A 256,951-nucleotide genomic window follows, 5' to 3' on the forward strand; every position below is an offset into this window, starting at 1 on the left:
TCCGGGTTGTTACAGCCACTGCCCATTCCTCAACGTCCCTGGTCCCACATAGCAATTGACTTCGTCACCGACCTCCCTGTGTCCCGTGGCCACACCACCATTCTTACGGTTGTGGACCGATTCTCCAAAGCCTGTCGACTCATTCCACTACCCAAACTACCATCTGCTTTTGAAACAGCAGAGACCCTCTGCAACTATGTATTCCGTTTCTACGGCTTGCCAGAGGACATTGTATCGGACAGAGGGCCACAGTTCACGTCCCGGGTATGGGCAGCCTTCTTCAAACACCTGAATGTCAATGTCAGTCTCACATCAGGATATCACCCCGAATCCAATGGCCAAACAGAACGCATGAACCAAGAGCTCACCAGATTCCTACGCACTTACTGCCAACAAAATCAAAATGACTGGAGTCTTTACCTGATGTGGGCGGAATACGCACAAAACTCTCTCCAGAAAGCCGCCACCGGCGTGACTCCCTTCAAATGTGTACTTGGCTACCAGCCACCATTTTTCCCTTGGTCCGGCGAACCCACCAATCTACCATCCGTGACAGAGTGGCTGCAACGCAGTGAGGAAACCTGGGACCTCGCCCATCACCATCTGCAGCGCACTGTGAGAGGGCAGGAGGTACAGGCCAATCGTCACCGGCGTCCCAGTCCAGAGTACACCGTGGGCCAATGAGTCTGGCTATCCACACGAGATCTCCGCCTCCGACTTCCATGCAGAAAGCTCAGTCCCAGGTTTGTAGGGCCTTTTCAAATTATTAAACAAATTACACCCGTGTCATTCCGATTAGACCTACCTGCTAACTACCGTGTTTCTCCCACTTTCCATGTGTCGTTGCTGAAACCCTCTGGTGGTCCGAGGGGGGAGTCGGAGGGAGCCGAGGCCCGCAACCCCCCACCCATGCTGATCGAAGGCGAGGAGGCTTACCAAGTTCGAGAACTACTCGATTCCAGGCGCCGGGGTGGGAGACTTCAGTACCTGGTCGACTGGGAGGGGTACGGCCCGGAGGAGCGATCCTGGGTCGATGTGGATGATATCCTGGACCCCTCACTCACAGAAGAGTTTCATAGGACGCATCCGGAGAGACCGGCCCCTCGACCACGTGGTAGACCCCGGCGTCATCCGCCTCCTCGCGTCTGGAGCCGCTCGCAGGGGGGGGGGCTCTGTCACAAGTGAGGCTCCCGCACTTCCTTCCCCGCACCACCGGAGGGAGCCTTCACCGGAATACTGATACCATCATTCGGACTACAATTCCCATAGGCCCTCATTCCTGGGACTGATTGCACACACACCTGCACCACATCACACTCACACTATTTAAGCAGCACGCACACACACACACACTGCGAAGTCTTGATTTGCCCCGGTGATCATTTCTAAGCGTTTTCTGTGGATTGTTATACTGTTGCCGATTGGACTGTTTATCTCTTGTGATTCTCTGCTGCCTGCCTTGATCCTTGCCTGTTTACTGGACTGTGTTTGTTTGCCGCCTGCCCTGATCTCTGCCTGCTTCCTGATACCGTTTGTCTGCCGCCTGCCTCGACCATTGCCTGTCCCCGTTTACGTCTCTGCCTCTGCCCTTACCTGTGTATACACTATTCTTAATAAAAGCTGCAAATGGATCCCTATGCTGTCGACCCCTCATTACACAAACACATCGAATTCACATGTCTTTTGACATTGTAGGTTTTGCATACGCCAAGTACTTTACTACAGAGCGAACAAGGCTGCCCATCTCACTTATTGACAGCAAACTGATTCTTCCATTCTTCTGACCTTCGCTGCTGATGCTACGACTCTTCTTGTTTGCAACGTGTTCCTTCATCGGTATGTTCCTCATTTCGCTTTTCTTCTCTAATAACAAATTTGTCCATTTTGATCTCTAAAGGTACAAAAATAATGGCTACTATTGGAATTCTGCCAAAGCGCTTGTTCGTTAACGGAGTACTCAGTATATAGGTCTGTGCATGTCTGAAAATAATATATGATCATCAAAATGATTCTATATGACAAAAAACATTATAGTTAAAACTTGTATTCATTTAATCTAATTTACAAACAAAAATAAATTACAAAACTGGAATTTATTTTTTAAATGTGGTCGGCATATCGTGGGCCGCATTTGCATTCGTGACGGGCCGCAGCTTGAGAACCACTGCTCTAGACGGTTGATAATAAATATGAGCTCATGCAGTAGTGAAAAATAGTAATATTTACACATGATTTGACAGTTTATTTTATTAAATATCAAAAATCTAAAAGGTGTGCATCATGCCTGACACCTACACGAGGACATTACATTTAGTTTATGACTAAGTCGTTCTCTTCAAATGATATTGAAGTTAGAAATGTGTATACCAATGTCTTATGTAACTTTAGAGACGGTCCCTAAATTTGCGAATGTGGACCGTCCAATGTCAAGCCAACTTTATGCCAGTATTACAGTAGGAAACGCTTAGCGTCAAACTTTGCACGTTACGTTCATATTCTGAGTCCACCTGCTTGTCTGTAGCCTATATAGTATAGCTTGCATCCCCCAAATAAGGTGCAAGTTTGGTGGTCTTTTATATCACTGTATTAGTTCATTAAGCTACTTTAAGTGTTTTAAATGTCCCGACGGCAGGGGAGTCCTGAAGTATGATGTATTGAGGGAAACCCCAGTACTGCAGCACAGCGCTGCGATAGGAAAGTTATATGTCTACCTCAGATTTAACGTTTGAACTGTACATCAGCATCGGAGAATAATGTTATAATCTCGTTCACGGTAGAGAAAGCTGCTTACATGTAGGCTACGCAGGGAAAGTAACAGTGAAGACATTGATTTAAATGTAAACACAACTTTTGTGTCTTTTTCAGCTTTTAGCATACATGGCCCTGATAATCATCACACATACACTTACCGCTTGCCCCATTTCTGTAAATATGTTTTTTGAACGTTTTTGTGAATGAAATGAATGACTCTTTCTACCCATCACTCTGCTCTTCGTCAACACGCGCTTGCACCAAATGCTGGTGAGTTCGACTAACAGCAGATGGAGATCATGCTTGGTACTCTACTGCTATTCCTGCAGTTCCTGGATGTGAAATGTTGAATTTTCTGCCGAATTTGAACCACTGAATTTGTGGAAGTGAATTTGTAAAGCAAAATAAAATCGACCGAAAATTGCCTGTCGGATATTATAGTTTGTATTTTTAAACAGATTGAATATTTTGGAAGTGAAATCTGAAAGGTGAATATGGATTATTGAATTTTTAACAGTGAAAATGTGTGTGAAATGCTTTGAATTGAAATATTCACAGCTTAAATATACAACTATATTGAAGTTCAGCCCATAAAAATGCAAGCCCTAAAAATACGATGCATTAAAATGCCAGCACAGTTACAATGCATTTTTTTTTTTTTTTTTTTCAAGTAGTACAATTCAACAAGCTCTTTTTTGTTTCAAAAACATTTGGCATTATTTTACTTCCATAGTATATAGTGTAACAGTTTTACTTTTTTACTCTTTATTTGTCACCATTACTACAATACTGTAAAAAGAAAACTTTAAAAATACTCTGTGGGAATACAGTATTTGTTGTGTTCCCTATCACTTTTTTTCTTTCACCAGGTGTCTGGCTGAAAAATATGTGAGCCCAAAAACTGCTCCTGGGGTTATTGAAAATGCTAACAGGTACAGCTTTCTTAGAATAGTACAGAAATCTCCTTGGTTCCAGTCAAGTCTTTTTTTTTTTTTTTTTTCTTGGCACATTAGATCACTCCATATGCCACACCCTTAGGCAAACTCCCTTAAAAAGATAATAGACTCCCCATGTGCATGCATTTTGGGGAACTCGAGCAATTAAGTAGCTGCACAAACTTAAAAACGAATAAGAAAGTAATCCCTGAAGAGCTGTTGAGACATTTTCTTTTTGTAATGTCTTGTTTTGGTGTTATGTTTCATGTTCATGTTTCATGGTTTATTTTTTAAGTTCATGCTTTGTTTCATTGCTTGCTTTGTTTGCCATGTGCTCCGTGATTCCCTTGTCCTCATGTGATCATGTCATGTACTTCCCTGGTCTCATGTGTTCTGTTGTCATTGGTTGATTTAGTCATGTGGTTTATCAGTTCTGTTTTGTGATTGGGCCATTATCTTGATTGTTCACAGGTGTTCCTTGTTTGTCGTTAGTCTCTTTGTATAAATATCCCTCATGTTTCATTGTTATGTTGTCTAGCTTTGTTTCACTGTAATCTGCTGTTTTTGTTTTTGTTTTTGTTTCAAATCAAGCCACGTCTGTGTTTTGTGTCTTGTTCATGTTTCTGTTCATGTTTCTGTTCATGTTTCTGTTCATGTTTCTGTTCATGTTTCTGTTCATGTTTCTGTTCATGTTTCTGTTCATGTTTCTGTTCATGTTTCTGTTCATGTTTCTGTTCAATAAACTGCACTTAGGTTTGCTGCGCTCGCCTCCAGTGGAAATCATTACACTTCTGAATGAAGACAATGAAAATTGTGCGATTGGGAGTCATTATTTTCCTTTATAAGGTAGGATTTTCTAATATTTTGAAGCTGATTTTATTTGAAATTAGAAATGAACATTCTGGGAATGTTAAGATGAAGTTGAGAGCTTAGAGTGAGAAATCAAACACTAAGTATTTTAACCTCTACAATCAAAAATAAATATAACATTTAAGGGAGAAAAAAATTCATGTGTTGCTGTTGTGTAATTTTTATATTATCAGTGGTTGGACAGAGTTTGGGAAATGTAACTTTCAGTCACTTTTATGTTGCAGGGGTTGATTTTGTTTTCCTCTGAAATCTGATAAACTTCTATTTTGTTCCTTTTGTTATATAGAAATTATTAAAAAAAAAAAAAAAAAAAACATTAACTTAAGACTTTTCAAATGCTTTAATTCCTAATTTCCCCTTGTCCCAGACCCAAACTTTCAATCTAAAAACATGAGAATCCAATTATAAAAATATTCATTATATACACAGTATAGTGTGGCATTAAATGGCAGTGTTTTCCAATGAAACACAAGCTGTTAGTTCTATGTCTAATGTACAGAACTGTTTTATTATTTTCCAAAAAAGTTTAACAATGGCAAATTAAGTGCAAAGAGGTTAATATGCTTGTAGTTTTTCACACTAGGTCTGTAAATTAGGTTTATTTTTTAAATACATAGAGACAAAAGTATGTGAAAAGAAATGTCTTATCTAATTTTATTGATTTATTCTTAGGTCTCTTATTTGAATTAATGTGCAGCATATTATATAATATAGTTTTATAGAGTTTGCTAACCATGCATTGGTTTATTAAAAAAAAAAAAAAAAAAAAAAAAGCGAAGTCACGCTGTCAACTTTCAAAACAGTCAGTGAAACCGAAGTATGTGCGAACCAGCTTTTTTTTAAATAGGCCCTATACAATTGCTAGGACAATAGTTCACTTTTTCAAAACTCTTCACTCCCTTCTCAGGAAACTGGGTTACATACGTAACACTAAGACAATCCCTTTCGAGGGAACTCAATGCGGCATCATGGTGTTGATGCTGTGGGAATGTTAATACCCACTCTGCCATACTGAATAAATGCCTGCTCACCAGCTGTGAAAACAAACTGCAGGGAACCAAGTATAGCTCACCCCGAAGGATCTGAACATAGAGTTGCCATACAAGATGGATACCAAGTAACCAAGAGCTTTAGTGCCCAGAGGCATGGAGAAGTTCCACATTTTTTTTGATTTCCCCCTTTTTAATACTTAGCTGGTAGGGACGCACCAGTGACCAGACTGGTCCAGGACCAAAGAATCTGTAGGTAATCTTCCAAAGGAAGAAATCTCTTGCTAGGGTTCCTAGGGTCAGAGCTAACCAGGGAGGCCGCACCAACACCAACAAGCTTCCATTCTGGAGGAGGGCAGACTGCTGTTCCACCACATTAGTTGTCCCCAGGCCTCGGCAAATATAAAGATCTTTAAAAGCAACCTGACCGAGGGGGGCATGTACTTCAGCATCCAGCCTAAAAGAACTGGAGGCTACAGAAGAGAGTGAGGGGTGCAATTGTTTTGCGCTCAATCCATCTGTTCTAACAACTGCCCATTCTAATCCTCAATCCTTCTTGGAAGAGAATAGCAAAAGTACTTTCAGAAGATCTAGCTGAGAATAACTTCTAGCCTATAAGTTTGATGGGCAAGAGATAATAGGGTGGGGCCAAGTAGTGTAGTGTAGTAACCAAACTCATCTCATGCTCTGAGAAACGTGCCGATGTACCTCTGAGTACCTTATGCCTCTGAATTCTTGAGGGGGCGACAGAGAAAGTGAGAATGTGGGACACTACTGGCGATAAAGCCCACCTTCTGTCATCTGCCTTTCTCCCTGGGTGTCACCTTAACGGGACTTAAAAGACTTTTAACGCTAACCCACCAGGGAAATGTGCTGCCTGTTTTAAGTAGGTCCCCTAGGGAAGTGTGCAACACATGTATTCTTATTCTTGCTTATTCTTATCGCAATTCCAGCAAGGAAACGTGCTGACTCTGCACCATCACCTCCAAGGTGACTGATGAGGGAATGGGATTCTGTTGGTGACTCAGTCCAGCTTCTGATCTGTCAACATTGCCCATATCTCTTCCTTGTATTAGGGAAGGATCATATCGCCTCCATAACTAGAATAGGAGGGGTGACAGACAAGAGAGTGGGATGCAAAAGTTGATTCAGTCCAAGTCCCTGGTCTGCAAACTACCCATTCCCTGGGCCTATTGGTGCGTTCACACCAGACGCGAATGAAGCGTTAAGCGCGAGCAATTTACATGTTAAGTCAGTGCAAAGACGCGATAAACATCCTGCGGCATGTTTCGGGCGACTCGCACGAGTTGAAAAATCTGAACTTTGGCGAATTGAGCACCGCGTTAACCAATCAGGAGCTTGCTCTAGTAGTGACGTGATTACGATGTAGCGAGCAGAGGCAGAAATTCGAAACAACAATGGAGGACAAAATCATCGTCGCTGTATGTGGATACCCAGAGCTGTACCATACATCTTTGTACTTTTATAGAAACAGGAATAAAAAGAATCTTGCTTGAAAGAAAGTGAGTGAGGAGGTCGGACAATCTGGTAAGTTGTAATACATATTGATGGACCCAGACACGGCGCCGAACGAGTCTACGCTATTTTTTTCAGCCTTCCATAGCACATAAAGCACAGCTACCCTCTTAACAAAATCCATGTCAGCCATTTCGCAATGAGACTGGAGCCGCTGGGCAGAAGCCCCTCCATGACACGAATTTGCATCTGTTTTGAAGTGAATTTCATGCACATGAATGAAGCGAGTAAACTCAAAATGTTCAAGCGCCCAACTACGCGCGAATAGCGCGATTTATTCACGCAAGTCGCGTCTGGTGTGAATGCCTCATAAGCCCCTGCAGCAGCAGTATGTAGTCATTTAGTAGGGTTCCCCCAGAGGAGCAAACAAACTAATTCTGAATTAGATTCTAAATTCTAAATTAGATCTTCTAATAATATGCTCTTGGCCACAAAGTAGGCTTCCAGATCTGGTATGAGAGCATCAGAGCTAGCAGTTGAAACCTGAGAAAGAGAAAGATCCATCTTGTATTCCTCCGCCCACTCCACCTTCATCTCCACCCCACGATCAAAGTCACTGCGGTGCCTCTGCAGACTATCCACGCCGAAGGTGTTCCCATAGCATCAACACCATGATACAGCGTTAAGTTCTCTCGAAAGGGAACTACCAAAATACTACATAAATGTCTCAAATCATCTCGTTCTTTCAAAACACTAGCAAAGTTGGTAAAGTAAAAAAAAAAAAAAAAAAAAAGTGAAAGGGGGTTATTCATATTCTATAATGACATAGTGATTAATTTAAAAAGTCATTCAAATTTCAAAGATAAAAGTTCATAATGTACCATAAAGTATGGTAACCCATACTCGGAATTTGTCGTCTGCATTTAACCCATCCAGTTAGTGCACACACATTAGGAGTATTGAGCAGTGGACACACACACACACACACACACCACACACCACACACCACACACCACACACACACACCACACACACACACACACACCACACACCACACACACACACCACACACCACACACACACACCACACACCACACACACACACACCACACACACACACAACACACACACACACCACACACACACACAACACACACACACACCACACACACACACACACACACCACACACACACACACCACACACACACACACACACACCACACACACACACCACACACACACCACACACCACACACACACACACACACACACACACCACACACCACACACACACACACCACACCACACACACACACCACACACACACCACACACACACACACCACACACACACACACCACACACCACACACACACACACACCACACACACACACCACACACACCACACACACACACACCACACACACACACACACACACACACACACACACACACACACACACACACACACACACACACACACACACACACACACACACACAGCAATCTGTGGACACATACACCTGGAGCAGTGGGCAGCCATTTTTGCTGTGGCGCCCGGGGAGTGATTGGGGGTTAGGTGCCTTGCTCAATGGCAACCTTCGGGTTACCAGTCTGACTCTCTAACCATTAGTCCACTACTGCCTAATTTACGAAATGCTCCCAGTTGTGTTTTGAGGGTGGTGTCTGAGAATATATTCTTTCTGAATGAGAATTGTTGCCAGTGCTATATGGTGGAATGACCTTATTTTTGAGACATCTATGATAGCAATCGATAATAGAAGTGGTCTAAATACTAAAACATGTACCTATATCTTCTGTGGAAGTCTCAGGACCAAAAAATGTTCGTTCAATCATTGCATTCAGTCTGCCACAAACAAACAGCAGCCGCCTTTAACAGTTCCTCCTGAACCAGAACAATGAGCTTATGCTGCGTTCACGCCATGTCATAACCGTAATTACGAGATGAATCCTGTGCCGTTCTGCTCGGAGCTGTTCGCGTTCCCAGACTCGGATTAATGCATTTCTGTGTCAACACTATCAACACTGAAATTATTTTGCAGCAGTCAGGTGGTACAAGTAAGAGCTCTGTAAGTTTACGTTCATTTTTACTGTATTGTTATGTGCTTTGAGATATGAGGTAATTTAATGCCGTCTTGTGACGCTTGCAGACTCTGTTCTGCCTGTGTGCGTTCATGTGTTTTGTAGGAGGCGTGGCTTTGGAGACGCTCTGAAGGCAGGGTGGGATCTCATACTTTCAAAGCTAGCTGATCTCTCTGAAATTTCCTACCCTACCTTTAATGTTTCAAATTAGGCTTTTGTATCTGGATTTGTGGAGGAGTCTTCATGTACACCTGGCTTTGAGTCGGAGTTGCTGGTTTTTAAAGTGCACAGAGATCACCTTCACCAAGGAAAAAGACTAGAAAGAGGTAGGCTGCATTTTCTTTAAATAAAACCTTGAAGAAACTGAATGTTTGTTTACATATTTTTAGTATTTGGCTAAATAATCCTTTCAGCAATGCAGTCAGATCTTGTATACCAGTTCTTATCATAAAACTGGTTTAACTGTGAACTACATCATTCAATCAAATTTTATACATGCCCTGAATTAAATTTGCTTTCATCAGATTCAAAATGACAGGTCTCACTCATGTGCAAGTGTTGTAGCTTATATAGAGCTTATATGAAGAAAAAATGCAATATACGATAGATTGTTAAATAACATATATTGCTTTAAGTGTGTAAAATCAATTTAAATTATATTTAAATGTATTTAAAAACTAAAATTTAAATGACCAACACGTTTCACATTCTTTCTGGGGGAAAAAAAAGCATCACTACACTTCTGAAAGTGAACAGCAGTGTTTTAGCATTACATAAAAAGTAATGTCACAAATCTGACAATGTCATTTTAACATCAATGCAAACTAACAACAACAACAAAAAACGATTTAAATTCCAACAACTCTTTGCACAAGTTGGTAACATAGTTATATCAACCTGGAAATTTAATATCAAGAACATCCAGGTGAACAAAAACACCTGAATTTCAGGTGGATGACTAGTTATTTTTGTTATTTTAATTTATCTTTGTTATTAAAAAGAAAAGAACAAAGAGGCAAATTACAATCAATAGGACAAGTACAATAAAACAAAGATACAAATGAAATAAACAGTGCTTTAAATGTTTCAGGTAGGCCTACATTAGATCTATTTAACAGTAGCTTTCAAGAAAACAATACAGAAACTGAATAATCAAATGTAAAAAAAAAAAATTAAACACTGCACAGTCTTCACATGAAATAACTATACATTGATTCATATTAAAGCTACAAAAGTTATTAATTTAAGAGCAGTGAGTGATTTTCTTTTTTTCTTTCGTTGTTTGACAGACAGCAACACATTTACTGTTTGAAGTTGAAGTGCTGGTATTTTTGACAACACTATTTCAGACCATCATCAGGGTGTTTCCACAGCGTCAGCTACTGACATGGCGTCTTGTTCCCCACTCAGGGAACCAGGTTTACATATGTGACGAGATGCTTCATTGTGCCAATTGAATCCCTTTTTCTCACAGTAATTTTTCATACATGCGATGGAAGAACAAGAACGCTCTTTCAGTCCTCTGACGGGTGGTTTGATGTGGACACGGATGGGACTGTAACGCTGAAGAGACAAGTCACTCTTCATGAAGGTCACAAGGTGTTTTCTGTGCACGCTTGGGACTCCAGTGGCAAGAAGCACACGGTGTCTGTCAGAGTTGAGCGTGTCCACCATCATGAGGACCATCACATGGACACGGTCATGAACATCTCCTCTCCACAGGTACAGACAAGTTTCTTCAAGAAACTGCTGTCAGTACAGTACAAACCTGACCTCTATTGGACATTTGAGTTTTTATGTGTGCTACTTTATGGTGCTTTAAATGGACATTCAATTATCAATTTCTGTACATGTTTAATAATAATTATTGAAGACTAATTATTATTCTACTCCATTTATTATATGTAATGGAATAATGTACAACCAGGCACGAAGCGTAGAGGTCTCGAATCACCCTAAATTGGATTATTGAATAGGGACTGAAACATTTTACCCTCCCTGTATATATTAATGCTGTTGCAGAGTGATTTTTATACAGTCAGTATAGCTGTATTAAACATTTTAAGATGCAAAAATGATCCACATATTTAATGACTTGTGTGCTGTATTTAATTGTAAACAAAAATGTTTTTTGCTCCAGTGCCTTTTACTAACATTTTCAGATGGAATCTCACTCTGATGATCGGTTCTGATGTTTCCAAAGTCTTCGACGGGTCTAAAGAGAGCAAAGAGAGGTTGGGTTATTCCTCCGTTCCATGTAATAGAGAACAGCAGAGGTCCTTTCCCAATAAAGCTGGTCCAGGTGAGTGAAAGTCATGAAGTGAATGTTCAAAATTAGATGAATGAGAAAGAGGTTTCCGTTATTTGCATCTTTTGTTATTGTAGGTTATTAACACATTCTGTTATTGTATCTTATTGCTTTCTGTATTTAGATAAAGTCGGACTATTCTCTTGAAGCTCAGATGCATTACAGGATCACAGGTGAAGGAGCAGATCTGGACCCTAAGGGGACTTTCACTATACAAAGATTATCAGGAAATCTGTTTGTGACTCGACCACTCGACAGAGAAAAAAAAGCTTCATACAGAGTAAGATGATTTTTAGTCTGTCTACTTTTAAAATCAACAGTTCAGTGTTGGATTGTCTGCTCGTTCTTAATTCTTTGAAAGCTGTCCTCTTGTAATCAGATAAAAAAAAAGGTCCAGTGAAATGGCTTGATAGTTTTCTTTTCATGTGTTTGCAGAGACTACATTTTTTAAAATTTGTATATTTACTAAAAATTAAGTCAGTTTTCTTTAGGACTAAACTTGCATATTCATGTCTCAAAGCTAACAGACATGGACTAAAAGGTACAACTCTAATTTATTTAATTGGTTGTTTGCACATGACGCCGTTTCTGTAGTGCAAAATGCGGCTGGAGGGCAGGAAGTGTGTTTTCTATGTAGGAATTGCTATCACAAACTCAAAATTCCTGTTTTGCATTGTTTATGGTTGCTCAAATCGATCAAACCAAGAAACCACAAGAAGCTTTTATCATTTCCATTTGGTATTTTCACTGAAGTTTTGTAGAATTCCATTCACAATGCTGATCTGGTTACCGTGAAAACAGTGTCACGCGCTGCTGCTTCAGCCATTAGATGGTAGAAAACATCCAAATAAAAATGTGTTCAACAAGCTGACAGAAGTTGATCCATTTCTTTGTTGGAAGGGTGTAAATGTAACTCTAGTTTTAATGTTGTCTTTGTAAATATTCACTTTCTCATATGGCCACGGAGGAGAATCTGAGGGTCACATTCAGCGGACAGACACCGACACACTGTATTTTTTTGTATTTATGTGAACAAATGACAACCAAAATCAAACCCGTAGAAGCTCGTGAACAGTTTTGAAGTGGCTGTGTGCAAGTTATGCTCGTTCACAAGCCGAGTGAGAGTCATATTTGCAAATGTTATTTATTAAACCAAACAAAATAAAAAATGCGTTGTCTTCCCGTCACCTCCTCAACCTGCTTCCCTTAGTGTTTTTACATGTAGAAAAGGCGAAAACTGTATTACACCGTCCAGTTTTTTTTTCCCTGAACGATGATGTGAGTTCCTGTTGCAATTCTCGATTCAGCATAAATGACCTACAATGGTGACATTTTTCACAATCACGGCAGAAAATCAAAATACTGCCCTGAACTCACTAGCAGAAAGGCAGCGCGATATAAACAAACCAGACTAAAACTGAACACGGCGTGATGATGGCAGTCAAGTCTTTTAATTCAGTAGAAAAATCGCTCCTCTTCATAACATAAGGATCACGTCCAAAATATGTAGTGATTATTTTTTTTAATTTTTTATTTTATCTATCTTGTGTGTGTCTAAACCGTTACAATACGGACTTTCCTCTGTCTTCCATTCTGTCTCTTTACATACTGGCCTCCAGCTGAATTTTGCGCATCAGAACCACGTGATTGCAAACAAGCTATTGTGTTTTCAAACAACCTTATATTTTCCTCTTAACATCCCACTATTCTTCTTATGTCTTTAGATTATAGTTCATGCTACTGGAGTTGATGTGAATATAGCAGAAAGGCCCATGGAAATTATTGTATATGTGCTGGACCAAAATGATAATAGGCCTGTTTTTACTCAAAATCCGTTTAATGGAAATGTTCCTGAAGCTGCTGAAATAGGTAGGTGTATGGTGCAGTTTCTCAGTGAAATTGTTTTTAGCAGTTTTTCCCCCAATTGTCTCTTCAGCTCGTACCTCCTAATCAGTCTTTATTCTTCTCTCACTGAAGGTGATGAGTTTATGACAGTCACAGCCACTGATGCAGATGATCCAGATACTGACAATGCTGTGATCAGTTACTCAATTGTCAAGCAAGATCCAGAATTGCCAAAACCAAACATGTTTGAAATCAACTCTGTTACTGGAGGAATTCGTGTGAATTCTTTAGGCTTGGACAAAGAGGTGAGAAATCTGATGAATGGATCTCACAGTGATGAAGAATGATTTTAATATAAACAAACTCACCTGAAAACATCTTCCCTTTCAGAAATGGTCCAAATACACTTTGACAGTTGTGGCTACTGACATGGAAGGAAGAGGTTTTTCAACCACTGGCACAGCTGTTATTACTGTGACTGACAGCAATGATAACGCACCTCAGTTTGAGCAAACCTCGGTAATGTATATTGATATATTCAGAATGTTATAATAGTGTTTTAACTTTATTAATTCTTATATGCACCATACATCTCTTTGTTTTAGCACACTGTATCTGTCCCAGAGAATAAAGTAGGGGCTGTAGTGGCCAAACTTACAGTTACTGATGAAGATGAAGAGGGATCTCCTGCCTGGTCAACCAAATATCGGATTATTAGCGGTGACAAGGGTGGGTTTTTCAGTGTCAGTACTGGACCCAGCCGGCTAGAGGGCATCATCACCACTGTAAAGGTACTGTGTGTTGCTCATGTGTTTGCACAGGCGATTGGTTGTGATGATTTAACTTTAGTAAAAGACACTTTCTTTTCCATTCAGCCTCTGGACTTTGAGAAGAACAAGCAATACATTCTGTCTGTGATTGTTGAGAACGATGATCCATTCGTCGGTGCTTTGGTCACTTCCACTGCCACAGTCACGGTGAATGTAGAAGATGTGAATGAGCCTCCAGAGTTTAATCCAAAGGAGAGGGTTATTTACAAACCTGAAGATTCACCGATTGATACTGAATTGGTTTCTTATACAGCCACTGATCCAGACATTGGAAAACCACAGAAAATAACGTAAGAAATGTTTCAAATTATTTTTCCCCTCCAAGACAAACCTCCAAAATTGCATTATTGCATTTGATGATTCTGACTGATTTCTCTAGATATTTCCAGATTTTGTACAACAATAAAAATCCCATAGATACTTTTTTTTTTATGGACCTTGAATGAAGTGGGTTTTTTTTGTTTGTTTGTTTGTTTTTTTGTTTTTTGTCAAATTCCGATTATCAAACACTAGCACTAGTAACCACTGAGAACCATCTTAGAAACTGTCTAGCAGCTACAGGTCAAGGCCTATATCTCTTCCAATATTAAATATTTTCTATCTAGAATTCAAACTACAGCATGCCTGTATATCTTTTGAACTTCAAATGGTTTTAAACTTCCAGGCAACACTTTGTCAAATCAACAGTAAGTTGTTCTTGCTGAACACTTCTAGTTGTAACCTGTATGTTTTGGTTCCTCACAGGTATAAAATTGGCAATGATCCTGAAGGCTGGCTGAGTGTAAATCAAGACACTGGGTTGATTAAAATCAAGAACCATATGGATAGAGAATCTTCCCATGTGAAAGATGGCAAATACAGAGCTAACATTTTGGCTGTGGATGATGGTAATTTGTGTTTCTTTTTTAAGAGAAGAAATCATGCTAGCATAGCCTTTTTCTAATGTCTGTGCTTGTGTTCAGGTGATGCTCCAGCGACAGGCACTGGAACCCTGATAATTGAGTTGGAGGATTCAAGCAACACATTCTGTCTGCGATGATTCATCTATCAACCTTTGCCCACTTCTGCTGTGAAAAAGTAAACAAGTTTAAATCAAAACAGAAGTTTATTTTATAATTAGAGGACATAAATGACAGGACTCCCGGTATATGTTTAATGAATCATCACCAGTCCTTCTTAAGAATGTGAATCTGTCAGTATAATAATTATGATTGTGTAAAATTGATCTGTAAAAGCAACCGTGAATTGTAGAAACATGTCAAGTCACCTTTATTTCTATAGCACTTTATAGAATACAGATGGTTTTAATCCAGCTTTACAGTGATAACAGGAAAATTATTCAATGATGCAAACAGAGTTCATTTCGGCTGTACAGTAGCTCATTGTTCAGCTGAAGTCAGGTCAGTGTTGATTCAGTTCTGTTGTAAAGATCATCAATTATTAAATGTATTTAATCTACAAAGCCGTTCTGGAAAAAAGTGATATCATCGTCCAGCTCAGTTCAGTTCTCATCCAACACTGTCAGTGCAGTCAAATCAATAATATTGTTGAATATTTAGTATTCCCAACTAAGCAAGCCAGAGGTGGCAGTGGCGAGGAACCCAAACTCCATCAGGTGACAAAATGGAGAAAAAACACCTTGGGAGAATCCAGGCTCCGTCTGCGGGCCAGTTCTCCTCTGGTAAACAAACAAACACAGTGTGATTATGATTCAGGCTGCGTCACGTCAGAAATCAGATTGTGAATCCCAAAACCACTTTTGCTTGAAACTAAGTTTGTGTCCATTGCGTGAGTGTTCCTCCATATCTATCATGATATCTGTCACAACGCTGTGTAGACGATCCAACACAAACACAATGATGAAGAGAGAATACAATCTTTTATAAATCCAAACATGAAGAGCATTTCACACACATAACACTGACGAGACCGGACAAAGAACAACAGAAAAGCAGGATCTTAAAAGGATAGTTCACCCAAAAATGAAAATTTGATGTTTATCTGCTTACCCCCAGGGCATCCAAGATGTAGGTGACTTTGTTTGTTCAGTAGAACACAAATTATGATTTCTAACTCCAACCGTTGCGGTCTGTCAGTCGTATAATGCATGGCAATGGGAAATCCATCTATAAGAGTCAAAAAAAACATGCACAGACAAATCCAAATTAAACCCTGCAGCTCGAGACGACACATTGATGTCCTAAGACACGAAACGATCAGTTTGTGCGAGAAATCGAACAGTATATCATTTTTTTACCTTTAATACACCACTATGTCCAACTGCCTTGAGCATCCGGTGTGTGAGGTCTGAAAACGCGTTCTGATGCCGGAAGTAATGTCTCGCACGTATACTTCAATGAGTGCGAGAGATCACTTCCGGCGTCAGAGCGCATTCAGACCTCACACACCGGATCCTCAAGGCAGTTATTAATTTGGCTCAACCTATGAGAGCCGCCAAATTCTGGTGCCCTGTGTGATAAAGCAGACCACAAACACTTATAACAGTTTGTTGCCCTTTTTGCATCAAATCAGTCTACTGACTCCGCCGCAAAATTGTCTGAAAGACTTCCTCTTTCAGAAGCCTGCCACTTCCTCTCCTGTATGTCAAGGCAGCTGTTCTAGAAGCTGCCTGGCCTCATCTTAAAAAAGCACATAAATCAAATTGAAACTGAATTGAATACATTTTGACCATAATTGTATCTGAAAATCCTGTGTTGTAGTGTTGTTCCTTCACAACCACAATCACTCTCCAAAATGTTCACATGCTCTGTTCCTCTGTGGTGGAATGAGCTGCCAACCTCTACCCAAACTGCTGAGACCATGAAGCAGTTTAAGACACCTCTTCTGCAAGAACTTAAGCACCCACACATTAAACAAGGCACTAATGCACTTACACAAAAAGCCGTTTCTTCTGTGCATTTCTTCTCTTCTTTAATTTGATTCCTAATCTAGTTGTCAAATAAACCTGACATTGTATATTACGAATATTGTCGGCTCCTTGACGGTTTTCTCTTGTAAGTTGCTTTGGATAAAAGCATCTGCTAAATGCATAAATGTAAATGTAGTAATAGTGTATGACCTTTTACAACTAACATCAAAGAATTATTTTTTCTTTTTATGATTTAATCAAGTCCCATTTACCAATATACTAGGACCACTGCAAAATGTCTATTATATGTCTGTTCAAATCAATAATGGAATACATGTAATCCATGCTTTATAATGGGAGTGGATGGTGCCCCAAATTCTTCAGACAGAAAAAATACAGCCATCCATTATAAAAGAAGTCCACATGGCTCTGGGGGTTAATAAAGGCCTTCTGAAGGAAAGCGATGCATTTGTGTAAGAAAAATATCCATATTTAAAACTTTATAAACTGTAATCTTTAGTTTCTGCTAACCGTCATACAGTGGCGTCCCAGCTTATGATGTAAGACGCAGGTGCACCGTGAGCTCCGGTGAGAATATGCTAGTCTCGCGAGAACCAAGTTGTGTACAGCAAAGGAAATCCACACGAATTGTTTGAACTATACTCTACGTTTTATTAGAGTTAAAATGAAAATTTCTTGAGAATATCTTGGTTGCTTAAACAAAGCTAAAGTTTTGTGATTACATGCGCCGACATCAAAAGGAGATGCACCATTTCACAAATTCCCTGTAAAGGATCCTGACGATTGAAGCTATGGCTGCTCGCTATTCTCTGGGATGTAAATACACCCGTGGAAAAATTATATAAACGCGTGCTGTGCAGTCAGCATTTCTGCTCCGAGGATTACAATGCAGAGAAGAGTGGAAGTCCAAGACGAGTTCTGAAAATCGTCAGCTGTGCCTACGCCTGCGCTGTTGTTTCAGCCAAACGAGGTATATATTTAACAAAGACTGTAATATGATTGCTAAATGAAGTTAAGTGATCGCTCATGTAACTGTTGTAAAGTTTTTTTAAATTATTATTTTTTTAATCTCTATATGCAACTTAACATTTAAAATTAGCACAACTCGGTATTCCACCAACCTGACTGTATAACAAATGCATAGAGTGAATACAGCTAGCCCACACCTATAACAACATAATATTTACACACACAAAAAAATACTTACTCCACAGACTGTGTAGGCTACCACCAGGTCCTTCAGGCCATGGTCGACGCCTCCAGTTTATACGAGGTAAGGAGAATACTACTTCAAATACACTTTGGCTCAACAAAGGCAGAACGCCTTCATATTGTGTCACACAGCAGCGCTCAGTCCTCTCACCGGCAGCATCAAAAACTTTTAAAGGTGGCATTCCAATCGCCCATTCGTGGCAGCAAACACTCTCAACCTCTGTTGGTATAGCTTCCCATATCCCGCATGAGCACCACCACGGCGGGCGTGTTACGGCTGCGACACGGCTACCGGAGCTGATCCGCAGCCACTCTAGTTAATGCTTGTGTTTACACCGGCCGCGGCACGTTTCAGAAGCGGCTCACCGCGCCGATTCGCTAAAGATAGGCGGCAAATCTATTTTTGACAGACGCCGCAGATGCGTGCAGTGTAAATAAGGTCCGTCTCCTCAGTTCTGTTGTTTGTGCTGCTGCTCCTGCAGCCTCCTCCATCTCCTGGAGTTCCTAGTCAGTATTCCGGTTCAAACAAATATGGCTGGGCAAAAAACTCAAGTCTCCTCTTGGCTTATATTGACATTTTTCTTTACAAATCCTAGTTTTGTCATTTTAATTTGTGACCGGTATTTTGTTTTGCTCTCTCCTCTGCACTTCCGCGTTCGTCACCGGAGCTCACACTGCGCCTGCGTCCTACGTCATAAGCTGGGACGCCACTCTCTCGTGAACATGCATATGACGGTTAGCGGAAGCTAGAGATTACAGTTTATAAAGTTTTAAATATAGATATTTTTCTTACACAAAAGCATTGCTTTGCTTCAGAAGGCCTTTATTAACACCCTGGAGCCGTGTGGACTTCTTTTATAATGGATAGGTGCAATTATTTGGACTTCAAATTTTGGGGCACCATCCACTCCCATTATAAAGCATGGATTACCCTGGACATTATTTAATATAACTCCGAATGTATTCGTCTGAAAGAAGAATGTCATATACACCTAGGATGGCTTGAGGGTGAGTAAATCATGGGGTAATTTTCATTTTTGGGTGAACTATCCCTTTAATATTGTACTGTTTATTAATTTATCTGTTTGCTACTAATAGAGCATCTTTTCCTCGATTTTATGATCTCTAACCATCTGATTTTGAGTTAGAAAAGTAAATTTGGTGCTAGAAGTAAAAATTAAATCTGTAAAAATGTAACAATGAATTTATGCAGGGTTATATATTTAATTTTGTCAGACTTATCCCCGGTTTCACAGACAAGGCTTAAGCTAGTCCCAGACTAAAATACATGTTTGAACTGTTTTAACTGAAAGCAAGTTGTACTGACATATCTTAAAATATGTCAGTGCCATTGTTTTGTCTCAAAATGTACATCAGTAATGTTTTTCTTCTTATTCTATTTAAATGCCCTAATTGAACTTAATTGAATCCTGGCTTAGTCTAAGCCCTGTCTGTTAATATATTTTAATAGTGGTACTGAATCTCAGTCTAAGCAAAACATATCAACACGAGTCTTTAACCAGAAACCCCAAACTTCAGTTCACCTGTCCTGAATGTATTCGGATTGTGTGGGAAACCAGAGCACACAGAGAAAACCTGACTCAGTTGGGACTCAATAGAGAAGAAGAGAGAGGAAACAATCAATGACTTTGTCCATCAGATTGATCAGAGATGCATGAGAAGGAAGACAGATGAATCAAATGCAGCATTTTACATTGATTAGTTTGGATTTTTACACTAAGAGTTTTAAAAATGTACACCTTACTTGGCTAGTAACTGAATTCTTATAACTACCCAAAGCGAAAGCCCCTAATGACCACACAGAGTCAGGACCTCGGTTTAATGTCTGATCCGAGGGATTGTGCTTTTTACGGTATGGTGTCCCCATCACTATACTGGGGCATTAGGACCCAGACAGACCACAGGGTAAACACCCTCTGCTGGCCTCACTAACACCTCTTGTGTGTGTGAGACATCATTTGCAATTTGTGTTCTTAACTGCTTTAATGTCTGGTGGGAAAGTTTGAGAGAATTGGAGAGCGATCATTGTGGTTGCACACTCAGACGTGGGTGAAGAGACACCAGTACTGGCGGGTGTAAATATACACTTTAAGTGCTAAGTTTTTGCACTCCATTAGGGGTGAAGAGACACTAGGAAAGCCGGTGTGTTGCTGCTAGTGTAAAATGACAAACCAAAACACTCAGACTCTTCCATTCAGATAGGGATGTCCCGAATTTAGTAATCATTTTAATTATTTTTATTCTCTGCTTTTATTTTTATTTCTTATGCATCTGTTGTGATTATCTTGATAATTTATTTCCTTTTGATGTAAAGCACTTTGAATTACCATTGTGTATGAAATGTGCTATATAAATAAAATTTGCTGCTTAGCCTAGAAGTGCTACAGTGTGATCAGTTTGGTTTTTTGTACTAAGTGAAAAAATGATACTTGTAAAAATGGTACCAAGGAGAATTATAGAAATGGTAGAAGAAGATGACAAGACTAAAACAGGACAGTTTGAGTAGGCTTTCAACTGAAATTCTAAAAGTGTTTGGAAGGATCGTTCATTTTATTGTAAATATTCTGCTGCTAAGATTTACTATATATTTCAGGATACTGCACAAATTGTGATATAATTTTGTTTTAAATGTGTTTTATCAGTTTGGAAAGTAGTGTGTTAACATTTGACAAATGTGCTGCACATATATAGGGATTTTTTAGGTTTATGGATCTTTGAAGATGTGAATTAAATGAAATGAAAAGTTATTCACTGTTTAGTCCTCACAGACTTCTGTTTCACTGACTGTGTGAAAAGTTTTGACAAGTGGCTTCAGTTTTGTCCAATGTGTATTAGCAGTCAAAAAAAGAATAAATATGTGAGAATAACTGTTTGGCTAAGATTCATATCATGATGTTAATGCAGAATGTATAAAGATTTTTGAAAAGGTGACAATAAAACACACTGTGGGAATATTTTTTACCAGGTTTCTGGCTGAAAAATATGTGTGACCAGAAACTGCCCTTGAGGTTATTAAAAACAGATCCAGTTTTGTTAATATAGTACAGACCTCATTGGATCATCAAGAACTACAAGGAGAGAGGTTCAGTTGTTGTGAAGAAGGCTTCAGGGTGCCCAAGAAGGTCCAGCAAGCGCCAGGACCATCTCCTAAAGTTTCTTCAGCTGCAGGATCGGGGAACCACTAGTGCAGAGCTTGCTCAGGAATGGCAGCAGGCAGGTGTGAGTGCATCTGCATGCCAAGACTCTTGGAGGATGGCCTAGTGTCAAGAAGAGCCAGGAAAAACATCAGAGACAGACTGATATTCTGCAAAAAGTAAAGGGATTGCTCAAGAGATGAGGATTGCTAGAAATGTGGCTTTCATGTGTGGCTTCGCATTCTTCCATCTTAAAAATATATCTAAACTACAACATATGCTCTCAATGACAAATGCGGAACAGTTAGTTCATGCGTTCATGACCTCAAGGCTAGATTACTGTAATGCTCTACTGGGTGGTTGCCCTGCTCGCTTGATAAACAAACTCCAGCTGGTCCAAAATGCAGCAGCTAAAGTTCTTACTGGAACTAGGAAGTATGACCATATTAGGCCGGTTCTGCCAACACTGCATTGGCTTCCTGTTAAACATCGTATAGATTTTAAAATCTTGCTAATCACTTACAAAGCACTAAATGGTTTAGCTCCCCAGTACCTGAGCGAGCTCTTAACGCATTATAGTCCTTCACATCTATTGCAATCTCAGAATTAAGGCCAGCTGATAATACCTAGAATATCAAAATCAACCGCAGGCGGTAGATCCTTCTCCTATTTGGCACCTAAACTCTGGAACAATCTTCCTAGCATTGTTCGGGAAGCAGACACACTCTGTCAGTTTAAATCTAGACTAAAAATGCATCTCTTTAACCTGGCATACACATAACACATTACCAATTGGTGTTTTCAAATCCGTTAAAGGACTGTTAGGCTGCATAATTAAGGTCAGCCGGAACCAGGAACACTTCCTATAACACCTGATGTACTCGTTACATCAGAAGAAGAATTGCATCTACGCTAATATTAGTCTATCTGTTTATCCTGAGGTTTACCGTAGTCAGCCGGATCCAGGCCGTATCCAGGTGAGATTGAGGACCTGCGCCTAGATACGACAACTAGACCATCTTTAGTCACCTTCGGTCAGGATGTTGCCCAGAAGTTGATTGACAGCATTTTAGAACTAAGGGGTACTTATACTAGGGGAAATATACTCTTGTTCCATAGTTACAGGGTAGCCTAAGTATGACAGCTATGGCCTGTAAATTAAAGTGGTGCTTGTTACCCTCTTGTTTCATGTAGTTACAGGGTAAGTACAATAAAAAAAAAAACACAATCTGATATAACTGACTTCGAAATCTTTATTTAAAAAACAACTTAATTCAAAACTGGTTTACAACACTTCTTATTCATTTTTTTAAAATCAACTTCATTTCAAATCATAAAGTCTTGACAGAAAGTGGCACATTTTGTCCTTTTTTTCTCTCTCTTGCTTGGCTTCCTCCTCCTCCTTCTTTTTCAGTCTTTCCAGTTTCCACTGATGAATCTTAAGAAGGAATCCCATGTCTTTTGCTATTCTGTATTATGTATTAAAGAAAATACAGTATACCCACAAATGTTCTCATGGTTTACTCATCTTTTCACTTCCGACCAACTGTCACCAGCGCATGAGAGTCGACTTCGTGTTTGACGAAGCACGTTGTAATGAGCAACGTGAAGCTTCAAGCTTTCATGGCGTTCTCACATGACACTCCCGCAAGAACTGCCATCTCTGTTTTTCTGTCTTATTATCTGTTATATTTTGTTTTGAGTAGTAATTAAAAAAATAAAAAAAAAACAGATGGCATCCGAGTTTCTCGGCGCATTTATGTCACGCCTCAAGTTACATCAAGCATGACCTCTCAACCCTCTCGTGCACGCGCAGGTGACAGTTGGTCAGAGGCATTAGTCTACAGTTTAAAAATTTAAAATATTTGGTATTTTTCTCACAAACACTTATCGTTTCACTTCAGAAGACATTGATTCATCCATTGGGGTCGTATGGAATATTGTAGTTATTGCTATATGTGCCGTTTGATGCTTCGACTTTTAGGAACACATGATCTTGCATTATAAAGCGTTCCCACAGATTGTTTATTTTTCTAAAAACCTTTGTTTGTGTTCATCCGAAGAAGTAAAGTCATATACATCTCGGATGGCATGAGGGTAAAAGATGAGTAAATGGTGAGGACATTTCTGGGTGTAGGCCTACTGTATTTTCTTTTAATACATACAGAATTTAAAGAAAGAAAAATTAGAAGAGGAACAAGAGGAGGAGGAAGCCAAGCAAGTGAAATGAATAAGAAGTGTTGTATATCTGTTTTGAAAAAGTTTTTTTTTTCAATAAAGGTTTCCAAGTGATATCAGATTGTGTGTGTACATGTTTTTATTGTACTTACCCTGTAACTACATGAAACAAGAGTATATTTCCCCAATATAAAAAAAAAAAATGCAATATTGTAGTTTTACTTGCCTTGAAACAACTCAGTGCACTTTTGCAAAAACAAAATACTGTGTAAATACACTGATATGTAGCCTACCCTGTAAGTTTTTAAAAAGCCTTTATATATTTGTACAGTATTATTACAAAAAGGTGTGCGGTGTATGTTCTCACTAAATTGTACTAAATCGTAATAGTATAAGTACCCCTTAGTTCTAAAATACTTACAGTATAAAAAATGTGTTATTTTCCTGGTTGTTACCCCTTTATTCCCCAGACTTTACATATTGTTCCCCAATACTTACATGTACTTACTTTATAGGTACACTATAATTACCAGTTACGCTGTAAATACATTGTAATTACACAGTACTTTCCGGGCTGTAATCTAAAGCGTTACCACTCTTTGCATAAACTTATTGAAATTGTCAATAAAAGCCTTTGACACTTATGAAATGCTTGTAATTATACTTCAGTATACCATAGTAACCTCTGACAAAAAGATCTAAAAACACTGAGGAAGCAGACTTTGTGAAAATTAATATTTGTGTCATTCTCAAAACTTTTGGCCACAGCTGTACCTTATATTCACTGACAAATGCAGGTAGTTTAAATTTTGTGTTTAATAATTTTTTGAACCAGACACTATTCACACTTAAAACAGGAAACATCCAGACCAGCAAACAATGTGTGAAATAAACCCCACCCCCTGAAAAGATAAATGTCCCATGTGCGGGGATTTGCACAACTCAAGCAATTAAATAGCTCTACCTTCTTAAAACCCAACAGAGACGTAAGACTTGAAGGACCTTTTGAGACATTTTGCTTCAAATGGAGACAATGAAGATTGTGCGATTGGGGGTTATTATTTTCCTCTGTAAGGTAGGATTTTATCAAAGGAACTTTCCAAAACCTTTAGATTTCTTTATTAGTGTACACACACACACACACACACACACATATATATATATATATATATATATATTAACATCCACAGCTACAAAGCAATATCGAAGGTTTAAGAGAGAGAAAAAAAAAAAAAGTCTGTGCTGTTGTTGCTGCCACTGTGTTATTTTTATATTATAAGTCACTTGTATATTGCAGGGGTTGATTTTATCAAAACTAACAGGCTTCCACCTTTTTTCCTTTTGATATAAGAAGTCAAGTGTTTTAAGACTTTTGTTAACTCAATATGACACACTTAACCAGTGCGTGATTGTGGTGCTTCGTTTGCAAATGTTTTACAAAATACATATAATCTCTGCAGTCTCTGCACAAATGCACAACTTTATATTTTACATATGAAACATCTAATTAATTTAAATTACACTGGAAAGTTTTCCTAGACATGATCTGTCAACAAAAGTTTATTTGGAAACTCTCCATTACACTGTTCCTCCATTACACTGTTCCTTATTTACACTGTTTCCTTATTTACCTTATTTATTTTCTGACGCTGGGATCCTTCTGAAGTCTCTACACCACAGAAATCAGTAAATGAGCTGTTTAAACAGGACACGTCAAAGCGAACGTTATGCCAGTCGCTTCCATTTACTTACGGCAAGCCATTTTTTTGTAATCCTGTATTTCCCGTAATCTAAAAGCTTGATCTTTATTTAAGAGCAAAATCTTAACCATGGACATCACACCAAACCTGTTTACCACATTTTTCCCTATAATTTTATGATCATGTGAACTCATGAAATACATCTATTTGTGTCTAGAGTTTTGAAAAGTGATTTCAAGGTTCTGATATTACAGTTGTTGTTTTTTATTTATTTATTTATTTTTACAATCACTAGGACACATTTCTCATTACTTAGGTCACTTCAGTTCTTCACACTGTTCTTCTTATGAATTTTCAGATTAGTACAGCTGTAAATTTCACATCCAAAATCCACTAAAACTACCAAAACACTATGTAAATGTGCAAATTGTCCTGTAGGTTCATAGAGTTTTGCTGGTGTTTGTGTCTGAATGAGAAAAGAATTTGTGTAATTTGAAAGATGTCGTCATTGAATACATTTTGTGCCAAAGCAATGATAAATGATTCACAGTTTAGCCCACATGACTGCTGTTGTGCTGGAAGTGATTAATTAATCAAAATACCTTACTTTTCAAGTGTATATATGTTACATAAAGAGATTCAGTATGTTTCAAATTAGGTCTTTTTGTGTGAATACGCGGAGGGGTCTTCATGTACTCCTGGCTTTGAGACGGAGTTGCTGGTGTTTAAAGTGCACAGAGATCACCTTCACCAAGGAACAATACTAGGAAGAGGTAAGCTGTGTTCACAAATCACTGTAAATAAAACACTGAAGCAACTTAACATTGAGAGATTTTGTTTAAATATTTTTAGTATTTGGCTAAATAATCTCTCTACACAATAGAGAGTGGTTTAACTGTGGACTATAACAGTTATAAATTGTATACACTCTACTAAATTTGTTCTCGTTGTAGCTCACAATCAGTGTTGATTAGTGATGTTGCTATCAATGTCTCGTCTGTAGCTGATGCTATCAGAACATGGGTGATTGTCATGCTCAAGCCGCACTTAAAAAGTGTCTTGTTCACTTTAAAAGTGTTTTGTTCAAGACTCACCATCTGTGTGTAAATGAGGAAGATCAGCCATCCCTTGTCGCACTAGTTCTGCTGCTGTGAGGCGTTACATGAAGCAGGGCCCTGTGGATCTGATGTTGAGCTTGAGACTAGAGAGAACCAGATGGATTTCTGTCTGCAGTGTATTTCTTGGTGGAGTTTGCACATGAGGAACTATGCCAAAAAACTGTAGCTTGTTTTTTATTTGGAAATTCTGAAAACAGATTCTCTTACTTATTCCTATCCCAGCCAAGGAATGGGCATGTGTACTCTGGGTTCAGGCCAAATTGTGAGTTCGGAGCCCTCCCCTCGGACAGCACACCAAATACGCATATTATATTCTATATACAATTATATGTAAGTGCGAACTCATGAAGTTGAAGTACTGGTGCTTTTTCAAACACTATTTCAGACCATCATCAGGGTGTTTCCACAGCATCAGCTACTGACACAGCGTCTTCTTCCCCACTCAGGGAACCAGGTTTACGTATGTGACGAGATGCTTTATTGTGCCAGTTGAATCTCTTTTCTCACAGTAATTTTTAATACATGCGATGGAAGAACAAGAACGCTCTTTCAGTCCTCTAACAAGCGGTTTGATGTGGACACGGATGGGACTGTAACGCTGAAGAGACAAGTGACTCTTCATGAAGGTCACAAGGTGTTTTCTGTGCACGCTTGGGACTCCAGTGGCAAGAAGCACACGGTGTCTGTCAGAGTTGAGCGTGTCCACCATCATGAGGACCATCACATGGACACGGTCATGAACATCTCCTCTCCACAGGTACAAACAAGTTCCTTCAAGAAACTGCTGTCAGTACAGTACAAGCCTGACCTCTGTTGGACATTTCAGTTTTTATGTGTGCTAATTCACTATGAACATATTCAATGATCAATTTCTGTACATGTTTAGGACTAATTATTGGAGATGTGTTAAACTCATGAAATTTCAATCCCTACTGATAAATGTAATTTGTCTCAGCCCTCTCTGATCATTCTCAAACGCAAAATGAGTCTGCTGATGTTTCATTTATGCAGAGCTGAAGCCTAAAACCTAAGATTACCTTAACTTTTACACTGTTTTATATTCTGCTCCATTTATTATATGTAATGGAATAATGTACAGCCAGTCAGGAAACGAAGAAGTCCTGAATCAACCTAAATTATTGAATAGGGACTGAAACATTTTACCCTCCCCATATATTAATACTGTTGCAGACTGATTTTAGTATAGCCATTAGCTAGTAAACATTTTGAGATGCAAAAATGATCCAAGCATTTGAATGCTTGTGTGCTGTATTTAATTGTAAACAAAAATGTTTTGTTGCTAATTTTCAGATGGAATCTCACTCTGATGATCTGATTCTGATGTTTCCAAAGTCTTCGACGGGTCTAAAGAGAGCAAAGAGAGGTTATGTTATTCCTCCGTTCCGTGTTCTTGAGAATAGCAGAGGTCCTTTCCCAATAAAGCTGGTCCAGGTGAGTGAAAGTCATGAAGGGAATGTTCAAAATTAGATGAATGAGAAAGAGGTTTCTGTTATTGACTTTGTGATTTCTTTCTGTATTTAGATAAAGTCAGACATGTCTGGAGAAGCTCAGATGCAATACAAGATCACAGGTGAAGGAGCAGATCTGGACCCTAAGGGGACTTTCACTATAGAAAGATTATCAGGGAATCTGTTTGTGACTCGACCACTCGACAGAGAAAAAAAAGCTTCATACAGAGTAAGATGATTTTTAGTCTCTCAAACTTTTAAAATCAACAGTTAGTTTTTAGTGTATTTCAGTGTTGGATTGTCTGCTCATTCTGAACTCTTTGAAAACTGTCATCAGTTAATCAGATAAAAAGGTCAGATGAAATGGATTGACAGTTTTCTTTTCATGTGTTTGCAGAGACTGTACTTTTTTTTTTTTTTTTTTTCATTTTTTTTTAATAATATTTGTATATCTACTAAAAATTAAGTCAGTTTTCTCTGACTAAATGTACATATTGATGTCAAAGCTAACAGACATGGACTAAAGAAACAACTCTAATTTATTTGATTGTGTTCAAACAACCTCAGATATTTGTATCTTAACATGCCTGTATTTCTTCTCTTGTCTTTAGCTTATAACTCATGCTACTGGAGTTGGTGTAGATATAAAAGAAAAGCCAATGGAAATTATTGTAAATGTGCTGGACCAAAATGATAATTATCCTGTTTTTACTCAAAATCCATTCAATGGAAATGTTCCTGAAGCTTCTGATAGAGGTAGGTGTATGGTGCAGTTTCTCAGTGAAATTGTTTTTAGCAGTTTTTTTTTTTTTGTTTTGTTTTTTCTTGCTTTTCAAATTGTCTCTTCAGCTCGTACCTCCTAATCAGTCTTTATTCCTCTCTCACTGAAGGTCATGAGTTTATGACAGTCACAGCCACTGATGCAGATGATCCAAATACTGACAATGCTGTGATCAGTTACTCAATTGTCAAGCAAGATCCAGAATTGCCAAAACCAAACATGTTTGAAATCAACTCTGTTACTGGAGGAATTCGTGTGAATTCTTCAGGCTTGGACAAAGAGGTGAGAAATCTGATGAATGGATCTCACAGTGATGAAGAATGATTTCATGTAAACAAACTCACCTGAAAACATCTTCCCTTTCAGAAATGGTCCAAATATACTTTGACAGTTGTGGCTACTGACATGGAAGGAAAGGGTTATTCAACCACTGGCACAGCTGTTATTACTGTGACTGACAGCAATGATAACGCACCTCAGTTTGAGCAAACCTCGGTAATGTGTATTGATATATTCAGAATGTTATAATAGTGTTTTAACTTTATTAATACTTATATGCACCATACATCTCTTTGTTTTAGCACACTGTATCTGTCCCAGAGAATAAAGTAGGGGCTGTAGTGGCCAAACTTACAGTTACTGATGAAGATGAAGAGGGATCTCCTGCCTGGTCAACCAAATATCGGATTATTAGCGGTGACAAGGGTGGGTTTTTCAGTGTCAGTACTGGACCCAGCCGGCTAGAGGGCATCATCACCACTGTAAAGGTACTGTGTGTTGCTCATGTGTTTGCACAGGCGATTGGTTGTGATGATTTAACTTTAGTAAAAGACACTTTCTTTTCCATTCAGCCTCTGGACTTTGAGAAGAACAAGCAATACATTCTGTCTGTGATTGTTGAGAACGATGAGCCGTTCGTCTGTGCTTTGGCCACTTCCACTGCCACAGTCACGGTGAATGTAGAAGATGTGAATGAGCCTCCAGAGTTTAATCCAAAGGAGAAGATTATTTACAAACCTGAAGATTCACCGATTGATACTGAATTGGTTTCTTATACAGCCACTGATCCAGACATTGGAAAGTCACAGAAGATAATGTAAGAAATGTTGCAAATAAAATATAATATTCTTTCCAATGTCAAATCTCTTCTACCCATTATTTAAATGACAGCATGCCTGTATATCTTTTGAACTTCAAATTGTTTTAAAGGAGTGCTTCTCACTCAGGGCGGTGTCTATGCTAACAGGGATATTCCTACTCTTACGGATGAGTAGGGGGAGATATAAAACAGAGTGTTCTGAGAGACTAAAAATTATAAATGGGGATTATAAAAAAAGTATTGGGTGGTTTTTTACCATTATAGGCTGGCTGTTTACACACATCTGTGTTAAAACACCTTATAAAAGTGAATTTTGCATAATAGGATCCCTTTAAACTTCCAGGCAACACTTTGTCAAACCAGCATTAAGTTGTTCTTGATGAACATTTCTAGTTTTAACCTGTATGTTTTGGTTCCTTCCAGGTATAAAATTGGCAATGATCCTGAAGGCTGGCTGAGTGTAAATCAAGACACTGGAATTATTAAAGTCAGGAAACTTATGGATAGAGAATCTTCCAGTGTCAAAGATGGCAAATACAGAGCTATCATTTTGGCTGTGGATGATGGTAATTTGTGTTTCTTTTTTAAGAGAAGAAATCATGCTAGCATAGCCTTTTTCTAATGTCTGTGCGTGTGTTCAGGTGATGCTCCAGCGACAGGCACTGGAACCCTGATAATTGAGTTGTCGGATGTTAATGACAACGCTCCTGTCATTAATGAAAGGATTATAAAGATTTGCAATCGTGGTTCAACCCCAGTGCTTCTCTCTATAACGGACAAAGATGGACCTCCTTATGCTGGTCCCTTTACTGTTGAGACCCAAGGAGAAACCAGTAAAAATTGGTCCGCCATGATGAATGAAACATGTGAGTAATTTCTAATGTTTTAAAGAGAAATTAATCTCATTTTCATACGTTACACATTGAAATATCTGGCTGGCTTGCCTACATGTCTAACTATTATAATATGCCCATTTTAGCAACCGGTGTCGTTCTGAAACCAAAGTCTACATTAAAGGAGGGTGAATACAATGTTGTCCTGAGAGTTTTTGATAACCAGAGACTCTCTCAGGAAAACACCATTCAAGCAACTGTATCTGACTGTGAAAAAGCTTCTTTCCTGGGAAGCCATACATTCTGTCTGCGATGATTCATTCATCAAAATTTTGCCCACTTCTGCTGTGAAGAAGTAAACCAGGTTAAATCAAAAAAAGAAGTTTCTTTTATAATTGAATTAAAGGGCATAAATGACAGGACTCCCTGGATATGATTATTAATAATAATAATTCATGACATTTATATAGCGCTTTTAAGTGCCCACTTTATATTTATTATATTTGTCGTCTTAATATTGCTGTAGTCATTGTTATCTAAAGGATAATGTACAGCCAAGTGGTTTATAAATTGTTTTTGTACTGCTTTCATAGTAATTGGTTTTCACATTTAAAAAAAAAAAAAATCTTAGTTCTAATGTCACAACAGATCATCAAAAGATGTACTGAATATTTTCAGAATATTTTCTATTGGTTTATATTCAAAATCACAATGTAACTTCTTCACTCTTTTAATAACTTTAATCTTTATTTAGCTTTCTTATAAAGCAATTGCCTTTCATAATGTTATGAACATTAAACTTTCTAATTTGCATCTGTTGTTGTTCACTTGAATACATTTAACTATCAATTTATCCAGCAGATCTTAATTTTTAATCTGTGAATCATTTAGTACATCTATACTAAAATATATTTTTATTTTATCGAACTGATTTGTACGGAGCCCCGCACATGACATGAAAGAAAAAAAATTTAATTGTGCGCACAATTTACTAATCCGTTCCCTTGATTTACTAAATCGTGCGCACGATTAACTATCATGCGCATGATTTATAAATCGAGGGAACGAAATGGTAAATCATGCGCACAAATTAGCCTAATATTTTTTCCCTGCATGTCGTGTCCAGGGCTCTGTAGATTTGCAATTTCCAAAACAGAAAATAAATCTTTATTAGAGTATAGGTGATTTATCTCAGGTGATAACACCAATGTTTCAAGTGTGTGTGCTTGAGCATGTGTGTGTGTGTGTGTGTGTGTGTGTTATGTTATATAAATGACATATAATTTGGAACTTTACTAAATATGCAGTACAGTAAATCATGTTACAATTTTTCACAATTGCTAAGAGACATTTCTTAAAAACTTCATCTCAGCTTTAAACTTTAAACACAGCACCAAATCTTCAACTACATTTACAAAAAATCCTGAATCTTCTGATAAAATCAAACATTTGCTTCAAAACCATTTAATGTGTGCTCAGAACTAAACAAGGCTTTCAGATCACAGACACACTGACTAGAGCATTCAGTACACACTACATCAAAAAATGTTTTTTTTTTTTTTAAATAAATAAATACATTTTGAATAAAAAAGTACAGTAATCACAAACAGTAAAGTGTGAATATAATGTGTACGGTAAGTATTACAATACAGATTTCTGCAAAAAACAAAACAAAATAAAAATACAGTAATCTAACTGCAAAAGCCCAAACAACAAAGAAAGCTCTAAATGAAAAGCACATTACAGTACACTCAAATATGTTGTGCAACAGCATGTCGAACCATCTACTCTTGTATCCAGACACCACAGTGAAATCTGTTATTGAGCACACTGCACACCAGTATGCCGACAACTCACAAAATCAGCTTACAGAAATAACCTGTTGTCCAGGTTTACATGCAAACCAAGAACCCAACAACGCAAGTACACTGCATGTACAGGTGCTGGTCATATAATTAGAATATCATCAAAAAGTTGGTTTATTTCACTAATTCCATTCAAAAAGTGAAACTTGTATATTATATTCATTTATTACACACAGACTGATATATTTCAAATGTTTATTTCTTTTAATTTTGGTGATTATAACTGACAACTAAGGAAAATCCCAAATTCAGTATCTCGGAAAATTAGAATATTACTTAAGACCAATACAAAGAAAGGATTTTTAGAAATCTTGGCCAACTGAAAAGCATGAACATGAAAAGTATGAGCATGTACAGCACTCAATACTTAGTTGGGGCTCCTTTTGCCTGAATTACTGCAGCAATGCGGCGTGGCATGGAGTCGATCAGTCTGTGGCACTGCTCAGGTGTTAGAAGAGCCCAGGTTGCTCTGATAGTGGCCTTCAGCTCTTCTGCATTGTTGGGTTTGGCATCGTTCTTTTTTCACAATACCCCATAGATTTTCTATGGGATTAAGGTCAGGCGAGTTTGCTGGCCAATTAAGAACAGGGATACCATGGTCCTTAAACCAGGTACTGGTAGCTTTGGCACTGTGTGCAGGTGCCAAGTCCTGTTGGAAAATGAAATCTGTATCTCCATAAAGTTGGTCAGCAGCAGGAAGCATGAAGTGCTCTAAAACTTCCTGGTATACGGCTGCGTTGACCTTGGACCTCAGAAAACACAGTGGACCAACACCAGCAGATGACATGGCACCCCAAACCATCACTGACTGTGGAAACTTTACACTGGACCTCAAGCAACGTGGATTGTGTGCCTCTCCTCTCTTCTTCCAGACTCTGGGACCCTGATTTCCAAAGGAAATGCAAAATTTACTTTCATCAGAGAACATAACTTTGGAGCACTCAGCAGCAGTCCAGTCCTTTTTGTCTTTAGCCCAGGCGAGACGCTTCTGACGCTGTTTGTTGTTAAAGAGTGGCTTGACACAAGGAATGCGACAGCTGAAACCCATGTCTTGCATACGTCTGTGCGTAGTGGTTCTTGAAGCACTGACTCCAGCTGCAGTCCACTCTTTGTGAATCTCCCCCACATTTTTGAATGGGTTTTTTTTTCACAATCCTCTCCAGGGTGCGGTTATCCCTATTGCTTGTACACTTTTTTCTACCACATCTTTTTCTTCCCTTTGCCTCTCTATTAATGTGCTTGGACACAGAGCTCTGTGAACAGCCAGCCTCTTTTGCAATGACCTTTTGTGTCTTGCCCTCCTTGTGCAAGGTGTCAATGGTCGTCTTTTGGACAAATGTCAAGTCAGCAGTCTTCCCCATGATTGTGTAGCCTACAGAACTAGACTGAGAGACCATTTAAAGGATTTGCAGGTGTTTTGAGTTAATTAGCTGATTAGAGTGTGGCACCAGGTGTCTTCAATATTGAACCTTTTCACAGTATTCTAATTTTCTGAGATACTGAATATATGAAATATATCAGTCTGTGTATAATGAATGAATATAATATACAAGTTTCACTTTTTGAATGGAATTAGTGAAATAAATAAACTTTTTGATGATATTGTAATTATATGACCAGCACCTGTACATGACTTTATTAATAAATTAGGTTATTTCCTGGTAGTTGAACGTAATTTTTTGTGTATCTGACTCCAAGTATTTAATTTGTTATGTTGGTTGTGATGTTAAATAAAGCATTAAAAACCAAAGAAGAGTATTGCAAAATGTCAGCGGGGAAACTTACGGCTCATATATTATCCTCTCATGCAGTTACAGATGCAGCATTTTGAGTAACACTTCTACTGCTTCACAAGATGTGATTTTTTTTATTTATTTTTTTATATATATATATATATATATATATATATTTACCCTGCCTCATCCCTATGAATCTGTCTAGAGTTCTGTCCTGCAGAGTTTAGCTCCAACCCTGATAAAACTCACCTTCCTGTAGCCTTCTAGTAATCCTGAAGATATTGATTAGCTGGTTCAGGTGTGTTTAATTAGGGTTGGAGCAAAACACTGCAGGACAGTGGCCCTCCAGGACCAATTCTGCCCATCCCTGGTCTAAAGGAAGGCATTTAGCCCTACGTAAAACTCCAATTAAGAATATCACAGACCGCCAGGTCTGTAGTGTGGTGCAATTCAGTGACCACTTCAGGAGACTATCCTTGCCCCTGACCTAAATGTCTCAGCAGGTCAGCCTGATACGCCTGCAAAACAGCCATTGTGTGCAGGGCAACACCAGCCTGACCAGCTGCCACATATGCCTTGCCAATCATCCGCAAGGTGGTCTGTAATGGCTTAGATGGCAAGATCAGAGCCTTCAAAGAGGACACCTCACTCAGCGAGAGATAGCTAGCCAGCATTTCTTCTACAAGGGGCTTCTTCACATATCCCCACTCACACAATCCCTCCACATTCGGGTAATTCAAATGTGGAAGGAAAAATTCAGGCTGAATATGACTTCTTCCAGGACATCTCCACCTCTTCCTCTATTCCCTCCCTATTCTAGCTTATGCTACTCTAAGCAATGTCTGAAACTTGTATTGTGAGCACTTCTTGTGACTATTGACTCTTCACAATGATTCGCTTGTATTCCTCACTTGTAAGTCACTTTGGATAAAAGCATCTGCAAAATGAATAAATGTAAATGGGGGAAGGATGATCATGGCCCTTAAGAAATCGCTTGTCGAGTCTACCACGAGCGACTTTCTGTTTCTCACATGACCAGGCTAAGTTAAGCTTGGCTGTGGCATGGGCCAGTACATCCAATAATTTCCTGTATGTGGGGCTGACAGAAGGAGAGGGCTCAATTGATTCTCTCTTCGCCCTCTCCAACTACATCAAGCTCCTCAGAGCTAGACACTGCCAGCAACATGCTCTCCCGGGATTGGAAGATGCCAAAGAATGGGCTTACAGATACAGCAGATTGCCCGAGCCATTACAGGAGGATTGAGAAAGCAAAAACCCTTTCTTAAATTCCTCATGATCGGATCCACCATGCTTCATCTACAGCTGTCTGACCCTACCTGAGGGGTGAAGACACTTGCCCCTCCTCTCTCAAAAAAAGAGCCAAGCGTGAGCTGAGCTTTGTCACAGTGAACACACCTGGCTCTTTCAATGGCTAAACGCACAAACAATGCAAAGATTGTGAGTGTCCTCAAGTGTCAAAAATTGAGGACACGGAGGCACGCACTTTCTAAAGCTTTTGATGCGTGACATGATTTCATCTACTCAACACACGCTACAAAAAAGTGCCTCCTGAAGACAAAAAAGTTTGCTTTGGCAAGCTGCTTCGAACTCCTAAAACAAACTTTGTTTTGGCCTGATTCTGTTCAAAATGACGTTACACCAGTTTTTCGATTTCGCTTGAAGTAAATTGGGGCCTTTAAACATTACACCTGGGTGGACTTTCAGCCGAAATTGCAATTAGTTGTGTTTAGAATGATTATTACTTCATTTTCTCCTAAGATTTTCTATATTTCAAAATAATTACTGTAGAAATGCATGAAATTTGCCATCATTCTGTTTTATCAATTTTGAAAGCAGTGTGTTAGCATTTAAAAAATGTGCTGCACATATATAGTGTTTTTCAGGTGATGGAGTATGAATGACAAAAGAAGATGTGGTCATTGAATGCATTTTGTGTGAAAGCTATGAAAAATTATTCACAGTTTAGTCTGCATAGACTTCTGTTTTGCTGACTGTGTGAAGATTTTGGACAAAGTGTCTTCTTCTAAAAACTCTGTAAACTATTCTTTACAAGAAGTGCCATGTTTTTTTTTTAATGACCACAAAGAGTCAGGACCTCAGTTTAATGCGTCATTCAAGGGATAGTGCTTTTTACAGCATAGTGTCTCTATCACTATATCACTGTAAACACCCCTGCTGACCTCATTAACACTTATGGTGTCTGAGACGTCATTTGCAGTTTGTGAACACTCAGCAAGATCAAGAACAAGAGATAAGCATGAGGTTTTGGAAGTGTGGATAGCAGTGATACAAGTGTGATCTGTTTGGTATTTTGTACTAAGAGAAAATGTACACTTTCTTATAAAAACAGTACCAATGCAAATAATAATAATAAAAAAAAATGGTAGTAGATGACAAGACTAAAAACAGGACATCTGAGTAGCTTTCAGCTGAAATTGCAAAGTGTTTGGAATGATTGTTATTTAACAGTAATTTTATTGTAAATATTCTACTGCTAAGACCTATACATTCTATACATTTCAGAATACTGCAGAAATGCACAAAATGTGCTATCATTCTGTTTCGAATGTGTTTTTTCAGTTTGAAAAGTAGTGTGTTAACATTTGACAAAAATGTTGTAAATACATCATGCTTTTCAGTTTGGAAGATGCGACCATTAAATGAAATGAAGAATGATTTAGTCCTCACAGACTTCTGTTTCGCTGACTGTGTGAAGAGTTTTGACAGTGGATTCAGTTTTGACCAATGCGTGTTAGCAGCTGGGGGAAAAAAAAAAGGTGAGAATAACAGTTTGGTTAAGATTCATATCATGATGAATGTATCAAGACTGCATACATGTTTACTAACTATATATGTATACAGGTAAACTGCTGTTTTGACCAGAATGTTTTGTCTGGGCAAATAACAGTAAATAATTTATAATAGTGTAAAAGTTTTACCTTTATTCCTCTTGAATATTCTTCTTTTTTCCCCCTTTGTCACCATTAGTACAACACCATTAAAAAGTACTTTTAAACTTTTTCTGGAATTTTTGCACAATAAAACCTTTAGAAATATTTGCTGTTTTCCCTATCATTTTTTTCACCAGGTGTCTGGCTGAAAAATATATGAGCCCTTGAGGTTATTTGAAAATGCTAACAGATGCAGCTTTCTTAAGATATCATAGACCTCCTTGGATCCAGTCAAGTCATAATACTGTACTAAATTGTGAAATGCTGATATACTGTACCCTTCATTCACTGACAAATGTAGGTGTTTTAAATTTTGAGTTTAATAATTTGATTTATTTTCTAGCAAATGTGTATTTGGAGGCACATTACATCACTGCATATGCCACACCTTTAATGACAACCCCACCCCCTAAAATGATATCAAATGTTCGATGTGCAGGGATTTGTGCAACTCAAGCAATTAAATAGCTGTACAATCTTAAAAATAAAAACTCAAAAAAACTGAAGGACCTTTTGAACCATTTTGCTTCAAATGGAGACAATGAAGATTCTGCGATTGGGAGTTATTATTTTCCTCTGTAAGGTAGGATTTTATCCAGAACATGTTCCAAAAACTTTAGATGCCTTTATTAGTGTCTGATTGTGCTCATCATGTTTGGAGAATACTTATATATATATATATATATATATATATATATTTTTTTTTTTTTTTTTTTTTTTTTCTTGAGAAGCTGATTTTATATGACATTATAAATGCACATTCTTTAAGATATTTAATGAAGGTGAGAGTTAGTAATTAGTAAAAAGTTAATATGTTACTTATGTTATTAAATTTTGTTATCAAAGTTAATAGTATGTCACTTTTATCTGCAGGGCTTGATTTTATCAAAACTAACAGGCTTTTCATTTTTTCTTTTGTTATATGTAGGTCATATTAAAACTTTTTTACCAACTCCTCTTTTCAAATGCCTTTCAGAGATTTTATTGATTTACAACTGTCCCAAACAAAAATATTCATGTAAAAATATTCATTATGTAGCCTACATATATTTTTGATAATTGCTTACACGTGATTTCTGAAACTATGTCTCCTTTTCTCTAAACTCTACAAACAAAACCCCAAAGCACATTTCAACTCTTCTCAAAATGGTGTTTTTGCATCAGTCTACATACAAACCTCACTAAAACCTCGCCATTTACACACTAACTACACACGGATATAATGTGTGCATTTTCAGTGTATATTTACGCTATTAACGGAAATGTGCACACTGAGTGTAGGTAATTGGTAGCCTCTATATATATATATATATATATATATATATATATTATACTATCCACAAGCATCTATTATAGGTCCCAGGTCTACATATTTAATTTAACAGTAAGGATAAAAAAGTTAATGTAATGGCCCGAACACTCAACTAATCCTTTTCCTACAGCCTGTGATCTACAGGAAAAAAGGCAAGCGAAGAATTAGATTTAAAGATATTGTGGAGTTCATTAACAGACAAGCTAAAAGAGCACAGCATCCAGTGTTTGGAGATCTGAGAGATAAAACTCAAGCAACAAGGAAGTCACTACCTGAAGCTAGATCAGTCAGGATAAGTGGTATAAGCTGTGAATTTCACCTTAATGGCAACAGCAGTAACTGTCAAGAAAAGTTCTGACTCAAGTCCAGCTAAGAAGAGTCTGACATATGGTAAGCAGGCATGCAACAAGCCTTGTATCTTTTGCAGAGATGATCATATTTTGGGACACTGTAGAAAGCTGCAAAAGTAACTTCACAAGGGTAAGTTGGACTTTCTAAGAAGCAAAGACCTGTGTTTTAGTTGCCTGAAGTCGGGGCACATGAGTAAATCCTGTGAGGAAAAATTAAGCTGCCGTCTATGTTCATTGGTACATCCTACAGTGCTGCATATAAAGGCTAAAGATAGAGTTCTAGTTCCACCCAGGGAGGAGGAGCAACAGAAGGACGAGAATGTTATCAGTGGGTTTGTAGATGTAGAAAGTAAACCTGCAGACAACGAGGCCGAGGACACAAACAGTATTCTGGCGATTGTTCCAGTACAAGTAAAAGCAGGAAAAGGCAGTAAAGTGGTGAATTCCTATGCTTTTCTAGACCCTGGAAGTAATGCATCCTTCTGCACTGACAAACTTATGACTGAGCTCAACCTCTGTGGACAAACAGTTATCTTCTTACCACAATGGGGGAGCAAAGAGTTGTGCACAGCAATGTTGTAACAGACTTGGAGGTGAGTGGTTTGAATAATAATGACTTCATTAAACTAACTGAAGTTTTCTCTAAAAAGAGTGATTCCAGTGAGAAAAGATCTCATCCCACAGCAGGAAGAGGTAGACCGATTGTCACATCTAAAGGGTGAACAAGTTCCATGCATCAGTGCAGAAATAGGTCTGCTGATCGGTACTAATGTGCCAAAGGCACTGGAGCCACAGGAGGTAATTCATAGTGTAAATGAAGAGCCATATGATGTGAGGACTGCTCTGGGATGGACAGTAAATGGACCATTGAGAGAAGGTAACTGGCAGATGTGGAAGCGATGTTCCACCAGGTAAAAGTTCCCTCGGAAGATGCTGACTTGCTTAGATTCTTGTGGTGGTCTGATGGTGACCTTAGCCAAGCTTTAGAGGAGTATATGGAAGTACATCTGTTTGGCGCCACATCATCACCAAGCTGTGCTAACTATGCCCTGAGACGATGTGCCGATGACAATGATCACCAATTTGATGCGGTCGTAGTAAGTACCATAATAAACAACTTTTATGTTGACGATTGCCTGAAATCTGTCAGTTCTGTTGATCAAGCCATTTCTCTGTACCATGATCTAACTGCCATACAGTATGTCAAGCAGGGGGATTCAAATTAACAAAATGGATTATCAACAGCACTGCCATGTTGGCACAAGAAAGGGCAAAAGAAATGAAAGAACTTGATTTGGATCAAGATTCACTTATTGAAGTAGTACAGGTGCTGGTCATATAATTAGAATATCATCAAAAAGTTGATTTATTTCACTGATTCCGTTCAAAAAGTGAAACTTGTATATTCTATTCATTCATTACGCACAGACTGATATATTTCAAATGTTTATTTCTTTTAATTTTGATGATTATAACTGACAACTAAGGAAAATCCCAAATTCAGTATCTCAGAAAATTAGAATATTGTGAAAAGGTTCAATATTGAAGACACCTGGTGCCACACTCTAATCAGCTAATTAACTCAAAACACCTGCAAAGGCCTTTAAATGGTCTCTCAGTCTAGTTCTGTAGGCTACGCAATCATGGGGAAGACTGCTGACTTGACAGTTGTCCAAAAGACGACCATTGACACCTTGCACAAGGAGGGCAAGACACAGAAGGTCATTGCAAAAGAGGCTGGCTGTTCACAGAGCTCTGTGTCCAAGCACATTAATAGAGAGGCGAAGGGAAGGAAAAGATGTGGTAGAAAAAAGTGTACAAGCAATAGGGATAACCGCACCCTGGAGAGGATTGTGAAACAAAACCCATTCAAAAATGTGGGGGAGATTCACAAAGAGTGGACTGCAGCTGGAGTCAGTGCTTCAAGAACCACTACGCACAGACGTATGCAAGACATGGGTTTCAGCTGTCGCATTCCTTGTGTCAAGCCACTCTTGAACAACAGACAGCGTCAGAAGCATCTCGCCTGGGCTAAAGACAAAAAGGACTGGACTGCTGCTGAGTGCTCCAAAGTTATGTTCTCTGATGAAAGTAAATTTTGCATTTCCTTTGGAAATCAGGGTCCCAGAGTCTGGAGGAAGAGAGGAGAGGCACACAATCCACGTTGCTTGAGGTCCAGTGTAAAGTTTCCACAGTCAGTGATGGTTTGGGGTGCCATGTCATCTGCTGGTGTTGGTCCACTGTGTTTTCTGAGGTCCAAGGTCAACGCAGCCGTATACCAGGAAGTTTTAGAGCACTTCATGCTTCCTGCTGCTGACCAACTTTATGGAGATGCAGATTTCATTTTCCAACAGGACTTGGCACCTGCACACAGTGCCAAAGCTACCAGTACCTGGTTTAAGGACCATGGTATCCCTGTTCTTAATTGGCCAGCAAACTCGCCTGACCTTAATCCCATAGAAAATCTATGGGGTATTGTGAAGAGGAAGATGCGATATGCCAGACCCAACAATGCAGAAGAGCTGAAGGCCACTATCAGAGCAACCTGGGCTCTTATAACACCTGAGCAGTGCCACAGACTGATCGACTCCATGCCACGCCGCATTGCTGCAGTAATTCAGGCAAAAGGAGCCCCAACTAAGTATTGAGTGCTGCACATGCTCATACTTTTCATGTTCATACTTTTCAGTTGGCCAAGATTTCTAAAAATCCTTTCTTTGTATTGGTCTTAAGTAATATTCTAATTTTCTGAGATACTGAATTTGGGATTGTCCTTAGTTGTCAGTTATAATCATCAAAATTAAAAGAAATAAACATCTGAAATATATCAGTCTGTGTGTAATGAATGAATATAATATACAAGTTTCACTTTTTGAATGGAATTAGTGAAATAAACCAACTTTTTGATGATATTCTAATTATATGACCAGCACCTATATTAGGAGTACAATGGTGCATCCAGTCCAACTGCTTCAAATTTAGAGTTGTCATACAAAACAGACCCCTAACAAGAAGAGGAATTCTGTCAATACAGCCTGCACTCAGGACGCATGTTTATATAGGCCTTTTTTGGTTTTCTCAGATGCTCAGAACTCAACATCACGTCCAGCTTAAACCCAAAATCCATCCCACAATTACAAACTTATCAGTGCTATACGACACCATCTCTTACTTCATTAAACAAGGTAAGACGGACAAAATGAAAAAAGGCCATTTCATCTACACTTTTAATCTCCCTGCACCAATTCAGCCGTACCAAACCCTTTCAGCCTATTTACTTTTTAGAAATGCTCAAGTTAAATTCCCATCTCAACTACTCTTTGTCGGTGATTCCAACCACCCTGTCACACGTTTTTGATTCCAAAAACACCTTAAATCCATCTTGATTCAATCCAGCATCCCAGCAGACCACTTTTCCAGTCATTCTTTTCACATAGGAACAGCAACCACAGCTGCCCAAAAAGGCCTTTCCCAGCATCAGATTCAAACACTTGTCATCAGAAGCTTTTAAGAACTACATCCGATCCAATCGCTTCCACATTAAAGAAGTCCAACACTAGGTTTTTTAGCTCCAGCTCGTTCTCTCACTCAAACCTGCAAGCCCATCATATCCGACTCAACTAATACCTTCATTCCAATAAAATAGGGAATATTCAATTTCATCACCACAACAATGGCTTCCCTCTTGGAACCCACTCCATTCTCGCACTGCCACAGCAGTGATGTCCTGCTGCAGGAGTATTACCTCCGCACTTCCACAGGAGCTCGGTTCCTCTGGCTATTTTCTCTCCACTGCCGCAGCAGTGATGTCGCCTTGGTTCCCGCAGGAGCTCAGTTCTTCTGGCTAATTTCTCATTTCTCTCCACTGCCACAGCAGTGATGTCACCTACTATATTAATATAGTATAGCAGCAATACTGGCTACGTATTGTATCTAGTATACTAGTTTTAATGAAAAATCAATCTTTTTTTGGGCCTTATGGGAGGTCCCTTAATGCTTATGGGAAGTCCGGGACACTGCCTTCGGTGCTTGGTCCCTAATGATCCACAGTTTAGTCCACATAGACTGCTGTTGTTCTGGAAGTAATTAAATTTCAAGTGTATATATGTTACATAAAGAGATTTAATGTTTCCAATTAGGTCTTTTTGTGTGAATACACGGAGGGGTCTTTATGTACTCCTGGCTTTGAGACGGAGTTGCTGGCTTTTAAAGTGCACAGAGATCACCTTCACCAAGGAACAATACTAGGAAGAGGTAAGCTGTGTTCACAAATCACTGTAAAAAAAAAAAAAAAAAACCCAAGCAACTTAACATTGAGAGTTTTTGTTTAAATATTTTTAGTATTTGGCTAAATAATCTCTCTACACAATTAATTCTTTTTAACTGTGATTTAACTGTGGACTATAACATTTGATGCACTGTATCTGCTAAATTTGCTTTCATCAGTATCAAGCGTTGTAGCTCACAATAAGTGTTGATTAATGATGGATGTCATTGATGCTGCAGCAGTAGCTGATGCTATGAGAACGCCCTCTGACGATTGTCTGAAGCCTATATACAAACCCGATTCCAAAAAAGTTGGGACACTGTACAAATTGTGAATAAAAAAGGAATGCAATGATGTGGAAGTTTCAAATTTCAATATTTTATTCAGAATACAACATAGATGACATATCAAATGTTTAAACTGAGAAAATGTATCATTTTAAGGGAAAAATAAGTTGATTTTAAATTTCATGGCATCAACACATCTCAAAAAAGTTGGGACAAGGCCACGTTTACCACTATGTGGCATCCCCTCTTCTTTTTATAACAGTCTGCAAATGTCTGGGGACTGAGGAGACAAGTTGCTCAAGTTTAGGAATAGGAATGTTGTCCCATTCTTGTCTAATACAGGCTTCTAGTTGCTCAACTGTCTTAGGTCTTCTTTGTCGCATCTTCCTCTTTATGATGCGCCAAATGTTTTCTATGGGTGAAAGATCTGGACTGCAGGCTGGCCATTTCAGTACCCGGATCCTTCTTCTACACAGCCATGATGTTGTAATTGATGCAGTATGTGGTCTGGCATTGTCATGTTGGAAAATGCAAGGTCTTCCCTGAAAGAGACGACGTCTGGATGGGAGCATATGTTGTTCTAGAACTTGGATATACCTTTCAGCATTGATGGTGCCTTTCCAGATGTGTAAGCTGCCCATGCCACACGCACTCATGCAACCCCATACCATCACAGATGCAGGCTTCTGAACTGAGCGCTGATAACAACTTGGGTTGTCCTTGTCCTCTTTAGTCCAGATGACATGGCGTCCCAGTTTTCCAAAAAGAACTTCAAATTTTGATTCGTCTGACCACAGAACAGCTTTCCACTTTGCCACAGTCCATTTTAAATGATCCTTGGCCCAGAGAAAATGCCTGCGCTTCTGGATCATGTTTAGATATGACTTCTTTTTTGACCTATAGAGTTTTAGCCGGTAACGGCGAATGGCACGGTGGATTGTGTTCACCAACAATGTTTTCTGGAAGTATTCCTGAGCCCATGTTGTGATTTCCATTACAGTAGCATTCCTGTATGTGATGCAGTGCCGTCTAAGGGCCCGAAGATCACGGGCATCCAGTATGGTTTTCCGGCCTTGACCCTTACGCACAGAGATTGTTCCAGATTCTCTGAATCTTTGGATGATATCATGCACTGTAGATGATGATAACTTCAAACTCTTTGCAATTTTTCTCTGAGAAACTCCTTTCTGATATTGCTCCACTATTTTTCGCCGCAGCATTGGGGGAATTGGTGACCCTCTGCCCATCTTGACTTCTGAGAGACACTGCCACTCTGAGAGGCTCTTTTTATACCCAATCATGTTGCCAATTGACCTAATAAGTTGCAAATTGGTTGTCCAGCTGTTCCTTATATGTACATTTAACTTTTCCAGTCTCTTATTGCTACCTGTCCCAACTTTTTATGAATGTGTAGCTCTCATGAAATCCAAAATGAGCCAATATTTGGCATGACATTTCAAAATGTCTCACTTTCAACATTTGATATGTTATCTATATTCTATTGTGAATAAAATATAAGTTTATGAGATTTGTAAATTATTGCAATCCTTTTTTATTCACAATTTGGACAGTGTCCCAACTTTTTTGGAATCGGGTTTGTAGAATCAGACCAATTTATTGACTGATTGCGCTAGCGTCACCCTCCGAGGTGCCCCGGCCTTAACAGGACATCCCATCGCTCCTCAGATGTTTCTTATTCAGGAAGCGATTTATTTGACTGTATTTAGTTAGAATTTTCAGTGACAAAGTGTTCTCATTCTAAACATAAAGTGTGTGTATTTGTGTCCTTGTTCCATGACGAGTGAGGACACATGAAAAGAGTATTAAATGCTTGAGTGTTAGTCACATTCAAGCCGCACTTATCAGCTTTTTAAATTGCTCACGCTAAGATGACTTTGAAAGTGTTTTGTTTTAGGTTCACCTTTTTTATGAGCAAAGGAGGAAAATTCTCAGAAATGCCGTACAGACACATACAAGACTTTGCATGTGTATGACTGTATACAAAGTTCTGTCATGAAACTCTAGATGGTGCAAGCTAATAGGTCCTTTAACTCATCCTGCTCATCTCTCGGTGCATTCCAAATGGGATATATCACCCTCCGAAGGGCACTTCGGAGTGAAAACAATCATGGCCGCCATATTGAAGGGTCGTTCCAAACCGAAGTGCTCAAAACTGGCCACTTCAAAGGGCTCTTCGGAATGAAGGATTTCCATCAGTTGTACACTTCGGGCCCCCATGATCCTTTGCACAGGGAGATTGTTTGACGTCACAGAATGGGTACAGGAGGCTCGGAGTTCGATTTTACCTATAAATATATGTATAGTATTTTCTATACTACTGTAATATTTATACAAGTTAGATTTTATCAGTCCATTCAAATGTTTCAAATACATAGACACAATATACAATACGGTGTATAAACCAAAAATAAATAAATAAACTAACATTAAACAAAAGGAGTAGCTTGCACAATCTACTCCTCCTTGATTGTCTTGTTAAGATGACGCAGAAGTGCGTTCCAAAAAAAGAGTTTTTTGACCTATAGGACACAGCTATCAGTAGCCAATGAGTTTGGCTCAATCTTAAAATACATGGGTAGCATTTGTCTTAGCAGTGCAGCACGCCTTTAGAAATCCTCCACCTTCCCCAGCTCCACCTGTATAGATCTGCTACAGTTAATTCATGTAGCTATATCGTACAGCAGCAGCATGTCTTACTTGCTCACAGCAGTGTGTCGTGTATATATTGGCAGTAGTAAGTCCCGTACTTGCTCTGCAGCAGCAGCAATAAAAGCAGCAGCAGCGTAGCAGATCTACTCCGCCAACATATCATACCCATTACCATGCCAAACACTCCAAGAGAGTCATGACAGAAGACTATTTTAGACCACCTGGAGGGTGTTTCCACAGCATCAGCTACTGACACGGCGTCTTGTTCCCCACTCAGGGAACCAGGTTTACATAAATGACGGGATGCTTTATTGTGCCAATTGAACTCCTTTTTCTCACAGTAATTTTTAATACATGCGATGGAAGAACAAGACCGCTCTTTCAGTCCTCTGACGAGTGGTTTGATGTGGACACGGATGGGACTGTAACGCTGAAGAGACAAGTCACTCTTCATGAAGGTCACAAGGTGTTTTCTGTGCACGCTTGGGACTCCAGTGGCAAGAAGCACACGGTGTCTGTCAGAGTTGAGCGTGTCCACCATCATGAGGACCATCACATGGACATGGTCATGAACATCTCCTCTCCACAGGTACAAACAAGTTCATACAAGAAACTGCTGTCAGTACAGTTCTTCTATTGTCCGAAATTGTAACGCTGTGTTTTGCTCTGTCTATATACAGTGGGTACGGAAAGTATTCAGACCCCCTTAAATTTTTTACTCTTTGTTATATTGCAGCCATTTGCTAAAATCATTTAAGTTCATTTTTTCCTCATTAATGTACACACAGCACCCCATATTGGCAGAAAAATACAGAATTGTTGACATTTTTGCAGATTTATTAAAAAAGAAAAACTGAAATATCACATGATCCTAAGTATTCAGACCCTTTGCTGTGACACTCATATATTTAACTCAGGTGCTGTCCATTTCTTCTGATCATCCTTGAGATGGTTCTACACCTTCATTTGAGTCCAGCTGTGTATGATTATACTGATTGGACTTGATTAGGAAAGCCACACACCTGTCTATATAAGATCTTACAGCTCACAGTGCATGTCAGAGCAAATGAGAATCATGAGGTCAAAGGAACTGCCTGAAGAGCTCAGAGACAGAATTGTGGCAAGGCACAGATCTGGCCAAGGTTCCAAAAAAATTTCTGCTGCACTTAAGGTTCCTAAGAGCACAGTGGCCTCCATAATCCTTAAATGGAAGACGTTTGGGACGACCAGAACCCTTCCTAGAGCTGGCCGTCCGGCCAAACTGAGCTATCGGGGAAGAAGAGCCTTGGTGAGAGAGGTAAAGAAGAACCCAAAGATCACTGTGGCTGAGCTCCAGAGATGCAGTCGGGAGATGGGAGAAAGTTGTAGAAAGTCAACCATCACTGCAGCCCTCCACCAGTCGGGGCTTTATGGCAGAGTGGCCCGACGGAAGCCTCTCCTCAGTGCAAGACACATGAAAGCCCACATGGAGTTTGCTAAAAAACACCTGAAGGACTCCAAGATGGTGAGAAATAAGATTCTCTGGTCTGATGAGACCAAGATATAACTTTTTGGCCTTAATTCTAAGCGGTATGTGTGGAGAAAACCAGGCACTGCTCATCACCTGTCCAATACAGTCCCAACAGTGAAGCATGGTGGTGGCAGCATCATGCTGTGGGGGTGTTTTTCAGCTGCAGGGACAGGACGACTGGTTGCAATCGAGGGAAAGATGAATGCGGCCAAGTACAGGGATATCCTGGACGAAAACCTTCTACAGAGTGCTCAGGACCTCAGACTGGGCCAAAGGTTTACCTTCCAACAAGACAATGACCCTAAGCACACAGCTAAAATAACGAAGGAGTGGCTTCACAACAACTCCGTGACTGTTCTTGAATGGCCCAGCCAGAGCCCTGACTTAAACCCAATTGAGCATCTCTGGAGAGACCTAAAAATGGCTGTCCACTAACGTTTACCATCCAACCTGACAGAACTGGAGAGGATCTGCAAGGAGGAATGGCAGAGGATCCCCAAATCCAGGTGTGAAAAACTTGTTGCATCTTTCCCAAAAAGACTCATGGCTGTATTCGATCAAAAGGGTGCTTCTACTAAATACTGAGCAAAGGGTCTGAATACTTAGGACCATGTGATATTTCAGTTTTTTTTTTTTTTTTAATAAATCTGCAAAAATGTCAACAATTCTGTGTTTTTCTGTCAATATGGGGTGCTGTGTGTACATTAATGAGGAAAAAAACTGAACTTAAATGATTTTAGCAAATGGCTGCAATATAACAAAGAGTGAAAAATTTAAGGGGGTCTGAATACTTTCCGTACCCACTGTATGCTTGCCAACTGAAGGGTCATAAAGGTCACCTCTGAGATATTTTAGAGAACTGGTTGGTGATCTAATGCTTTACATTCCCCTTCGTTATTCAAATTCAAGATTCACCTGTGCAATTCATCAATTCAGGACACATTTACAAACAAAAATATAATAGAAATGTATAGAAAATGTGCTTGATAAACTATGACAACTAATAAAGGGTTAGTTCACCCAAAAATGAAAAAAACGTAAATTACTCGCCCTCATGTTGTTTCAAACCCATAAGATTTTCGGAACACAAATGAAGATATTTTAAATGAAATCTGAGAGATTTCTGTCCCTCCACTGACAGTCAATGCAACTACCATGTTGCTTCAAAAAGTTCATAAAGAGATTACTCCAGACCCCTCATATCCAGGCCACTTCCTCTTTGAACTGGTGCTGTCTGGCCGGCGCTACAGAGAACTGACCACCAGAACAGCCAGACACAACAAAAGTTTCTTTCCTCAGACCATCTAGGCAATAAACATGTGCAACATGTGCAATACACTAAACACTATATTTATACTTATATATATTTATTTATTTTTATTCACTTACTTTATTTTTATTACCTGTGTCTTGTCGCTGTCATTCTGTCTGTACTCTGAAGCTTCTGTCACCAAGACAAATTCCTTGTGTGTGTAAGCATACTTGGCAATAAAGTTCATTCTGATTCTGAAGATGCAAAACTGATCCAAATATTTGATGGCTTGTCTGCTGTATTTAATTGTAAACAAAAAAATGTTTTGTTGCTCATTGTCTTTTACTAACATTTTCAGATGGAGTCTCACTCTGATGATCTGGTTCTGATGTTTCCAAAGTCTTCGATGGGTCTAAAGAGAGCAAAGAGAGAAGCAAAGGGAGGTTGGGTTATTCCTCCGTTCAATGTTCTTGAGAATAGCAGAGGTCCTTTCCCAATAAAGCTGGTCCAGGTGAGTGAAAGTCATGAAGGGAATGTTCAAAAGTAGATGAAGAGAAAGAGGTTTGTCTGTTACTGACATCTTTTGTTATTGTATCTTATTTCTTTCTGTATTTAGATAAAGTCGGACTATTCTCTTGAAGCTCAGATGCAATACAGTCTCACAGGTGAAGGAGCAGATCTGGAACCTAATGGGACTTTCACTATAGAAAGATTATCAGGGAATCTGTTTGTGACTCGGGCACTCGACAGAGAAACAAAAGCTTCATACAGAGTAAGATGATTTTTAGTCTCTAACTTTCAAAATCAATAGTTTAGTGTATTTCAGTGTTGGATTGTTTACTCATTCTTAACTCTTTGAAAGCTAAGATGAAATCTATAAATTATCAGATGAAAAGTGCCTGTGAAATGGCTTGACAGTTTTCTTTTCATGTTTTCAGAAACTGTAAATTTTTTATATTTTTTATAATTTGTATATTCTAAAAAAAATAAGTCAGTTTTAGGACTACACTTCCATATTGATGTCAAAGCTAACAGACATGGACTAAATAAACAACTCTAATTTTGATTTGATTGTGTTCAAACAACCTCAGATATTTGTATCTTAACATGCCTGTATTTCTTCTCCTGTCTTTAGCTTGTAGTTCATGCTACTGGAGTTGATGTGAATATAGGAGACAAGCCGCTGGAAATTATTGTAAATGTGCTGGACCAAAATGATAATTATCCTAATTTTACTCAAAATCCATTCAATGGAAATGTTCCTGGAGCTGCTGAAATAGGTAGGTGTATGGTGCAGTTTCTCAGTGAAATTGTTTTTAGCAGTTTTTCCCCAAATGTCTCTTCAGCTCGTACCACCTAATCAGTCTTTATTCTTCTCTCACTGAAGGTCATGAGTTTATGACAGTCACAGCCACTGATGCAGATGATCCAAATACTGAGAATGGTGTGATCAGTTACTCAATTGTCAAGCAAGATCCAGAATTGCCAAATCCAAACATGTTTGAAATCAACTCTGTTACTGGAGGAATTCGTGTGAATTCTTCAGGCTTGGACAAAGAGGTGAGAAATCTGATGAATGGATCTCACAGTGATGAAGAATGATTTCATGTAAACAAACTCACCTGAAAACATCTTCCCTTTCAGAAATGCTCCAAATACACTTTGACAGTTGTGGCTACTGACATGGAAGGAAAGGGTTATTCAACCACTGGCACAGCTGTTATTACTGTGACTGACAGCAATGATAACGCACCTCAGTTTGAGCAAACCTCGGTAATGTATATTGATATATTCAGAATGTTATAATAGAAGTGTTTTAACTATTAATTCTTATACGCACCATACATCTCTTTGTTTTAGCACACTGTATCTGTCCCAGAGAATAAAGTAGGGGCTGTAGTGGCCAAACTTGCAGTTACTGATGAAGATGAAGAGGGATCTCCTGCCTGGTCAACCAAATATCAGATTATTAGCGGTGACAAGGGTGGGTTTTTCAATGTCAGTACTGGACCCAGCCGGCTAGAGGGCATCATCACCACTGTAAAGGTACTGTGTGTTGCTCATGTGTTTGCACAGGCGATTGGTTGTGATGATTTAACTTTAGTAAAAGACACTTTCTTTTCCATTCAGCCTCTGGACTTTGAGAAGAACAAGCAATACAATCTGTCTGTGATTGTTGAGAACGATGATCCGTTCGTCGGTGGTTTGGCCACTTCCACTGCCACAGTCATGGTGAATGTAGAAGATGTGAATGAGCCTCCAGAGTTTAATCCAAAGGAGAAGATTATTTACAAACCTGAAGATTCACCGATTGATACTGAATTGGTTTCTTATACAGCCACTGATCCAGATACTGGAACACCACAGAAGATAATGTAAGATTTTTTTTTTTCCCTCTCAACACAAACCACCAAAATTTAATTATTCTATTTGAAAATTCTGACTGATTTCTCTAGAGATTCAGATCTTGCAGAACAATAAAATCCCATAGACTTGCACTGATGCACTTTTTCTTTTTTTCTTTTTTTTTTTTTTATAAAACTTGAATTCAAAGTTTGTTTATTTATTTATTTATTTATTTTTTATTTTTTTTTGTCAAACAGTCTCACTAGCACTAATAAGCACTGAGAACCATATTAACTGTCTAGCAGCTACCTTTCAAGGCCGATATCCCTTCCAGTGTCAAATCTCTTATAACCAGAATTCAAATTATGACATGCCTGTATATCTTTTGATCAAATGGTTTTAAACATCCAGGTAAGACTCTGTCAAAATCAACATTAAGTTTTTAGTTTTATCCTGTATGTTTTGGTTCCTTTCAGGTATAAAATTGGCAATGATCCTGAAGGCTGGCTGAGTGTAAATCAAGACACTGGATTGATTAAAGTCAAGAAACTTATGGATAGAGAATCTTCCAGTGTCAAAGATGGCAAATACAGAGCTATCATTTTGGCTGTGGATGATGATGGTAATTTGTGTTTCTTTTTTAAGAGAAGAAATCATGCTAGCATAGCCTTTTTCTAATGTCTGTGCTTGTATTCAGGTGATGCTCCAGCGACAGGCACTGGAACCCTGATAATTGAGTTGGAGGATTCAAGCAATTCATTCTGTCTGCAATGATTCATCTATCAACCTTTGCCCACTTCTGCTGTGAAGAAGAAACAAGGTTAAATCCAAAAGAAGAAGTTTAATTTATAATTGAATTAGAGGAATCATCACCAATCTATCTATCTATCTATCTATCTATCTATCTATCTATCTATCTATCTATCTATCTATCTCTTTGCTACTTGTCACAGTTATGGACTCTTATTTTGATATTTTGTTCGGTTTCCTTTAGTTCATGTTTTCCTGCTCTGTATAGTTTTGGTTTCTGATTATTTCCCTGTTAGTTTCTATGGTTACTAATAATTATCAGCTGTGTCTTAATTAGTTCTTTGTTATCTTGTACATATATACTCCCTTTTCAGTTCAGTCTTCTGTTGGTTATTGTCCTTTGTAATGTGTATTTCTCCTGCATTCATGATTAAAGTAAATTTTGTTACTATTCCTTTGTCGTGTGCATTCTCTCCAGCCACCCATGCTTTACACTACTATCACTCACATTGAATTTGTCTATTTTATATTTCTTTTTTTTATATTTGTATTTATTTTTTACATTTGCTGAACATTAAAGGGGACCTATAATGCCCCTTTCACAAGATGTAATATAAGTCTCTGCTGTCCCCAGAATGTGTCTGTGAAGTTTCAGCTCAAAATACCCCACAGATCATTTATTATAGCTTGTCAAATTTGCCCCTATTTGGGTGTGAGCAAAAACACACCATTTGTGTGTGTCTCTTTAAATGCAAATGAGCTGCTGCTCCCCGCCCCCTTTCCAGAAGAGGGCGGAGCTTTAACAGCTCACGCTTCGGTTGCTCAACAACAACAAAGCTGGAGAATCTCACGCAGACAAAATGAGGATTGTCAGTAACGGTGTTCAGCCTTACATTGTTCAAACCGGAGTCGAACCTGATGGAGAGACTCAGGAAGAAGTTACAACTTTTAGAATGAAACTGGACGTTTCTGAATGGTTAGTGGATAAATTTATGTAGTTGCTGTGGAGTTGATTCAACTCATTGACTTGCATGTGCCGTCAATCTTTTGTGCAAATCCAGTGTTGAATTGACCCTCGTTTGTGAAGCAGTCCGGCGTAAAATGACGGCATGACAACAACACTCTACTACAACAACTCTTCCTCTTCTCTAAAGCAGCCCAATATGGCCTCACCCCCTTTGTTATATAACAATATTATATATATATATATATATATATATATATATATATATATATATATATATATATAAAATGGCTTTAGTACAATTTTCACAAGTAATTGTTTTTCAAACATTTAAGAATATTTTCTGTTGACATATTACATGATTCAAAATCACAATGTAACTTTTTTACTTTGTTTTTTACAAGTTTGATCTTTATTTACCTTTCTTATAAAGCAATTTCCTTTCACAATTAATAAAATAACACAAATTATACACATACTTTATATTTAATGATATTTAATGATTTGTAGATTACATTTAATAGATACACTTTCATGAAAACATTTGAATTTGGTTGTAAAATGTAATTATACATGTTTAGGGCTGTGTTCTCGTCGCATTTACAGTTTTGACCAGCCAACGAGTGACGTTTCATTTTTTTTTTTTTTTTAAAGAGGGAATCATTTTGCGAAGCAATGGGATCAATTGTTTCTCATATCTGCTTATGTTGGATTAAAACGTATCGTTCCATGTGCTGAACACTGTAATGTTCCGAATATTTCTAAATAAGTAAAAATGCTTTTTAAAAAATGTTTATTAGACGTTTCTACACAACAGATGCTTTCCAGATGAAGTGCTCTTGAAGATGTGCTATCTGGTTCAGTGCAACATTATCAGCTCCGAAATGACTTTCAGGCAGAGGGAGGACTGTGTGTGTGTGTGTGTGTGTGTGTGTGTGTGTGTGTGTGTGTGTGTGTGTGTGTGTGTGTGTGTGTGTGTGTGTGTGTGTGTGTTAGGCATGCTCATTCTGTTCGATGTTGGCGACAAGTCCCTTTGTATCAATAGTGGCAGGAGGCCGTGTCAGGTCAGAGTTGATATAGAGTCTGTTGTCAAACGTACACTCTCCAAACACAGGCCTGGGGCTTCTCTTTAAAAACAGAAATGTGGCAAGCCCTGCCACAGCAATTATGACCAAGACGACCCCAACTGCGATGCCCGCAGAGCCATGAGGAGCATCTTCCACCACAGCGACTGCAAAATGAAACAGCATTAAACATTTCATTCATGTTATGAAGTAAGGTGTAAACTTTGACAGCCCTAATTATAATGAATTATAATTAATGAAATGTAGATACATACGTGGTATTGATGGTTTCTCTGTTGGTGGTATAACTGAAATATAAAGACATATTTGTACATGTTTACGAAAGGTAGCCTATACTATTAAACTGAATGGAAAAAATAAACTAATAAAGTTGCATTTGCTTGGATAACTAACCTTTTGCAGTCTTGCAAATATAAGGCCTGTAAGCATTGCAGTTTACAGTACTCCACATTCCAGTGCTCGACTGGACCTCCACACAAAAACCAGCATCGTTTGGCATCCGGGGTTTCCAGTTTGTGTAATCTATCACCGTATTATCAATCCACATCCATTCACCTGTGACACACACACACACACACACACACTGTCAGATGGTGCTTCTGAGATTATTTTCAGTATTGTGTTTGTCTGGATTAAGTACGTTTCTAACCCGTGTGACTGCGGTGCATGCCAATCCAGAACGATTTGATTCCATCCTGCATGATCTCCAAATTCTGAAGGATAAACTTGGATTCTACTGAGTCCTCGATACTCACCAATGATGCCCCTGAAATTAGAGACAGTTTTTACTTCTGCAATCAAATTTTTTCTGTGATTGACTACTGATCAAAGGGGTCATGAGAAATCAGATTTGCCTTGATCTTTTGATATATAAGAGGTCTTTGTTCCATTAAAACATCCTGCAAGTTTCATAGCTTAAAGGGTTAGTTCACCCAAAAATGAAAATTCTGTCATTAATTACTCACCCTCATTTCGTTTCAAACCCGTAAGACCTTCGTTCATCTTTGGAACGCAAATTAAGATGTTTCTGATGAAATCGGAGAGCTTTCTGATCCCCCATAGAAAGCAATGCAATTATCACTTTCAAGCCCCAGAAAGGTAGTAAAGACATCATTAAAATAGTCCACGTGGTTCAAACCGTAATTTTATGAAGCAACGAGAAAGCGTTAGAGACTGACTCGGAAAATTGTTGAATAAAGTTTTTTTTTCACACAAAAAGTATTCTCGTCGCTTCATAAAATTAAAGTTAAACCACTGCAGTCACATGGATTACTTTTACAACGCCTTTACTACCTTTCTGGGCCTTGAATGCGGTAATTGCATTGCTTTCTATGGAGGGACAGAAAGCTCTTACATTTCATCAAAAAGATCTTCATTTGTGTTCCGAAGATGATCTTATAGGTGTGGAAGGACATGAGGGTGAATAATTAATGACAGAATTTTCACTTTTGGGTGAACTAACCCTGTAAAGCATCCTCATTATAAACAAATAATTTATTTAATCAAGCTCTAAAAAACAGCTTGTTTTGATATTGTGGGATCTGTGACGTCACACGGGCAAATACATTTGTATATGCCCACCTCCATCGACGAATAGCTTTACATCATTGCACCGTAAGCCCCGCCCACTGGCATTCAGTCACTTAGTGGCTGACATTTGCCTACACTGGATGCGAGCGTCGCGCCAAAAGCAAATAGAAGCCATTAAAATCACTGATGCTGTCTACACTGATACAGTATACAGATGCGCATTCAGTTTCTGACATACTCCACACTTGACTCTGCCGGCAACAGGACAAATGGAAAGGTTAAAGAACAATCGCTTTGATGCGTCCCATATAAACAGCTCGTTTGTGTCTCTGTACAGACTTCAGAAGGATCCCGGTGTCGGAAACAAGTGAATGGTTTATTTTAATGGTGTCCCGGATCACGTCGGAGGATTATATGTTTGTTCGGAGCATTTTGTTTTGTAAATGAGGCACAGTGTAATGGAGAGTTCGCAAAGGGAAAAGCCTTACTCTTCCTTAAGTGGACTCTTAACCTCATAACTTAGAGGTTTCTTAACTTAAGGGCTTTCATGCAACCCAGCTCTGCCACTTAATAAAGGATCATTTCAGACAAAAAAAAAAAGTTTTTCCACATATACTATATTAACATTATAAGTGAACCTCAAGTAACATGTCATGATTCCAGTGCTGTTTAAAAATGAAAAGTGAAAGTGAATGAGTATCATAATATTGTATTATCAAAATAGAGTATCATATACTCTATTTTACTACTATATTGATGCAGTAGTATCATGTGAATTCTCTTTAAATTAAAACAGATTATTTACTTAACACAAAGTATTGCCTACCTATTCTCATGCATTCCACTGTGGCATGAGCCCAGTTGTCCGACATGGAGGCCATGAAGGCATAACAGTGTCCTCTGAAAGGGATCCAGGTTTTACGCTTCTTTGACTCGGGGCAGTTCCCCGGCATCTGAGGAGGGTCTGTGGGAGCAATCTCTGCGGGGCAGTGGAAAGATGAAACGAGAAATGTTAACTAATAAAAACTATAAGCATTGCACTGCAAGTGTCTGTTTTAATGTTAAAGTTTAAAGTTTTAACTTAAAAAATTACAAAGACCAGTGACTAAACTGACTGAAACACTTTCCAGTCAATCAGAATCGAGTATTCAGACAGACCATGGTATAAAGTAAATTATTTACTATTTTCTATTACTGAGATAACTATGCGAAGGAAATAGTAACAAAAGCAATACAACACCAGTTCTCAAGTTAAATTATGCAAGACCATCTATATTTTTATTGCATGCAGAATTTTGAATGAAATACCTGGGGATCGTTTGCACAGGGAATAATACGTGTTGTTGCATGTAGCCGTTTTCCAGTCACCATCCGTATCAATATATACACAAGCTAAATTGTTTTTGGGTTCTCCTGTTGCCCATTTGCTGTATCTTAGAAGCCAGTTGTCCACCCAGCGGTAACGACCACTTGTCTGAAGCAAACAAATTTCATTCATAAGGTTCTTGTCATTAAAAACATTTCTTAACATTCTAGCGGCGAATATGATTTTGTCATGTAGAACGTTCAACATCTTTTGTTGGCCCTGGAACAACATTCCTTTCAAACAAACAAAGTCCCATAACCTATTCCTACAACCTTGGGTTCCCTCCAAAGGTTTTTTCTCCATTTCTGTCACTGATGGAGTTTGGGTTTCTCACCACTGCCGCCTTTTGGCTTGCTTAGTTGGGGACACGTAATATTCAGCAATATTATTGACACGATTGGATAAGAACTGAACTGAGCTGAATGATGACGTCACTGTTTTCTCCAGAGCTGCTTTATAGATTAATTTAACTCATTCTATAATTGATTAACTTTACACAGTTATTGAACAAAACTGAATCAACACTGAACTGACATCAGGTGAACAATGACGCTATTGTTTTTTTAGAGCTGCTTTACAGCAGAATTGAAGTTGCATCGATGATCATTATTTTCTTGTTTATTATTGTAAAGCTGCTTTGAAACAATCTGTATTGTATGAAGTGCTATATACACTGATCAGGCATAACATTATGAGCACTGACAGGTGAAGTGAATAACACTGATCATCTCTTCATCACGGCACCTGTTAGTGGGTGGATATATTAGGCAGCAAGTGAACATTTTGTCCTCAAAGTTGATGTGTTAGAAGCAGGAAAAATGGGCAAGCGTAAGGATTTGAGCGAGTTTGACAAGGGACAAATTGTGATGGCTAGACAACTGGGTCAGAGCATCTCCAAAACTGCAGCTCTTGTGGGGTATTCCCGGTCTGCAGTGGTCAGTATCTATCAAAAGTGCTCCAAGGAAGGAGCAGTGGTGAACCGGCGACAGGGTCATGGGCGGCCAAGGTGGGGAGCGAAGGCTGTCCCGTGTGGTCCGATCCAACAGACGAGCTACTGTAGCTTAAATTGCTCAAGAAGTTAATGCTGGTTCTGATAGAAAGGTGTCAGAGTACACTGTGCATCGCAGTTTGTTGCGTATGGAGCTGCATAGCCGCAGACCAGTCAGGGTGCCCATGCTGACCCCTGTCCACCGCCGAAAGAGCCAACAGTGGACACGTGAGCATCAGAACTGGACCACGGAGCAATGGAAGAAGGTGGCCTGGTCTGAAGAATCACGTTTTCTTTTACATCACGTGGATGGCCGGGTGCGTGTGCGTCGCATACCTGGGGAACACATGGCACCAGTATGCACTATGGGAAAAAGGCAAGCCGGCGGAGGCAGTGTGATGTTTTGGGCAATGTTCTGCTGGGAAACCTTGGGTCCTGACATCCATGTGGATGTTACTTTGACACGTACCACCTACCTAAAAAAATGGTTCAGGAATGGTTTGAGGAGCACATCAACGAGTTTGAGGTGTTGACTTGGCCTCCAAATTCCCCAGATCTCAATCCAATCGAGCATCTGTGGGATGTGCTGAACAAACAAGTCCTATCCATGGAGGCTCCACCTCGCAACTTACAGGACTAACATCTTGGTGCCAGATACCACAGCACACCTTCAGGGGTCTAGTGGAGTCCATGCCTCGACAGGTCAGGGCTGTTTTGGCAGCAAAAGGGGGGCCAACACAATATTAGGAAGGTGGTCATAATGTTATGCCTGATCGGTGTAAATAAAGGTTACAACTAAAATCAGAGGCAAATTACAGGCACTAATCTTGAAATCTCACTGGTCGATGGACAGGGTTGGGAGGGTTACTTTTAAAAAGTATTCCAGATTACATCAAACTATCAGATTTTACTGTTAACCAAGTATAAACAAGTTTTGACCAGTCTTCAGGATTTTTGTCAAATATCTTAGCCCATCCAACTGAATGGACTAAATATTAGTGTCATTAACAAATGACAGTGAAAATCTAAGTAATCCATTCAGAAATCAATATTTTTTTTAATCTAACTACAGTTAGATCTGATTACCAATTATTTTCACTGTACCTGAATACAGTTATTCATATTTTGTATTTTAAATACGTAATGCCAACCTGTTGATCAAAGGCAGCCTTTGCAATTCAGAGGCCCATTTCAAACAAACAGACAAGGTTCTACATCTAAAATGAAAGTCACCTAACATTAACTTCTTGTTTATTGAACTGTTGTATAAAATCAATAGGCTATCACATTTGCAATCATGCTAATATTCGGGAAAATACTCTATATCCTGTTATAAATATTAAAAACGAACTCATACAGAGACATTTTTGCCCCATGATGATCTTGATTTTGGGGGACATTTTGGGGCATATTTGCATTACTTTCCGTAATGGCGGGGCTCATTTTATTATTTTATTTTGTAATGTGTTTTTATGCTTACTTTATGCACATGGGAATTACAGATTTTAAAATTAGATTTTGTACCAGGTTGCTGTTGAGGCCGATCCACAGAGGCTCCTTAAGTTTGCTGACTTTAAGGATGGTGTAAGCCTGGCTGATGGAGTCAAGCACACTGGCAAGGTCAGCATCATCTGCTTTACACTGTCTCCTCGCTTCATCCCAGCTCATTTTCTCCATCTGCACCTTGTATGAATCATTTCCCAGTGTGAAAAAATGTTGTGGCAATGCTGTGGTCACAGGACGAGCGAGCTGAGAGTCTATAACACAAAGGTTAAACACTTTGAAATGAACAGTTTCCTGGTTATCAGTAAACTGATTTGTGTTGTAATGTAAGTGATAAAATTATACTGTGACCAGTGCATTTATGATGTAGTTAACTAAAACCATTGTTTTAATGTATTGTTATTTCATATACAATGTTTGCAGTGTTTCTTTTCTTCTCCCCTCTAACCTGTTGTCCTCTTGCAGATGAAACCTCTTTTATCTCCGCAGACTTCGACTTTCCACACTCCTGTCATCTTTTCTGGGCTTCTAACCATGACGACACAGTCATAGTTCTGGAAGGAACAGAATTCAGATAAATTAACTTGGCATTAAAAAAACAACCAAACAAGCTTATGTAAATTTTTTGTAATTTTACAAGGCAAGTGTAGCAAGATTACTTTGAAGAAGATATGAGTTCACATTCACAACTGGGTTCGACAACACAACTGATGAGCAAAACTCTCTCTCGCTGTTGTTTTTGCTGCTTACAGGTCAGTTTAAAGGGGTCGTGAAATGCAGTTTCAGATTATTAAATTGTTCCTTGAGGTTAGTTTAAAGTGTTTTGCACCAAAAAAGTCCAGTATTTGTAAAAATTATCATTTTTCCATCCTCAATTTCACTCTCTGTGAAAAAACTCAATTTCAAGGGGCGTGACCTCTTGCAGGAACTGAAGTAAACGCCCACTGCTGTGATTGGCTAACTTCATTGTACCATATCCATGCCCACGCCTATATACTGGCTGGTTTTCACTTGGTTTTGAATGTTTTTTTATTACTTTTCCTTGGTTTAGGGTTAAGGTTAGATTAGGCTCCTGAGCAGTCCTACATTTTTGGGTAAAACTCCTTGTTGCACTGTCCGATTTGGCTCAAACTCAGTTTGTGTGTATTTCACTTCATCAGTGTATGAGGTTTTCAACACAATAGCGCCACCTAACACTGTGAATGTGACTTTTTTTTCGTGTTTAGGGTACAAGTTCTTGTTTCAATGTGCTATCTTTCATGTGTCACGTGTTTTGTGGTCAGACGAACATACAAAGTCAGTTCTGTCATGACAACTCTCGGGAGATTGGCATGGTAATAAAGATTGAAATGGCAATGGATATGGCAATGTAGATGTAAATAGATCTGCTACACTGCTGCTGCTGCAGAGCAAGTACCGAGTCTTGCTACTGCCAATACATTCACAGACATTGCTGTGAGCATGTAAGACATGCTGCTGCTGCACATGTAACATACATGAATTAACTTCCATAGCAGATCTATACAGGTGGAGCTGGGGAAGGTGGAGGGTTTTTGAAAGCGCCCTGCAGACCGCTAACAGCAACACTACCGGTTTGAATGTTGAGCCGCTGATGCAACAACAACCAATCAGCTGTGCTATGTAGATAATGACGTGATCGTTACTAAATGAGTTAAAGACCTATCAGCCTGTGCCATCTAGAGTTTCATGCAAGAACTAAGTAATTAAAATAGTATTTTTTGTGTTCCTGATGAAACTCTGATGATTGTGGTCATCTTTATAAATACTGGATAGCCTTTGTCAGCAATATGGTGTGAATACCTGCCTCTGAATCAAAGTAGCCATACATCCTCGAAGACCCATCCGGGAGTGATGAAGGTTGACCCTTGGCCCAGTTTGTGTAGATGACACCCTTACCATCAGTCCACAAAAACCTCATCTCCCAATTGACATCATTAAAACCAATCCATACGTCATCCTCTGAACCGAGCATTAGAGTAGTAAGGAATGCTGCAAACAGAATCAACAGGTCATTTCTAATTCATTTTGTTGATCAACTGGTGAATTTTTGTTTTCTGTGTGGACTGACAAATTGCATGTTGTTGTAAACATGCAAGTTCCCTACTGCTGACATTGCATGTCTACAGTTACACCGCTAACACAGTGCATGAAAACACAAATGTAGCTTTCTCTTCTTAAGCAGATTTCTCACAATAACCAGCTTTTTGGTGTGCATGTAAACGTGCCACAAGTGCAATGCTCACCTTGCTCTTCATGACCAAGAATGGACACCAGGTTGCCTCCATGTGAAATGCAGTGGTCCCGAGCTTTATGCCACGTCATCTTATTATTAAAAAACTTGTAGCACTATTTGAAAATAGAAGTGCTTTGAATTAGAATGTGCAGATTAAATGTGGGCCTGGTAATATTATGTTTTTATGATGAAATGACTCTCACTCTGCCACGAAACATGGTCCATTCTGGAGTACAGCCTCCTGGTGGTACAGTGGAGGGCAACATGGTGGTGTTGACAAAGTCAGAACGTCTTTTACAGATAGAGGGCAATGCCACACCACAGTTAATATCATTCCAGAATCCTTTAAAAAACAAAAACATATTGCTAATCCTTTGAGCAGGGAATGGAGGATAATGTAGCTATAAAAACTGTATAGTCTTTTGTAAAACTACACCCATAAAGCAATATTAACTGTGCAAATAAAAACCTAAAAAGCATGCTGTCAATCATATTGCTAGTCCATCCATATACCTTAAGTTATACTTTGCCTTTATTGTTGCTCTTTATGACATTATAGACTGGAACAACTGATATTCTTCCACATCTAACATATACCAACAACCCTTATCAGAGACAATTATAGTTCTACAGAACTATCAAAATCAATAATTATTATATAATCAGTGATTATTGTCAATCAACCATATTTAATCTAATGTTTGGGACATGAGGTATCTCAACAATGCATTAAAGGGGGGGTATCACACACAGTTTCTGCCAATCTCATGTTAATCTTGAGTACATATAGAGTAACAGTGCATCCTTCATATCTCCAAAAAGTCTTTAGTTTTATCGTATTTATAAAAGATAGATACGCTAAACCGAGTCTTTCCGAAAAGAGTCGAGATCCTGGAGGCGTGTCTGCCGTCAGTGCCGTGGGCGGAGCTAAAGAGTCACGAGCGCGCGCAGCTTCTGCATAGAGATCGTCTGCTAGCTGCGACATCATTTTAAATAAAAAGGGAACAAAAACATTTGCGTTGTATACATTTTATGCACTTGCGTGCCAATTGCCAACAAAACACAGACATCTGATGCAGCTTTACTCACCACCCACAATCTGCAAATCCAGTGTCGAACTGGGACTTGTTTACAAAGTATTCGTCACAGAAATCCCGGGAACAAACAAACATACATGCACAACTCCATTGCTGCCCTGAAAAAACAAATTTCATCCACTGTTCCCTTGACGCTGGGTTCCTTGGGAAGCTGAAAAAGGTAATCTTTCCCTCACAACCAAAAACACACTCCTTCGGTTACAGGAGCTGCGTCTCATTTCGGAGGCTGCGTCCTTCAGAGATCACATTTGAAGGCTGAATACTTCATCAAGGATGTCATATTTACTGTAAGAAAAGTAACTGTAATAAAATTGACTGATATTCATTGTGAGGTGTAAAATACTGTAATTTCTTACGTTGCAATCTAACGGTTATTTTTTTTAAATGAGACTGCCTCGATGATGTATGCAGCCTTCAAAGGGTGCAGCCCCTGAATTGGGACACAGCCATTGTTGAAAAATCTCTCAGCTTCCGTATCCCGAATGAAGCGCGTTGATGGGCGTGCTCTTGCTCTTGCTCTGGGTGATGTGTGTGCGCGCTTATCAGGGAGAAGTGCCTGTACGAGGAATTCCGTTCTCTTTTGAGGTCATACAGGCCATACTCGAAAAAAAACTCTCCGAAACCCGGTCCAAAACCAGAAGTAGTGTATTTAGCACAGATATACTCTGTCATACGTCCAACTCGTGTTTTGAAACTTTGGCCATGTTTAGCATGAGAATGCAACTCTTTAACTGTGTAAATAAGTCAGAATGCATGAAATAGCATTGCACCCCCCCTTTAACGTATTGAGAGGCAGTGGTTCCCAACCCTAGTCCTGGAGCCCCGACACTGCACATGTTTGATGTCTCTGAGGTCTCTGCTAACAAGCTGATGAGTTGAATCAGATGTGTTTGATTAGGGAGACATCTAAAGGGCTGTTTATAAGACACAGTTTTCAACTAAAAACAGAAAACTTTGTATGCGTTTTGGACGTTCATTTACATGACAATAGTGTTTTGGGGGCCTGAAAATGCAAACTTTTGAAAATTATACTGTTATCATTTCTGTGTAACATGGCGTTTCTGGATCTCAAAAAGGCATTTGATCAAGTTCCACACAAGCTCTTCTGGCGAGCCCTGAGATCTCATGGCCCCAGGAGAGTATGTGAGGTGGGTCAAATAACTGTACCACAATGTCACGAGTGTGGTTCGATGCCCAGCCGGAACGTCATCGTTGGCTTCCACCAGGGATCAGCCCTGTCCCCTCTCGAAAATTTGGTTGCAAGAACTGCCTCAAACCAGAAGGCTGTCGACCGCAAGGAAGACCAAAAAAGTGGTGGATGTATAGCATCACCGATGACAAGAACCTCAACTCAGAGGACGTCCACGACAGAGCCAAATGGAGACAACAAAGCAAAGCGTCGGGCCCTGTCCCAAATGTGCCGTTCAGGGGTTACTCCAGGACCAGGGTAGGGAACCACTGCACAGTGTGATCTAGTGGTCAAGAGCTATGGAAAATGGCTATTTTTCCTTTTAACTTCTGAAGAGCTTGACCATAAATCACGAGACTTGTCTCTTTCGATTTAGTGCTGCATGCCGAGTCAAATGCTACCTAAAGTTGACGTGTCAACGTCACTATGCCTATACAGGAGTCATCTCATTGCATTCCTTTTTTATGTGCACATTTTGGGGCAAATTGGAGTTAAATTCTGCAGGATGTTAATTGGCCCTCCAGGAGAAGGATTAAACACCCTTGCTTCACACCACACACTGACATGATACACTGAACAGTACTGATGAGGAGTCCTTACCCATACTCTTGTAAATGGTCACACAGTTCTCATCATTATTGGCAAAATTTGGTTCATTTTGATCCCATGACGTATATACAACAGGTGAACCGTCCACCCAGCTATAAACAGAACAAAACACCCTATTATAAACCAAGCACAAATGTACTTAAATTAAACAATGTCTTGCTAAAAGTGTCTGTTGCACAATTACTAGTTTATGCACACTGGATCCAAGTCTTTCATACTCACCTAAATGATTTGTCCAACTCCACCCTCATCCCAATGTAGTATTGACCCTCTGACTTCCTAGATATCTGTAAAACAGTGTCAGTAGCCCTACTGAATGATAATGCAACCATGTTACAACATTTAAAAAAGACAGAATTTGAGTGATTCCCCTTTGTGCCAGTCCTTGTGTAGTGAATCTTTTCTTTGTGTTTTGAGTGAATTGGTTGAATTAATGGTCTACTAACTCACTCATAAATACAGTACTTACAGCCTATCTAGAATGTGCAGAGAAAAGTGGAGTGATACAACAGTGATATTAATTCTATATCAGCACTCTTGAAAGGCTGTCCAATCAGATTCCAGGACCAGAACTAACTGCTGCATAAACAACAATCAATATCAAATATACAATACAACATTATATTAGCCTGCTCACAGTAATTTACCTGCTTCCATAAAAACTTCCTCTCTGTTTGACCAGTAATGACAACAAGATCGCCATGATTCTTCTTGCAGAACGAGCGAGCGTCTTCCATAGATAGGAGGTCTTCATTAATGAAGTACTGACTACCATTGTACTGGATCCAGCCATCAGATGTCATGTTATATTGCACTGTAAGATAAAAAGAACATAACTTATAATTGTCTTCATCTGTGATTATGTGATTTGTACTAGTCAGCTACTGTAAGTAAAAGGCTGCAAAAATGCTTTCAAATATCTTCTGGCTGTCTAAAAATGATAACTCTGACACCATTCACTGAAGATAAAAACTCATTTTGAGAAAACAGCCTTTACAGATATGTATTATAATTGAAATCTACATACACAAATAGATAAAGTGCAAATAAGACCAACATTTGTGACCAAAAGTGTATTTTGGATGTTTTCTTTCCACTAGTTTGAAACAACACTTTATGAAATGCCAAATAGCCCAAAATCTCACAATCCACTGATGCATGAAAAAAAGTGTTTTTTGCCAGCAGTGTCTCGCCTTAAGTTTGTAAGTGAAGTTAAAAATTGCTCTCCACATAATGAGCCAATAGTCCCAGTCCACCCCTGCATGCAATATTCTAGATGTTCCACAAATTATGTAACATTTATATATATATATATATATATATATAGCAATTATTGGGGTTCAGGCACTTTAAGGCCTTTAGGCACATGCGTAAAAAGGTATTATGTTTTAATTGGCAAGTCTGTAACCATCTCGATCATAGATGGAAAAGACCATTTACAGCCAATAGATCGGCCTCTGTTAACCTTGTCTGATAGCTGCGCAAACTTGGTGTTTTCAAGATACACAAATGACCTCAAAGGGAGACTTGGCACCTTGGACAAAGACACCGCATGCCAATTTTCAAGTCAGTCAGACTTTGGGTTGCGTAGTTATAGCCATTTTATGTTTTTTCCATGTTATAGCACCACCAAGTGGCCAGTCACTGCGTTCTTTTTCACACGACCACAGAATGAGTTCTTACATATGTGTGCCAAGTTTGGTGAAAATATCTCATTCTGTTCACGAGTTACAGCCAATTTTAGTAAAAGTGGCTCTGCCCACTTCAAACATTTTGGCGGTCCTTAGAGACCGTGAATTGAAATTTCAACTTTTTTAATAATTATTGACAATCTGACTCCAGAGAATCTTGCTGCACTGGATTGGCTCCGATCGCGCCAAAAACGTAGGACTAGTTCGCAAAAGTAGGTTTTTAAAAAAAAATACAAAATACCCAACGGTCGAATCTGTCTTGAGCCAAGAAATCCAACAATATAAGACACTTGAGCCAACGCCTAACAGTTTAGGAGTTATGAGTGATTTCGTGCTTTTCACCACTGTTGTGCCAGGGGTAGATTAGGCCAATCGGGGTAAGCCTTGGCGACGTTGTAGACAGTACTATTAGCCCTCAAATTTCAAGTCTCTATGACATACGGTTTGATCTGCCCAATCACTTTTAGGGGAGAATGCTTATCCTTGGAAATTTTAACAATTACAACAGGGTTTCAGTGCTACACGCTTGAGCCCCTAAAAAACAGTAATAACATTAATTTAATGAAGAGCTAAACATTAAAATCGTGGGTAGAAAATACCTGAAAAGAGATGAATGTTAATTGAATAATGGATATGCAGCAGTTACTTACCTTGGGCTGCAGAAGTTGGTGGAGGTTTTGGAGTTGTGCCTATTGAACAAACAATAAAAAAGCGTTATTGTGCAGGCAGTTGTTAAGTGCATGTATCTATTACCATGCCTGTTGCCATTGGTTGTTTCTTTGAGGAACAAATAAGCACATGAAAAACAAAGAAACACATCAACATATTACATAGAAGTGGCAAGTTTGCATTTACACTCCAAGACTTAATGCACAGATCTATTTGACACACAGTATAAGATCTATGCATGTGTACCTATTGGTATCTGGCAAATCCAGTCATTATAGGATTCACAATCTCGATCGTTCCACTTGCGTCCATAATAAAAGCCACTTTCTGCACAGTGCTCTTGATTGTTGTAGTTGTTTGGTTCTCCAAACCCCCAATTCTCAAAATCAGACTAAAAAGAAATGCAAACACACATTAACATTATAGATGATGATGCAAAAAAGGTTGAATAGGTATAATGAAGTGGACAATTATTTTCTTACCAGAAGCTTTTTGATAATAGACAGAAATATTCTAAAATAATTCCAACTCAAATCAATAGATACAGTATCTGCATGTCTAATTATTTGGTGAGTAGCCATGTAATAAGCGGGATATTGTACAGTTAGCCGGTGTTCTAACAATATATGCTACCTATCAGGATGTGCGACCAACATTATATTTGCATGGTTTTAAGAGTAGGGTTAGGGTTTGTGGTAGGTTTGTAAAACCTCACACCATTATCGCACCATATGAACGTAATGCTGGTAGCACATTCCGACAAGTTATTATTTCCCTGATGAAATGTGCAATTCTCATTGGCAGACGAAAGGTCAGGTGATGCAGCACACTACATCACAGAAACCGTAGAAGGGCATCTGTGTCATCACATTCCCAGATTCTTTGTCTTTGAGAAGACGTTTGTTTGTTTGCCATGTGTTTAAGTGTTTGTGTGGTTAATACAGGAGTTCAAAAATGTCAAAACAGTGTAGGAGATGTGAGTTGCCGTGCCCTAACTTTATCACGAGTGACGCTGTGTGCATTGTGACCGCTTTAATATGCAGAAGCTTTGCTCATGTCTGCCTCTCTTCTCAAGGAAAGAGCATCAAGCATCTGTACCCCATGGTTCGGGTTTGCTGAGGCACCACTTAGACAGAGATTATGAAGGAAATAGAGCAGGTGGGCATTTCCCTTTCTCTCTCTCCTTCCTGAGATGGTTTACGCCACGATGACAAAGGTGGAACAGATATTGGCAAACTATCTCTTGTGTACTTCTGCATCATCCTGGAGAAGGCGATCACTACCAACCAGACCTTGTAAAGTAACATCTAGTCTGGTTGATAATGCCTTCGCGGCAACTGGTCAGGCTGGTGCGTCTATGAACACCATGGCGGATTTGCAGGCAAACCAAGCCAACTTCCTGAAACAGAGATGCCCAATCCTGTTCCTGGAGATCCACCTACCTGCAGAGTTCAGACCTAAACCTGATCCAACACACCTATCTGTAATTATCAAGTGCTCCTGAAGATCTTAATTAGCTGGTTCAGTTATGGTTCAGTATGTTTGATCAAGGTTGGAGCTGAACTAGCAGGGAGGTAAATCTCTAGGAACAGGATTGGGCACCCCTGTCCTAAAAAAAATATGGATAAGGGTGCAAGATTGATCCCTGAGGTGGTGAAAGAGCTCCGCCGGGACACAGAACTGGCCCTCCATGCCGCAAAGCAGATGGTCTATGCCGTTGACTGTTCAATGGCTAATATGGTTGCCACAGAGAGGCATCTGTAGCTCAACCTCTTGGGGATCAAGGAGAAAGAGAATATCTTTCTCCTGGATGCCCCGGTTTTTGCCTTATGGCCATTTCGACAATGCAGTGAATGTTGTTGTCAACAGGTTTTTAGGAGGCAAAGAAACAGTAGATGGCATTCAAACAAAGTATATCCTGTGCCATACCCAAGAACTGGTGGTCTCCACCATCCACCAATAGCCCAGCTCCAACCCTCTTCTCTCTTGTAGAGAGGAGAGAAGTGCTGCCCGAAATCCCCAGTGGGATTTCCGCCCAGTCTCCACTCGGCATTGCCATTGGAAGAGCCAACGCCAGGATATGCAAACTGGGGGAACTTGTAATTCTGGAGGGGGCCTGTGGCTGCATTCCTAGGGGGTTCCTTGAGGTGTACAAAAGGTTGTTAGGGTTGTCTGCCCTCCTATAGAGGGCATCCCCTTTACAATCAATTGGACTTCCGCCAAATGTACCACCTTGGGTCCTTCGGACCTTCGGACCTCAAGCCTTCTGTTATCCACTGTTTCAGTCGCTGAAGCAGGATATTTTAGATTAGACTTTGTAGATTACATCGACTTTAATGAAAACAACTGTTTTGCATATTCTCAATATAATGAGATACCAAGTCATAATTATGAGAATGTTTCTCATTATTATGACTTATAGAATCACATTTTTATTCAACTCTGTCAGAAACAGATTTCCATTTAATGGGAACCACCAAAAGTGGCTAATAGAGGGAGCAGTAATGGGAAAACACTTACAGGGGTTTCATCAGTCCACACAAAACCAGAATTACTATTCAGCATATTGAAGCCTATCCATGCTGGGTCTCCGCTTATATACCTGCTGAACAAATAAAGACATGTTTATCCACATAATGCAGTGCCTTGGTGTACCCTACAAAATCATCAATTATAGATATAAATAATTATAGAGAGTTATAACAGTACAAAGCACTCACGGTAACGAGTTGATTTCTCGTTGAGAGTGGAAGCTCGCCAAGTCACCACCAATGGCTCGACAGAAATCACGAGCCTCAAGCCAAGTCTTTTTCTCATCCTTTTGCTTCTGGTATATCTAAGAAGTAGAAATTAAAAGTGTGATTGTGAGAAAAGAGATGAAATTCTGTCATGTGTTTCTGTGGCACTCCTATGGCACTTCATGGACAGAAATTTGCAGCAACTAAGCGCATTATAGAAATTAAAGTTATTATAGTCATAAAAAGACTTGGTGATGTAACAAAACTGAGCACAGTTTAATTTATGAGTTTATTTTGTTCTAAACAATAAGCTTTAAGAAATGAGACCTCAGAACACTGGAACCAGAATGAAAAAACAGACACATCCTCTGCACAGACCCTAAGGCCAGCTTCAGTCAAAAAAAATTGTGGACATGATTCGAAAAGGTTAAATATGACTGAAAAACATATTTACGCTTGTGCTCCTCAAGGTCAAAAATTTGTGCTTTGGAAATTAATGTGAAGCGAATTTCATCTAGTGGAAGCTTTCGGTACTGCACCCAAAAAAAATCTTACTGAAAGCTCATTTTTTGAGATATCAACCTCAAATTTGGAGCACAACTTTAGATGTATGGCTTCTTTTTCTCACAGTTTTAGAGTAAGACATGTTTTTGGAAAATATATATTTTATATAAATTTAAAAATAGTACTTTTATGCATTTTTCAAAATAATAAACTAAAACTTTTATAACTTTTAACATTTAACATTTTTCAGCAATAATCTGCAACAATCTCTTAAAAAGAGACCAAACGGTCTGCTGCGCCAAAACATTCAAGATTTATGACAGTTTCAGTTGGAAATTTTATTTCCAGCTCTATGCACAAAAAGTGATAATAATGGTAATTAATTTATCATAACTATTCCATAAATATAATTTTGTACCACAAACTCCCCTAAAAATGCAAAATGTTAAATAAAAAACCTTATCAAAATAAAATATAGTACATTCATTTCATTGAAATAAAAAAATTCAGACATTTTTGACCGCCACGCGAGCAGCACCAAAGGGTTAAATAAAACGTCTCACAAAAGTTTCAGTTTGGTCTTGATATGTTTTCATAGGAAAACACATGTCATATTTATGTTTTTACTACTAAGAGAAAAGTATGTGACTTTCACAAGGTTTATAAGCTGCAGACTACATTATTATTATTATTTTTTATTTTAGATGTGGTTCCTAATTTCGACCAAAACACAACATTGAGAAAAGTTGTGTTTGCTGGGTTAAGCACACACCAAATTAGCAAGCGGCATCATGGTCTCTAAATTAAGTCTTGAACAACAACCATGCTGGTTACATTTTAACATAACGGCATAAGAGAGACTGTGAACTCAGGCTATAGTTTTAATTATCCATTTGCAGTACCACAATTTCAGATTAAAGTTAATTGTGCATTTTCGCCATTATGATGATGGTTTAAATACCCACTAGAGGTCCCAGTTAAAGTTTTTAAAGCATTTTATCTGCTTTTCCATAACCAGGTAAGTGCGGCTTTAGTAACAATGGTTAACGCGGTTTCTGGTCTGAGCTGTTACATGTCACTGTTTCAGGAAGGAGTGTATTTGTTCACATTTACCTGAACGCAACTGCCTGGATCTTTTTTAATCCAGCCACCTGCACAGCTGAGCGGCTGCGTTGTGGGCGGCACTCGCGTTGTAGTAATACCCTCTGCCATTTTTTTACAGATGTACTTCTGTTTACTGTTACGGTCCAGAACATCCCATAATCCTGCTGAAGTTCCTGTTAACATGGCCACACAACCCTGGTGCCTTTCTAGGAGGTGAACAGACAGGAGAAGAAAAAATTGACTTTTCAATTCAGGTGGATTCAGACATGACTGCTGCATGTCACACATTTCATAAGAACTGTGATTACTGATCAACATACCTGGCATGCCTGCATTAAAGTGTGTGAATTTGACTTTATCGCCGTTACTCCACTGGAAGCGGTCCAGTCGTTCGGTGTTACACAGGCCAATCCAGAAATATTTCTCAGGCCTAAGACCGACCAGGCTAATGAGGAAAGCGTTCTCATACCTAAGTGAAGACAAAACATTAAAATATAGTGATATAATGAATGCGTAGTTAAATATTATAATGAAACATTAGATGAGTTGTCTTGGTCATATTTCACTAAAGAGGAAAACTTTAATCATTTTTCATAAAGAAACTGAAGCTGGATTTTAAGGACCATTAAGATTATTTGTGAAATTATATTTACAAGTAAAGCAGTCCAGAGATAATCTTAAGATGCAGTAAAGTGAATCGAAACAAAAAAATTCAACAAGTAACAAAAAAATGCAGGCAATAACCAAAGAACATATATATATATATATATATACATATATATTGCCTAAAGGCAAATTGATTTATTCTCCTCTGAACCACTAGATGGCAGCACTTTTTTCCATTTATTTGGCATGACCCTCACAGTGCATTATGGGTATTCTCTAGCTGTGCACATCAGTTGTACATTGATATTGCGGTGCATTATGGGATTGAATGCGTGCACTCGATAATGTCCACTATGGTTTCTTGCACCACTACAAATGGACAAGTAGTGCCCCATTTAAGGGTATAGGGTGCGATTTCAGACACAACCCAGGTCTCCGTGCCAGTCATGTGACTGAAAACTATGAATTGTTAAAGTCATAGTCATGGGAGACACGTTTAGGACTGCACATGCGCATTGGCCCCACTGGTTCCAGGCTAAAATATATGCTTTTTTTTACACTATTTAAGCACAAGAAATACCATTTATGGGACAGTTAATGTCAGATTATATTTCTCATATAAAAAAGTGTTGTTTAAATTAAATGTGAGCATGGCAAGTAGTTTTTAAGATTTCAGGATTTGCTCATATAAATAGACTTGGTCTTGGATGACGGAGGCGTTGTTAATATGGCCGCCGAGTTAAAGGGACTTTTAGGTCGAGGTTTTGGCTGTCAGTAAATGATGTCCTTTGCAGGTTGGGAATAACAATATGGTGTATATACCACTTTTATGATTTATTTTCCCACAAAATGTGTTGCTCTATCAATGTTTAAAAAAAAACATTTTTTTTTTCTTTCAGTCATACACTATTAAAGCATAAGCTGTGTCTTTAGTTCCGTTGTACCCTTTATAATCACATCTCGTCTGCATTACCTGTTGGCAACATCCACCAGTTGAGCTCCCGTCTGCTCACACTGCAGTTTGGCCTCATTAAACGTCTTGCTCTCCATGGCAATATTATAACAGTGAGATCCATACCGAACCCATCCCTGTGGGCACCAAACACACACGACCGTCACAATTAAATTCATCACAATTGTAAAAAACAAACAGTAAATGTACACAAACAATCTATTTTTCTATAACTGTTATTAATGTTTGTAAACAAAAAAAGTAGTTCATTGTTAGTTCACATGTGCATTAACTAATGTTAACAAATACAACTTTTGATGAACCCTGTGGTGCTGTTCGCGTGTTTTTAATTCATTGAAATGAATGTACTATATTTTAATTCGATAATGTTTTTTATTTAATATTTTGTATTTTTAGAGGATTTTACAGTATTAAATTATATAAATACATATTTTCAAAAACATGTTTTACTCTAAAACAGCAAGTTAACAGTAAGTTTTTCCAATAGAAGAAATTTGTTTCCCATTCATTTCAATGTGCTCATTTTTGACCGCAAACAGTACAAGTCTGACTATTTTTTTCAGGACCATTTAACCTTTTCAAATCATGTCCATGGTTTTCTTTGTGTGTGTCTTACCACAAAAGCAAGACTAAAGCAAGACCATATATTCCCTAGTAAAAAAAAAAAAAAAAAACCTATACCAAAATGTATTTAAAATTCATTTCATACTAAGTATACTTCAAATCCATTAACATATTTATTGACATATCACTTAAGACTTACTGATATAAAATTATAATTAAACTTTATTTGGAGTACTTCAATGCACATTTCTTAATATTACACCTTAAAAGTGTTTTAATATCAATATTAATAAGGATTGTATGATCTTTGTATAATATCAGTCTTTAAATGCAAGATATTTAAAATGTACCTAAAGTATACTTGCAATAGCTCCACTTTAGCACAGTCAAGTATATCTTTAGTTGGACCTCTTCTGCACAATTAAAGTGCATTAAATACAAAATTAGTTGTTCCAATTTAAGTATACTAGTTTAGTATACCAAAAGTACAACTGCAGCATATTTTTATTTAGCACATAAATGTGTAAATGTAGTATACAAAAAAACAAAAAAAAAAAAAAAACAAATACATTTAGTATTTTTTTATCACTAGGGTTGTAAGATAGCCAGGTTGAAGCACATGTCCAAATAATGATAGATGGATGGACAGATGGATTAACTTATTATTTAAATACATCTTTTTGATCTTTTGTTTTCTCTTTTGTTTATGAAAGCGTAAACCGTAGAGATCTCGACTCACAGCTTGGCATCCGAGACTGGCGCTCTCCGCTGCTCCATCAGGTTTGCTGGAGGATTTCTTTTTGCAGATGTAGCCGCGCTCCGTCTCACACGCGTGATCTGCCCATCTGCCCTCCTGTTGCACAGACAAAATTAACCTAATGTTCTAGTTCTGTCTCATGTTTCACATTAATCCTCACACTCTGTCTGATCTGTTACAAAAGGATAGTGAACGAAACAATATTAATAAAAAACAAACTACCTACCTTTCCTTTGATAAGAACACAATCCTCCATGCGATTAGTGACGTGTGAAGGTTCTCCAGCTATCCACTTGGTGAAGGTGACGTGTGTTCTGTCTGACCACTCGAACAGGTTCTGAGTCCTCTGATCATTAAGTCCAATCCACAGTTCATCAGTAGGCACTACAGAGCAAACACTCACATTGCTAAGTGAAATAGGCCGGGTCCATTCAGAATCCAAAACATGATGTTCATGTGTTTGTTGGGTAGAATGCACACACTGAGATCGCTCATACTTACAGTACCCAGTCTGTGATATAATGAAGCTGTGCTCCTCTATGTTGTGAACACTGGCTAAGTCTGCGCCATCCCTGTGACACGCTGCTAACGCATCACTCCACGTCTTCTTGATGCGCTGCAGATAATAGCAGTGTCCGGCGTATGGCACCCACGCAGCAGGACAGAAGTTAGGCTGATCTTTACCTGCAGGAGAAAAGAAACCTATCTTTTTTAACCAAAAACAGCAGCACATGAAGTTTGTTCTTAATTTTTATATTTAACATACTGGGATTTTAGGCATGGTTTAGTTATATGAATAGCAGTATATACGGCATTATTGTATGCTAAACTTGTAGATTCGCTATGTTTGTAAATCTACTATTTAAGCTTCTTCTTCTGAGACTAAATTTAGTCCGTATCTCCTCCTAGAGCTTTCAAGCTACAACCACCAAACTCGGCTCAGACCTACTGTTCTGACTCGGGTTGCTATATCTTTTCTGACTGATCAAACTTGGTTTTTGTTACTATTACTACAAAAAAAAAACATAGACTTTCACTAAGGGGGTCAAAGCTTTTATACAACAACTCTAATGGAGTATTTAAGCTTCATCCACCAAGTATCTATCACTAACAAAGCCTAAAAGCTAGCTTAATACATGCTAATAACAAAAACAACATGCTAATTCATGTTATCAATGTGATAAAATGTGCTAGCATGTTTTAGCATGTTGCTGACATGAATGAGCATGTTAGCACGTTTTGACACATTGTTAGCATGTTTTAACATGTTGCTATAATGAAATAGCAAATTGCTAGCATGATTTGACATGCTGGTAACATGTTTTAGCATTTTTCTAGCATGTTTTAACATATTGTTAATATGATTTAACATGTTGCTAGCATGTTTTAACATGTTGTTAATGTGAATCAAAACTGCTAGCATTATTTAGCATTCTGTTATCTTTTAAACACATTGCTTGCATGAATTAACAAGTTGCTAGCAAGTTTTATCACACTGTTAGCATGAATTAACATGTTGCTAACATGTTTTTACCACATTGCTAACATGCTAAACATGTTAGCCACATGTTAAAACATGCTATGACTGTGTTAAAATGTCAATGTGTTTAAAATCAAAGTTCTAAAACATGGTAATTGATAAGACATGCTAATAACATGCAAATTCATGCTAGCAAGATGCTAAAATGCTTTCAACATGCTAATTCATGTTAGCAACGTTATAAAATGTACTACATGTTTTAGCATGTTGCTGACATGAATGAACATGTTGCTAGCATGTTTAAACACGTTGCTAGCATGAATTAGCATGTTGCTAGCATGTTTTAACATGCTGCTAGCATAAATTTGCAAATTTGTTAGCATGATTTAACATGCTGGTAGCATGTTGCTAGCATGTTTTTAACATGAATCAGAGCTATTAGTATTATGTAGTATGCTGTTATCGTTTTAACACATTGCTAGCATGAATTAGCACATTGCTAGCATGATTTAACATGTTGCTAGCAGGCTTTAGCACATTGCTAGCATGAATTAATGTTGCTGACATGTTTTACCACGTTATTAACATGCTAAAACATACTTGCCACATGTTAAAACATGCTAGCAATGTATTAAAAAGTTATCAAAGTGTTAAAACTTGGTAACTGATAAGATGCTAATTCATGCTAGTGTAACGGAGGCCGGCTAGTAGTGGCTGTAAACCTCATTCCTCTGATCTCAAGAGATGCTCTAGCGACTGATGCTAGAGGTTGCAGCCTTTAGCCACCTTATTAGAGCGTCTGACTCCCACGCCGGAGACCCAGGTTTGAGGCCCGCGCAGAGCGGGGCGAGTAGGACCTAGGTGAGGGGTTAAATTGGTGCCATGACCCAGATGGGAGTGAGGTTTACCTGCAACTACTAGCTGGCCTCCATTACACTAGCAACATGCTAAAAATGTACTAAAACATGCTACAAACATGCTAGCAAAATGCAAAAAAGAAATGTAAGACATGCTAACAACATGATAAAACATGTTTAGAAGCTTTCAAACTTTGGTCACTTTCACTTTCTAGATTTTATTGTATTTTATCATATTTTATTGGTTTGTGTGTGTTTGTGTTTCTGCTACTGTATCACCATAATTTGGGAAAATGGACCGTACCTGGTGGAGGCGAGTTTTCTGTAGCATTGCCTTTGCGACAGATGTAGCCCAGTTTCTTACTGCAGGCCATACTTTCCCACTTTGATGCTTTACCAGCATTTAATGCTGCACAGTTCAGGCCGGGTTCCAGAGAGGGGTGCCCTAAAATGTATAAAACACGCATTTGATCAATTCCACAACTAAAATTGGACTTAAATGGGTGCATATATAAAGTTCTGTGCGCAGGGGTGCACATTTTATATGTACATGGATTTTATTTACCAGGAGCCCAGTTTAGATATCTGAATGCGTGTCCATTACTCCACTGCCAGCCACTATCAAACTCAAGACTGTTCAGTCCGATCCATAGTGTGGAGCCAAAGATATTCGTCAAACCTAAAGGATGAAGTATCCGATATACTGAAATGCTTTTTTATTTATACAATATTATTTCATAATAATTTAGGATGGTTGTGAGATCTGTCTGTGAAAACATTAGAGCATGCAATTATGTTTTCCTCTGTGCACAACATGCGTTTGAAGGCAAGTACTTCTGTCTACCTGATATATAACTCTGCTCATGCAGCTCTGATATGCTGAGAAGATCAGCGCCTTGTTGCTGGCAGCTTGTTCGCGCCTGATACCAAGTCAGTACCGACTGCGTGTTCCTCTGATATAACACACCAGTCACTGGATCAGTGTCCCACCCGGAGCCGGCTATTGCACACAGTGAGGGAGTGAAGTGGTAGAAGAAAAGAGTTTAAAAAGACAAAACTAAAACTCAGTGGCAATATCTGAATCCTTGTCCTTGGACATTTTTTGGTCCCCATGAGGAAAGCAGCTTATAAATCATACTAATTGATGTTTTTTGAAAATGTAAAAATGCAGAAAGATTCCTGTGATGGGTAGAGTTAGTGTAGGGGGACAGAATATACAGTTACAGTATAAAAATCATTGTGCCTATGGAGAGATTACACCCTATGCCAGTGTGTGTGTGTGTGTGTGTGTGTGTGTGTGTCATAGGATGTGTTTGTCAGCAGATCAGTTTCCAGTTGTCCTGCTTGCATTTTCTTACTCTTGGACAGGACAAAGAAAAACAGGAAAATGAAGGAATGTCACCATCTAGATCGGCAACAGCAGCATTTCTCTCATTTTCTCTTCCTTCCTCTCTCTCTCTTGTTCAAGTCCATAGTGGGAGATCATAGTTATTATTGTTGCTGCAGGAATAGCTATTTTATTCTCAAATACATGTAATTTAGGGCTGGATGACATTTATGTCTCAATACTTTTCTAAAATTTTGAAAATATTAGATATATACTGTATCTTAATATTTTTGCATTTGCTCTCAAAAAGTTTAAAAGGGTGATTTTGCACGCCACGAAAAATACATGATCTGGATAGAACAGCTATTGTTACAAAGTACATACAAATTGTTTACTGCAAAATCAACTAATTTAGACTTTAATATAATCACAATATTAATGATATTCCCTCATTTTATATTGTCATCAAAAATATTGCTTTAATGCAAATATTCATTGTATCACCCAGTCCTAGGTATGATTATTCATTGGATGATGGTACAACATTTTTATAAGGATTTTAGAAGATTTCATGCATGCATTATGTAATTTCTTATAGGCCCGGTTTCACAGACAGGGCTTAGCCTAAGCCAGAGTTAGGCTTTAGTTCAATTAGGATATTCAAGTAACTTTTATAAACGTACACTAGAAAAAAACATTGCATCTTGAGACAAAACAATGGCACTGACATATTTTAAGATATGTCAGTACAAGTTGCTTTCAGTTAAAACAGCTTAAACATGCATTTTAGTCTAGGACTAGCCTAAGCCTTGTCTGTGAAACTGGGGGATAATGTCTTTAAATGCCCTTATGATGTATTATAAACACAGAATTCATAAAAAGTGTTACCATTTTGATTTACAAATATTAGACCACAAAATATTCACCACATTGTGTTCAGACAACTTGCAATGAACTTGAAAGCCACGCAATCCTACACAAAGTACTATACACAGTGCCAATGGTGGTCGCTGAAAAAATAACTAGTGATGTTTCTGTGCTGTTGCCTTACATTTGGTTGGGCAAAAGCCCCACTTTTTCTCCACGTCGTAGTCCGCCTCGGTGGAGCACCACAACAGACCGTCGGCTCTGCCCTCCACAATGCACTCGGCATACCACTTCTCCCCAAATTTAAATGGGAAATGGCACGGTTTCCCAAATGAATTACCACCTAGTGAATATATCTCTGCAGAACATAAAGAAATGACATGTGAGAAAAGTGAGAAACAAGTGAGAAAATGGTTTACCGATTGGATCAAAACAACTAAAATTACTAGAAAGAAGTTTTTCACCTACAGCTCAACAAATTCATGAAGAGACATTCATAGTAGAAATATTAGATGTGAATTTAACAGATCTAATGTATTTCTTTTTCTATAAGGTCTTAATGGCTGTTAGGTGGACTTTTTGTCATACCTTGATATCCACGAGAACACAAATCTTCCTTGGTCCCATAAATCTGCCAGTGACTCCAAGTACCTGTTCCCTTATACAACATCATACTTTGCTCATTTCGATTTCCATAGTTCAGGTGCAGTGGCTGTCCCTTTAAGCCAAACAAGGTCTCATTCTTACATTCCCAAGTTTGTAGGGGGCTGAGTTCATTGCAGGGCAGAAGGAGAATTTTGACCCAGTCTTTGATGTTCTGGGACCCCAAGCAGAGTTTGAAAGAGAGGCTGATAATTCGCGAAGAGGAAATCCATCGGAAACGCTGAGCATCAGAAGATACGTCACATGGTGCAGTCTGTACTGCGGTAGAACTCACGGCATTCACACATCTGTTGTGGTCCTCGTTGTAGATAAGGAAGGAGCTGGTGTCTGAATGTATGGAAAATTATATCAGGCTTATCAAACTTATCAAACTTATCAAATCAAACTTATTTGCTACTACTTCATCCATTAAGCCATTTATCTAAACCACGAGTGTCCAATCCTGCTCCTGGAGGGCCATAGTCCTGGAGATTTCAGCTCCAACCCCAATCAAACACACCCGAACCAGCTAATCAAGCTCTTACTTGGCATACTAGAAACTTCCAGGCAGGTGTGTTGAGGCGAGTTGGAGCTAAACTCTGCAGGACAGTGGCCCTTCAGGACCAAGTTGATCTAAACATTTAAACTGAACTGAAAAGTAAATTTAGTTTAGGAGTTCCAAGAGGACTGATATAAAGCCCAACAGCACCAAGATTTTTCACTGTTTCACTTTTCAAGCCGCTTTTCCACTGACATTTCCCGGAACAATTTGTCCCAGGAACTTTTTCCCCTAGACCTGTTGCTATCTGTGTTTCCATAGCAGTCTAAAGTACCGTGAAGATTAAGTCCGTTTACGTAGGACTGCATGCGACTTTTCAGTTCCCGCTGGATTTAGTCCTCCGCATATAAGCCTAATAAAGCCTGAACCTCGTCGTCGGTCCATCGGTCGTATTTTTCAAACTCCATTGTTGATTCGAATAGCAAACAACTCTTACTGCACGCACCACAACATACTTTTAAAAATGGTGGTTAAAATAAAATGCTGCATGCAGTCAACCAATCAAAATGCTGCGATGCCCAAGTCCCACCTCCGAAAGTTCCTGAACTTTGAAAAAGTACTACCTCAAGAGCAGGGACTTTCTGAGGGGGAAAATTTTACCCGGAACTTCATTTAGACCCTGGTTCCTGTTGTTGAAACACCACCCCAAAATCCCTAGTTCCTGGGGAATATTCCTGTATTGGAAACATGGCTAAACTGTCATGCTTTGTCCAAAATAACTCCTCACTCGTTCACTAATCCCTATATAAGTGAATGGAAGTTGAGTGCACTACATCAGGAAGGAGTAACCGGAGTGATGTTGTGGCCATGACCCGAAACTTGGCCAATCCTCGTCATTTCTGTTGCACAAAGCATTCTTTAAACCTCTTAAATTCGCGAGTTCACACTGACAAATAAGTCAGATAGAGTAAATGGTAAGCATATTTGGTGTGCTGTCCGAGGAGAGGGCTCCGGGCCCGGTATTTGGCCCAAACCCAAAGTACTCCCCCCCATATTCCTGGATGTGGTGAGAACCAGCCAGGAGTTGGGGTGGTGGAGGGATGCTGAAAACTGTCGAGGAACGTAGCCATATAGTGAACAGATTCACTATATATACCTGCTGACTCAAACGGTTTCCCACCAACTCTTAGGTTGAGAGGGCAGGTTTAAAACATGTAAATACATATACAATGTGTATGTTGACAATACTCTTGGCAAGCTCTGATTTTTGAGAGACAGTGACAGCAATGCAGCTTTTTGATTGATAATATGCCCTCTGTGCTTCCGCATTACTTCTTGCATGAACTTCACAACGCAATAGTCACGTCACAACATCCCTCTTATGGTTGACTCTCTTTCTCTTCAAACTTAGCCTACTGTAGCTTATACCCAGCTATATAAACACTAAAACGAAACATTTAAAACCTAAAAATAATGTTTGTAGAACAGCTGGTTCCTAAAGGGGAACCTTGCACTAACGTCAGGGGAACTTTTCCTGGGTACCACTTATAGTTCACAATCCATCCAGAGGCAGGCTGTGACCACATTTACATCTGCTCTGTGACTTCATTAGGACACACAGTGAACAGTGGCAGAGCAAGACGGGTTTGTCCGACATCTGATTGGTCACCCTGGGTGCCACCCCAAAATTTAATTTGCTATTGATGCTGATTGAAATTTAATTTCTCCTTTTGTTGAAAGAGGCATTGAAAGAGGCACCTTGAATATTAAGAAAATATTAAAGTTAGTCGCAAGATAGAGAAAATTAGGATTAATGAGGTTCGTACACTGTACGAGAAGCACAGAGCTGATCAAAATCCTGCCGTGCCACAGAACACCACTCACATAGTTTTCCTTTAATAATGATTTAAGACAAATATTATGCGATTTAATGTATATATGACTGGATATTTAAAGTTATTTTAAGGTGTATCATCAGGTTTCGGTTTCCTTAACAACTATTATGAAAGTCACTGTGTAAGTTAACGTTAGATCTTACACGCAGTGCAGTCACAGTGTCGTAAGCATTCACAACCAAATGGATAAGTACATAATCAAGTTCATAAATATTACACAATTTTAACATTTTTAAAAATACATACTGAGTGACTGAAACAATCTTTATGATAGATTATACTTGTTTGTTCACAGTTTAAAGGTTCTTGTTTCTTTTCATTTATTTTCTAGATCTGAGGTGAATTATCCATTGTCGCTTTCAGTATGGCTATAAAGGTCATGCAAAATGGGTTTCTGTGACATTTCAATTCCAGCCACAATGACAAATTATGACAATGATAATCTCAGGTACTGATTATGTTCTTTTTGAACGAAGAGGGAGCATGTATAGGGAGAATAAGATCGGACCCAGAATAGAGCCCTGAGGCACACCATAGGTGATAGGAACCGAGGTTGATGAAAATTCTCCAATTTCCACTGAAAAACACCCATTAGTGAAATAAGACAAAAACCAGTCTAGTGCAGATTCACAGGTGCCAACCTCAAGACTTAATCTATTTAGGATCCAAGGCTTTGAAGGCTGCACTTAAATCCAGCAATATTAATGAAGTCCACAGATAGTAATAAGTTTATTACTACTCTTAAAAGGGCCTCATTCATAGCTCTCTCCCACTCTCTTGCACACTCTCTATTCTCTCTTTGCATTGGATTTTGAAAAATATTTACTCAAAATCAAAGTGCACTGTGGGTATTAAGGAGAGGAATTTAAGAAATTAAGATAACTCAGAAATCGGACACCACTACAAAATGTATAATCCTGCAGTATCAGAGGCTGCAGTTTCAGGACCACATTTCTAGGACCCTAGTTTTTTGTGACAGCGCCACCTAGCGAATTGTACTTCATCAGAGGAGACCTTATTCAAACAAGAATCAAACAGGTGCAAAGATTAGACCCATGGAAATGATTCAGTTGCCTTTACCTTTCTTTCCAAGAAAACTGAATTTAAATCAAGAATACAGAGGACCATATGATTAGGGTTCAAGGACTTGCACTGTGTCTACATCAGGCCTCAACAGCTTGAGGCAGTCCTGAAGCTGCAGCCTCCGGCACTGCAGACAGACCGTATATACTCACAAAATGGCCGACACCCAATATGAAACATCAGCATTCTTGTAATGCAAAAAAAAGTCAAACTAGAATCATATGAACTTGAAATTTCTCCTAAATTCATCTAAGACCATTTAATTTGACTTATGATATACAGATGCATGTCAACTGTCAAATTTATTTCTAATTTTATATATCCTAGGGAATTTTTGCAATAATTTCACATACATAATGAGATTAAACAAATGCAAACTCAGCAGCAGCTTTTAAACAATGCAGTTTTCCTCTGAGTAGATATAATGTATGCTAACAGTACATACTTGAATATGTCTGAAACATATATTGTTTTACCACCAATAGAGAGTAAGGTCATTCTACATTAGAGAAAATAACGACTAGCATAACTGCATGTGAATAACATGTGAAGTCAATGAGCAACAAAATAATTAGTATAACAATACAATTTCACTCTAGGGAAATATTATTTCTTAGTGCAAGTCACTGTGACATTTCCATTAATTAACATATTAAATTAGTGACGTACCTGTTTGAATTGAAGGTTGTAAAGCAACAAATAAAGAGAGCAACACAAACAGTGGAATGGTACATTTCTTCATGTTTGTCCTTTAACCAGTAATCCTAGCATGGAAAAACCCAGTGTGTGTTTGAAGTGTGTGAGACTTATATACACCTTTCTCCTAGTTAAATTTTTGTATCCTGTCATGCGGTTGGGGGTGTGTAGATTCGGGTCCCTGAGGGGGGGTGGGGGGGGGGTGGGGGGGGGGGGGGGGGATGAAGGGGATGCGCAACTTTATCCTGCATTTTATCAGCTGTAACTGCATCAAGGCTGTACCTGTACAATGTCAAAGACCTTGACTTGACTTAATTGAACAACTATAGTTTAAACTTGTACAAAGCAGATGAAACTACTCAATTAGAGATTGATATATGTTAATTTGTGTATGTGGCAAAAAGCACTAAGTTTCTCAGAGTGCTAGAGTAAGGAGGTGAACAGGTTTTAGTTCAGTGCAGTGTTTAGTTACTTCATGGACAGAGAGAAGTGTCTTGTGGAAGTGGTCGCACACTCATTTGGTTCTCTCATTAGCTGCTGATTTGTTTACTCCGAATTTCATGGGTTGGCAAGGACAAACCTGACCTGCACAAGTAATGATGCCAAGCATTACACAAAGTGTTTGGCTGATTTGTGAGCCATGCCTGCCCTTCTAGTCATCTTAAAGAATGGTGCAATTGATGTTGAAGTGCAAAGGTTGCCTATTAAAGAGAGAGTGGAAAAAACATTATCATTATGAAGAAAATGTTTGCTTGTTATTCATCTCTCAAATGTGAACAAAAAAAAAAAAAAATGCTGATTTGGTCGGATAGAGACACAATGGCAATTCTGCAGAAAATGAAGCTCAGCAAGAAGGAAATGAGAGGTACAAGCTTCAGAGGTCTGAAATTTGGTCATAAGGAAATCCTGTTTCCTGCCGAGCATAAGAAAGAAATGATTCCAATAAAAACCAGTCCCTGAAATGGCACAAAACATTAGAAAGAAGGAAACGAAAGACAAGGTGAAAAAATACAACTAATATGGCATGTGAGAGTGGCACATTTTCAGGGTTTTTCTTAAACTATGGCCACTAACAATGTTCAAAAGTGTTTAAGATGGACCTTAGTTGGTCCTTAGCTGGTCATGAGCTGGTTTAAGCTGGTTAAGTGCTGGTCCTAAGCAACTAGCTCCAGCTCAGGACCAGCTTAAACCAGCTCATGACCAACTAAGGACCAGCATAAACCAGCTGCCATGCTTCAAAACATACCTAACCAGCATATGCTGGTTTTTCAACAGGGAATGAGCGTCTCCTGTGTGCTACACTGGTCTCGTATCTCATGGATGAGCTTCAGAAGCATAAAATGAGGTGCGACCACAGTGAAGGACGAGAGAGGACCATGCCTGGATTTACATTATGTTTTTTGTTTGCAGCAATCATCTTTGAGGGGCTGCTACTTTTACTTTTGTTTTGTGCTTGTTTATTTTATAATTAAAGTTTGTTGAACGTTCGCCAGTTCCTGCCTCCTTCTTCCCTGAACAACTGACCTCGAGGTCAGGGGAAGGGGAAGATCTTAGGTGATAGGGAAGACTATTCCAGAGAACGCCCTTTTAGTTTCAAAATGTGAACGAGGGAGTGAGAAATTGATTTGATGACCGAAGGGGTCTAGAGGTAGTATGTGGGGTAAGGAGACGACAAATATACAGGGGATCACATCCATTTTGAGCTTTAAAAACAAAAAGTAGGATCTTAAAATGAACACGGAACTTGATCAGTAGCCAGTGTAGAGAGGCAAGTACAGGAGAAATATGTGCATGTTTTCTAGCGCCAGTTAATAATCTGGCTGCCGCATTTTGCACCAATTGCAGACATTCCATAGATGATTTAGGCAAACCCAGATAAAGTGAATTACAGTAATCTAACCTTGATGTGATAAAAACGTGAATTACAGTTTCAGGGTCCTTCTTAGAAAGCATCCTCTTGATTCTAGCAATTGATCTTAACTGGAAGGAACTACTTTTCACCACCTCACTGATCTGCTTATCAAACAACAAAGTGGGATCAAAAATAACACCAAGGTTTTTAACACAGTAGCGCATAGAAGAGAGGGGATCAAGCTGATTAGCAATGCCAGAATTAAGAGCTGATGGGCCGAAATTATTTCAGTTTTATCACTGTTTAACTGTAAAAAATTTGTGTCCATCCAGCATTTAATGTCTTGAAGAAAGGGAAACAGATTAGACAGAGAACAGGTGTTATTTTTAACAGGAAGAAAAAGCTGAGTGTCATTGGTGTAAAAATGATACAATAAGTTGTGTTTCTGAATAATATGACCAAGTGGAAGCATATATAAAGAAAAAGAAGAGGACCTAAAATAGAGCCCTGAGGAACACCAAAAGAGATTTGGGCACAAGATGAGAAACATTTCCCCAAGTACACAAACATTAGAAAATCAAACTTTATTAGGAGCAAAATTGTTCAATGTAGTGGAAATTATGTCACAACAGTGAGTGTCGTAAAAAAAAAAAGTGTCATTTATTTCGATGATAATTTTTACACAATAAATATTGAAATGGGTCATATTTCTTACATTTTTTTTAACATGTAGTAATTCAAATTTATGTGAAGTATTTTCATAGTTGAAGATTAAAAGTAGAAAAGTAGCATAAGAAAAGTAGCAAAAATAAATAATTGCATGATAAAAAAAAAAAAGACAGATTCAATGTGATTTCCATATAACAAAATGTTTTATAAAAATTAATCTGTTTTATAAAAAACCCTGGGGCATGAAAGTACCTGAAGTCAAAGAAACCAGAAACGTATTTCATTGCCACCAAAAATTGTCCATTTTTTTTTTTTTTTGTCACAGAGACAAAAAAATATTTTGAAATATACTGTAATGTAATATAGGAGCCACTGGCATTGCTATGTTATTTTTTTAATGTTCCTTTTGTTTGTTTTATGTCATTCTAATATTTCTTAAGATATGTAAATGGAATCCTGTGTACATTTTAACATTCATATATAAAGTTTTTATTTCTGCACCACTATAATGAACTGCAAAAATAATTATGCTAAAATAATGCCTCGCCCCAAACTCACATTTGTTGAGCCAATGTTATATCCAGCCCAGATGGGCCGTGCAAACAAACATTACTATTCTGATTTGTTATTTTCCCAAGCAGTTCCATTAAAACATCCTCTCAGTGTTGAAGATCCTGAGTTTTGTCATGAAGTTGAAGTAAATGTAGGCCAAACAGACCAGCATATTCTTTATCACATACAGTACTGGTGTTACAAAACCAAAAAGGCCAATTAGTGCCAATCTCATGACCAAGAAGGGGAGGTCCTGAAAGACCACGCCCAGAGGCGAGAGGAGGGAACTGTGAGGCATTAGGACCAATCGCATTGTAGAGAGGAAGCAGAAAAGGTAAACTGGAAATGCCCAGCCTGAAAAATATACAGCAGAGTGGCCTGCAACCCGAACCATCTCTACCGTGTCCAACCAGAACAGGAAACTGTCAGCAAAGACTTCAGCGCGACTGTCGCTAGCCAGTAGGAAGGCAAGTGGTCCAGCATATGGAGGGGGAATGTTTTGGAAGGGTACGCCAGTATTTGGACCAGTTACGGTCATGCCAAGTTGCTGTCCGTGGTTGCCTGGTACTCTAGTGATGACACCATTCCCTGCAGGCAACCCTGGAACTGTTGTGTTGCCTAGATGGCCTTGAACTGTTCCATTGTTTGGCAATCCTCGAACTGTTGTGCTGCCTGAGAGACCCAGGACCGTCCCATTACCCGGAATGCCTTGAACAGTAGTACCGCCGGGTAATCCTCGCATAATCCCGTTTGCTGCCCCTGCCCCATGCTCTGCGCCAGCAGTGCCAGCTGTCGGTGCAGGAAATGGACCCGTCATAGGAGTGACAATAGGAGTAACTCTTCCAACGTGTGTCACCAAGGTAGGAATGTCTGCATCCCGAGTCAGTTCGTTAGCTGTATTCACACACAAACACAAAAACATAAGTTGGTGAAATATAAAGAAACATGTGATGGACCACATCAGTCTCCTTTCACATTATAAAATGGAAAGAGCAGTTATTAACTTTCAAGGTAAGTTTCATAAAAAAAAAGCAACATTTTGAACAACAAAATCGCGTTTTTGTCGAAGACTTCGTCCGGATCAGATTCAAAATGATGATCAAAACACAGATGGAGTAGAGTGAGTCTATCAACACCCCCAAAGCTTGTAAAGTCCTGTAGCTCATCCTGGGTCAACATTTCATTCATTAACCATAGGCAGTTTTGATTTATATGCTATTTAATGTTTGATGATCGCGTTATTTTACACTTGCATCTGCTTACATATGCTACACTGTAACTCAAAAAATTAGAGGTAATCAGTTACATCAAATTTTTTGAGTTATGATGTTCCCAATTTTAAGTAAGCAAAACTATCAAGTTTTGAGTTTGTAGTACTCATGCATGATAATTGCTCTTAACTTGAAGTACTGAGTTAGCTAACTCCAGTGCTTCCCACACACAGAATTTACCTGGGCGGGCCGCCCAGGTATATTAACAGCCGCCCAAGTATATTTGGTGACACATTTTTGCTTTTATTGTTCTTATCCACTTTTACTTTTTTATCCGCCCGAGATAATGAAACCATCCGCATTCGATTTAGAGGCCGTTCACGTCACGTCTAAAAATGCATGGAAGACGCCAGCCGCGGCACTTTCTCCTCAAAAGCGCTCATTGCTAAGTAACCATGAGCCGCGTTCTCCATGAAGACGAATAAGTTTCAGCAAAAGATAAATGGATTTCCAGACCTTGCATTAGCTTTACTACTAGATTATACTACTACTTATGGAGATAAGAAATAAAAAACCCGCCCTGTACAGGTATGATCAGCTGTTAGTCCATCTTGGCAGAGCTTTCGATCTCTATTTGAGCCCGTTCGTCCCGCGTCTACATTTAAAATAATGAACTTGAGCGCAAAAGACGTGACGTGAACGGCCCCTAACTAGGTATTGGAAAGTCTCCCCTCGCTCTACGCGTTTCGTACCTGCTCGTTCAGTGTGCGCGAGAACTGTTTACTCCCACTGACAATTCCACATGTGCTGCAAAGACACGCGGTGGATATTTCACAGATAAAGGCCTGGTGCGCGTGCGTGCGTGTGTGCGTGTGTGTGTGTGTGTGTGTGTGTGTGCGCGTGATCATGTTCCTTCCACATTGCATTTATAAGAGCAGTTGGCCACATCCAGAAAAATAAATGGATCTCTATGGGTCCTCTGCTGGATGTATATGGTAATTACACTAAACATTCCTACAGATTTGTCTAACCAGCAGATTACAGAATTCTGCCTCTAACACCTAGATCAATATCCAGAAACAACTCATATTTAATTTGGATTATCATTAAAGTGTTTTTTTTTTTTTTTTCATAAAAATTTAATATTTCATATGCATGCACATGGTGTAGTTGAGAAATTTTGTGGTAAATGGATAAAAAAGTACTTCATATCCCCCAAAACACAGCATAATCTGTATCAAAATGAATTTCAATAAATAAAAATATTTTTAAAAGTTACGCATTATTTGATGTTTGTCACATGTAGTAGATCATTTTTGTGCCGTGGGTAACAGGAGGATTTTCCACCTGGCTACCACCGCAAGTATATTTCAAACCTGTGGGAAGCACTGAACTCATACATTTTTATAGCAATTAACATAAAAGATTTAGTTAAATTTTAGTTATTTACTTCACTCTAAACTCAAAGAAAATCCAGAAAATGCCAACTTGCTAATTTGCTAACATGTTAACAATAGCATGGTATAGCACTTACTGAATGAGTACAGCAACTTAAAACATGTAACTTACCTGAACTCAAACCAAGCCGCATGCTTCACTTGTCACCATGATGGTAACTCTCCAAAAACCCACATTAACAGAAACTCTTCTAAATTAGCATAACAAAACATTAATCACTACTGAATCTCCCTTATCATTAATCTAGCACAAAAAAAAACCCATTATTTAACACTTAATTTTAGCATTTACTCTCCCTTTCGGGTGGCAAAGCATGCTGGGGAATAGAAATCCCAGCCCAGTTTCAGTTAAACTTAAGTTAGTCTAAATTAGAAGAAATGAGTTCATACAACTCAAAACAATGAAACAGTTCAGTTTACTTGAAATACATCAGTGCTGTGAACTCAAAAGAAAAAATACTCAAAATACTTATAACAGTTAATTTAACTGAACTAATTTGTTCAATTTAAGTTTGTCTTACTCAAACCAATTAAGTATTTTGAGCATAATGATTCTCCTTTCTTTGCATACACAAAAGAATGAGGTAACTATATCCATCTTTGTTACAATGGCCCATGATGCTTTGAACAAATTATGGGACTAACTTCCACAAAAATGAAAACAATCAGCAATCGTGAGTGACTTTCTCAAATGTTTGCTTTATATAAGCAATAGTCAAATTTTTGAAAACTGTTGACATAAGTTTCCCCACCCCTAGACAATCAAACGATAGAAGGAAACAGCTCAACACTGCAAAAACATGTTGTAAACAGAAACCTTTGAGGCTCTCTAAAGCGCAAACACAAATACACACTGAAGCGTTTGCCAAATCTGTTTCACCAATATTCTAATATTACAGTTTTGCCTGAACAAACAGCAAACCGCAGGTAACATGCAAACCTGAAACATTACTCATGAAAAATACCTTATTTCGTTTAAAATGTACCTGTAACCTCACAGCAAGGTGTGCTTATGTTTAATTATTCACTGCCTGCATCATTCGCAACTTATAAAACATCAAACATAATTTTGAACGTGTATGTTTGTTTTATTGATAAATGCAGACCATGCAACGTTGTTTAGTGTTGTGAAATTAAAAAAGGCCACTCATTTATCTTAAAGGCACAATATGTAATTTTTCGCCACTAGAGGCCGCTTATTCAAAACAAAGGCGTAGCTTGATGATGCCTTGATTTCAAGGAATCATGAGAGGTGTTGTGTTCACGTCTACAGCCGGTTGAAATGAATCCGACGGGAAATCATATTCATGGATGAGCTAATGTGTGGCTGAAAACCACTGGAGCAGAGCGATGCCGCTGGAGCGATTGCTAATGAGAAACGCATGTCTAACACGTCTAAAGAGCAGCGGAACTTTTATTATGCCGCAGAAAAGCGCTTCTGCGTCTTCCGATCAAGCATATGTGGGGTAACGCAGCGCTGTTTATCATATTAGATACATTTGTGTGTTGTTATAATGCTTCTCTCCGTTCTATCGGCAGCTGCTATGAGACACTTGTTGCACACTGCAGCAAGCTAGATCGATATTAGGCATGGTAAAACATGGTGCTCGTGGTAAATCAAGAAAACGAGATTTAAAAAATAAGACTTACTGTGTTGAGCTATGTAACAATGATCAGTTTTTACTGTCAATGAATGTATCCAAACAGTTGCTCACCTGTCTAATAAAACACATAATATATTAAAGCATCTTTGGTGTTTCCATGGTTTCTACAAAATAAAACTGGAAATTGAGGGTAACGCGGGAATGATGTCATTGATAGGCGACGCAAAGACACGGTCCGTGTCCTGGTTAAAGTTGCTTATTTCTCTGGATTTAAACATTCTTGGAAACATTTGTGATAATGTAAGTACACAATTCAACAATATAACACTGTTCTAGTGTTTTTTGGATACTTTAATCCAAAAATCTTACATATTGTGCCTTTAAGCAGCTGAATTTCAGAGGAACTCTAATAGCAGAACACTGAACCAGACTATTTGAATGCTGAGAAAGCAATCTCATTGGCTGCAGGATGTACAAGTATTCAGTTTTATTTGCACATGAGTAAAGTACAGATCTCCCAACATAATATTCAAGTATAGTAAGTAACCAAGTAAAATTACACTACATCCCCACCAATTTTACACCCCTGAGTTTAATCATGAGAAGTAGAAAACAAATGTTTTTATTATACTGCATGTTGACTTTGTTAAACATTATTTTTTACAGTGTTTTTCTAAACAAATTACTATTTCTCTACTTTTTAACATTCATTGCGCTGTTGTGCATTTACACCCTTCACTGTCTCATTCTTCTGTTAAACTTTGTGTTTGCCTTTAGAATCTTTTCCTGTGTGGATTAGTATTTCCTGAGCTCGTCACTCATATTAACCTCAAAAACATGCTGACTTTCCTGTTATACTGTGATCTTGTATCAGCAGAAAACACACGGACACAGCATGAGGCTTCACTTCTCATACTTTATTCTACCTGCTCTCCTTCTCTTGTACTCTTACTTCAATAGTTCCCCCTACTGGACACAATCAGTATATTCAGAGCAGTTATTCACTCTCAAGATCTAAACAGCACAATTAGTACAACTGTAAGTAAGGCACCATAACGACAGCTCCTGTGCTACATCATTCCAAGTCTTCTGAGGCCATACGAGAGCGTTGTGTCATCTGGACTGATTTTATGGTATAGACTAGACCAGAGCTTCACAAACTTCAGGGGTGTAAAAAAAGCTCCACGGCTCCAAGACCCCTCACGACCCCCGACCCCTCGCCTTGACCTTATACTCACCTTGACCAGTAAGTCTGCAAAATCGGATTCTTTCCACTATATCGATGCAGATCAGGGAGAGAAGAACCAATGACACCGGCAGTTCAGCAAATGTGTCCAACCTCAGATCATGTCTAATCTGTACCTAAAAAGGGAGAGAGAGAAAGACAGAAAGACAGTAGAGAGGTGTGTCCTTTTCAGTTCTGTGTTTTTCTCTCTGCACACCAGGGTTTGGGTTTGGTTTTTGTTTGTATAAAAAAACAAAAAAACAAAAAACAAACAGAGGCCTTGGAGCACCACTCTGGATAGGAAATTTCAGAATTGGGAATGATGAGCCAAGCCTGTTTACAAAATATGGCTGGTAGAAATACATGTACCGTTACACCCCAAAGACATAATGATTTTTGTACTGTACAAACTGTATATTCTATCTCCTAACTCTAAACACAGCCCTCACAGAAGACTTTCTGCATTTTCACATTTTCAAAAAACATCATTTAGTATGATGTTCCTCATAGACACCAAAAAATGTCCCCACAAGGTCAAAAATGTCTGGTATTACTATCCTTGTGGGGACATCTGGAGACCACAATGTAAGGTTTGCCAGAACCACACACACACACACCAATTTTTACATACACAATAAAATAAAATAAAAACATTAAATCCCGAGGTGTATGGGGATAATGACATTACTAAGGGAGTGGTAATTGGGGGCAGTGTTGTTCAGTTCAATGATGTCTCAGTGATAAAACTGTTTTTAAAGGATTAGTTCACCCAAAAACGAAAATTATACCATCATTTACTCCCTCAAGGTGTATATGACTTTCTTGTTTTAGCCAAACACAATCCAATCAGGATATTAAAAAATATCCTGGCTCTTCCAAGTTTTATAATGGGGGGGGGGGGGGGGGGGGGGGGGGGGGGGGGGATTTTGAAGCCTAAATAAGTGCATCCATCCATCATAAAAGTAATCCATACAACTCCATGGGGTTAATAAAGGCCTTCTGAAGCAAAGCGATGGGTTTTTTGTAAGAAAAATATCCATATTTATAACTTTATAAACTGTAATCACGTCAGATCAGAGGTCACCCTTCCGCCGGAACTCAACTCTCGTGAACGTGCGGACAGGCTTTAGCGGAAGCCAGTGATTATAGTTTACAAAGTTATAAATATGGATATTTTACTTACAAAAATGAATCACTTCGCTTCAGAAGGCCTTTATTAACCCCCTGGAGCCGTATGGATTACTTTTATGTTGGATGGATGCGCATTTTTGGGCTTCAAAATCCCGGGTACCATTCACTCCCATTATAAAGCTTGGAAGAGCCAGGATATTTTTTAATACCGATTGTGTTTGGCTGAAAGAAGATAGTCATATACACCTAGGATGGCTTGAGGGTGAGTAAATCATGGGATAATGTTTGTTTTTGGGTGAACTATCCCTTTAAGTCTGGCAGTGGCTATCAAGGCCCTGTTTCATATCCCAAATGGCAGCAAAGAGAAGAGATGATGATGGGGTGAGTTGTGTGATCTGAAGGTGTCATCCAGGGAAGAGAGGAAGTCCTGTAACAAGTACATGACTTCAGCGTTCTGAAAGAGGTATCAACCTGTCATTATCGACAGCATTTCACAGGGGGGAAAAGTTCTCGCTGGCAGGAAACGACTGAACACATTGACCTAGGGACGATGCAGGCAGGCATTTTTCAGTATGGCATAGTGGGTGTTAACATTCCCATAGCGTCAGCAACTGACGCAGCGTGGAGTTCGTTCTATTACGGAAAGATGCTGTGTTGCATTGCCTTACTTCAGGCATGCCTGCGTGTCTTCCTTAAAACAAATCAAAGTTGATGATATCTAACACAGGCACTCTTTTATAGTCATGCCAGCACACATACAGAGCTACGTCACATGACTGCCATGGCCAACAGAATCAATGTGTCTTCACACATGCTTCAGACACCGGTGCACACTGAAGGCATTTTTACATATTAACCAAAATAAGAAGAGCATCTACATATTGTAGCAATCAGAGACAGCTCAGCTCTTTCACTTGCTTCCTTACTACATTATTATAATCCCATGTGTTGTTAGATTAAGTTATAAAACACATGCAAAACTTTTGCAATTCTTCAGTCACTTCTTTTGCACACACAACTGGCAAAATCAAAGTGTCCCTCTTTATGCAAAAGGCATCCTTTTGTTCAAATGATTTTCCAATAGTGAAATAAACATTTGTAAAATCTGAAGACAGTTTATATACAGCATGCATAGAATCTCAAGACAATGAAGGATAGCAAAATTTCACTTTGTTTTCTGTGAATAGTCACACATGAATTTACCTCAGAGCTGGCTATAAGGAAGGCAAAACAGGGCAGTGTTGAGAGAACCACATAGGCCAATGCAACAGGTCTCCTGAAGGGAGAAAAACAGTTATGCCATGATATCATATTGAGATTTGATCAAAGAACAGTTATGAGTGACATAATGCTAATTATTTACTAAATTGTGTTGTCCACTTCTGTTAACAAAGGCCAAGACAGCTGCTTATTACTAAAATTGACTAATATATTCTTAGTAAATTAAATTAGTTAGCTAACGTTAACTTAGCATTGCATTTACACCCCAATCCTATTGCTGCACAGTGGCACTGTGTTAAAGGGGACCTATAATGCCTCTTTTCACAAGATGTAATATAAGTCTCTGGTGTCTCCAGAATGTGTGTGTGAAGTTTCAGCTCAAAATACCCCACAGATCATTTATTGTAGCTTGTCAAATTTGCCGCTATTTGGGTGTGAGCAAAAACATGCCATTTTTGTGTGTGTCCCTTTAAATGCAAATCAGCTGCTGCTCCCGGCCCCCTTTCCAGAAGAGGGCGGAGCTTTAACAACTCGCGCTTTGGTCGCTCAACAACAACAAAGCTGGAGAATCTCACGCAGCCAAAATGAGGATTGTTAGTAACGGTGTTCAGCCTTACATTGTTCAAACCGGAGTCGACACTGATGGAGAGACTCAGGAAGAAGTTACAACTTTTAGACGTTTCTGAATGGTTAGTGGATAAATTTATGTAGTTGCTGTGGAGTTGATTCAACTCATCCACTAGCATGTGCCGTCATGTTAATCTTTTGTGTTGAATTGACCCTCGTTTGTGAAGCAGTCCGGCGTAAAATGATGGCATGACAACAACACTCTACTACAACAACTCTTCCTCTTCTCTAAAGCAGCCCAACATGGCCTCGCCCCCTTTGTTGTGTGTTCTCGGGGGCGGGGCTTATGTAAAAATTGGGGTTTGTGATGTCACCAACCCGGGAAGAAGCTCGTTGTAGTCCCTTCCAACCGTTTGTTATTGTCCTTAAAAAACGATTTCTGTAAAAGAAAATATCTCCCCTTGCTTTGAACTTTGAGCATCGTAACTTTGCAGATGTTGTTTATGCTCAAACAGCAACATTACAAACTAAAGTTAAAGTTTAAAAAGTGAAATCATAATCAAGGACCCCTTTAATACAAATATGGTAATCATTCAGTACCATGGCACTGCAATGGTAAATTACTTACATATTCATATGTTTTTTTTTTTACACGGTTCTTCAAATAATACCACAATATTATTGTACCAAGTCTGTAAAATGTGATTTTACCATGATAACATATCCAAAAGAGAAAAAGGTAAGCAAATTCTTTTTTTTTCAGCATTGTCATGGTTCTCTGTGAAGCTGTTTGTATGTTGCATGAAAGCCAGAAGAAAAGTGTTTTCTCTCACCACTTCTTCCGTGCAACCAGTGCCTTCTTCTTCATGAACACCATATACTTCATAGGCAACCAAATCAACATTGCCACTGATGTCACATAGGCCACAGATGAAGCCACAATCAGCCAATACGCTGTAGTAGAATTCCCGCCAGATGGTAGGCTTTTCACTCGAGCTACAATTAGGGCAAAACGTTGCATTATGATGAAAAGTGGAACACAGAAGCTGGCAAACTGAAGCACTTCACAAACAGCAAACTTAATCCTGCTCCCTGAGCCCATGCTGTGGAAGGGATGCGAGGAAAAAAAAAGAAAAGAAAAAGAAAAAAATGTTGTCGGCCTCTAGTTCCCAAACTGCAGGGGCGGGTGTGTATTGTGCCAAAGCACTGGTATATTCCATCCACACCAATGAAGCGAAGAGCAGCTGGTGAGGCTAATGCTTACTCGGCACTCACCATTGTGTGGCCTGAACACATTACATTAACAGACATCAGGCAACACACAAACTACCAGAGCACGTTTTATGCACAAACTACAATAGCTATGTTTCCATCCAAAGTTGCAAATATAACTTATGTGCAAAATTGGAATATTGCATAAAACATCTGCGAATAAAGCTGCATTTCCACCCCATGTGTTCAAGACAACAAAAGGTGGACAAAAGGTGCAACTGGCCCACCGAAGCCATCACCAAAGTTTATAGTGAAAAATCTCAGGATGTTTTCACATGCATGAATGTGTGTATTTGTTTTGCATTTGTTCTGTACTTGGATTATTTGTTTTGGTGCATGCTTACATTATGTGCATGTATGTATGTGTATGTAACAGGATCAGGATCCTATATTTGGTGGCGTCTTCAGTTTACACTGATTTCTTCGTAGCAGGGAGGGGGGCTAATTTTAGAATCTGCTGAAACACTTGTTTAGATACTGTGTCTTTGGCCTTCCCCTGCTATACTGCATCTTCAGCATTTGGGGAAATATTACTTAAAGGGTTAGTTCACCCCAAAATGAAATTACTGTCATCAAGTACTCACCCTCATGTCGTTCCAAACCCGTAAGACCTTCGTTCATCTTCAGAAACACATATTAAGATATTTTGATGAAATCCGAGAGTTATCTGAACCACACAAGGGGCTTTCGCACCGGGGAACCTTTTCACAGTTCCTAGAACTATTGGCTGAAGTCCCCGGATTTTGCCACGTTCACACCGCAGGAACTTGGAATGATTTTAGTTCTAGGAACTCTTTTTGGGGGAACTAAATTAGCTCCTACTTCAGAGTCTAAACCAGCACTATAGGAACTATCGGTGATGTGAGTGTGCACTGATTGGTTAAGCGCATGTCAAACACCGGCACCCGGCATTTTTAAAAAGCCGTGTAAACGTATTTACTTCAAGAGCATGGAAAACAGTGATAACATCATTTACCTGTTGTCTGCAGGGTTGTGTTCTTTTCCCCGCCTTGATGATATGTAATACTGAAAGTTGTCATAGGAGATTTCATCTCTTAGCCCCACTTTTTGCTCTTTCAGTCGTGTAAATTATGCGTTTACATTCCATCTCCGTTATCACGAAACCCACGACACACACCAAACACAGCTCCGATCACGACGTCTTCCATCCACCGGTTTTTAGCGTTTGTAAATGCCATGCTTAAAGATGCCGCTGTCGGCTGCTTCTCAGTTCCTATTCCCGGTGCGAATACAACCAGGAACATGGCCCGGGGGAAAAATTAGTTCTCGGGGAACTATCCTAATGGCTAGTTCCTAGAACTATTCGGTGTGAAAGCCCCTAGATAGGCAGCAACGTCATTGCACTTTTCAAGGCCCAGAAAGGTAAAGTCATTGTTAAAATAGTCCACGTGACTACAGTGGTTCAACCTTAATGTTATGAAGCGACGAGAATATATAACTTTTACACAAAAATAACTTTATTCAACAATTTATTCAGTTCCCTGTCATTCTCTTACATTGTAGAGTGCAGCGCTTCCGGGTTCTACGGCAGAACGCCGACTCATTATCATTAAACATTATATACCTTAAAAAGACACCAGATGTGTTTATGGTGAAATTTAAAATGCCACATCTTAAAGGCACAATATGTCATTTTAGCCACTAGAGGTCGCATATTCAAAACAAAGGCATAGCTTGATAACGCCTTGATTTTATGGAATCATTGTTGTCTTCACGTCTACAGCCGGTGGAAAAGAATCCGACGATTATCAGAGTCTTTGGTGTTTCCATGGTTTATACAAAATAAAACGAGGATAACGCGGGTATGATGTTGTTGATGGGTGATTTAATCCAAAAATCTTACATATTTTGATGATAGATACACTGACACTCTAATAAGATTTTAAACATATGCTACTGTTCAGAATTCTCTTCACAGCTCCTCCTCTTAAGATCTTTGGTGTTTTTGACTTTCTGATAAGTAGAGCTTCATAATTAGAGCTCAAGCACTGAAACCAACCCAGGATTATTATTATTCAGGGCCCAAGCAATTTAAGTTCACAAGGTTATTGTTTTCTTAAAGATCATCATTGTTATTTTTATGGGTGAAAAACTGAAAGTGCAAAGGGCCCTATTTGTTCTACATGTTCCCAGTTTTTCTGGACTTTTATGTTGTATTTCTAGTTTCCTGTTTCCTGTGTCTAGTTTTGTAGTCCATTTGTAGTCACACTGTTCAGTTCTGTCACAGTTCCTTTGAAGAATTCCAGTGGGTGGTAGTGATGAATCTTCGAAACTTTTACAAATCTTTTGTTTCGTGTATCAGTATAACACATATCTGTTTCTGTGTGTGATTTTATCAAACAAGGCTACTTTAATGTCATGTTTTTTCAAATTAGTGGACATTGATCTGATAAATGCATGAACCAGTATACATGTAGTTAATATTTTAACCTATCTTGGGTCAGTTTTGCAAATTTAAATTCCGTTTTGTATTTTTTGGTTGTTGTTGTTGTCAATTGTCTGTAATTGCCTTGATAAGCCAAGCTCTCTCTCTCTCTCTCTCAATAAATAAGTAAATTAATACAAATAAAATAAACTAGCCTAGTTACACTCCATATGATGTTTAAGTCCATGTATAGTTGTAATTATATTTAATAGTTTACTCCTTCATAAATCATTTGCAATTGGTAAAAAGCATCATAGAAGCTTTGTTATCGTCTCGAGCGTTACAAAATGAGAATCGCTTAGCGACAAAGTTAATTCAGTTGATTAGAAGTTTTAAATACTGTTTCTCCACTCACGACCAATGTTGTCAAATAATCCAGGACATCAAACATAATGAGAACAGAAAACAACTTACTAAACGTAGAACATCAATGTTCCTCCAAATATGGATTTTACAGGAGTAACAGAGGTAATATTCTAGCATTAGCTTCTCAACTCACTCACACTCCCTTAAACTGGTAAGCGGTAACGCTACAGCTCCCGCGCTCTTGGGCGCCACCGCATGGTGAGAATGAAAATAACAGCCCAAACTGTGAAAGCAAAGGCACTGTTCAGACTGAGGAACACAATAAAGCTCTATAAAAATGCTTATACAATACATTTTCATCCATTACACATAGGCTATACATTAGTTTACTGCTACACCCAGCTAATTGCTATTTAACAACCTATATTAGTCTAATTTATTACTACTAATTTAATTATTTTTCTGCTTTGGGGATGAACAAGGATGCTATCACAATAATCTCCTCTCTGGGCACAGAAATAGTGGCCAGCATGGATGGGAGTGTGTTACAGAATCTTTAACACTTACAATGAAATTATATACTTTTGATATAATGTTACATATGTGAACACAACACATTAATACACTCAATGCATTGATTGATAGTCATGAATTTAATACAGCAGCGGTGAGCAAATGAGGCAGGTCTATTTGAAAACATTAAAGAAAATACTCTGCCAAAAAGTTGATAACACAAGTCTATAAGATCATTCCAGATGTGCATAATTGAATTAGAAAAGGTTTTTTCCTGCCTTGACACTCAGTGGCCCCTCCAGAGATGACCAGCCCCCGCCGACAGCTGTGCTCGCGCGAGCTTTTTGTGACTTTCTCAGTCTGTAGCAGCAGGTACCATGGCGTCCGGCGAGGAGGACGGGACTGTCGACGAGAAGGAAACCAACAACAAGAAGAAGCGGACGAAAGGCGCCATCGCAACGGCATGGCTCGCGTTCTACAACATCGCCATGACAGCCGGGTACTCGCTGCTGAAAGTTTTACTTTGAACTTCTTTTATTCGCTCTGCTTTTCTGAATGCAGTCGCGTGTCTGTTTATAGTTTCGGCGCATTGTAAATCACTCGACTAGTTGCTACTTAAGACTACTTTGAATAGATGGAATTAAATGCATTAAACCCTCACAGAGCGCGTGGGTAATTGTTAGTTTTGTTCTATAGAGGTCGGCCGTTAGTTATACTGGGATATTCCTCACAGCCTTTCCTAATACGGTACCGCACGTGTCATTCCGCAACTGTCGCAGTGATATGTTTAGCGCTGACACTGGAACTCGCCCGGCGTGGCGAAACGCTCGACAGGCGAAATTTAACAAAGAAAAATGAAATGCACGGTAATGATAGTGAAAGAGCCGCTCAGCGCGATCTCAACCAGTGTAAACTTCACAAATCTTGTGGGGGAAAAAAAGAATGCTCTTATTTCTATTAAATATATAGGCTACAAATTACATTTTAAATCATTTATGAAAATTAACCATAGTTTTATTATAGTGAAACCATGTGTGTTTTTTTCTTGGCGTTTTGATTACCATTTGTATAACCACACAAATACCACAGTTAAACTATGGTTTTTGTAGCTAAATCGTGGTTAATTTGTGGTCACCATGGAATAACTATAATAACCATGTTTTTTTTTGTTTTATTCGTAGTAAAACCATGGTTAATTTTCGTAAGGGTAATCTTTCGTCATGCTTTAAATACGTTCACTTATTATTGTGATGTGTTGACTATGTAGCCTACTTGGTTATAATTTTAACTGTAGTAGTGTGTAAATCAATAATAGCCTACATTTAATGTATTTTAAATAAACTAAATAGCAACTTCGCCATTACAAATGTGTAATATATTTTATTACATGAAATTCAGGTTTAAACAGAAATTGCATTAAAGTGTATTTTAGATTGCTGAAAATGATTTAGACACTTAAAGGCACAATATGTAAGATTTTTGCAGTAAAATATCCAAAAACCACTAGGCCAGTGTTATATATTTTGTTCAGTTGAGTACTCACAATATCCCAAATTTTTCCAACAGTTTGTAATTTGTGAGAAAATCACGATTTTAACCAAGGATATAGGACGTGTACGGGAGTCAGTGGTGTCATATCTGCGTTACCCTCAGTTTCCGGTTTTATTTTGTAGAAACCATGGAAACACCAAAGACGCTTTAATATTTACATGTTTTAATAGACAAGGGAACAACTGTTACATTTATAGAGAGAAAAGGAATTAATGTTATATAGCTCAACACATTTAGTCTTAATTGTTTAAATCTAGTTTTCTTGATTTTCCAAGAGTACCATGCTTTTACCATGCCTCAGAGAAAAACACTATTTTGTCAAGTAGCTAAGTAATACAGCATTTTCTCCATCATACAATACATTTTAAAATGAATTACATGCCATTTATCAACGCAAGCCATCCAGCACTTATTAATATGATATTCTTAAATCAATCTAGCTTACTGCAGTGTGCAACGAGTGTCTCAGAGCGAACGCACAGAGTAACGTTATAACATCATTTTCAACACACTCAAATGTATCCAATATGATAAACAGAGCTGCGTTACCTCATACACTCGACCGGAAGAAGCGTAAGCGATGACTGCGGCAAGTTGCTGCTCTCGAGGCGTGTGTCGCGATCATCTCTCTCCCACAGCACTCGGCCCTGCTTCATACTACAGTAACGTTAATAATCTCATCCATGAACATGATTTCTGCCCGAGTGCCATCCCGATTCTTTTCCACCAGCTGTGAGGTGAAGACGACATTTCCCAAGATTCCGCGCTCAAACTCAGTGTCATCAAGCTACGCCTTTGTTTTGAATAGATGACCTCTAGGGGTGAAAATCTACATATTGTAGCTTTAATATAAATGCCACTTAGTTTGATATTTTTTTTCTTCTATGCAGTGACTTTCATGCATGTAAGTGTGGCTTAAGTGACTAAATACTTTTTACTATGTATCTTTAGTTAAATATAGGTTAAACTATAGCTGAAATATTATTGGTCTAAGAAAACAAGACAAGCCCTTATATAGTGCTCTTTTTCAGTTGTCAGCCATTTTGTAATCATGTCCAAAATCATAGTGAAGAATATCTAGTGCACTTATTCAATCCCATAATGCATTGCAACGAGAAGTGTACAACGCATGTACACCCAACATCTATAGAATGCCCATAATGCACTGTGTGTGTCACATGTTTTGACAGCAGAATCATGCAGGTGCAAGTTTCTTTTCAAATGCAAGTTGTATGACTTGCCGGTTAGCTGAATGTCACTTTAGGGACAAATGAAAATGAAGGCTTCTATAGACATTGGATGTGATCTTGTATTGCAGGTGGCTTGTACTGGCTGTTTCCATGATCCGCTATTACCTTCAGAGAGGCACCCATAAAGGCTTGTACAAAACTATAGCAAGGACACTAAAATTTTTCCAGACATTTGCACTATTGGAGGTAAGAGTCTTTTATTAACCTTTACTTTATTTTACTCCAGTGTTGTATGTTGTAACAGTGCAATATGTACAATTTTTTTTAAAATATCTTAATTTAAAAAAGTTTCCTCATGCTCAAAGTATTCGGTAACCACAACACTGTCTAATGAACATTTCTTATCTAAACTCACTGGAAAATAAAACTGAAAATCGTCAGTGTAGCAGTGGTAAAAGATACTGTACTTCCAACATATAGAACTCAGAAGGAAGCATATATAAGGAAAATAACAGTGGTCCCAAAACCGAGCCCTGAGGAACGCCACATACTAAAAGGGCAGATTTGGGGGGAAAATTCCCTATATTCACAGCAAATGTCCTATCCTTTAGATGAACTCTCTGGTGATTTTTCCATATTTCTGCAGATTTGTATTTTCAGACTGTATTTTCCATTTCAGTGCTTAAATGGCCTTAAACAATTACTAAAGCTACAAAAATACTGCATTCTCAAATACATTAATTTCATGCATGGATCAATTCCAACACTGCAAGAGCTAGTGGCGCCATCTAGAAGCTGTGTGTAGAACTACACACTTAGCCTCAACTGCGTCAGGAATGTTAGATCCAGCCGTGCTGAATCTGTCTGTCTGTCACAATGTTAGTTTGATGGCCAAAAAAGATGCAAGCAAAACTTGTGATATTTTATTTTAAGTACAACGCACACTTTTAAGTTGAAACTGCACACTATTAAGAATCTATAGATCCTTCAAAAATAAGGATGCAGGAACATTTGGCTCTGTGTGGGTTGTTGCAAACTGTCATATTTAAGACAGTAATACCCTGCATCCTTCAGAGTGTTCACTTTAAGTGTCTTGCCCTTAGAAGTGAGTATGGCATAGTGATGTTCACCTTTGAATGGATTTGGTGAAGTTAGAAACTGAATGGTACAGTGTGTATAAACACTCAACCCACTATAAACTGCCTGTCCAGTGGTTTGTGCAGTGACACTTGTTCACTGTAGTGAATGTAAGTGTTAAATGTGACCATTAGATGGCGCTTGTCATTCAAGCGTGTAATCTTACCTCTAAATCAGTCTAGGCAGAAGTAGAAATAGACAACTGACTAGTGAGGTCTGAGCCTTTGAATCATATCTGAGCCAGACATATGATTTATGTTGCTTTTTTGTTGCTTTTCACTCTTTGTATGAGGGTCTATTACCGTAAGCAATAATATTAGGCCACTTACCCACAAACTGGCTAAAATACAGAGATTGCAGAGATGTGGGATTATGGGACTGGGCAAAAAAGACACGAAACATCAAAATCGGTTTCTTTTAGCATGCTTGCATCTATGTTTTGATCTATCTTCATTTTGTTTTCTTACACTTTGGCTCCTAACTTCTGTTTTTATTTCAGGTTGGACACTGTGCTATTGGTATGTACTATATTTTAAAGTGCTAGACTAACATATTTCATTCCAGGTATATAAAGATGTTTTTCAGTTGTTGTTTTTGGTGTGTTAAAGGAATTGTGCGGACATCTGTAATTGTGACTGGGGTCCAAGTATGTTCTCGGATATTCATGGTCTGGTTTATTACAAACAGCATCAGACAGGTCAGTGTGCATGACGAGGACATTAACTAATAGCCATAAAACCAATGGGAATTATGGGACATATTCACTGTTCTCCAGTGGACAATCTCTAAATGGGCTGTTACATTTTAAATATTGTTTTCTTTCATTTGAAACACATGCTAAGATTCAGAACGAGGAGAGTGTGATCTTGTTCGTAGTGGTATGGACGGTTACAGAGATCACTCGCTACTCTTTCTACACTTTCAACCTGCTCCACCATCTGCCATACTTCATCAAGTGGGCCAGGTACACTAGATCGCTGCCCGGTGTGGTTTCATTGAGCATGTCTGCTACTCACAAGGACATTGTTTAGAGTTTCACAATATGGCTGCGTCCAAAATCGCATACTTCCCTACAATATAGTAGGCGAAAAACAGTGTGTGACAAAAGAAGCATGTCCGAATTCACAGTACTCATAAAACAGTACCTGGATGATCTGCTACTTCTGGCGAGATTCTGAGGTGTGCGTTTGAGCGGCGCCCTCTACTGTACAGGCGTGAATTTGCATTCCCTTCAGCCTGAGGCTTATTCATTTCACTTTTAGTGTCATGTCATGTGATTTTAGAAAACAAGGCTTCATTATGTCATTACTGTTTCAAAACTTTTCGAAATGTCAGTGGACCAGGACCAGACAATACGCATGTGCACGCAATATTGTAACGCATTATTTTTAAAAGTAACTTTCCCCAACACTGAGTTACATAATAATTGTTGGTGTGTGTTTATAATGTGTTATGTCTCATGTCAAATTAAGTCACATTTATTTTCCTGCTTTGTCTTTTTCTGATCTCCTGCTTTCCTCAGGTATAACATGTTTATTGTCATGTACCCCTTGGGAGTAATTGGTGAACTGCTGACCATACATGCCGCCTTACCATATGTTCGGAGATCGGGCATGTTCTCCCTGAGGCTTCCCAACAAATACAACGTGTCCTTTGACTATTACTACTTCTTGATCATCGTCATGCTGTCCTACATCCCATGTAAGAACTCAAAGAAAAGAAATCTACTTGCACGCTATCATTTATTGACAGTGTTGCGATCACAAGACCAGCTGAATAATGCTGTCTAATCCTGCTAATAATCTGCTACACTTTCATTATCTGAACAAACTGAGCATGACTGACTGTCTACAGTGGCTTTGGTAACTATAAACTATGGCTTTTGCTTGATGCTACATTCCGACACCTAGTGGCATGAATAAGTCCAAGATAATTGAAATTTTTGTCCGACTCAACATAAAATGTAGTGAGTGCACCTTTACTGAGTACTGTGTAAATTACAGTATCTCTGTTATGATTGCTCTTTTCAATGATTTGATTTTAATGTGGATAAACTTGTGGGTTGGTGTTAAAGTTCTGAGAGCCAATGCTGATATTCTGATCAGAGTTCTTTTACTTTACCTCTTCATTACAAACTCCAGTTCAGACTGTTCAAGCTGTCAAAACAACCAGAAGCCCATTAGACTCATTTAAGCTGCCATTCTATGTAATATTTCTAATATAACATGCTAGCAATTTGCTAATTCATGTTAGCAATGTGTTAAAACATGCTAATTCATGTTAGCAATGTGCAGTGTGCTACATGATAATTCAATCTAGGAACATGTTAAATCATGCTATCAATGAGCTAAAACGTTAGCAACCTGTTAAATTGTGCTAGCAAAAACATGCTAATTCATGTTAGCAACATGTTAAAACATGCTAACAATGTGTTAAGACATCTTAGCAACATAATAATGCAAACAACATGCTAGCAACATGCTAAAACATGTTCAAACATGTTAACAACATGCTAATTAATGTTAAGAACCTGTTAAAACATGTTAACAAATACATGCTAATTGCTAGCAAAATGTTAAAAAATGCTAGCAATGTGTTACAACATGCTAGCAACCTGATAATTAATGCAAATAACATTTTAAAACATGCTACCAACATGTTAATTCATGTTAACAATATGTTAAAACATGCTAATTCATATTAAAAATGTCGTCATGCTAGTTCATGCTAGCAACGTGCTAAAACATGTCAACAACCTGTTAAAACATGCTCATGTTAACAATGTGTTAAAACATGCTAATTCATGTTAACAATGTGTTAAAACATGCTAATTCATGTTAACAATGTGTTAAAACATGCTATTTCATGCTAGCAACATGCTAAATCATGCTAGAAACGTGCTTACACATGTTAACAACATGCTAATTAATGTTAAAAACCTGTTAAAACATGTTAACAAAAACATGCTAATTCATGATAGCAACATGCTAAAACATGCTAGCAATGTGTTACAACATGCTAGCAACCTGATAATTAATGCAAATAACATTTTAAAACATGCTACCAACATGTTAATTCATGTTAACAATATGTTAAAACATGCTAATTCATATTAAAAATGTCAAGTCATGCTAGTTCGTGCTAGCAACGTGCTAAAACATGTCAACAACCTGTTAAAACATGCTAGCAAAAACATGGTAATTCATGTTAGCAATTTGTTAAAACATGCTAGCAAAAACATGGTAATTCATGTTAGCAATTTGTTAAAAAATGCTAATTCATGCTAGCAAAATGCTAAATCATATTAGAAACGTGCTTAAACATGTTAGCAACATGCTAATTAATGCAAGCAACCTGTTAAAACATGGTAGCAAAAACATGCTAATTCATGCTAGCAATGTGCTAAAATATGCTAGCAATATGTTAAAACATTTTAGCAATATGATCATTAATGCTAACAACATGCTACCAACATGTTAATTCATGTTAGCAACATGCTAATTCATGCTAGCAATGTGTTACAACATGTTAATTCATGCTAGCAATGTCTTGCTTTTTTTTTTTTTTTTTTTTTGGCTTCACTAAGTTTAACGCTTATAAAACTTTCAAATGTTCATACGGCTTTGTCAAGCCAACATAAAAGTTTGTCCCGACGAACTTTACTTTCTAGTTTTCATTGTCGTCTGCTTCTCTTTCAGTGTTTCCTCAGCTGTACTTCCACATGCTGCGTCAGAGGAGGAGGGTACTTCATGGAGAAGTCATAGTCGAGAAGGATGAGTAGAAAGAAGCCACTAACAAAACCCCAGGTAGCCATCAATGATTTGAGAAAAGTTTATAGTCAAAATAAGAAGCTAAAATCAATTAAATATAAATCAGTTCTACTATTGTTTGTTACAGTCTATAATCCCAGCATTTTCACCACTCTTCCGGTTGTGTTTAATTTCGCAAGGATGGAATCACTTCAATCGTCAAAGGAGATTTGAACCAATTTTCACGGCCAATGGAGAAGCCTCGTCTGTTTTGACAAAGAGTATTGGACTGGAATCTGGCGTTACTAACAATTATCTGTACCTCGAGTGTAATCTCACCTGATCTGGACTATATCGTGGTTTGTGTAGTTACAGCGATGCTTGGGTAAACCGTTCCATAAATTCTAGATCTCCACTTTGGTTTTCTCATCCATGTTCTTGGATGGACAGATTAGGGATTAAATAAGTGAATCTTCTTTATCTTACCTTATTCATCTGTTTTAGCAGACAGCCTTTTCAATACAATAGCAAAATCGAGACTAGGCTATAATATATTAACTTGTGGGACTGACGAAACAGAATGTATAAACTGTATTTTTTTATCACTTGGCTACTTTATTTCTCACATTTTCATTCACAAGCGATAGGTATTAAAAAAGCATTGCAATTTAAATAAACATTATAAATGCATTAATATACACTTTAAGGGGTTTATCTGTTTAGTGTTTGTGAAAGTATCGTCATTATCTACATATCATGTCAACACGTTGAAGGTTTTCAATCATCTTAAGTCTGAGAACTGTATCTTTAGAATAAATACTAGTTATTTTCAAGAATGTTTTGTTTTGAATATAACACCAGGTGCAATGTGATAAAGCAACAAGTGATAAAAGCTCATCAACCATGTTACATTTTTTGTCCAAACCTGCAGCTGAGACTGTGAAAAGCAACAGAACATTTTGTCCATTGATTGGTTTCTGATGTTAAAATCCCACTCCTCATATTTGTTTGACTTTGTCCCAAAATACAAGCAGTTTGGCATTTAGTTTGGACAGAAAATTACTTGCTTTGTTGGGATTTATTTTTATTTTATTTTATTTTTTTACACTTTTTCAGTATGCACTATGATTATCTTTGTTGCTTCAGTGTTTACAATCCAAACTAGAGTAAATAAACTGGGGAAAGTTTGTACAGGTAGTGCTCTAGAAAACAAGCAGCACATGTTAGGTTAATCCAAGACTTGTTGCTAAAACTTTAGCTCATTTGGCTCTCAGACCTTCTGTGTTGTTGTTGTTTTTTAATTTATTATTATTATGTTCTGTAAGAAACTTGAGTTCATGGCTCTCTTTTGAGTAGATTCTCTCTACGGTGCTACGTTATTTTATTCTTCTGTGCAGCTGAGGAGAGAAAGGGGACATGGAGTGACATCATTAGATAGAATTGTGAAGAACATTTTCATGTAATTTAATTAAATACCTGGTAATTGTACTGAAAGAATAAAGGTTTTGAAGAAAGAATGAAAGAAACAATAAAAAGAACTATGTACTTAGGCATTAGTATTGCTCTCGTTGATAAGTGTTTATACTGTAAGCACCCTCAAAGAATAGAGTTTAGGAAGAATATAATAAAAGCTTTATTTGTTAAGTTCATAATATTGAGAGCAAAGATCAAATGTAGAAAAACATTATCAGACAAACACTATTAGACAGTAATTGGCCCCTCTGATGAAACTTTGGGCTTCAATTAATTCACAGGAAATGAGAGAGTTGTGGCATAATTTTATTCATACAGTTGTACACAACAGAGCGAAACATGGTTGTGACTCTTCTTATAACTTCAGTTCTCTGAAACAAGCATGCTTTCTGCCAAATTCCCAAATTATCAATTCATCCTGTAAACTCAAAGATGGCTATTTGTACAGTAATTAAAATCACCACACATCCCTGGGGCCTCATTTATAAAATGTTGCGTAGAAACTGTCCTACATTTGATCTAAGATAATTTCTCAAATGTGCATACGAGTGATTCTGAGAAGATGAATGTATGCACAAAAAACGAGTATGCACAAAAACCAAACATACATCCAAAAAAAAAAACGAGAGTACACAAAAACCAAATGTACGTTCAAAAAACAAGTGCGCACAAAAAATGAACGTGTCCAAAAAAACGAGTACACACAAAAAACAAAAGTACATCCAAAAAAATGAGTACGCACAAAAACCGAACGTATGTTTAAAAAAAACGAGAGTATGCACAAAAAACAAACGTACGTCCAAAGAAACGAGCACGCACAAAAAAAACCGAACGTACATCCAAAACAACAATTACGCACAAAACCTGAACATACGTCCAAAAAATGAGCGTACGCACAAAAACCAAATGTACGTTCAAAAAAACGAGAGTACACACAAAAAAATTAACGTACGTCCAAAAAAACAAGTACGCACAAAAAAAAATGAAGGTACGTCCAAAAAAACGGGTACGCACAAAAAGCGAACGTACGTCCAAAACAACAATTACGCACAAAAACTGAACATACGTCCAAAAAAAATGAGTAGCCTATGCAGAAAAACCGAACGTACATCCAAAAAAAAAAAAAACACGAGTACGCACAAAAACCAAACGGACATCCAAAATAACGAGAGTACACACAAAAAACAAACGTATATCCAAAAAAGCGAGTACACACAAAAAAACGAATGTACGTCCAAAAAAACGAGTACGCACAAAAACCGAACGTATGTTTAAAAAAAACGAGAGTATGCACAAAAAACAAACGTACATCCAAAGAAACGAGTACGCACAAAAAACGAACGTACAACCAAAACAACAATTACGCACAAAACCTGAACATACGTCCAAAAAAAGAGTACACACAAGAAACAAACTTAAGTCCAAAAAACGAGCGTACGCACAAAAACCGAATGTACGTTCAAAAAAACGAGAGTACACACACAAAAAACAAACGTACGTCCAAAAAAACAATTACGCACAAAAACTGAACATACGTCCAAAAAAAAAATGAGTAGCCTATGCAGAAATACCGAACGTACATCCACAAAAAAAAAAAAAAAAATCACGAGTACGCACAAAAACCAACGGACGTCCAAAAAAACGAGAGTACACACAAAAAACAAACATATATCCAAAAAAACGAGTACACACAAAAAAAATGAACGTACGTCCAAAAGAACGAGTACACACAAAAACCGAACATACGTTTAAAAAAAACGAGCATATACGCACATAAACGAGCGTATGCACAAAAACACAAACTCTCTCATAGTTTGTTGATTAACTCTAAAGTAAAATTATTTCACAAGCAAGAGGATAACAAATAAGTTATGCATGAATAAAAATGTATATTTTTAGCCATTTTTTAAATCCCAAATCCTGTGTAATAGCAAAATAATTAGAAGAAGAAGAAGAAGAAGAAGTAGTTTTACTTATATAGTGCCTTTCCACAAGCTCAAAGTCGATATATTTCCATTTCAATTTATTTTTAAGGATAACACCCTTGAGATGAACCATCTCGTTTTCGAGGCGTTCCCCAACACAAAATAAACACAAAACACCAATTAGATAGCCTATATTAGATTATGATACCGTCTGTACTAATAATGGTTTGTGTTCTGATTATTTATTTGCACAAAACCTTCTAATAAGATAATGTAAACATTGCATGAATCGTTGAATGTGATGATATGCGCGCGTCAGAGCAGAGTACATCTGAAGCAGAAACTGACACGCGCATGCGTCCGGGAGGAGAAGCTGAGCGGACAGATAATGCGCGCGTGAACGAGAGCCGGTGTTAGTCTTTTCTGGACACCAATGGTGAAGAGGTGAGTTTCGTTATTTTTGTTTTAATTATATGTACGTTTGCATTATTCCGTATTGTGATGCAGATCGGTTTAAATATTGATACGAGATGTCTCAGACATCATGTCTGCATCCATGCTGCTCGTACTGAGGCTGATTTATGGCGCGCAAACTGCGAGCATTCCCCATACTAATAAAATGAATGAACATAAATCAGAAACGTGAATTTAACTGAATGTCGGTGTGTATAAATATAATCATAATTTAATAAAGAAATTGAAGTACATTATGAATAATGAAATAATGTCTATAATGAAAGAGGAATAATATGAAGGGATTTGACAGCTGATTTGACTAATTAAAGCAGACATTATGTGCATGACATGCCTCTGTCCTGTGCATTTGGCCTTAATTTAGCAATACTAAAAAAAAAAAAAAAAACTGTTTCTAAATGATTATTATTATTAAAAAAAAATAGCCGCATGAATGTAAACAGAATAACGTGTGATGTTGATCTCAGGTGTTCAGCTGTAATTGGTCTCACTGGATGTCAGTGTTTGCTGTACGTCTCCTGTGGATTGTGGCATGCAGGCCTTTTTCCTACCTAAAGGGCTATTTAAATTAATTAAGCATGATTAAGCATTACAACTGTTAAATGTGTACTTGTGTTGCACAGATAATGTTCTCACTTGTGTGAAAGCATTTTGGTGAACTGAAAGTTGTGTCTGTAGCTCATGGGCTCTGAATTGGTGGAGATGGGAAAACGTCCACCGCAGAATGATGAAAACACCACCGGAGTGCAGAACACTGGCCCCGGCGCTCACATGTCGGGAAGTGTGAGCACTCAAACCCTCGGCTCGTTAAATGCTCCCTCAAACGCCTGCTGCTTCTGCTGGTGCTGCTGCTGCAGCTGCTCCTGGTGAGAAAACGCTTATCTTTAAATGATTCACATGAAGTAGAGCAGAGTTCCCATAGACTTACATGACGGATTGTACAAATGAGACTGTTCAAACTTCAATAGCACCTGCAGACAGAAGTTACTTCTCTCATTGAATGGCATATACACCGATCAGGCATAACATTATGAGCACCTTCTTAATATTGTGTTGGTCCCCCTTTTGCTGTCGAAACAGCCCTGACCCGTCGAGGCATGGACTCCTCTAGACCCCTGAAGGTGTGCTGTGGTATCTGCACCAAGATGTTAGTCCTGTAAGTTGCGAGGTGGAGCCCCCATGGATCGGACTTGTTTGTTCAGCACATCCCACAGATGCTCGACTGGATTGAGATCTGGGGAATTTGGAGGCCAGGTCAACACCTCAAACTCGTTGTTGTGCTCCTCAAACCATTCCAGAACCATTTCTGCTTTGTGGCAGGAGCATTATCCTGCTGAAAGAGGGAATACGGTTTCCATGAAAGGGTGTACGTGGTCTGCAACAATGCTTAGGTAGGTGGTACGTGTCAAAGTAACATCCACATGGATGGCAGGATCCAAGGTTTCCCAGCAGAACATTGCCCAAAGCATCACGCTGCCTCCGCCGGCTTGCCTTCTTCCCATAGTGCATCCTGGTGCCATGTGTTCCCCAGGTAAGCGACGCACACGCACCCGGCCATCCACGTGATGTAGAAGAAAACGTGATTCATCAGACCAGGCCACCTTCTTCCATTGCTCCGTGGTCCAGTTCTGATGCTCACGTGTCCACTGTTGGCTCTTTCGGCGGTGGACAGGGGTCAGCATGGGCACCCTGACTGGTCTGCGGCTATGCAGCTCCATACGCAACAAACTGATGCACTGTGTATTCTGACACCTTTCTATCAGAACCAGCATTAACTTCTTGAGCAATTTGAGCTACAGTAGCTCGTCTGTTGGATCGGACCACACGGGCCTGCCTTCACTCCCCACAGTCGTCTAGCCATCACAATTTGGTCCTTTTCAAACTCGCTCAAATCCTTACGCTTGCCCATTTTTCCTGCTTCTAACACATCAACTTTGAGGACAAAATGTTCACTTGCTGCCTAATATATCCACCCACTAACAGGTGCTGTGATGAAGAGATGATCAGTGTTATTCACTTCACCTGTCAGCGCTCATAATGTTATGTCTGATCGATGTAGATTTCAATTAAAGAAATAGTTCACGATTCAAAGGTTTTTCGATGTGATTCAAGAATTGAAAACCTTTCTACCAGCCAATGACGATTCAGAAAGAAACGCGCCGTATGTCTGCTGTTACTATTGTAACGAACGCCACCTTTCGGTGCATCTGATTGACAGATAAACCACACGCTCTTATTTCAGTGTTGTTGTTAATGTTGTGGTTATTTCAGCAAACAGTTGCTTCATATGCTTTGGCTCGAGTGATCAAGAATATTTCAATGTACAAATAAGCTTTTCTTCGAATCCTCTGTCCTCGTTTTCTTCCCTCTGATCCTAAGGGGTTTAAGTTTATTCAGTGCACTGAAGCCTCTCCTCCACTGACATCCATTAAAACATCCTTTTTTTTGCCTTTGCCTTAAAGGGGCACCTTAAAGATTGCTTTTCAGGTAAATGATTTTTATGGAGTAAACAAAGTTTTTTTGCAAAGCGCATTTTTAAGAGAACTGAAGAATAAGTAGCGTGGTTTTGAGATGTTTCACTTGAGAGTACAGGTGTGCTAGAAAACTTCATTAAGACTAATGTAGACTGAGCTTTGAAGTGTGCATCTTGTATGCTTTAGGAGCCTCTCCTGAGACATTCAGGTGTCACATGGTGCACACAAAAAACATGTTTTTATAATGTGTGTTTGTGTAGTCTGACAGTACGCTCTGCTAAGGAGGAAAGAATTATGACGACAATCTCAGAAGAACAAGAGGAGGCTGATATCAACCCGACGTAAGTTAAAAATTGTAAATATTGCACAAAAAGGTAATCACTTTAAGAGCATCCCTCTTGGGAACTTTAAAGGGGTCATGACATGACTTTTTATTACTTTAATATGTTCCTTGAGATTTAATTATAATGTTTAAAATGTTTTCAACCCTCGTTTTGCCTAGTGGTTGGAATTTCGATTCATCCCAGAGACTGGACTCTCTCGAATGACAACAAAGCAGAAATACAAAGTTCTGTCATGAAACTCTAGATGGCACAGGCTGATAGATCCTTAACTCAGTCTGCTTGCAATCACATCATTCTCTAAAGAGCACAGCTGATTGGTTCCTGCTGTATCAGTAGCCAATGAGCTCGCTGCTCAACCTTCAGATATTAGGTTAGCATTTGCTGTAGCGACGTCACAAGGTGGAGGAAATAGAAAAGTCGTTTTGGCAGCTTGGTTTCAACAAATATGATTTCTGCAGCGAGGAAGTCTAAAACTTATTTAAAAGATCAAAGAAAAACTGTCATGTCATGACTTCTTTTTACGTAACACTTTCAGTAAATACAGTTGCAACCCTTTGTGAAACTTTGTATTTACCTTGAAGTTCTGGTCATAAAATGTGATCTAATTTTCAACTAAATCACAACAATAGATAATTACAGTCTATCTTTAATAACACACAAGATCTTGTCTTTATTGGACACACAGTGTACACATGCACAGTGTTCCTACTCTGGCACAGGTGTATATCTAAAGGCAGAGGAATTGTGGGAGGACTGAGCACCACAACAAAGGCGTAGCCAATCGGCATTAGGGGGCGTATGATGGTGGAGGAGAGAGAGTGAGCAAGAGAGAGAATTGAAGAAAGACTGCTGAAAGAGAGATGAGAGACAATACAAAAGAGAAAATCTCAGAGGAGCATCACTGGAGAAAGACAGGTTATGATCAGGCAAGAGCTTTAGGACCTGCGTTAATATTAGAGAGACCTACGCGGGAAGGCCTGAAAATGGACGCTGAGCTCGCGTGTTGTTTCTGCTCCATTCGGGAGTAACGTTGCTGCGGTTTCACAGAACCAAGAAATGCTGTTGTTGTGATGTTAGCTGTAGTAACAGGACAGATTTGAGTGTCAGTGTTTGTCTGGAGCTGCTGGCGACTAACAACCAACTTTTACCTTATTTAATCATGTGTACTGTGTGTTCATTTGTTCATTCGCTCCAACTATGATAGACTCACATGCCGGCGATCGGGGTTCGAGACCAGCTCGGATCGAGGTGGTTAGGAGCGGGCGTTAAAGTGTTTGTGGATTTTAGAGATTGAGCAATGAAGAGAGGGGTGGGATTGTTTGGGTTGATTTCAAATATCAACAGCGTTCAACAACAATTCTGGGAGATCGCATACTGCACCTTTAAAGTCTATACTACCCATAGATTGTCCTCAAGAGACATTTTGTGACTTTGTGGAGCTGGCTCTTCAACTAAGTGGATCCCCTTCACTGTGGGTGAGGTTAAGGAGGTTTACGTCAGTCCTGAGTTCACTCCTGCCACAGAACTTTTGATCATTTTTAATACAGACCCTGTGCCAGCATACACGCCTGTGACGGACACCCAGAGGATTTGTCCATTACAGAGGCCAGTGTCTGTTCTGGAGCCAGTGCCAGTCACTTTTCCCATCCTTAAAACCCAGCCTGGCAAAACTGTTCTCATTGCCCCAGCCATGGAGGCCGTCCTGGGGTGCGTTTCCCGAAAGCATCGTTGGCCAACTATGGTCGTAAGTCTCATTGAACTCTATTGGTAATGACGGGACTTGCGACCATAGTTCGCTTTGGGAAATGCACCCCTGTTCGGCTTGATAGACTCCCTGGTTCCCCCCAGGTTCCTAACCTCCTTTGGCTCAAAATTTTTTATGGAAACCATTCAATATGTTAGTTTTCTAGAAATTTAACCACAGAGCATTTACTTTGGGAAACCATTCTGAAACATCTTAAAAAGGAAAGATTCAGCAGTGAAATACTAATTGCCCTCCATTAACAGTAGTAGTACTTCAATTACTGATGGTTTGTTGAGACGCTTGCCTTTTTTTCTCCTTTGATGAACCCATTGCTAACAACAGAACTATAGGTCAGAAAGTGGTTCATGACGGCCTTTATAGTGTATTCATCGCTGTGCTATTGCAGCCATTTAAGCTGGATGCAAAGTAGCAACAGTGCTGAACAATTTGTAAAGCTGTGGACCTTCAGAGAAACCTTTTCCAACAGTTCAGTGTTCAACAGTTTTTATAGTGCAAGGTGGCTCTGAGCAACACCTCTAATCTCGTCTCATTAATTTGACACCTGTTCGCTTTTAGAGAATTCATTACCCTTAACTAACTTTTCCTCCCTGTGGTGTGAATGTTTCCACTGTGTGTTCAATAAAGTCATGAACATGTATTGATAGTATGTTACATACTAAAGCAGAAAATAGTGTGTTACCTTTTTGTAAATCTCAGGGGTCAGATATATTTTCCTGTAACAGTTTTAAGGATTACTTAAGAATTAAAATTTCCTGATAATTTCCTCACCTCCATGTCATCCAAGATGTTCATGTCTTTCTTTCTTCAGTTGAAAAGAAATGAAGGTTTTTGAGGAAAACATTCCAGGATTTTTCTCCATATAGTGGACTTCACTGGGGTTCAACGGGTTGAAGGTCCAAATGTCAGTTTCAGTGCAGCTTCAAAGAGCTCTACATGATCCCAGACGAGGAATAAGAGTCTTATCTAGAGAAACCATCGGCCATTTTCTAAAAAAAAATCTTAATTATATACTTTTTAACCACAAATGCTTATCTTGCACTTTGCATAAAACATTACGTAATCACATTGGAAAGGTCACGAGTGACGTAGGTGGAAGTACCACGGTAGGGTGAAAAACTCCATCTCATTTTCTCGTCCGACATTGTTGTTTTACTTTTTTTTGTAAAGGACATTTGACTTAGTCTTTGCACATTCGCTTTATAAACACTTGCTCGGGACTTCTGCCTACGTCACGCGTGACCTTTCCAACATGATTATGTAATGCGTGGAGCATCACAGAGCAGTGCAAGACGAGCATTTGTGGTTAAAAAGTATAAAAATGTTTATTTTTTTTAGAAAATGTCTGATGGTTTCTCTAGATAAGACTCTTATTCCTCGTCTGGGATCGTGTAGAGCTCTTTGAAGCTGCACTGAAACTGACATTTGGACCTTCAACCCGTTGAACCCCAGTGAAGTCCACTATATGGAGAAAAATCCTGGAATCTTTTCCTCAAAAACCTTCATTTCTTTTCGACTGAAGAAAGAAAGACATGAACATCTTGGATGACATGGGGGTGAGTAAATTATCAGGAATTTTTAATTCTGAAGTCAATCCTCTAAATCTTTCACCGCCATTGACAGAATTTTCCGGCAATCCATGTTTTCACTGTTATACGGTAGGGAGCGCTGATACGCATCTTTCTTTCCTGATCTTACCTCTTCTACAGGCCTCAGCTCACTCTGGAGGAGGTTCGTGCGTGGGGAGAGTCATTTGAGCGCTTAATAAAAAGTGCACAAGGTCGTGCGCACTTCCAACAGTTTCTGAAGACTGAGTTTAGTGAAGAAAACCTGAACTTCTGGCTAGTCTGTGAGAGTCTAAAGAAAGAGACCAACAAAACCACGGTAGAACAGACTGTGAAACAAATATTTGAGGACTACGTTTCTGTATTGTCACCTAAAGAGGTATGTATGCTCATTTCCACATGATCTGAATTTTTGCTTATACTATAGTTAAATATGATTATCTTTGTCTCCATCATGTGCAAACACCCATTGTTTGCTGACCGGTTTTCCAAAACATCCTGGTTACGTATGTAATCTGAATCCCTGAAGAGGAAACGTGATGCTAGTTCTGTAGCTAATGTTATGGGAACTTCTACCACATTGACGATTGTTTAAAGACTGTATAGAATCATGACGATTCATTGGCTACATGATCAACAACTTCTATGCAGACATTTCTGACATCTCCCTCACATCCCTGTCATGTTCTTAACCCTAGACCTATTTCTATATATACAGAAATATATAAAATTATCACAATTTTTGTTTTCACAATATTGCATTAAAGTCTGAATCGGTAATTGGTGACACTTGGCCCTAGTAGAAGGCAGCTCAGCAGTTTTTGGAAAGGAACCACAAGTTTACCTCATCTGGAAACCTGTGTTTGTATGTCTAGGTGAGTCTGGACTCACGTGTACGTGAAGTGATCAACAGGAACATGCAGGAACCCTCATCATGCACGTTTGACGAGGCACAGCAGCAGATCTACATGCTCATGCAGCGAGACTCCTACCCACGATACATGAACTCCAGCATGTACGCAGAACTCATACAGAGCCTTGAAGAGCCCACTGAGTCCTAACATACACACATGAATGTACACAGTTCAGACACAGGCCTAACACACTTCCCTGTAGACCTGGTAGATCCCTTTGGCCCTGTTTACACGTACCTTTCATCCCAGGTGATCGGGTCAGCCAAGACAGATCGGCATACGCATCTGGTATTTACACGATTCTCAAATGCATCTCCCTCGACTAGTTGTTATTGAATTTAGTTGACAGAAGGGTCTCCGATTTTGTGCTACATACATCATAGTTACAGCAAAAACAGCCACAACATCAAAATGCATGTCTAATATTGTGTCGGTCCCCCAAAACAGCTTTGATGCATCGAAGCATAGCCTCCTCAAGACCTCTGAATGTGTCCTGTGGTTCAGGAATGGTTTGAGAGTTCAAGGTGTTGCCTTAGCCTTCAAATTTCCCAGATCTCAATCCGATTGAGCATCTATGGGAAGCTCTGGACCAACATATCTGATCCACGGAGGCCCCACCTCACTGGACCCAAAGGACCTGCTGCTAATGTCTTGGTGCCACAAACCAAAGATGGAAACTCTTGGACTCGAGTCGTACTTAAAGGGTTAGTTCACTCAAAAATGAAAATTCTGTCATTAATTACTCAGCGTCATGTCGTTCCACACCCATCTTCGAAACACAAATTAAGATATTTTTGATAAAATCCAATGGCTTGTGAGGCCTGCATTGAGAGCAAGTTAACTTAGACTTTCGAACGCCCAGAAAGCTACTAAAGATATATTTAAAACAGTTCATGTGACTACAGTGGTTCAACCTTAATGTTATTAAGCGACAAGAATACTTTTTGTGTGCCAAAAAACAAAATAACGACTTTATTCAACAATATAATAGTGAAGGGTGATTTCAAAATACTCCTTCATGAAGCTTCGAAGCTTTACGAATCTTGTGTTTTGAATCAGTGGTTCGGAGACTCTGATTGAATTATTGCATGTTACGCCCAAAACACACCCATGACTCATTAAAAGACGAGGTAAAACCCTTTTGGACCGTGCGCCTGTCATTAAACTAGCAAAAGTGGATTCAGACACGTCCTAAGTGCACCTGCGCCTTGTGCTTAGATCGTTAAAATAGGGCCCTTTGTGTGCTTTATTAGACATTTTTGAAGTAGAAATCACTTTTGATATTTCTAAACACTGTTAATTACAATAACTAGCTGAAAGAACTATTGCTAAAAATAGAACAAAGACTGGAGACTTGACTTGGCCTTTAGGGACTTGTCTGCCACAAACCACCGGACACGTCCAGAGGTCTTCTGGAGTCCATGACCCGATGCACCAGAGCTGTCCTGACAGCACACGACCTACACAATAATATGCAGGTGGTTTTAAAGCTGTGGCTGATCAGTATACTATATATTGGGATAAAAAGTGTCATTTTTGATGTTAAAATAGTCTCTCTTTTTTTAAGCATCCCAGCCACCCCGGCCACGAACAAATGGCGGACGTTTGGTGCAAGAATGTTTGTCCGACTCATGTCAGATAGGAATGTTTGCATTTAATCATTTATCAGTGTTTCTCAACCCCAGTCCTCATGACCGCCCAGAATGTTTTAGATGTCTCCCTATTCAACACATTAAGAAGCTGATGATCCGAATGTGTTTATTTAGTGAGACATCTAAAACATTCTGGGAGGCGACAGGACTGATGCTCTGAAACACTAATGCCAGACATAGCCAACATTTTCTGTGAAGTCTTGTCCATATACAGCGCTGCCGTGATGACGTATTTTTGTAGGCCAACCCGGAAGTGAGCATCACACTGGTTCCCTCGACAAAATCCCAATAGGAGTTTCCCATTGTCTTTTGGATTATTGCAGAAAATAAGGTCTGTGTGACGATTATTGCACAGACTTATGAGTTTTGAAACGTAAATACAATCGGCAGAAGTCAAAAGCTAAATGTAGGGTATAAACGAACTACACCATGGTCACATGACTTCAACGTCACCATCAATAAGCTTCCGACAACTCTTTCAGTCTCTGTTTAAAAACATCTTACATTAAAGATGGAGTTAGAATAGTTTGCAAGAGCACAAACACAATGAGGCTGTGAAAATCCCATTCAAAAAACCCATTGACTTCAGTATGATGGAACCGGAAATGCTAAAATACTCCTTTCCAGGTTTTATCCTACTAAAATATATCATCCCTGGACCACTCTATATATGTCACTCAGACAGAAGTGCTATTAAAAAAGTTGTTGCACTGTTCATAGTTCAATTTTTATTTCAAATAAGATATTCTCATATTTCTGTCTGCACGGATATACACTTAAAATGGCAGAACCGTAATTGTGCCTTGCCTCACATACTAGGATAGGCTAGTGTCATTAAAAACTGGTGCTTTCAATTAGTTTCAGTCTAGATGATTTACAATTTATATGTGAGATAAGAAGAATAGATCTTACACCTACACACACCAAAGCATCGATCTACGGAGATCAACTCAACATTTTATCTGTCTAGGACTTGATGTTTTTAAATGCAATTAATGCATTTGATAAATTTATGTATACTGTATAAACTGTACAAAAAGAGATAAATAACAATAAAGTAAAATAAACACAAACAAACTGTTTTAATGTCCCATTAACCTAGCGTACAATCTTTGATTTGAAAATAGACGCAGTCACATCAGGAAATGGGAATTAAGTTTAACCTAATTTTAACACTATAAGAGATCTGCTCATAACAAACATAATTACAAACACAATTAAACAATGTTTGGCAGTCAAAAGTTATATATACAGTACAGTGGGCTCCACAAATGTTGGCAACCTTGGTAAATATGAGCAAAAATGACTGAAAATTTGTTTTTGCAATTTCTATATTCTATTATATATATATATATATATATATATATATATATATTATATAAGTATAGAGTCAAATGGCCAATAATGAGTATAAATGATTTATTGATTGATTGGAGGAAGCTGCTTCTCAATAAACTGTTTGATGTCCATCATTTCCTGTTGTAAGAAAAGGAGAAGAGAATCAGTTGAAAATGTGTTTCATGTTTCAATGGACCCTTTTCACAAACTTATGATGCATTTCCACAGATATCAACTGCAAATCTAGTAAAGTTTTTCAGATTTTCATTTTTAAAAAATGTAATATACATTTATAACGCTGTACTTTGTGTTATATGACCTAAAAAGTGAATTAACGCTACTGCAAGAGTGTTTCTAATAGAAAGGCTGAGGGAGTGATGGCTCTTGATATTTGTTCCCTCTTTGGGAAAGTCGTGGAAACGCTACTATGGATTGTTTTCTTTTGCTGTTGGAGCAAGTGAGAACGCAAAAAAAAAAAAAAAAAGGGAATATAAAAATGATATTTGCTGTCGTCTCTCGTTCACCTCTATAGAAGTTTATAATGGCTTCTGCTACGGAGAACCCGGGAAATGTGAAAAGGGTCCAAGTGTCCGAAATACAATCAATGAATGCGTTCAATTGCTCTGTTCCAAAACATAGCGAGTTACCTATGTAGGAAGCAATTTAAGGCTGTTGTCCATTTTTAAAAAAATCCTAGAAGAGAAATCCATCCATTTATCGTATACACTCACCCTATGAAGGGTCGCATCTCATTGTATCTCAAAGGCAGGGCTGACACACACATTCAAACTCTCACTTAGGCACCTGTGTAGGGCTGTCGCAGTTAAGGTCGATTTTGAGTGGCTCGATTTCACGATATGTGATATTATTGTGTTTTTTTTTTGTTTTTTTTGCTATATAAATAAGTGTTACAATGTGGTCAGCAGGCACAAAGACAAAGGAGATTCAAAAACAAAACAGGCCTTATTAATAATCCAAACTCTCTGAATGAATACGCAGGAGAATTACGCAAACCACATGATGCATAAAGGAGAGCTGATTACGAACAACTGAAACACAGGGCTATATTATAGAAGCTTGTTTCTGCCACTAAAATAAAAAATAAAAAAGGTAATTGCGACTTTTTATCTCACAATTTTGACTTTATATCTCGCAATTCTGACTTTATAACTCTCAATTCTGACTTTATAACTCGCAATTCAGACATTATATCTCACAATTCAGACTTTATAACTCGCAATTCTGACATTATAACTCGCAATTCTGACTTTATAACTCGCAATTCAGACATTATATCTCACAATTCAGACTTTATAACTCGCAATTCTGACATTATATCTCGCAATTCTGACTTTATAACTCTCAATTCTGACTTTATATCTCGCAATTCTGACTTTATAACTCGCAATTCTGACTATATCTCGCAATTCTGAGTTTATAACTCGCAATTCTGAGTTTATAACTCGCAATTCAGACTTTATAACTCGCAATTCAGACTTTATATCTCGCAATTCAGACTTTATATCTCGCAATTCTGACTTTATAACTCGCAATTCTGACTTTATAACTCGCAATTCTGACTTTATAACTCGCAATTCTGACTTTATATCTCGCAATTCTGACTATATCTCGCAATTCAGACATTATATCTCGCAATTCAGACTTTATAACTCGCAATTCTGACATTATAACTCGCAATTTTGACATTATATCTCGCAATTTTGACATTATAACTCGCAATTCTGACTTTATAACTCGCAATTCTGACTTTATATCTCGCAATTCTGACTATATCTCGCAATTCTGACTTTATAACTCGCAATTCTGACTTTATATCTCGCAATTCTGACTATATCTCGCAATTCTGAGTTTATAACTCGCAATTCTGACTTTATAACTCGCAATTCTGACTATATCTCGCAATTCAGACTTTATATCTCGCAATTCTGGCTTTATAACTCTCAATTCTGACATTATAACTCGCAATTCTGACTTTATATCTCGCAATTCTGACTTTATATCTCGCAATTCTGACTATATCTCGCAATTCTGAGTTTATAACTCGCAATTCAGACTTTATAACTCGCAATTCAGACTTTATAACTTTCAATTCTGACTTTATAACTCTCAATTCTGACTTTATAACTCGCAATTCTGACTTTATAACTCGCAATTCTGACTTTATATCTCGCAATTCTGACTATATCTCGCAATTCTGAGTTTATAACTCGCAATTCTGACTTTATAACTCGCAATTCTGACTATATCTCGCAATTCTGAGTTTATAACTCGCAATTCTGAGTTTATAACTCGCAATTCTGACTTTATATCTCGCAATTCTGACTATATCTCGCAATTCTGAGTTTATAACTCGCAATTCTGACTTTATAACTCGCAATTCTGACTTTATATCTCGCAATTCTGACTATATCTCGCAATTCTGACTTTATAACTCGCAATTCTGACTTTATATCTCGCAATTCTGACTATATCTCGCAATTCTGACTTTATAACTCGCAATTCTGACTTTATATCTCGCAATTCTGACTTTCCTATCTCACAATTCTGACTTTATAACTCTCAATTCTGACTTTATAACTCGCAATTCTAACTTTATAACTCTCAATTCTGACTTTATATCTCGCAATTCTGACTTTATAACTCTCAATTCTGACTTTATAACACGCAAATGTGAGAAAAGTCAGAATTGTGAGATAAGTCGCAATTATACCTTTTTTTTTAAATTCAGTGACAGAAACAAGCTTTCATACAATATAAATAGGTAGAACAAAGGAAAGTAAACTAGACATGTAAAACTAATACGTAACTAGAGAAACAAGCGAGGACGTAATCAGTAACAAATGATACCGAAACTAAACCGAGTGGAGAAACAGAACAGAATGTCAAAATAAGGGTCCAGATAACAGAACATACACCTCATGATACCCTTAAACGCTGAAGTGATGCTATGACAAAGATATCGCTTTCTTGTTCTGACAGCAATTTCTTTCACGAATATATGACTTGAGCTGAAGAAGGACAGACGCAGGTAATCGTACGCGCTCACTCTCTCGTTTAGTGCAAATCTATGAAACCTCTGTACAAATCACAATCGTACAAAGTCTTAAGTAAAAAATGGTTTGGATACTACCTTAAAGATCTTCCTATGCAGACACTAGTTAATAGTGAGTCCACTCATTAGATTTTGGAACAGAGATAATGTACAGAGATAATGTATTCTGAATAATTAAAAAGCAGGTACAAAATATCTTGGTTTATGCAAACCTCAGGACATGCACTGTGAGCCATCCCAGGATATGTTTTAAAGGTGATATTGGAGGGGTTCAGCATCATTTTGAGTTTCTCTACTGTGAGACTGCCAAAAATAAGGGGCACCAGAGGATCTTCTTCGCCATGACAATGCAGCACCGATATGTCCTTATTACTGCTTATCACGGACTACAGAATAGAGACAGCATTAGAATGAGAGAGAATAGACAGGAAAAAAGCACATATAATGGCAACAAACCACCATACTTCTGTATTGAGACATATTTTAAACTAAAAGAGATTTAATGAAAACAAATATGTAGGGTGGGATTTTAGCAAACAATCTGTATTGTAAAGCTGCTTTGAAACAATATTATTGTATGAAGCGCTACAGAAATTGACATTGAGACTTTCAGAGGTGATGAAAGTAAGATTATGAAGACATTTTATAATAACGTAGACTATTAAACTGTGTAGGAATATGAAAGATTTTATTTCAACAGGTTTCCAGAACAAGAAAATAATGTCATTGTGATTCACACGAAACAATTGCATAAATGTTTTCTGTAATGCTGTGAGGTCGATAAAACTACCAAAGCCTACACTAACCAACCTGCGACAGGGAGTTCCTGAGGGGCAACCAGCAGCTGAGAGCGACGACACCCGCCAGCTTCTGACGCGCCGTCAACGCGCTGTAGAGAGAGAGCGCTCCACCCTGAACCATACAGACATTAAAACACTGTGTCAGTGTGTGCGTGTGTGTGTGTGTGTGTGTGTGTGTGTGTGTGTGTGTGTGTGGAGTCAATCATGTTCACACTCCAGGTCAAGGCAGATAGGATTTTGATTACAATGGCTTATACTAGATAAAAAAGTTCATGAAGACAAACTTTGATGTTGGCTTGAGAAAACCTGACCAGAAAGTTTGAAGAAGTTTTAGAAGCTTGAGTTTTGAAGGTTTTCAGTTTAAAGTGTTGACATATAAAGTATTTTTCAAGCTTTAAAAGTTTTGAAGGCAATACAGTCTGTCAGAATAGATGGATAGATTCTTTAGCACATTGTTTCTAACATGAAGCAGCTTATTGCTATCATTTTTTAGTATGTTACTAGCATTTTTGACACATTGCTAGCATGTTTCTAACATGATTTAGTACATTGCTTGCATGTTTTAGCATGTTGCTAACGTGATATAACTCTAACATGTTTTTAAGTTTTTAGCACAAATTAGCACCTTTTTAACATGTTGTTAGCATGATTTAGCACGGTACTAAAATGTTTTAACATGTTGCTAACATGATTTAACATTAACATGTTTCTAACATGATTTAACACATAGTTAACATGTTTCTAACATGATTTAATATATTGCTAGAATGTTTTAACATGTTGCTAGCATAATTTAACATGTTAACATGTTTCTAGCATGTCATTGATAAAACGTTTTAACATGTTGCTAGCATGATTTAACACATTGTTAACATGATTCTAACAATATTTAACATGGTTCTAGCATGTTGCTAGCATTATTCTAACATGATTTAACACATTGCTTGCATGTTTTAACATGTTGTTAACATTATTTAACATATTTCTAAAATGTTTAACATGTATTTAACATGTTAACATGTTTCTAGCATGTTGTTGATAAAATGTCTTAATATGCTGTTAGCATGATTTAACACATTGTTAACATGTTTCTAACATGATTAAGCATGGTTCTAGCATGTTGCTAACAGGATTCTAACATGATTTAGTACATTGCTTGCATGTTATATCACGTTAGTAAAATGCTAAAACAACTCTAACATGTTTTTAGCACAAATTAGCACATTTCTAACATGTTGTTAGCATGATTTAGCACGGTGCTAGAATGTTTTATCATGTTGCTAGCATGATTTAACATTAACTTGTTTCTAACATGATTTAACACATAGTTAACATGTTTTAATATGGTTCTAGCATGATGATAACATGACTCTAACATGATTTAACACATTGCTAGCATAATTTAACATGTTAACATGTTTCTAGCATGTCGTTGATAAAATGTTTTAATATGCTGTTAACATTATTTAACACATTGATTACATGTTTCTAGCATGATTAAGCATGGTGCTAGCATGTTTTAACATGATTTACTATGATGCTAATATGTTGATAGCATGTTTCTAGTATGTTTTAACATGTTGCTAGCATATTTTAACATAAATTAACAATCCCTAGAATGTTTTAGAAAGTTACTAGTATGTTTAACATCTTGCTAACATTTTTGTCAGTTGGAGTTTCAACAGTTTTGGCTCATTCGAACAAAGGTGGAACATTCGGTAATAGGCGGATTCGAACTTGGGTCGGTACTAATCAGTACTAATTATTACTGATTGCACTAATGAGGACATACAGTTTTCAGTCAAAGACAGAGAGAGATTTGCCTTACCTGAGAGAAGCCGCCCAACACAATCCTATGAGATGGAATACCACTCTTTACTTCTTGATCAATCAGTGCTTTGACTGTGAACGAATTCAAGAAGTTCACATTTAATGGCAGATTCAACATTCTGTTGTTCTTCCACTACAGTTTCAGATTATACTTAACCGCTTTCAGCAGCTCTTTTAATTCCAGATTCATCTTCCTCCGCATCAGGATTGAGGTTAATTATGTCAAACCTAAGAAGCACATAAGTGAAATGTGTCATAAGAGAAGAGTTGTGTAGTAAGTACTTGATAAATGAGTGTTTGTCTCACCAGGAAGGCATTGCCATGTTCATGTTGAGGGTGACGGGCATGACTGGTCTTTCATGGTCAGCGACAGGGAAATAATAAATGAGAAAGTAAGAAAGAGAAAGACAGCTTAAAAGACAAGAGTATGTATACAAGTCATTCAGTGTGTGTCCTCATGAGATAGTAAAGTGTCAAGTGGATGCACATTTCACCCCGAAACGCTTTGTGAAGCTTCAAAATCTTTATGAATCTTTTGTTTCGAACCAGTGATTCAAACTGCAGAAGTCATATTTAATGGTTTAATTGCATTTAATAGACGACACTGTAAATGAAAAAAAATGCAGCTGGTTTGTCCAATGAATGTTTCTAGCATGATTTTGCATGGTGCTAGCATGTTTTAACATGATTTAACACATTGTTAATATGTTTCTAACATGATTTAGTATGGTTCTAGCATGTTTCTAGCAGGATTCTAACATGATTTAGCACATTGCTTACATGTTTTAGTATGTTAACATGATTTAACACATTGACATTAACATGAAGCAGCTTATTGCCATCATGTTTTAGTATGTTACTAAGACAGTATGTTAGCATTTTTAACACATTGCTAGCATGTTTCTAACATGATTTAGTACATTGCTTGCATGTTTTAGCATGTTGCTAACATGATAAAACAACTATAAAATGTTTTTAGCACAAATTAACACATTTCTAACATGTTGTTAGCATGATTTAGCACGATGCTAGAATGTTTTAACATGTTGCTAGCATGATTAAACACATTAACATGTTTCTAGCTTTCATGGTCAGCGACAGGGAAATAATAAAATGAGAAAGTAAGAAAGAGAAAGACAGCTTAAAAGACAAGAGTATGCATACGAGTCATTCAGTGTGTGTCCTCATGGGATAGTAAAGTGTCAAGTGGATGCACATTTCACCCCGAAAAGCTTTGTGAAGCTTCAAAACCTTTATGAATCATTTGTTTCGAACCAGTGATTCAAACTGCAGAAGTCATATTTAATGGATTAATTGCATTTAATAGACGACACTGTAAATGAAAAAAATTGCCTCTGGTTTGTCCAATGAATGTTTGATCTGAGTTTTCGCTGCATTTACACTGTTCTGACCAGCAGGGGTCACCAGCGTGTGGCGTTTCCAGCGCTTCGAAACACTGAATCATTTTGCGAATCAATTGAATCAAAGTTTCGAAACGCGTTTTGGCTGCATAGGTGGTCAGGCATAATAATCACAGGTAAATATCAGGTCACATGGTAAAACATAACAGGAATGATTCACAGTATGCTTTGTATTAAAGCTACAAATATTTAGTACATACGCATGAGGGCAAATGTACTTGACATGAGGGGTCCTGATCGCTGCCATAGCTTGAGCCCATCCGTGCCTGAAGAAAAGGCAGTGTAAATGTTGTCAAAAACTATAATGGCTTATTATGAACTTCATTCAGAGTTCATTCATTCATTCAACCACGCCACGTAATCGTGATACAGTTTACCCTGTGTCTCCCAGGCCATGGAGGAATATCACCTGCAAACAACAAGCAAAAAATATAAGATTTAATATCCAAAATAAGAGGGCTTCTGCTGATGACGTCACCTACCGCGGCAGTTGCTTTACAAGCGGCGGGAACAATTGCTGGCAGGGGCGCTGACATGTTATTACTGCACATAAAAGTACAAAAAGCTTTGTGTTCATTAACAGAAATACGGTAGCACCGTAAAGCTTCAATGTCAACAGCTCACGACATATGATTTTGCCTCGCAACAGTGACGGGCGCTTTCGAAACACGCTTCGTGAAGCTTCGAATCCTTTGCGAATCATTTGTTTCGAATCAGTGATTCGGAGCGCGTGTCAAACTGCAGAAAGTCACGTGATTTCAGTAAACGAGGCTTCGTTGCGTCATAACTGTTTCGAAATGTCCGCCGCTAGGGTCCGATGATCTCTGAACCCATGAACCAGTGTCTATATATGATTTTTATCTAATTTCGGATCAGTTTTATACATTTGTAGACATTTAATGACACATAAAAAAGGAAGAGTTGTAAGTTTCTTACAGGTCTGATTAACCAAACTCTCCATAAATCAAGCACTACAAATTAACAAAATAACTCATATTGTAGAGACACTTAATATTTATATTTGATTTGCTAATTGCATTTTATAGATGACACCTTCAATTAAACATCGCAGTTTGTTTGTAAAAGGTGTTTTTATGCATGTTATGACTGTGTTTTCACTGCATTTACACTGTTCTGACCAGCAGGGGTCACCAGCGTGTGGCGTTTCCAGCGCTTCGAAACAGTGAATCATTTTGCGAATCAACTAGTTCAATTGATTCAAAGTTTCGAAACGCTTCGTTCGTTTCTCCAACCTCGCAACTTAAGGGTCCTCTCTGATGCTTTATTAATCCGTAGCCTACATGAAATCCTAATAACTGTTATAATTAATAACTGTTCCTGGAACCTGCAACCCAGTCTGCCCATTTTATTGGAAATCATAATTTTATACGATACATGATGATTCGGTTGTTATATTTATTTAAAACAGAGTCCGTGTTTGATATCAGAAGTAAACAATTACAGTAATGCTGAAATATTACCATTTTTATTGTTACTTTTATTTTTGAAAATTATTAATACGGAAAAATCAATCTGATCTCCGCCATTGTGACATTATTATCAGATTTACTGAGGATGCTTCACAAATAATGGTTAATAATTATATGTCACTGTTCTATATCTGTTTATCACTTTTTTGTAATCATAAACAGATAATTACGTTTCAGTGTATCTAAATATGCCATGTTACTTTTATTATTGTTTGTCCCACATGTGCTTCCGGTTTAGCGTACCACGTGGGTATCCCCATGTCATCTGCCCTTGACTAGCATTTCTCTGGCTCTATAATGTCTGTGACCAAGACAACAGGGGCGAAAACCATTGACATAGTAAAGAATCTACCTCGAATTACACTCGCAAACCTTCGACCAAATCCGGGTGCAAAGAAAGATGTAAGTTTATTCTTCTGCGAGACGTTATAGTGATTAGCGTGCTAGCTAAGAGCTGCAGATGCTCAAAACTGAAGTGGCGACTTGTTCTTATAATATTCAAAAAAATTTACCGTATTAGTTTTAAAATGAGAGTAGGTGGGAAATTCATGAAGGATTATTTATCATTAAATTAGAAAGAAAGTCTTAAATTCATAAATTTACGGAAATAAAATGTTGCATGCATTGCAGAAAAAAATTTATATCTCAGCATTTCTGACCTGTTTTCCAATATAAATGTCTAAACATCTTTAAATCAAGATACATTTACTTGAGATGCAAATGTAAAATGAAGCCTTGAAAAACTGAACGAAATGAAGTAAGTTTATGCTTAAAACAAGAACAAATAACTGTCAAACCTCCCTTTGAATTAAGTTTATTTTTCTGAGCCCACTGGCATATATTTATTCTTGTTTTAATCATAAACACCCTTCATTTTGATCAGTTTCATAGAAAACAAGACTTCATATTTTATGGCATTTTTGCATCTCTGGTAAAGTGCGTCCCCCTGCAGTCAATAATGCATAAAAATGATGATTTCAAAGAGTATTTTTTTATTTTGTCAACTAAGATACACACAATACCCAAATATAACATATCTAAAACTGTTTGTCAAAGAAGTAAACGTCGCACTAAGCAATAGCCTATTGCGAATTTGTTTTCTGTTCGATTGACAGATTGCTTTGCCAAAGCAATGGCGCGAAACAATGTTAGTGATCTTTTAGGTTCATTACAAAACAGTCGCGGGACAGATAAAATCATCAAACGATCTTTTCTCAGTGAACCATAAAGCCGCAAGAGGTGTGATATAACAATAGATGGCGGTAATGCACAATTTTAGTTTGTGATCTAGTAAGAAGCTGCTTCGATACATTTTGCAGGATGTCAAAATGCAAAATGGAATGTAGCTTTGGGTCGCGCCACACCGCTACTCTCTGGAAAAAGTAGTCGGCTACTGGAAAAGCAACACTGTTTAAAAGCAACTCAAGCTACTGAAAAATGTAGTTGAGTTAGTAGTGCCGCTACTTGTAGTTAGCAATTCCCCAATGTTGGGTATTTGATATGATTCATTTTGGCTTGACTACATTATCAAACAGCTAATAATGTGTTGCTAATGTTACACAAACCATGTCCCTGTTCGCCATCTTAGAGTCAGTCAGCTACCTTCTATAGTGTGGCAGGAATCAGAGTTCACTGATCACATGATGAGAGTAAGGCGAGATGACTGACAAGACCATGGCGGAGGATTCGTCAGCCTAATCATCTGACAAATGTCTTATCTTGTAGAATTGGCGCTCAGCACCGATGCTCCCTATTCACAGTATGCGCGAAAGCGAAAGTAAAACGCGAGCGCACATTCAAATGCGAGTCTCTCTGATTCATGCAAAAAACTCCCAGTATGAAAGCTGTCTTAGGCTGGGCTGTGTAGTTGTATCTCTCAGCTCTGTATCATGCTTATAGAAAAATTTGGTCTCTATTTGCACTTTGTCTCGTCTCGTGAGCTACATGTCTCGTCACACCCCTACCTCATAGACATATAAACAACATTAAAAACTATGAATATTTAGACATTTACACTGGGGGAAAAAAGACAAAAATACTGAGGAAGAACATATCAGATGAACATACTGACGTATTGTGTTCTCCTCAGTTTATTTACTCAAGGTCATAAATTTACCTTCATAAAGCCTGCAGAAACCCTGATATCTTCTCACCGTACAGGAGAAGCGCAGAGGTCGCGGGATTCATGGAGGCAACAGAAGCGGACGGGGGCATAAAGGTGAACGGCAGCGTGGCAATCGACCGCGACTGGGCTTTGAGGGCGGACAGACCCCGTTCTATCTGATCATCCCAAAATATGGCTACAATGCCAATCACAGGTAAAATGGTCCGCTACGTACTCATCTTTACCTATACGGCTCTGTTCTTATTGTGTCTCATCTGTGTGTTTTATCGGTTCCAGCCGTCGGCCGCAGTTTCCCCCACTATCCCTGCGCAGACTCCAGTACCTCATAGATTTGGGTCGTGTCGACCCTACGCAACCCATCGATCTGACCCAGCTCGTCAATGGCCGAGGGGTTACGATCCAGCCTTTGAAACGAGACTATGGCGTTCAGCTCATTGATGAGGTGTGTGTGTTGAAATGGCATGTTGTTTCATTTATCGCTTAAGCATCTCTTAATTTATGGGAGTATCTTTTACGCCAGAGGTCTTTAACTTTACCCACTAGCTGCGTCCCATTTTAGAGGCTGCATCCTTCGAAGCACACTAGCGATGTTAAATTGAACGAGTGGCGATAACGTTTGTACTGGACTTTTTTCAAAGATATTTCAACTGTCTGAAAACAAAACAGGGTTTAAACGTATAAATATGTTCACTGTGGTCCATTTATGTACATAACAGAGTAAAACAGTTGGGTTTCGGAAGTAAAAACTCCATTCATTTTCTCCATGATTTTAATGATAACTTATAAACCGTTAAAGACAGCCCTACTGTGAGCTACGAGGTTGTTAATCGATGGTATTTGCTTCTGTTGAAGCCGTCAGCCTGCATTGTCAGCTTAGTTTTAAAATAATTGTTTAGCAGCAGAATTCATGGTGGAAAACTACATTACCCATGATGCTGTACAGAAATTCCACCAATCAGAGTCGAAACAGGCAAAACATGCCAAAATAATGCTCTAAAAATACTTAAATATATAAGCATATTTTGCAATAAATGTAAAATATATTGTTTTTATATATATAATCAACATTTGTAAATGAGTAGTTTTATATTTCACCGTCGTTTTTACTTTGATTATGCTGTTCGCAATGCTTCATGGGATTGTAGTTCTTTCTCTCACTAAATCTGTATTTTTGTCCGATTTTTTTTGCTTAAAATCAAAGTTTGTAATGTTGTGATTCTCCTCGTAGCTGGTTGGTTTGGTTCATGGCTTACAATACTTTAGCCAAGACCTTTTTTGCAATCCCTCTGGGTAAAATGAATGGAAAAAATACTTCCGGTACCAATGGCGCTGAAAAAAGTGTAAACTATAAAATCGCATCTTAGTAAGATATGTCAACTTTTGAACTCCTTCGAATTTTTTTTATTCTGTGTACATTTGTATCGTTAGATATTTGAGTAAGTTGAAACCAAATACTTACATTTAAAAGTTTAATCTGGCATTTTCTCTCTCTCTCAAAAAAAAAAAATGGAGTTGGGATTGGCTAGGCTGCGCTCGTTCTATCCTTAGCGGCCCGGGAATACGCGTTTGTAGGCCGCGTTCAATGAAGTCTTCGAATTGGGACAGCCTTCGTCGCATGTAAAGGATCCAGCCTCTGAAGTGGGACGCAGCTAATGTTCAACTCCAACCCTAATCAAACACACCTGAACCAGCTAATCAAGCTCTTCAGGATCGCTAGAAGATCACAGGCTGAAGCAGTTTGGAAATAAAGCTTGCAGGACAGGAGCAGGGTTAAAGACCTTGTGTAAATCTAAAAGAAAAACTGTTTAGTTTATTCATTCAAGTCATTTTCATTGAAGCCAGTGTGTATGTGTGTGTTTGTTGCAGGGTGCTGATATATTTTGTGCAAAAGTAAACCTGGAGGTCCAGATTGCCTCGGAGAAAGCCATTGCTGCCGTTGAGCGAAATGGGGGTGTGATCACAACCAGCTACTACGATCCCCGCAGCCTCCGTCAGTATTCCTGCACTCTGTTACATATTCAAAAAGATTTCAGTGCAATGGTCAACCAACCGTACAGATCCAGAGGAACTCATAATACCTCACACAGTTTATACAGTCCAGTAGGGCTGGGCGATAAACAATATCATATCCAGATCGTGATAAGATTTATGTCGAACTCTGGACATTTTAACTCTATTGAATTACCCTACCAGTCTATCACACAGCAGAAATAAACACGACACAGCCAGTCAGTCTGCAGGCAGCCGAAACGAAAGCTGAGGAGATTGTTGGAAAAAAAGTAATACAATGTCAATTACATGGAAGAGCTCTGGGTTTCTTAAGCGCAGATGAAGGCCTGGTTCATGCAGAATGCATTTGTTAGGTAAAAAAATGCAAGGCAAAAGGCAAAAAAAAAAAAAAAAAAAGCAAACTCGATTTTAAAGTTGAACTTTATTTAAGGGGCCGTTTTTCCTTTCCACTGCACTACTTTTCCATTTTTTTTTTCTATATAATCGCGCTAGACTCTATATACGACAATCGATGTTGGCATGCGGAGGAATAATCACTGGCATGTGAAAATAGCTAAAGAAGTGTATGTATCTCATTTAGATAAAGTCTCTATATTTTGAGGCAATAATTCCTCATAGTCACACAGCCTGTTTTATCAAATTATATGTCATGATAAATATTGATATTAATCAATATGGGGAAAAAAGTAGTGTGATCATATTTTTTTGCCATATCACCCAGCCCTACAATCCAATGGCTCATGGGATCATCTTGGTAATAGATAATATCCGTTGCACTGATAAGATTTGTGTGTGTGTTTTAGAGGTCCTCATCAAACCAGTGCCCTTCCTCATGTCCGGCGAACCCATACCCAAGCGCCTGCTGCCCGGTGAAGACCTTCTTCCGTATTACACAGACGCCAGTAACCGTGGATATCTCGCAGACCCAGATCAAGTCCAAGCTGCACGGCTACATCTGGCTAAAAAGTATGGCTACACCTTACCTGACATCACGACGGATAAACTATTTGAGATGCTGGTCCAAAGAAAGGATCCCCGTCAGATCTTTTTTGGGTTATCACCTGGATGGGTGGTTAACATGGCAGACAAGAAGATCCTCAAACCCACTGATGAAAAAGTCTTGCACTATTATCATTCTTAAGTCTTCATTCAGTGTGGATGTCTGTGTATATAAAGTGAACGTGGAAGAACTGATTAAATTCAATGTCTGTAATAAAAAGCTGATTCCACATTCTGTCCTTACAAATGTATTCATTTTGAAACCGTTTCGACGTAATGAAGCTTCGTTTACTGAAATCCCGTGATTTTGGCAGTTTACTACGCACTCCGTATCACTGGTTCAAAACTAAATGTAGCTGCAAGCAGCAATTATCGGGGTTCGAGCGCTTTAAGGACTTTAAAGACATACGCAAAAAGATTTTACATTTTATTTAGTAAGCATGTAACCATTTACATTATAAAAAGAAAAGACCATTTACCGCCAATACAGGCAATTTGCTATTGGAAGTTACAGCTTTTTAACAGTTATAGCGCCACCTATAGTGGTGTATAGGTGTTATAGGCTTTTGCGTGCACTTGGCCACACCCGTTTTTTAAATGACCATCCTATAGCTACCCAAAGGGTAAAGTTCAATGTTTTTGAGTCCAGAGAATTGTACTGCACTGGTTTGGTTCCAGTTGGGCGAAAAACCTAGGACTAGTTAACAAAAGTAGGTTATTTACATAATTGCGAATATTTGATGGTTTTGATTGACAGCAGTGGTTCCTTACAAAGTGTGAGGAGATCTGTCAAATGACATGCATATTGTGTGGATGTGTGAAACACCACATGATTACAAGGGCGTAAAACTCATTAGCGTCACCTAGTGGCTGTTTTAAAATTCTTATAGACCTAGGGCCATGAGTCGAACATGCCCACCAAGTTTTGTTCCGATCGGCCTCCGTTAACCTAGTCTAATAGGTGCTCAAAATTCATCTGTTTTTTTACTGTGACCTCAGATTGAGCTCATACATGTGTGTGCCAAGTTTGGTGAAAATATCTCAATTCATTCATGAATTATAGCCATTTTAGTAAAAGTGGCTCCGCCCACCTTGAACGTTTTGGCGGCCCTTAGGGACCGTGAACCGAAATTTCAGCTTTTTTTTTGGATAATTATTGACAGTCAGACTCTAGAGAATCTCGCTGCACTGGGTTGGTTCGGATCGGGCCAAAAACCTAAGACTAGTTCGCAAATATAGGTTTTTGAAAACTTCCAAAATACCAGCCAATACAGGCAATTTACCATTGGAAATATATGGTTTTTAAAGCTTTTTAACAGTTATAGCACCACCTATAGTCTGATCTCTATAAAAGTTTGAAAGCTTGTTTAGAATCATATGCTGCATGTGCTGACTTAATTTCATGAAGTTACGTGTTTTCATTTAGGTGTTATAGGCTTTTGCGTGCACTTTGCTACACCCATTTTCTAAATGACCCTGTTATAGCTACCCAAAGGGTAAAGTTAAACTTTTATTGATAATTATTGATCTAGAGTAGAGGTTCCCAACCACAGTCCTGGAGGCCCCCCAACACTGCATGTTTTCCATGTCTCCTTAATCAAACACACCTGATTCAGATCATCAGCTCATTAGCAGAGACTCCAAGACCTGAAATGGGTGTGTCAGATAAAGGAGAGATGCAAAATGTGCAGTGTTGGGGGACCTCCAGGAACGTGGTTGGGAACCACTGATCAAGAGAGTCCAGAGAATTGTACTGCACTGGTTTGGTTCCGATCGGATAAAACAAAACCTAGGACTAGTTCGCAAAAGTAGGTTTTTTACATAATCGCGAATATTTAATGAACAATTTGATTGACAGCAGTTCTTGAGGCAAAGTTGTTCAGCATGAGGAGATCTATCAAATGATATGAATATTGTGTAAATGCGTGAAACATCACATGATTACAGAGGTGTAAAACTCGTTAGCGCCACCTAGTGGCCGATTTCTTTCAAAATTCTTACAGACCTTTAGGGCCATGAGTCGAGTTTTGTTCTAATGGCCTCCGTTAACCTTGTTTAATAGGTGCTCAAATTTTTTTGACATAAGCCAACGTCCTCATAAACAGTCATGGCTCCTTGGACCAAGACCATAGTGCCACCAAGTGGCCAGTTGTTGCATTTTTTTACTGTGACCTCAGATTGAGCTCATACATATGTGTACCAAGTTTGGTGAAAATATCTCAATTCGTTCATGAGTTATAGCCATTTTAGTAAAAGTGGCTATACCCACCTTGAACGTTGTGGCGGCCCTTAGGGACCGTGAACTGAAATTTCTACTTTTTTTTTTTTTTGCTAATTATTGACAATCAAAGTCTGGAGAATCTCGCTGCACTGGTTTGGTTCCGATTAAGCCAAAAACCTAGGACTAGTTCGCAAATATAGGTTTTTCAAAAACTTTAAAATACCTGAAAATGTCGCTGAGTGACGACTGAATCCGGTGTCCACCTTGAGTCAAGGATTCCAACGATATAAGACACTTGAGTCTTCGCCTTCAGGGGATATGAGCCATTTTGTACTTTTCACTGCTGTAGCGCCCCCATCAGGCCGATTGGTGCGAGCCTTGCTGACGTTGTAGGCGGCCTGAGTACTACCAGCCCTCAAAGTTTCAAGTCTCTACGACTTACGGTTTGGTCTGCCATGATCACTTTTAGGGGAGAATGCTGATCCTTGGAAAATTTAACAATTACAATAAGGATCCGTGCTACGAGCTTGAACCCCTAATGATTCGCCAAGAGTCACAAAGTGCCCGTCACTATCCTTCTTGTAAAAGCCACATATTTGCCGAACTGTTTAGTACAACTGTCTGTCGAGAAGCCTTCCTCCTTTTGAGCTTATACCGCAGTGCTCCAATAGTCATTTTTAATTGAATATTGACGTCTTTCATTTATTACTCATAAATTCAGCACATACAACCCCTGGATCAATGTTGACCTCTGAAACAAAGTGTGCAATTTCAAAACAGCCTGACGCCGTATCTCAAGCATTCCACCATGTGTTTTATTATAAACTCTCAAATGAACCGTTTTGTCTTTTAGCTCTCATGTCTGCTTTATTAAGCGAAAGAAACTAGAACATAGCAGGACCTCATTATCCCAACAGGAGGGTGTTGAAGGGTTTCAGTGCATGTTGCTCATCTGCTTTAACTGATGATGCGTGACAAATGCATCCCAGATGCCCCGAAGACCTCTGTGGTACATTAACTTCATTGCACACACACCAGCAATTTAAGACTATCAGCGGACGAGATACGTCCTCACGTAAAGAAATGCTTTATTTGCAGCAGTTGCTCATTCCTTTACATGTGTCAGTTGAGTTTACCATAAAATAACAGCTGAAGTCTTATAAATTTTGGCGCTAATGGTGATCATAGCTCCCTGAGGTTATTAAAAATCTGTCTTACACACACACACACGTATATATGGATTGCTTGTGATAACTCTGAATCACCCGATACTTTATACCCCTACACACACATAAAACACCTCCAAACCCTCAAAATCAGCATGATTCAGGGTTGCCAAGCAACCGTTTGGATTTATCCCTTTTCATTCTGATTTTCAACACACATATGCTGACAGAACCATTTAACAACATGCACCTCTGCATCTTTCATTCCTCTCAAGCAACCTATAACTTAAGAGATTCAAAGCAGACTGCAATGGCAGTAAGCTGCCCTTTAAAAGATTAGATTCAAATGTCCTAACCAGGTGTGACGTGGCGCGATAAAAGAATATTTCCATGTTAAAGGTGCATTAAGCAATTTTTGAGAAACGCTGTAGATATTTAAAACCACCAAAACAAACACACCCCTATCTTAATAGCTCCGCCCCCAAATTCACAAACATGTTATGCAACACAGACAACTCCCCCATCATGAGTGGACACGCCCCTTACTGCTGATTGGCTACAAGTGTCAGACGCTCAGTCAGATCCACTTTCAACACGTTTCTCAGAAACCGCCTACTCCACCTTCAATCAGTTTTTGTAACTAGACGCGACATGCGATAAAAGGTGTGTTTTCCATGTTAATCAGAGTTTTTGTTCTAACCAGCGATATTTGACGATATTATTTTAGAAACGGTTTCTATTTCTGCGATGTCGGGGCTGGAACAAAATCAAAGTATGCAATGATAATCTCAGGTACTGATTATGTGCTTTATTTAATGTTAAAAGCGCCTAATGCGAGTTTTGCGTGACCATTCTGAAAGCAACAATGGAAAATTCACCTCAGACATTGAAAATATACACGCCAACTTAATGTGAACAAACTAGTGTATTCTATGACAAAGATTGTTTTCAGTCACTTCGTATGTATTTTTAATAATGTAAAATGGTGTAATGTTTATGAATTTGATCTTACCCATTTGGTTGCGAGTGCTGTGCGCTGGCAGAGAGACTCCGCCCACACGCTCTTCTGATTGGCTGTGATTTGGTCGCGTCTGGTGTAGACAGGCAAATTGCTTGTCGCTGGAATCGTATCGCATCGCGTATAAACATGGACACTTGTAGTAGGCATTACATGGGTATTGAGGCATATTTGGTTTGGGCCAAACATAAGAGTGTTGCTGTTTTCAGACCAAAGAGCTGCAGAATGAATGTGTCTCAATCAGCTCCCTAGTTCAGTATTCAGGCACTGACAAGGAAGTCGGTAATTTCTAGGTGTGTCAAATTCCCTCTAGTGCACTAGTAGACGTGTTTGTTCCCTAAAAATTAACCCACAATGCGGTTCCCATACTAAGATGTTTAATTATAGGTTAGCACACTCTCAACCAATGGTTTATAGATGACCTCTGGAATGTTCTGGCTCACACCAAAACTACAAATTTTCTGTATTAAGAACAGGCATTGCGTGCATTTTTAAAAATATATATATTTATTGTTTTCCAAGAAACTTGGTTTACTATCTTTAAATGTGCCAATATATTTAAAATGCCTCAACATCATTACGGGCACAACTATAACCTCCTGCGTAATAATAATAATATTAATTATTCTAATTACTTGTGTGGTAGATTTTCCCCTACGCACCTGACTTAATTTTACCTGGGGCGTCTCCTAATCGACACCCGAGCGTCTACTGACCAATTTATACTCTAGCTCTGCGTCTACAAGTCGACAACTGGCCTCGAGTCGGTCAATGTCTTGACCCTTTTGACACTGAACCTGAAAAATAGATTTCAAGTGTCTAAATTGCAGCGCTGCACAAAAACAGAGACTCCAATTTTTGTCCTTCACGGCCGGGAGAGTTCTCATCAATCTCAGAGAATCTCTCTCTAGTCAAAAGAATACAGCAGGTTTTATAGGATTTCAGGTACAACTATAACATGATCTATTACTCATAATCATCAGTCTTAATATGATTGGTTCAGATTTTAAAAAACAACATAGTTCCTCTGCCACGCTTACTGGCAGAGTAAATTTAGATCAGAACAAGTGAATCACAGGATCATCAAAAATCACCAGGTTAATAGTTCACTGAACTGATTACTCAATAGGTCAAAACAATTTTTATAGACTTTTTATATCTAGAAAGGATGCTGTCTAGCAAGTCTTAGTGACTATTTCTCTATTCTAATCTCAAAGTTAACTCGTTAGGCCTGTAGGAGAAAGAAATGTTGGTTCATAATTGATTAGTTTCAAAATACCATCACACTTGTTTGTATGCCAACAGCTATAAATCATTTATATATATATATATATATATATATATATATATATATATATATATATGTATGTATGTATGTATACTGTATATATACACAGCAAATTTGCAGCAGTCTGTCATTTTGCTGTGTTTATCAGTTCATTTCATTCATTCTCTCTCCCTTTCTCAATCTTTATCCTTTCCTCTCTGTCCTATTGTGACTAAATGAGGTGGAAAACTTTTTTTTCACTAAACAATAGAATCTCCATTGAGCCATCAATGGCCTCAGATGACATAGGTAGGTACTTCTCAGGGTATTATTTCTTTACCTTTTGTGCAATAACAAAACAATCTCATCATGTGAATAATTGCTCACAAACTGAAATGGAAATAGATCTATAGCTACTATACAGAGAAGACTGAACAAAGTGATTTTAGAAAAGAACAATGTCATTTCATCTGTCAAATAACATGGAGAAAAAGAAAAGTACAAAGAGAGAATTTGGGTCAATAAGTTCTGCCCACATGCAAAAGAAATGAACCATAAATGAAAAGGTGTGCACAGTGTTTGCGACATTCTATTAAACCTATATTATCTTAGTACTGATTAATACTGACATTTCACACAATCATTTTCTCTTCTAATGCGTCCTGAGACAGCTCACAAACACAAATACAGCAGGTAATCAACAGTCTACTGATTGTAAATTTCTCAGATGTGTCAATCATGCAAAACTAATGGATTTGTTTGTGTGCAATTGCAGGTGTTCAAAGTAGACCAGAAAGCACAAGCCTGTGGCTAAAAGAGAAACTGATGCTACTGTCATGTTGAAAACAAAAGGTTTGTTGAAGTTAATGATATGTAAAATATCCAAGAACTAAATCACAGGAGCTAGAATCTGTCAGTACCTCTGAAATAGTAACACTAATGTGCCAAACCACATAAGAGTTAAAAATGATTGACAATTCAATTCTTCCCAGCAAGAAAGAGGCTGTTTTTACATTTGGCACTTGGCAAGTGCTAATTGTGTTAATTTAACACAATTAATACTCGTCTGCTCTGCCTGAAGCAGAAGTTGTGCAAAAGTGCAATGAATTTCAGTTTATCCTGTTAAAAGGATATTCATCCAAAACTGAAAGAAAATGTCATCATTTACTCACCCTCATGTTGTTCAGAGTATAAAAAATCTGGTCTCACTGGTCACAAATTGATGTTTGAACAACACTAGTTGGATTTGTATGTTTTTTTTCAACACTAGACCCACCCTGAAACTCAAGAGTTTGTTTAACTAGCTTCATGCAACAGGCCTCTGTTGGTCTAGTAACTGTTATTGTTTACAAAAAGCCTACGGCGTAGGTTCAGCGCAGAAGTATAAATCAACCTTAAGGCTAAATTACACAAGAACACTAGACCTCTTCCAAAACTGCACCTGCATGTGTTTAGCGATGATAATGTAAAGCTTACTAGTGGTTAATCATAAGCTAGCGCTATGACCCAGAGCCCTCACGACCTAAAAGTTACGTTTCATTTTAATGGTGCAATGCTAAAATATTTACTAGTGCGCAAGTTGTAACTCATGTAGTGCCTTTTAACATCTCATTTACCCACAGCTATTGCAACCAGCCCCTGAACAAGAGCTTTCAAGTGCTTTACAATACACAAATGATGAAGTCATTTCTTTTGTGAGTCTAGCAATCCAAAGTACCAATTAAGACGCCACTTTGCTAAAAAGGCATTTGTAGTAGAGAGATGATGAGTGCACTAACGGCTGAAAAGATTTTCAGAACATGACAGTAGATAAGACAAAATCATCAACTTTTTCTTTCACTCATTTTCATTACAAGTCTTTGATTGTTGATTCTTGATTTTTCATTGTTCTGTTTTTCTGGAGCAGCAGATAGTGCTTTATGCCTGATATACTCACACTGCGGTCAAGCCAGCCGCAAAAGAAATATTGTGTGCGTCTATAATTACAGTAATTTGTAGAATGGCCATAAATTTTATTAGTGAGTTGGATAGCGCGAATCGTCATGATATAATTTCATATGTTTCTAATTTCCATTTAAAGCCCATTTAGTACTCAAGTTACCTTAACCTCCCTCTGAAGCTCAGGACAGAGAGGAAATGTTATGTGTTTTTTGTGCAATGACCTTTCTACAATATCATCCTGCTGTGATAGCTGGAGAAATATAGACACAATACATCAATGGCTTCCCTCCTCTTACTTGCTCTTACACTGTGTGCAACGGCCCCCTAAAGCAACAAGCCATGCATAGCACACAAAATTATTCATCCACTATCCAGCAATGCATATGCACGGCAGCCGCTTATAGGCATGTCCGCATGGGTTATAAAGATGGCTACATGCTCCAATTTGCTTACAGACCATTTAGTTTCAGCGGCATTATAAAGCCATTCTGCATGAGCCAGCTCAAATGAGAGCTTGTTCTAGCAGCCATTGGTGGATGCAGCAGAAGTGATTACGCACGAGACGGAGAATTCTGTGAGTGTACCAGAGGCCAGCTAGTGAGAGCTGTGTAGGTAAACCTCACTACCCTGATCATTGCGTCCTTGTTAGCGCGCCCACCTCCCATGCCGGAGATGATGGTTCAAGTCCTGCTCGGAGCAGGGAGAGTAGGACTGGAGGGGTTACATGGTGCCATGACCCAGATGGGAGTGAGGTTTAGGGGGGTGAGTGTAACGAAGGCCAGCTAGTGAGAGCTGTGCAGGTAAACCTCACTCCCCTGATCTCAAGAGGCACACTAGCGACTGAGGCTTGAGACTGCAGTCTTTAACGTCCTTGTTAGCGTGCCTGCCTCCTATGCCTGAGACGCTGGTTCGAGTCCCACTCGGAGCAGGGAGAGTTGGACCAGAGGGGTTACAATGGTGCTATGACCCAGATGGGAGTGAGGTTTAGGGGTGAGTGTAATGGAGGCCAGCTAGTAAACCTCACTCCCCTGATCTCAAGAGGCACACTAGCAACTGACGCTACAGACTGCAGTCTTTAGCATCCTTGTTAGCACTCTTGCCTGCCATGCCGGAGATGCCGGTTCGAGTCCCACTCAGAGCGGGGAGAGTAGGACTGGAGGGGTTGCATTGGTGCTGTGACCCGGATGGGAGTGAGGTTAAGGGAGGAGGCCAGCTAACAGAGGCCAGCCATTAAACCTCACTCCCCTGATCTCAGAAGGCGCACTAGCAACTGACGCTACAGACTGCGGTAGGACCGCCCTGCTTCGAGGGTTACACATGTCATAGGGTTATAGATGTCATAAAAAGCTGGACAGATCTCGAGTCGCACCAAAAAGACAACAAACCATGCCATGACTGGAGCTTTGTGCAGCAGTCACTGGAGCTCAACTTGCAAAGTTGATAGTCAGCGAGCTCACCTTACCTATCAGGAATAGCATTTTGTGTTCTGACTCAACTACTGTCCTGACATGGCTTAAGTCTGATTAATGTCGATTCAAGGTCTTTGTGGGAACCAGGACAGCATGGAGGAATGTAAGCTCATCCCTTGACCCATCAAGGCCCATCCTTTCTGTTACGACCACCTCATGAGCAGGTCCAGGTGAAGAAGGCCCTACAGAGCTACGGCGATCTTTGTTCTGTCATTCCATCTCAACCAGTTCTGATAGGTCTGTCGCTGATTCAAGCCAGTATGCTACATGGTGGTGGTCACAGCATGCACACTTCACCGTGATGAAGCGGAGAAAGATGATCAACCTACTGCAAAATTTATCAGAGCGAGCATCTTTCCGCATTTAACAGTCCCAACTCGAATGTTTCCCGGAGGAATACCAACTTCTCAAAGCCAACAAAGCAGTCCCTTACAGTAGCTGCCTTCTTGTTCTGTCTCCTGCGTTTGATTCCACAAATGAAGTAATTCCATTTTGCAGGTATCTCCAAAAAGCACAGGATTTGGATCCTAACTTCAAACACCCTATTGTGCTGGATCTGAGTCAAGGCATCACCAAACTGTTAATCCAGGATTTTGAAAAGAGATTGACCAGAGCGTGTCTTCATTGATATCTGACATCCTACTGGATATTGAGAGAGTGTTTGGAAGCATTACCATGCTTGCCTGGAGTGCTGAAGGTTGAGATTAAAACCTGCTGTTCCGAAGATTCCACTGGGATGGACTGCTTTGGCTCGTTCCACGTGAAGATTGGCAGGCATACAGAAAAAAGATCGGGTATTATATTCAAATTCCTCACCACTCGAGCAGTACATCTGGATGTACTTACCTCTATTGATTCAGATGCCTTCTTAATGGCTGTACTGAGGTTTACAGCATGCCATTGTACCCCTGCCGAGCTTCACTCTGTTCAGGGGTCAAATTTCAGAGGGGGAGAGGAAGAGTTTGAGAGAGGCTTTTTCTGTCATGAGTCCTGCAAGGATTGCTGGTGAAGCATCAGATTAACTTCCATTTCAATCTTTCAGTAGCTCCACACTTTGGAGGAGTGTGGGAGCAGCACTCAACACCACTATTGGAGCACAGATCATTCCTAATTACATTTCTAATTAAAGTGCAAGCGATTTTGAACTTCAAACTGTTGGGGTATGTATCAGTAATGTCCCAGATGTTGACCCAGTTACACCAAATCACCTTTTGATGGGGCGGCCTAATAGTTCATTGCCTCAAGTTGTCTACCAAGATTCTCAGGCGGTAGAGACAAAGGCCAAGTTCATACATTACTCGTCAAATTCAGCCCCGTGATCCTGTTTGCTTGCAATCTACCCTGTTTCAGTGGAGTTATATTGTCGTTCTGCAAGAGCTGGTGTGCTGAATTTTGACTCCCTGCCAAATTATTACCCCCCTCGTTGAAGCCACTACTTGATCGCCTAATCTTAACCCTACCACCTAATCTTAACCCAACCCCACATCTAATCCTAAACATAACCAACATAACCATTTTTTTGGCACCACACCGGCTCAGTGAAAGCCTGTTCAGCACTCATGTTTTTTTGTTTTTTTGTGTGTGTGTGTGCAATGACTGTTCCACATTATATATGTCAAGTCAATAAAGAATCATCCCGCTGTGATGGAAGGTGAAAAAAATACAGTCACTCCCCCACTCTCTGTGCACAACGGCTCACTGGTTCAAAGCAGAAAGCTGCCCATTTATAGCACACAATATCATTCAACCTTTATTGATTTACACAGAAGCATTTAGGGCCTTTTCAGACTGGGTGTTGAAAACAATCAAATTCGAATACAGACTCCAATTTGCTTGCAAACCACCTTACCTCGGTGACATTATTTCGTCTGCCACTCAGCAAAAAGATCTGCAGAAATATCGAAGCACTCTGTGAAATTTTTTCCAGCAGCAGATTGCGATAGGCTCTTAAAGTCATTATTTTGATTTCTTGTGCCAAAGAAAGACGGCAGGCGCCGCCCCATTCATCTAAGACAACTGAACCTTTAGTGAAACGGCCATTCAGAACGATTACTCAAAAACAGAACTTTCATTCATTCTTCTTTGAGACTGGTTCATTTTAGTGGGTCTGAAAGATGCTTATTCGCCTCTATAGCTGGAAGATCCAGAGAAGATTTTGGTCTTTTGCAGTACAAGAATGTTTCCATCCCATTCCACATCTGCCACAGTCTTTTTGCACTGATTTTTGTTTCCTTTTTCCGTCATGTTATCCTTCTGGCTTGTTTTGTCTCTTATATTGTACTGTTTTGTTGCTCAAGGCTTTACCTCTGATCATATCCAGATTCAAGCTGTGAGCGGCCGTTGATTCCGATCCGTGTAATGCTGCTTGCTGTTTCTTCATTGTTTCATTTTGGTGCACTTTTTGGATGGCTTTAGCTAATGTTAGCTCAGAATCTAGTTCCGACAGTCCCATCTCTGATTCCCACAAATATCCGGTCTCTGATTAATTCCTCTTTTAACGCCCTAAAAATTGTAGTGTTCTGCCAGCTTGGGTTATGAAAGTCTCTACATTTTCTCCGTCATTTTGGCATCGATGATTAAACTGAGCCTGTTCAAATATGACATTGTGTTTGCTGACGCAGTGCTGTCTAAATTCTTCCACAACACAGTCATATTTCTTTCTGTCTAACTCACCCAGCGGTAATAGCACAAGGATATCATCTGCCTCGTCTTCCATGGCATATAACAAGGAGTTGACGTGATATTCCTGACAGTCCTGAGGCTAGACTATAGCGCTCGAACCGTCTGATCCTTCTTGGATAATCCACTGAAACTCAAAGGGCTTCGTGATATCTGCAGTGCTGCAACAATCATTTCTTCGGTTACTTTGTGCATGCGGTTCTTTATAACCAATTCTTAAGGTTCGCTTCTGACACCATATATGATGTTTTATAATATCCCACAAAAAATCATGCATTACATGGCCATGCCTCACTCACTTTTCCGATGCTTTATTTTCATTCTTTCACTTCCTCCCTACATCACGCTCCCCCTGCTCTCCCACATCAGTCCCTATCCTTTCACCGTCATGTTTTTTGCTAACGTTGGAGGTTTGCCTTAAACTAATGCTCTTCTCCTCATCTCATGGACAAAATTGTGCAGCATCTGGAAGGTAATTTCTGATGTTTGGCATCACAGAATTTAGCGGTATTACTACGACTTATCAGTAATGCTAAAGACAGTGCCGGACAGTATTTGTTCCACGTTACTGTACTCAAGTACATGTTTCCAAGTATCTATATGTTATCAAAGTATTTTTATTTTGGGAAACTTTTACTTTTACTTCACTACATTCCATACTTTACTACATTTCATAAAAACACATCGTTCCTCATTATTTCGAGCTGAAGAAATCACCACCCCCTCTGAGACTCAAGAGCGATGTCTGACTCGTGAACGAGCTGATTCCTTACAATGAACCTGGTGAATTGTTTCACAAATTGTAGTGAATGATTCATTTGCGAATCGGACTGATCCAATTGCAGCTGTTTTAGAATCAAAAGGTGTGTTCGACTTGAAGCGGCGCTGCGCAGACCGATCGGTGTATGACATCAAAGTACCGCGAGAGCATTTCGAAATCATACGGAGACATCTGCTCTCTCATTGATCTTGAAAACGACTATGCAGTCAGAGTATAGAGGTTAAAGGGTTAGTTCACCCAAAAATGAAAATTCTATCATTTATTACTCACCCTCGTGCCGTTTTACACCTGTAAGACCTTCGTTAATCTTCAGAACGCAAATTGAGATATTTTTGTTTAAATCTGATGGCTCCGTGAGGCCTACATAGCCAGCAATGACATTTCCTCTCTCAAGATCCATAAAGGTACTAAAAACATATTTAAATCAGTTGATGTGAGTACAGTGGTTCAATATTAATATTATAAAGCGACGAGAATATTTTTGGTGTGCCAAAAAAAACAAAACAACAAATTATTTAGTGATGGCCGATTTCAAAACACTGCTTCATGAAGCTTCGGAGTGTTATGAATCAGCGTGTCGAATCCGCAGTTCGGAGCATCAAAGTCACATGATTTCAGCAGTTTAGCAGTTTGACACGCGATCCGAATCATGATTCGACACGCTGATTCATAACGCTCCGAATCTTCCTGAAGCAGTGTTTTGAAATCGGCCATCACTAAATCGTTATTTTGTTTTTTTTTGGCGCACCAAAAATATTCTCGTCGCTTTATAATATTAATATTGAACCACTGTACTCACATGAACTGATTTAAATATGTTTTTAGTACCTTTATGGATCTTGAGAGAGGAAATGTCATTGCTCCCTATGTAGGCCTCACTGAGCCATCGGATTTAAACAAAAATATCTTAATTTGTGTTCCGAAGATCAACGAAGGTCTTACGGGTGTAAAACGGCACGAGGGTGAGTAATTAATGACAGAATTTTCATTTTTGGGTGAACTAACCCTTTAAATTTGGTCTTGCAAGAACATATGCAATGGAAGTGTTTGATGAGAAATCTGACTTTTGACAGACTACATAAAAAGTGTTTCGTCCACCACAGAATCCTGCCCAACATGGACTAAAAAGTGATTCAGTTGACTTAAAGAACTTCTGTTTGGTGCCTAACTAGAAATCCTGCTGCACAGATGTTACCATAGATGGATTTAAATAGCTATGTACAGTATCCTCGGGCATAATTGTATATTGCACTATTTAATGATTCATAGTTGTTATTTTTATATAGACAGAAACTCATTTCTGTTTTTTTCTTTCTAAATGGACAGAGTCTGTGGATGTCACAAATATTACTGAAGAGCTTTCACTGTTCATCTGTCTGTTGATCATCATGCATAAATAAATGCACAAACATGAATAATGCAGCTGTTTAAAAGAGCACCACTTCATATGACACTCAAACAATGAAGAAACAAATAACACTGTGACAGAGAAACAGTGAGAAATGAGTCAGAGTTTGAGGGGATGGAGAGCAGAAGAGTGTCTGTGTGTATCCAGCTAAATCCAGTTTCTGATGGTAGTTTTCACGGTGATTCTGAGCTGGATGGTGATTAGCTGATTCATGCTGGTTTAGATGGTGGATCTGCTGGACTGAGAATGTCGTGGTAGAGACTGGCTTAAGGTGCATCTGAAATACTGAGTAGGTACTACATTTGAATTTGAACTTACTTTGCGATCGTTAAAAAAGTACATTCTATATAGTATGAATGTAGTAGTATGAATGAAATTCAGACGTACTACATTACTGTCACATGACCAGTTGTGGTCGTCAGTTGTGTCGCTCACTGTCATTCACAAATCCTCTCCCGTGGCCTCATGGGATAGTAATGCACACTTCAGAATCTCGCCAGAATTCGGACGCAGCATTGATCAAACTGTTTAGGTCTGGAAGTCCAACTTTTTCCGATAGTACCTCGTTAGGCGCGTTCTAAAGAGTTGTGAAGTCTCTGTGCTGTTAAGGCCTGTTCACATTAAGAACGATAACAGTATTAGCGTCCACCACAGCAGACGATATCATTCTGTTTATTCTAAGTGCGCACTGCAGTTTTGTCCTCTGCCTCTTTAAATGCTCAGGTTCTTAAAGCAGGATGTGTTCTGATTAGCTGCCAATGTTAATCAGCTGAAAAAAAATATTCTAAAAAGTAATTCCAACAATATCGTTTCTCTGTTCCGTCATCATTATAGTTGTAGTGTGACTCTGCTATTCTTTTATATGTAGAACGATTTTTAGGGCGATATCTTTATCGTTATAGTTTTCATCCTTGGTGTGAACTGTCCTTTAGTCACTTTAGCTGTTCTGTATCCACAGCGTCAGGAGAAGAATTACTATCTACACTCCCATAGTCGGGATGCGGTAGTTCGCCACATCAATATGCATCTGCATAAAATTGAACTCTGCTGAACTTTATCATCTAAACTTTTTGAATTTCAACCACTGTAACCTCACTTGGGTTGTTTTCAGCCTAAGGGCTGGGTAAATATAGGACAGAACACATGTTGGGTTAATTTTACCCAGCAAATTGGGTTGTTTATTTAACCCAGCATAATGGGTTGATTCAGTTTTTTTACTATAATACTAGCTTATTTTTTTTACTTCATACATGAATTAACATTTAACACAAAAACCTACCCAAACACCGGGTCGTTACGTCTGACCCAGGATCTGGGTAACGCAAAAACTACCCAAACACCGGGTCGTTACGTCTGACCCAGGATCTGGGTAACGCAAAAACTACCCAAACACTGGGTCGTTACGTCTGACCCAGGATCTGGGTAACGCAAAAACTACCCAAACACCGGGTCGTTACGTCTGACCCAGGATCTGGGTAACGCAAAAACTACCCAAACACTGGGTCGTTACGTCTGACCCAGGATCTGGGTAACGCAAAAACTACCCAAACACCGGGTCGTTACGTCTGACCCAGGATCTGGGTAACGCAAAAACTACCCAAACACCGGGTCGTTACGTCTGACCCAGGATCTGGGTAGCGCAAAAACTACCCAAACACCGGGTTGTTATGTCTGACCCAGGATCTGGGTAACGCAAAAACTACCCAAACACCGGGTTGTTATGTCTGACCCAGGATCTGGGTAACGCAAAAACTACCCAAACACCGGGTTGTTATGTCTGACCCAGGATCTACCCAAAAGGCTCAACCCAGGACTTGGGTAGAAAAATAACCCAAGATTTCGTAGAGTGTATGTTTTTCAATGTTTGAGTGCAGCACTGTGATAAGCTGTACATGTTGCTGTCCTTTCAAATCTGAGATCATTCCAAGAATATTGCAAAAATCCAGTAAGTTCCTGCCACAATGTTAGAGCGATCCCAGGCTGTTCTCGGTGGGCGCTATACGCTGTTTTGGATGGATGCTAGGTATGATTATTTATTAAACATGAGAAAATATAATATAATGACATTACCATATGTTTAAAGTGTACTTACAGAAATTCATTTTAGAGTAATGACACTAATTTTAATAACAAACAGTTCCACACATTATTCTCTGAGGTCTGTTTCTAGACAAAAGAGACAGATCAACATTCCCCTGGGCAAAACCAAACATTAATGCCAAAATAAACATTATAAGAAGTTGTAAATATGCCATGAGCATCAGAAGCACTCGGTGTACTAGATTGGGATTCAATTATGTCCACCCCCGATTCCTCACACACACACACACACACACACACACACACACACACACACACCTCTCTCTCTCTCTCTCTCTCTATACAAATCCACTCTAGGGAGTAACACAGACTCGTGCCTTTAGTATTTGACGAGATTTTACACGCACCAAACAAACTGGAGTAACTGGCGCAGTGATGAAGGTCAGTAAAACTGATTATAAACAAACATCTTGGGTATTTTCCAGTGATATTCTGAGTTGCCTAATTGTTTTTTTTTTTTTTGTTTTTTTTTACGGCACTAACTTGAATAAATGTATAGATAGAAGGCGTTACATAGAGTGAAAACAGTGTATACTCTGTATTTTGTTCCTGAAGACCCTGACAGTTCCCATAAGCTCCAGGTGGACGCTGCTGCTGAGCGCGTGTCTGACGCTGACGGCGCGCGCGGACTGCGGCGAAAACTGCGCGTTCTGCGCGCGGCAGCTGCCTCTTCAACTCAAAGATATCAACTCCATAGTAAGTCTACTGTTGCACTGCATATACTGTATACACACATATAAGTGTATAACCACATATACACGAAGAAAACGGGATGAAAGTCAAAATTTGAAAGTCATTTGAAAGTGTAAAAATTAAAAACGATAAGTGCTACTACATTTTATTTAGGATAGCTATTTTTGCATACATTTTTACACAATTTTCTTAATGTTACGTTTGCTCAATTAAAACAAATAAACGATTTCGTTAATTCTTGCACCTCTCTCTCTCTCTCTCTCTCTCTCTCTCTCTCTCTCTCTCTGTAACTCGTTATCATTATTAAAATTATTTATTAAAGAATTCGTCTAGACCTCTTCGGAAGATGATTTAACGGATTAACTGGAGGCAGATGTCGGATAGACGGTCATTTTTCATAATAAAATAATAAAAACACTTCATATAGGCTATTCATACGTTTAAAGGTAGGCTACGAGTCTGTGATTATTGTTTTTATTTTCAGCAAATAATCAGTAATCTTAATGAGCTCGTTTAAAGCTTCAGAAGGGTGACATACTAAAAAAAAAACGAAAATCGTGAGGAACTCTGTCAGATTGTGTGTGAGATTTTCTTTAAATCCTCCATTTCAGCTGTGAAATTAATATTCAACAATTCATCACCTCTAATGGATCAAATGAAGTGATAGTGTGATCAAGTATTCAATGAGAAATTTCATAGCAGAATCTTATACATCTTAAAATATGCTGTACTTTATGTTTACAACAACAATTCATAAGAGAAGAGATTTCTGCTAACAGTTGTCTCCTGGAGTTCTGACATTGTTGAAAATTTGGTGGAAAACGAATGTAAAACATGCACTGAATCAAAGAATATACACAGTTTCTATCAGATGATGTGAAGTTTTGTCATATTCTGTTTTAGTGTCGCTGAAGTTTTTGTTAAATGTTAAATTACATTTTTTTTTAAATTATTCAGCCTTCAGTCTTTGGATATAAATGATGTGATATGTGAATGAAACTGGTTGTGCTATAAATGATAATATATCTGGAAATGATCAAGACTAAAGTATAAAAGAGTGGTTAAGAAGGTGACAGCAATGATAATAATTCACCTGAATAATTCAGAATCATGTGTTTTCAAATCATTATGCTGTTATTTATTCACTGACACACAAAAATAGGATCCTTGGAGAATCGTCAGCTCTTTTCTATAAAATGAAAGTTCTCCAACAAGGATTTTGGGTGACACTTCAGTTTAGGGTCCAGTTCTCACTATTAACTAGTTGCTTATTGTTATATTAATAGGATATTGGCTGTTTATTAGTAAAAATAAAGCACATGTTAATGTTGTATTCTGCATGACCATATCCTACATCCCTTAATCCTTCCCAAACACTTAACAACGACCTTACTAACTATTAATAATCAGTAATTAGGAGTTTATTGAGGCAAAAGTTGTAGTTAATAGTTAATATTGACCCTAAACTAAAGTGTGACTGGATTATGTTTTGTCTTTTGTTTTGGAGCTTGGCATGAACTGACATTGCATTATTATTATTATTATTAAAAATAACAGCAGTATGTGATTGAGACAGCATGAGGCAGTGAAAATAATCGCAGATTTATCATTTTTGGTTGAAGGACATGAGAGGGGACGTGTTCATGTCAACTGAGCAACATGTCAGAGAATTTAATGTGATGTATGTCCTGTTCTCTGTGCTCTTGTTCAGTTTGTAGTTTTGCCTTGTTCCTGTTTCCCTCGTTATTCCCTGAATGTGTCACCTGTGTCTTGTTAGTTCATTCACCCTGTGTGTAGATACAGAAAATGGTCAGAAAATCTGATGAGAAGCTGAAGTGCCAAAGCATCAATATCAGTGATCAGTACTGGCAGAAATGAGAGACTGTACACTCAACAACTGGGTTGTTTTAACCACAGTTGGGTTAAATGTTTGCCCAACCTGCTGGGTAGTTTTAAATGACTGTATCGTTCGCTTAAAATGAACCCAAAATATGCTGGAAATTAAACAAACATTTATTAATAAGTTTAATGTATAATAATTACACAATAAACATGTTTTGACCCAGCGGTTGGGTTAAATGTTTGCCCAATGTGCTGTGTAGTTTTATTTAACTCAACTATTGTTTAAAAATTACTATATGTCTGTCTTAAAATGAACCCAAAATATGCTGGAAATTAAAAATCAGACACATAATTACTAGAAGCAACAATAATAATCAAAAAGTGAACATTTATTAATAAGCAATTGAATAAATGTTTATAATTTAATTATTAGTTATTATACTTGTTAATAAATGTTAATTTCCAACATATTTTTATATTTAACATATATTTTGGGTTCATTTTAAGCGAGCAATATAGTAATTTTTAAACAATAGTTGAGTTAAATAAAACTACCCAGCAGGTTGGGTCAAACATTTAACACAACCACTGGGTTTGTCCATTTTTAACCCAACTTAGTATATTTTTAACCCAGCACTTTTAGAGAGTACTAAAAGCCAAAAAACTTCCATTTTGATTTCATGGGGACTCTAAAGAATCCGCAATTGGATCCTGCTTTCTGAGTTCACCAAATGTCACAACACTGATTCATGTTTGTGTGCTGGAGAGAGTACGGTGTTGGTGTATTTGTGTTGAAATGTCACTCTGTATTAGTGTTTCCATGGTTGCCCACAAGCTTAGCACAACCTCTACACCTACTCATCCACTATCATCCAAAACACACGCGCTCATTTGCATATTGCCCAGGTATGGGTTGAGAGGCTGAGAGACGAGGGAGAAAAAAAGTACCGTTTCATATCCTTAAATTGATGTTACTGAAAAAAAGAGACAGCCGTTAATTTTTCTAACTGTTGTGTGTTTCCCATTGACTATACATTCACATTTTGTTGACAGGAATGCGTGTTGGAGTGTGAGGAGCATATGAACGCAGGCGGCTCTTGGAGTTTGTGTAAGCGATTCATGCAGAAAGCTGATGAGGTTAACCAAGGATCCACAGAAACTAAACACTTGGACACCCAAAAGCACCATGAAGACAAAAGATACGGTGGCTTCATGAAACGTTACGGGGGTTTTATGAAGCGTTATGGAGGATTCATGAAGAAGACTGCAGAGTTCTATGGTTTGGAGCCGGAGGATGTTGACCAGGGCAACGCGATCCTGACTAATCACGATGTTGAGATGCTGACCAATCAAGTTGAGGATGATGGCAAGAGGGAGGCGGCTCTGAAAGATGAGGGAGGAGCTCAGGGTGTGGCAAAACGTTACGGGGGTTTTATGAGGAGGGGAGGTCTTTATGACCCGGAGGGCGTGGTAAAGGCACTACAGAAACGTTACGGGGGCTTCATGAGGCGGGTCGGTCAACCGCAGTGGTGGCAGGAGAATAAACGCTATGGAGGCTTCTTAAAACGCTCCCGAGAGGAAGATGAGGCTGAAAATTCATCAGGGATAGAAAAGAGGTATGGTGGATTCATGGGGTTTTAAGCACCCTAGTCCACTTCCTCTTAAGAACCGACATGCTTAAAATGTGCTCATAAGTGTTCGTCGTGTCCTTATTGTGGTAACGTGATTTAGTGTGAATAAGACCATCGTAAAAGTGCATCTGAATTCACCTTTACATGTTGTGTAGCAGATTTTACACTGTACGACAACCAGTCCTTTTTTAATCAACTCTACAAATCTGGTCTGCATGAGACATTCATTCTTAAATATGACAGACATTTACTTGTCTTTTACAGAGATGTATATTTTTTTGGGCACCAGTCTGAATCTTGTCATTTGCTTGAATAAACTGCTCGAAACTGCACCAGACTGTGTGTCTTGAATAGAAATGCTGAAACAGACATCAGTCTTCTCTTAAGTGGTTTGAGCCTTTTGTTAGCGAGTTTTATAAAAGCGAGTATTCTTCTGAAGTGTGCTGAGATTATGATGATGTTTCTGGACCAAGTGCGTTTACTTAAAAGTAGTAGTGTAATTGCTTGGTTCATGATGTAAGTTAGCAGTGAAAAACACTTCAGCTAATGGCACGACTATCGTGAAACTCATACAATCATGGCAAGTGGGATTCGAATTTGTGCAAGTTTTCACAAAGATCTGTAGGCATGCCTAGAAACTTTATCTCTCATAGAAGATCAGGCGTGGTTATACAGATTACATAATGTGGGAAAGCAATTAACTACACTCTAAAAAATGCTGGGTTAAAAACAACCCAAGTTGGGTTAAAAATGGACAAACCCAGCAGTTGGGTTAAATGTTTGCCCAACCTGCTGGGTAGTTTTAGTAATTATGTGTCTAATTTTTAATTCATAACCTATTTGGGGTTCATTTTAAGCCAGCCATATAGCAATTTTTAAACAATAGTTGGGTTAAATAAAACTCCCCAGCATGTTGGACAAACATTAAACCCAACCGCTGGGTTAAAACAATCCATCCGCTGGGTTTGTCCATATTGGGTTGTTTTTAACCCAGCATGCTATCAATGTTTCTTTTTGAGTGCGCTTTACACGTCACATATCTATGCCAAACGTCTCTCACATTTGATCTATAGCATAACATTAACCCTTCAAATGCTAAACAAGATCTCTATGGGGCATTAAATAAAAAGTCTAATGTATGTTTGGTAACACTGTATTTTACAGTGTCTTTGTTACACATGACACATGTACTTACTGTAGCAATAATAATTACTAACTAACCCTAAACCAAACCCTAACCCTATAGTAAGTACTGTACATGTTGTTAATTAACCCTTTCCCCGCCAGCGTTTTTTAAAGAAATTTCCATCTTTGATCATTTAAACAAAACTTTCATGTCCAAAATAGGGTCTTGAACACAAGTCATGATGAAGTATCTTCCCGATAATCCTTTGTAAAAGGTGAAGATTTAACCTGGTGTTTGTGTAAATAAATGTTCTAAGACCCACCTATTAATTCCCCCACCATAATCAAATGAGCTGCACGGTTTTTTAGTTCACTCTATATAGTGATTCAAGACTAAGGATAAACACAGACTAAGGTTCACAGATTCACTAGTCACGTCGAGCAGCCAAGAGAATATTTTTCTCCTATGTGCGCGTCGTTATTATGGGAGTCTGCGGGCGTCAAATGATTAACCCTTTCATGCATAGAGGTCACTACAGTGTACAGCTATTCAAAAAGCATTTTCTTGCATATGCATGGGTTTTGATGGCATAGTTGCACATCAGTCTCTACAGTGGACATCATCCTATACATTGCATGCCGTTGTATGTTGATTTTTTCCCCTCCAAACCAAGATGGCCGATGATCAGTCCGAAAGGCCAAGTTGCTCCGGAATATCCATCCATTCCTTCTATCCTAGGAGACTCTTGCAGGTAAAAAAAAAAAAAAATGTTGTAGCATCAAGCAATATCTAATGAGTCATATCACAGTTAAATTTTCCAAGTATTGATTTTAGATTGGGAGAAAATTCTGATTAATCATCTGTCCACTATAGTCGATATCATGCATCAATAGCTATATTTCAGCTACAATTCATACTATTACTGTGACTGTTGTCCATCTGCAGTAACTTTTTTTGACTGTAAATAAAATTTATTTGTGTTATAAGAATGTAATTTGCATTAACATCAAGAGAAAGTAATGTGATTATGTAATGCATGTTACTTGTAATGTATTACTTTACTCATAACATCAAAAAAGTATTCTGATTACATGATGCACATTACTTGTAATGCGTTACTTTACTCGTAGCATCAAAAAGTAATCTGATTATGTAATGCACGTAACTTGTAATGCGTTACTTTACTCGTAACATCAAAAAGTAATTCGATTACGCAATGCACGTTACTTGTAATGCGTTACTTTACTTGTAACATCAAAAAGTAATCTGATTATGTAATGCACGTTACTTGTAATGCGTTACTTTACTCGTAACATCAACAAGTAATTCGATTACGCAATGCATGTTACTTGTAATGTATTACTTTACTCATAACATCAAAAAAGTATTCTGATTACATGATGCACATTACTTTTAATGTGTTACTTTACTCGTAGCATCAAAAAGTAATCTGATTACGTAATGCACGTTACTTGTAATGCGTTACTTTACTCGTAGCATCAAAAAGTAATCTGATTATGTAATGCACGTTACTTGTAATGCGTTACTTTACTCGTAACATCAAAAAGTAATTTGATTACGCAATGCATGTTACTTGTAATGCGTTACTTTACTCGTAGCATCAAAAAGTAATCTGATTACGTAATGCACATTACTTGTAAGAATGCACGTTACTTGTAATACATTACTTGACTCGTAACATCAAAAACTAACCTTATTATGTAATGCACATTACTTGTAATGCATTACTTTACTTGTAACATCAAAAAGTAATCTGAATGCGTTATGCATGTTACTTGTAATGTGTTACTTTACTCCGTACATCACAAAGTAATCTGATTATGCAATGCATGTTACTTGTAATACATTACTGTACTCGTAACATCAAAAAGTAATCTGATTAAATAATGCACGTTACTTTTAATGCGTTACTTTACTCGTAACATCAAAAAAGTAATCTGATTACGTAATGCACGTTACTTGTAATACATTGCTTGACTCGTAACATCAAAAAGTAATCTGATTATGTAATGCACGTTACTTGTAAGAATGCATGTTACTTGTAATACATTGCTTGACTCGTAACATCAAAAACTAATCTTATTACGTAATGCACATTACTTGTAATGCGTTACTTTACTTGTAACATCAAAAAGTAATCTGAATGCGTTATGCACGTTACTTGTAATGTGTTACTTTACTCCTTACATCACAAAGTTATCTGATTACGCAATGCACGTTACTTGTAATACATTACTGTACTCGTAACATCAAAAAGTAATCTGATTACATAATGCACGTTACTTGTAATGCGTTACTTTACTCGTAACATCAAAAAAGTAATCTGATTACGTTATGCATGTTACTTGTAATGCATTACCTGAAAACACCTGATAGCTAGGTGTTCTCAGAGGAGAGCTGTCAGAAAGATGTTAGAAATGTGTCCATCTTAAACATAATCAGAATTAACAGCTAATAAGGGTAAATCGACATACTCTGGTAGGAGGGAGCATCTGATTTGGGTTTCCAGTTTTACCATGACAGGTTGTAGAGATCTCTGATATCAGATATGCGAAGTTCAACTTGTATGTAGTTCAATTGTGTTTGCAATATTTTGCATTTATATTTTTTGTATATATTTTACAGTTTTCACATGATTTTATATACATTTATTGATTGGTTTGTTGATTACACACAATATTGCTGTGTTATTACTGTATTATGTTTAATACCTTTTCAGTTTAAACCATAAATGCATGGACATCTGAAAATCTCTTTGAAAAATATGTTAAAAAATTACATTTCAAATCTTGTTTTTTCATGCCCTAAGAGCAATAAAAACACGTAGGGGAAAAAAATCTTGACTGAGGTTATCATAATTCATGCATGAAAGGGTTAAACATATGCCGCGCCCATCACATCCTGTCCCGTTAGGACTCTCCGTACACGAATACTGAACTTTGTCTTTCGGTAAACACGAAGCGTTTTAACTGTGCAGCCAGAGCGAAGGTCGATAACCAAACCACTCGGTTAAAGGCGGAATGAATGGTGCAGATCTGTCGTTGTATTATTGAGTTCTAATCGAAACGAGTGAGGTAAGACACCAATATATACCGCACTAGACAACGAATAAATCCGATCATATGATTTTACCTAATTACCTAAAGTATTCATCGGTTGTGATATCGACATTGTTGAAAACGTTGAACAAATTGAAAAGTTGAATAAACTCGACCCTTGTCCAAACGCTTAACCCTTGCGTCTCTAGGATCTATTCGCCATCATCATGAACTTTCTCTTGGAGACTCTTCAGGTGCTTTTCATGTTACTGGTCTACAGCTTAGAAACCTTCGTTCGGCTTTTTATACCGGCTCGAAGGAAGACTGTGTCCGGGGAGATCGTGTTGTTGACCGGGGCGGGCAGCGGCATCGGGCGCCTCATGGCGCTGGAGTTCGCGCGCCTGGACGCGCGCCTTGTGCTGTGGGACATCAACGAGGACGGGAATAAAGAGACTGCTCGTATGATTAAAGAAAAGCACGGAGCGCGAGCGTACACCTATACCTGCGACTGTAGCGACCGGGAGGAAGTGTACAGAATCGCAAACCAGGTAGAATATACAATTACACTTCATCAAAAAGACATGTAGAACTCATACACTACATGGGTAGCTGACAACTGGACATAGACACAATATTTTTTTTTATTTTCATAATCATTGGATTTGTAAATTTGAATGTGACTGGTCTTTTCTGTGGGAAATGAGATGTCAGCTGCCCGCAGGTGTTTTAAGTAGCATCAACACTTGTAATGACCATAAACATTATTCTTTCCACTCTCTGTTTCAGTACACTGTAAAATGTTTGTGTCACACAACTTTTACTTGTTTCAGCTTAATTTTCTTCATTATAAGTGCAATCAAAATGGTAAAAAATAAATACAATGAACATAATGACTAAGTTATAACTTTGACACCTATTTGATACATTTGATAGGTTTAAGTTTTGACAGTCTAATAAGAACAAGTGTAAATCATGACTGACTCCCTTTGTTTTATTAAGGTAAAGCGTGAGGTTGGTGATGTCACAATTTTAATAAATAATGCGGGGATCGTTACTGGGAAGAAGTTCATGGAATCTCCTGATGCACTCATAGAGAAGTCTATGGAGGTCAATAGTCTGGCACATTTCTGGGTATGTCTTTATCTATCTATCTATCTATAGTCATGTGAAAAAGTTAGGACACCCTATTGAATTCCATGCATTTCTGTATCAGGGCATAATAAAAAAAATCATCTTGGCAGGTCTTAAAATTTGTCAAATAAATCCTCAGATGAACAACAACACATGACATATCACACCGTGTCATTATTTGTTTAGCAAAAATAAAGCCAAAATGGAAAAGCCATGAGTGACAAACTTAGGACACCCTTACTGTTAACACAGGAATTAAGAGGGTAAGTAACGATCAGGTGCAAGCCTTTTGATCACCAGCAAGTGTGATCAACTCTATAAAAGCTGAAGTTCTGGCAGTTTGAGCGTCTGGAGACTTCAGGTGTGTGTTAACACAATGCCAAGGAGGAAAGACATCAGCAATGATCTTAGAGAAGCAATTGTTGCTGCCATCATTTTGAGAAGGGTTACAAGGTCATTTCCAAACAATTTGAAGTCCATCATTCTACAGTGAGGAAGAAAATTCACAAGTGGAAGACATTCAAAACAGACACCAGTCTTCCCAGGAGTGGACGTCCCAGCAAATTTACCCCAAGATCAGACTGTGTAATGCTCAGAGAAAAAGGCAGACAGCCCAAGGGCTACACCTCAGACTCCACAGGCCTCAGTTAACATGTTACATGATAAAGTTCAAGACAGAACAAAGTATGTCATGTTTGGAAGGGTTTCCAGGAGAAAGCTTCTTCTCGCTAAAAAAAGCATGGCAGCACGGCTTAGGTTTGCAAAGTTGCTTCTGAACAAACCACAAGAACAAAGTCCTTGAGACCAAACTGGAGAAGTTTGGCCATAATGCACAGCGCCGTGTTTGGTGAAAACTAAACACAGCATATCAGCACAAACACTTCATACCACAAGTCAAGCATGCAGGTATAGGGATGATGATTTTAGGCTTGCTTTGTAGCCCTGGGCATCTGTCATTGAGTCGACCATGACCTCCTCTGTATACCAAAGTATTCTAGAGTCAAATGTGAGGACATCCGTCCAACAGCTAAAGCTTGGCCAAAATTATCATGCAACACGATCTGAAGATCACCAGCAAATCTACACCAGAATGGCTGAAAAAGAAAAGAATCAAGGTGCCGCAGTGGCCCAGTGAAGTCCAGACCTCCGACTGAAACGCTGCGGCGAGAGCTGTGCATTAACAAATATCCACAAACCTCAATAAACTGAAGCAACGTTGTAAAGAAGAGCGGGCCAGATTCCTCCAGAACGATGTGAGAGACTGATAAAGTCATACAGAAAATGATTACTTCAAGTTATTTCTGATAAAAGTGGATCTACAAGCAACTGAATCACAGGGTGTCCTAAGTTTGTCACCCATGGCTTTTCCATTTTGGCTTTTTTGCTAAACAAATAATGACACGGAGTGATATGTCATGTGTTGTTGTTCATCTGAGGTTTTATTTTCCAAATTTTAAGATGATTTTTATTTTGCCCTGATACAGAAAACAATGGAATTCAATAGGCTGTCCTAACTTTTTCACATCTATCTATCTATCTATGGTGAAACATGATATCTTGTATCTCCTCTCAGATGTACAAGGCGTTTCTGCCCGCAATGATCGCTGGTAATCACGGTCATTTGGTCAGCATTGCGAGCTCAGCTGGACTCATTGGCGTGAATGGACTGGCAGGTAGATGTTAGTAACACAACACAAATATCTCACTTAGAAGGAAGTGCGTATTTCACATTACAATTGTGCTTTTGATATTTACAGATTATTGTGCGAGTAAGTTTGCTGCGGTCGGCTTTGCTGAGTCAATGGCGCTAGAGCTGCTGGCCATGGGCTGTGATGGAGTGAAGACCACCATAGTCTGCCCGTTTTTCATTAACACGGGCATGTTTGAGGGTGCCAACACAAAGTAAGAAAGCGTTTCTCAAAAATGAACAGAACTTATTATTCTGTATTGCTCAGAATACACGTTTTTTTAATCAAAATGCAACTAACCATATAATCGTGCATTGTTAAGAATATTGCAAAATTGCCTCATCAACTTTTAAAAAAGAGGCAAAAACACTTCCCATGTTGGGATCATAAAACATGTCCAGTTCATCTGAGAAATTAGGGATATGACAACATGGATATCCTCCAGGTAAAAGAAAATACAAATTTTAAATGTATGTTCACTTCCAAAAAATAAATAAACAATTGCATTGTGCAGTGAATTATCAGCTACCAAGAACATGAAAACCACTGAAATTCAATGTTCAGCTTTATTATTCAGCTTATGCTAATAATTTTGCCAGTTGTAGGGTCCGGTTGTAGGGTGTTTTTGTTTACTTTTGTAGAACCCCAGTTGATGTCTACTGTAAAATTTGATGAACATTTGATCTATCATCTTGGTTGTTTTGCCAGTGTAAATTTTAGTTATATGTTAATTATTACTAGGCCCGTTCATAATCTGTGTGTGTGTGTGTGTGTGTGTGTGTGTGTGTGTTTTTTGCAGATTTCCTAGACTCATGCCTATTCTTGATCCAGAGTATGCGTGTAGGAAAATTGTGGATGCTGTCCGAAGGGAACAGGTTTATCTTTACCTGCCTCGAAGCGTCTACATCATGATTGCTTTGAAGAAGTAAGTCATGCTGGACCTCAGTGTTAAAGATCTATTTTAATTTCATATTTCACTATTATAAAACACACATTAGCTCTGTTTTCATCCACCTATGCTTATGCACATTTTGGGATATTGCATAAAAAATGCTGGATGGAAACACCAAGATGCGCATAATTTCTAAAAATGTGCATAAAAAGTGCACTGAATTTTTTTATCCGATAAGAAGACATGCGCATAAACTACGATGGAAACACATTTACTAAATACAGGTGCTGGTCATATAATTAGAATATCATCAAAAAGTTCATTTTTTTATTATAAATTATTTTTAAAAATGAAACTTTCATATATTCTAGATTCCCTACATGTAAAGTAAAACATTTCAAAAGTTTTTTTTTTTTTAATTTTGATGATTAGAGCGTACAGCTCATGAAAGTCCAAAATCCAGTATTTCAAAATATTAGAATATTTCCTAAAATCAATCAAAAAATGGATTTGCAAAACAGAAAAGTTCAAGTTCTTTAAAGTATGTTCTTTTGTGCACTCAATACTTGATCGGCAGGACATATTACAGCAAATGACTTGCTCCTAGCACAAATTACTGCATCAGTGAAGTGTGGCATGGAAGTGATCAGCCTGTGGCACTGCTGAGGCACTATTGAGCCTTCAGATCATCTGTATATTGTTGGATCGACTGTTTCTCATCTTTCTCTTGAAAATATCCCATAGATTCAGGTCAGGCATATTGGCTGGCCAATAAAGCACAGTAATATCATGGTCAGCAAACCACTTGGAAGTGGTTTTTGCACTGTGGGCAGGTGCTAAAGTCCTGCTGGAAAAGGAAATCAGCATCTCCATAAAGCTTGTCAGCAGATGGAAGCATAAAGTGCTCCAAAATCTCCTGGAAGATGGCTGCATTGACTCTGCACTTGATAAAACACAATGGACCAACACCAGCAGACGTCACGGCCCCCCCAAATCATTATTGACTTCAGAAACTTCACACTAGACTTCAAGCAGCTTGGATTCTGTGCCTCTCCAGTCTTCCTTCAGACTCTGGGACCATGATTTCAACATGAAATGCAAAATTTACTTTTATCTGAAAAGAGGACTTTCGACCACTGTTCACTGTCCAGTTCTTTTTCTCCTTAGCCCAGGTAAGATGCTTCTGACGTTGTCTCTGGTTCAGAAGTGGCTTGGTAGTCCTTTTCCTGAAGATGTCTGAGTGTGGTGACTCTTGATGCGCTGACTCCGGCTTCATTCTACTCATTGTGAAGCTCTCCCAAGTGTTTGAATTGGCTTTACTTGACAGTATTCTCAAGCTTGCGGTCATCCCTGTTGCTTGTGCACCTTTGCCTACCCAATTTCTTCCTTCCAGTCAACTTTGCATTTAATATGCTTTGATACATCACTCTGTAAACAGCCACCCCATTCAGTAATGACCTTCTGTGACTTACTCTCTTTGTGGAGGGTGTCAATGATTGTCTCCTGGACCATTGCCAAGTCAGCAGTCTTCCACATTAGTGTGGTTTCAAAGAACAAAAGATACCCGGAATTTATACTGTAGGGATGGTCATTTAATGAAACTCAAATGTAAATATTCTAATATTTTGAGATACTGGATTTTGGACTTTCATTAGCTGTACGCTCTAATCAACAAATTAAAAAAAAAAAAAAAACTTTTGAAATGTTTTACTTTACATGTAGGGAATCTAGAATATATGAAAGTTTCATTTTTTTAAATAATTTACAATAAAAAAATGAACTTTTTCACGATATTCTAATTATATGACCAGCACCTGTATAGACAACTCCCTCAAAAAACTCAGGTGACTTTGCCTCAGCAGAGGCTGTGATTGGATAACTGATCATTCAGTCATTATTTCGTTAGATGAGAAAAGCATTGAATAGACTTCACAAAAAGTAGCTTTAAAAAGAAATATTTAGTTATATTTACATAGACTGTTTAATGAGGTGGCATGAATATAAATGAAAAATGAAATTTTACTCTAAATATGAAGCTAAAACCACCAGTAGGTGGCGGCAAGTCACTGTATTAATGAGTGAGTCATTGAATCATTCATTCAACCGATTCATTCAGGATGAAGCAAGTGGCTGTCTTTATGAATCAATGACTCACTGGATTTGTTAAAAACGGACACGTGTGAGACTCAGTGAAGCAGAAATATCTGTTTGCTTTCTCATTGCTGTTCTCAAATTAAGAGTTTTGTTTGTGTGTTTTGTTATTTCGGTGTGCATGTATAACAGCTGCTTTCTCTGTCTTGCTTTTACTCTGTCACACAGTTGTTTACCCACTAAAGTCGGCGTGCTGCTTGGTAAATATCTCGGAGCGTTCAACTTCATGGCTAAGTTCAAAGGTCATGGGAAAAAGAGCAATTAATTTCCACCATTAGAGGAACTGAGAAACAACCGGTGGACTGTTGGGAGAAGGAAAACAAAGCAGAGCTGCCGGGAGTGATGGACGAGTTACACATTAAACAAACATGAAAAATAGAGACATGGTAAAAACTGACCAATTTGCACTTCTTACATTCAGCACTTCTGTTTTAACCATTACAGTGAAGCAGTTTCTGTGTTTAATAATACCAACGTTAAGCCTCATTAGCCATTTGCATTTAATTTGCACTGAAGAAACCATTTTAATGAAGAAAAACTGACTCTAGGGTTTAAATATTGTTTCTCTGTTGGTTTTTTTTACATCTTCTTGACCAGATGTGAATTACCTTATTTAATTACTCACTTAATGACTGACTGATTGTATTATGGAAGCGGGTCATTTTGTACATTATCTTAGCCTACTAATAAATCTGTTAATTATAATAGTGTGTGTTTTTTTTTTCAATCTGACACACTTTTATGAAGACATATCAGCTCCACAAAAAACATTCACAGGATTTATGAAATTGTGGTGTGTATTAGTGATCAAGATTCGAATCATTTGTTTCGAACCAGTGATTTGGATGCAAAGTCACGTGGTCTCAGTAAATGGGGCTCTACGTCATAACTGTTTCGAAATGTCAATGATTCGCCGCTAGGGGGCGATGAACTCTGTGAACCCATGAACCAGTGTCTATATAAATGATTTTAACCTGATCTCGGAATAGATGTATACATTTGTAGACATTCAATGGCACATTTGTATAATAAAAAAGAAGAGTTGTAGTTAAAAGTCTCTTACTGTACTGATTAACCGAAATCGCCATAAAACAAAAGTATTATTTAAATAGGTTTTAATTTCATAATGATGTTGTGCACTTGAGTGAAACAAGATATCAGTAAGTCCAATGACGGACACAAAAGGATTCATATACTTAGGAGAAATATTTTATATATACAATATTGTATAAAAATATATATTTCAAACTTCTAAATGTATGCCAGTACTGTATTGTTGTGAGCAGTGCGCCCCCATGTGGACAACATGCCAACCACAAGTGCACTGATTATGATGCTTTTAATTACCAGCATTAAGCTTTTACATTTCATTTCATGCCTTTTTTTGATTATTCGGGCAATTATAACATTTACAGACACCGTAAACATGACACATTTTAATGCTTTCAAATTTTGTGGTTTTGGGGAAATGCATCTAAGTGAAATGATAGTCCAACTTTAGTGTCGTGTCCTAACCAGACGCGACGCGACAAAATCAATCAAAAACCACAGCCAATCAGAAGAGCGTGTGGGCGGAGTCTCGTATATAGGCCTACACATAATCAAATTCATAAATATTACACCATTGTAACATTATTAAAAATACATACTGAGTGACTGAAACAATTTTTGTGATAGAATACACTTCAGTTTGAACGTTCTTGTTTCCGTTCATTTATTTTCATTATCTGAGGTGAATTATCCATCGCCTCTTTCAGTACGGTTATAAAGGTCTCGCAAAATCGCACATTAGACGCTTTTAACACTGAATAAAGCACATAATCAGTGAAAAACATCATGAATTTAAACGCATTTACAAAGAGCTCAGAAGAAAACGTGATGCTTATTAATTTTAAAATCTTTATATATTTATATTAATTTAAATGCAAAGTTGTCTTAATTTACAGTTCATTTATTTATTTGACTGTGTGAATTATTATAATTCACATAATATAACAAATTAAAAGGCAAAAGTTTTTCTTTTCACTATAAACTGCTAGAGATATAAGGGGAGTGGCTTAATTGCATCAGATGCGTCACTTTGCTCGCAGCTGATTGGTCCAGTTTGGGTTTGCGATCTCTAACCCAGAATAAAACCTGTACCGCCAAATTTCGACCCCCTGCCAAATTACCCCCCTCGTTGAAGTCACTGATTGCCTAATCTTAACCCCACCCCTAATCCTAACCCCTCCCCCACACCTACTCCTAAACCTACCAATACTAGGGGGGTAATAATCTGGCAGGGGGGTCGAAATTCGGCACAACACCGGATCAGATGACCCTCAAAACTTCCAACAGGCCTCTGGAAGGCACATTTCAAAGTATAATAACAGGCTGCAGCATTATTTCTGGAAGAAACAAGTATGCGATCTTGGCATGTTTCTTAAATCTCTGCAAACATATTACAGTATTTTTATGCTGTAGTATCACTTAATTACTGACATTATATTTCAACTGTTTAGCCAGAATGGAATTGTCTTCTGTTGTGTCCTCGTTCCCCCTAAGGTTTTTTACTTCTTCTCCATTTTCCAGTTTTTCATTCCTTGCCCCAGTCGCTTTTGGCTTTCATGATGACAAGTGACATACTCGAAGCTGTTCACGTCCTCGAAATGGCGTGAAGTTCCTGAACGCACCTGTACATTCGTCACTACACCAAATTGTTATAAATTGAATAAAACCTTACAGATTTCCATATCACTGCAATGTTGAATTAATAACTCCAACTTGCAACTATAAATAACAGGCTATCCAGCTTTTCCTCGTGAATACAGTACACTCGAAGTGATATATACACTATATCGTCAACATTTGTAAACATTCATATCATCCAGCTCTACACTGATGAATGTGGACAATCAGGCATTCAGGTATTATAACATTAACATCACAAATTTCTGTCTATAAAATAAACTTGACACGACACCCACTCATATTCAAAATGTGTTCACTTTTGAATAACTGAACACACATTAAATTAGGCTGTAATTACAGTATCATACAGAGAATTACAGAATTGCTCAAATTATACAGTCACACATTAGATTGTCCTCTTTCCCCACAGAACTGAATCCAGAAGGATGGATCAAAGTGTTTAGTCAGTAGGGCTTCCCTCCGAGGGCTGTGAGGATCTGCTCTCGCTCCTCAGCGGTCGGCATATCCGGCTTCACTCCGTCACGCCTCCGCTGCAGCATCACAGCATGCTGAAATACAGGGGAATCCATGTTTATTTCTATGGCACTTTTCTCACACACACACACACACACACACACACACCATTTCTAATGGATCCAACGGAATTCCTGTATTGAACTTCTGAACATTCCAAAATTCCCATAGACTAGCAAAACATGTTAAACCGTGCTAGCAACAAGCTTATTCATGTTACCATGTTGTAAGACATGCTAGTAACATGCTAATTATTGCTAAAAACATGCTAATTCATGCTAGGATCATGCTAACAACTTGAAAAAAAAAAACATGGAAGGAACATGATAATTCATACTAGCAATGTGTTAAAACATGCTAACAACATGATAAAACATAATAGCATTGAGTTAAAACAGGTTTGCAACATGCTAAAACTTGCTAGGATCATGTTAATGTGTTAAAACATGCTAGCAACTTGGTAAAACATGTTAAAAACATGCTAATTCAAGTTAACATGTAAAACATGTTAGCAACATGCCAATTCACGCTGACAACATGCTAAGGATGCTTCATGCTAGGATCATGCTAACGACTTGCTAAGCAACATGATAATTCATACTAACAATGTGTAAAAACAGGTGTACAACATGCTAGGATCATGTTAGCAATGTGCTAAAACATGCTAGCAACTTGGTAAAACATGTTAGAAAAATGCTAAGTAGTGCTAGCAATGTGTTAAAACATGTTAGCAGCATGTTAAAACATCCTAGCAAAATGATAAACCAGCAATGAGTTAAAACTAGGATCATGTTAACAGTGTGTTAAACACATTAGCAAAATGCTAAAACACACTAGGATCATGCTAACAACTTGGTAAAACATGTTAAAAACATGCTAAGATCATGTTATCAATGTGTTAAAACATGTTAACAATGTGCTAAACAGCAAAATGATAAAACACACTAGGATCATGTTAGCAACTTGGTAAAATAGCTTAGAAACATGCTAGCAACATGATAAAACATTATAACAATGAGTTAAAACAGGTTTGCAACATGCTAAAACATGTTAGGATCATGTTAGCAATGTGTTAAAACAAGTTAGCAATGTGCTAACCACAGCAAAATGTTAAAACGCTAGGATCATGTAAGCAACTTGGTAAAACATGTTAAAAACATGCTAATTCATGCTAGCAATGTTAAAACATGCTAACAACATGTTAAAACATAATGGCAATGAGTTAAAACAGGTTTGCAACATGCTAAAACATGCTAGCAATGTGCTAAACACATTAGCAAAATGTTAAAACACACTAGGATCATGCTAGTAACTTGGTAAAACATGTTAATGCTAGCAATGTGGTAAAACACGCTAGCAGCATGTTAAAACATGTTAGCAACATGATAAAGCATAATAGCAACATGCCAAAACATGCTAGGAATCATTGCGTTTATTACAGATCTGTTGAGCACGTAAACACAATGGCCAATCAATTGTGCTTAAGTTAGTCACAATTGTGCTGAAATTGCTAGGGGGAAATGCTGGTATTGTCACATTTTTAACATTTCAGTACCAACTTGGTACCAAAGTACCATTACTCTACTCCAATAGCAGCTTCCATTTCATTCCGACCTTAAACAGGATCACATTCAAGGTGGAATTAATGTTGCTTATCAAAACAGGGTAACAGAAAGTTTAAGCAGGTCATAAAATGAAGAATCTGAGGGAAACTTTGCATAGCCTCCCTAAAGATCCCAGCATTACAAAAGCATGGCTGATGTTTACTTTTAATGAAGTGCCTGAGCGACTGAAAGATAAAGTTATCGCTTGTTCTTCACATTTCACAGTGGACTGTTTTGTGAATTACTGAATCAACATGCTGCCGGTTTTCCAGCATATAATTTATTGATAGATACGGCAGTGCCAAGCGTTTTCTCCTTGGAGGAAATGCAGGTAAGTAAATTTATGGATGCGACAAAGCGAATGTTCCAAATCCATTCGTCCTTCATGTCAGAATTAGCGCAAGCAGCCAGAGTACGTCAGAAATAGAATGAGGAATCATTTCACATCCAGTGTAGACAGCATCACTGATTATAATGGGTTCTATTGTCTATTATATTTTTGTATTCTGTTTGTCTTTTGTTACAGTGTGTTTGTAATAAACATCAAACCAGTGTTTAATGCTATTAACACACTAATCGTATCATTGTTTGAGTGTTGCTAATAAAGTAAGTACAAACTCGGTAGTTTCGATTTCTTCTGCCTCAGGGCTCAAACATATACAGGGGGTACGTTTCCCAAAAGACTCGTTAGCCAACCATGGTCATTACCAACACTCTTGAACGATTAGGCATTTCCCAAAACCATAGTTCCAGCGAACATTCGCAAACAGCGTCGCAAACTTACGTGGTTGGAACTACAGCTACAGCAGGATTGAACATCCTGCTCGGAAACATATGTTATGTACCAGCAAATCAATGCATACTTAATTAGAGACTGATCGGTATTAGATTTTGCTGATACAATAATAATGCATTTAAAGAAAGACAGATTACAGAATATTGTGCTGATACTAGTAAAAAGTATATACTGAATGTGTTAAATAATGTTCTTAGTCTGTGAAGGGGCGGCCCAGAAAGAGGCTATCCCATGGAACCATGGAAAATAAATATAAATTAATTATATACATTGTGCATTCTGAGCTTTTACACGCACTAAGTTCCCCATCCTAACTGATATAGGACCAATTATCTGCGCAGCATGACTGAAGCCCAGTTTGGTGCTCTTTTTGTGGCAGTCAAAAACAACAAAAATGTATATATTTTTTTATTTCAATGAAATGAATTTAATGTATTTTAGTTTAAAAATGTCTTTTTATTCAATATTTTGTATTTTAAGGGATTTTATGGTACTAAATTATATTTATGCAGTAGTTATAATGCATTTATTACCTGTTAATCACTTTTTGAGCATAGACCTGAGAATGAAATTTGAATGCTTTGGATCACAGACTGAAGTTTGGTCTTTTTTTCAAGGAGACACTTGGCCAATTATTGCTGAAGAGAAAGAAAAAAAAAACAACATAAAAAGTAGCTTAAGTTTATTATGAAAAATGCACAAAAATACTGTTTTCTTTTTTTTTTTTTTTTTTTTAGGAAATACATATTTTCCAAAACATGTTTTACTCTAAAACTGTGATAAAATCAAAGCCATAAATGGCCTTAGCTGTGTTCCAAATTTGAGGTTATCTAAAAAAAAAAGAGCTTTCAGTAAGATTTTGTTTGGGTGCAGTACTAAATGCTTCCACTGGATGAAATTCCTCTCCCATTCATTTCCAAGAAGCACAAGTGTGACTTTTTTTTTTTTTTTTTTCAGGACCATTTAACCTTTTTGAATCATATCCATGATTTTTTTTTTCATGTGCACATATTAAGTGCCAAACCCTTAACCAAGTAAAATTTAAAAAAGTAAAATATTTTGGCCAAAAATTACCAAAGAGCACCAGAGGGTTAACTTTGCATGAGTGGCACATTAATTACCGTATACGGTGCGCTCGTTCACCAGCGCACTCCAAAAGTGTGATAAGATTTGCATGATGCCGATGATATAATGTGCGACCCTGTCTAGAATTCACTACTTTAAAACGCTATGGAGAAAGTCAAACGTGATCTAAAACAGCCACATAATCAAAAAAGACTGATGAAAAGAAGAGAAAACCTAATAAATTAGAAAGCTTTTTAAACTACTCATGAACATTCTTACTAGAATTGATCACGTTTTATTTTATCTTGTGGTAAATTTTGACTAACTTGTAAAAATTAAATATATATATATATATATATATATATATATATATATATATAAAATACATCATATATCCTATATAAACAAGTAATTGTTAAGTAGGTTATTACTTTATAGCAGGTGTGTTATCAACCAACTCTGCATGTGTGGATGACTCTACAAAAGACTATTTTACAAAAATAAACAAACCTGACGAGGGAGCCTGACCTGGGACCCCGCTAAAACGGTGTTTAAACCAAATCTACGCCCTTGCATACGAGCCAAATTTTTGCATACCTTTATTTCATAATGGTACATTTCTCTACAGAGCAAATTATGCCTGGTTCAGACTACATAATATTTTTGTCTGTTATGATAGTCACCATCAGATTATGCGATTTTGACTTCTAAATTCTTGGCGTGTCGCGGAAAAGAAAAATGTCAGACTACACGTTGCTTCCCGATGTTATCGAGAAGGTGGAACTAGCGATTGACAAGAGTGTAAACGAACAATGGCTACCCGACACTCATTGTCATTTACGAATCACCAAAACGGATTGTGCCGATGATCCGGCTGATATTGTGTAGTCTGAACCCGGCATTAGAAAGTCTCGTTATACTTACCCAGTACTTCCTGCAGTTTTTATACCTCATGAAGTATGCAGAACACTTGCTCTTGTCATAGTTGTATGCATCCAAACATTTCTGAGAACCATCACTCTCCTATGCCAGTGCGCACACACAGACGAGAGAAAGTTTCAAAATACAAATCTCATTTTAAAGCACGTCACGATAATGCAAAACTTTGTGTCACTTTTAAATGTATTCAGACAGAAAGCATTTATATATATATTGTTTACATGGTAAATCTAACATGTTATTTAACCACAGCTGACCTCAATGCATGGGTTGATATCCTCATTCCGAACTTTCCGCACACTTGATTTGCTAGCCATCCTCCAACTGCATCTGTGTCGAAGCTGAAACGTCACAAGGAATTGAGGATTTCTGTCAGTTTTTGAGGACTTGATAGATCAGTAAAACGAGTACTCGACTACTGGGTTATGATGATAACAAAACTATTTTAATTAAAACATACTGTTGACAAATATGACGAGAAAAATAACACTGCTAGATTGAAAATGCACCAATGTTTATACAAAATGGAATATGATCACTTCATATAATCCAATTATAGTCAATATAGTTTCCCATTTATTAACTAGTCTAGTCCAGCTTTATAACTAACTAGCCCGTCAGTTTCACAATCAAAAGAAAATATATTTAAACTTCTCATAATAACATAACAGGTCTTTAACATTGTGTTTTGCACCATTGCTTTGGCAAAGTATCTGTCAAATTAACTGAAACCAGTTATTCGGAGCGTGTATCAAACTGCCAAAGTCATGTGATTTCAATAAACGAGGCTTCGTTACGTCATTTATGAAGTTTTAAAAAAACATTGCAAAATATTAATGGTTTGCCGTTAGGGGGCGATAATCTCTGTGAACACACGAACCAGTGTCTATATATGATTTTTTTTTTTACCTGATCTCAGATCAGTTTTATACATTTGTAGACATTTAATGACACATTTGTATAATAAAAAATGAAGAGTTGTATTTAAAAATCTGTTGATCTCCATAAAACAAACAAAACAAGCCCTACAATTTAAAGGTACACTATGTAACTTTTGGCCCTTTAAAAACATGTATTTTGCGCGAGAACATTGTTTTGGTTGTGCTTCGGCTCTGCGTGACTGTGCGGATGAATATGGTTATCTTACTGGGTGATATGGCCAAATATGTATCACAATATTTTTTTCCATATCATACGATATCAATATTTATCACGATATTCATTTACCATTAAATGGGGAGGGAAATGCTAAAACTGCTCATTTGCATCTTCATGGTCACATGGCATGCAGATAAAAGTTCTTTAACTTTTTAGTTAGCGTTATTTTGATTGTTTTCATTTTCAAATTCTTTATATTTAGGGCTGCACGACATTGTCAAAAAAAGTATATTGCAATTATTTTGTCGTGTGATTTCTATTTGAACTGCGATATGATAATCTCATATGGAAAGTATATTTATTAATTGTGCAGCCTTATTTATTCACTTTAATTTTACATTCAATTAAATTAATGATTAGCTTTTCATAAGCTCACAAAACTTCTGCAATTCCCTCACGAACCCCTAGGGGAAACACTGGTCTAGATAAAACGTGGCTGGCTACTATGAAGAAGAAGGTCAAATACTCATTCGGGATTTCTTCAATATTTCTTGAAGGGAACCAGGATGCTAAGATGTTAAAAAAAGAAAAGAAAAAAAAAAAGTCATAATCAAGTTTTTATCTGGTACCAGCGATTGCCGCACAGAAGAATTTAGAATATTTTCCAACAATGCAAATACTGTGGAAAAATTATATTAAAACATCCAAATATATTTTTACTGATTGTGGTAATTACTGTATTTTTGCGCTAATAAAACTGACGTAAAGTATTAATGCGGCAATTTAAACGGCATCGATACTTTAAGACATAATCGCATACCTACTATAGGCACTCAATACTTAATGCAAACGAATTCAGATCTCCACGACCTTTATCAAAGCTAGCTGGCTCAGTTCAGCAGTTGTGAGGCTATCACACACACTAAACGCCTCAAAATTAAAAACAAAAAAAATACTTAAATCGCTTTAAAACAACCACTTCCCTCCTCAGTCATTCAAACTAGCTCAGTGGAGAGAAGACCGGTGACTTTAGCCCGGCTGAATGTAACGTAACGCATAACGTCTACAAATTCTATCAGCAAATTACAACAACGCTCAATAGCAAAACACAAATAAGCTGTGCTTGCCTCTGAACTATGAGTTTAAAGTTACAAGTACTTACATTTTTGCGTGTCGCACAAGAACACTCAACCTTCCCTCATGTCATGTCAGCGCAGAGTATAGCGTATGTCACAACACACAACGTAACCTAACTATTTGTAGGTGACTGACAGGCATCGATGGCCAATCAAACTGCGAGTCGGAACGCGTCACCGGTAACGGTCGCATGAATTGTCACCTCCTTCATCCAATGGGATGAGGAAGATAACTGTTTTACCCTCCTATTGATTAAACAGATATTTAACGAAGTCGCAGCGATTGACAGAATCCCCGACGAGTCCTAAATTTCAGATTTTCTGAAAGTGAAATTAAGTGGCGGTGAAATCTGAAAGTGACAGTTTGTTACACAAATCACGAGCGCGAGGAAGGAGGGCGTCGAGGTGGGCGTGGCCAACGCTTGGGTTGGTTGCATCGCAGCGCATACACAATGGCTGCTGGAAAGAGGGGAAAGCAAACAATTTTTAGGCCCGCCGCGTCTAGCAAAAAATATGAGAAAAAAATTATTAAAAATCCGGGAAATAGTTGAAAGTCAAGAAAAATACCCTAGAAAGGATGTTAACGCTCCTACGGTGAGTTTTACGCATATTAAGAAAATTGTTACGGCGTTCTTTAATTAAAATATCGGGGTTATTCAAATTATGAGAGAGGGGTGAGCTAGAGGGAAAAAAAAGTTTTGTGTTAATCAGCGCCCAGTCTGGAACTTAAGAGAAAAGCAACGAAAGACTGAATTATGTAGAAAATCGAACATTATTCTGTTGTTGTTTCTGTCAAGTCACGTTGCGCGCGGACGAATGTCAATAAACAGAGAAACGCGTGTAGTTGTAAAAAGTTGAAAAAAAGTTTTTAAAATTTGTTTTCTCTCAATATAATAACGACAGGATCGCGTAGCGAACTCATGCGTATTTAAACACTAAAAAAATACACTGCGCAAATTTTTTTGACACAAACATTCACACGAAATGAACGCGTTTGTGATAGAAGCACCTTTCCACGTTCGTAAACGCGGAATTTAATAAACAAGCTGTTTAGTTCTGTTTAACTTTGACATGGTTCACAAAGTTAGCAGCTCGGGAGTCACAGTCAGTGTGTTTATTGACTATATAGCTAATATTAGGGCTGTCAGTGATTCATACAAAGTTGCACTGTGGGTCACTATAGGAAGAGAAGCTGCTTGTCAATATCGCAAACAACCAAAATGGTGGGAGAAGTGAAGGGGGACTAATTAGGAGATGCTGAGCTGAGCTCATCTGTCCAGAATGATTCTGCTCCCAGAGAAAGTCCCACTGAGATCAGGATGTGATTGGTGGGTATTAAATCTTAAAGGACAGAATGCTTTAGTAAGAGTTTGATTTCACTGGTGACACTGACTGAGAGGTCAGTAGATAATTTCAGAGTTGTTGGTTGTTAGGACGCGGGGTGCGGTGCGTTTCTGCAGAATCTCAGCCTAGATTTACTTGCAATCAATAGTTTCATATGTGGCGCGTGCATGTGATGATGGCGCGCGTGTGGCATTGTGCGCAAAATACCTATAGAACGCGCATAAGTATGTATATAGTATATGTTGAAGGTTAAGATTTCCCATCTGGGGTAGTTATAAGGAACTCCATCCGTTTTTTTTTGCTCCTGGATGTTCTTTTTTAAGCAGCCTTTGAGCTGAAGGGGGTCATCGGGTTTACCGCGCAGTTGTTATGGATGTTCTGTTGCTGCTGGTTTAAATGTGACTGGAAGAAAGTCCGGAGTCCTTCAGAAAACGTCAGACCTTTCCGCGTATGTGTTTTGGAGTGCGAAGAACTGCATGGATCAGTTTCGCAGAAGAAAAGCTAAAGATTTAGCGTTCTAACAGGCTGTTATCTGTGACTAATGTCTAGTTTAAAACTGAGTTTCGGTAGGAAGTCAAAAAGGTTGGACTGCGTAATGAAATCACTGTAAAAAAAAAAGTCAGTAAAAATAGGGCACAGTGTACTGTATAAATATGAAGGAATTTTCCGTAGTCTGTTGGTTTTTTACAGGTGTTTCACCTGTATTTTGGATTATGCATTGCATTGTCGTGTTTTAGGGTTAAAATTTCTGGATAAAATCCTGGCAGAAAATGAGCAGTACATGTACACTCTTTTTTTTTACAGATTTGGTGCAGTAATATGATTTTGAAGCTTATTTCATCATGTTTTTATTTTTGTTTGCTTAATTTTCGCTGGGAACTAAATGTTTTATTTGCTATCATAATCATAATCATTGGCTGTGAGGTTTAAACAATTTAATCAGGTAATGAAGTTCTGATGTTTCTTTCTGTTGCATGGCTTATTTATTACTGAAATGCATAAAAAATATGTGTAACTAAATGATGAAAGAGCTGATTAGTTGTTGGGTTAAATGTTTGCCTAACCTGCTGGGTAGTTTTATTTAACTCAACTATTGTTTAAAAATTACTGTATTTCTTGCTTAAAATGAACCAAAAATATGCTGGAAATGAACATTTATTAATAAGTTTAATGAATAATGATTAAACTATAAACATTTATTAAATTGCTTATTAATAAATGTTCACCTTTTGATTGTTATTGTTCCCTCTAGTAATAATTATGTGTCTGATTTTTAATTTCCAACCTATTTTGGGTTCATTTTAAGCCAGACATATAGTAACTTTTAAACAATAGTTGAGTTAAATAAAACTACCCAGCAGGTTGGGTCAAACATTTAAGCCAGTCGTTGGGTTTGACCATTTTCAACCCAACTTGGGTTGTTTTCAACCCAGCATTTTTTATATATATAACTGCAGTTACAAGTCTGGAATGTGTTTAAAAATGTAAGAATATTTTGGACAAAGCATTTTAATTTTGTACCTAAATATATTTTGCCATTTAATTAGTGAGCATTACCAAAATTCTAAGTAATTTAAGTAATTTTAATACATACAGTATTTTCATAAATCGTAGAAAAGAAAGAGCCGATTAGATGTTAAAAGGCAAAGAACAATAAATTCATTGGTTTAAAAAATGTTTTATTTATTTTATATATTCCTGAGAATGTTTAAATGTTTACAGAGTTATTAGATAAAAGCATCTAATCCAGAATGAAACAGTTATAAAGGAAAAGTGTGAGAGAAAACATTTATTCTGGCTGGTGTTTGATTAAAGATTATAGCTTTAAATTGGCATTTGCTCTTTGACTTTTCATTGCAAATATTCTGCTGGTAAATGAGGGATTTGTATAGCATTAAAACACTTGGGAGATCGAGCTGGTCGAACTTTTGTGAGTTTTTGAGATAAATGAAACAGAAAGGAGTGAAAACGATCATAAACTCCCAAGGCTTTGAAAACAAGAAGGCAGGTGGTGATCAGTGGCGAAACACAAAGTAAAGAAGAGCAGCCGAGGTTATTAATGAGTTTTACTAAAGAAAATGATCCATGAAAACGACTAAAAACGCTGTGTTCTGCTGCCAGGCCAGTAGATGGCGATGTCACTTTGTGAAGAAACATTACGCGCCTATAGACTGAACACGTAATAAATGCCATCACTGTTTTCACAAATTTGTGTTTTTGTTGTTTACATGGAGATGATAATGGTATAGTTTTCTAAAACCTGCACTTTGAAACCCGTTTTCAAAAGTTTGCGTTTTCAGGCCCCCAAAACACCGCTGTCGTGTAAATGAACGGCCAAAACGCATTAAAAGTTTTACGTTTTTAGTTGAAAACAGTATTGTGTAAATGGCCCCTATATGGGGGTTTTCATGCTCATGCGTGTTACGTGTTCAGTCTATAGATGCGTAGTGTTTCTTTACAGTGACATCGCCACCTACTGGCCTGGCAGCAGAATACAGCGTTTTTAGTTGTTTTGGCGTATCCGTTGTTTTGTCAATGGTGTCATCTGTACACGAAAAGTGAAAAGGAAAAACTTTTCCATTTTAGTAAATCGTCGTTGTGTAAATGTAGAGCCTAAAAGAATAACATTAAAAAAATCAGAGAAACATTATATTCGCTATTAGACTTTGCAAATATTCCACTGACAGCCTTTACCTCAGTTGAGTAGTGCAAAGAAAGAAGCTTCTTCTTTTACTTGATTCTTCGTACGCTCTGCATATCCTGTATTGTTTTGTATGCTATGTTAGGTGTGCGTTATTATTATTCAGTGATTGCGCTAATTCATGTTAGCAACATGTTAAAACATAGGCTACTAGCAATGTGCTAATTCATAAAAACATGCTAGCAACATGTTAAAACAGACTACTAGCAATGTGCTAATTCATGCTAGAAACATGTTAGCGGTGTGTTAAATTATGCTAGCAACATGTTATAACATGTTAGCTGTGTGTTAAATCAAGTTAGCAACATGTTAAAGCATGATAGCAATGTGTTAAATCATGCTAGCAACATGTTAAAACATGTTAGAAATGTGCTAATTCTTGCTAGAAACATGCTAGCAACGTGTTAAATCATGCTAGAAACATGTTAAAATATATTAGCAGTGTGCTAAACCATGTAAGCAACATGTTAAAACATACTAGCAATGTGTTAATTCATGCTAGTAGCATATTAAAACATCATGCATGTGTTAAACAATGCTAGCAACATGTTAACACATGCTAGCAATGTGTTAATTCATGTTAGAAACATGCTAGCAGCATGTTAAAACATCCTAGCAGTGTGTGCTAAACCATGCTAGCAACATGGTAAAACATAGGCTACTAGCAATGTGCTAATTCTTAGAAACATGCTAGCAATGTGTTAAATCATGCTAGCAACATGTTAAAACAGGCTACTAGCAATGTGCTAATTCATGCTAGAAACATGTTAGCAGTGTGCTAAATCATGTTAGCAACATGTTATAATATGTTAGCAGTGTTAAATCTTGTTAGCAACATGTTAAAACATGCTAGCAATGTGCTAAATAATGCTAGTAGCATATTAAAACATCCTACCAGTGTGTTAAACCATGCCAGCAACATGTTAAAACATGTTAGAAATGTGCTAATTCATGTTAGAAACATGCTAGAAACGTGTTAAATCATGCTAGCAATGTGCTAAATCATGCTAGAAACATGTTAAAATATATTAGCAGTGTGCTAAACCGTGCTAGCAACATGTTAAAACATACTAGCAATGTGCTAATTCATGCTAGTAGCATATTAAAACATCATACATGTGTTAAACCATGCTAGCAAAATGTTAAAACATGCTAGCGATGTGTTAATTCATGTTAGAAACATGTTAGCAACGTGTTAAATCATGCTAGCAAAGTGTTAATTCATGTTAGAAACTTGTTAGCAATGTGCTAAATCATGCTAGAAACATGTTAAAACATCTTAGCAGTGTGCTAAACCATGCTAGCAACATGTTAAATCATGCTAGCAATGTGTTAATTAATTCTAGAAACTTGTTAGCAATGTAATAGATATCATGCTAAAACATGTTAGCAATGTGTTAGAACATGGTAACATTTTATTGTCTTCTTTGAATAACATCCTCAAACTTCAAGCTTTTCAAAGTTAGGTCATCAGCTTTTACTCATCTAGTTTTAGCTAAAGTTTTTCAGCATTAAGGGTTCAAGCTCATCGTGGGTTTTTTGGCTTCAGAAAAACTTCTGACAGCTGTACAATCTGTAAAGTTTCTTTTGTAATGTTTGTTTTTGTCGCTATCTTTTTCTCAGGGCCTTGCGTCTCTGCTGTGTTGATTTGGGCTTTTACGCGCTCTCTGTGCTGGGACGTATCACTCGTGTCCTCCGCATGGCTTGCTGTCGCTAGGTTGCCATGGCAACAGTACCTCCCAACGACTGCCCCGGCACGGCAGAACACTGTCGAGTGAGGAAGAGGAGAGTCGAGGGGAAAGTGAGGAAGAACTTCTCCTGTCAGTTGTGCGAGAAGGCCTTCAACAGCTTGGAGAAGCTGAAGGTACATTCGTACTCCCACACAGGGGAAAGGCCGTATCGCTGCACACACACTGACTGCACCAAGGCCTTCGTCTCCAAGTATAAACTCCTACGGTAGGTACTTGTACTGTCACAAACCATTTAATGCCCATCATAGCTCTCAGATGTGAACCCACTCTCTCTGTCTCAGTCTGAGACCGTATGGTGTGATTAAAATAAGTAAAATATTCCTAGATCATTATATTTTGATGGTCCTGGAACAGCATTCTGTCCTACATATTAATCTTGTCTTAATCGATCAACTTGGGTTCACAATGCTTTTTGGAAATGCAGCCCTGAACGATTCATTGGTGAATTGGACCGCACCGATTGCATCTCTTTCAGAGCGTGTCTCCAGTCAACAACTCACTGATTCATATGATTCAGTCAGACTGATTCAAATGATTCGATCAGACTGATTCAAATTATTCAATCAGAGCTAGTCTCCAGTCACATACTCTTGATTCAAATGACTCGAACAGAGCGAGTCTCCAGTCAACATTTCACTGATTCAAATGATTCGGTCAGAGCGAGTCTCCAATCATCAATTCACTGATTCAAATCATCAAGTCTGGGGTGCGTTTCCCAAAGCCATCTGTGGTCGCAAGTTCTGTCGTTACCAATAGAGTTCAATGGAACTTGCAACCATAGTTAACAATGCTTTTGTGAAACGCACCCCAGAACGAGTCTCCTGTCAACAACTCACTGATTCGAATGATCCAGTCAGAGCGATTCTCCAGTCAACAACTCTTGATTCAAATGACTCGGTCAGAGTGAGTTTCCAGTCAACATCTCACTGATTCAAATGATTCGGTTAGGGCGAGTCTCCAGTCAACAACTTACTGATTCAAATGATTCAGTCAGAGCTAGTCTCCAGTCAACAACTCACTGATTCAAATGATTCGGTTAGGGCGAGTCTCCAGTCAACAACTTACTGATTCAAATGATCCGGTCAGAGCGAGTCTCCAGTCAACTACTACCTGATTCAAATGATGCGGTCAGAGCGTGTTTTCAGTCAACAACTCACTGATTCAAATGATCCGGTCAGAGTGAGTCTTAAGTCAACAACTCACTGATTCAAATGATTCAGTCAGAGCGAGTTGTCAGTCAACAACTCACTGATTCAAATGATCCGGTCAAAGCGAGTCTTAAGTCAACAACTCACTGATTCAAATGATTTGTTCAGAGCGAGTCTCCAGTTAACTACTCACTGATTTAAAAGATTCAGTCAGAGCTAGTCGCCAGTCAACAACTCACTGATTCAAATGATCCGGTCAGAGTGAGTCTCCAGTCAACTACTACCTGATTCAAATGATCCGGTCAGAGCGAGTTTTCAGTCAACAACTCACTGATTCAAATTATCCGGTCAGAGCGAGTCTTAAGTCAACAACTCACTGATTCAAATGATTCAGTCTTAGCTAGTCTCCAGTCAACAACTCACTGATTCAAATGATCCGGTCAGAGCGAGTCTTAAGTCAACAACTCACTGATTCAAATGATTCAGTCAGAGCTAGTCTCCAGTCAACTACTCACTGATTCAAATGATTCGGTCAGAGTGAGTCTCCAGTCAACAACTCACTGATTCAAATGATCCGGTCAGAGTGAATCTCCAGCCAACAACTCAATGATTCAAATGATTCGGTCAGAGCGAGTCTCCAATCAACAACTCACTGATTCAAATAATCCCATCAGGGGTGCGTTTCCCAAAGCCGACTATTGTCGCAAATGATTTGCTTAGAGCGAGTCTCCAGTCAATAACTCACTGATCCAAATGATTCAGTCAAAGCGAGTCTCAAGTCAACAGGCTTGTTCGATTTGAAGCTGCGCTGCACAGTCTGATCGTTGTATGACATCAAAGTACCGCAATAGTGATTAGAGAGCAGATGGCTCCATATGCATTTGAATCGCTCTCACGGTACGTTGATGTCATACACTGATCGGTCTGTGCACCGCAGCTTCAAGTCGTACAAGCCTAATAACTTACTGATTCAAATGATTCGTTCAGTGCGAGTCTCTAGTCAACAACTCACTGATTCAAATGATTTGGTCAGAGCGAGTCTCCAGTTTACAATTCCCTGAATTCACAAGTCTGACTCAAAATGAGCCAAGAACGGGAGAATCTTGGAGCTCGAGGGCACGTGTGACTGATAACGTGAAAAGTGAGTTAATAATGTCGAACATTGTCACGACTGTCAGTTGATTATGAACTAAAGGGCGAGCTGTTTAAGTCCATTGTATAAAACGCTCGAATGTGGAAATTTGTGTATCACTGTCTAAATGTGGAAGGTTGTAGGTAAAAACTAAACATAACGTTAAAATAATGCAAATTAATGCACCCACGCACCTACATGCTGTAGTTTCAAATGATGTAAAACTATGTTTGCCTAGTGTTCTTCTTCTTAAAATGTTAACACATTTTGCTCTGTCACGTCTGTATTTATATTGTATGTTTATATTTGTATTTGTATATTTGTTAACACAAATTTTGCCTATATATATGTGTGTGTGTGTGTGTGTGTATAATAATGATTAAATAATTGGTTGAAAGGGATGTTAATGCCCCAAACTGCGATCCTAAGCCAAAACCTAAAATCACATTAACTCTTTCCCCGCCAGCGTTTTCTAAAACAGTTGCAATGCTTCTATCGCTTGTTTCTGCTTCTTCTTCGCCTGTGTTTTGAACCGGAGATTCTGTACCATTTCAGAATATGCGAAACAGCGCCCCTCACCCTATAACAGTGAAAACATGGATTGCCGGAAACACTCGTCAATGGCGGGGAAAGGGTTAAGCAAGACCAGATATACTCAATTTCATTATATGACATTTGGTCATCAAAGGAATAGCTCCCGGTATGGTCAGTGTATGCTAATGCATATTTGTGTCCATAGGCACATGGCCACACACTCGCCAGAAAAGACACACAAGTGCAGCTACTGCGAGAAGATGTTCCACCGTAAAGATCACCTGAAGAACCACCTCCACACACACGACCCCAACAAGGAGGCTTTCAGCTGCACGGAATGCGGCAAGAGCTACAACACCAAACTTGGCTTCCGAAGGCACCAAGCCCTTCACGCTGCTCACCGTGGAGACCTCACCTGCCAGGTGTGTCTGCAGTCGTACCCAAGCACTCCCCTGCTGCTGGAGCACCTACGGGGACATGCGGGGAAAAGCGCTACTGCGACTAAGGAGAAGCGACATCAGTGCGAACACTGCGAACGGCGCTTTTACACCCGCAAGGACGTGCGACGCCACCTGGTTGTGCATACAGGACGCAAGGACTTCCTGTGCCAGTACTGCGCCCAGCGATTCGGCCGCAAGGACCATCTTACCCGCCATGTAAAGAAAAGCCACGCTCATGAGCTGCTGAGGGTTAAGGCGGAGCCTGTCGATTTGATGGAGTCACAATCCTCGCCAGCATCCGGGCCACTCACCCTAAGGTATCCACTAGGTCATGCTTCTTACTCGCCACCGCCGCCCTTGAGGGCGGAGCTCGAAAGCTATCTCCTGGAGCTACAGGCCGAAGATACACCCAAGCTGAGTGCTTCCGCCACGGTGACCGGAGAGACGACGTCGTCCCTGGACTTTCTGTCTCCACTGTTTAATTTTCTGCCTTACAACCAGGGAGCGGGGCCTACTTTGGGAGTGGCTTACAGCCAGGAGGAGGGGCTACTGGCCACACCCATCCAAGACACGCCAGAGCCTCTTAGCCTCCTTCACACAATCTCACACTCACAAAGCACTCCGAGTTACACACATCCACCATCTCTGAATACAACCACCACCCTGCCTCGCTTCCACCAAGCCTTCCAGTAGCCCAAACACTTATGGTTTTTGTCGCACTTTTATGTTTATCATCAACTTAGCTCTTAATCAAATTCGAACAAGCACAGAGTCCAACAAATCTTGCCAAAATTGCCGCATTTTGAAGGAAAGTCTTGAGGACAGTATCATTACAGATGCATTACTCGTTTTATGTTTTATCTAGAGGTGTTTACTGTAACTGAACATTAAAGCCCTGGGTATACTTCGTTTTTTTATGCGTATGCTAGTGTATGCACACAGTCTGCGCAAAGCATACTTCATTCGACTCGTATGCATACACAGGCGTTCGACGCATGCACAGTTTTGTGCGATCTCTCACCATGTGTTACATCTTTGTATTTTTCATGCTAGAGTTGTACAAATGAGGGTACTTTCAAACCTCTTCCCACAATTTCTCGTCTATGTAGGCCTCCATCGTCGCTGTAGCTTGCATTCGTTCCGGTCTGTTCTGTTCAGTTTTTCTTCGACTACCTTGTGAATCGACGCCCCCGGGGCACGGTTGCCACCTTGTGGATAAACTAATTACTGCAAAAAAAAAGTAAATGCGCATGTGCAACCTGCACGTACAAAGTGCGGTTACAAAAATCCAGCGGTGCGTGTACAGTATGTGCGTACTCTTCTGATGACGAAATTCGCATCACGCGCACCCTCGCGTACTCGTAAAAAGTAAAGTATACTTTGGGCTTAAGAAGCAGAGCTCAGTTTGCAGTGACGTTTAGCTCTGAAAATGCCGACAGAGATAGAGAGTGCGTAGTTTTAATGTCCTCTCATTAACACTAGCGGTGTCGAAGTTCCATCAAAGCTAAAAGATAATTCATCTAACGCTGTTTCCATCTCTTTGTGTGTTGTATGGCTCATGAACTGTTGGGTACTGAACTACCAGCGTTTTCAACTATTTACAGCCAAAGGCAACCAAAACCTTCATAGCTATAGAGAGGAAGGCTCATCTCGTTATGTTTTTTTTGTTTTTTGATGGCTGTTTGCCTTCATGCTGCTGCTCGTTGTAAGGGCCTCAAAGGACACCAGCGCAGGAATGCTTCACAATTCACACCAACAAAGGGAAAGAAGGACGAAGAATCACACACACACTCACATACACTTACTCTGTTCTCTCTCTTACTTTATTCAACCTCATCCACCAGAATGCTGGCTGTTGCACTGATCAAAGCTGTCGATGAACGAAAAATTCATATCGGTTTTTGCTGTCTCAGTTTAAGCTCACAGCTTACAAAACTCCAAAATACAATCTGTGACGGACTGTGTCATCATATTGACTTCTCTCCGAACATAAGCTGAAGAATCAAATGTAGGTTTTTCACATTGACAGCGATTCGCAAAGCAACCAGTTCGTTTTCAATGGGAGTTGGCAATTTGAGGCGACACAAGTGACTCAACTTTATGCAAATGGCCAGTGACGCGATGTGTCGGCTGCTAATGGGAGTCCGCGCAAATATGATGTGATCGGTCACATGATCTGTCGCAGAATGCAGCAGTTGAGTTGGAATGCCTGCTAGTAACCCACAGTACAGCAAGCGGTCGATCTCCTGCAATGTAATCGCTTTCAGTGTGAACACGTCTTCCTCTAGAGTAGTGGTTCTCAAGCGGGGGCCAGGGCCACTAGGGGGCGTCAGGATGAGTGTGTGTGTGTGTGGGGGGGGGGGGGGGGTCCTTTAAATATTGTTGTGTACAATGGGGGGGGGCTTTTAAGTCAAAAAGGTTGAGATCCACTGCTCTAGAGACCAGTGTTGGGGGTAACGCATTACAAGTAACTTGAGTAATGTAATCAGATTACTTTTTTAAAGTAACGAGTAAACTCATTACTTTTAAATGTACAACTCTCCAAGTAACGCATTACTTTTAAATGTACAACTCTCCAAGTAACGCATTACTTTTAAATGTACAACTCTCCAAGTAATGCATTACTTTTAAATTTACAGCTCTCTGAGTTACAAATATCGGAGTTACTTTTTCAAATAAAGTAACGCAAGTTACTTTTTTTCCCCAATTTATTGACCTCTACTGTACAGGCGTGAATTTGCATTTCCTTCAGCCTGAAGCTCATTCAATTCACTGTTGCTGTGAAAAGGCCTTTACATTTGCCAGAAAATTGAACTTTTGTTTTTTTGGCTATTAAAAAACAAACCGGCAAGCCCAGCCCAGGTGAGAAAAAGTAACGCAAAAGTATCGTAACACATACCTTTCCATAAAAAGTAACTAAGTAATGCAATATTGTAATGGATTACTTTTAAAAGTAACTTTCCCCAACACTGTGTTTGTGTGTGTGTGTGTGTGTGTGTGTGTGTGTGTGTGTGTGTGTGTGTGTGTTTGGGTGTTTGGACAGAGTCTGTAAATGTCTGTTTGTTGTTTTTTTGATTTATTTCCTCGGAAGCTGAAGGTTGTTAAAAGCTTAAACATTCAGAGAACCTCCATTTGGGGCGTATGTTTCATAATAGCACTTTCGGAAAAAATAATATGCCCTTTATTTTGTGAAAGTAACTGTTATAAATAGTTTAGATGTTATAATTAGCCTTTAGAAGATTTTAAGCATACATACACAATGCTATATGTGTGATATTTTTACAGGTACACTTCATACAGTGTTTTGTTTTTGTTGTTGTTGTTTTTGTTGTTGTTTTGCTTTATTGCACAAAATATCAAATTGTCAGTGTCTCTCAAACGAGGCTTCAGCCAAAAAAGAAAAAAGGTCAATTCCAGCAAGATTACTTTAGCAAGTACTTACTACATTTACAGTTTGTTTTTGTTTTTTACAATCGCTAGAACACATTTCTCAATACTTAGTCAAAGGTTAACACCCCGCAAACACACTTTGTCACTCAGCAAAGTGCTGTCTTACACAGTTTTGTATGATCGGTTTTGAACTTGAGAGTATGTAAAAGTGCAAATTGGCCTGTAGGTTCATAGAGTTTTGTGTTTGAGTGAGAAACGAATTCATGTAATTTGACAGATGTCGTAATTAAGTGCACTTGATGATCCACAGTTGAAGTGACCTATCGAGAAATGTGTCCGAGCGATTGTAATAAAAACTGCGAGGTGTCTGATAGCTTCAGTAATGACACAGATCTAGGTGGCTAAATGACCCGCTTCCATGAGGTCATCTGATGTCGTTCATTTATTGCTGCTGAATCGTGGACTTGTATAGGATTACTTTATCATTGGGAGCCACAAACTCTCCTGTTCATAGGTACAATCACAACACAGAGTGTTTATGAGTGACGCTCCTGCAATAAATCTGATGGATAATGCTGCTAAAGGACAGTGTAAAGCCCCTGGTGGTGCAACAGACCTTCTCTCCTCTGTTTTCCCTAACATTTCAAACTGTTTTAAAGTGTGTTTGTGTGTGCGTGAGTGTGTTTTGGGGGTTACGTGAGCCATATTGTTAATGTATTTGTAATATGGTGCATATATCATTTAGAGGATGGATGATATGGATAGATGAAATAGCATTCCAGCCATAATTATGTGTTCTTTTTTTGTTTTAATGTCTCTGTAATGCCATTCTGTGACAATGGCCTGCTATTGCTAATCATGCATATTTTACTTTAATGTATTTTACAAACTACTGTTGTACATGTATAGCCTAAGACAGAATCCCATATATCTATATGTGTGTGTGTGAATGTGTGTATCATGCTGCCACAGCTGACGAATCTCATACTGATAACATCATCCAAAGAGAAAGTTATTTATTCGCTGACTAGCCGTGTCAGGTTAATGTTAAGGAAGGCAGGCTGTTGGCAGCGGTGCGTGTTTCTGATGAAAAGTGTGCGTTTCTGTGTATGTTCAGACGACCTTTGCTGCTATGTGAGGAGAGGAGAGATTTGGTCCAGTGTTAATACTGTCCACAGTACTGAGTGATCAATAAACACAAGAAGGACTCACTTTACCAAGAGTTTTTGTGTGTTTAGAAAGTACTCAGACCCCTTTGTTTTCTCACAATGATTATCAATGAAGAAGAAAAACATTATTTACAATGTGTATTTTGATTTATAAACTGTTTTATGTATGTTGTTTCATAATTTTTTTAAATGCCTTTTTAATTTATTATTAATATTTATTTAAGCCATCATCCTCAGTGATGATCCCACTATGCAAAAAAAAAAAAAAAAAAAAATCCCGCAAAATGCTCTTTGTTCCGGCGGAATTGTCGACGCAGTGTTGACGTCACACAGTACCCGTATGCTGCTTATAAAAGCCCGAGCAGGCCGCTCATCCGCCCTTTTTTGAAGGACCGCAGTGAGGTCGTGTTGCGCCCTTCCTGACTCACCGCTGTTCGCTTTTCAGCCTTTGCTACGAATAAGTCGGTCAGGAATTAGTGATCATGGTAATTCTGAAGTTTTACTAATATCATAATAAGTGTTTTTGTCGCATCTTGTGTTTTTATTTAGGTCTGAAAACGCGGCGCTGTTGCTCGTTCTGTGGGCTCGTGGTTTCAGAGCAGTTCGCGGTCATATTTTATCTCGAACAACCATCTTTTTATTTTAAGCTGGTAGTAGTGAAACATATATATTTTTATGTTTATTATTATAAATAAGTTTTAAATGCTGTAAAAATACAAAAAAAGACTATTCGTACATATATGCTGTCTTCACGTGCTATCGGTAATTTCCTACTTCCCACTTCGGAAGTCGTGATTACGAGCTCGACGCGTTCAAGTGCTTTGTTGTCGGAAAGAACAGGAATCATGGAGGATACTATGTTTATTTTTGCTTGTTTATTGGGAAAATCTTACTAAAGCCAAAATTATATTTAATGTCCCATTCATTGACAACCATAAAAACATTCACTGCTATATCTAGATAGCCTGTATTTGAACAAGCTATTTTGGTTGTGCATAAATCATACAATATGATTCAAATGGTTAGTATAAATGTAAATATGCACTACTTTAATGTCAAAAGGCGATGTAGCTGGTGTGGGAAAAGTAATAAAGAATATCGGTCACAGCATCAATCTTTCTCTCCAAAGCCATGTTGTCCAGCCCAACTGGGAAACTTTGGTGTCAATTATCTCCCAGTTTCCCAGTAATAAATACTACTTGAGATAGCGTTCATGTCCGATTCCAGTGCACATGTATACATTCTGAATAAAAATACAGTATTTGTTGAATTTGTGCAGGCCTTAAAGTCCTAAATTTATGTTTCAAAGACTCTGCGGATAGCGTGATGTGCCTAGTTTTTGTGGGCATGTCAGCCCTCAAGTGAGTGTTTAGTAACTGTTCAAGAAGTTTAATAGCACATGTATGTTTCACAGGCATTCAAAGACACCGGTAAGGCTCCTGTCGAGGCCGAGGTGGCCATCCACCGTATCCGCATCACTCTGACCAGCCGCAACGTCAAGTCTCTGGAAAAAGGTGTGTTTGTTTGCGCTGCACTTCTCCGTCTGTACTAAACCCACGGCAATGAGGATAAAAATGTAGGAATGACATGAGCATGATTTGTATTATACGCTATTCTGAGCCCTTTTCCACAGAGCACTCATCTGTGTCTGAATGTGTCGGACACGTCGTCATTAAACATGTTTTCTCTTCAGTGTGCGCTGATTTGATCCGAGGTGCTAAGGAGAAGAGTCTGAAGGTCAAGGGACCTGTGCGTATGCCCACCAAGGTAAGCAGACTTGATCTTTTCATATTTGTTCATTTACATTTGAACAGTTCAGATGGCTTCAATCAAGTACATGTCTTTCACAGACTTTTTCCCCAAAGAATGCTCCAGCTTTTAAGATGCTTTTTCGATAGTCGACTTTAGACGTTCTACTGACTAAGTGACTTTGCTACTACATGCCTATTAATACTCTAATGACTGCTAGTTGACTAGTAAAATAACTTGTAGTCAGTATGTCTATTGAGGAGCATCAAAATAAAGTGTTAGCAGATAGTCTAATACTCAAATGGCTGCTAGTTGACCTTTGTTGGTCCTTAAAGTCTTCAGTTATCAAATTTAAGGCCATAAAAAGTCATAAATATCTTAAATAGTACAGAAGTCTTAATCATCATTTCAAGAGGTCTTACATTTTCAGGAATCCGGAATCGTGATATGGTTTAATGTGACGTATATAAAATTCAGAAGGAGATGATTTGATTAAATATGCGTGCTACGTGTTTAACAGTAAACGCGCACTGCTGTTGCTTGCTACCTTTCAGAAAAATTTGGCGTTCTAAGAAGTACAGCTGCTTTGTATAACCAGGGTAACCGCTATATTTCTGCTGTTACTTAAGTGCCACACCACAGCAAAAAATTAACCCATATTTTATGTAGTGTTAACCGGGGGAATCGAAAAGAAGCAAATGTGCATTCTGGGGGGGGGAAAAAATACACGCATCACAATCTTATCTTAAATGATGACTTATAATTGACATCCCTTAAATGATTTTAAAGGCTGAAATATGAAATTTATAATTTTATGAAACTTTTTTGTCATCCTGTATTTGAACTGTAAAGTTTAAGTCGTATAGTCATTTTACAGTTTGGGATGTTACTGTAGACATTGCCTTACTCTGCCCATATGGTATTATTTTTTTTATTTGTGTGAGTGTTAAAATTTGACTAAAAACTCTGCAGATACCATGTGACAGTGTTGGGGAAAGTTACTTTGAAAAGTATTGTTACAATATTGCATTACTCCCTAATAAAAAAAAAAAAAAGTAATTGCGTTACTTGGTACATTATGGAAAGTAATGCGTTACGTTACTTCTATTTTGCTGGGCTTGCTTGTATTTTAATAACAAAAAAAAACTAAAGTTCTTTTTTTGGCTCATGTAAAGGCTTTTCACAGCAAAAGTAAATTGAATAAGCCTCAGGCTGAAGAAAAATGCAAATTCACACCTGTGTAACTCAGATATTTAGATGTGAGTTTAAAAGTAATGCGTTACTTTACTCGTTACTTTAAAAAAAAAAAAAAAATCTGATTAAGTCAAGTTACTTGTAAAGCCTTACCCCCAACACTGGCCTGTGATGGAGTTGCAAAGTTATCGAAATAAAACGTTTTTCCTCTTTCTCTCTCCCAAATAAGACTCTGCGCATCACTACCCGCAAGACTCCGTGTGGTGAAGGTTCCAAGACCTGGGACAGATTCCAGATGCGGATTCACAAGCGCCTCATTGACCTTCACAGTCCATCTGAGATTGTCAAGCAGATCACCAGCATCAGCATCGAGCCCGGTGTGGAGGTGGAGGTCACCATCGCCGACGCATAATCTCTGTCTGCTGTGTTTGCTGTCAGATCAATAAAATTGAGATTTTTGCATTTCTGTCTGCTTGCATTTTCTTTTTTCCCTTTGGAACGCAAAAATTAAAGGGGAAAGTAATTGCTCCAATGTTGATTGGAACCCCAGTATTTTGTTAAATGCCCTCCTGTAGTTCCAAACTTGTGAGTCAGTGGAACAATTAGTGTTGATATAATTATATAACTAATATGATATAATTAATATAGACCTTTTCAAGCACCATAACTGGAAACTGAAGCTAAATGTTTATTTTCCCCAATGTGAAATTATATATGTGGTCTTTGTTAACTACATTATTAATGAACTAATGTTCTACAGTGTTTATTAATCTTAGTTCATGTTAATTTGATGTTTAATAAAAATTAAGATCAAAAGTATGTTAATATATGCACTGAACTAAATATGAACGTTTTATTAACATTGCTGTAAAAAATATATTGTTATTAGTACTTTATAAATTCATAAACGTCATAATAATAGACTTTTTTAGTAATGAAAAATTAATGAAACTTACCACTCGCAACTAAAATCTAAAATTTAGGCAACCCTACAATCTTATTTGTATTTTATACACGTTTAAAGCTAAATATATTTACAACTTTTAGTCATAAAAACAAAATGTCCCAAAATCCACCTGTGATTTTTTTGATTGCTGCAAAGTGAATTTCAGCGAACAGGTGTGCTGAATGTCTTTAGGAACTGATTGGTGAGCAGGTGTGGCAAATGCATTCTGGGTAAGATCTTACCTGTGTTATTAAAGCTAGTTTTGATGTTTGAAACGGTTTCAATTGCTGAAGTTTGTTCCTGTAAGCCACTGACACAGATGTCAAACTGAAGTTTTTGATTGTATCACCATATAATCATGACAACGGTTATGGACATGACGAATGAGGACACAGTGTTGGTGGCGATGGAGTCGACTGCTTGTGAGCCTCATCATGCCGCTCTACCAGAACTTTCTGGAGTTTCTTCCATAACATCACAGGTCATAAGATTGCAACTCCATTCATAACATATAATGCCCTGTTTTATGCACATAATATAGCACTTTATGGCGTTTGATGTGTGCAGAGTGAGAGCGCTGAAATCCCTGAACAGCAGCAGCTTCGAGTGTACTTGAAAGTTCGCCCTTTCAGTGAAGAAGAGCTCAAAAGCAATGAAGACCAGGTACTGTAGAGTTCAATCTAATGCTGATGTTTGCCTTTGGAAATGTAGGATTTTAACTTTCCTCTCAGGGTTGCGTTGTGTTGGAAGACTCTGAGACCATCGCCCTTCATGCTCCTAAAGGATCTGCCACCATGAAAAGCAGCGAGAAAGGAATTGGTCAACAGGTCTATAAGTTTAGCTTCACCCAGGTAAATCGCTACTTGGGACGAATCCTAATGCAATGCTTCTGTGGATGTTGATGGCATTTTCTTTGTAAACCAATGCAGATCTTTGGGCCAAAGTGCACCCAGACAGAGTTTTTTGAAGGCACAATAAGTTCACAGGTGCACGACTTCCTTCAAGGCAAAAACGCATTGGTGTTCAGTTATGGAGTGACCAATGCTGGAAAAACATATACCATACAAGGTGAACTTAACCCTAATAATCAATCATTCTTTGATGCATCTACTGGAATTTTAAAGTCATTGCGTGTGAAATCATCTGTTTAAAGGTTCTCAGAAAGACCCTGGGATTTTGCCGCGTGCTTTAGACGTGGTGTTCAAGCACATCGCTGGCCACCAGTATGAGCACATGGACCTGAAGCCGTACTTGAGCTCTGATGTGCAGAAACTGGACTCTGAGCAAGTCAAAGTAGAGAAGAATGCCAAGGCAGCACTCTTCAGTTTGCTCAAAGAGGTATGAGCTTCAAAACCGGTCTTACACTTACTCCAGTGTAGTTATTAAGAGTACCTAACTTTGTGCAATTTGGGGAACAAGTTTCTGCCACATTAAACTCACAACTGATTGTAGCGTTTCCACACGCTAACAGTGACCTACTATCGGTGAGATTCTGTAGTGTGCATTTGATGGACACTTTACTATCCCATGAGGCCACGGGAGAGGATTTATTAATGCCAGTGAAGCGACATCATGAGAAATCGAGTCCCCCACCCAGGAATCGGGTCTCCTTTAGGACCCAGGCTGTAATGCCTGATCAAAAGTGATGTTGACTAATTATAACTTATTTCACTATTGTATGCTGTTTATTACATTAAATGCAAAAGCAACATACTTGAAATATAAAAGGAATGCCTATGTATTGCATAATGGGAAACAAACTGGAAACGGATATTGGAAGCAAAAAATTTACATAATATAAGCTTAGCTAGCAGGCTAATCGGGTAGATGTATGCTATGCTAGTGCATAAGCTTACTAAAAAAACAAGAATGAGAAATGCTTGATTTCAAAACCTATAGCTTCAGTTATATGCTAGAATATGAACCATGTAATTTTAATGACATTAATGGTCAATATAACGCACTTTAAACAATATAAATCATAACGTGATTTTGAGGAATTATAATGCGGCGCTAAAAGTACTACCTGTTAAAAGTCTGTTGAACCAATGGGATCATTTGGGGTCCTAAAGGAGACCCCGATTCCTTGGGGAACTGATGCTAGTATGTCACATGACAGTAACAACATGGCAGATGTAGTACATCAATTTCATTCATGCTATATAAATTAAATTGAAATGTAGTACCTACTCAGTATGCGTTTATTTACTTGATGCCGTAGCAACACATGAAAAATGCGCCTAAAATCTTTCGAAGACATTGCTGAGCACCTAAACATAGCAAAAGTTGTGTTCATCTAAGTTTTTAGTTCGTTTAAAATGAAACAAATGTACTATTACTTTAATCGGTTTGTTTTGAACTATGCTGTAATAGCTGTTTTGCGGTGTGTTCATTGTCAAACTACAAAATAGTTTAATTATTAAAGACATTAATTAGATCAGATAACATTTTAGCTGTCTGTTATTACAACACGGCTCACCTATGGGGCATGTTGTCACATTGCACTACTAAGTATTCACTGTAATAATGACACAAGAACACACAATCGTACTAGATGTATGAAACTAATGTGAGATCAATGAAACATTTGCAGTTGGCTTGTAAAAGGTGTTTATGCATGTTTTGACTGCTGTCTACACTGTTCTGACCAGCAGGGGTCAACATTGTGACGCTTCAAAACTGAATCATTTTGAGTTCAATTGATTCACAGTTTTTATTTCTCCCATCACTACTACGTACTGGTTCTTGAAGTCAATGTGTTAAAGCTTGCCTACTGTTTGGCTTCTCTTCTCAGGAGCCTGAACCCACAAGATCCAGTAGAAGCAGAAGCTCGACATCCTCAGTCAGCAGTTTGTCATTTTCCAGTGTTTCATATGATCATACAGGTATAAGCAGTTGTGATTGCTAGAAGGTCACGTGTAAGGACCTGGTTTGAGCTTTCCGCCCATGTCTTCCAGTTGACAGCGCCGATGGCACGGCTGATGAAGGACATTGCCTTTACTCTGTGTGGGTGGCGTTTTATGAAATCTACAATGAGCATGTGTACGACCTGCTTCAACCAGCCCACACCAGCAAAACCAAACGCCGTCCTGCGCTGAGGGTTTGCGAGGACAGCACAGGGAACTCGTACATCAGAGGTATGGTTCCTTCGCTAAAGGAGATGATTGACTTTAAAAGAGTTCTTAAGTGTTGTTGGTGTCTCCCTGTAGATCTGAGATGGGTTAATGTGCAGAATGCAGACGAGGCCAGTAAGGTTCTACGTGTGGGTAATAAGAACCGGAGCGCAGCCGCAACCAAGATGAACCAGTCGTCCAGCAGAAGGTCATCTATCCTGTCAACTTGAGTTAGATTCCCTGGATTGCTACAAGTTTAACTGAATATTTTTCTTTAATGAAAATGGACAAACCCAAGGTTTGTCAAAGGTTGAAAATGGACAAACCCAGTGGATGGGTTTATCCATTTTCAATCCAACTTGGGCTGTTTTTAACTCATCCTCTCTTTTTTTTTTTTTTTTTCTTTTTTTTTCTCTTTAGGGTTTTATTCACTTTGAGTATAGACCTGAGAATTTAAATTTCCAACTTAAACTCATAAATCTTGAATGCTCTGGAGCAGACTAAAGTTTGGTCTCTTTTTAAAGATGACACTTGGCAGATTATAGCTGAAGTGAAAGTTTTTAAAGTGAACTTAATATACGTAAAATTTTATAACTTTTTTTTTTTTTCTCATGAAAATGCACATACCATTTTAAATTATGAAATACATATTTTACAAAACACATTGTACTCAAACTGTGATACAATCAAAGCCATAAATCTCAACTAGCTGTGTGCAAAATTTGAGATTGATATCTCAAAAAATGAGCTTTCAGTAAGATTTTGTTTGGGTGCAGTACCAAACACTTCCACTAGATGAAATTTGTCTCCCATTCATTTCCAATGCTCTCATTTTTGACAGTGAACAATACAAATGACTTTTTCAGGACCATTTAACCTTTAAGAAGTTTCGTACCATTCTGATGACGTAAAAAATTAAACGTTTTTTTTTTTCTTTTTTTTTTTGGGGTCAAAAACAACCCAACAGCGCCAGAGGGTTAAAATCTGTTTGATTCCCTGGCTTTTTGTGCATTACTCAGTTTAGTACAGAATATCCATTGCCTTTTAGTGCAGCTTGTAAACTTAAAGCTAAAACTTTGCTCTGTTTGCAGTCACAGTATCTTCACCATCAAACTGATCCGCATCGAAGGAGCAGATGTTCAGGGACTGTCGGAGTAAGTGAACAGCATGTGCATTTTGAAGCAAATCTGTCATTTTGAAAGTGTAACATCTTTCTATTCTCGCATTTAAAGTCTTTCGCTCTGTGACTTGGCCGGCTCCGAAAGATGCAACAAAACCAAAACGTTTGGGGAGCGTCTGAAAGAAGCTGGTAACATCAACAATTCACTGCTGATTCTAGGCAAGTGTATTGCAGCGCTGCGCAATAACCAAAGCTACAGGTACGGGCAAATGCCAGCTAGACGACTGAGAACGGCAGGTTTACGTGTGATGGTTTTTGTAACCGTGTTTGCTCCTGTAAGGGTGAAGATGAGTTACGTCCCGTTTCGAGAGAGCAAACTGACACGGCTCTTTCAAGGGATGTTTTGTGGCCGTGGCAGGGCTTGCATGATTGTGAACATCAATCAGTGTGCCTCAACTTATGACGAGACCCTGCATGTGATGAAGTTCTCTGCGGTTGCCAAGCAGGTTTGTGATTATCAGTAGTGGTGATATAATGCCACGCAGGTTGTAAGCCAGCTTCATGAAGGTTACAAATAGTCATGGCTGCTTAAGTAAAGCAATTGACCAAGTCAACCAAAGTTTCAAAAAGCCTCATTTTCCCCATCACTAACGTCAAGTGTGCCATTTGGTGCCTGTGTGTATGTTAGGTGTTACAGGTCATACCTCAAAGATCTATCGAGTCTCTGGCACCACGTCTGGTTGGTCTGGATGGGAAGCCATTGCTGAAAAATGGAGTTATTGATGACCAGGCTGTGGATGAGTACCTATCAGAGGAAGAGCTGCTGGACGGAGACGAGGCAGATATGTCAATATTACCCCAAGAGGTGACACTGCTTTGGTTGAACATTTGCATCAGTTGTGACACTGCTTCATGTTCATTGATTTTCACTGTTTCTCTTGCAGGAGCTGGTGAACCTGGTGGAGAGCTTGCGTGTGAAGCTGTTGGCTGAGCGCAGAAAAAATCTGCTTCAGGAGATTCAGATACGAAAGGAGATGGGAGACGCCATGTTGCAACAAATCATGGAGGCGGAGGAGCTGCACAGGTGTGTTCTTAAAGTCACAGTAACGGACTTGTGGAAGGTTCTTTCACTTTAATCGTGTTTGTGTTTTAAGTCGTCAGCTGGTGGACCTAAAGGAGAGCTATGAAGAGAAGATGGACAGCACGTTTGAGATGTATAAAGAGGCGTTGAAAGATCACGCGTACCAGTGCGCTCTGGAGAGACTGGAAGAGGATTACATCCCTATAGATGAATTCAATGAAGAGCAAGAGAGAGTCAAGGCACATGTTTAAATCTAATTAACCACAGTGTTTGGCGTGAATGTTTGAGCAGAGATGTGCTCTTGTTTGCGGGGAGTGGAATCCTGGTGGGAAAAATTCCACATTTGCATTAAAGGAGGGATTCGGCCATATCTAGGGATGAAAGTATAATGGGGCTAGTAATAATCTACAAACATCCTAGTAACTGCTTGGCAACACTAACAACCATTACGGCTGTGCACTTCTGACTGTGTAACAACCTAGTTGCGTTTGACAAAACACAAAGGTCTTGTACGTATAGCATGTTGATTTAAATTATCATTATCATTTTTATTTATAGGAGTTGGAGAAACTTGTATTCGAGTTGGAACAGAAATGCAGGTGTTCTGCTCCTCAACCCATCATGCAGGACAACTCCATGCAGACAAGCCCACTGCCTGCCACAGAGTCAGGTATCGTGTGTGTGTGTGTGTGTGTGTGTGTGTGTGTGTGTGTGTGTGTGTCCCTGAGCCTGACATGAAGTTTGGATGTTTTCGGCTGCAGAGATTAAGTCATCTCCGCTGTAGTGGACTCGCCTATATGCATGTTTTATTCAGATTACATAATCTCAGAATGTTTGTCTTCTACTTGAAATGGTTGACAATATCTTGACACCTCAATCTTTCTATAGATTTCTCATGTCTGTGAGACAAGTGTACATTGAGTTTGTTTTTGTGACGCGTTCCAGTTCAGAGACTGAGACGGCAGAGAGCGCATCCTGTTGGTTTTCTTTATTTTAAAAAGGCACAACGTTTTCTTGTTATTGCAACTTTACACAAGTTTTGAATGATGTATTACTCTTATCTGTATGACCAAAAATGACAGTAAGTCGTTTTCGCTGTTATCAGGTAAAAATGCAAGTGACTGCGCTGCCGCCTCCATGTTGTGCAGTAAGCGCACTATACTTCAGCTTCCACACTTCCCACAAACACTTGGATATGTGCCCAGTAATAGAGCACATTTATCTAGGTTAACGTTAGAGCCAACGGCTATGTAAAGTTGCTAATAGTTTCAAATAAGACCATATTTGGGGTTGATGGAGGATGTCCTGCCCGACATACTATAATTACAAGGACCTGCCGTTAACGATCCGTCCCTCACAGGTTGTTATTATTATTATTATTATTATTATTTATTTATTTTTTCTGCGACACATACAATTTTTGGTCGACTAAGCCTCTTCTAGTCGACTAACGATTATTTGAATATTAGGCGGCAGCCCTAATAAATTCACTGTCTGTGGATGATCTTGTGTGTGATCTCATCCATCCATTGACTCTGCAGAATCAGAAAGGTTTAAAATGCTGTACAAGGAAAAGTGTGCGGTGGAGAAACTGTGTGTTGAGAAGCAAGAGGTAAACGCACAACTGAAGGTTTCTGTAGGAGTTTCATTATTTATTCTGTACCTCTGAGTTTTGGCTCCGTATTTCAGCTGATTGTGTCTCTGGAGCGGCGGATCAGCGAGCTGAACGAGACTCTTCAGGAAGCCGGGGAGAGCTATATGGAAAAACTTGGAGAGGTCCAAAATCTACAAAACAGACTCTCAAATCAGGTTAGAGCGCATACCGATTTATAAACCTACTGTATGGCAATGCACTCGTTTTGAAATCTTTTTTTAATTATTGTTGACAGGAGCAAAAAACTGAATGTTTACAAAGTGATGTCGTTGCTAAAGAGAAGGAGATCAACCGTTTGCGGGATGAGATTGCGAAGCTGGCGAGCGAGTCTGTCGGTCAGTCTCGACCGCGGTGTGGTCTGCTGGTCAACATTAAAGAATCAATGACGACACCATCTACAGGAAGTCTGTGCCGCACTATTAAAAAGTCCGTAAGAGCATCAACTCTAAGGAAAAAGCCGAGCTGATTACATGCTTGAAAGAACTGCTGTAGCACTATGTGTGTGTTTTTAATTGTGTTTTAATAGTTTTATTTTGTAATAAAAACCTATTTTTAAACTCTCTGGACTCTTTTTCGACTTGTATTAATGATTCTGTAATTGTGATAACCAGGGCCCAGTTGTTCAAGAGTAATCTGATCGGATTTCGGAAAATAGAGATGCAAACATAGGACGACGCACCTTCTCTCTCTTCCTTTGTAGAGAAGTGAAGCTGCTAATGTCCAAATATGGCGCTGACATCTTGGAAAACCGAGTTTGCGCAGTAGTGAGCGTGAACTGAAGGCCCCGCCCACACTCCCGCAGAATCGGTTAGTACTTGAACAATGTTATCCACATTATTTCATCTGCAACAGCATTTTGAACTTTTATAGTTTGGTCATTAACTTTTAAATGCATCATGCAAACACAGGAGAGTCTCCACATGAAGGACTGGCAGACCAACGTGCTGCTGCATTTCTCTCTGATACGGTAGGGAATTAAATTAAATTGAATGTGGAGGATTTTAACTGTGACAAGATGATGTGAGAGGACGCACGTAACTAATCGACAGAGCTGTCAGTTAAAGACGCAGTTATGATGAAGTAGTTTGTCCCAAAGCTTCTGCTGCACAATCAAAAGTATGTACTTTTTCTTTGCAAAAACAGTACTTCAGGGCATAGTATATGGCGAGTTGAGACGCAGCATTTGAACCGATTGATTCGTAAAATGATTCAGTGTTTTGAAGCGCTGGAAACGCCACACGCTGGTGACCCCTGCTGGTCAGAACAGTGTAAATGCATCGAAAACTCAGTCAAAACATGCATAAAAACACCTTTTACAAATGTTTCACTGAAGGTGTTATCCATTAAGTGCAATTAACAAATCATCTCTAGTAGCACTAAATATAAGTGTCTCTATAATATGTGTTGTTTTATTAAATTGTAGGCCTTGTTTGGTTAGTTTTATGGAGAGTTTGGTTAATCCGACCTGTAAGAGACTTAACTACAACCCTTATTTTTTATTATACAAATGTGTTATTAAATGTCTACAAATGTATAAAATTAGGTAAAAGATTAGGTAAAAATCATATATAGACACTTGTTCTTGGGTTCACAGAGATCATCGCCCCCTAGCGGCGAACCATTGACATTTCAAAACAGTTATGACGTAAAGAAGACTCATTTACTGAAATGACGCGCTCCGAATCACTGATTCGAAACAAATGACTCGGTCCATGAAACAGGGTTCCAGACATCCAGCGTGGGTGGAAAAGTGGATAATTATATTAAAAATTGATTAAATGTGTCTCACCCCACATATCAAATTGTTTCTGAAGACAAAGTGTTAACCACTGGAATTGTATGGATAATTTTTATGGTGCCTATACATTTTTTTTTGTTGTTGTTCTTTAAGTGAGCTTTTACTTTTTTTATTAACAAGATTCAATGCATTTTCCTTACCTTTGCTTTTCCTGCTGTGATTGTGAAGCTCCTTTAAGGTCATTTTAAATAGTCAATCAGTCTAATCTCAAAAAGTATGAATATTCCATGTAACCTCTTCATTAATTAAAATGCTTGCATAAGATTAAAAAAAAAAAGAGAGAGAGAGAGAATTGTTTGGCAAATTGTTTAAAACAATTAACAATTATGCATATTTCATTTTGTTAGTGTTGTCAAGCATGGGTGGGTATAAATTAAAATGATGAAATCTTTTGAACAAAACAAAAGTCACAGGTATGTAGAAAAATATAAGGACACAATGAATAATTCGACATCTTTAATGTCAAGAATTTTATGGAAAATTCTGCTGCCACTAAGTTGATTTACAGTCTATGGCAGAGAGAGAAATATCTCCAGTTCATGAAAAAGAGGACATAATAAATGTTTTACTGAACAAATTATTACATTTTGTTTTAAAAAATAATACACATCAGCTGCCATTGATTGAGGAGTTGCATTTTGACAGAACAGTACAAGTTTTTTTCTCTACATTGTGTTGTGTACAGTACAACACACACACACACACTGTCTTACTGTACTGAGCTTCTTCACACTCATATTTCCTAAAGAGACTTTTAAAAATAAAGGTTCTTAATTGGTTCTATGAAGAACCTTGGACTATAGGTTATAGTAATAAATAAATAAATAAGGTGGTAACACTTTATTTTGATGGTCCACTTCAGACATTCTACTGACAGTCTACTAATACTCTAATGAGAGTTAGTTAACATGTAGTTGCAAAGTTACTTATAGTTAATTGAATGACCATCAAAATAAAGTGCCACCGAAAAGGTTCTTTGGGAACCCAAACCGGTTCTTCAATGGCCCCCTTTTTGGAACCTTTATTTTTAAGTGTGTATGAGATATGACTACTGACATAAAAACACAAGTTTGTATGAATCTACCGTTTCCTCTACATTTCTAAAAAGCTTTGCATTTACAAACAAAATGTACAAACACAAATTTATAATTGTTTAAAATAAATGTGATATCTCCAACTTTCCCTTAGTGGTCACAGGCAGCATGGTCATACAACATACAAACATACACTGTTAGATGAAGAGAAATCACATGACTTGGCATGAATGTGTGTTCTATGCTTTGGGCAAAAAGACGAAGCGATGAAGCGATATGCCCTTTGTTTAGACGTTCACTCACAGGTACCTTCTGTCTGTGGACAAAGAGGTAATAAATGAGTTGCTAGCCTTATAGACCTGGCTTTTTACCTGAACAGAATTTGAATTTTGAAATTGATCAAAGTTATCCATCTTGAAGAACATCTCAATTCTCTAACTGCACCGCTTTAATTGCACATGTTTATCCTATGCGGAAGTCTTTCTTGTCGATTGACTACTATTAGTTTGCCATTCATGGGTTTATCTCCCCCAAAAGTATAAACATTGAGCCCCAAACACAATCTAAACATTGAGAGCGTCGGCCCAAATCCACCAATCTCTTTCAGCTCTGCCGTGGCTACTGTAGCAGGTAGAGAGTTTGGGGCGTGGCTACTGTAGCAGGCTGAGAGTTTGGGGCGTGGCTACTGTAGCAGGCTGAGAGTTTGGGGCGTGGCTACTGTAGCAGGCTGAGAGTTTGGGGCGTGGCTACTGTAGCAGGCTGGGAGTTTGGAGCGTGGCTACTGTAGCAGGTAGAGAGTTTGGGGCGTGGCTACTGTAGCAGGTAGCGAGTTTGGGGCGTGGCTACTGTAGCAGGCTGAGAGTTTGGGGCGTGGCTACTGTAGCAGGCTGAGAGTTTGGAGCGTGGCTACTGTAGCAGGTAGAGAGTTTGGGGCGTGGCTACTGTAGCAGGTAGCGAGTTTGGGGCGTGGCTACTGTAGCAGGCTGAGAGTTTGGGGCGTGGCTACTGTAGCAGGCTGAGAGTTTGGGGCGTGGCTACTGTAGCAGGCTGGGAGTTTGGAGCGTGGCTACTGTAGCAGGTAGAGAGTTTGGGGCGTGGCTACTGTAGCAGGTAGCGAGTTTGGGGCGTGGCTACTGTAGCAGGCTGAGAGTTTGGGGCGTGGCTACTGTAGCAGGTAGAGAGTTTGGGGCGTGGCTACTGTAGCAGGCTGAGAGTTTGGGGCGTGGCTACTGTAGCAGGCTGAGAGTTTGGAGCGTGGCTACTGTAGCAGGTAGAGAGTTTGGGGCGTGGCTACTGTAGCAGGTAGCGAGTTTGGGGCGTGGCTACTGTAGCAGGTAGAGAGTTTGGGGCGTGGCTACTGTAGCAGGCTGAGAGTTTGGGGCGTGGCTACTGTAGCAGGCTGGGAGTTTGGAGCGTGGCTACTGTAGCAGGTAGAGAGTTTGGGGCGTGGCTACTGTAGCAGGTAGCGAGTTTGGGGCGTGGCTACTGTAGCAGGTAGAGAGTTTGGGGCGTGGCTACTGTAGCAGGCTGAGAGTTTGGGGCGTGGCTACTGTAGCAGGCTGAGAGTTTGGGGCGTAGCCACTGTACCAGGCGGAGAGTTTGGGGCGTGGCTACTGTAGCAGGCTGAGAGTTTGGGGCGTGGCTACTGTAGCAGGTAGAGAGTTTGGGGCGTGGCTACTGTAGCAGGCTGAGAGTTTGGGGTGTGGCTACAGTACAGTGGCGTTTGCAAAATATGCTCTTTCCTCACATCCTAGTTGTGAGAAGCTAACAAGGATGGAAAAGGAAACAAGGATGCACAATTCGTGAAATGAGAAGCACCCAAGAGTTGTTGAGCGAACAAAGGCCGGAATGTTGTTGCCCAGAGGGTTTTGAGTGTAATCTCTGTATATAATTTACTAAAGGAGTCATGATAAAACCTTGTTGATCCCATTAATTGTTGCCTTGTTGATGCCTTCTAAAATTTCCCCCATTGGGCTGACTGGTTCTGTCCACGATTTTCCATTAGAACATGGTTTAGTATGGTACGATTACAAACAGTTCACATAGTGCACACACTGATTTCTTTTTATTGCTCCATGCTGGTGGAATGTTTTAGTGAACCAAGGTTCCTGGTCTAGATGGATTGAGAAGCATTCTGTCTCGGAACATTGTAACATTATCATTGATTAATGGCATACATTATTGTTGACATACACAAGTTAGCAATGATGTCATTGAATTTATATTGACATACTAGGCAGTGTGCATACTTGCGCACAGGCAGTGGCACCACTGGTTGTAATATCACCTTCAACACTCATGCACAGATATCTTTTGCAAAGATCTTCCCACCAAACTTTGTTTGACAAATTCTTTAAGGTACTTGAAAGCTTGCCCAAAGCCAGTATAGCATGTTTTTCTTAGTTTGGGTTCATGTTGGTGGCCATTGCCAATGTCGAGGTGAGGACTAAGGTCAATTTAAGTGCAAATAAGTTATTTCACAATCTGAAGCAAGTTTAGAGAATGGGGCAGTGTTGTCCACAAAACATGTATAGAATCTCCAGTGCATCAGGTTCTGCAGAGCGTCTTGTGACTTCAGCACTTTGTCCTTTGGTTGGCTGGGTAACTACTGGAGGTGTAGTTTCTATCATTGGATGCACCTTATTAGAAGGTGGTGTGAAGACCGTTACAATGCTGTGTTTTTCAGCACAACATTTAGGAGTCTCTGCAAAAGGAGTAACCTTGTTCTCTGTTTTCCCCTTTGGAGCGTCAGTTTTTTGCTCATCTGACTGTACCTCGGAATCACTGGAATTTGGAAGGTGAAAGTAGGTGAACGTTTTTCCGGGGCACCCTGTATTTTCCCCTTGCTCTGTGAAAGACGGATCCTTGTCAGGCATCATTGGAGAATGGCCAAATAAGGAATATGGAATATCCTCTTTCCCAGAATCCTGCTCTGACTCAGCCAATCCAATATTCTCTTTTACATGCTTGGGTGTGTCTTCATTCTCTGGACAAGATTTCGGACTCATTTGGTTTTCCCTACATAACCAGCGCCCCTTATCAATTAGGACTGCATCCTTTGGTCCCACCCTGGCATTCAGAGTGATACAATGCGTTGGCTCATTGAAGCTGTCTCCTAAACTTGTGGCATTAAAGTATGACAAATCTGGTGTGGCATTTGTGTGAGCCTCATTGATGGAGGGCAGCCTGGGGGCATTTGTACTTCTAAAGCCTTCTCTTTTCTTGACTTTGTGGGCTGAAGAAGATCTCTTCTCATCAGAACTAGATCCTTTAGAGCCTTGTCCATAAAGCCGCTCAATAGTTCTTTTTACATAACCCTTGGCGATGGCCAACCTGCATGCGTCTTTCTCTTCTCTCGATTCCTCTGAGGATGTTGAGGATTGGTGTTCATTTCTGTCAGAAGATTCATGGTCATCTGACAAATCAGAACTTGGGCTGCATGGCTGTGTCTGTTTGTCTGTACTGTTTTTAGCAAGAAACATGTCTCTGATGGATTTCACTCGGTTGGTCTGAATGTGTACCTCTGAATCTCTGTTTTTGGAATCATAGCTGAATGCTAATGATGATGAGACAGAATCTATTGATGCCCTCTCTGTGGTTTTGGTAATCTCTGCTGCCTCTAGATTTGGTTCATTGATGTGGTTCAAGAGCTGCTTGCCAAATGTCTGTGCTGTATTATAAGGTCTCTTATTTTCCTGGTCTTGTAGACTGCTGATAAGCTTTGCAACAGTGCTTGCCTTTTCTTCCTTAAAATCAGTCTCATTTTCTTCACACTCAGTGGCTTCCTCAGACATCTCCTCAAAGTTCTCCTGGTAGACTGTGTAGCATTCTGGCTCTTCTAGGATCACATGTTCCTCTTCAGAAGTCCTACTTTCCATACTCAAGTCTTGATGTTGTATTTCATCCACTTCTACATTTGATTCAATATGAACAAAATGAGAAATACCTTGCACCTCAGGTAATGCTACATCCTTCTCGGTTCTCTTTGTTTTATTGTGTAACTGATCTTGGGTTTGAATGATCTGAATCTCATTTTCCCAATGTCCTGATATCTTCTCTTTTGAACATATTTGTTCTTCTACATCTTTTGGCCCAGAACATTTCCCAGTGAGATTCTTTTCTTCATTGAAAGACCTTTCCTCAGGAAAGATATCATCACAATAGCTCTCATTCTCCTCCTGTTGGCTGATCTTTTCATTCACAGAGAAATTTAGTTTTCCTGTACAGGTAACAAGTGACTCCTCTGATAATTCAGTCCCTTCCTCTTCAACACTGTCTATGTCTTTTACTATCTCATTTACCACTTTTCCTATGACCTCTTCTTTTTTTAATAATGTCTTCTCTTCTTCAGAACTATTTTCTTCCCATTTACCTCTTCCCTCATTACTTTCCCATTGTCTTTCTATTCTCATCTCTTCTTCCTTTTCCTGATGTTTCTTGACAGTTTCTTCTTCTTGTCGCTTGGGTCTTACTTTTTCTGCCCCAAAGCTAGATTCACTAGATGGCATATCTTCACAGATATCTGAGTCAGGTATAGCATCACCCTGAAAAGTTCTGTCTATGTTGGAAAAATTCTCATTTCTCAAATCCTTTTGGTATCTATCAGCAATCATAAGTTTGTCCATATCAGGTCTTGCCAGTGTGCCTGCCGTGAAAACCTGTGAATTGTCACTATCCTTAAGGTGTGCATTTATAGCTGTATCAATAACTGAATTAACATAGATGCTCACATAACCTTCCAGAATCTGAGAAAAATCTGAGAAAATAGCCATCTGCTCTTTAGAGTGGAGCTCTGAACAGCCATTCATTTTATTTTCTGGGACTGAATCATTAACTTTGTCGGTGTCCTCCATTTGATTGCATATCATGTACTCTACATCTACATGGTTGAGGGCTGCTAGCTCCTCTCGGACCCTCTCAGGAACACCTAAATGTTCCATCAGCACTTGGATAGAATGTTCTTCCTCATCTGAACTTGGCCTGTGATGGGACTCAGTCCCAGTGGTGTCTGGTGTGGCACTGCTACTTCTTGCTTTATTGCTCAGTACTTGGAAGCCCTTCCAGTTCTGTAGCAGCTGAACAGATGCTGAGTTGTAGAGGTCAGACAGACTTGTCCTTAGATGCTCTGCATCCTCTATTACTGCCAGTTCATTTAGAGACTGCAGCATGAGCATAGCTTCAGATCTTAGGTTGGTCTCAGTCTGACAACATGTATTTAAATGGCTTAAGCCATCCTTTAAAGTCACGACAGAAAGAAAGGCAAGGAGTACCCTGGAGGAAGAGCCAAATGTAGATGCCAAGTTTGAAGAAAAATCTGGCAGACATTTGGACGTTTTCAAACATAATGACCGCTTGCGTTGTGTGATCTCACGAAGTGACTGAATGGCATAGCAAAGCTGATCAAGTACTGGCTTCATGTCGGGCCTTACAGACATTTTAACTGTGTAGAATTTTTGCGCTTGAAAATCTATCAGTTCTGTTAGAGGCTTTGTTTGGATCCTCAAAGTATTCTCTGTGTCATACGAGTAGGTCTTACTTGTTAGCTCAGAAATCTGTTGATGTCCACTTGTTCTTGTTAAGTGATCACTTTGTTCTTTGTCTAAAAGTGCTGGCTTTTTGGTGTTTGGCGAATATAAATGGATCCCTTTCTCATCAAACGTGTCCTTTGTTGATGGTTGTATTGTCTTCGCAGATTGATAATTGAACATTGATGCTTTTACCATTGTGTTATTTTTGGGTATAGTTTCTAAACAGGAGTGCACTGGACTCAGTTGAGGTTCACTTTTCTGTAGCCAGAGTTCAACATATTCTGTCAATGTGCCTTTGCTGAGTGATGCTTTATGTCCGTTTTCCTTTGGTAGTGCGTAACTATCAGCTTGCACTTGTACGTTGTTTTGTTCTGTTTCAACCAATAGTAGGCTCTGGTTGTCTGTTTTAAGTTGATCACACTCTGTTTGAGGCTTTGGTCCGTTTCCACTATTATTTCTCCTTTTCAGTAGTTTTTGAACAGCTTTTGCTCTGAAATGTTTCATAGCTCCTTTCTGGCTTAATATATCAGCTCTTATTTTCTTGATTTCTTTCAGGATGTCATCTTTTTTATCTCTCTGCTTTCTTTCTGGATTAGCAGACTTAAACAAGTAATTCTTTTTCACTATTACTCTCACTTGCTTCCTCTTTGCAGTTGTATCAACAGTAAGAACTCCTTTAGATACTGGGGCTTTTAGGGATTCAGTAACTGGTGTTGCCAACACCTTGGCCCTTTGTGTTGAGGGGGTGCTTGTTTTGTATGTGGAAGCATATGGTTTAGACATTGGGGAGAGTATTTCTTGTTTCCCAATTGACTGACATTTGATGGTTGCCAAAGCCTCAGATTTCATATCCTCACTAAAGGAATGGAATGTTTTATCTGAGGATACTGTGTCAGAAGATGCTATATAGCCACGTTGCGTATTGCCTGAGAAGTTCTCTTGACAAGTCTGCATTTCATAGATGTGTAACAATGTCTCACACGTCTTTTTCTGATTGTCCTGGAACTGGAGCCATGTGGTGGTGTTCATATCAGAGGGCAGAGTGCATCGAGGTTTGGGAACAGGGCGGTTACAATGCTGTGCCATGCAGTCTTCCTGGTTCACTTCTCCATTGTCCAGATCTTCCATGTAAGAGTATGAAGAGATCTCATGAATTTCTGTATCACTAACAGTCATGATGCTCTCAATGGATCCTTGTTTGTGTTGTACCTTGTGCAATTGGGCAAGCGGTGAAGGAAGCCTCTCTAACTCCATGCTTGCTGTGCCTCCATTGATCTCACTCTGTTGATTTACCTTACAGCCTTCCTTCCTGTCATTGGGGTCACTCTCGATGACCTCTATGGCAGCAGTATCATTTTGAGGGGGTAAGTTGTCAGGTAAATTAGCATCCAGGTCAGGACAGGGAACGGTGGCTGCTATAAATTGATTGCACACACTGGAACGACTGACCGTGGTGGTCCAATGAATTGTTTCTTCCTCTTTAATAGTGAGGCGTACCTTCATTTCTACTGTCATACTTCCATCTTGATTGACTCGAAAGGATTTCTCAATGTCATCATCAGATGGCATGTGTGTGTCATCCTCTCTCTCACCATCCAGACTGGTGATTATTTCTGTTTCAGAAACAGACTCAAGGTGATGTCCAGGAGCTGCTTCCAAAGAGCCATTTGGGTTGCTTGGATAATCACACATACTTTCTGGCAAACTGCTTTGTATTTGATTCACAAAGTAGCGTTCTGAAGATAGGGAGAAGGGACAAGATTTGGTGCTGCGGGATTTCTTTTTTCCTTTAGAATGTTGGTGATATGTAGATAGATGTAGAGTTGTTTGATCAAGTCAGGACAGCAGTAGAGCAATGCAAGTGAGAAAGAAAGAGCAGACAGAAACAGATTAGAGAGAGAGCATGTATGCTATAATCCATATTGAAGAAAGTAGGTCACTGTAGGTATTACAGTAGATATGAATGCCTCAGCACTTACTTCAAGACAGTCTCGGTAATAGATTATCTTGACATGCAGTGTAACATATAAGATACATGTTTTTAAAAATAAAATAAAGTATTGAATATGTGCAAAGTTACTTTCTCCTCATTATTATAGCAGTTGAGTACTGGAATAAAAGGCAAATTAATGAACTTACTGGTTATTGGATGCCGCCGTCCCAGTCTTTTAGCTGGTGGCCACACTGGTGGAGATGACTTCTGGACATCATAGTTGCTTTTTTTAAAGGGTTCTCGGCCAGCGGCCACCAATACCCCGGAGCATAAGATCAATGCAGGAAGCCCATCCACCTATGATAATGTGAAAACATCTTTATCATGTGTCAACAAAGCAGAGATAAGATATTAGTGTAGTTAGTAGTCATTCTAGAATACATAATTGTAATGAATTCATAATTGTCAGTTTAGGTCATTTATTAAAGCTAAGAGTTGTTAACAAAGTCAAATTCAAGTGTGGCTTTAATAAAGGCCAATGTTGTTTGTAGACACAATAGACTTTCATTGTATGGACAAAAACAGTTCAAGAAACATTCTTTAAAATATCTTCTTTTATGTTCCACAGAAGAAAGAAAGTCGTACAGGTGTGGAATGACATGGGTGAGTAAATGATAACAGACTTGGTCGAGGATGAGAGGTTGGGTATGTTGTGTCCTGTTGGAGCATTGACTGCACTAGCCAGTGGCTTGAGTTTGATCAGCTGTTTATTTGTTTTAGGGACTGAAGGAAGGGTGTAGCCATTACAAAAAGGCCATTTGTTAGTTGGTGAAAGCAATTTTGTGCACCTATGTGGTCTGTGGATTGATTTCACAAATGGGTGTTAGGGTCCATTCTACGAGGAGCATGGCTTCTTCTTGGCCTTTAGCCCAATATAATTTTTACTGGTTTTTGTAGAGAAATTTGAAACCTGCTTCTCAGGTTTTAGATCAGGGTTATATGTGCTTATCATGCTTTTTACATAGGCTGGTAGAGGTGGCAGCTATAGAGGCTTTGGCACTGGAGGAACGTTTTCATAGTTATTGGAAGTACCTGTTTTTTGGCGTGTTCGCACCTCAGGAACTGGGAATGATTTTAGTTATAGGAACGCCTTTTGGGGGGGACTAAATTAGCTACAACTTCAGAGTAGGGTCTAACCCAGCACAATAGGAACTACCAGTGACATAAGTGTATGTTGATTGGCCGAAGGCATGCCGGTGATCGTTTTTGCATCTGTTCCACACACAAATCAATCGTTTGGCCTCGGAACACTTGGAATATTTGTACTTTTTGAATAAATTGTGACTGTAGTTGTATCTGGCTGTTATATTCTGTGTTTTATATTATATGATACACAAATGAGTAGGTTTAGGGGGTAGGGGTTGGTTTACATGCTCAAACATTTCTAAATAGTGTAAATAAAATTAAGCTGGCTGATTAAATTGAAAATCACACCCCAACATATACATGTCATAATGGCAAAATTATACCCCAATATATAATTTTATTATGACAATAAATTTCCCATGCCCATCACTTCTGTGTATGACGCCAAAGGTTTCTTATTGAAAGCACCTGCATGTTGGAAGATAACGCTAAAGGGATACCCTTTGGGTGACGCCGAGGTTGTTGAGAATATATATGTAGATATTTAGGTTACTCGATTAAATGTGTAGTACTTCAATAACAACCATAAATTGCAGTCATGTTCTACAGAACAATTAAAGTTAGCATTATTAATAAAGCTGGTTTGGTGGTCTATATGCCATGTCTCTGAATCCCTTCTATCCCAGATTGCAGTGGAGTATAATAGGATGAAATAGTAAAGAGGCTTAGCCTCACTGGGTAGCAGGTCTTCCTCGGTCTGTAAATGCTATTTATGCTCACTCAGACACTGGGTCAGCTTACTTGAGCCACTACTGACATCAAATAAAACACTCTGGAAATATAGTAATATGCTCACAGTTTCTTTTGGTGCACAGTTTCATTTTGTTTCCAATGTGAAGCTGGCATGTCAAAACAAGTGTGCATGTGTTTTTGTAGCTTGGTGTCTCGTCCTGTTTTACATAAACCTTTAAATTGAGGCACAGTAATAATGCAAGTTCAATGTAGACACCTAGATTATGGGGAGGGGAAACCTGTCGATTATTTTTGGAGTTAACTTATTCATTAATTAAATAAGAGATTTGAAGAACTGAATGAAAAATAAAATATTGTAACTAAAAATGAATATAATTTGGTGGCAAAATCCTTACCCTTCTTCCTTCAGGTGTGTATAGCTTGAGTACAGGGAAGCGCATGACCTCTGACATGTGATCTAACAGTGCTTCGAAGGAGTATGTTGTTCTCCTCTGCAGCGTCAGTGTGTGCTTCACTTCTGGCTCTCCATTACGAAACAGCACTAGCCGCTTTGGTGTGTGCAACAGGACCCGCTCGTTCCGTCTGGCGCTGTAGGTTCCGTGTTGAGCAGGGCTGTGTGTGTACCAAGCCAAGCGGCGGGCGCTAACAGGACGAGCGTGATACCAGGGAGGCGGTTTCCGGCGCGCTCGTTCCAGGTCGATGGGTTTGACGGTTCGGCGATCAGAGCAGATGTAGGATTGACCATGATGTAACTGGTCGAGGGACCGCACCGCCGTATGACCACGAGGAGTTGTAATGGTGCGCACTCCAAACGGCAGCGGCACACGCTTGGACAGGCTATCCAAGAGAGCCTCGAAAGTTTTAAAGGTGCGGCTGTTGATGATCACAGGCAGACCACTGAACTGGGCATCGCCGCTTTTATAGAAGCACACACGTTTGGAGGTGGATGTCTCAGTGATGTATGGCTGCCGTGATGTCATCTGAGTGTGACCACTAGCGGTGGACTGGGCCTGTGGAATAACCTTCCGCACTACCGGAGCTTCGCTCATCATCGCAGTTTAAACCGCATCCTACATGGAGGAATGCATGAAGAAAGAAACTCAACTGACAAAAATGGCCACTTAAGAATATTAACAACCTGCACAATCATGCTTTTGACCAAAACCACTCCAGTGAAAGATTCCTTTTTTAAATATTATAAACCATCCTAAAAAGACCAGCTGGAGGGAAATGTACAACCCAGGCTCAATGGAAAAACGGCGAAATGATATGATATTACATTGCGTCTTGCACATTTCACGTCAGTGTAATGTCCGGTGGGTGGCGCTAAAAGCCTGTTCAGTTTTATCTGGGAAAGTTTTATTACGTTGATTGTTGTACGTATCGTGGCAGTTCTGAATTGAGTGGTGCTAAAAGGTTAATGCTCTGTCGCAAATGAAAATAATAATGTACCATCGACACTAGACCCCAAACATACCCGATAGTGTTAACAAAAGCAATCGTAGGATTAAATCACATTTGCTGAAACAACCATGGCATTTTAGCACAAGTCTCTGATCTTTTTTTTATATCATGACTGGTGTTTCACAGACTCGTACCCGAGCGCTTCACATCAGAACTGCACTGCTGTATCAGCTGAGCTACTGAGCAAGTTTACTACGCCAGAGAAGACAAACATACAGAGCTGGTTATGTGATGCAAACCTCAAAATGTATTAGTTTACAAATCATTTTGAGATCATAATAGGGCTGCAACAAACGATTATTTTAATAATCGATTAATCTAACTATTATTAGAACGATTAATCGACTAATCGTCGATTATTACACTGATTAATCAGTAGGCTTTGTTCGATTATTCCACTTTAGCAATTGAGTTATACTGTACTTTAAGTAGTAAATAAAACAAGGAAATCACTTCAACTTCTGAAAGTGTATTTTTAATGATTTTCAAGCCAACTGAATAGACCGATCTCCTTCAGGTTTTCTTTCCTCCTTAGAAGTCATCAATAGTCCAACTGTTACAATGACTGGTACTGTGTTTTTAAGTCTGGGAATTATAATAATAACTTTTTTAATAACAGTAAAAATATGAATGTGTAATATTGTGCATTTTTTTGAAAAAGGCCCCTCTCTAGATTTTATATACACACACTATCAAGTTTATGGTCATTGAATGGCTTTCCTGAGGTAAATGCATGACAGCATTTTTTGTAGTTATGCTAAACGTTATGTTTGTTGTGTTTATGCTATGTTAATCTCCCACATTTTACGGGTTCGACTTCGTTTGCACTATGCACTCCAAAGCGCTGTCTTCTTTTATTGGATTCGATCCGGGAGGACTGCATTACATTATTGCGCTACAGTGCCCCACTGGTCAAACCGCGTTATTGCAGGCCCTTCAAATAGATCATGTGAGATCAAAAGACTATTCGACAACAAAAATATTTGTCGACAATTTTTTATTGTTGACGTTGTCGATAATGTCGACTAATCGTTTCAGCCCTATATCATAATATAGTATTGTGCAAGGAACAGCATGAAAATAAGTCTTTATTAATCGATAATCTGCCCCCGTAATCATACACTCTAAAAAATCCTGGGTTAAAAACAACACAAGTTGGGCTGAAAATGGACAAACCCAGCATTTGGGTTAAATGTTTTAACCTGCTAGGTAGTTTTATTTAACTCAACTATTGTTTAAAAATTACTGTATTGCTCGCTTAAAATGAACCCAAAGTATGTTGGAAATTAACATTTATTAATAAGTTTAATGAATAATAATTGAACAATAAACATTTATTAAATTGCTTATTAATAAATGTTCACCTTTTGATTATTATTGTTCCCTCTAGTAATTATGTGTCTGATTTTTAATTTCTAACATATTTTGGGTTCATTTTAAGCCAGACATATAGTCATTTTTAAACAATATTTGAGTTAAATAAAACTACCCAGCAGGTTAGGCAAACATTTAACCCAACCACTGGGTCTGTCCATTTTTAACCCAACTTGGGTTTTTAACACAGCTTTTTTTGGAGTGTAATTTTGTATGAAAAGGGTTAAAATTGCATGCTGTTTTACTGCCTCTAGTGTTCATTTCTGTTGGAAACTGCAGTTTTTTGTTGTCGTTGTTTGTTTTTTGTTTTTTTGCGTTTTGCAAAAATGTAAGTAGAGGTAAGTTTTTCTATGAGCCTGTGTTAGAAATGTATTTTATGTCTTTTTATGTCTTTGCTACAGCCCTTGGTCCAGCATCCAAAACAGAACATATGCTGATATCCTTTCATCAGATTTGTTATAATATTTGAGATAATATTGGATCGTATTTTTTTAACCACATTACAAATAAGCTTCGTGATTGCATATTCTTTAACCACCATTAAATCTATTATAGCTATACTTAATGTGCAGTAAATTCAGTTGTTCAAGCCTGTTTTTGTGGATTCGTACAGGTTTCAGGCTGTACATCACCTTTAATGGCAGGTGTTGTTTACTGTTCAACAGGTCCGGATTAAACCATCACTAGAATTGTTCCAGTCAGAGACACGCTCAAATAATCAGCCAATTTATCTAGTTAAAACCACTACATTATTATCGGTGAGGCTCTGTCTCATTTAGCGAGGAATAAGTGTTTTTTCATGGATTATATAATAATCTTTCTTTAACCATTTAAAAATAATAGTAATAATAATGATTGAACAGTAAACAATACTATTACACACAACTTCTGTTGAATTTATGTGGAAACAGCATTCTTTAAAAGGTAAACTATTAAAATATAGTAATTGAAATTTTTTTTTAAATTTTGTCATACGCAATGTTTATAAAACGTGACTTTCAGATCTTTTCTGTCCCTTAATGCTCTGAATACAGCTTTAACCGTGTAAGATTTGCCCGGTAACAACAAAGCAGTTCAAGCAAACGCTTCACAAGACTCAAAAACACTACATTAAATGTACAGTCATAAATGTTGTAAAATACTCACTGTGTTCCTCATTTTGAGCAGGATTTAAGTTAATGTGAACATTTTGTCACGCATAAGCGCTGTCATATGCTGTACAGAAAAGCCCTTCCGTGGAGACTGGAAGTTATTTTGAGCGACTGCTTCAGACTTCATTTGCTTAATCTTTGCTCACTTGTAATCTCACCAGCAGGGCTGGGCTGCGTGTGAGCTCCGCTGTACTCGCTCTTATCTAGCCTGTTGATCTATTATAGACACCAGGAGTCTCAATTTAGGCACCATCACCCTAGCCCACCTTGTTTCTTGGCTTGTCTTATGTAAGAAAAAAGACCTATCAGTATATGTATTAATATCTTATCAATGACATGCAATGAAAAAAAAAAAAACAAGTTTGAAATTCGTATAACTCGTATAGAGTGTTATTATAAAAAAGAAAATAATACATTCAGTCCTGGTTTGCTAGCGTTCACACTGTCATTTTTTTAAAGTTTAAATTAAATAGATTTTATTAAAAATATATTCCTGATATACTGTTATAAGTACATTTTCCCAACTGTGGTACTTAAGTACACTTAATATAAGTGCACCAATTAGCACTAACACTTAAATTGTAGTCAGATAAAGTAAACCAAATAGTGTTTTATAAGTACATTACTTAAAAGTGTGCTATGAACGCTTTACATACAATTTTAATGGATTTTTATATATACTGTCACTAAGTTTTATTTTAATGGATTTTCATGAAAAATACAGTGGAAATGTATTAATTACAAGTAAAACACCATTAACATATACTTAACTACATCATATAAAGGGAATATTTATAGTTACAATACATTTATGTGTGCAATACATTATAAATACATTTTGTATATATTTATTATATATTATTCTTATATTTTAAATAATTCATACATCTATTTTCTGTCTGATAAGTATATTTAAAAGTGTATGAAGGATGGGTTCAAGTGAACTACAAGTACACTTAATACAGAGATAGTATGTTAAAAGCACATTTTAGTTCATATTCATGGTGTCTCAAAATAGCACATTTGAGTACACTGATGTTCTTAAGATTATCTCAAGAAGTAAAGAAGAATTTTTAGTATATTAAGTACAAAATTAGTGCGTGAAAAAGTACACTATGGAAGTGTACTAAGTGTACTGAAATTAAGTGTATTTTAGTGCACTTTTTTCACCTGGGTTATAAAATGTGTGAAGGAGTCAAAACAGCAGCAGAAATTCCTCCGTTACACACAAACACAGATCTGCTGAGGAGACGCGGTTCTGACGCCTGTACCGAACTGTAGCGGGCGACAACGCGACGATGACGAGAAGAACCAGGTGTTCTTGAGCATTCTGTGCTTTTTAGTGTCGCGTCTTCTGACATCACATCCTGTTTTTGATTAGTTTAGATGTCTTCGGTCCATGTTGCGTTCATATTTAATTCGAATCGCACAAGAATGGAGCGAGACCCACTTTTTCAGGGGTCTCAATCCGCTTGTTTGGTGCACACCAGCATTCACACTTATTCAAATGAGCCGCACCATCCTGCCACGTGTTTACACACCCTAAGTGACACAATTATACTTAATATAACACCCTTTAATTACAATCTCTGCAGCAGTGGCTCACTTATTGTTTATCCAGCATGGATTCTTACTGCCATCTCTCATCTGAGATATCTGGCTGGAATGTGCGTCTCTATATTTAACCCTTTGCAGTAGTCTAGGCGCCGGCTTCAGATCCCAGAGCGAACATGCTTATGCCGGGAAACTATCCAAGACATGTTTGGGATAAACATAGAATTAGTTTGATATGTCTGTGCCGGGGCCTAAAATGTGGACACACAAATGTACATGCATAGATGACACAAAGCCAAAACAGCCTGTGTGTTATAACACAGTAAAACACAATAAAAATGTTTAGAAGCAACATCCCATCCCTTTTTTCTTCCTTACACAGACCAGCACTGGTGTTGGCAGAATTGGTTATTTTCATAACACACATGCACAAATAAAAAGTGACAAAGCTGAGATAGCTCAGAATACTCCAACTACACATCCTTTACTAATTATTAAAAAAAGCACAAGAGCGCACCCTAAAGGCAATGTGTGAAATGTCATGTTTAACCTGAGAAGATGTAGATTGTCAGGTGTTCAAAAGATGAATCATTATAAATGACAAGTCTGTATAGATTTCACATGTCTTAAAGTCTTGTCTATGAAAAAACTATTTTCATACGCCCTAAAACACTGCACTGTGATTGGTGTTAAGTGAATAACACTGATCATCTCTTCATCACGGCTCCTGTTAGTGGGTGGATATATTAGGCAGCAAGTGAACATTTTGTCCTCAAAGTTGATGTGTTAGAAGCAGGAAAAATGGGCAAGCGTAAGGATTGAGCGAGTTTGACAAGGGCCAAATTGTGATGGCTAGACGACTGGGTCAGAGCATCTCCAAAACTGCAGCTCTTGTGGGGTGTTCCCGGTCTGCAGTGGTCAGTATCTATCAAAAGTGCTCCAAGGAAGGAACAGTGGTGAACCGGCGACAGGGTCATGGGCGGCCAAGACTCATTGATGGCTGGCCTGTGTGGGAGATGAGCTACTGTAGCTCAAATTGCTCAAGAAGTTAATGCTGGTTCTGATAGAAAGGTGTCAGAATACACAGTGCATCACAGTTTGCATAGCTGCAGACCAGTCAGGGTGCCCATGCTGACCCCTGTCCACTGCCGAAAGAGCCAACAGTGGACACGTGAGCATCAGAACTGGACCACGGAGCAATGGAAGAAGGTGGCCTGGTCTGAAGAATCACGTTTTCTTTTACATCACGTGGATGGTCGGGTGCGTGTGCGTCTCTTACCTGGGGAACACATGGCACCAGGATGCACTATGGGAAGAAGGCAAGCCGGCGGAGGCAGTGTGATGTTTTGGGCAATGTTCTGCTGGGAAACCTTGGGTCCTGCCATCCATGTGGATGTTACTTTGACACGTACCACCTATCTAAGCATTGTTGAGACCATGTACACCCTTTCATGGAAACGGTATTCCCTGGTGGCTGTGGCCTCTTTCAGCAGGATAATGCGTCCTGCCACAAAGCAGAAATGGTTCAGGAATGGTTTGAGGAGCACAACAATGAGTTTGAGGTGTTGACTTGGCCTCCAAATTCCCCAGATCTCAATCCAATCGAGCATCTGTAAGATGTGCTGAACAAACAAGTCCGATCCATGGAGGCTCCACCTCGCAACTTACAGGACTTAAAGGATCTGCTGCTAACATCTTGGAGCAGATACCACAGCACACCTTCAGGGGTCTAGTGGAGTCCATGCCTCGACGGGTCAGGGCTGTTTTGGCAGCAAAAGGGGGGCCAACACAATATTAGGAAGGTGGTCGTAATGTTATCCTCGTTGGTAAATCATAGAGGGATGTGGAAAGTGAGATAAGTGATAATTAGTGACTAACTTGCGAAATACCATTTAAATGGTTTTACTAGCAATTGGCCACTAATGAAGTGTCTATTTACACCAAGTGCAAGTCGATGCTGTTTACAGTAACTCCGCCCACCATCAGCCTGATTGATCCAGACAAAATGACAGAAGAAACCTGATAACAGGATCACCTTTTACCGAACTCTTTTCCCGTCGCATATCAGCTCAGAGCGGAGTTTATTTTAAATAAAAATTAAGAAAATATTCTAAAAGTGGAAATAAAGAGCCTAACGGGTATTTATTAGTGGGAGTAAAGTGTTTATCACGTAGGGGAGGACTTTATAGTTCAAATTAGGACCCTATTGTAATTGCTCAGTCAATTCTTCTTCTTCTCCGAAATGAATCGCATTTCTGAGGGCCTAAACATGCTCGAAAACTCATGAAACTTTGCACACGCATCAGAAGTGGTGAAAATTTACATTTCATATGGGTTTCAGAATTAGGTGTGGCAAAATGGCTCAATAGGGCCACCTACAAAATTTCAATCAAGCGCCTTTTGCGCTATGTTTCATGTACAAGTATGAAATTCAGTAGACAGATCTAACAGCCCAATACCTACAAAAATCAATGGGTGCAAAATCTGAAAACCAACAGGAAGTCAGATATTTTTGAATTTGATAAACGTTGAACTTTAACAAACTCCTCCTAGAGCTTTAATCAGATAAACATCATATTTGGTCAGTCTAATCTAAAGGGCTTTGCGATGTTAAATTGTGAAGATCTTTAGTTTTCGTTGGAGGGCGTGTCCGTGGCGGCCTGACAAAATTTGATGATTCTCCATGAAACAGGAAGTTGTTGTAACTCAGGCATACAATGTCCGATCTGTCCCAAACTTCATATGTTTGATAAGAGTCCTGCGCTGAACACATCTACATGACAATATTCAGTTATAGTCAAAGCGCCACCTGTTGGCAGCAGGAAGTGTGGCGCGTCGAAATGACTTTGCCATATTTCTCCTGTATTTACTCGCTTACATGCATGTCACCCACTGTTCACTGTTTTCCGGGTGCGAGGGCCCTTTCATCGCTGCTTGCAGCTTTAATTGAAGTTGTAATTAGAATTGAAACAACTGATTCCTGACATGAAGAACTTTGCAACACTGATGCTGTTTTTCCTGTTTATTACTGTAAAGCTGCTTTGAAGGAATCTGACTGAATAAAGCACTAAATAAATAGACCGCTGTTAGGTGAATACTAACACAAAAGTAATGAAAAGAAAAAAATTAACACTTTTTTTTACACTTGTATGTATCTTGCTTTTCTGCAGGTGCAAATGTGGAACTTGTACGATAAACAGGAACATTGGTGTGAAGCTTCTCTGAGACGCGTGTTTGAAACTCATTTACACACACATTCATTTACAAACAAACACACAAACAGACCTGTATCAACACACAGTTACTTTACACACACTTAGTCAGTATTCCTGTTACAATCAGCTACATTTAGAGGTTTACTTCACTAACACACAAGTAGCAAAAGAATCCATGTGTGTCAGTTATATTTATACATCTAAGGGTCAAATCAGTGGAAAAAATAGCTTATTGTGTCACTGTGTAGAGCTACTGCAGCGTGAGTCTATATTTAGCAGCAGCACAACTGGACTGGGATTGGGAAAGCCGTGCTTATGAAAGTGATAAGGCCAGGGAGGAGACACATTTTTCAAGGATTATAAAATCCTGTCACATCGACACACACACACACATAAAGGCATATTCAAACAGGAGACGTCCCATAGATTGCAGCTGCTTCTCATACACATTGTGCTTCTCTGCCTCAAAGCTTGGATGAAAGTTACAGTAAATGCACAGAAGTGTGTGTGTGTGTGTGTGTGTGTGTGTGTGTGTGTGTGTGTGTGTGTGCTTGTTTTAGTGATTTATGAGGAAACAAATTTGTATAATGACATGGGTATTACACTGGTATTATGACATAAACATGAAATATGAGGACATTTCATGAGTCCTCATATTTAAAATAGCTTTAAAAACATCCTAAACAATGTTTTATTAAAAATGTAAAAATGCAGACAGTTTCCTGTGATGGGTAGGTTTAGGGGTAATGTAGGGGGAGAGAATGTACAGCTTGTACAGTATAAAAACCATTACGCCTATGGAGAGTCCTCACTTTGATAGCAAAACAAACCTGTGTGCGTGTGTGTGTGTGTGTGTGTGTGTGTGTGTGTGTGTGAAGACCCCATAAAGTACGCAAGATACGGAATGTTTGACTTTGCAGGGTCCTTTAATTGGACCCCACAAGGACATAATCTTTTATATGAGACTAATTGTTGACTCCATTTACTATCATCTGAACAGGAACCTATTTATATATATATATATATATATATATATATATGAATGTTAAAATTATGTTAGGTTCCTGTGACGGGTTGGTTTAGGTGTAGTGTAGGGAAGAGCCATACTATAGTGACTTTTAAGATTTTGTCAAACATTCTTATATATGACTTTTAAGACGACTAAAGGACCCCACAATGTCGTAAATTCCTCATCTTACTATCTTAGTAGATAAAGTAGTATAAACAAGGATATATGTGTGTGTGTGTGTGTGTGTGTGTGTGTGTGTGTGTGTGTGTGTGTGTGAAAGTGTGTGAGCGAGTGTGTGAGAGTGTGTGTGTGTGAGCGAGAGAGTGTGTGTTTTTGTGAGTGTATGTGAGTGAGTGTGTGTGTGTGTGTGTGTGATCTGCTCCAACGATTGTCTTCCTCTCAAACACAAAATGTTATTTATTAAACACACTCAACTGTGTCCCACCCATATAAAAATAAAATTCATTAATGTCTCAAATGTTCTTCCCAGATATTAAGCGAAAGTCTGCTAAGATTTATTTGTAATCTCACACGCTCCCACTATAAGAGACCTCAAACTGTGCTCAGGTCAGAGTAAATCTGTAATCAAAAGTCAATTTAAATATAAAAAAGAAAGTTCATAAGGAACATTTGATACTTGCATGAAACATGATTGATAACTCCATTAAGTCTTCTAAGCATTAACATTTTCCTATTTGCTGTTTATGTGAGTCAGTGCATGTTGCTTTCACAGTTCCTGTTTTTCGACTTTATTGTGCCTGCGTACTCTGAATCTGTTCGCTCACATGCGTGCTAGAGTTAATAAAGATCTCTGTTTAGTAAAGGTTCACAGATTATCAGCACACTTAAATCATCTGTGCCAAAAGAGCAGTGAGGTCTTTAAAAGTTGAACTCATTTTAACACGAGACGCCGCAACAGACGCGAGCCGTCTAGCGCGTTCACATTGAGAAACAATGGAAAATTCTGTGTGAACCGGTTCTAACACGAGCATGAACATGCACACATTTACACACAATAGAAGGTTGAGCTTATTTATAGATTGAATACAGTACAGAAATCAGCAGTGAAGAGTGACGCGGTCAAGAGGGAATTAACGTGAACAAAGCGACAAACACAATATTGTGCTTTCCTTTTTATTTAAAAAAAAATGCAACAACAAAAAACAATAATGATAAAATAAAAAAATAAAATAATTAACAGAAAGTGACTCTGAAAGGGTATTACTGTACACTCTAAAAAATGCTGGGTTAAAAACAACCCAAGTTGGGTTGAAAATGGACAAACCCAGCGATAAATTGTTAAATGTTTGACCAACCTGTTTTATTAAACCCAACTATTGTTTAAAAATGACTGTTTTGCCGTCTTAAAATGAACCCAAAATATGTTGGAAATTAAAAATCAGACATAATTACTAGAGGCAACAAAAGGTGAACATTTATTAATAAGCAATTTAATAAATATTTATTGCTTAATTATTCATTAAACTTATTAATAAATGTTAATCTTCAACATATTTTGGGTTCATTTTAAGCATTACAGTAATTTTTAAACAATATTTGAGTTAAATAAAACTACCCAGCAGGTTGATCAACATTTAACCCAATCGCTGGGTTCGTCCATTTTTAACCCAACTTGGGTTGTTTTTAACCCACTGTACAGTTCATTTTACACTGACAATATTTGCTGCTTGCATTTACTAGTCGTTGGAGGAAAAACATATTCTTTCTAGAGATTTTTGCACCAGAATTTTTATTGGCCCTGTGAGTCATGAGTATTTCTGTCGTGCTTTACAGAAAGAGAAAGATTGTAAATTTTGAAAGTGTAACTGCTAACAGTATATAGACGACCCCAAAGCTAACAATCGAACAAAACTCTGCCATTTTAATGGGTTCAGCTACTGAAACAAGTTTGAAAACAATTGAAGGGCCTCTGTGTGTAATTAGACAAGTCATTGATTGAAAGCTAAAAATAATCAGTGTGATTAATCAAGTTCAGATTCAGGTTTTATCAAAAAGAGTGTCCAGTCTGCTCAGGAGTTACTGTAGCTGCAGTAGTACACGGCGTTGCTGGCGTCAGACAGTACGGTGGAGATGAGCTCGGACCCCTGCAGAGGTGCCTGAGGGACCCCGTAAATCAGACACTGATCAAACTCCACCTCATCCACCATCTGACCGGCACCGGCCTGCGAGTGTGGATCAGTCAGGGTGTGTTTGTGTGGATGAAAGGAAGATTCCTCATAGGGACGCTTCGGCTGAGAGTTGGAGAAGATGTCTAAAGTTGAAGGGAAAGCTTGATGGCTTCTGTTAAAAATGCTGTGAGAGATGGAGTTATTGTGACTCTCATTAAAAAGCTGCTGATTGAGATTGAGCTGCGTTTGGTTGGGATCAGTGTGTGTGTAAGTCATGCCGTGTTCCTGAAACTGGTGATGGTATCTGCATGATGACTGCTGGTGACTGTCCTGAAGATGGCCAGAAAACCCCGTGGCCCCGGCGTCCATCGGAGACGGGTCGGGTGTCGGCAGGCTGTAGGGCTCGAACGACGGCTGGCTCTCGCAGTACGGAGGCAGTCCTGAATAACCCACACTCTCCATGCCCAGGAGCGTCTGCGCGTCGCCCAGCCCTGACAGCAGAAAGCCGGAGTCCAGGCGCTTCGTTCGCTTCACCTGTTTGCGACGCCGTGGCCGGTATTTGTAGTTCGGGTGGTCTTGCATATGTTTCGCTCGCAGGCGTTCGGCCTCCTCCACAAACGGACGTTTGTCCACCATTGGTAAAGCTTTCCATGACTTACCTGGAGATGATAGGAAAGTGGATTTAATATAATGCATTTAAGAGACTTGAGCATTTTAATTAATAATATCTGACAGCTCTTCACTTTAAAAAACAACTGTTAAAAAACTAAACAAATTTACACAGTGAAATACTGTTCTTCCATTGAAACAGTAATATACCGTATAAACAATGCATTCTGGGTAATATTATTTGTCGTTTTCGAGAAAGTAGCCTATAGGCCTCTTCATCGCTATCGTACGTGTTTATAAACCCCAGTGACGGGTAGGTTTAGGGGCGGGGTTAGGGGTAGGTCATTCGTACGAATTCATACAAATTTTGCAACTCGTAAAATACGTACGATTTAGCAAAAAACATACAGAATCGTACGAGTTAGCCACCTCGTAAAATATGTATGAATTGCCGTGAAATTGGGTTGGCTTCTTTTCTTAAAATGACAAATATTACCCAGAATGCATTGTTTTTACGATATATTACTTCTGTGTATTACAGTGCATTCTGGGTAATATTATTTGTCGTTTTCGAGAAAGTAACCTATAGGATACTTTCTCAAAAACGACAAATATTACCCAGAATGCTTTGTTTTTACAGTATATTCTGTATATTACAATGCATTCTGGGTAATATTATTTGTTGTTTTTTAAGAAAGTAGCCTATAGGCCTCTTCAGCGCTATCTCACGAGCAATTCGTACATATTTTACAAGGTGGCTAATTTGTACGATTTGTCTAAACCCCAGTGACGGGTAGGTTTAGGGGCGGAGTTAGGGGTAGGTCATTCGTACAAATTCATATGAATTTGACAACTTGTAAAATACGTACGATTTAGCAAAAAATTTATGAGTGAGGTCATACAAATTAGCCACCTCGTAAAATACGTATGAATTGCCGTGAGATCGGGTTGGCCTCTTTTTTTTTTTTTTTTTTAATGACAAATATTACCCAGAATGCATTGTTTTTATGGTATATTACTGTTTTAATGGAAAACTGTATTTTACTGTGTAAATTTTAGTTTTTTACAATTATTTTTTAGAATGTTTAGCCGAACAAATGAAGCAAAATATCCACACACAAAGATCAGAATAAAAATACAGTTCCAGAATGTGTGTCTTTAATTGTTTCTTATTAAACTTACTGATAAATAATTTGATTCTACCTGCAAATTGCATTATTATAAAGCAACAGTACATAAAATATAAAAAATTTTTTTTTTTGGAGCAGTAAATTTGTGTCATAATAAAAAATAGAAATGCATATTGCAAAGCTATGCGTGGTTCACTGTCAACATTGATTATTCATAATTGGTTTAACTTATTTGGCACTGTATAGATTCACAGCTTAAAAAATATGAAAATGTGGTTACTTTATTTTAAGGTGATGTAGTTACATTAAGTACTGAGTAATATTAATTAACTACATGCACTTACTATTGAGTTACGGTTAGGGTTTGGTTTAGGGTTAATTACTTGTAATTACGCATAATTTACTGTTAATACTATAGTAAGTACATACAGTAACGTGTAACTACGTCACGTTAAAATAAAGTGTCACCAAAAATGTTTCCGGTAAAAATGCAAGTAATAATAAAAAAGTGTAAAACTGTTGCAAATAGTTTCAGAAAATAAGATAAACATTTTACACAAATGAATGAAAGCTGTAGGCTGTCTCTCACTTTACGCATTTATGCTGAATTATATTAATATATGACATAAAAGTCGACTTTTGGATCTACTAACTTCCACGTGTAATGGCAGGTCTGCGTAAACTCCAGTTCTTGTTTTAATTTGATGTCAATATGCATATTTCTCACAAAACTATATTTTACATCTCTATTTATAAACCCCAATTTGACTTTTAAAACAATCCGGTCTGGCAGTAACAATGACTTAAACAAAGATTCAAAGGTGATTATTTTGATTTGAATAATAGTTATTTGAATTTTTTTTTTTCCTGATGATTTAATGATTCTATCGCTTTTTAGTAAAAATAAATAAATAAATAATGCAAATTTCTCTACTCACCTAGCATTTTACTCAGCTCTGCGTTGTGCAGGTCCGGGTTTTGCTGCGCGAGCCTCTTGCGCTCATCTTTCGCCCACACCATGAACGCGTTCATCGGCCTGCGGATGCGCGGCTCGGTCTTCGCGCGCCCGGGAGTCTCGTGCTTTGCTTTGGAGTCAGAGAGCGGACTGAGCGGGTCCACCCACGCGCACTGCCTCTCGCCAGGCATCATGACTGAGCTGGTGCCTCGGGTCTGGCTCGGGTCGTCACTGGCGTAACCCGCATCGGGACTGCTCATCTCCTACACGCAGCGCGCGCGTGTCTTTGGTGATCACCGATGAAACTAGCCTCTGGGTGGCTTGGAAACTTCCTTTAATAAATGTCCTCTGCTTAGTTTCCTTGTGTTGAGTGCATACAGTATGTTCAACAGTAAGGTCAGAAGTGCACAGAGAGGTTTCAGGCAGCTTTAAACTCAGAAGCCACCAATGGCGACCTGTGGGCGGACCGCGCCGCGGAAGGTGTGAAGGAATCCGCGCGCACGGCGTTTCATCCCCCGGGAGACGCGATACATTTTTGTTTTCGGGAGGGCAACATTTTGAGAAATATAACGCATGTAACACACAAAAAGTGAATAACCACAACACTTTGACAACTTTTGTTTGCGAGTGTTTATTAATGATCAAAATACACTGCATATAATTTAACTTTTACTGAAGCATTAGAAACACTTTTATCTTCTTCCTAGGAGGCCTACGCTTAAAAAGAATGTGTTTATATGTGTTTTTATTTGTCATGATGATAAAAAGTGCGAGACTTTTAATAGTTCAGCCGCAAGCATACACTTTTTGACAAGAAATAATATTAAGTGGTTGAACGTTTCTCGTGGCACGTATATTAAGGGTTAAATGTTTGCCATACGGATACGACAAATGCAACGTTTGGTTTAGGATTAATATCCTGCCAGTAGATATAACCGACCTGAATTTGCAAACAGTAGTAGGTGAAGGATTGTCACACTGATAAGTGCGCGCGAAGAGAAAGGTGTTACTTTGTATACAGTCAGTGTATTAAGTAGAAGTTACTCTCACGTTCTCATGCCTTTGTAGTCAGTAAATATAAAGTTGTTGTTCTGTTTCAAACTTTGGGCTTTAACTTGTGATTGTTGAACGACTGGCTTTAGTTACAAAACAGCTAGTGATCCGTAAAATGTGTAGTGGTTTGTTTCAACATATCTAATGCAATTTATAATTTAAGGTTAATTTATTTTAATATTAAAAACAAACTATTTATTAAATATTGGGGTCTGATAATATTGCTGTTGCCACAGTAAAGTGATCCCTGTGGTAAAACCACTATAGGCTAATGCAAGACTTAATGTGGATTAATGAAAGCTGTAAAATATGCATGTAAATTGTGAATGTTCACGTTTTGAGAACTAAAAGGTCCCTGTCTTCTCGTGTGCAGTGTTACGGGAGCAATCGGGAACTTTACCAAAACCACATCCTATTTTCTGCCCACCTTGATTTACATTTTTTTACTCTTTGTGTTGTAATGGCTTATCAGAAGAGCATTTTAATTTTCTCTCTTTATCAATGTAGTATGTCAGAGCTATGGAAGCTTGTGTCCGCCATGAAATAAAAAAATAAAAAAGGTAATTGCAACTTAACTCACAATTCGAACTTTTTTTTCTCGCTATTGCGAGATATAAACTCACAATTACGAATTATAAAGTCAGAATTGCGAGATATAAAGTCAGAATTGCGAGTTATAAAGTCAGAATTGCGAGTTATAAAGTCAGAATTGTGAGATATAAAAGAATTGCGAGTTATAAAGTCAGAATTGCGAGTTATAAAGTCAGAATTGCGAGATATAAAAGAATTGCGAGTTATAAAGTCAGAATTGCGAGTTATAAAGTCAGAATTGCGAGTTATAAAGTCAGAATTGCGAGATATAAAAGAATTGCGAGTTATAAAGTCAGAATTGCGAGTTATAAAGTCAGAATTGCGAGATATAAAGTCAGAATTGCAAATTATAAAGTCAGGATTGCGAATTATAAAGTCAGAATTGCAAATTATAAAGTCAGAATTGCGAATTATAAAGTCAGAATTGCAAATTATAAAGTCAGAATTGCGAGATGTAAGGTCAGAATTGTGAGATATAAAGTCAGAATTGCAAATTATAAAGTCAGGATTGCGAATTATAAAGTCAGAATTGCAAATTATAAAGTCAGAATTTCGTGATGTAAGGTCAGAATTGTGAGATGTAAGGTGAGAATTACGAGTTATAAAGTCAGAATTGCGAGATATAAAGTCAGAATTGCAAATTATAAAGTCAGGATTGCGAATTATAAAGTCAGAATTGCAAATTATAAAGTCAGGATTGCGAATTATAAAGTCAGAATTGCAAATTATAAAGTCAGGATTGCGAATTATAAAGTCAGAATTGCAAATTATAAAGTCAGGATTGCGAATTATAAAGTCAGAATTGCGAATTATAAAGTCAGAATTGCAAATTATAAAGTCAGAATTGTGAATTATAAAGTCAGAATTGTGAATTATAAAGTCAGAATTGCGAATTATAAAGTCAGAATTGCAAATTATAAAGTCAGAATTGCGAGATGTAAAGTCAAGATTGCGAGTTATAAAGTCAGAATTGCAAATTATAAAGTCAGAATTGCGAATTATAAAGTCAGAATTGCGAGATGTAAAGTCAAGATTGCGAGTTATAAAGTGAGAATTACGAGTTATAAAGTCAGAATTGCGAGATAAAAAGTGAGAATTGCGAGATATAAAGTCAGAATTGCGAGATGTAAAGTCAAGATTGCGAGTTATAAAGTGAGAATTGCGAGTTATAAAGTCAGAATTGCGAGATATAAAGTCAGAATTGCGAATTATAAAGTCAGAATTGCGAATTATAAAGTCAGAATTGCGAGATGTAAAGTCAAGATTGCGAGTTATAAAGTGAGAATTACGAGTTATAAAGTCAGAATTGCGAGTTATAAAGTCAGAATTGCGAGATGTAAAGTCAAGATTGCGAGTTATAAAGTGAGAATTACGAGTTATAAAGTCAGAATTGCAAATTATAAAGTCAGAATTGCGAATTATAAAGTCAGAATTGCGAATTATAAAGTCAGAATTGCGAGATGTAAAGTCAAGATTGCGAGTTATAAAGTGAGAATTATGAGTTATAAAGTCAGAATTGCAAATTATAAAGTCAGAATTGCGAGATAAAAAGTGAGAATTGCGAGATATAAAGTCAGAATTGCGAGATGTAAAGTCAAGATTGCGAGTTATAAAGTGAGAATTGCGAGTTATAAAGTCAGAATTGCGAGATATAAAGTCAGAATTGTGAATTATAAAGTCAGAATTGCGAATTATAAAGTCAGAATTGCGAATTATAAAGTCAGAATTGCGAGATGTAAAGTCAAGATTGCGAGTTATAAAGTGAGAATTACGAGTTATAAAGTCAGAATTGCGAGTTATAAAGTCAGAATTGCGAGATGTAAAGTCAAGATTGCGAGTTATAAAGTGAGAATTACGAGTTATAAAGTCAGAATTGCGAGTTATAAAGTCAGAATTGCGAGATAAAAAGTGAGAATTGCGAGATATAAAGTCAGAATTGCGAGATGTAAAGTCAAGATTGCGAGTTATAAAGTGAGAATTGCGAGTTATAAAGTCAGAATTGCGAGATATAAAGTGAGAATTGCGAATTATAAAGTCAGAATTGCGAATTATAAAGTCAGAATTGCGAATTATAAAGTCAGAATTGCGAGATGTAAAGTCAAGATTGCGAGTTATAAAGTGAGAATTACGAGTTATAAAGTCAGAATTGCGAGTTATAAAGTCAGAATTGCGAGTTATAAAGTCAGAATTGCGAGATAAAAAGTGAGAATTGCGAGATATAAAGTCAGAATTGCGAGATGTAAAGTCAAGATTGCGAGTTATAAAGTGAGAATTGCGAGTTATAAAGTCAGAATTGCGAGATGTAAAGTCAAGATTGCGAGTTATAAAGTCAGAATTGCGAGTTATAAAGTCAGAATTGCGAGATAAAAAGTGAGAATTGCGAGATATAAAGTCAGAATTGCGAGATGTAAAGTCAAGATTGCGAGTTATAAAGTGAGAATTACGAGTTATAAAGTCAGAATTGCGAGTTATAAGGTCAGAATTGCGAGTTATAAAGTCAGAATTGCGAGATAAAAAGTGAGAATTGCGAGATATAAAGTCAGAATTGCGAGATGTAAAGTCAAGATTGCGAGTTATAAAGTCAGAATTGCGAATTATAAAGTCAGAATTGCGAGATATAAAGTCAAGATTGCGAATTATAAAGTCAGAATTGCGAATTATAAAGTCAGAATTGCAAATTATAAAGTCAGAATTGCGAGATATAAAGTCAAGATTGCGAATTATAAAGTCAGAATTGCAAATTATAAAGTCAGAATTGCGAATTATAAAGTCAGAATTGCTAGGACAGAATTTATGTCTCACAATTCTGACTTTATAACTCACAAATGCGAGTTTAAATCTTGCAATTCTGAAAAAGTCGCAACTACCTGTTTTATTTTTTTTATTTAGTGGCGGAAACAAGCTTCCATACAGAGAATGCAAACTCCAGATTCATCAAGACAGAATCACTGCAACTCCGCCTGTATTGTCTCTGTTTTCTGGCACATAGGTAATGCCCTACGTACTGGCATTGAAATACATCAACTATTTTACTTGTGAAGAACCAACAGGCCATATTTGTGTGTGTGTGTGTGTGTGTGTGTGTAAGCGGTGAGTGCGGACACATATACAGCTTCCGTCTGACTCATGTAAAGTCCCCCGGCACTCAGGAGCCAGTGCTATTGTGTAATTCCCCACAAAGGCCTGCCTGGCGACAGTATGTGTGTATATTCGTAAGTGTGAGTCTATGTCTGTGGGGGACAGGGTGTGTGTGTGTGTCTGAAGGCGGACAGTATGTGCTTCTACGCCAAGGACAGGAAGCAGTTTGTGGGGGACAGGAAATGCAGGCTGAAGCACTAGTCTAGATAAGGGCGAGAGACCTCTCCCATACACAAAACACACACTTATATAAAAATAGGGACGTTTTATAAACTTCTGCTGTTTTTTATAAACAGCTAGTTATACATATTAAAACCTAGCCCTGAAAACTTGTTGCATTTTTCCCACTTAAAACACACCCCTCACTCCATCCCAGTCTCCCCAAGGCTTTACTGGTGCCTCACATACATGTTAACACTCTAAAAAAAGCTATAAATGCCTAATGGGACCTGGTGGTATCAAGGTCAGTAATAGAGAGAGAACCCAAATGCAGGTAAGAAAAAGAAAAGGGAAGAAGGCAGAAAAAGACCCAACAGGGTCAGAACTAGTGGCGCCTCCAGGACATTTTTAATGGGGTGGTCAGAGGGGGACAGTAAAAATCCTAAGGGTGGCACACTAAAATATACACTGAAAAAAATTGTTAACCTGCATTAGTAATTTCAAGATCTATTTCTACTTTATCTAACCCACAAAATTAAATTAATTCCTTTGATTCATCAGGTTTATATGCAGATTAAACTACATTTCTGACTTGCATGGAACCTGTTGATTTAGATGTTCTTACATAAAGCACATTGTTTAGGAATGAACTGTAAAAAAAAAAAAAAAAAAAAATGTTTCCTGCAATTGTAATTCCTGTGTAAATACATTTAGCCTATACTAGTGATGCACTGAAATGAAAATTTAGGATGAACTCGGCCGAAAAACAATGAAAATGAAAATAAAGTTTATTTAATACTCAATTAATTCATAACATTTATTTAATAATCAACACTCAAATTGAGTTGTACAAACATTTAAATTACACAAGGCAGTTTTTATATCAACTTTTTTTTTTGGCGTTTGAAACACTGATTGAATGATTACATGAATCATGATACATTTCAGTAATCTGTACTGTATCTTATAACTTCTGATGTATCTTTCAACATATACCTTCAGACTGCCTGTACCAGTACTGTCTCCTTAGCAAATATTCTGGGCACAGACCGAGCAGGCAACAACAAACTGACAGAATTCTTGAGAAATGAAAGACCACCAAAACTGCTGGCATATGGATATGTCCTCCTCAATCCTGGGCTGCGTTTCCTGAAGCCAACTATGGTCGCAAGTTCCGTTGTTACCAACATACCAACCATAGTTGGGTAACAATGCTTTAGGGAAGTGCACCCCTGGATGGCAAGCCTTGGTAAGTGGCTCCACCGAAGGGCAGGATCAATTTAGGCACAAATGATAGGTTCTCTGGGCTCCACATGGGCACCTCAGCTGACCGAAAGGCCTCCCTGACCCCCACCTCGACGTCCCAAATGACAGCCGCCACCATCCATTCAGGCCAGGTGATAGGTTCAGGAATACGACTGTTGTCTGGGCCAGTGAACTGGTGGGACATGGCATCTGTCTTAACATTTTTGGAGCCCTAATGGTAAGATAAGTTAAATCTGAAACGCCCAAAGAACTATCTATTCAGGAACAGGTGATGGGAGTAATAGGAACAAGGTTGCACTTTACCATCCCCCAGGGTTCACTGGGAAAGGATCACCCCAACACCAACTTCCAAGGCATCGACCTCCACAATGAAGTGCCACTCAGGATCTGTAAATGGTAAAATGGTAGAATAGAAACAGGCCTCTGAAAGGCAGCCTGATGCTGAGAGGACCAGAGAAAGGGAGTCCTTGTGGAGGTGGAAGCCAGCAAGATTACAGCGTTCTGGCTAAAAATAAGCAAATCCAAGAACCACTGCAGCGCCTTGTAAGAATCAACAGGTCAGAGACGGCCCTAACCTTGATTGGGTCAACACGGATTTGCCTCCTGCTACTGTGGAACAGAAAGCACAGAGCCGAGAGACAAGTTAGCACCCAAACAATGCCAAAGACAGAAAGGGCTCCAGGAAGGAATAGAATTTCAAGTCCACACAATCTCCACATTGAGTTTCAGTAGCTAGGGATGTCTCAGCACAACAGAAGCACCCAAACAATGCCTAAGACAGAAAAGGCTCCAGTCAGAAGAGCCTAGAGAGGAGTGGCCAAGGAGGCATCCATAAAGTTGCCCTCAGCCCCAGAGTCCACCAGAACAGAGTGTGAGATGAGTTATCCCACTTCACAGTGGCAGGGAGAAGAGTAGAGGGTGTGGGGGTCATTGATGTGAGTTTTCCCCGGCTACTGTCGAGTATTGACTTTTAACGGACAGGTAGAAGCAAAGTGTATGGATCTGGCACAGTAAAGGCACAGTCCTCTTTAGCCGTGAGATGGGTCCGGCCAACTTGCATGGGCTCAGGTTCCACCAAGGATACAGGATGAGGGCTGAGAGATGAAATTTGAGCACGCCCTAGCCCCAAATGAGGCCAAATGAGCAGCACAGTTAAGACAGTGGAATTATCCACCCTGATGGCCAGGTCTACCAGGTCATCAAACTGTATCGGGAGCTCATGGGCAGATACCTCATCCTGGATATCATCTATGAGAACCATGTGGGAACCGGTCCCATCGCACAGCCACATGAAGCAGCCAGGGTTCGAAACTGGATTGAGTAGTCAGAACCTGAGCGGTCCCCATGGCGGAGCAAAACCAGATGTTGCGCTGCTTCCATCCCATACACTGATCGGCCAAACACCTTGACTACCTTAGCCTCAAAATCCTTAAAGGAGAGCAGAAGAGAAATTTGGCTTGCCACAGTGTAGTTCCCTATTTACAGACACAGCCAGTCAACAGCAGACTTGGAATAAAATGGTCAGACCAGAGAACAGGCAACTTGGAGTCCTTACTAAGGTAGTGGTCAACAGACATGGAAACCAGAGCTCCAGTAGAAGTCTGGATGGTGAAGCTGGTGCTCAAGCAGACAGAGACAAACCAAGGAGTGTGCTGGCTTAGAAGCCAGGGTGGACCAGGTCGAAAATCAGCAGGCAGGCCAAAGGAAACAGGTCAGAAGTAGTAAATGGCCATGTCTGGGTACAGGCAACATGGAGAAGTTTGTTTACATATACTACTGACATTATAAAAATAAAGTCAATTATGTTCCAAATCATATGTATTTAAGTTAAATATTTCCTCATGAAAATCAATGACCTTTTTAAAGTCTGTTCATTTTGTTCCTATCTTGACCTTATCATAGCCTTGCCAACCACACATACTGTACATACAAAAACACATAATATGCTGGGGAACACTGATTATTGCAATAGTTTATCATTTTAATGAGCATTTGTGTAGAGACTAGGAATAGCACACATCCTGTAAATCGGAGGCCAAGGCATGAGTGAGAGAGAGAGAGGTGTGATATATGAGGAGGGCATAGACAGAAGGAGCTTGAAAAGAAAAAGGGCGTCGGAGAGAGAAAAGTGCGAGTGATATATTGTTTTAACTTCCCCATTGTTCTCCTAAATCTCATAGATGACCTGGGAAATACGACCTGAGTTTAGCTTTGGTGAGAAAATGTCAGAGTCAGATATTTTAGGCCACCGCGCACACACAGACTCAAACACAGACAAATCAAACACTGAATATTGACTCTGACTTTATTGAGTGAACTGCTTTGATTCAGAGATAGACGCGTTTGAATAAAAGTTAATCATCATCTGTCGGTGTGCATCAGTGTATGTGGAATTGATCTCTCACAAGTCTATGTGTGTCATACATGACCGGTTAGGGTACTAATGAGAAAAAAAAGTAAAATTACACACTTTGCTTACACACACACACACACACACACAATGGCGGATGTGGTCGCTTTGAACTGACACTCTATGAGGAAGAGTTGTGTGCAGATCAGTGGTTCTCAATCCTGATCCTGGCGACTGACCGCTCTGCACATTTTGTATCTCTCTTATCGAACACACCTGGTTCAGAACATCAGCTCATTAGGAGAGAGCTTCAAGAACTGAACTGAGTGTGTCAGATAAAGGAGACAAAATATGCAAAGCGTTGAAACGTCGGGACCAAAATTGAGATCCACTGGTGTAGATTATTAAAAAATTCTTCTTTTGTGTTCCACAGATGAGAGTCATACATGTTTGGAACGACATGAGGGTGGGTGAATAATGACAGGATTTTCGTTTTCTGTGAACTGTTTCTTTTGACTTTAATTTAATTCTGAATATTATTTAAGAAACTTTATTCTCCCCTGAAGCAAATTGTGTTGATTCTACCTCTTAGATCACACCTTAGACTATTTCTCCTCATTTATTTCCCACAGCATGTCATATCACCCATCATGCACCTTGTTCCCCTACTGCCTCTCTCTCACTCTCCATTTATAATTCTCTTCTTACAATTAGAGTTTCTCTCACACTCAGATGGAGGTAAAGATGGCTTGCTGGTTCTCACAGCTGTAGTTTGAGTAAATGTGTTTGGCTCTTTTTGACATGTTTTGGCTGAATTATTAGCGTTTTAAACTAGTAAGGACCAGTAATATGTCCTCACTAGTCAGCTGTCATAATATTTCACTATATAAGTAAGGACATGTGGCCCTCAGAAGTATAGCCAAACTTGCACACACACACAAACACACACACACACACGCACACACACACACAAACAGAGATAACGAGAAGTGATTTCACACTTTAGCCCTTGTACTACTTCCCATGAGTGGGTCAGCTGAGCAGCTTCCCTCTTCTGATCTCTACATAGATAAAGTGCCTGTCACTCAAAACACACACGTTAACCGATACAACTACTTATAAAAAATTCTTACTCCCTAATTCTAACTCTAACCCACATCCAGAAAACTAAAAGATATGGCTAAGTAGGTACACACACACTGATACATAACTGAGGTCTCTCCTTTAAAGTAAGTCTATAAGGTATTAGGCTTGTGTTGAGGCATCATTTAAAAGTTTATTTTTCTTTGCTGGGTCTTATATGCATGTGGTTTCTTTAGATGCATGTATGTGTGAATGGTCCTGATGTCAACACTTCATAGGAAGGTTTAAAAGTCCTGGCTCAGCACCATCCCAAATAGACCTTATCCACACAGAAAACCTTTATCAGATGGCCTTGTGGCCTTACAATAACACCAGCGCTATCAGTCGAGCGCAGGCTATATCTGGCATCCCTGCCCTATAACAACAATAAATACACTGACTCAGTTATGCGTCCAACCTCATGCCAACAACAACAAATAGGCTTAAAAAAAAATGGAATAATTGGAACAACTGAACTTTAACCATATTTTAAAGCTTTTTATTCTCTCTACATTTTCTCAAAAAACTGTTTGCAGTATGAGTCATAAGTCTCTGGCTTGAAATTCCTGACTGCACACTCGTTGTTGTTTTCATTTAAAATAAAGATCAACTATATATCCATCCATCCATTCTCCAAACTGCTTGTCCTCTGTAGGGTCGTGGGGATGCTGGAGCCAATCCTTTAGTGTCCTTGTTAGCGCGCCCGCCTCCCATGCTGGTTACGCAGGTTCGAATCCCACTTGGCAATTTCTAAACCAGGGGTGTCCAAACCTGCTCCACTGTCCTGCAGAGTTGAGCTCCAACCCTTATTAAACACACCTGAAACCAGCTAATCAAATCTTCAGACTCACTGGAAACTTAGGCAAGTGTGTTGAAGCTGATTGGAGTTAAAATCTGCCCTCCATGAACAAGATTGGACACCTTACAAGAGAAACTAACACATTTTCAAACATTTTTTTCTTCGCATTTTAATCCATGTTACAAATAAAACAGTTACTGTCGCAATAATATTTGTTACATTAGATTTACATGAACAATTGTTAAAAAGCATAACGTCAAAGGGTCACAATCACCAGTGTCATATTGCATCAGCTAAAATTATGTTCCCTTTCAAAAGGGATCTCGTGCTGCACCCCCTAGGGGTCTCTATGGGGAATGGCTCCGGCATTACCAGTGTCTGAAGCATGAGTCTAAACATGACAATGAACTTGACATTGGCAGGCGGCAGCCTATGACGTCATCACCGGTGCGACCGTGAGTATAAAAGGGCACCTGTGAAATATGTCATCCTCTTTCTTGTCTTCCGGATACCTGTTTGTTTGAACGTGTGTCTATATAAGGTGATTATGGCTAGCACTAGCGCTAAGTCTTTTAGACATTGTGTTCCTCCGTGCCAGCGTTATCTGACACCTGACGAAACACACGATATGTGTGTTATGTGCATTGGGCGAGAAGCATGCACGCTCTGTCCTTGTTTGCATGCATTGTGAGCACCTCCCAAAGAGAAAGCTTTGCTCACATCTGTCCCGTTTCTCAAAGGGAATTGGGACAGCCATCTGTGCCTCGCGGTTCAGGACCTGCTGCGGCTGAGTACGAGACTGAGGTGGTGGGGCTCGCAGATGGAACTTGCGGATGAATTCAAGAAAGGTATGAATATTTCTTATTCATCTGTGGCTGACGAGAGCGAGCTGCCGGATTGTGATGATGTGTTGTCTCTCACATCATCTGATCCGGCAGCAAGCATGCTCCTGGCTTCGAGCCATGACGAGCAGGGCGAGGTTGATGAAATTGATGATTTTTCTGAGCCCACTCCTGTCTGCCCCACATGATCTCGTGGTGGGTAAGGCATCTGTATTGAAGACTCCGTCTCTGCCTACTAAACCTTTACCCGTCACCTCACGACTTAACGGCAGAGCATATGCGGCGGCAGGTCGGTGCGGTGCGGCGCTGCACACTATGGCTGTGTTGTAAGACTACCAGGCCGATCTGCTGAAGGACCGGGACCAGGGCCAGGGTCTCCTCCCTGAGGAGCTGCTCCGCACCACAGATTTGGCTCTCCGTGCCACTGAACAAACTCGGTCAATTTATGGTGGCCATGGTGGCTACGGAGAGACATCTCTGGGTGAACCTGGCCGACATCGGGGAGAAAGAGAAAAACTTTCTCCTCGATGCGGCAGTTTCGCTAGAGAGGCGAAGACACGCTCTGCTGCTTTAAAGGCCTTTATACCGCGCCGGTCCAGTTCCATGCCTCTGGCCCGTCTCCTTCGAGGAGTAGAGTGCGGAGGAGGAAGCGTGAAGCCAGGAGGAGAAGAAAAGATCTGAGGGAAGTGATCGAAAGTAAATGCCCCAGAGGCAAAATAACATCTACCTCCTTCTCCACCCTCCCATTTTTGGGCCTCCTCTCACCTGAGAGTCATTACTCTGAGGCATTCACTTCCCAGAGCTTTGCTCAGATAGCGTCATCGGGTAGATAGCTTTCTGTAAGCCCCCTTAGTAAGCTGTTCTGAGTTGTTAGGCCTCCTCTCGCTTTAAGAGTCTCATGTGGATCCTCCGTTCTCAGAGCTTCACCTCTGGTGGTGCTGGGTTGTCAGGCTTTTTTGAGCCTCTTTGGCTACTGCCTTAGGAAGCGCTATAGGCCTCCATCTTGATATAGAGAGTTATTTAAGCCTTTGCTCTTTGAGCTTCACCTATATACGGTACAAGTTGGTTAGGGTTTTTTGTCCGGTTGCTAGGCCCTCTCTAGGCCTTCCTAACAGGCTTTGATTGTAGTTAGGCCTCCTTTAGGCCTCCGTCCGTCAAGCTCGCCTGGGTCTAAGTTGTTAGGCTCTCTGCGAGCCTCCTTGGTCACTGGTTTAATCTATATTTTGTTAGGCTTCCTCTTGCTTTAGAGAGTCATTTTTTAGAGGCCTTCGCACTACCGAGCTCCTCTTTTTATTGTGTTTATCTTGCTAGCACTTCGTGTAGCAGTCAGAGGCTAAGTGTTAGGCTCCTTAGCTATTGCGCTAAGACAGCATTGCAAATTGTAGGCCTCTGTGGGCCTCCTTGCATGATGTCCTGAGGATTGGGAGATGTTAGGTCTCCTCTCTATTTTAGAGAGTTGTCATGCTGAGACCTCCGCTCCTAGATCTCATTTTGGTATGTTCGCTAACTTGCTAGGCTCTCTGTAATCCTCCTTGGCTACTACGAGCGTCGCTAGGCCTAACCTCACTAGAAGAGATTTGTCTTTATGGAAGCCTCCACTCTTCAGAACTCCGCTAGGATAGGAAAAATTGTGAGCTGTAGGCTCTCTGTGAGCCTCCTTGTCACTTATTCTGAGTGTGAGGTGTTGCTAGGTCTCCACCCGATTTAAAGGGCCGTTATGCTGAGGCCTCTGCTCCTTGAGCTCAGCTATATTTATGGTAGAACTGTGAGCGTTGACAGGCCTCCTCTCGCTAGAGTTATTTTCTTGATGCTTCTGCTCCCTTGAGCTCCACTAAGTTAGTGACTGCGAGTAGTAGGCTCTGTGAGCCTCCTTGCAAGTTATCTTAAGCGTGGGGTGTTGTTAGGTCTCCTCTCAATTCAGAGAGTAGTCATACTGAGGCCTTCACTCCCAGAGCTCACCCAGGTATGCTGAGTTGCTAGGATCTCTGTGAGCCTCCTTGGCTACTGCAAGCATTGTCAGGCCTCCTCTCGCTAGTGAGAATTATATTTTTTGAGGCCTCCGCTCTCTTGAGCTTAGCGGCTAAGGAATGCTAAGTTGGTTGGCTCTCTTGATTACTGCGAGAGCGTTGTCAGGCCTCCACTCACTAGTGAGAGTTATATTTATTGAGGCCTCCGCTCCTTCGAGCTCTGCTTGGATAGCGATTGTGAGTTGTAGGCTGCCACCTGCCAATGTCAAGTTCATTGTCATGTTTAGACTCATGCTTCAGACACTGGTAATGCCGTAGGCTTTCCCCATAGCGACCCCTAGGGGACACAGCGTCTCGTTCCCTATTCTCATGGAACCATGGTTACATGCATAACCTGAGATGTTGTCATTTATAGCAACAGTGTTCTTTTAATTCAAGACCATTTATATGCTCTGACAGTACAGACAAGCTTAAATAGCCCACTTTACCTAAATTCACCCTACAGTCAACATAAATTAAGTCAGGATTGGACCTTAGTTCAATTAGGACATTTAAGTAGCTTTTATAAATTTGCCTTAGAAAAAAAAAAAAAAACATTACTGGTTGATAATGACAATGACATTTTTAAAAAATATGTCAGTGCAAGTTACTTTGAGTTAAGACAGTTCAAACATGCATGTTAGTCTGGGACTAGGCTTAAAGGGTTAGTTCACCCAAAAATGAAAATTCTGTCATTAATTACTCACCCTCATGTCGTTCCACACCCGTAAGACTTTCATTCATCTTCGGAACACAAATGAAGATCTTTTTTATGAAATCTGAGAGCTTTTTGTCCCTCCATAGACAGCCTATGCAATTGCAAATTTGATGCTTCAAAAAGTTCATAAAGAGATCGTAAAACGAATCCATATGAATTGAGTGGTTTAGTCCAAATTTTCTGAAGAGCCTCGATCACTTTATATTATGAACAGATTGAATTTAGGCTTTTTTTTTTCCACATATAAACATTAATCAGTGAACATAAACAGAAGCTCAGCCGAACCTGCTTGACGCGTGAGAGCAAACTTCTTCCAGAAGCTCAAACGTGCTGCGTAACACAAGAATGAACCTCATTGGTTCACACATCAAGCAAATATGCTTGAGCTTCTGTTTACCACAACTGGTGTGTGAGTTGATGAATGTTTATATGTGAATAAAAGCCTAAATTCAATCTGTTCATCATATAAGGTGATCGAGTCTCTTCAGAAAATTTGACTAAACCGCTCAATTCATATGAATTAGTTTTACGATCTCTTTATGATCTTTTTGAAGCGTCAAAGTGGTAGTTATGTAGCCGTCTATTGAGGGACAAAAATCTTCATTTTCATTTGTGCTCCGAAGATGAACGAAAGTCTTACGGGTTTGAGTAATTAATGACAGAATTTTCATTTTTAGGTGAACTATTCCTTTAAGCTTTGTCTGTGAAACCAGGCAAATGCACTTTCTATGTTTTAATATTTTAATCTGGGTTTGCTTAGATGTCTTTGTAAATAACATTAACATATTACAAAATAAATAAAGATTATTTTTTTCCCAGGCTTTATGCACTCTGTTTGGCACAGTCATATATATGTTAATTAACTATGAGAACTTCCCATAATGAATATGGGAAACTGTTTAACCTCTTAATATTTTTCTGCATTTATTATCAGAAAAACACTGCCAAACAATTAAATAATAATTATTTAATGACAGAGCAGTCACTGCAACTTGCATGTTTTGTTGATTGAGAAATGCTAATGGATAAATGAAATACGTTGTCGGCAAATAGAATTAAATCAACATCCTGACAGCTGCTTTACCTCAGGCCTCTCCCTGGGAGTTTTTGATATTAGATATAGATATAGACATTATGTTGCCCTGCTCGCTCATATTAAAGCCCATGTTTCTTGCCTTGTCTGTTTTTTTTTTTCCCATAGTCAATCTTTTCACAGAGGAATAACCATGATAAGGGAAAATATTCCAAAAGTCCAAAATTATCATATTAATATAGAAGACATCAAGAGATTTTACTGAATTACTGCTTTCAATAGATAAATTGAAGGTTGTGTTAAACATACGCATATATCTGCAAAATGGGGAGAACTTAAGTGGCACAGTTTACCCCACTCTCACCTACCAATACAAAATAGATGATGCATTGGAAAATATTCTAAAACGACTAAAAACTATAATTAGCATATGTCTAGTTCCTAATTTTATACACAGACTCGCACACATACTGTAAAGAAAGTGTTGGGGTGGAGTATAGACAAGAATCAATCTTATGTCCAGGATTGTATGTAAATGCTGAAACCACACACACACACACACACACACACACACACACACACACATTTGCACTCTCAGGTCAGTTGGAGTATAAAAATACCAGAGAGATCAAAGAAACACACACTACCCTCACCCCACCCACCTACTACACACACAGACTAAACACACACACACACACACACACACACTCTCTCTCTCTCTCTCTCTCACACACACACACACACACACACACACACACACACACACACACACATATATATGTGTGTGTGTGTGTGTATGTGTGTGTGTGTGTGTGTGTGTGTGCACGTGTTTACTTGCAATAAAGTCAAATGTTTGCTATGAGAAAAACACTTGGAGGAGTCGTCCTACACTCTGCTGGACTTTGCAAGTAATTACACTTTAAGTTTTTTATTGAGATTTGGAGGAATTGTGTAGATAATTTTATTGGTCCATCAGACAATTGTCTAACTTTCTATTAAAGGTCTTGTCTTTTATCAGAGTTTTTAATATCTTTTAATATTTTAATTGTAATTTTTATATTGGATCCATCAGCGACAGACATTTGAATAAAGCATGTTTTTTTGTTCTGAATTTTCATGATGTGTGCGGCACACTTGATTAAGATTTGTGTGGTTAAGGTTACAGAAAGGAAGATTTAAAAATTTACAATTTATTTTATTCTTAATGTTTTTTTTTTTTCCCTTTAACAATTGTAAAACACTGGCTAGAAATTAGTTGCAGAAATTATTGTGGCTTTTATTATTTATTTGCATATAACAAAAGATGAAACACGATAAAAATGTACTGTAAGGGAATACTAATATTTTTTATGGTTTAAAAGCTATCACAATTATGACAATATGACAATGTTTTTGTTGGGTTTAATGTAATACATTCCTCATAATGTAAAAATTGTTATTACATCATGAGCTCAAGATTTCATTACGTTTTTTTTTTTTTTTAAATTACATTATGAACATTTTATTACAGTATGTGCAGTTATTATATTATTAGTTGCTACACTGGGTCCTTTGAAGGCTTTTGTTTCGTGTCTTTCATTCGGCTTATTTTCGATGCCTCAAGTGTATCCTTCACCCCTTCATGTTCTCCAGTCACCCACGATTCTTGGCAAACATTCGCCATAATGCAAGACAATGACTATCACTGAAAGCATTGTTTTCTTGTAGGCTAAATTAATTAAGTAATGCTAAGCTGTGTGTGTACGGATATAATTACCTGTTCTGCATTAAATTCTGCTAATATAAAGATTTTTAATATAGACTAAAGTATCTTAAAGTATAATTTTAATTCTTCCTACTTGGAAATGACGGAACGGCGATCGAAGTCAGATGTCCGAACTGTGAAATCGAGACGCGTCATTTGACGTAACTTCTAAAATGGCGGCAAGCTGATTCCAACGAGCGTGGAGATAACTTGTCAAACGTAAAAACAAACTTTAACATTAGACATTAAGTTTGTATGATACATTCATTTTTGCTTTTCGTAAGCAGTTTTCAAAGCGAACGCCAGCATTTTATGTTATTTTTTTTCTTCAGTTTTTGCCTTAATTTGACACAAAAACAGGCTCGTTGTGTTATGGCGACATCATGTGGTCAACATGTGAACGTGACGCATCATATCCACCTTATTTTGCAACGCAGAAAGAAGCTATTTTCTGTGAATGTCCGGAGACTTCCGATTCATAAGGAAATAACGATAAGAATAACAAAAAGTAGTAACTCGTAAACTATTTGCCCTACAAACCTGTGTTTATGATTATTATAATAAATTGAAATAATATGACAACAAATAGGCTACCAGTTTGATATATAAAGCAGTATAATGGACTGTATGGATGACACCAGAAGACTCAAAATTAAAGTTACAAAATGGCCGCGTCGCTCTTACGTTAAAAAATGAAGTGGATATGGCACAGCCTTCCGTTTGATTAGGAAACTTACCTTAATTAGCTTGTACAGGTGAATAGGGTTGGAGCTAGACAATAGCTTGCTTATTCATTTATTATTTGCTAACCTATTCTGTTGCATTACCAGTTATTTAATTATTTGGATGAATGTCAAGAAGATCAATGACTTCAGTCGTCTTGATTCCTATTTATAGCCTCTGCTAAAATTCTTTGAATGTCCCATTAACCTCTCTCCCCATTTTTTCATAGTGTTTTAAAACTTCTGAAACATTCTTGGAATGTTTTCCCTCAGCTTATCTTAAAAGGTCTATTCCTGAACAGGAAGGGAAATTACATATTTTGATATTCAAATATCACATGTTTGCCTGTTCGGAATCAATACCACACATTCCAGAGCTGGCACAGAAGTATAGAAGGAGCATCAGTTATTGTCACAGAGACAAGGAATGTCATGCAAAAGAAATCTATACAAATAAAGATTCTCTTGGCACCTCAAGACAATTCACTGATGCTTTATGACTGATACTCTGTAGCTGATCTTCTGCTATAAGTGGAGCATTAAGCACATGAAGTATTTTTAAGTTTATTTATAAATCTGAGAACCATTGATCAGTGGACTGGATTCAGATGGATTTCGGGATTTTAGGGGTGGGATTGTTGACTGAAAGGTGTGACCAGAACAGCAAACAGTTCTGTTCCTCCTCACAAAGCTAACAAATTAAGTTTTATGCATGAAGAATAGATTTTTTTCCCCAAACTTATGTATGTCTTCTAACTTGTGTGTCATTCAGATATTTCAAATATTACTACACTCTAAAAATGCTGGGTTAAAAACAACCCAAGTTTGGTTGAAAATGGACAAACCTAGCGGTTGGGTTAAATTTTTGCTGGACCTACTGGGTAGTTTTATTTAACCCGACTATTGTTCAAAAATTTACTGTATTGCTCGCTTAAAATGAACCCAAAATATGTTGGAAATGAACATTTATTAATAAGTTTAATTAAAATCATGTATTAAATTGCTTATTAATAAATGTTCACCTCTTGATTATTGTTGCTTCTAGTAATTATGTGTCTTATTTTTAATTTCCAACCTATTTTGGGTTCATTTTAAACCAGACATACAGTAATTTTTAATCAATAGTTGGGTCAAACATTCAACCCAACCGCTGGGTTAAAACAACCAAATCCCTGGGTTTGTCCATATTTAACCAAACTTGGCAGCATTTTTAGTGTATGTCATTGATTTTTCAAAATTAATCTAAAGCATTAAAGTGATTCATCCCATGTATTGACAGATAGTTTATTTATATCATCTTGAAAGCGTTAAAACTTTTCACAAGTAAAAAAAAAACTATAAATAATCAAGTTAGACAATGACCTTTCAACATGCATGTCAGCAACATTTGCATTACATATAATAAATAAACACAGTTTATCACACATGCACTGTCAGAAACGGAAACGTTCACCAGTCTGGATGGAAGCATCATTCAGAGTTTGTTGATGCTGGATTGAGGTACTGGTCAAACTCACTGCGGTCCAGCTGGTCCAGCATGTCCGATCTCACCTGTTCTAGATAGAACTCTAGAGAAGGTCCACCCAAACACAGCACACACGCACACACCTCCGTTCCCCAACGTTCATGGAGCTCCAGCCCGCTCTGCTGGGAATACAACAGCGACTCTGAGTAAGAAGAGTTCCGAAATGTGGCTCCTCCATGGAACGCCATGCTTCCATTTGAAGATGCCGCCTCGCAGTGGTACGACGAAGAGTGGTTCTCCAGTGAAAACCTACCATGTGGAAGTTTGTAGGAGTTGAATGGCTGATGTGGAGTTTGACCTTGGAGCATATAGCTGAGGTGAAAAGTGGCATTTGGAGAGGTGACGTTCTCACTTGAAGGCATCTTGACGCCACGCTTGTTGCACTTCCGTCGACGGGGCCGGTATTTGTAGTTGGGATGGTCAATGGTATGCTGGATTCGTAGTCTTTCTGCTTCTTGCATGTAAGGACGCTTCTCTGCCAGAGACATGGCCTTCCATGTCTTACCTGTAAAAGTACAAAAAGTTTTGTTTAAACAATATTATCATTATTAAGAAGTTAAGGATATAGCCTAGTAATATGCCTTATTTCAATATTCATACAGGTTACAAATGAAATCAAATTCATATAACAGGCCTAACTGACAGGATGCTTTAGTCGCACTCACCAAGTATTTTACTGAGGTCGGTGTTCTCCAGGTCAGGGTTGAGCTGCGCGAGGCGTCGGCGCTCCTCTTTGGTCCAGATGATGAACGCGTTTAGAGGGCGTCTCACTCGAGCTTCCGCGAGCGCTTTCGCTTCCGGGCTCGAGCAGCTGGATTCAGAACCTACCGACACCGGGCTCGACGGACCCGACACGGGGCAACGCGCCGCCCTGAGCCGCGGCTCATCCGGACCGAAGCGGCACTGTTGACTCTCAAGCATAATTTTGGCGGGGTTGATTTCAAGTTCGGGGAGAATCCGGTCGAGGTACATGCTGATGCCCGATGAGAAGTTCGTCCTGGTCCACCTCAGAGATCAAGCGAGGCTTTAAAAGGACCGCGGACCAATGAGAGCGCGGAGGAGTGGATTAAAGGTGTGAAGCGCGAGAAGTTTCACCTCTCTGATAACGCCGAAGTCCTCGATGCGAAGGAAATGTGTATAAATCAGTAGATATATTATCGAAATATCGTAAACGTACATTAAATATCGCTTGCTCATGGACTGCTAATAAAAATTGAAATAGCCAATAGAAACCATAATTTACGCTAAATTAACATTCTATAAGAAACGATTAAGTTTCTACTGGATAAACTGAAATTCAATAGGCTAAATCAATAAATCACTGTGTTTCTTTAATCCAATTTGGTTCCAAATAGGGATTGAAATTATATATAGGCCTATATAGAAATGATGAAATTCTGAACACATGCAAAAACAAGAGAGAACCAACGAAACATTAATAACTGATTATGTTGTACGAATTATGATTTTTTTTTCCTGTGAGCTTTTTTTGTTTCTTTTTTTGAGTAGTAAAATAAAACCTGCTACTTTGCTTTTTTGTTGTTGTTTTTGTTTTTTTGTTTTTTGTTTTATTTTGCCAAATAATTTTGTCGGATAAATACCTTAAAATGACAGTGTTCAGTGTACACACTTTTCAACATTCAGCGTAACACTTATATTTATGTAAAAATTAAAACAACATAGGCTACTTATTAAAATATATAAAAGAATAAGTTAGAATACTAAATTTTATTGCATTTTTAATGAGTAAAAAATTCTTGCTGTCAAATGGGCAAAACCTAGGATAGTGGCAAAGTTTAAAAATGTAAAATTACAAGTAATTAGCATTTGGGGTCAAAGTAATTAGTCTTTAATATGGCATGAATAGATTTCTGTTGTAAATATCCCTGATTGTTACGCTGAATGACATTTTAGTGGGTGTCTTCTGTAAATCATGGTAAAAATGTATGATAATTAATTTTTGCTCAGAAAACAAATTAAACAGGACCTATTCTGATGTACTGAAACAACAACAATTCAAACTGATGCTTGAAAACCCTTTTTGACCCATGTATAATTTTTTCGGATCAATACATTAACCGAGTTTAATGTTTTGTTCTTCCCTTATATTAAATATATCGATTTTGATGGTTTAATCGAACTTGTAGGGTCATTAGAAACAAATATCTCCTCCGGACATCACTTTTGGCCACTTTCCATAGACATGATGATTTTAATACTGTACAACATTATATTCGCTCCCTAACCCTAACCCTACCCCTCCCAGAAAAACATCACAGAAAGATTTCTGCATTTTCAAAAAACATCATTTAGTATGATTTATAAGCTGTTTCAAGGAAATTGCCATCATTTTGTCCTCATAATAGGGTTTACCTGAACCACACACACACACACACACACACACACACTGGGCTGAATCGCCTCAGACAGCAGAGCTCGTTGATTCGCCGCTCGTCTGATGCACCTGTTGTCCGTGTGTTGTGGTCGTGATTCATTGCCCTCGGGCGCTCAGCTATGGCAGCCATAATAGAATCATGAAAAGCTTTGACACCTTGATTAAACAGACTCGTCTGATCAGAAATAGCCGCTCAGTTAATTCAATGAAGGCAATGATCAAGGTTTAGATTTTTATCTGACGGTCTGGAGCAGCGAAACCTGCCTTTGACAAAGCTCAGAGAGGGCTGCTCGTTAATCGATACGATCTGAGAATAATACATGTTAGACAGTCTAATGATACTGGGGATAATCGAATTGAAGCCAAGCGTCCTGTTCTATTATTTGACTCACGAGACCCACATGATTGAGTTTTTGTTAATTGGGGACTAATTCGATCTTCTGATGATTATGATGAAAAGCTGTTGCGTTTAACCTTGAAATTAGCTGAGGAAGATGAGCCACATCGTAATAACATTAAACTCGACGAGAATGAGATGTGAGTTGTGTTTTGATTTGTTTACTCAATTTAAAGACACGATCGCGGCCATTTTAAAACTTAGTTTTGATTTGTTTACTCAATTTAAAGACACGATCGCGGCCATTTTAAAACGCAGTGCATATGTTCACTGCAGCTTCAGCGTTCAGTACGAAACGATATTAAAATGGGGGAAAATACAGTCTTAAGATGCCAAAAACGGGAATACACTTTATAGTGTAGAATTTACATTTGAATCGTACCAATAAACATGCGTCTTTTGTGTCCTAATGCTTACACTAATAAATGATTCCTTTTTTCTGAAAACTTTGGTTGTTCACACTGTTAGATTTACGACTGGAATCCACATCCGAGAATAACATCGCTCGCGTCGGTAGTTAAGAGTGATAATGGGTTTAGTTAATTAGTTCGAGGGACTCAGCGTGAATACAATAATGTTAGTTTCGGTTGTTTTTAAAATAATAAGACACATTCGAGAGTTATTGTTTGAAGTTTGCTTGAGAGCGCTGGATCTCTGCATCCAATACATTTAGATTTTCAGCTTTTCATGACTATCCGGCGAACCTTTTATTCTTGTTTTTGTGAATGTTGTTGGATATGCAGGTGTATGATGGCATATGATCCAACTATCAGATAGTGCTTGAGTGTGTTCATATCTGTAAGAATGTTATAATCTTTTGAGCTTGTCTTAATCGTCTTTACTGTGTACATAGGGAATGTCCTGAACCCAATGTTGTATCACACTCCTGGGCAAAAAAAAAGGCCAAGCCCAAAATGGCTAAACACTAAGCTTTTAATTGTCTTAACCACAAATTATTGGTCAGGATATTAGCAAAATTTAAGCAAATGCACTACTTAAAAAGCCATTGCTGTCTCAGAAAAAAACATCAAAGACAGAATGAAGATTTTGGCAGAATATGGGAAGTTGTGGAGTGATGCATGCTGATAAAGTCTGCTGAGAAATATAATAATAAACGCATCTCTAGCACAGTGAAGCGTGGAGGAAGAGTGTCATTTTAGCTGCTGGTATTGGTGAGTTTCTTCACTTTGAAAAGTCATTTAATGCTTTGGAGGACAGGAGAATATTGCAAATGAAATGCTAAAGAGTAATGATCAGATGATATTTTTGCTCCTGCACAAACTGCAAAAGATGAGCAAGAAGTGGCTTGAGAACTTCAAGTCCATCAGGCTCATGTTTGAGTCCAGATTTGAACCCTAGTGAATATCTGGTCTCACATTAAACTCAAACGAACATGCGAGACCTTTTTCTACTACTCATGAACATGGAGTGGAACAACACTGTAAAAATCTCTCTGCAAGTTGAGGAAGGTGATTCCGTGCTAAGTTACATTATCTACAGTATTTGTGCAATTCTTGCTCATTTCCTGACCAGTGATTTGTGATTAAAATGCTAAATATTTGGCCATTTTTGGCTTGGCCCATTTTTATTTTCCCAGGAGTGTATATGGAGCACTTTTAGTGCCAGAAACTCTGGAGAATCCACTGTAAGCAAGGCAAAAACTACTCATGGTCACTCTGTTTGGAGTTAGGGTGAATTCAGGTTGATCGGGACACTTTTTTCCAGTCATTTCAATGGTAAAAAGTGTCCCAAACAACCTGAATTCACCCCTATTAAAACTTCTGGACCTGCCGAGATTTGCTGCATCAGAATATATAGACTGACTCTACAGCAGAAGTTTTAGGATGTTGAGCCTCAATACAAATTATGTGGACAAAGCCCATCTAACAGGGAACGTTCTCTGAACATTCTGGCAAGGTTCTCTCAAAGTTATGAACAAACGTTCTTCCAGTAAAATCAATAGAACATTCATTCAAGATCATCTGGTCTTCAATAACGTTCTTAAAACGATACGTTTGTTTCTGAAACTTTGCACAATCATTAAACATTCTGAAACAAGTACACTGTAAAAAAAAATTTTTTATGATGTGTTATCACAACATTTTTTCTTTTGTCAAATCAACTTAGATAATTATGGGTTTCTGTTGATTAAACCAATTGCCTTCATTGTATTAACTCAAATTTTTTATTTCAATGAACTCAAAATTTTACAGCAACCACTTTATTAAGTTAAACCAACAATTCTTTTTTACAGTGTAGTAACATTTAAAAAACATTATGAGAACATTCAAAAGTAAAGTTTCCATGATGTTTGCAGAATTCTAAAATGGAATGTTCCCTTAACGTTCACATAACCAAGCAAAAATGTGTTTAAAACATTTAAAATGTTAATAAAGTTTTCATAACTTAATATGAACATTAACAAAACGTTCTTGTAACATATTTTGTTAGCTGGGAGGATATGATCGACTTGTTACAAATATTAAGAACTGAGTAGCATGGCAGGAGATCTGAAAGTGATGTGAGAGGCAGTAACACTGATAAAGAGTTCAGTGTAATAGTCATCATCCACAGTGTGTGATTAAATTGCGAATACAGCAGCTTCCATACAGTGCTGTCTGATGGAGCGCATTGAATAACCATTGTATACGCTGTATTGTATTGGCCCAGCAGGCAGTGGAGTCAGATAACTGACAGATAACAAACATACAGCATTCAGTTCTCCACCTCTCGTATTCTCTATAAGTCTGTCAGAGTGAACACACACACACACACATGTGAATGTATTGCCCACGCCTCCTCGTCAAACACACACACATGCCGACACACAGTGGATTACGGGACCCCCTGCGGGGCCTCGGCGCTTACAGAGCCCTCATTAGTGGAACACAATGGCACCCCGCCTCTTAAAGACTCGTTTATAAACCATGACTGAGATGAATGCGTTCTGACAGCGAGACTTCAGTGGATCTGAACTCGGATTGAGTCTGATTTTTATCCAATACATCAGAGCATTTTCCTAGATTTAGCTCAAGTTTTTAGGGATGTTCTGACTGTATTCAGTGCTGTAGATAGTGAGTGTGTGATAAGACTGTTATCAGAGCGGTCTATTGTTCTCAGATCAACTACTGTATGTCCCAGCAGGTCCTGCACTGTATTCTGTTCCTCTGACACCTTCATTTCACACTGACATCTGATTCAGGGTGGATACATATAAAATACTACTGGCTAAAAATCACAAAAATACAATGTAACAAATATTCAGCATTGCCTTTCAGACAAGTTTACACCGATCTTGTTATAAAACTTTAATTCAGTGCAATATAAATCAACACTCTTTAACTGTTCTTAAATTCAACAAACCCATTTTCTTGTCAATAATCATGTTTTTGCTCCAGCTATATAACTGTAGAAGTTAATATTAGAAGATCTTCAAATCAACTTGGCTTATGGGTTCTTTAAAGTACTTTGTTTTTTAATAATTAAAAAGTTGTTTGTGAAACTTGTAAAGGATTTTATTTTGGTTATTGAAAGCCCCATTAAAGAGTGTATAGTCATATTATCCTCATGTAATATTAGGCTTTATTTTAGTTGTCATATTTACTCTCATTCAGTCTCATATTAGCTTTCTGCGTTGTGATGTGAGCTTTTTTTTAATTTTTTTTTTTAGAAATAAATGCTTAAGTTTTTTTTTATTTTTTATAACTATTACAGAATTGGCTCAAATTTATAATGCGACCTTTGGCTTTATGGTTATTTGAGAAGTTCTAGAAATTACACTGTAGGTTATTAAGATCATATTGATCTTTAAAGCTCCAGCAAACTAGTTTTCACAAACCATCAGTTTAATGTTGAGGAAATTAAGAAAGGCATGAATCGAAGTTAGCGGATATGGAAGCAGCAATTTTCAATTTGAAATGTAATATGCAAAATGGCAATGCAATTCTGCATTTAAATGTAATTTAAAATTAAGCAAGTTTATGAATAAAACAAGAACGAATATCTGCCAATGAGGTCCGAAAAAAATCTGCGTAATTCAAAGGGATGTTTTCATCACTTATTGGCAGATTTATTGTTTGGTTGTGTTTTTAACGCAATCTGTGGATTTGTTTCATGGCGAGAAAAATTTATGGTAAAACTATATTAGGTTTAAAACTCTAAAGCTCCATAACTCTTTGATTTAATTTTATTTAAAAAATAAATAAATAAATAAATAAAGTTTCTCACAGGGTTAAAACCAGCACAGTCTAACGAAACATGTTTCAGGGATCAAGGATTTTGAAAAAGAGAGTATTTTGGTGGATCTCCGAATATTAAAAACCTGCATGTCATATTCAGCAACGGGTTATAAACATCTGATCCCATCGGTTTAAAAAATAAATTTCTTCTCCCAACACTGGGACTATATGGAGTTTGTTCATGTTGGATAGATCTCACTCTGATTGTCATTTGTTATTGATATAGGAATTCATTTAGATCCATAGGAGGTGTTTAAATATTTAATTTGTCATTTTTACACACGTCCCATGTTAATTTTCATATTTTAAATTACGTTTAAAGGAGTTTAATCGGACCCAAACATAAAAGAAGGAAGATGGCGAAACCGAAGTGACTCCGCCTACTGTGACGTCATGGACACCGTCTGTACCTGCCAATATTTAAATCTCTTTATTGCCTTTGAACGCTCGAGTCACGTGTGTGGAAGATTGTTTCCGCCACGGAATAAAATAAATAAATTCAGACTTTTTAATCTCACAATTTTTATTTCTTGCAATTAAGTTTATATCTCACAATTTTGCCATGTCGCAGTTTTGATTCTCACAACACACCTGACAGGACCTGAAACCACGAGTCCCTGTAGAAACTGATAACTGCGCATAATGTAACACTCTAGAAAATGATGGGTTGTTTCAAACTTTCAACCCATGGACAAACCCAACCATTGGATTACATTTTTTTAATTAAAATCTTAAACCTAAGTTTGGGTTTGTCCATATTTGACCCAAACATGGCTGAAACAACACAGCATATTATAAGTAGGCTATTACATCATTAATGTAAAAAAAATGCTCACAACGTAATAATTTTCTAAATTTTTTTTCCGTCCATAAAATTCTGAGAATAGGCGCTAGGGGGCGCTACAACATTTACAACTCCGCAACGTGTCAGCTCCAGACCATGATGGCAAAAATGATCAAATTTTGATCTAGCCATTTAGCACATACATTTTTTTTTTATTATTATTATTTGTCTAGAATGGGCCATTATGACTATTATGCCTATATCTTGTGAGCAAAAAGTCCAAACTTCTCAAAACTTTGTACATATGGAGAACAAGTCATTCTGCTTGGGAGGCAAATTCTAAACTATCAACCATTTCAACGGAGAGACGGAGGCTGTGATGTTAATGTTGTCCACTAGAGGGAGCCACAGGAAAAGAATCTCAGGTACGGAATGGTTATGTTCACAACGTGAAAGACTCCTGTACACACATTTGTGTGCCAGTTGTGAACTCATGTCGTGCAAAGACCTCACTGAGCTGCTCCCTGAGCTGTTGCTTCTCTCACTTCCATCCATTTGGAAAAATAGTCCACGAGAAAACAAGGATATGTGAGTTTCCACAAGACGTGCACAATAAATTGTTTGGGGTGAATAGGAACCATAAACCCAGCAGACAAACTGTGAAAGAGATTACATGAACTATTGCCTCTGAAAAAATATGTGCTTCAGTACGTGTTTTTTTTTAATAATATTTTTATTATTCTATATAGAAATAAATGGTGCATAATTTAGAGGTGTGATGGAATTTTTTAACTAATTAATAATGAACTAACATCTCTTTTCTTCTACAGGCCTAATAAGCTAACTTTGAAATAGAGAAATAGTCACTAGGACTGAGTGTTGTAACAAGTGGATAAATTCTGCTGTGCTGGCTAGACAGCATCCTTCTAAGGACAAAAAATAGTCTTTGAAAAATTGTTTTAACCTATTGAGTAATCTGATCTATTAACCCAGTGATATTTTTTGATGATCTTGTGATTCAGTTGTTCTAATCTAAATTTACTCCACCAGTGAGCGAGACAGAGGAACTGAGATGTTTTTCTTAAATCTGAACCAATCATAATGAGTAATAGATAATCCTATAAAACCTGCTGTATTCCTTTGTTCGGAGAGAGATTCTCTGGAATAGATGAGAACTCTCCCGGCCGTGATTAAAGCTTTGAAGGACAAAAACTGGAGTCTCTGGTTATTGCTGCAGCAAGTCAGGTTAGGGAACACTAGGTTTTTAAGGGTCAAGACGTTGACCGAGATATTATTGAGTGTCGATTAGGAGACGCCCCAGGAACAGGTAACTTAAGTCAGGTGCGTCTTGGAAAATCTACCACAGAGGTTAATACTGTATTCTTTAGTACCATGAAGTAGACTCAAAATATTAAAGAAAAAAATTTATTGAACAGAAATATAGTATTAATTTCATTGAAAGTTAAAAAGAAAAAGTTACACTCTAGGTGTTTGGCCACTTTTGACCCCGAGGAGTATGACTGACCCCTAAATGAGGAGCACTGAATAATGTCACATACGCAATAATATGGTTTCATACGAGTCGTTCATACAGCATGAGATGTTTCCGTTGCAATAAGCCAATAAGACTGCTATATTACAAAGAGTGTTGATTTAAGCTCTTAACAGTTCTCAGGAAATGTCTAAAGCCTGACCACTAACTGCCTCTGAACTTACTCAATGCGATTACTCCTTACAGAAAAAACAGATGAATTTCACATGTTCCACATGTGTGTTTGCACATGTCAAATTCATGTGGTTTTTCTGTAAGGGCTACAGCATAGTGTGTTGGTTTTTGGGGTGTGTGTAATTGAATTAAATTTTTTTTTAATCCTATAGAGTCTGAAAGTTGTTCTTTATCCACTTAGTCTTGTGTCAGGTATTTGATTTTGACGTTACTTGTAATGTGCTGACCATACTACAAAGTAAGTGCTGCTTTATCAGACTGTGAATGTAACCAGGCCTACTCGACCCACTCCGAGTGGGATTCGAACCAGTGTCTCTGGAATGGGAGGTGAGTGTGCTAACAAGGACTCTAAAGACCATAGCCTTTACTGTCAGTCGCCAGTGCGCCTCTTGAGGTTTACTCACGCCGCTCCTACTAGCTGGCCTAAACCTCATTTCAATACTGGTCCTGGCACCAAACGTAACCAGTCCTGCTTAACCCGCTCCGAGTGGGATTGCCACCGGCATGGGAGGTGGATGCACTAACAAGTCGCCAGTGCGCCTCTTGAGGTCATGGGAGTGAGGTTTACTCACACCGCTCTTACTAGCTGGCCTCTGTTACACCCCCCTAAACCTCACCCATCCGGGTCACGGCACCAACCATAACCAGTTCTGCTCAACCCGCTCTGAGGAGCATCGTTAGCCAACTAACATCACAAGTTCTATCGTTCACTAACATAGTTGTTGTTTTCCGAAACAATCGTTTAAATGAACATTCGCAAACTTTTGTGGTTGGAATGACAGCTCTCGAGCTGTGGGTAGAAGCATAGTTCTTGTTTTTATGACGTGTAGACTTAATAAATTGTTATCTTGGGCAAAATAAGCAAGCTGACATAAATACAATTTATATCTTTTATTTCGAATATATACAAATGTTTTTGAAGAGTGCGCATGTGCGTACGTGCTCTAGTACGTAAGAACGAGCCTATGATTGAATCTGGAAATAAAGCAAAATAACTGAGAAAAATGAGAATTAATCCTCAGATGTCATGTCTGTAATTTATAGCAAAAAATCTAGCATTAATTCGATCTCAAACGGATTTAAAGAAGTTATTACTCCACCACCTGCGTGACATCATTCACCAACATGACTGAACGTCAGGTTTGCGACAATATGGTTTCGGGAAACAGTCGTGACTAGCTAGTTGATTTGTTCAACGATGCATCGTACTATGGTAGTGAAGCAGCGAGGTACGTCGTTGTACGGGAAATGCACCCCTGAGTGGGATTCGAACTGCACTAACAAGTCGCCAGTGCAACTCTTGAGGCCAGGGGAGTGAGGTTTACTCACACAGTTCTTACTAGCTGGCACTCCCATCCGGGTCACGGCACCAAATGTGACCGGTCCTGCTCAACCCGCTCCAAGCAGGATTCGAACCGGCGTCGCCAGCATGGGAGGTGGATGCACTAACAAGTCGCCAGTGCATCTCTTGAGGCCAGTGGAGTGAGGTTTACTCACAATACTCTTACTAGCTGGTTTAAACCTCACTCCCATCCAGGTCATGGCACCAAAAGTAACCGGTCCTGCTCAACCTGCTCCAAGTTTGATTTTAACTGGCATCGCTGGCATGGGAGTTGCATCTCTTGAGGCCAGTGGAGTGAGGTTTACTCACACAACTCTTACTGGTTTAAACCTCACTCCCATCCGGGTCACGGCACCAAAAGTAACCGGTCCTTCTTAACCTGCTCCAAGTGGTATTCAGCTCTTACTACCTGACCTCCGTTACATGAGCAACTGTACAGACTGATAACCATTATGTGGTCAACATAAATCATTAATGCCCAGACCGGACAAAGCCTATGGAACCGTTGACTCTCCTGAGACTCAAAGGGCAGAGTAGAAAAGCACTGCACAGAGATATGAGGGATATAAAATTGTTTTGTAGTTCCGCCAGTGGCAGACTTTCATGAACAGGGCCCTGAAACGACTGATCGGAAGGGCAAGGCTAATTTAGGACAGCCTGATCTGTCATAGGAAGTCCAGTTCCTCTGGATGCCACCAGCACAATGTTGCACACATCACGCAAGGAACGACTCTGAAACCTAAACCACTCAGAGTGAGAGAAGGACTGCTTGTTTTATGGATTATGATTGTGGATTTACCTTGAATAAACTGCATTTGGATCCTCAACCTTCGTGTCTCAGAGCAGTTCATAACAATAAGGAAATTTGGCCAATGTATTAAAGCCGATAAATAATGTATTTTTCCTTCATCTGAGACAATTCAGATGC

At 38.7% G+C, this 256,951-nt stretch overlaps 17 protein-coding genes and 1 non-coding gene across 28 annotated transcripts; 11 read left to right on the forward strand and 7 right to left on the reverse strand.

Annotated features, from left to right (window-relative positions):
* Positions 1-4,185: 4,185 nt before the first annotated feature.
* LOC127516470 (cadherin-1-like) lies at positions 4,186-52,312 on the forward strand. Of its 3 annotated transcripts, XM_051901140.1 has the most exons (12): positions 4,186-4,532; positions 9,338-9,452; positions 46,345-46,592; positions 49,124-49,276; positions 49,382-49,537; positions 49,901-50,045; positions 50,153-50,325; positions 50,410-50,538; positions 50,626-50,811; positions 50,896-51,140; positions 51,588-51,733; positions 51,809-52,312. In XM_051901140.1, exons 1-12 carry the CDS (start codon positions 4,482-4,484, stop codon positions 51,883-51,885), a joined length of 1,824 nt encoding a protein of 607 aa, XP_051757100.1. In that variant the 5' UTR covers positions 4,186-4,481; the 3' UTR covers positions 51,886-52,312. The 3 variants fall into 3 exon arrangements, 1 of the variants encoding a protein (XP_051757100.1); XR_007930986.1 differs by lacking the exons at positions 4,186-4,532; positions 46,345-46,592; positions 49,382-49,537; ... (5 more) ...; positions 51,588-51,733; positions 51,809-52,312 and adding an exon at positions 10,626-10,848 and having other exon boundaries at positions 9,353-9,452; positions 49,124-49,271; XR_007930987.1 differs by lacking the exons at positions 4,186-4,532; positions 9,338-9,452; positions 46,345-46,592; ... (6 more) ...; positions 51,588-51,733; positions 51,809-52,312 and adding an exon at positions 26,971-27,119 and having other exon boundaries at positions 49,124-49,271.
* On the forward strand, positions 11,303-31,357 carry LOC127516459 (cadherin-4-like). The gene is made up of 10 exons (XM_051901127.1): positions 11,303-11,428; positions 11,559-11,714; positions 13,159-13,303; positions 13,412-13,584; positions 13,670-13,798; positions 13,885-14,070; positions 14,155-14,399; positions 30,135-30,277; positions 30,353-30,577; positions 30,691-31,357. Exons 1-10 carry the CDS (start codon positions 11,318-11,320, stop codon positions 30,858-30,860), a joined length of 1,683 nt encoding a protein of 560 aa, XP_051757087.1. The 5' UTR covers positions 11,303-11,317; the 3' UTR covers positions 30,861-31,357.
* Positions 52,313-53,304: 992 nt separating the features above from the next.
* Positions 53,305-83,548, reverse strand: mrc1a (mannose receptor, C type 1a). Of its 2 annotated transcripts, none has more exons than XM_051901054.1 (30): positions 83,372-83,548; positions 79,172-79,573; positions 78,768-78,941; positions 77,234-77,389; positions 76,955-77,068; positions 76,694-76,834; positions 74,554-74,736; positions 74,279-74,436; positions 74,035-74,148; positions 72,732-72,847; positions 71,473-71,621; positions 71,162-71,358; positions 69,527-69,642; positions 69,327-69,408; positions 67,053-67,197; positions 66,788-66,826; positions 65,094-65,260; positions 64,669-64,733; positions 64,438-64,538; positions 61,755-61,894; positions 61,562-61,664; positions 61,123-61,307; positions 59,746-59,851; positions 59,319-59,551; positions 56,749-56,914; positions 56,267-56,419; positions 54,560-54,676; positions 54,304-54,465; positions 54,165-54,197; positions 53,305-54,056 (listed from the first exon to the last, which is right to left on the reverse strand). In XM_051901054.1, the coding sequence occupies exons 1-30, from the start codon at positions 83,442-83,444 to the stop codon at positions 53,818-53,820; spliced, it is 4,329 nt and encodes a 1,442-aa protein (XP_051757014.1). In that variant the 5' UTR covers positions 83,445-83,548; the 3' UTR covers positions 53,305-53,817. The 2 variants fall into 2 exon arrangements, with proteins under 2 accessions (XP_051757014.1, XP_051757013.1); XM_051901053.1 differs by having other exon boundaries at positions 69,327-69,411.
* Positions 83,549-85,796: 2,248 nt separating this feature from the next.
* Positions 85,797-99,132, reverse strand: LOC127515825 (transmembrane protein 236). 2 transcript variants are annotated; one of them, XM_051899907.1, is made up of 5 exons: positions 99,020-99,132; positions 95,721-95,883; positions 94,303-94,375; positions 91,982-92,105; positions 85,799-87,365 (listed from the first exon to the last, which is right to left on the reverse strand). In XM_051899907.1, the coding sequence occupies exons 2-5, from the start codon at positions 95,789-95,791 to the stop codon at positions 86,566-86,568; spliced, it is 1,068 nt and encodes a 355-aa protein (XP_051755867.1). In that variant the 5' UTR covers positions 95,792-95,883; positions 99,020-99,132; the 3' UTR covers positions 85,799-86,565. The 2 variants fall into 2 exon arrangements, with proteins under 2 accessions (XP_051755866.1, XP_051755867.1); XM_051899906.1 differs by lacking the exon at positions 99,020-99,132 and having other exon boundaries at positions 85,797-87,365; positions 95,721-98,998.
* A 501-nt stretch (positions 99,133-99,633) lies between these two features.
* On the forward strand, positions 99,634-108,600 carry hacd1 (3-hydroxyacyl-CoA dehydratase 1). 2 transcript variants are annotated; one of them, XM_051899909.1, is made up of 8 exons: positions 99,634-99,923; positions 102,294-102,411; positions 103,802-103,820; positions 103,911-103,999; positions 104,145-104,266; positions 104,825-105,003; positions 107,001-107,108; positions 107,200-108,600. In XM_051899909.1, the coding sequence occupies exons 1-7, from the start codon at positions 99,802-99,804 to the stop codon at positions 107,081-107,083; spliced, it is 732 nt and encodes a 243-aa protein (XP_051755869.1). In that variant the 5' UTR covers positions 99,634-99,801; the 3' UTR covers positions 107,084-107,108; positions 107,200-108,600. The 2 variants fall into 2 exon arrangements, with proteins under 2 accessions (XP_051755869.1, XP_051755870.1); XM_051899910.1 differs by having other exon boundaries at positions 107,252-108,600.
* A 139-nt stretch (positions 108,601-108,739) lies between these two features.
* LOC127515830 (regulator of G-protein signaling 20) lies at positions 108,740-120,711 on the forward strand. Its single transcript, XM_051899915.1, has 5 exons — positions 108,740-110,893; positions 111,602-111,789; positions 113,658-113,738; positions 117,213-117,447; positions 117,944-120,711. Exons 2-5 carry the CDS (start codon positions 111,605-111,607, stop codon positions 118,127-118,129), a joined length of 687 nt encoding a protein of 228 aa, XP_051755875.1. The 5' UTR covers positions 108,740-110,893; positions 111,602-111,604; the 3' UTR covers positions 118,130-120,711.
* Positions 120,712-121,038: 327 nt separating this feature from the next.
* Positions 121,039-128,802, reverse strand: lypla1 (lysophospholipase 1). Of its 3 annotated transcripts, none has more exons than XM_051899911.1 (9): positions 128,579-128,802; positions 128,474-128,505; positions 128,297-128,362; positions 126,982-127,029; positions 126,833-126,903; positions 126,674-126,747; positions 124,856-124,957; positions 124,258-124,431; positions 121,039-121,110 (listed from the first exon to the last, which is right to left on the reverse strand). In XM_051899911.1, the coding sequence occupies exons 1-9, from the start codon at positions 128,645-128,647 to the stop codon at positions 121,054-121,056; spliced, it is 693 nt and encodes a 230-aa protein (XP_051755871.1). In that variant the 5' UTR covers positions 128,648-128,802; the 3' UTR covers positions 121,039-121,053. The 3 variants fall into 3 exon arrangements, with proteins under 3 accessions (XP_051755871.1, XP_051755872.1, XP_051755874.1); XM_051899912.1 differs by having other exon boundaries at positions 126,982-127,024; positions 128,579-128,630; XM_051899914.1 differs by lacking the exons at positions 128,297-128,362; positions 128,474-128,505; positions 128,579-128,802 and adding an exon at positions 127,840-127,982.
* Positions 128,803-129,795: 993 nt separating this feature from the next.
* On the forward strand, positions 129,796-134,950 carry mrpl15 (mitochondrial ribosomal protein L15). Its single transcript, XM_051899908.1, has 5 exons — positions 129,796-129,988; positions 131,747-131,904; positions 131,988-132,153; positions 133,578-133,701; positions 134,525-134,950. The coding sequence occupies exons 1-5, from the start codon at positions 129,884-129,886 to the stop codon at positions 134,860-134,862; spliced, it is 891 nt and encodes a 296-aa protein (XP_051755868.1). The 5' UTR covers positions 129,796-129,883; the 3' UTR covers positions 134,863-134,950.
* Positions 134,951-150,992: 16,042 nt separating this feature from the next.
* penkb (proenkephalin b) lies at positions 150,993-155,268 on the forward strand. The gene is made up of 3 exons (XM_051901622.1): positions 150,993-151,151; positions 151,326-151,466; positions 154,359-155,268. Exons 1-3 carry the CDS (start codon positions 151,146-151,148, stop codon positions 154,944-154,946), a joined length of 735 nt encoding a protein of 244 aa, XP_051757582.1. The 5' UTR covers positions 150,993-151,145; the 3' UTR covers positions 154,947-155,268.
* A 3,706-nt stretch (positions 155,269-158,974) lies between these two features.
* On the forward strand, positions 158,975-165,688 carry sdr16c5b (short chain dehydrogenase/reductase family 16C, member 5b). Its single transcript, XM_051899994.1, has 7 exons — positions 158,975-159,157; positions 159,331-159,669; positions 160,121-160,252; positions 161,826-161,925; positions 162,010-162,154; positions 162,740-162,865; positions 165,152-165,688. The coding sequence occupies exons 2-7, from the start codon at positions 159,349-159,351 to the stop codon at positions 165,246-165,248; spliced, it is 921 nt and encodes a 306-aa protein (XP_051755954.1). The 5' UTR covers positions 158,975-159,157; positions 159,331-159,348; the 3' UTR covers positions 165,249-165,688.
* A 2,261-nt stretch (positions 165,689-167,949) lies between these two features.
* Positions 167,950-175,061, reverse strand: chchd7 (coiled-coil-helix-coiled-coil-helix domain containing 7). Of its 2 annotated transcripts, XR_007930875.1 has the most exons (5): positions 174,852-175,061; positions 172,849-172,932; positions 172,577-172,675; positions 171,121-171,225; positions 167,950-168,222 (listed from the first exon to the last, which is right to left on the reverse strand). XR_007930875.1 is itself a non-coding variant. In XM_051899995.1 (4 exons), the coding sequence occupies exons 2-4, from the start codon at positions 172,906-172,908 to the stop codon at positions 168,118-168,120; spliced, it is 264 nt and encodes an 87-aa protein (XP_051755955.1). In that variant the 5' UTR covers positions 172,909-172,932; positions 174,852-175,049; the 3' UTR covers positions 167,950-168,117. The 2 variants fall into 2 exon arrangements, 1 of the variants encoding a protein (XP_051755955.1); XM_051899995.1 differs by lacking the exon at positions 171,121-171,225 and having other exon boundaries at positions 174,852-175,049.
* A 131-nt stretch (positions 175,062-175,192) lies between these two features.
* On the forward strand, positions 175,193-186,210 carry plag1 (pleiomorphic adenoma gene 1). Of its 2 annotated transcripts, none has more exons than XM_051899992.1 (3): positions 175,193-175,419; positions 180,494-180,826; positions 183,641-186,210. In XM_051899992.1, the coding sequence occupies exons 2-3, from the start codon at positions 180,594-180,596 to the stop codon at positions 184,566-184,568; spliced, it is 1,161 nt and encodes a 386-aa protein (XP_051755952.1). In that variant the 5' UTR covers positions 175,193-175,419; positions 180,494-180,593; the 3' UTR covers positions 184,569-186,210. The 2 variants fall into 2 exon arrangements, with proteins under 2 accessions (XP_051755952.1, XP_051755953.1); XM_051899993.1 differs by lacking the exon at positions 175,193-175,419 and adding an exon at positions 175,434-176,153.
* A 2,541-nt stretch (positions 186,211-188,751) lies between these two features.
* On the forward strand, positions 188,752-191,839 carry rps20 (ribosomal protein S20). Its single transcript, XM_051900043.1, has 4 exons — positions 188,752-188,919; positions 189,849-189,948; positions 190,128-190,201; positions 191,607-191,839. Exons 1-4 carry the CDS (start codon positions 188,917-188,919, stop codon positions 191,787-191,789), a joined length of 360 nt encoding a protein of 119 aa, XP_051756003.1. The 5' UTR covers positions 188,752-188,916; the 3' UTR covers positions 191,790-191,839.
* LOC127516854 (small nucleolar RNA U54) lies at positions 189,992-190,060 on the forward strand. Its single transcript, XR_007931101.1, has one exon. It is a non-coding gene; the product is annotated as a small nucleolar RNA U54 (small nucleolar RNA).
* A 727-nt stretch (positions 191,840-192,566) lies between the features above and the next one.
* Positions 192,567-199,851, forward strand: zgc:56231 (uncharacterized protein LOC406257 homolog). Of its 2 annotated transcripts, XM_051900041.1 has the most exons (18): positions 192,569-192,804; positions 192,891-192,986; positions 193,055-193,174; positions 193,253-193,391; positions 193,477-193,661; positions 195,118-195,208; positions 195,281-195,460; positions 195,533-195,644; positions 196,528-196,590; positions 196,669-196,815; positions 196,897-197,062; positions 197,245-197,421; positions 197,501-197,640; positions 197,711-197,876; positions 198,196-198,307; positions 199,179-199,249; positions 199,327-199,446; positions 199,527-199,851. In XM_051900041.1, the coding sequence occupies exons 1-18, from the start codon at positions 192,682-192,684 to the stop codon at positions 199,755-199,757; spliced, it is 2,439 nt and encodes an 812-aa protein (XP_051756001.1). In that variant the 5' UTR covers positions 192,569-192,681; the 3' UTR covers positions 199,758-199,851. The 2 variants fall into 2 exon arrangements, with proteins under 2 accessions (XP_051756002.1, XP_051756001.1); XM_051900042.1 differs by lacking the exon at positions 199,179-199,249 and having other exon boundaries at positions 192,567-192,804.
* A 6,740-nt stretch (positions 199,852-206,591) lies between these two features.
* On the reverse strand, positions 206,592-212,532 carry LOC127515667 (oxygen-regulated protein 1). Its single transcript, XM_051899550.1, has 4 exons — positions 211,879-212,532; positions 209,762-209,941; positions 207,007-207,675; positions 206,592-206,681 (listed from the first exon to the last, which is right to left on the reverse strand). The coding sequence occupies exons 1-4, from the start codon at positions 212,530-212,532 to the stop codon at positions 206,592-206,594; spliced, it is 1,593 nt and encodes a 530-aa protein (XP_051755510.1).
* Positions 212,533-222,370: 9,838 nt separating this feature from the next.
* Positions 222,371-226,514, reverse strand: sox17 (SRY-box transcription factor 17). Its single transcript, XM_051901419.1, has 2 exons — positions 226,057-226,514; positions 222,371-224,038 (listed from the first exon to the last, which is right to left on the reverse strand). Exons 1-2 carry the CDS (start codon positions 226,331-226,333, stop codon positions 223,281-223,283), a joined length of 1,035 nt encoding a protein of 344 aa, XP_051757379.1. The 5' UTR covers positions 226,334-226,514; the 3' UTR covers positions 222,371-223,280.
* An 18,370-nt stretch (positions 226,515-244,884) lies between these two features.
* sox32 (SRY-box transcription factor 32) lies at positions 244,885-246,176 on the reverse strand. The gene is made up of 2 exons (XM_051900056.1): positions 245,807-246,176; positions 244,885-245,646 (listed from the first exon to the last, which is right to left on the reverse strand). Exons 1-2 carry the CDS (start codon positions 246,111-246,113, stop codon positions 245,087-245,089), a joined length of 867 nt encoding a protein of 288 aa, XP_051756016.1. The 5' UTR covers positions 246,114-246,176; the 3' UTR covers positions 244,885-245,086.
* Positions 246,177-256,951: the final 10,775 nt, after the last annotated feature.

Source organism: Ctenopharyngodon idella, chromosome 7 (genome assembly GCF_019924925.1).
Source record: "Ctenopharyngodon idella isolate HZGC_01 chromosome 7, HZGC01, whole genome shotgun sequence".
NCBI classification, from domain to species: Eukaryota; Metazoa; Chordata; class Actinopteri; order Cypriniformes; family Xenocyprididae; genus Ctenopharyngodon; species Ctenopharyngodon idella.

Coding starts and splice junctions, on each gene's coding strand:
- LOC127516470 (XM_051901140.1), top strand. CDS start 4,482: ATGAAGACAATGAAAATTGTGCGATTGGGAGTCATTATTTTCCTTTAT. Junction 50,539..50,625: donor CTCAGTTTGAGCAAACCTCG/GTAATGTATATT, acceptor TCTTTGTTTTAG/CACACTGTATCTGTCCCAGA. Junction 50,812..50,895: donor GCATCATCACCACTGTAAAG/GTACTGTGTGTT, acceptor TTTTCCATTCAG/CCTCTGGACTTTGAGAAGAA.
- LOC127516459 (XM_051901127.1), top strand. CDS start 11,318: ATGTTTCCAAAGTCTTCGACGGGTCTAAAGAGAGCAAAGAGAGGTTGG. Junction 11,715..13,158: donor AAAAAAAAGCTTCATACAGA/GTAAGATGATTT, acceptor TTATGTCTTTAG/ATTATAGTTCATGCTACTGG. Junction 13,304..13,411: donor TCCTGAAGCTGCTGAAATAG/GTAGGTGTATGG, acceptor CTCTCACTGAAG/GTGATGAGTTTATGACAGTC.
- mrc1a (XM_051901053.1), bottom strand. CDS start 83,444: ATGAAGAAATGTACCATTCCACTGTTTGTGTTGCTCTCTTTATTTGTT. Junction 61,308..61,561: donor TCTTGGTCATGAAGAGCAAG/GTGAGCATTGCA, acceptor TTCTGTTTGCAG/CATTCCTTACTACTCTAATG. Junction 59,552..59,745: donor CATCTGCAAGAGGACAACAG/GTTAGAGGGGAG, acceptor TTTGTGTTATAG/ACTCTCAGCTCGCTCGTCCT.
- LOC127515825 (XM_051899906.1), bottom strand. CDS start 95,989: ATGGGCTCAGGGAGCAGGATTAAGTTTGCTGTTTGTGAAGTGCTTCAG. Junction 92,106..94,302: donor TCCTTATAGCCAGCTCTGAG/GTAAATTCATGT, acceptor CTCCCTTTTTAG/GTACAGATTAGACATGATCT. Junction 87,366..91,981: donor TTGCAGACTTACTGGTCAAG/GTGAGTATAAGG, acceptor GTGTGAATACAG/CTAACGAACTGACTCGGGAT.
- hacd1 (XM_051899909.1), top strand. CDS start 99,802: ATGGCGTCCGGCGAGGAGGACGGGACTGTCGACGAGAAGGAAACCAAC. Junction 99,924..102,293: donor AACATCGCCATGACAGCCGG/GTACTCGCTGCT, acceptor CTTGTATTGCAG/GTGGCTTGTACTGGCTGTTT. Junction 105,004..107,000: donor CATGCTGTCCTACATCCCAT/GTAAGAACTCAA, acceptor CTTCTCTTTCAG/TGTTTCCTCAGCTGTACTTC.
- LOC127515830 (XM_051899915.1), top strand. CDS start 111,605: ATGGGCTCTGAATTGGTGGAGATGGGAAAACGTCCACCGCAGAATGAT. Junction 113,739..117,212: donor GAGGCTGATATCAACCCGAC/GTAAGTTAAAAA, acceptor CCTCTTCTACAG/GCCTCAGCTCACTCTGGAGG. Junction 117,448..117,943: donor CTGTATTGTCACCTAAAGAG/GTATGTATGCTC, acceptor TTGTATGTCTAG/GTGAGTCTGGACTCACGTGT.
- lypla1 (XM_051899911.1), bottom strand. CDS start 128,647: ATGTGCAGTAATAACATGTCAGCGCCCCTGCCAGCAATTGTTCCCGCC. Junction 128,363..128,473: donor CATGGCCTGGGAGACACAGG/GTAAACTGTATC, acceptor CCTTTTCTTCAG/GCACGGATGGGCTCAAGCTA. Junction 124,432..124,855: donor TCAGGAACTCCCTGTCGCAG/GTTGGTTAGTGT, acceptor TCTATTCTGTAG/TCCGTGATAAGCAGTAATAA.
- mrpl15 (XM_051899908.1), top strand. CDS start 129,884: ATGTCTGTGACCAAGACAACAGGGGCGAAAACCATTGACATAGTAAAG. Junction 131,905..131,987: donor GGCTACAATGCCAATCACAG/GTAAAATGGTCC, acceptor TATCGGTTCCAG/CCGTCGGCCGCAGTTTCCCC. Junction 132,154..133,577: donor GCGTTCAGCTCATTGATGAG/GTGTGTGTGTTG, acceptor TGTTTGTTGCAG/GGTGCTGATATATTTTGTGC.
- penkb (XM_051901622.1), top strand. Junction 151,467..154,358: donor TCAAAGATATCAACTCCATA/GTAAGTCTACTG, acceptor TTTTGTTGACAG/GAATGCGTGTTGGAGTGTGA.
- sdr16c5b (XM_051899994.1), top strand. CDS start 159,349: ATGAACTTTCTCTTGGAGACTCTTCAGGTGCTTTTCATGTTACTGGTC. Junction 162,155..162,739: donor TTTGAGGGTGCCAACACAAA/GTAAGAAAGCGT, acceptor TGTTTTTTGCAG/ATTTCCTAGACTCATGCCTA. Junction 162,866..165,151: donor ATCATGATTGCTTTGAAGAA/GTAAGTCATGCT, acceptor TCTGTCACACAG/TTGTTTACCCACTAAAGTCG.
- chchd7 (XM_051899995.1), bottom strand. CDS start 172,908: ATGGCTAGCAAATCAAGTGTGCGGAAAGTTCGGAATGAGGATATCAAC. Junction 172,676..172,848: donor ATATCAACCCATGCATTGAG/GTCAGCTGTGGT, acceptor GCACTGGCATAG/GAGAGTGATGGTTCTCAGAA. Junction 168,223..172,576: donor AAAACTGCAGGAAGTACTGG/GTAAGTATAACG, acceptor CCTGTATTTCAG/CATGCTGTGATGCTGCAGCG.
- plag1 (XM_051899992.1), top strand. CDS start 180,594: ATGGCAACAGTACCTCCCAACGACTGCCCCGGCACGGCAGAACACTGT. Junction 180,827..183,640: donor TCCAAGTATAAACTCCTACG/GTAGGTACTTGT, acceptor TTGTGTCCATAG/GCACATGGCCACACACTCGC.
- rps20 (XM_051900043.1), top strand. Junction 189,949..190,127: donor CGTCAAGTCTCTGGAAAAAG/GTGTGTTTGTTT, acceptor TTTTCTCTTCAG/TGTGCGCTGATTTGATCCGA. Junction 190,202..191,606: donor CTGTGCGTATGCCCACCAAG/GTAAGCAGACTT, acceptor CTCCCAAATAAG/ACTCTGCGCATCACTACCCG.
- zgc:56231 (XM_051900041.1), top strand. CDS start 192,682: ATGACAACGGTTATGGACATGACGAATGAGGACACAGTGTTGGTGGCG. Junction 195,645..196,527: donor AACCAGTCGTCCAGCAGAAG/GTCATCTATCCT, acceptor CTCTGTTTGCAG/TCACAGTATCTTCACCATCA. Junction 198,308..199,178: donor ACTGCCTGCCACAGAGTCAG/GTATCGTGTGTG, acceptor TTGACTCTGCAG/AATCAGAAAGGTTTAAAATG.
- LOC127515667 (XM_051899550.1), bottom strand. CDS start 212,532: ATGAGCGAAGCTCCGGTAGTGCGGAAGGTTATTCCACAGGCCCAGTCC. Junction 209,942..211,878: donor ACACACCTGAAGGAAGAAGG/GTAAGGATTTTG, acceptor ACATTATCATAG/GTGGATGGGCTTCCTGCATT. Junction 207,676..209,761: donor TTAATTTGCCTTTTATTCCA/GTACTCAACTGC, acceptor GGACATCAACAG/ATTTCTGAGCTAACAAGTAA.
- sox17 (XM_051901419.1), bottom strand. CDS start 226,333: ATGAGCAGTCCCGATGCGGGTTACGCCAGTGACGACCCGAGCCAGACC. Junction 224,039..226,056: donor AGAGCTGAGTAAAATGCTAG/GTGAGTAGAGAA, acceptor TATCATCTCCAG/GTAAGTCATGGAAAGCTTTA.
- sox32 (XM_051900056.1), bottom strand. CDS start 246,113: ATGTACCTCGACCGGATTCTCCCCGAACTTGAAATCAACCCCGCCAAA. Junction 245,647..245,806: donor CGACCTCAGTAAAATACTTG/GTGAGTGCGACT, acceptor GTACTTTTACAG/GTAAGACATGGAAGGCCATG.